Source organism: Panthera pardus, unplaced genomic scaffold (assembly GCF_024362965.1).
Source record: "Panthera pardus isolate Hobbes unplaced genomic scaffold, ASM2436296v1 HiC_scaffold_6, whole genome shotgun sequence".
Taxonomy (NCBI): domain Eukaryota; kingdom Metazoa; phylum Chordata; class Mammalia; order Carnivora; family Felidae; genus Panthera; species Panthera pardus.
This window is the reverse complement of record NW_026526991.1, coordinates 103,719,709-103,947,403: the sequence shown is the minus strand read 5'-3', so window position 1 is coordinate 103,947,403 and position 227,695 is coordinate 103,719,709. Positions and strand designations below refer to the sequence as shown.

The 227,695-nt window shown below is 48.3% G+C and overlaps 3 protein-coding genes across 21 annotated transcripts; 2 read left to right on the top strand and 1 right to left on the bottom strand.

Moving 5' to 3' along the window:
* Nucleotides 1-20,415: 20,415 nt before the first annotated feature.
* Nucleotides 20,416-54,842, top strand: SLC6A13 (solute carrier family 6 member 13). Of its 6 annotated transcripts, none has more exons than XM_019464905.2 (15): nt 20,416-20,514; nt 23,609-23,815; nt 33,020-33,154; nt 35,761-35,901; nt 39,886-39,970; nt 40,651-40,783; nt 41,687-41,821; nt 48,342-48,445; nt 49,342-49,466; nt 50,950-51,062; nt 51,388-51,525; nt 52,297-52,399; nt 52,849-52,949; nt 53,937-54,107; nt 54,403-54,842. In XM_019464905.2, the coding sequence occupies exons 2-15, from the start codon at nt 23,614-23,616 to the stop codon at nt 54,523-54,525; spliced, it is 1,809 nt and encodes a 602-aa protein (XP_019320450.1). In that variant the 5' UTR covers nt 20,416-20,514; nt 23,609-23,613; the 3' UTR covers nt 54,526-54,842. The 6 variants fall into 6 exon arrangements, with proteins under 6 accessions (XP_019320450.1, XP_019320452.1, XP_053750751.1 ...); XM_053894776.1 differs by lacking the exons at nt 20,416-20,514; nt 23,609-23,815 and adding exons at nt 25,085-25,303; nt 25,818-25,973; XM_019464906.2 differs by lacking the exons at nt 20,416-20,514; nt 23,609-23,815 and adding exons at nt 25,085-25,303; nt 25,813-25,973.
* Nucleotides 54,843-64,388: 9,546 nt separating this feature from the next.
* On the top strand, nt 64,389-87,012 carry SLC6A12 (solute carrier family 6 member 12). Of its 6 annotated transcripts, none has more exons than XR_002084543.2 (14): nt 64,389-65,028; nt 70,986-71,120; nt 74,155-74,295; nt 75,118-75,205; nt 76,180-76,312; nt 77,766-77,900; nt 79,641-79,744; nt 80,060-80,184; nt 80,568-80,680; nt 81,144-81,281; nt 82,000-82,102; nt 82,183-82,273; nt 83,952-84,052; nt 84,763-84,875. XR_002084543.2 is itself a non-coding variant. In XM_019464900.2 (14 exons), the coding sequence occupies exons 1-14, from the start codon at nt 64,644-64,646 to the stop codon at nt 86,229-86,231; spliced, it is 1,986 nt and encodes a 661-aa protein (XP_019320445.2). In that variant the 5' UTR covers nt 64,417-64,643; the 3' UTR covers nt 86,232-87,012. The 6 variants fall into 6 exon arrangements, 3 of the variants coding, with proteins under 3 accessions (XP_019320445.2, XP_019320442.2, XP_053750750.1); XR_008419420.1 differs by lacking the exon at nt 84,763-84,875 and adding an exon at nt 82,605-83,136 and having other exon boundaries at nt 82,183-82,507; nt 83,952-84,040; XM_019464900.2 differs by lacking the exon at nt 82,183-82,273 and adding an exon at nt 86,088-87,012 and having other exon boundaries at nt 64,417-65,028; nt 80,090-80,184; nt 84,763-84,933.
* An 11,025-nt stretch (nt 87,013-98,037) lies between these two features.
* IQSEC3 (IQ motif and Sec7 domain ArfGEF 3) lies at nt 98,038-209,096 on the bottom strand. 9 transcript variants are annotated; one of them, XM_019464886.2, is made up of 16 exons: nt 208,409-209,096; nt 203,749-203,853; nt 172,341-172,424; nt 150,228-150,507; nt 137,669-138,798; nt 135,496-135,657; nt 119,657-119,779; nt 119,036-119,202; nt 113,762-113,901; nt 112,515-112,640; nt 110,452-110,551; nt 110,114-110,275; nt 107,185-107,277; nt 104,844-104,893; nt 104,676-104,755; nt 101,460-101,572 (listed from the first exon to the last, which is right to left on the bottom strand). In XM_019464886.2, exons 1-15 carry the CDS (start codon nt 208,960-208,962, stop codon nt 104,681-104,683), a joined length of 3,351 nt encoding a protein of 1,116 aa, XP_019320431.2. In that variant the 5' UTR covers nt 208,963-209,096; the 3' UTR covers nt 101,460-101,572; nt 104,676-104,680. The 9 variants fall into 9 exon arrangements, with proteins under 9 accessions (XP_053750979.1, XP_053750980.1, XP_019320429.2 ...); XM_053895004.1 differs by lacking the exon at nt 104,676-104,755 and having other exon boundaries at nt 98,038-101,572; XM_019464884.2 differs by lacking the exon at nt 104,676-104,755 and having other exon boundaries at nt 101,357-101,555.
* Between the last annotated feature and the right edge of the window lie 18,599 nt (nt 209,097-227,695).

Here is a 227,695-nt window from a genome sequence, read left to right as displayed (position 1 = left end):
CCTTAGGACTATTTCAAGTTGAGGGTGCCCTTTTTCTCACTTTACTACTATAAGGTATAAACCAGTACATTATAGGGGCTGTTGCCTTTGTGTTACTGATTTCCACTGCCACACATTGAGGCCTTTGACACTCAGCTGTACCATCATCTATCCTCATTACTGTCATCTCTGGTTACTCTTTTACATTCATTCAGGACTTGGATGGTTCAAGAGCATCTCTACCTCCAACCCTACCATTATTCTGGGCAATATCACTGATAATGGTTGACTTTACTGTTTCTGTACCTTCACCTCCAATAATCATTTTCTTTCCTTTTTTTTCCAATACTCCTTTTCACTTCATTTAGCAAACCAATTCCAAGGCCATAGCTTGGATTGTGTCAAGAACTTATTTCTAAATGTTAAGGTCTAGGCCTATATTCATACTATTGTGATTTTTTTTTAATGTTTATTTATTTACTTACAGCATGAGAGGGGGAGAGGGAAGGAGAGAGAATCCCAAGCAGGCTCCACATGGAGCCCAATGCGGGGCTCAAGCCCATGATCTGAGCCAAAATTAAGAGCCAGATGCTTAACTGACTGAACCATCCAAGTGCCCCCATACAATTCTGATTTTTAATGTCGTATCTTTGATCTTTGCCTCCTAGTGTGTTTATGATCTCAAAAATCTCCAGTTAATCACTTTTTTCTTTGAATCTTCAGTTCACTCTGTCTCCAGGTCATTTCTTCTCCATTTAGCATAGACTGCATGGCCTGTCACTCATTCATGGTGTTTCCCCATCACTCTGGCCCTGCAGAACTTATTTCTGGATCATTTTAGCCATCTGACCTCTTTGCTCTCATGGGCTGCTGAATATTACTGAGTACAAACCACTGATTGGTAGTACCAAAAACTGACTCAGGTAGGTGGGTTCTCAAAGCCCCAATGGTCCAGCAACCTCTTCCATTTTTAAAGACTACTTACCGCTTTCACTGTTGTCAAATCCTCACCCACCACCTCTCTTCCCTCAGCAGAGGTACCCTCCTAACACTGACTTGAGCAAATTGAAGCTAACAGGAGAGCTCTAAGTTTCCCTAGTCACCACTATCAGCATTTTAAAGTGGTGTCATCAAAGACTCTTCTCTTATACACCCTCTTTGGGGGTATATAAGCTCTTGTTCACTTCCAGTTACCACTTACCACTTTTATTCTCTGATGTTTCCCAAATCATTATCACCAGTCCATGCTTGCTTGCTTGCTCTTTAATCAACTGTCTGGTAAGCATTTCTATTTGTATGATTTTAATCACTCCAAACTCATTGTGTCAAAACCAAACTTTTCTTCCTACCCCCAAACCAGTTCCTCTTTATTCCCTCCAAAAGAAGAGTGTGTTGCGTAAGCCAAAATTCTGTGAACCATCGTATATTCTTTCTGACCACTCCCTTCCTGTATGCAATTATCTCCTCTGTTCTCATTGTGATGTATTAGCTCAAGCCCTCCTCAGTTTTCCCCTGGATTTCTGCACTACTCTTTAGTCTGGTCAATCAAGTTTATCTTGCAAATTACTACCAGAATGAACTATCCAAACAGCCAGCCTGTTTAACACATTGTCCTATGGAATCTGCCCCATTTACCTTTCTAAGCTTGTCCTGTTTCCACATACACCCCCATTCACTGCTTCAGACACAGATGTTCATTTCCGAGGCTTTTTCTGGAATGCTCTCCTAGTTCTGTCATTCTCAAGATGTCAGTTTAAATGCCACCTCTTCAGAGGCCCCTTATTCTCTCCTAACAGCTTATTCTACCCCCTAATGGGACTTTGCAATATGTATTGTATTTGTTTATAAGTTCTATGAGAGCAGGAGCTTTTTTTATTTCATCTCTTTATACCCAGCAACTAGAAGAATACCCTGCATATGGTAAACATTCAATCAATGACTTGAATAAATATTGTTTCATGCCTTTGTCCCTTCCTGTATATTGTTGTCTGTCAATTTATTGTGCTCTGTTTGGGCTGCCATGCCCTCATCCACACTTTTCCTTACTATCTCCTGTTAAAGAACAAAAACTCAACTGAGTAAATTTGAAGATCTAATTGGTTTTATTAAGTGATTCATGAGGACAGCATCCTATCTAGCAAGTTAGAGGGGGGGGGGGGGGCTCTGAGGACCTGTACAAAATAGAAGATTTTTGTAGGAGGGAGGGTGGGGCAATGAAGTTATTAGCAAAGGAGAAGAAAGGATTGTTTCAAACAAGGTCACTTTACCTTTAGGGAATGATCAGGAGGTCTCAGGCAGATTACCATATTTTCTTTGAGGTGGGGAAGGTGGATAGAGAGGGTCCCTGTGACAGATTACCTCAATGGTACTGATCAGTTAAGACTACGTTTCTGGGGGAGGTTGAAACTGCAATTAGGTTAGATATTAAACCCCAGTTTGGTGACTTGGCCTGACATAAGTGACTTCATATTGAGCCTATGGTTGTCGTTTGAACACTGCCCAGTTTTCAAAATTCAGCCCATCCCCAAAACTCTTCTGAGAAGTCTTACAGGTTAATCCTTTCCTCCTAATGTGATGTGGATGTCCTTTCATGGAACTCTAGTAATATTTAGATTATACAGTGGTTCACAAAGTTGTGGTGTCTAGATCAGCAGTATCAGCAACACCTGGGAGTTTGTTAGAAACACAAATTCTTGGGCCCTACCCCAGACCTCTTGAATCAGAAACTCTGGGGGCAGGGCCAACAACCTGCATTTTAATAAGCCCTCCAGGTGGTTGTGATACTTGATGAAGTTAGAGAACCGCTAGACTGTATTATAGTCACAGCATTTATATCACTAGCTTCTAACACAATGCCTAGAACAAGTTTATTGTAAAGATCTTCCTTTCAAAGAACTAAAGTCCATCTTCCTGTAGCCTCATACATCAATCCAGATTCTTTTGAGGATATGAAAAACGAGTTCAACTGCCTCTATTTGACATCCTTTCAATATTTGACAATAACTTTTTTTTTTTAACCTCCCCATCCTTCAACTTCAATCTTCTGGCTTAATATTAATTTTTTCTTATGTGTTATGACTTTGAGCCTCTTAAAATTCAAACACATTGAATTTATCTGAAAAAATTCCAACTTCATTTCCATCTTAAATACATACTCAGAACATCCTTTAGCTTTCAAGCTAAAATTCTAAAGGTGGAACTCTATGTGTAGTGTCACCCCAACACAATGGAGTTCGCAACGAATTTGACCAACATTCCATTTGCATAGTTGGAGATGTACAGTGGAAATCAAAGGTGGTCTGAAGCTCCGTGTATTCTCTCAAAGAATCTGGCCTTGGTAACATGAAGTAATTCTGTATTCTCCTACAACTGAATTGGTGGTTCTCAGCCCTGGTAGCACATTGGAATCATCTGGAGAGCTTTACAAAACCATCCCTGACACTCCCATCCCAGACCAATTGAATTAGAGTATCTTGGAGTAGCATGCAAGCACCAGTATTTTTTTTTTTTTGAAGAGCTTTTTTGAGATACAATACCATAAAATTCACGTGTTTTTATTTTATGAGTCAAAGATTCTTAGTAGATTTACAGAATAGTGCAACTATCATCACAATCTAACTTTGGAATGTTTCCATTACCCCAAAAAGAAACTTCATGCCCCTTCACAGTCATCCCGTTTCCACTCCCAGCTCTAGGCAGCCATGAGTCTACTTACGTCTCTGTAGATTTGCCTTTTCTAAACTCAAGCATTAGGATTAAAAAAAAAAAAAAGTTTCCAGGTGATTTTAGTTATGCAGCCAAGGGTTGAGAACCACCATTCTAAATGCATTATAGGGAGTCTTAATGATTGTTAAGAGCTGTGTATAATAAGGGTGTTCACATATTTTTATGTAGTGCCTTCCACCTATGCCTGTGCATTCAGCCACCACTAGTGTGACAAGATCATTAATTTGATAATGGCACTTAGTAGGCTATTCTATTATTTCCCCTGTATACCTTTTAGAATCATATTAATTGCCTCCCATGCTTTTCCCAACCTTATTTCAAAACATCTCTAGTCTTTTTTCCGTTTTTCTTACAAATTACCAGCAATAGAAGTTATCTCCAGAGCATTCTCCCTGAGATAATACAGTCTGCAGAAATGACTGCAACATACTGGTGTTGTTCCCATCCAAGAAATTGTTTTCCTTTCAGTATCTTTCACATTGGTATTTCTTCTTTAAATGTTTTCTGTTTAACTTATCTGACAAATATAATGATTTTTGCACTAATATTTCTAAAAGTTTTGGGGGGAAATATATTTATTGTTTTTTGTTTGTTCGTTTGTTTGTTTAATAGCACATGAACATTTGTTTAAAAAAAGTACTAAGAAGGGGCGCCTGGCTGGCTCAGTTGGAAGACCATGTGACTTGACTTCGGGGTCATGAGTTTGAGCCCCAAGTTTGTAGAGATTACTTAAATAAAAATAAAAGCTAAACCCAAAAAAACTAATAATCCAGTAAAGAAATGGGCAAAAGACATGAATAGACACTTCTCCAAAGAAGACATCAGATGGCCAACAGACACTGAAAAAATGCTCAACATCACTCATCATCAGGGAAATACAAATCAAAACCACAATGAGATACACCTCACACCTGTCTGAATGGCTAACATTAACAACTCAGGCAACAACAGATGTTGGCAAGGATGTGGAGAAAGAGGATCTCTTTTGGATTGTTGGTGGGAATGCAAGGTGGTGCAGCTACTCTGGAAAACAGTATGGAGGTTCCTCAAAAATTAAAAATAGAACTACCCTACGACCCAGCAATTGCACTACGAGGTATTTATCCAAGGGATACAGGTATGCTATTTCAAGGGGACATATGCACCTCCATGTTTATAGCAGCACTATCAACAATAGCCAAAGTATGGAAAGAGCCCAAATGTCCATCGAGGGATGAATGGATAAAGAAGATGTAGTATATACATACAATGGAATATTACTCGACAATCAAAAAGAGTGAAATCTTGCCATTTGCAACTACGTGGGTGGAACTCAGGGTATTACGCTAAGGGAAATTAGAGCAAGACAAAAATCATATGACTTCACTCATACGAGGACTTTAAGAGACAAAACAGATGACCATAAGGGAAGGGAAACAAAAATAATATAAAAACAGGGAGGGGGACAAAACAGAAGAGACTCTTAAATATGGAGAACAAACAGAGGGTTACTGGAGGGGTTGTGGGAGAGGGGATGGGCTAAATGGGTAAAGGGCATTAAGGAATCTACTCCTGAAATCATTGTTGCACTATATGCTAACTAATTTGGATGTAAATTAAAAAATAAATAAAATAAATAAAAATAAATAAAACTTAAAAAAAATACTAAGAATAAATGAAAAATGACCCTCCACCAAAAAAAGACCACTGCTGGGGCACCTGGGTGACTCAGTCAGTTGAGTGTCTGACTTAGGCTCGGGTCATGATCTTGCAGTTTGTGGTTTCGAGCCCCATGTCAGGCTCTGTGCTTACAGCTCAGAGCCTGGAGCCTGCTTCGGATTCTGTGTCTCCCTTTCTCTCTGCCCCTTCCCTGCTCATGCTGTCTCTCTCTCAAAAATAAACATTTAAAAAAATTAAAAAAAAAAAAGACCACTGTTAAGATTTAACCAAATTTACTTTCACACAGCTATCTGTGCATATTTATGTATGCATATATGCAAATATGTACACTTTTACATAAATGATGTCACACACTACTGTTTGGTAACTTGATTCTTTTACTTAGTAATAAGAACATTTGTATAAGACAAAAGTACAGAGTTGTATTCTTTTTAATGCATGTATAGCTTGCATTAAATGGAATCTTAAAGATTTTTAAGAATTGTGTGTATTAAGGACATTATTTCTTTGTCTTGTGTTGCAAATTTTTGATCACCTTGTTATTAGTCTTTTATTCTTATTTATTATTTTTTTCTTTATAAAAGTTATTATTTTATTAAGATGTCAACTTCTTTAATTTTATAATTCCTGGTTTTCCTGACATGCTTACAATGACTTCCTCTACAAGATAATAAAAATACCTCCTTACCTGCTTAATACTTTTTTTTTGTAGTTTATTAATTTATTTTGAGAGAGACAGAGACAGCGCAAGTGGGGGAGGGCAGACAGAGGAGGAAAGAGAGAATCCCAAGCAGGATCCATGCTGCCAGCATAGAGCCCGGTGTGGGGCTTGAACCCATGAAGCTGTGAAATCATGACCTGAGCTGAAACCAAGAGTCTGATGCTTAACCAACTGAGCCACCCAGGCACCCCTTGCTTAATACTTTTCTAGTTTTATTCTCTATACTAAATTTTTGTTCTATCCTGAATCAATTGGTGTGAGGAGTGCCACGTTTCTTTAGATTATTCCTCTGTTGACTACATTTCTTAAATTTCTTATAGCATACTCATTCATTCTTCAAAGTATCTGAGCATCTATGCATATGTAAATATAGTCATTCCAAAACCTCTACTATGCAACCATAATTACTTATGAGGATATATCTCATGTACTGGCTGTAATAATTTTCTATTGCTGTGTATCCATAATATCACAGTTTTAGCCATTTGGCACGGCACGCATTTATCACCTCACCATTTCTGTTGGGCAGGAGACAGGGCACAACGTTGCTGGGTCCTCTGCTTCTGGGTCTCACTAAGACTATAATCAAAAGTGGTGGTTGAGGTTGTGGTCTCATTTGAAACTTAGCTGGGGAAGAATCCCTCTCAAGCTCATGTCGTTGTTGTAGCATTTAGTTCCTGTGGGTTGTTGGACTCAAGGCCTCCATTTTTGTTGGCTGCTGACAAGGGGCCATCCTAAGTTCCTTGGTGCATGGATTTTTCTAGCATGGCCAATTGTTTCCTCAAAGCCAGCCAGGGGAAGAGTTTACTAGCAAGACACATGTTACAATCTTATATAATCATGTGCACATAATCACATATATCCTGTCACCTTTGCTGTATTCTGTTGGTTAGAAGTAACAGGTCCTGCTTACACTCATGGGGAGAAGGTCACAGAGGGTGTGAATGCCAAGAGGCAGTGATTGTGGAGTGCGACCTTCCTTCCTGCACACAGTCAGCATGAGTAATATGCTGTATCAGCCTAAGACTGAAGTGCCTGAGAAAATGAGCTAACTTCCTTAGGCTTAACAACATTCACAATTTCCGTACTTTCCCATTCAAATCAGATTGAAAAAAAAAAGTGTAATGGCTTTTTTTCTAGTGTTCATGAGAAGAAAAGCAGTAACTTTTTTTTTTCACTTGAGCTAAACTTCTATAAAACTACTCCAATTTGGGGTAATTATAATTGTCCTTTGGCCAATCCCCCTCTTACATTCAATGGAAATGATCTTTTCTTCTTCTTAGAGAAAGAGAAACCTCCAAATCTCCTCACATCTACTACAGTGTGTTCTGAGTTACTTGGCCCTACTGGTAGTTCTCCTCTGAAAACATTCCAAATTGTTCCCATCTTTTTTATTGTGTATGCAAAGCATTCTTTTAGTCTTTAAGCTATAATTCTGGAGGAAGGAATCAAATCTTGAATTTTTTAATTCATGAGATTCACAGTATGCATAGCGAAGAGTCTTTGCAAATTTGCTTCCTCTTCATTCATTTTCTTATCTTTGTAGCCTCATGCTTTTGGAAGCTGTCAGCAAAAATTGCTGTATTTTCCATTCCTAATTTTCATTCACAAATATGGAAATGTGAGGATTTCCTCATCATTGAAATTATGCTCTTATCTTTCCCATGTATCCTGAGAGTTTCTATTTTGTTTCTAGGGATGGATTAGTTGGGGATTTAGTAAGCTGATTTCTTGATATGTGGTAATAAAAGATAGGAGGCAAGAGACCAGAAGCAGAATTTAGAGTTTTAAAGTTTCATCCCAACTTTGTAAACTAATAATTTTTATTTATTTATTTATTTATTTATTTATTTATTTATTTATTTATTTATTTTCAATATATGAAGTTTATTGTCAAATTGGTTTCCAAGCTAATAATAATTTCTATCCAGAGCACCTGAGGGACTCAGTCAGTTGAGCATCTGACTCTTGATTTCCGTTCAGATCATGGTCCCAGGGTTGTGGGATTGAGCCCCACACTCAGAGCAGAGTCTGCTTGGAATTCTCTCTCCCTCTCTCTCTCTCTCTCTCCCCCCTCCCTTCCTCTGCCCCTCTCCTGCTTGTGCACACTCTCTTTAAAAAAAACAAAAGAAGAATGGGGTGCCTGGGTGGCTCAGTCGATTGAGCGTCCGACTTCAGCTCAGGTCACAATCTCATAGTTTGTGAGTTCGAGCCCCGCGTCAGGCTCTGTGCTGACAGCTCAGAGCCTGGAGCCTGCTTCAGGTCCTGTATCTCCCTCTCTCTCTGCCCCTCCCCTGCTCATTCTCTCTCTCTCTCTCTCTCTCTCTCTCAAAAATAAAATAAAAACATAAAAAAAGATTTAAAAAAATAAATAAATAAAAGAAGAAGAATAAGGATTACTGATAGACGAGTCCTATATATCCATTTGCCTATAGACATGTTTACATCTCAGCAAGGGGTGCTGGCTTTGTGTGTTGTTTTACAGTTCTTTTCAGGGATATATTTAATATTCTGCTTTAAGTTCTGCTTTAAGTTCTATGTATACATGCACATATATATACATATATCCTATCATGTCTTAGAATGACATAGCCCTAAGATTTCCAGCTTTTCAAATGTCAACTTTTCCATGCTTCTTCTGCTGATAGACTAAATTGTTTCTAAAACATGGCTAACGCTTGCATGAAAAATGTGTCTGGGAAATATTATATATAAATAGTCTAGTTCTACCTTGTTTTTTCTAGTAGTACTAATTAGGCTACCATTGCATAATAAATATTTGTTTACCAAGCAAAGGTTTGTCTGATTTGTGGGATGTGTTGAGGCTATGGGAGACGATGAGTGGACAGGTGGAGGGAGAAGGAGATACTGTGCTGACTTCACATGAAATTCCCAGTTTTGAAGGTGTTTCTCTGTTAAGCTGTATTTTTCTTTTCTTTAATGTTTTTAATGTATTTGTTTTTGAGACAGAGAGACCGAGCACGAGTGAGGGAGGGGCAGAGAGAGAGGGAGACACAGAATCCGAAGCAGGCTCCAGGCTTTGAACTGTCAGCACAGAGCATGATGTGGGGCTCAAACTCATGATCATGACCTGAGCTGAAATCAGCCTCTCAACCCACTGAGCCACCCAGGTGCCCCAAGCTGTGTATGTCAATAGTTGTTATCTGCACTCTCTCTGGTTTGCATAAAGGGAGGAAAGAGAAAAACATTTGCATTAATCTCAAGGAGAACAGGTTTTTGATAACTAAGATCATGATGAAGGGAAGAGCAGTAGATGAAAAATACAGTGTTAGAGTATTTTGATGTGGTTATAGAAGAAGCTAGAATGAAATGTGAAAAACCCTGGCATTAGGGCCTTTCTAATAGAAATTGAGGTATAAGGTGCTCCCTCTTCTGCCCCACCCCCTCCTTTTCAAGGTACTGCTTTCCAAGTGATCAAGAAGCATTACTTTTCTGGCTAAAAAAGTAGAGCTGAAGCCCAATGCCAAAGCAACTGCAGGCTCAGTTCTGGAAAGCAGACTGAGAAAAAGGTGGCAGGAGGGGAAGGGCAGAGTCATTACCACAGATCAGGTGCAGAATGGAGATCTGTGAAAATCAGAATGGAGTGGCATGTCACAGGATGAGACTCATGCCATCAGGCCTGCCATAAGGGACAGAGGAAATCCACAGCCTGTCACGGGAGCAGGATACCACTGGTACAAAATAAAGTGGAGGAAGAATGAAGAGTGAGTGACCCATGCTCACATGGCACAAGGTGAAACCACAGTCCCTCATTTCTTTAAAGTAGCAGGATAGGTTCCTAGAGCAGAAAGCCAGCAAGCATTCCTCTTGAATTCATGTCTAAAACATATTCTCAGGGGCACCGGGGTGGCTCAGTCGGTTAAGCGTCCGACTTTGGCTCAGGTCATGATCTCACAGTCTGTGAGTTCGAGCCCCGCGTCGGCCTCTGTGCTGACAGCTTGGAGCCTGGAGCCTGCTTTGGATTCTGTGTCTCCCTCTCTCTCTGCCCCCCTACTCATGCTATGCCTCTCTCTGTCTCAAAAATAAATAAAAACATTAAAAAAATTAAAAAAAAAAAAAGAAAGGCATTCGTGCAAGTGAGGGACCCCAAGACATCATTAGCTTCAAGGTGTACCTATCTCTGCTGGGTGAAACAGAGGGATCTGGGGGAGCCCTGGATTCAAATCCCAATTCTGTTACTTAGTAGCTTTGGAATCTTGGGCATTTACTTCTCTCTGAAGCTCTCTGAGGCTTACCTATAAAATAGGGATCATGCCAATCTTTCTGGTTTGTCAATGCAAACCAGGAGAATGTATGTTAAAGCGCCTGGCACAGTGCCACAACTGCTAATATTGATGACTCTATAGGGTGCTACATTTTGGTAGGTATAGTTGTTGATGAAGAAGTGAACACTGACTATTCTGGTCATTCTTGTTTAGAGCTCTAATTCTTAAACATGGAGGAATGTGTCTTTAACTCATTTCAATGTTTCAAGGATCAGCTGAGTGGACTGAATACTTTGAGACTGTTTTCTTTATTTAGAAGACGGCACTGTATCATCTTAGAGAAGCTTCCATTCTAGGGATGCTAGGTCTGCACTGTAATCCTTGATGTCAGGATTGGGAAAATAATAACTCTTGGAATGACTGGAGCTGCTGAGAGAAAGAACTGTGGGCAGATCAAGTAGAAGGGGAACCATGAGAGCCACTTTTTTCCGTTATGGCCTGAGGTCAGCTGTGAAAGATGCAGAGCTGAAGTGAAGCCTAGACATGATCTGGGCTTACTCTCTGATTTTACACATGAGCAACTGGGGCCTAGAAAGGTGAAGTTCACTGCCCAAGGTTATGGGGCTGATTAGAGTCATTTCCAGGACTGGGATCGTGGAGTTCTGCCTCCCACGTTATCCGTTTTTGTTTTTGTTTTTGTTTTTGTTTTTTCCACCACACTGAAATTTGCTCTTGCCTCATTCTGCACTTATGCCCTTTCTTTCTGCCTCCTCCATGCGCCACCCCCATTGGTCACCTTGGAGGACTTGCCATACAATTCCCATACTAACTTATTTAGGCTTCTGCTTCTAAGTCTGCGAGTGTGTATGTGGAGTTCGCCAATTGGTGGATTTCTTGATTGGTGGAAACCAAGAACTGAATCAGCAGTGTGGAGCCACCGTTGAAGCAATCACAACATGGAACAGTCAACAACAATACGGCACGGCAGGGTCCGGAAGTTTTGACCACTCCAGCTTGACAGAGATGTTAAGAACCTGGAGAGCATCCAGGGACAAGCACTGAAAACAGTGGGTGGAGTAAGAAAGGAGGATTCTTAGAAGAGATAAAAGGGATTTGTGATTATTTACCTTGGAGAAGAAAAGGCTGAGGGTGGCTTTCCAAAAGAATTTCAAATATAAGGCATCTTTCCCGAGGATGGAATGAGAGCTAAGATAACTGCCACAAGAGCTTTTAGGCTACAGAGGTTTTCAACTTTAGCTGCTCATTAGAGTCATCCAAGGAGCTTTTGAAAACAGTCAATGTCCAAGCTGCACTTCACAACAATAAAATCAGAAGCTTTAGTGTCGGGAGCTAAGTGTCAGTGATTTTTAAAATGCTTTCCAGGTGATTTCAATGGGCAAACAAGAACCTGGGCTAAGAGTGAAGACAAAAGCCCCTTACCTGCTAAGGGTTATGTGATTTTGGAGAGGCCCTGAGTGGAGTGTGTGATCTTCCTATTTGGAAATGGTTTAAGTATATAATAGACCCTTAGCTTCTTGGAGTGTAGATAGATATAGATAAACACATCTGTAAATATAGCTGTCTGTATCTACATCTATCTGTCTATTATCTCTGTGCCCCTTAGAGATAGGTTTTGATGTGGTAGCCTTTTTCAGATGCAGTAGTTCTCAATCCTGGTTGTGCATCAAGTTTAATCTTTGTTAGAATCAAGATCATATTTGTGAGAATCAGGGTCAGTATGCATTAAGATCAAATTGCGGAGCTTTAAAAACACAGAGATATCAGGGCACCTGGATGGCTCAGTCAGTTGAGTGTCTGACTCTTGATTTTGGCTCAGGTCATTATCCAAGAGTCATGGGATCGAGCCCCACATCAGGCTCTGAGCTGAGCGTGAAACCTGCTTAAGATTCTCTCGCTTTCTCCCTCCCTCTATCCCTCTCCCCTGTTCACACTCTTTCTGTCTTAAAAACAACTGCCCCCCAAAACCAGAGATATCTAGGTTCCACCCCAGAATAGTGAATCAAAATCTCTTAGGCAGGACCCAGACTATAAACATATATATGTTATATATATAGTTAGCTAGATTTATATATAGTTAGCTAGACTAACTACATATACATGTAGTTATATATAGATATATAAATCTAGCTAACTATATATATGTGGTTATTACATATAACTACATTATATATATGGAGTTATATATATGTATATATGTGTATATATATATATAGTTAATACATATAACTACATATACATAATGTAGTTATATACAGCTATCTATAAATTTATGTAGCATAGCTCTATGGGTAATTCTGATGTACAGTGTTGGGAATCACTTTCTTTTTTTAAAAAAATGTTTATTTATTTATTTTTGAGACAGGGTGAGCGGGGAGGGGCAGAGAGAGAGAGAGAATCCCAAGCAGGCTCTGCACTGTCAGCACAGAGCCCAAAGCGGGGCTCAAACCCACGAACTGTGAGAACATGACCTGAAGCTGAAAGTCAGACATTCAACCGACTGAGCCACCCAGGTGCTCTTTGAGGAAAAGTGTTTAACTGGAGAGGAGGAGCATGTTGGAAGGGAGAAGGGAGCAGAGTTGGCAGGGGTTCATGGGCCAGATTATCACGTGCACAGCCATCCACCTTAGTTTTAAACACTCTAACAGAGCAGGCAGCCTCCTGAGCTGCTGAGATCTTAGTGTAAAAAACAAGGGTTAGCGACACCTCAAGGAGGTCATGCTTTCATAATCCTTGCTTTCCTAGTTGCTCCAAGGCCCACGGAAGCAAGGTTTTCTCCAGACTCCATGTTCACGCATTGTGATTTCATATTCTGAAAAATTTACATATTAATCTGATAGAAGAGTTGAGAGGAGAACGGCCAGATGATGTCTATGTATTCTAGGAAATTTTTCTTTCCTTTTTTAATGGAAGAAAGAGGAGAAAGATGAAACAAGAGTGAAGAATGTTGGGGTAGGGCTTCCTTCGAAGGCCAGAGAATTCCAGGAAATGGCAAGGGAGAAGCTGTGGCCAAGGCCTTTGAGAGGAAGGTGGGTTTCCTCCTCTCCGCAGAGTTACCAGCTCCCGCTGTGTCATTTCAGCTCTGCGAGGCTCTGCGTGTGGCTACCAGTGAGAAAAGAACCCCTGTGACAGCTAAGACCTGCATTAGCACTGCCAGAAACTTGGCGTGGCTAGGCCTTGACACCCACAGTTGGGCCCCGTGTTCTCCTGTTGAACATAAGTCATTTCCCACATCATCAGACAAGGCCACTTTGTGATCATGATGGAAAAGACAAAAATAAGACCACTCTGTGATCATCTCTGAAAAGAGACAAAAACACGAACGTTATCCAAATCACAAAAAATGGCCAAACGTCTCCCTATGCTGGCTAACACAAATGGCCACTGCTTCCCTACAAATTCCCATTTTTAGCTTTGCTTCATTCTTCCTGCTTTCTAGATAAAATTTAGCAAGAAATCCGGTCAGAAAATTATCTCTGCTTCCTAATAGCAACCAATCCACAGCAAAGCTCTGCTTCCCGAACCATCCTCAAAATCACCTAACACAAATTCATTTTATAATCAATCCTCTCTAACACCCTCTTACTGAGATCTCCCACAGTCCTGATGGAGCACATTCTCCCTTGTTGCAATGAGTAATCAACCTGTTTCACTACTGGTGTGTGCCTGGTGTCTTTGGCTGGTTGGCATTGCTACAACACAGTTTGGGTGTGGGCCCTATTCTTTTCTAGTTTGGGAGAATAAGGATGGAGGAGACCCATATAGTCACACTCCTTTTTGGGGCCCCTTCTCCCTCTCTGGACTAAGAGTCATCAGCAGTGACACATGAGATTATAGGCAGTACCTTGAGTTCCATATCCTCCAGCTAAGTGATCAGTGCATCAATATATGTTCTTGCCTATCGTAAATAAACTCCTGTGGTGGTATTTAAAAATGGTTAGCCTAAAAGACTGTCCAAAGGTTGAAACTGTCGTTTTAACACGTTGCCACTCTGCCCTCTCTCACCGTAGCTCTGGGCTGTAGTGTCAGGGTGTGGAATCTATGTTGAGAATTTCTCCATTCACTCAGAGCCCCTTATCGCTCTAGGTTAATCAGCCAAGAGTTTCCTGCTGAGACTAGTTAGTTACATAAATGTTGCAAACTCTCCTCTCTATTCTGAGAATGAGACAAGAAAATCAGGGGAACAGAGATCAGAAGAAACTGCATACAAGTAGAAAAGGACTACAATTAATTTTCTGGAGTTAAAGAGAAAAGTTATGATTTTCCTTCCTTGGTAGGGAAGGTAGAGTAGTGGGGCAGGATTGTCAACATGTTGGGATAGGAGACAGCCTCTAATTAGATTGTTAAAATATTCTTCAGGTCTGATGAAATTTTCAGTGAAAGCAACAACTTTTCTTGTCATTTCATTATTCACCTCTTTCAAAAAAAGCTATGTTTAATCCCATGGGCTAGCAACAGCCCAAATAAACACAGTGCTACAGCTGTGCTTGGTAGCCTTTTTCTTGTCTTTTTTCCCCCACCCCTCCTGGAGTTAAAGTGTAGCATGGTATTTATAAGCAGTGGACTTTGAAATCTTGCAAGCCTGAGTTCAAATTCTGCCCTACCATTTCTAGGTACGTGACCTTGAGTAAGTTATTTACTTCTCCCTAAGCCTATGTGTTCTCATTTTTAAGAAGTCGAAATAGCAGTTTCTCCCCCAAATGTGGGGCAACCCGATGGGTGGAAGCTTGCAGCACGGGAGGTGAAAGAATTCACCCAAGGCAGAACAAGGGAGATAGAAGTTTGTTGAATGCACTGGAAGGGAGCTGCATGCAGGACAGCAGAGCAGAGACTGTTATGAGGCAGGGGTGTGGGCTGTATTTTAAGGGGAGGAGGAGGAGGTGTGGGAATATATGTAATTTTCCTTTTTTGTTACCTGTGTCCAGGTTTATGTAACCCATTGGTCAGCTAGGGATTATGGATACTTTGAGGTGGGTCACCTGATGGCCCTGTCTGTATTCAGCGAAGAGGCTGGGGTCACCTCACTCAGGCTTCCATCGGTCAAGCCTGTTGCCCAAAAGGGGCCTCTACATCTGTTTCATAGGCTTTCTCTGGGGGTAAAATGAGATGGTGCACGAATAGCACTTACACGGTGCCTGGCACACTGGAAGTGCCTGATACAACTAGTAATGGTGATGATTGACATTAATATTCTTTGTCATTAGTTTTATTTCTTTAAGACCTTGGGCTGACAGAAGTTAGGCTATCCCATGCGGAATCGAACACAGCATAGTGAAGAGTCATCAACATTTTCAGTATCACCTGTGTTACCAGGGCTTTTCACAACAGGGTCAATCAAGTACTTGAAAAGCAGTAGTCAGGGAGCAAACGATAGTCTTTGGGAAAAAAAAACAAAACAAGCTTTTTATAAATTAGTTTTAGACTTAAAGAAACATTGCAAAAATAGTCAGGTTTCCCTTCATCCAGCTTTCTCTAATGTTAACATCTTACCAAACCGTAGCACGATTGCCAGAATCGGGGACGTAACATCGGCAGAGCACATTCAAAATTAAGTCCTTCTTCATATGCCACCAGTGTTTACACTAATGTCCCTTTTCTGTTCTAGCATCCTACCTAGGATCCTATGTGGAATCCCAGGTTACATTTAGTTATTATTTCCTTCAGTCTCCTGCGGCCTAAGACAGTTCCTCAGTTTCCTTGTCTTTCGCGACTTCGATGCTTTTAAAGAGTAGTAGTCAGTTATTTCGTCCAGTGTCCCCCACTCTGGGGTTGTCTTATGTTTTTTCGTGACCAGACTCAATCTTTGGTGAGGATACCACAGAAATGTTGTGTTTTTCTTAGTACATCATCTCCTGTGGTTCGTGATGTGGGTATTGATAGGTCTTATTATGGGAGATGTTGACCTTGGTCACTTGGTTATGATGGTTTCTGTCTGATTTCTCCACCATGAAGTTACTGCCTCTTAGTAGTTAATAAATACCTTGGAGGAGATACTTTGAGACTATGTAAACTCTGTTCCTCCTCAAATTCTCACCCACTAATTTTAGCATTCATTGGTGGATCTTTTCTCCAATTATTACAGTGGTATTTGCCTAATGGTGAGTTTCTATTTCTTGCTTTCCTTCTACTTTTATTAATTGGAATTCTACTGTATAGGAGAGCTCTCCTTTCTCCCCCATTCATTTACTTCATTGATTATATACTTATATTAGCATGGACTTGTGAATATATTTTTTCCTTTGGGTTAAAACCCATTATTATCCTTATTCATATTGTTGCTTGAATTGTTCCAGTTTTAAAAAAAACATAATTTGTTGTCTAGTTTATTCACTACTTCCTTTCTTCCCTTTCAGGGTGATATTTGAAGAGATCAAAGAGGTCAAACAGTTCCTCACCCCTGTGGTTAAACAGAACTAACTATGCCTATTAATTTAAAGATTTCCAGAGGAACCCACCACTTCCCTCACCAACCAATTCCAGTGTTGACACTGGAGTTGCTCAGAAATATTCTTTCTGAAATGAATCATGCTCCTTCTAAAATTTATTTGCCCTTGTGTCACTCCTAGTAGAGACAAAAAATTGCTGGGGGAGTATATCATAGCATATTGGCATTTAAATATGCCCAGGGTCAATTGGATAGAAGCCAAGACCTCCCAGGCCCACTTTCTCCATCGTTCACTTTATTTCATGCATCCTGTTTGGGGAGCACATCCTCCCATTATCCTCACTAACAGGCCTGAGTGAGTCTTAGAACTTACGCAGACTCTTGAGTGAGAATTCTGGAGTACTGGTTCTAGTGTTACCTTTTCCCAGATTCCCTGACCCAGGAGACAAAAGGATAATGGCAATGTGAAGGAGATGCAAAGCTAGTCCTGCCTGATTTGTGCTTAACCCCAAACAGGGAGTTATGAAGAATTGTCATGAACCCTCATTTACCAGTGGTTTTCAAACTTTTTAAAACTTTGATCAACCTAAACAAGGCAAATGACCTACAGCATTGGGGCGCCTGGTGACTCAGTTGGTTGAGTGTCTGACTCTTGATTTCAGCTCAGGTTGTGATCCCAGGGTTATGGGATTGAGCCCTGCGTGGGGCTCTGCACGGAGTGTGGGGTTTGCTTAAGATTCTCTCTCTCCCTCTCCATCTGTCCCTCTCCCTTGAGTGTATTCTCTCTTTCTCTCTCTTAAAAAAAAAAAGACCTACCACATCAATTCCTACTTTATGGAAAAAAAAAAGAAATTGAGGGTAACAAAGATTTGGAGAGGAATAAAATAGCAAAAGAGCAATCAAAATGGTAATATGTGGGGCACCTGGCTGGCTTAGTCAGTGGAGCATGTGACTTTTGATCTCAGGGTTGTAAGTTCAAGCCCCACATTGAGTGTAGAGATTATTTAAAAATAAAATTTAAAAAAGTGGTAATATGCAAGTGGTTATGTAAAAACAATAGGATCAACCAGCAAAACAAAACATTCCTTAACATGAGAGCAGCAACTCAAAACTAGCTCAGCCTGATCTTAATGATGCCCTGATCCCTGACAGTCTTTCCTGGAAACTGGGAACCCCGATTTTTACACATAGAGGACATAGGAGGGGCTGTGCAACATTGCTAAAGGCTGTATGGTATCTTTATATATGTGATGTGTATATATATATACATATATATATATCTGAGGCCTCAGTAAACTCAAGTTATCTGGTCTTTTTTTTTTTCTTTTAATTTAGAGAGAGTGTGAGTGAGGGAGAGGGGCAGAGGGAGAGAGAGAATCTTCAGCAGGCTCCACGCTCAGCACGGAGCCCATGTGGGGTTGGACCCTCTGGGACCATGACCTGAGCTGAAATCAAGAGTCAGACGCTCAACCCACTGAGCCACCCAGGCGCCCCTATCTGGTCATTTTTGAATACAGATACCAGAGTTTCCAACCTAACAGTTCAGTTACAAGGTTATTAGTAAGTACCACTCAATGGTAAATAAAAATAGAAGTTAACAGTGTTGGCTTTGAAGACAGACTTTTTTGCAACCTCTCTCAGAGAAGATATTTGGTCTCTTGTTTTACAGTTAAGTAAGATGGAGGGATGGTTAGAAGGGGAGAGGAGATGGAGCTGCTGAAATACAGGAATAATAATCTCTGTGAGGTTCCTTGGGTATTGTCATAACGCACTGCCGTGCCCCTTGCTGCCATCCCTGGAGGGGATGTCGCAGATGAGACAGAAGAGAAATAGAAACTGTGTTAGAATCTCGGATTTACCTTCTTTTCTACTCCTCTGTGTCCTTTCAGGCACATTTTTTTTGTTTTTAATCCCATTCAGTCATCCACCCCCACCGCATGACTATTTCTTACTGTCTGGCCTGACATTCAAGGCTTGCTCTGTATTAGGCCCTTTACATATGCCCATTTTCTCCCGAAACCTCAACTCAACGCTGCAAGGTAAGCACCTTTTCATAGATTTCTTGAAAACAAGGTTCGAGCAACAAGGCCACAAACTGGAAAGTGATGGAGGCAGGACTCAGCCCTGGACCTCGGCGCCTAGGCGGTGTCCTAGCACTGCACTGCGCCCCAGCCGGTGGCTCTGGGGGGCTCTGCTGGCCAAAGACGCAGCCTGCCTTCACCACAGCCGGGCCCTGGGCTGCTCCTGCCCCGACACTGAGTGCCCGGGACAGCGCCCGCCCCCTCTTCACAGCCGGCTCTTTCACTTAGGAGGACTTTAGGGCTTTGCTTTGTTGGAAAGTTTGGCACTTTCTTTTCTTATTGGTTTAAAGAGTTATTTCAAAAAATCAATTCTAGCACATTATTTAAACATTCAAACCGACCCCAAAGCTTAAAAATTTAAGCAGAAGTGGAAAATGTCCCTTACTTCATTTTTCATTTCCTGACCCCAACCCCTTCTCTCCAGATAGAGCTACTATTAATTGTTTAGTGAATGCTTTTTCTGACTTTTCTTTTTTCTTTTTTTTAAGATTACTTATTTTGAGAGAGAGAGAGAGAGAGAGAGAGAACAAGTGGGGGAGGAGCAGAGAGAAGGAGAGACAGAATCCCAAGCAGGCCACCACACCACTGGCGCAGAGCTTGATGCGGGGCTCGAACTCACGAACCAGGAGATCATGACCTCACCTGAAATCAAGAGTCAGACGCTGAACCAACTGAGCCACCCAGACACTCCCAGCTTTTCTATATGTATATAAATGTGTGTGTGTGCATGTATGTGTGTTGAGGAAGTTTTCCTGGCTTCTCAGTTGTCTGTAATCTATATATCTTTACTTTTTTGTTTTCTAATGAAAGTTTTCTTTTATTGAACTTTATGCATATAATTTTGCCAGTAAAACAAAAAGTACAAAATAAAAAATAGATAATATGGTACAACTTTCAATGATCGATGGTTTTTTCATTCCATCAATGTATTTTTTTTAATTGAGGTGTAGTTGATTCACAGTATTACATTAGTTTCAGGTGTACATATGTATCTTTATTCTAATCACGGTCTACACCAAATCAGAACCTATAGAGGCATAAGAGAAATGTACACTAAAATTTTTTCAATTTTTTTTTTTTTTTTTTTTTGAGAGAGAGAGAGAGAGAGACAGAGTGCCAACGGGGAAGGGACAGAGAGAGAGGGAGACAGAATTCCAAGCAGGCTCCAGGCTCTGTGCTGTCAGCACAGAGCCCGATGTGGGGCTTGAACTCACGAACCATGAGATCATGACCTGGCCAACTGAGCCACCCAGGTGCCCTGAGAAATGTACGTTTAATCTGCACAGCACCCAACCCAAGGGACACCTATTCCTGATGTGTGTATAGGAGTACAGGAGCTCTGGGGCTGGAGAAAGGGTGGAAGGTGGGATCCCTCTAGGGTGACCCTGAGGTTGCCGGTGGCGGGGGGGCAGGCAAGAGCACATGAGCTCTGGGGGGAAGACTAGCTGCCCAGCCTCACAAGCAACTGGCCTGACCTGCCAGGGTGTACTCGCACTCCCCAGGCTGTGAAATGACTCCGGTGTGTAAGTCTGCTGCTCAGGGGGAGGGAAAGTGGGGTGGGGAGGCAGGAGGAGGAATGTGGGCAGGGCCAAGTTTAGAATTACAAGTGCAAGTGCCGCAGAGGAGTTGGAACCACACTTTAAATAGCCAGCACCTTCCCCTTCCCCCTTAGATAATTCTTCTCCCCCTGACTGGACCTCTGGCAGCAGCTGCACTAAGGTTCGTAATATGTTCTCTCTCTCTCTCTCTCTCTCTCTCTCTCTCTCTCTCCCTCCCTCCTTCTCTCATTTTTCTGTTTCTGGGTCACAGACTATAAGATGGGATCATAGGACTTACAACCAAAGGATTTTTTGATCCTCCTAGAATATATGTTCCTGACATTCATGTGTGTACATGCAAAGCCTAGATGCTATATTCTTGGCTTTCTGAAACTGCAGTGGCTGTTGACTTAAGGGACAATGCGATTTAGAGAAAGAGAGCCCTAGATTGAGCAGAAAGGAAAGCTTTTTTCTCTGTGAAATGAGACAATGAGCAACTCTTTGACAAGATTGAAAGAAACTACAAATTTGAGTGCCTGTTATTCTGCTAAGTCCTTTACTTTATATGCATAACCTCATCTAATCCTCCCCACTTTTACAGATGAGTGAACGAAGCCTCAGAGTAATTAATTAACTTCTCTGAAGTTGGGCAGCGAGTGGTACAGCACAGACCTAAGATTTGTACCCGGCTTGTCTGACTCTACAACTCATGACCTTTTTGCTGCACCACACAACCTCTGAGAAACAGTACCCTAATGAGGCAAGGGACCCAGGATAGGGCTACTGTTTCTTCTAGGGTCTGAGAAGATGAAGGAGTGGAGGGAGATGGCATGCCATCATCGGAAGACACCCATCGGATGGTAAAGGGAGGCTGAGAAGCGGCACAAGACGTTAGACAACCTTCTCAAAAGGACTGAGGAAGCTTGCTTCTTGGGACCAGCTGCTTGGATTTCTCCTTCTCAGTGCACACTCTTTGGAGCCTATTCTCTGATTTATCAAATAAGCAAAGATCCCTACTGTTCCTTGACTTTCTCTCTAACTTTTTGAATCCTGAAGGTAGCCCCCGCTGGGGAAACTGAACCATAGGAGAGTCTGGCCAGATGGGGCTCCCAATGAGAAAGTTCTGTTAACATGAATTTTTCTTTTTTTTTTTCTTTTTTTTTTTTTTTAAATTTTTTTTTTAATGTTTATTTATTTTTGAGACAGAGAGAGACAGAGCATGAACGGGGGAGGGTCACAGAGAGAAGGAGACACAGAATCTGAAACAGGCTCCAGGCTCTGAGCTGTCAGCACAGAGCCCGACGCGGGGCTCGAACCCACGAACCGTGAGATCATGACCTGAGCCGAAGTCGGACGCTTAACCGACTGAGCCACCCAGGCGCCCCAACATGAATTTTTCTTGAGGGGCACAAAAATGTCCATCTGCTTACTTCTCTGGAAAAGGGGCCACTGTGAAAAATCAGGGAAAGTCATTAGAAGATGCTTATTTAGACATGCTGAGAGACGCCTGGGTGGCTCAGCTAGTTGAGCATCTGACTTGATTTCACCTCAGGTCATGATCCCAGGGTCATGGGATCGAGCCCCATGTAAGGCTCTGCACTGATCGTGGAGCCTGCTTGCGATTCTCATTCTCTCTCTCTCTCTCCCTCCCTCTGCCCCTCTTCCCTGCTCATGCTTTCTCTGTCTCTCTAAAATAATTAAAAAAAAAAAAAAGACATGCTGATAAACCTGGGCAGCCAATTAAATCGAGAGATTTAATTGAAAGAGCAGGGACAGAGTGGGTTCAAGTCCCACTTGTACAAAATTTACTCGCTATATGACCACAGATATGTCATTTAACCTCTCTGAGCTGCACCTTCCTTATTTACAAAGCAGAACTAATACTGCTTACGTTTCAGGGTGGTTGTGTGGATTAAGTGAAATAAGTATATGTAAAGTGCTTTATAGTAGTTACTCTTTACGTGTGAGCCATAGCAGATCTTATCTTCAATCTCAGTAAGAGTCTAGAATAGGGCAGGGGAGCGTTTGGAACTGTGGCCCTTTATTCATTTCATGTTGTCTTCTCTACTGAAATAGATTCCCACATGTTTCATCACCAACAAAGAAAAAGAGCCCGTAGTTCATCTTTCTCTTATGTTGACTTCAGAGAGAGGTAGAAAGATAGCTGGGAAGGTCAGTCCATCTTAATTCAGAATTCCAGGGCCCACTCAGCTTCTCCCATTCCTTTGGAAGGATTTCTTTTCTTTTTTTTTTTTTTGAAAGAGAGCGAGAGTGCACTTGAGGCAGGGGCAGAGACAGAGAGAGAGAGAATCCCAAGCAGGCTCCTTGCTGACAATAAAGAGCCTGACTCAGGGCTCAAACTCACAAACTGTGCGATCATGACCTGAGCTGAAATTAAGAGTTGGACACTTAACTGAGCCGCCAGGAGCCCCTGGAAAGAGTTTTTAAAAACTTGCTTTTATTTTAATGTTACAAAATAAATCATGTTCTTTGATGAAAACAGAAAATAGAAATAAGGAAAATATTCCTATAATCCAACCACTGAGCGAGAAACATTTTGGTGGATATCCTAGTCTTTTGATGCATACACTTTATAAAATGTTTTCCAAACATGATCATATCATATGTGCTATTTTATAATTTTTCACTCCACATATCGTGAACACTTTCATTTCATTACACTTTCTTCTGCAACACAATTTTTCATGATTATATATTAGTCTGTTGTATGTATGGGCCATAATTTCTTAACCTGTGTGTGTTTTCTAATTTTTTGCTGCTGTAAACAATGAACATCCTCAGTGCCAAATCTTTATCCACAGTCACAATTATTTCCCTGGAGTAAATTCCTGCATGGGAGATTGGTGGGTTTGAGGATCTTTTCCGCTGTCCCCATACAGAATACAGACACTGGAGCACGTGCTAACACAGACAAAGCTGGTTGTAGGATGGCGTGGAGAACTTAGCCCAGGGGCCATGTGAACTCTTCCATGTCCACAAGCCCCAACCCAAGAGGCCCTCCCTAGTGGAAAGAATATCTATACTTCAGCATCAATGCTTTCTTCCTGAACAGTAAAGGAATATACATTCTTAGCAGGTGTTACCCAGGCTTTACCAATACGAGATGCTAAGGAGGACGTGGGTCTATAGGCAAGGGGGTAGAAATTTACTTTCTCCTCGTGCACTTATTCCCTCAGGAGTTTGCTGGTGAAGGAAGGGGAAGGATTTCCTCCCAAGGTTCCCAGCAGTAATAGAACACTCTGCTTGTTTTTCAGGTGGGATGGATAGCAGGATCTCAAGCACAGCCAGCAATGGGGAGACAAAACCAGTGTACCCTGTCATGGAAAAGACGAAGGAAGATGGTACCCTGGAACGGGGGCACTGGAACAACAAGATGGAGTTTGTGCTGTCAGTAGCCGGGGAGATCATTGGCCTAGGCAACGTCTGGAGGTTTCCCTATCTCTGCTACAAAAATGGGGGAGGTGAGAGCTACTGTGCCACCCCACCCGTCCCTGGAAGGAGGATGTCTCCATCTCCTGTAATTATTGCCCCTCTGGGGACTCCCATGGGTGCATAGAATGCTGGAGTTGGACAGCCCCTTACAAGTCAGTAAGGACACTGCAGGAGACTGAGACCTAGAGAGATTATGTAACTCTCCCAGGGGTCTTTCTAGAATGCTATGGCATCATAGACATATGAACATAGGTTTGGAACCAGATGTATCAGAATTTGGATTCTGGCTCTGCTACTTACTCTCTGTGTAGTCTTGGGCAAGTTATTGAGGCCCTCAGAGCCTCAGCTGCTGTTCCTGTAAATTCAGATAGTAGTACCTGCCTTTAAGTTGCTGTAAGGATGAGAGGTAATGTGTGTAAAGTGCTTAATAAATGGCAGCTATGTTGAAGATGATGTTGATACTGAACTGTCCTGTGGTCTTGAGACTCCTTAGTCTTTGTGTTTTCCCTTTCTCTGCTGGCATTGTGACATTCTCTAAGCCAGTCATTACCCAACCCTTACCAGTGTCATAACCTTTGATACTAGTGGCTCTGCCTTCAGAATTTCCCACTGAAAATTTGTGTGTATGCAGTATTAACTCTAACTCTTTCCTAGGGCTTTTTTGGCTTCTCATTCCTCCTATCCCTTCCAGCCTCCTAGAATAACTTTGCTACCCCACAGCAGTGGTGGTAATTTTCCAACCAGTAACTCACTTTCAGGGAATCCCAGACCTCTGTGGGACGCCCTGGAGGGATTTCTCAGGTACTGAAGTGTTCTGGCTGAGCAGTGGGTTACGAACATCTCCTTGTTGATGGGTAAAGCTTATAGGTGTTGGGGCTCCCAGATCTGGTTTGGAAGTGAGGTTGCAGCCTGGGCTGCGGGAGGGGGAAGTGCAGAGGTAGGTAACGCGGGGGAAATGCTGAGGGCAGTGGTTATTCTGGGGCCATGAGGATTGGAGGGTACCCTAATGTGACACCCAGCCTCGTGCAGGGGAGTCGGAGCCTCCAAATGCATTGAGCTCAGTCTCCCGGTGGTTTCGGACAGTGGAGGTGGGAGGGCCGTGGTTTCGGACAGTGGAAGTGGGAGGGCCGGAGAGGAGGGTACAGAGGTCCTCTGAGCCCATGGAACCTATTCTCAGGATTGTGGCAATTGGAGGATTGGCCGTGGAGTTGGAAGTTAATTTGTATGTTTCCAGAGGGGTGGGTATGGCCTGATTCGTCCTTTCTCCCCAGGGATTTCTGGCCAGCAACCTGAAATCACAGGACTTTGTTCCGTGTGCCCTGTGAGGGAAGGAAGGAGGTCTTTCCACTTTGAACCTAGTCCTGGACACTCCACACGCTTCCCTTCAGAGAACTGGGTGGAGGGACGAGGCTGGTCCAGGGAGGAGGAGGAATCTGGGGGCTAAAGCTGGCCACTGGGACTCTATATCTGGAGCCTAGTAACCAGCTTAGCTCCTCACATGGCAGGAAGATTAGGAGGTGAGCGGCTTTCCCCAAGCCTCTCTGGAATTGGGTAAAGGTTGGCCTGGGAATTAGCAGGAGTGGCACGAAGAGGTGGGAGGGAGTGATATCCAGGTCTGGCGCAAAACCGCTGGGCTGAGAAAGGTGAAGCGAAGGGAACCGTAATAGGAGCAGTGGGGGGTGTGGGCTCACCCTGTTGAGGGAGCTTGTCTGGCAGTGTTTGGATCTGAGCTCTGCCTTTGGACTCTGTGGTGAGTCTGTGTAGGCCTGGGAGTGTGTGACATTGTCTCCAGGGGAAATGCAGGCCCAAGAGGAGAAAAGAATCGGGGGGCCCTTGGTTCTTGCTATGGGCTTGTGAGGGAAGAGGGTGGGTATGATGGCTGTGGCTGCTTCCTTCCTGTAGAGAGCCTGCCTTCCAGCATGCTGATTCCGATTGAGAGTGGAGACATTTTCAGGGGTCCCGGATCCAGTCAAACTCTCGGTTTAATCCCTAACACTGCCACCTACAATCTCTTCCCTTGATCAAGTGCAGGGTCTTAGGACTCCTCTTTTCCTTGATGGACGACAGCAGCTGGAGGGAAGTGTTCTGAGGGGCTTTGGAGCTAGAGACTGATGCCCAGGTTTGCTCTGAAGGGCATGAGTCACCCAGGGCCACCGGGGGAATTAATGGAAAGCCTCTTTTGCCAAGGTAAGGGGGACTAACCGAGGAGATGTGTGCTCATGAGAGGGACCTAGATATGCCTGGGTTTTGGGGTTCCCAGCAGCTTAACCTTTCTGTCACTACTCAGCCCCCTTCATCTCCCAGCAAAACAAAGCTCCCACAGAGAATGGGTCCCCACACTTCCTCTTCTCACCCCCTTGTCTGTCAAGGAACAAACTGATGCCTCTTTCTGACCCTTTGCTACCAGTATGGGGAAGGAAGGTGAGGAGAATGGAGACCACTTACATTGATTTGACCCTTTTCCTCCTGCTTTAGTGATTTTATTTAAACCCATGGTCCTCCAACTGGGACCTGGACTCCCAGGGGATGAGAGGAATGTTCTGAGCAAGTTCTGGAGAAGGATGCTGGGGTCCTCTGGGGTGTGTCATGCTCAGGTAATGGACCCTATCGGCCTGCTTCTGGGCTTCTGGGCCCTTTCTTCAACTTCCTAGCTTTAAACAGCCACTTTTGTGCTTGGGGCAGGAGGGGAAGATAAGCTTGGCCTTTTATTATTATCAATATTTGTCTAGTGGTGAGGTCAGAGATTAAAAAAGTCCCTAAAATATAATTTTAGTTTTCCAAACTTAAGAAATACAAATGATGTCTTCTTGGGTTCCTTCTAGCCTTAACATTTGGTAGATCCAATTTGAAGTGAGTTCCAGAGCAGAGAAAGGGCTGAAGCAAGAAGATGATAGAAAAGCAGGTAAACTAGTTAAACACTAGAGTTGAAAACCAGAGAAACTGAGACAGTGATTTAAAGAAGCCCATCTAAAATCAGAAGAAACTGGTAGGCTTGTCAGAGAGATGGATGAGCGAGATGCCTGCCTCAATCATCTCCTAGCTGAGCACAATCCCTGCTGTCCGGGACCTGTGGCCAATCCACCCCCAGATATCATTTTGGAGTCTCCAGTCTCAGCCAGTTGCCCCAGCACACAGCCCACCAAGCCCCGACCCTGCCTGAGTCATTCAACAGCAGTTACAGGGTACAAACCATCTGCCTAGAATTATTCTAAGCTGTTGGGCTACATCTACAAACAGAACAGAACAATTCCCTGTCTTTGTGGGGCTTACATTCTTGAAGAGGGAGCCAGACAATAAACAATAAATGTAGTAAATAAGAAAATTATATAGCATATCGGAAGTTAATGGGTGCTGTGGAAAATGACCAAGTAGAGCTGGGAAAAGAGGATCAGGAGTGTGTGTGTGTGGAGGGGGCACATCGAGAACATTTGAGCAAGGTTTGCCAGGAGTGAGAGGGCTGGTCATGTGGATATCGAGGGTAAAAGTGCTCCAAGCAGAGGACACAAAAGATTTAATAGTAGTAAAGCAAGAGGCTGACTGGCTAATTTGAGGAGTTGCAAGGAGGGGAGTAAATAGAAGCTGAGGTCAGAGAAGTAAATAGGACGAGGGTGGCAGATCATGTAGGTCCTTGTCAGCTATTGTAAGACTTTGGCTTTTGCTCTAGTGACATGGGGAGACAGGGCAGGGTTTTGAGCAGGAGCGGCATGATCTTACATTTTAAAATAATCTCTTTGGCTGCCGTTGAGAACTGATTGTACACGAGTCGGGGCAGAAGCAGACCAGTTACGAGGCTAAATATTTCGGAGTCATCCTTGAGTCCTTCCCTCCCGCTCCCAGACTGTTAGATCTACCTAATTACCCAGATTCTGGGGGCTTCAGAGCTTGAGTCTTCAGCTGGAACCTCTCCAGCTCCCTGGACTCTGGCTGTCAACAGACTTGAGGAACCCAGAGTGCCTGGGACTGGAGACCCCACATGATGTATGCAGAATCTGACACCTCTTGTCACTTCCACTGCTGCTGCCTGGGCTTAGCGGTCCAAGGATTGCAGACTGAGCACTGCGAAGGAAGGAGTTGCCATTTACTGTGATGTGGAAGGCCATAAGAGGAGCAGGTTTTAAGAAGAAAATAAGGAGTTGACTTTGGGGAACACTGAGTGGAGATATCTGTTAGATATCAAGTGGAGATGTCGACTAGGCAGTAAAACATATGAGTCTGGAGTCTGTGAGAGAGATGTGGATGGGAGATGTAAATTTGAGAGTGATTAGAATTTTGATGGTGATAAAAGAGAGCAAGGACTGGGGGGAAGGGGAAGGACCATTAGGAGACAGAGAAGGAGAAACCAGTGAAGAAAGATGATACCAGGATGATGAAGTGTTTTGGGAGGCAAGCATCAAATGCCACAGATAGGTTAAGAAAGATATGGAGTGAGAATGAAGTGTTGGCTTTGGTGGAATGGATGCCTTTGGTGACCTTGTAGGAGCAGTCCCAGTGGTATGGCAGGGCAAAGACCGCTTGCAGTGGGTTCAAGATAATGGGGAAAGAAAATGATTAGAAACAGGAAATATGGGTGATTTGGGCAAAACTTGGGAGTGGGCAAAGTACATTTCTGCTGTCTGTGTTCTCCCTCCTGGGGAGGGATAAGCCAATATGAGTGCCGCGTAGTAGTGACAGTGTGCCCGTATGTCTGGCGGTGGTGGGGATGGGTCTCCTGACTGGCGAAGTGTCCAAAGAACTATTTCTCAAGCTCTCCAGCCTCAGTTCCCCGGAGGGAAAAGCAAACATGACCTTCCACCAGGGCCTATCCCTTAAAGTTCTAGCCATGCAGATGAAAAGTCTCTGGATAACTCAAAAGGCATGATGTTGGGGAAAGGTGGTAGGAGAGGGTTTTGGCAAGAGAATTCAACTCTACCACAAGGGAATTTAAGTTACTTGCCTGCCAATCTCAGCCCAGACAAAAAGACCATCTGCCAAACATTTTATGCTTAATTCCTTTTCTTTTTAAAGATTTTATTTTTAAGTAATCTCTACATTCAACATGAGGCTCAAACTCACAACCCCAAGATCAAGGGTCTCATAAGCCAGGCGTCCTTATACTTAATTTCATTTTTTTAAAGTAGGCTCCACACCGGCTGTGGAACCCAACACGGGGCTGAACTCACAACCCTGAGATCAAGACCTGAGCTGAGAGCAAGAGTCAGACACTTAATCTACTGAGCCACCTAGGCACCCTCACCCCCCACACTTAATTTCTAAGTCCAGGTTGCTGAAAACCAGGGGCAGAGGTCACTTGTGCTAAGAATCGTGGGTTTTTGCTAGTCATAGAACAGCAGCTGGAGATCAGTTACCTTGTGCGAGGACAGGTGCTTCCTTCTTCCTTGTACCCTGCCTCCCCCCAAGCCCTCTCTGCTTCTGATCTTCAGTCCCCAGACACCCAGATCCTGGTGGCTTCAGAACATGGGCCTTCTGCTAGGATCTCTCTAGCTCCCTAGACCTGGCTGCCAGCAGACTGAGTTTCTCAACACCTGGGATGCCTGGAGACTGCATGTGAGGCTACAGCAGAATGTCCCGCAACTGGATCTCTAGGAATGGGGATCTTAGAGGAGCAGGCTGTGGGGGAAGGGCAGCTCTAGACCACAGGGAGATGAAGGCAAAGAGGATTAAATGGTACCTGGCCTCAGGGAGAACTGTTCACCTTGCTGTTTCTTGTCAGTACGTAAGAACAGAGAGAAGAGAAGAACACTTTTTTCCTCCATGTAACAGTAATAGCTATTTTAGTAGTGTGTGATGATTTGTTACCATTTTCAGTTAATTACTCACCCCCCCAGGAGTGGTCAGATTAGTGGTGACTGCAGCACATAACTGTTCATGTATGCTCACTGCTGTGTTGCTCATGTGGAATCTCATCTGTTTATGTTTTAAAATATTAGCTGGAATGTTACAGATGACACCACAGAGTGTGCTGCTTTTGTGAAGGGTGGCCTACAGAATGATTCCCCTCTAGGTTGGGCATGTGGCCTCTCCATCTCATGGGGGAACAGGCCAGGACCTTTTAGAATTTGGAGAAGGAGACTAACCCACAGGAATAGGGAGCAGGTAACTGAACTCCATCCTCCACCTCTAGGACTAGCTCCATCTTTTAATGGTGGTGACTGGGGCTGTGGGGAAAGAGGCAGAGTGCCCCCATAGGACTCCCCAGTCTGCACCTGGCTCCCTCTGGGTCCCATCCCTCTCCTACCCCTTCCCTTTGTAGGACTAGTGGCTCTGCTTATTGAGTGTGAACCTTGCCCCTTGTGGCCAGCTGCCCACATGCTCAAAGAGGCAGAGGAGGAGAGGCATAGAGCTGACCATGGAACCTACTGCAGTTAAACATTGGCTTGGTTTATTGGGAAAGAGCAGGTAGCATAAAGATAGGGAGGTGGGGCTTGAGCTGGGCAAAAATTCTCTTTCTCTCGGTCTTTCTGTCTCTCCCTCTTCTCTCTCTTTTTTCTGCCATGCTTCCAACTCTGAGCAGTAACTGTCCATATCAGCTACTAAGTTCTGTCTTCCCTTATTTTCCTTTCCTACTCAACAAGTCTTGGGTTGACTTATGGACTTATTAGGCTGAGGTGTTTATGATCTTTATTTCTTTGCCCTTCTGGTAATCAGGTGCCTTCCTCGGTGCCTGACTTATGGATGTGTAGACTACAGGCCAGAGATTTGAAAGGTGAAGGACTGGAGAGCTCTATTCCCCATTAACTTTCATTTTAAACCGTTTCATTTCCCCTATCCCCAGGTCTTTGGCAACCACCATTCTACCCTTTAATTCCACAGATTTGGCTTTTTAATTTTTATTTTAAGTTTGTTTGTTGTTTTAGTAATCTCTACACCCAACGTGGGGGTCGAACTCACAACTCCAAGATCAAGAGTCACATGCTCTTCTGACTGAGCCAGCCAGGCACTCCAAATTTGGCTTTTTTAGATTCCATATATGAGAACAATCAGTATTTGTTATTCTCTCTCTGAAAATGTAATGTCTTCGAGGTCTATTCACGTAATCTCAAAAGGCAGGATTTCCTTTTCATGTGTTGATATTTAAAGTGCATTTTTTTTAAGCAACATGTAGCTGAACCTTGTTTTTATTTTTTTTTTATTTTATTTTATTTTTTTTAATTTTTTTTTTCAACGTTTTTTTATTTATTTTTGGGACAGAGAGAGACAGAGCATGAACAGGGGAGGGGCAGAGAGAGAGGGAGACACAGAATCGGAAACAGGCTCCAGGCTCCGAGCCATCAGCCCAGAGCCTGACGCGGGGCTCGAACTCACAGACCGCGAGATCGTGACCTGGCTGAAGTCGGACGCTTAACCGACTGCGCCACCCAGGCGCCCCAACCTTGTTTTTATTTTGAAGCCAATCTGACAATCTTTGCCATTTATTTGGGACATTTAGACTATTTACATTTAAAGCAATTATTCATACAGTTAAGTTTAAATAAAATTATCTTGCTTTTTGTTTCCTACTTGTCTTATCAGTTCTTTGTTCCCCTTTTCCTATCCTTCTGCTTTCTTTTGAATTAATTGAATATTTTTTATTATTCCATTGTTGGCTTTCTTCCTTTGATGACTTGTTAGCCATAAGCCTTTGTTATGTTAGTTGAATGATTGTTTTAGGTTTTGTAGCATACACTGGGTTTTTTTTTTTAATGTTTATTTTTGAGGGAGAGAGAATGGGAGTTGGGGAGGGGCAGAGAGAGAGAGAGAGAGAGAGAGAGAGAGAGAGAGAATCTGAAGCAGGCTCTGCGGTGACAGCACAGAACCTGATGCAGGACTTGAATTCATGAACTGAGAGATCATGACCTGAGCTCAAGTCAACCAACTGGGCCACCCAGGTGCCCCTGTAGCATACATCTTCAATTTATCACAATTCACCCTCAAGTAATATTATACCACTTTACATATAAGAACCCTACAATAATACATTTCCATCTCTCTCCTCCTGACTTTTGTGCTCTTGTTGTTACACGTTTTACTTTTTCATCTGTTATAAACTCCACCTTACATTGTGTAACCAGTCAGTTAACTTTTCAAAGAGATTTGGGTGATAAGAAAAAAATTCTTATATGTTTACTTGTGTATGTAACATTTCTAACATTCTTCGTTCCTTTGTGTAGATTCATATATCTCTCTGGCATCATTTCCCTCTGGCTGAAGGTTTTTCTCTAACATCGCTTGTAGTACAGATCTTTTGGTGATGGATTCTTTCAAGTTTTGCTTGTCTTAAGAAGCATTACTTCACTTTCATTTCTGAACAGTATTTTTATTGGGATTTTTATATTTCTATAAAAATTCTTGAGCTTTGCTCAGGACCAGTGAAGTTATTTGATACTTTTGGGTTTTGCTTCTAAGATTTGTTAGGGAGAACCAGAGCTGTGCTCAATCTAGGGCTAATCATTCCCCACTTCTGAGGAAATACCTTCTCTTCCCAATGCCTTGAGAATTCTGGGACTATCCAGTCTGGCTAGTGGGAGCCAGCACTCTTCCCAGCCCTGTGTGAGCACCATTACTCTCAATCTTTCTGAATGGTTCTTTCCCTTAGTTCGGGTCATTTCCTCCTATGTAGATGCTAAGCGGCACTCAGTTGAAAGCTAGAAGGGGACTCTCCGCAGATATTTGGATCTCCTTCTGTGTGCAGTTCTCTCTTCCCTGGTACTCTGTGAACTGCCCTATCTACCTTGCCAACAGATAGAGGTCCACAGTGGAGAAAATGCCAGCATTTCCAGAATCAGTACACTTGTCTCAGCCAATAATTATGAAAAACAGAAGGAAAAAGGATTACTAAAGGGAAATCTGATTTCAGTCTGCTAAAAGTCTCTCTCTACCATTAAAAGCAGTCATTTCCTTGGAAAGAATTATAGTCTGTGGGCTGTGTTAATGCTCCTGGATGTCCATTATTCAATGAGCGCCTTGCTGTGGCCACAAGTTTTGTGTAATTAAAGTAACAATTGATGTTCGATGGGGAGCAAGCCTTGGTAGGTATAGATTGAAACTTTCAGTGATAAAAAGGGCTCATTAGGTAACTTGGTGACTCTTGATTTCTGCTATGGTTCCAGATATCTGGACAGATGTCCCCTGCATTTTGCATGTCCTGCACCCCTGGGGATTCTGACTGGCAACGTGGGGTGGTGATGGGAGGAGATGAATGTGAACTATGAGGAGGGTGGTGCCAGGTAATGGAAAGCCTGTTTCCCACCCCACAGGTGCCTTTTTCATCCCCTACCTCATCTTCCTCTTTACCTGTGGCATTCCTGTCTTCCTCTTGGAGACAGCACTGGGCCAGTACACTAGCCAGGGAGGCATCACAGCCTGGAGGAAGATTTGCCCCATCTTTGAGGGTGAGTAGCCCTGTGCCTGATTCCAGGATATCTGCATACATGGTTATAAACCTTATTTGGAATGACTGGATTTAGTAGCCGTGCTACTAACTTGGGATATATTAGAAATCTGCCAAGTAGGTCATGGAAATCTTGGGTCAAAGATCAGAGTGAAAATTCATCAGAATGGCAGGCAAAATGTCACAGACTTAAAGACTTTGTGTCTTTATGTTAAACCCCCCACTTGTGGATTTAGGGCTGAGCTAATCCCTTGGTCTCTGAGAGAATGGAGAAGAAGGGAAAAAAGGCTTTAGATTAAATAAGTAGAGTGCAAAGCTATCTTAGCTATATAGTTTACACATGCATAACAATGATTTTGTATTTTTCAAAGCATATTTAATTAATTACAAAACAAATAAAGAGAATTTTAAATGGCAAAAAATATCATTAATAATTCTTCTGTCTTGACACAATTGCTATTTAGACTTGAGGGTGTTTTATTTCAATATTTCTCTTTCTATAGGATTTTCTTTAAGTGTCTATTTTGAAATAATATATAGTCACAGAAAGTTGCAAAAATAGTATGGGGAGGTCATATGTACCCTTCACCCAACTTTCCCCAAGATGTTAAGATGTTACTTAACTATTAAAAAATATCAGGACCTGGAAGTTAACATTGGTACTATCCACAGACCTTATTCAGATTTCCCCAATTTTCCAAGCACTCATTTATGTGTGTGTGTGTGTGTGTGTGTGTGTGTGTGCGCGCGCGTGTATAATTCTGTGTTATCTTATCACATACGTAGATTTGTGTGACCATCACTACAATCAATATACATACTCTTCCATTATCACAAAGATCTCTGTCATGCTACTCCTATGTAGTTACACCTACCCCTTCCTGCCCCATCCTTAGCCCCTGGCAACCACTAATTTGTTCTCTATATCTATAATTTTGTCATTTTGGGAATGTTATATAAATAGAATTGTGCAGTCTATAGTCTTTTGAGATTAGCTTTTTTACTCAGCATGATGCCCTTGAGATCTATCCCAGTTCTTGTATAAAGAGTTCGTTTATTCTTTTTTAATGCTGAATAGTATTCCATGGTATGGATGTACCACAGTTCAGTTAACCATCACCCACTGAAGAACATTTGTGTTGTTTCCAGTTTGGGGGGTTTATTTCATTCTTTCTGTCTCTCTGAATAGAGCTAACATATCTGTTAATCTGGAACATACACGGTTTATGTTTCCACTTTTCAGTTTTTCCATCCTCTACCCAACAATTATTTTATTTTATTTTATTTTATTTTATTTTATTTTATTTTATTATTTTAGAGAGAGAAAGCACATGAGTGAGGGATACAGGGAGAGGTTGAGAGAGAGAGAGAGAGAGAGAGAGAGAGAGAGAGAGAGAGAGAATGACAAGCAGGCTCCACGCTCAGCATGAAGCCTGATGCAGGGCTTGATATCACAACCCTGGAATCATGACTTGTGCTGAAACCAAGAATCAGACACTCAATCAACTGAGCCACCCAGATGCCCCAACACAATAATAATTTAATGATTGCATAAACTTCAGTTGAGTGGGTATATCATAATTAACAGTTCTCTGTTTGGGGCTTTTTACTTATTTTCAATTACTTACAACATTTTTATATTCTGCTATCATGTGTATTTGTTTAGATAGCTTTCTGCCTCTTTTGGGGGAATTATTTCTTTGGGATAAATTTCCAGGATGAGGATTGCTGGATCAAATGGACAATCAAGTTGATGTCCCTTGGTCTAGCTTATTAAATTGTTCTATGGAAATGTTATATTGACTTGCCATGTCATTAGATATGAGTAAGCATCTTTCCCCCTTATCTTTAATGACTCCAAGGTATTTGTGGTTCCCAAACTTGTCTGCAAGTTGGAATCGCCTGGGATCTTCAAAACATCTTGAGACCTGTATCCCATCTCCAGAGATCATGATTTAATTGGTCTGGAGTCTGGTCTAGACTTTGAAATTTTAAAAATATTCTCAGGTATTTCTAATATGTGGACAAATTTGGAAATCACTGAGTTACATCATTTGTAACAAATTTCATTACATCTGGCTATACAGAAAGGTACCTCATCATTGTTTCCTTTTGCATACCTGCAATTATTAGGAAAGATCTATTTGTATTTCTTCTTATGTGAATTGTCTATTCCTGCTCTTTTTTTTTTCCCCAAGTAGGCTCTACACTCAATTTGGGGCTTGAACTCATGACCCTGAGATCAAGAGTCTCATGGTCTATGAGCTGAGCTCAGCCAGATGCCCCTGTTTCTGCTCTTAACATGTGTTTTTATATTTCAGAAATATATCAGCCTAATTCCAGGGAACATTAACTATTGAAAATCAGGGAATTTTCAGAACCGGCAAAGAAGAAAATTCACAGGAATCCAGGGCACAGCAATGGAAGGCAGAGAGAAAAGTCCCTCCTCACCTGCTGGGGAGATTGAGGAGAGAGTCAATGAGCCTGCACCCAGCAATGTTTTAGGGCCCTGACAGTGGAGTACAAACCCCCTCCTAAACTGGGAGGGGTGGCTTATGAGAAATCTGTCCACTGTCCTTAGCCCAATTCTGCAGTTTTCCCCTCCAGGCATCGGCTATGCCTCCCAGATGATTGTCATCCTCCTCAACATCTACTACATCATTGTCCTGGCCTGGGCCCTCTTCTACCTCTTTAGCAGCTTCACCATCGACCTTCCCTGGGGAAGTTGCCACCATGAGTGGAACACAGGTAAGGTCATCTCTAGAGAGTCCATTTCTAAACAGCATATTAACCAAGACTGAGATTATCCTTATGTCCTGAGTATCCCCAACCCTAACTTGGCACATACTAGAAGTCTGCCAAGTAGGTCATGGAAATCTTGGATCAAAAGTCAGAGTGAGAATTCACCAGCATCACAGGAAAAATGTCACAGACTTAAAAAAAAAAATTGTGTGTCAACTATACTCAAATTAAAAAAATAATAATGGGGGCACCTGGGTGGCTCAGTCGGTTAAGCGTCCGACTTCGGCTCAGGTCATGATCTCGCGGTTCACGAGTTCGAGCCCCGCGTCAGGCTCTGTGCTGATGCCTCGGAGCCTGGAGCCTGCTTCGGATTCTGTGTCTCCCTCTCTCTCTGCCCCTCCCCTGCTCATGCTCTGTCTCTGTCTCTAAAAAATAAATAAATGTTAAAAAAAATTTTTTAAAAATAATGCATTCAACTCATGTATTATGAAAGCATGTGTTATGCAAATAGAATTGATTCCTTTCTATGTAGTTTAGCCATTTACTTATTTCAATTTGAAGTATGATTACTTAGGTGTATATATGTATTGTTTGTCCATTAGTTTTCTTTTTCATGGCTTCTTTCTGATACTATCCTAGGTCTTTCTAACTCACAGTTCATCTGGACTTAACCAGAGAATAAACTGTTTTGTATGTCTTCATTACAATTTGTAGTAACAATTAATTTCTCCCGTGCTTATAAGATTGCATGTGACTCTCTCGTAAGACAACAAGAACCACCTATGGCCATAGAACTGCTGAGTCTATTTGACTGAAAGTAACAACAATTAAAAATCCCTAGTGCCGTCCAAGAGAACTTATCAGTGATAATGACAGTGTTCTCTGTACTATCCAGCGTGGTGGGTGCTAGCTACGTGCAGTTATTGAGGACTTGAAATGTGCCTAGTGTGTGTGAGGAACCAAATTTTAAAACTTGTATTTAATTTTAATGAACTTAAACACGAACATCCACATGTAGCTGGAAAATACCCTATTGGACAGCACAGATGGAGAGCTGTCCTACAACTACACTACAACTCTCAGTGCTGATACGTCACCAAGGCCCTATATGTGCCATGATTAATTTTTTGTTGTTATTCAGGTAAGGTAGTCAGTTCCGAACTGGAGTCTGAGTCTTTCTTGCCAGGGAGGCACATTTTGCAATGTTTAGCAAGGCCCCTCTTGTCCTCAAACTTTTGATCCCTTCCTAGGCATTCTTTTGCTGATCTCTGCCACCTTCATTCCACCATTTTGCAAGTGAAGAGTCAAATCTTGGAGCTTCCTCCCCTGATGCCCCAAGATTCAATAGGTTTCCTTTCTTCTTGGTCTTTAAAGTTAATTTATTTTTGAGAGAGAGAGACAGCAAGCGAGAAAGGGGCAGAGCAAGGAGGGGCTTGAATGAATCCAAGCAGGCTCTATGCTGTGAGTGCAGACCCAGACACCAGGCTCGAACTCATGAACCATGAGATCATGACCTGAGTGGAAATCAAGAGTTGGCTGCCCAACCGACTGAGCCACGCAGGCACCCCGTGTTCTTAAATACATGTAGTATTACCTGCACTGAGCCCTGACTCTACTGTGGCACTTGCCTTACTTTTGGGCTGTTGGTCTGGTTTTCCCACAGGTCAGCAAGATCTTGAGGACAGAAAAGGTATCTTTATCTCTGTATCCTTTGTGACTAGCACAGTGCTGCCTACCTCATAAGCACTTGATAAAATATTCGTCAGATCACTCCAATTTTATTTTATTTTTTAAAGTTTATTTACTTATTTTGAGAGAGAGAGAGAGAGAGAGAGAGAGAGAGAGGCAGAGAGAGAAGGAGAGAATCCCAAGCAGGCTCCAAATTGTCAGTGCAGAGCCTGATGTGGGGCTCAAACTCACAAATGGCAAGATCATGACCTGAGCTGAAATCAAGAGCTGGACCCTTAACCGAATGAACCACCCAGGTGGCCGGATGAGTCCAATTTTAAAAACCTGTTTTATTCTAATATTTTCTTTATCAAATTATATTTTTTCTTTCTTTCTTTCTTCCCTCCTCCCTTCTTTCCTTCAACCCTCATTCATTCATTCATATATTCTAATGACGCTGAAATCATCCTTGACAACCAGCTTGTCAGACAGTGATTTGATCCAGATTTCAGGGGAGTTCCTTTTGTAAAAATGTTGCAAATTTTTGGTGGCCTAGGGCTTTTGCTTCAGGGCACTTTTAGGCCTATATACCTTTGGGTTGACTGGAGGATCTCTGAGACAATTCTGAGGAAAATTCAATTCCTGAGCCTTTTGCTTGGCATTTTTGACATTTCTCCTAGTGAGTCTGGTTTTACTCAGAGCCTGGCATCTTTCATTTACAGGACATCTTGTCCTGTCAAGATGAAACAATACTTTTCTGGGTGTGCTGAAGCTTCAAGGAGAGAGAAAGGGTTTAGTGAAAAGAATGCTTGATTTACATTCATTCAACAGATATTTAATAGAGCTCCTACTATGTGCCAGGCTCTGTTCTAAGCAGTGGGGTTACGAAAATGCACAAAAACAAAGCTCCCTGCCCTCATGGAATTTTTGTTCTAGTGGCAAGACACATACTATAAACAAAATAAATGATTAATATGTATTATGTTCAAAGAAGTGCTAGGGAGAAAAGTAAAACAGGGAGGAGGGATTGGGAGTTTTAGGGTTGGGAGTTGTCATTTTAAATAGAGTCATCAGGGAAGGTCATACTGAGAGGACATAGGACTAATGATCTGAAGGAGGTGGGGGAATCAGCCACTCAGATTTCAGGGGCAAACACTAGGTAGAAGGACCAACCAGTGCAAAGGCCCTGAGGTGGCCCTGTGCCTATAGCATCCAGGGAACAGCAAGGGGGTCGGTGTAGCTGGAGCATTTGACTGGGGGAGCACTGGGAAAAGAGGACAGAAGTGATGGAGGTAGACTGAAAAAGGCCTTGGAGGTGATTATAGGGGTTATAGCTTTTTTCTCTGTATGGGATGAGAAGCTCATTGGAGAGCTTTAAAGTGAGACATGACATAAAGCCACTTAAATTTTAACAAAATCATTCTGGCTGCTGTGTGGAGATTTGGCTAAGGAGGCAGGAGTAGAAACTGAAGGCCAGTCTAGGAGCCAGGGAAGGATGAAAACCTGCACTAGGGTGCTGGTAGTGGTAATGAAAAAGGTCAGATTCTAGGTAAGATTTTGAAGGTAAAACATATAATTTGCTGAGCTGGATTCTAGTCCTTGCTTCGTCATTTATGAGCTGGAACCGGCCATTTCTAAGAAGATTCACTTTCTTCATGTGTATGATGGGGGAAACACTCTCTGTCTTAATATCTCTAGGATTATTATACTAACACAATGTATAAAAGAATGTGAGCCCCGTTGTGAAACTCCAATGTCAGATGCAGATAGTTAAGAACCACTACTTACTGGGCACTTTGCACTCATATTTTCATTTAGTCCCCTGTCAATCCCACAACTGGATATCACTACATGCATTCTAGAATTGAGGGAAGCGAAGTTAGAGAGCCACATGGCAAATAACCAGAGGGTCAGGATTCAAGCCAGAACTTTCTAACTTGTGTCTGTGCTCTTGGCCACTCTGCTCCATCTTTTCCCTAGAAAGCACTTTTATGATCCCTCAAAGGTTGTGACTTTACACAAGACAGTGACCTAGAAATATTTGTATACTTTGAAGAAGATGTCATGTGGAATATCTTTCCTGATGCCATCTGATCATGCTTTAGTAAGAATATGTACCCAAACATTTAGAAGCCCACACGTACAGTCCTGTGGGGGAAGGTGAAGTAAGCTTGTTGAGTTCGTCTTGTGTTTGAGGATGTTTTGTTTGGACAACTTCAGCCTGGTTCATTCCAAAGACCTTACCTTCCCCATGACTCTCTCTAGTCATGCCAAATATTCAATGATCTTTTTCTTGCTTCCTTCCCTGGGACCCACGGGTAGAATCCTGTGTAGAGTTCCAGAGGACCAATGGCTCCCTGAATGTGACCTCTGAGAATGCCACGTCTCCTGTCATCGAGTTCTGGGAGTAAGTGAGGCCCCTCTCCCCATCCCAGTGTGGGTTGTGTTCAAAAGAAGGGCACAGGGATGGGCTCATGCAGGGCTGACCCTCAGGGGACCACAAGAGAAGAATTTCCACGTCCTTCTTTGGTGGCCTAAGTGTTCACTTAAGTGGCCTTTTTTCTGGTGTGCTTGTATTTGTGGTTAATGCAGAATTGGTTTCAGAGATGAGAATTTTGCAACTCTCCTCAGGCTGTGCCTGCCTCTCCTCTCCCATGCGCCCATGTGCATGTTAGCACACATGCATGTGTGTGCACACTCCTAACCCCTCCTCCCTTCTGCTGCATGCATATTGCCTCTTAGCCCCCCTCTCTCCCCTCCCTAATGTTGATAATGACCTAGGACATGATTCCTAATATCAAAACATCCTGAAACCCTGGTTGAGAAGATATGTGTTTGCACCTCCCTCTCTAGGTTAAATTGGTACTCAGCCTCCCAGAGCAAACTTACCTGGGAACAGTTTATATTTGCCTCCCTTTATATCTACCCCCACCTCTGGGCAAAGGAGAGCCTCATGGATCTGAGTGAAAAGAGCTGACAAGCCTTTGGACAAGAGCCTGGAGGCATGGCTCCACTGCCTGAGACACACGGGCTACAAAACTGAGGCTGGCAGCAAAAGTGGAGCCCGGCTCAACCTTCTCTCCCCAGGAGGCGGGTCCTGAAGATCTCTGATGGCATCCAACACCTGGGGGCCCTGCGTTGGGAGCTGGCCTTATGCCTCCTGCTCGCCTGGGTCATCTGCTACTTCTGCATCTGGAAGGGGGTCAAGTCCACGGGCAAGGTCCGTTTTGGAGAGCTCCTGGCCCCTCTCATCCCAGGACTCCCTGTCTTCCCTGGGGGCCTGGTCACCCAGGAGTTCTCCTAAGCTGTAACCTGGTCAGGGATGGGAGGGAATGATCTCGCCAAGATTTTGTGTGGCTCCCTTCCTTGATTCTGTGTCTCTCCTTGATTCAATCCTGTGGACTCTGGTACATGGGGAAATGGAGTGGAAAGGAGGAGGAGAGGAAGGCAGGAAGGACACTTCCAGATCTGTGGAATGTGATCTTGCAATACACCACGTGCGAGGGGACATTGCAAACTGGACACAGTTCGTGGCTCTTGTTTCATCCAACAGTTCTTGGGAGAAAGAATCTGCCCGAGACTGTTAATCTCAAAATGATTCTCAACCACCCTGAGAACCTGGGGTGGGGGGCACTCTTTGCCTTGGGTGTACAAGGTATGAGAGGGCTTTCTGAGTTCTTCTGGACTCTTGCCCTTGGAGGCCTCCAACAAGGCTTCCTTCGTAATCTGGCTGCCCGGGTGTGCTAAGCTCGTAAGCTCTGTGAGGATAGGGATCATGTGTTACAGAGTTTTCATACCTGACAACCCTTGCCGTAATTCTAAGCACACTTGGTGGGAGAATGCCTGAGTTCATTCAGTCACTCGACAAGTATTTACTGGGTATGTGTCAGGAGGAGGGTGGGTGCTTTAAGTGGGAGGGAGAAAGGGATAAGGGAGGTTGCGGCTTAAGGCAGAGGGCAGATGGAGCTGAACAGCTGCAGGGGTTGGGTGGGGGAGGAGAGAAACTCTCTTGACCTCTTCTGTGGGTGTGGGGGAGCTCTGGCCTCCTGACTCTGCTGCTGGATCGCCAGGCCCTTCCTTCCAAACTCACAGGTTCCTTGTGTTTCATCTGCCCTCTGGCCAGGTGGTGTACTTCACAGCCACATTCCCTTACCTCATGCTGGTGGTCCTGTTAATTCGAGGGGTGACGCTGCCTGGGGCAGCCCAAGGAATTCAGTTTTACCTGTACCCAAACCTCACGCGTCTGTGGGATCCCCAGGTAAGAAGCCACAGACAAGGGCCATCACGTGGCCCTGGAGGGTGTTTCCGTGCACTGTGGTCCGGAATCCCTGCTCCTGGCCCAAACCCCAAGGCATCCATGGTGGCGTAGGGGGGCTCCAGACATGTGTCAACAGCTGTTTGTGGTCCCTGCTTGGCTCACACCTCTCAGGGCTGCCTGAGACGTGTCCCTCGGGGCCTTTTACTCACAGGTGGCGGCCCTTTCCCCACCGTCTACCCCGTCCCCTTTTTGCACTTTTTTTCTCTTGGTGATCTTTCACACTGAGCTTCCTCTCTATTTCTTCACCCTCCACCAGCTCCTCTGGTTCCCTCCCTGTGGCCACGTGGCCCATTCTGAGGTGTCCCGGGCCCCTCCCAGCCAGCTGGGCTGGTATTGAGTTTCCTGTCAGTTGTCAAGAGGCCCCTGCCTCTTCCCTCCCCTTTGGCCCTTCCTTTGTGCCCACACTCTGTCTGCTTCAGCCAGCTTCCTCATGGCTTGGCGCAGGGAGGGGGGTGGTGCTGCTTGCTGACTGGAGGGGTTTGTAAAGCAGGGCCTGAAATAAGAAGCCACTGCCTCTGACGGGTTTCTTATCTTCTCATGTTTGGCAGCCATTTTGAAAGCTGGCAAAGCCAGGAGGTGTCGAGGGCCGGAGGGGAGCGTGGGTAAGCTCCACCCCAGAGCCCCTAAAATGTGTTGCCCAGCTACGTGCCCCGCCTCTGCCTCCCTGGCACGGAGGTCGCCCTCCCTGGGGAGCATGTACAATTTAGAGATCCTCCCCTTGGGTCCTGGAGGAGTTCTCTGAGTTTGGAAAGGGGCCCTAAGGAGACATAGGGCGGGAGGCTCCCAGCACAGAAAAGACTAACCGTTGGATGGCTTTGCAAACATCATAAATAATGCAGTACCAGCACATTCCCTGAAACTGCCCAGGGGGAATAAGAGCAAAGGGAGCGGCACACAGTTCCACGCTTTCCTCTGGGGCTGGGCGCTCAGAAGCATGCAGAAGTGATGGGTCCCCATGATACAGAATTTTGGGTGATCCAGCAGCTGAATTTTTCTTAGGCCTTCCAGCCACCCCAGCAGAGTTAAGTTCTCCCATCCCAAGTTCTACCAGGCCTGCTGTGGCTCCCAGAAGTAGCCAGAGCACTTGCATTCAAAACCTCCCCCAGGGAATCCATAGCCTTGCGTCCTAGGTATTGCTCAGTGACCTGGGGGGATATGGGCTTATCCCATCCTCCCCCATTTCTTAAACATAGTGGAGGTGCAGATTGCTGTGGCGTCAGCTTCACGTGAGGCACAAAGGCTGTAGTCAGGCTTTGGAACAAACCATAAAACTGTAGGTGTTGGCGCTAAAACGACCCCAGAGATCATCTAGTGCAAACTCCTCATTGAACAGATGAGCAAACAAGGCCCAAGGTCACACAGCAAGTAAGTGGCTGGCCAAACAAAGTGTATTTTTATTTTGTGAATCATAAGTACTTTGACTTATCTGGGACCAAAGTGTTGTGGTGGAGAGTCCACAGCGAACAGGAGGTCGTGGGGGCAGAGTTGAAGGACAGCTTTGAAGGCCAAGGGTAGACTCTGGCTTGGGTCTGTTGTGCAGGAGAGCTCTGTTGTCGTTCTGGAGCAGCAGAGGTGTGAACCAGTCGTGAAACCGCACAGTCTGCCTTTGTTGGGAGGTCAGGGAGGGAAGGAAGGGCTGTGTTCAGGCGGGGAGACAGGCAGGTAGGCTGACACAGAACTAACTAGGAGAGAGGGGTCTGGGATTTCTGGAATGGATTTACGGCTTCTGTGATCAGTGCCTCATTTGTCCTGATCAGCTATTTATAGCCAACAACTATTGAGTGCTAACTATATCCCTGTCATTGTTAAGAGGCTTACATCCATTATTATAGCTTATCCTCACAACAGATCAATGAAGTATCCTCATTTCATAGATAGGAAATGAAGGCTTAGAGAGTTTAATGAATTTTCCATCCTCGTGTCTGCAACTGGAAGCTGGGCCCGAATGCTGACAAATCCCATATACTTTATGATCTCTCTTTAAAAAAAAAAGAAATTGTTAATGTTTACTTATTTTTGAGAGAGACAGAGTGCAAGCAAGGGAGGGGCAGAGAGAGAGGGGGACACAGAATCCAAAGTGGGCTCCAGGCTCCAAGCTGTCAGCACAGAGTGGGGCTAGAACCCACAAACCGCGAGATCATGACCTGAGCGGAAGTCATACGCTTAACCGACTGAGCCACCCAGGCGCCCCTACTTTAGGATCTCTTGAAAGCAAAGTCCCGTCTGCACATCTTGGTTTTTCACATAGCTCATTCATTCAGCAAAAATTTCTTGAACATTCATCATGCAGCAGGTCTGTTCTAGGTGTAGCGTTTGTTGTAGAGTAGCTTCTAGCAAACATGAAGAAGGTGGACCAGATAGCCTTCAACTCTGAGCATTAATAAAGCCACGACTCCGGGTCTGGGTTACCGCAGGGAATAAAACCTCTTTTAATCTGCCCTCTGGGATATTACCCTTCCAACCCCAGCCAGCTGTAGGCTGTGCAGATAGCATGTGTCTTCCTGGTCCTCTGAAGCCATGAGGAGGGAGATGTTTGAAGAGCCAGGCTTGGTCTGGGCTTCCCAGCAGCCTCACTGGCAGCCAGGTCCTGGTCTCATGCTGCAGGAAGCCTTTGTTGTCAGCGAACAGAGCAGCGGCCTGCAGGTGTGATGCTCCTGCCAGAGCCCTAATTGAATGTAGTTGGCACTCCCCAGGAAGTGCGATAATTCCAACTGGCATTTGCCTGGCACTTGAGAACGGTGCAAAATTCCTGCTAGCCAACACAAAGACCAAAGACATCTCTCTCTGCCAAGCAGTTGGTCTGGGAGTGGGGAGGCAGGCAGAGACAATGCTGGGTTGATCTGGCTTTCTCCTCTCTTTCTGCCAGGCTTGCTGTGTGTCAGGCAGGTCACGGACTCTCCTCGTGTTTCCTGGGGCTCGTCTCTTTCACGTTGTGGAGTAGATCCTGGAAACTCAGGACCCTACTGGGTGCTTGTTTCTTTCCCTCGTCTGGCCCTCTGTCCTGCTGCACTTCCATAGATGGATGGGGCAGCAGGCTGAGGGTACAGTGTCCAAAGAGCCCTTGTGGAGCCTTTTAAAGCCCTATGTTAAGCTATTCTAATGAAGGGTCTGTTAAGGGAAGAGGTTGGGTCCATTGATTAGAGTCTTTTTATTTTGACATCGTACATTGAAATCTATGGGACCTCATCATTACTGAAAGGCGAGTTGCCTTTTTAAAACAACAACAACAACAACAACAACAACAACAAACAGCAGCAACAGCTAACACATTTATTATGTGCTTACTGTTTGCCAGGCACGTAACTGGTTACATGACACAGGGTGGTCCCCACACAACCCTGCGAATTTGCCGTTAGCTTCATTTTGCCGAAGAAGAAATGGAAGCTTAGAAAACTTAACAAATTTGCCCTAACCCACAAAACTAGCACATGGGGGAGCCTGGGTTTCATTCCAGGTACTCTAGAAGTCTGCTGTGTTGATGACCATGATATAAATCATCCAAAGAATATGAATTTGAGAGTTTTAAGGGATGCTTTTATTATTCCAGAAGGTGGGATAGGGAATCAATATTTATGTGTTAGGTATTTCATATATATTATTTTATTTGTTATTATACCCATTGCTCTGATGAGAAAAGCAAGGTTCAGGGAGGTTAAGTGACTTGCCCAAGATCACATAGCTAGTAATGAATAGAGTTAAGAATTGAACCCAGTTCAATTTGACTCCAAAGCCCAGGCTTTTTCCATTGCACACTATTGCCTTCCTAAAAATACTGAATATAATAGTCCTTGGGATTAAACTCAAAGTTGGAAACGTCTCTCCTGGATCTTCTAGAGGTCTCTGTCTTTCTCTGCTCCCCCAAAGACCTCCTTTTTGCCCACATTCCACCAGGTGTTTCTCACACTTGTCTTATTCTCGATCGGACCTCTATTTCAACCAAAGACACACTGGGGCTTTGCTTTAGAAGCCAGGGCTGCTGGCGTGGTCAGGGAGTGGGTCGCCTGTGGCGGGGAACAGGACAGCTTGCTCTGCTTGTCCCTGTGGCCCTTCCTCTGACCCCACTGCTCTCCCCATCCCAGCAGGCCTGTCAGGCTGCAGCTGGGCCAAGAGCAGGGGGCTTGCCAAGCTCCCCAGGAGGGGGCTTTTGTCAGAGGCACCGGGTCTGCCCCTTGCCCTCCGAACTCTCAGCCCTCCTGCTGCATTTTTTTCTGTGTTCTCATTAACCTCTGTTCCCACCCCAGTCTTAGTCTGTCCCCCTCAGGGCAGGGTGAACTGCCAAGGCACAATTTTTCTTATTTTTTTCTTCCCGAACCCAAGTTCGCGAAACCTCATCACCATGGGATCTGCAGCCCGTGCCTGTGTGTGGGCAGCCGCAGAATGTCTCTGAGGGCACTGGAGGGTTTCCCTGTTAACTTGTGGGTCAGTCTGCACCCTGTGCACTGCCAGGCACAGGGAACAAACTTGGAAGATCTGACACTGGGCAGGCTCTTGGGCCATATCCTGGATGACCTGATGGGGAGAGATCGCGGGGGTCCGTGGCTGTGAGCCCCCGGGGAAGATCAGGGCATCTCCCAGCCCTCCATGTCTGTGCCTGGGTCAGGCCTCTCCCCACAGGCTCAGAGCCTCTTGCTGCAAGGCGCTGCGAATGACCTGCTGAGTGAACAGGAACGAAATAGAACAGAGCGACCTCCGGTCACTGAGTTTTCCTGCGGTGACCATTCTCACAGGCTCTGTGGGGCACTTTTAGAAGAAAAAGCTTTGAGACATCTCAAAGGAGCAAATGGAGGACCCAAGGCACCCCCTCAAATGTCCGTGGCATCACACCGAATTTTGTGAGCCCCTCCTTCTCATCCTCAGTTTCATTCCTAACTTTTCCTTCTCTAGCTTCTGAAATAAATCCCGAAACTGCCCCTCCTTTTCCCATTATAATTTGCCGTCAGGTTTAAAAAAGTTTTCCTGGTGTTTCCATCTTTGTGTGCTATTTCCTTGTTAGCCAGGGACCCTTCTGGATCTTCGACTGTGCTGCTTGCTGCTGACGCCTTTTCCCTGGTGGCAACTCCCACCTCGCGGAATACCTTGGGGACAGGGTTCACAGGGAGCAGAAGGGGCAGGAGACTGGAGATGGTCTCCCTTTTTCTTCACCAGCTTTCCCTGTGCTGTCCTGCTTCCCACAGAAATGGGACTATAACCAGAGGACTGAGTGCCCTGGATGGGTCCCTGATGCCAGTTCTCAGGGGCAGTGATTCCCACATCTGGCTGACATTAGGATCATTCAGGAAGCTCTGAAAATAATACAGATTTCTGAGTTCTCCTTCAGTCCTAGAGATCCAGTATCTCAACTGGGGCTTGCCAAGGGGTCCCTGAGACCCACCACAATGCTGAGGAAAATGGGCACTTGGGTGGGGGCGAGTGTGACCAGAAAGCAAGGGAGGTTGGGGGCCGCGGAGATGGTTAGTGAGGCAGGGAGAGGTAGGTGAGGGACTGAGGAGCTTTGGACAGACAGAAGCTGAGGTTCTGGTGGATGTGGGCATTGGGAGCTTGACATGGAGGTAAGGAGAGCAGGGGCCTACTTGGGAGCTGCTAGGGCAGGGCTGGGCAGAGACCGGAAATGGCAAACACAGAGATGGTAGGACACCTGCCTGGTGATTTCTGCGCCCGTAACTTAGTGCTCCTTTGTGGTGCTCACATCCTCTGAAGACGGGAGGTGCCTGGGGAGGGTCTGTGGCCCCAGGACCCCACCTCCTGCAGATCTGCAGAGTTGCCTAGTTCTGTTTGCCTTGATGTTCTTTCTCTTTGGGATGTTATTGTAGCTGTTGAATCTAAATCATAACATGCCGGGGCTGGGTCAGCCAGCTGAGACAACAGTAACAACCATGCCCTATGTTTAGCCACAGAGCTCCTTCCCCCCCCCCCCCCCCCCCCCCCCGAGGAGTACAAAGCCCTTACAGATGCATTTCTATTCATCCTCAACTTTGTCAGCTACGGACTACTTTCTGTTTTTCAGATAGCAGATTTTGAGGCACACAGGGGCAAAGCCATATCTCATGTTGGCATTGATATTAAGGGCCTATATCTGTCCCTGGATTCCTTCTGAACTGGTCACACTGCCAGGAGGGGCAAGGATAGGGGGGAAGTGCAGGCAGAACCCTGGGCTGTATTTCTGTTATACAAAAGTTGGTACTGGGTCTAGCCTAGTCCTAGGGCTCCCTCCCAGCCTCCTCCATCAAGTCCATTAGTCTTTTCCAATGCCCAATGCCCAAGCCATCCTGGTAGTGCCCAAGAAACTCCATCTAGGGGCCCAGGAAGTAGAGCCCATTGGGACAGCAGCGTCACAGGCTGAGAGCAGGGTTCTCACCATTGCTAGCCAGTGCCTGGCTCAGCCATGGGCCTGTGTGCCCCCATGGAGCCCAGATGGCCTGGCTCTCCTGGTGTGCAACTTTCTTGCCTTTTCCCCGTGTAGGTATGGATGGACGCAGGCACCCAGATTTTCTTCTCCTTCGCCATCTGTCTAGGGTGCCTGACAGCCCTGGGCAGCTACAACAAGTACCACAACAACTGCTACAGGTGACTGGGGGCAGTGGGGCCCAGGCCACCAATCTGCCTCTCTCAACTGCCCCCCTCCAGCATGCTAGATCAAGGGTGATTTGGAGGGTGCACCAGCTCATGGATTCACCTTCCCCCTACTCGTCTTCACCCCATTTTCCAATGCCCCAGGGCCGCAAGTTGCTGAAAGGAGCCAACCGCAGCACGGGCAGGGGGATTGCTTCCAAAGGCTGGGATAGTTGCAGTTGGCTGGGAAACCACAGTGAGGGCCCAACCCTCCGACTAACGGAGACGTTGGTGGGCTGAAGCCTGAGGAGTAATTCATCATATACAGTGGAACCTTGGCCTGGCCTGCTTTGTATATTTGCCCCAACAAACACTGAATCCTTACCTATTTTTACCTCACTGCTCCCCTTCCCATGTCCCCCTCCCTCTGGTTCCCAACTTGGTTCATATCAGAGCATTCATGCTAATTTCAATCTTAGCTAAAAAAAAAAAATCATGTCATGAATTGCGAAATCAAATTTGAGGGATGGGAGTTATTTGTTGCTTGGGATTGTCTATGTCCATACCCTCCATATTAGTATGCCAAACTGAATTGTGTCTGAGTGGTAGCGTCCCGAGTGGTGTGGTGGCAATATGGCAGGGAGGGAAGGCCGTGTGGCAGTTTGTAGTTTTTAGACTAGCATTTTACTTCCTTAGAGCCTTATTCTTTCATGACTACCTTGACTGACTCCAAGTCTCAGCTAATGGAGTGGGCAGGGGGAGGGCAGAACCTAATCCTGGCAGGCAGCCCCTCTCTGGCCTGCGTGAAGGGCTGGGGTGAGTGTCTGCCTGTCTGAGGGGCAGTGTTCCCAGTTCCTGTTGGCAACCCCTCTCTGACCCTGCCTGTCTCCGCCTTCCCACCTGCCCCACAGGGACTGCATCGCCCTCTGCTTCCTCAACAGCGGCACCAGCTTTGTGGCCGGATTTGCCATCTTCTCTGTCCTGGGCTTCATGTCTCAGGAGCAAGGGGTGCCCATCTCTGAAGTGGCCGAGTCTGGTGAGTGTTGTGGGGAAGGGCACCAGGGGTGGCTTCTGTGAGTTTTGCTTGAACCTTCGCCAAGCGGGATCTGTACACGTTTCTATTGTCGCCTACACTGGGGGTGAGCCATAGTCATCTTTCGGTGGACGTGTCCTAGAAAGACCTGGGGAGCACCCTCACCCCAGCTTCAAAGGGTAGAGGCATAGACAGTGAGCATTTCCCACAGCTGGCCTCCACGTCCTTGCCCTGGAGGCAACCAAGGTGATGAGGTTCATGTTTCTCCTTCCAGAAACAGTTTAGGCATATATGAGTAAAAAGTGCACGCACGCACACACACACACACACACACACACACACACACATAAACATTCATACATGCCTAGCACATATTACTACTGCTATTTCTTACTCCCTTCAAAAAGCTAATTGATAATATACTATATACAGCTGGTATACAGCTGGGCTTTTTGTTTTACTCACTTTACTTTTTTTTAAGTTTATTTATTTATTTGGAGAGAGACAGAGACAGTGCAACGGAAGAGGGGCAGAGAGAGAGAGGGAGAGAATCCCAAGCAGGCTCCTCACTGTCAGCAGGGAGCACAAGGCTCGAACTCATGAACCATGAGATCATGACCTGAGCTGAAATCAGGAATTGGATGCATAACTGACTGAGCCACCCAGCTGCCCCTTGTTTTGCTCATCTTAAACTGTATCTCGAAGATAAGTTTATGGTGGCACATAGTTTCCTCCTTTTCACCATGCAGTGCTATTGTTGCTTTTAAACAAAATCAAGGATTGGTCCCCTACCTGAGTAAGCTGTAAATGTCCCTTGCCCTTCCCCTATTCTTGAGGGCCACCGTCGTGCACTCACTAGCAAGGCAGTGTTTTATTATAACGTTCCCACAGCACATCCTGTTACGCAGAGTACCAAGCACTGGGATCCCACTGAGTCTTATTAAAAATCATAGCGTTTCACTTTTATTAAACATTTACTAAATGCCAGGCACTGTGTGAAGCATTTTGCCCGCACCATGCAGTGGAAAGCTTTGAGGCAGGTGCTAGAATTATCTCCCTCTCACCAGTGTGTGACACTGGGTCAGCTGCACGAATGTACCTAGCCTGCCCAACCACTTGGCTCTTAAGTTTGAAACCTCTGGTTTGGGGCAAGAGATCCTGAGAGTGAGCCTGAGGATTCAGGGTGGAGCTTGCAGAAACGCAGGTGATATGCCTCCTTTCGATTTTCCAAAGCCCTTCACACCCACAGTGTCTAGGTTCCATCCCTGCCAGTGAGAATACAGCGGGTGGTGCCTTGGAAATTTGGGACCCAGGTAGAGGTTTAGGTGGCTTCTCCTGGGTGAGTTTGGGGGTGATGATGGTAACTTTGGGGTCAAGTTTCCTCTGGCTCCTGTGATTCCATGGCCCCCGCTGGGAAGCCTTGGGATCAAACACGGCCTGGAGCCAGCCCAGGCACTGCGCTGTGTTCCTCTGCTTCTTGCTGTAGGCCCTGGCCTGGCTTTCATCGCCTACCCCCGGGCTGTGGCGATGCTGCCCTTCTCTCCTCTCTGGGCTTGCTGCTTCTTCTTCATGGTCGTCCTCCTGGGACTGGACAGCCAGGTACCAAGAACTGGCCGAGCAGAGCCTGAGAGATGGGTGGGTGTGTGGGGGCTGGAGAAGGGGGAGCAGGGGAAACGAGGCTGAGCCTGATGTCCCGAGGGGCCTTAAAAGAGCCGGGGGCTGGGTGAATGTCAGAAGTGGATGCCCTTCTAGGGACCAACACGAGCTCTGAAGGGGAGGTCCAGACTTAAGTGTACAGGACAGCTTTGGGGACCTGAGACAGGGATGCTGCAGGGCTGACGCTGGGAGCCAGAAGCCAGAGCTAGTTGGTGCAGCGTGTTTTGGGAGCTCTCTTTCCCTCCAATTCTTTTGCCCTCTCATCCAGTTTGTGTGCGTAGAAAGCCTGGTGACGGCGCTGGTGGACATGTACCCCCGTGTATTCCGCAAGAAGAACCGGAGGGAGCTTCTCATTCTCGGCGTGTCTGTCGTCTCCTTCTTTGTTGGGCTGGTCATGCTCACAGAGGTGAGGGTCTGGGAGGCTTGGAGGTGCGGACCGGGTGAGGAGGAGAAGCCAAGCTGGACACTGCCACCTGTCAGGCGGAGCCGGCTGTGTGGGTTCAGGTCGCGGGGCAGGCCTTCCGGGCTTCAGGGCCCTGGGACGCCCTCCTTTCCCAGCCACAGGAAGCACAAAGCAGGTGGCACCTTCCTCTGACCTTTGGACACTGGCCACCTACCTTTGGGGGTGGCCAAAGGGTCATTTGGATCCAGGTAAGCTAAGAGGTGTGAAAAGATGGTCAGAAAGTCCTGGATTAGGACTGCCTCTCCAGCAAGCTCCTGTGATTTCCCAGGCAACTGAACCAAGTTCCAGGGACAAACTTCAAAGGAAGAAAGGGAGCCCTGGGGAGGGGTGATATTTTCTGTTTTGTCTCAAGGGAGACGGAAGGAGATGGAGCTTGCCAGCTTGACAGTATCGAGGACAGCCCCTGTCGAGCGTTTGCCAAAAAAGTACACGCTTTTTCTTAGACTTCCGGGTCAATCCCTAAATGTTCTCAGGGATGAGCTAACAACAGCTGTCTGTTTTACCTTCCTTCCAAAAATCATAATAAAAAATAATTACTGTCTCATATCTGCCTAGTGCCTTAGAGCTTACAGACTATGTTGTTTTAATATCTGTCTCCCATGATCCTCACCAGGTCTGCTCTGTGTCTGAGGGTGTGAGGCCAGAGGCCATGGGCCAATCTGTTTCCTCTGGATACATTTCATTTTTTTCTTTTTTTAATCTCTTCCTGGGCAGGGCGGTATGTACGTGTTTCAGCTCTTTGACTACTACGCAGCCAGTGGCATGTGTCTCCTGTTTGTGGCCATCTTTGAGTCCCTCTGCGTGGCTTGGGTCTATGGTGAGTGACTCTTCCCCCAGGTTCCAACCCCAGTACTCATCGTCACCTCAGGGCCTGAGAGCAAAAGACAGTCATCTGCTCACACCCACCTTTTCCTGGGGCACCTCCCCTACTCAGCCTCAAAAATCTTCTGGTTGCTATTGCTACCATTGTCACTCTCCTGGTTATGACTGTACCCAGACCACCCCAAGTGGGTCCAAATCCTGTCCTATCCAAACCTTTTCAGCCCTTAACAGCCTTGGTAATCAGAAAGTTATTATCTTTGCCTAAGCTGAGTTCTGCCCACTGCCGTGCATGCCTATGAATTTCAGGGAAGAGAGTCTCCCAGCAGCGATTTGGAAAGACAACCATGGTAGCTTCTGTTCATTGGCCTTTGCCCATCCTGCCTCTGCCTTCGATGCTAAAGAATGTCCTTTCTCCCCCTTCCTTCCTTCTCTTCTGCACGGTAGGAGCCGGGCGCTTCTACGACAACATTGAAGATATGATTGGGTACAGGCCATGGCCTCTTATCAAATATTGTTGGCTTTTCCTCACACCAGCCGTATGCACAGTAAGATAACCCTCAGGGGGTAAAACTACAGGAAGGCAAAGAAGGACGGTGGCCGTAGGAGGGTAGATAGGCTGTTAGCCCTGGAAAGGATGTGTCCATGAGGATTGAGAATCACTTTAGATTTTCACTCGTCCTCCTCTTGGATTCTAGAAAACGATTAGCGAGATAGATTCTTCTTTTCCATTTCACAGAAGGACAGACTGAGGTTCAGAGCTGTCAGATGGCTTGAACCCACACCACAGAGTGAGTCGAATGTCACAGGGCAGGAGCAAAACCCAAGTGTCCTGGGTTGCTCATAATAATACTATTAACCACAGCAATTATAATAGCACCGTCACAGGGCACTTACTTCACATTAGGCATAGAGCGTGGTACACATTTTAGCCCACGTTATCTGCACAAGAACCCCATGAAGCAAGAATTACCGTTAGATTCATTTTATAGGTGAAGCTGAAGCCAGAGAGGTGAAGCCATTTGCCCAAGTGAGAAAGTGGCCGTGAGCTACTTTGGCAGCTTGGCTTCAGATCCTGAACCATAAACCACTAAGTGCTGCTTCCTTGGGCTCTATCTTGTGTGTCAGCAGTCCCCCCACATGCCCACTATAGGCAGGGCATAAATGAGGCCCAGGGGGAAGGAGGCATGACCCTTGCCCTTGAGGCCCTGGCAGCCCCTCCTGACGTGCAGGAGACTTAAGCAGCCGAAAACACCAGCAGCCATGTGACCATGTCCTAGCTGAGGGCCGGCCATGTGTATGGGTGCCCGGGGGTGCGGGGACCCTGCAGGAACAAGGTAGGTGCCCTGGAAATACTACTGGGGGTGTGGACTTTGAGTAGAATGTGGATGGGGATTGGGGGTTGATTGACCCAGTTGAGCCTGGAGGCAAATCCAGTCTTGCAAGGGGACTGGTCTCTGCCAGCTCTCCCAGGGGGGCCGAGGGCACAAGGCCCCTGCTCTCCCAGCCCCTTTCTCTTCTCCCCTCATCCTCAGGCCACCTTCCTCTTCTCCCTGATCAAGTACACGCCACTGACCTACAACAAGAAGTACACATACCCGTGGTGGGGTGACGCCCTGGGCTGGCTCCTGGCTCTGTCCTCCATGGTCTGCATTCCTGCCTGGGGCTTCTACAAGCTCAGCACCCTCAAGGGCTCCTTCAGAGAGGTAGAGAGTCAGTAGGGCGGGTAGGAGCCCTAGAGGGTGAGGTAGGGCCCCCATGATGATACACAGATGCCTGCCAGCAAAGGAGCCCGGTGAAGGTGCTGGGGAGGCACTGAGTGAGTGCTTCCGAGTCTCAGAAAAAGACTGGAAGCCTCCAAGTCACAGGCGGTGATGACAGGGCCGGCACCTGGAGGGCGCGTTTGCCTGTGGGGGCGGCAGGCAGACGCTGGTAGTGAGGGAAGCTGGGACATATGCCCCTAACTCCAGCTCACCACCGCCACCTCCACGTTCCTTGCAGAGAATTCGCCAGCTCCTGTGCCCAGCTGAGGACCTGCCTGGATGGAACCGAGCAGAACCCTCTGCCCCCGCCACACCCAGGACATCACTGCTCATACTCACAGAAGTGGAGTCCCACTGCTAGGTCCGCAAGGCCTCGGATCATGCCCGTGGGCCTGGCTGTGGGGACAGCTGCAGAAGGGGAGGGCAGAAGCAGCCCCGCTGTGCTTCTCTGCCTCCTCCCGGGGCAGATGAGAAGGAGGGTTTGGAATCCACCTTGGGTTGGGCGCCTGCCACTGGAACGTCTCTGCTCCAGGGGTGGCTGTACAGGTGTGAGATGCTGGTATCGAGGGCACCCCTTTCGCAACAGGCCTTGGGAAGCCGGGTGAGGGCCGGTGGGTGGAGTGACAGCCCCGTCCCTCTTACCCTTCATTCCATTAAATCCATGTTCTTCCCACCGACTGCCAGAGGCTCTGCCTGGTTCCTGCCCCTCTGCCTTGTGGCCTTGGCCACTTCCTCACTTTACAGCTGTGGCCTTAGCGGCCCCTCCCTCCTCTCTGTCTCTCCCTGCCTCATTGAGTACTTGTGGACCATGAGCAGAGGGGACTGCGGTGGTGAGAAGGGCAGTGGGGCCCAGCTGAGACCCTCCATCCTCAGACACTCACACCAGAGGGGTCTGTCACATTCTGTCCATGCGTCCCCCACAGCCCCTTCCCTCCCTCCTTCGCTCGGTGGAATAAGCAGGGCAATGGAGGGAGGAACGAGGGCGGCGTGAGCCTTAGCTAGAGGAAGGCAGAGGAAAGTGTGGTTGGGCTTCTTCCCGCCCACATTCCCCTTACCATGTCCCTCCCTGACCCCACCTGCCAAACTTGTGAGTGCGAGCGCGGGTGCCTGCGGGGGGACGCGAGGGAGACAGCCAGGGACTGCAGCAGACCTGAGGCCGCAGGCATGAGAAGCCCGGACAGAACGGGCACTACCCCAGTTCAGCCAGCAGAGGGCGCCCACCTCCTGAGGACCACCTCGCTTTTCTGCTCAGCGGACAGATGCCAGGCGCGGCACCGCCGGACGTGGCCACCAGGGGGTGGCACTGCCATGACCACAGCTCGCGGTCAGGGCTGGAGCTGCGCAGATGAGCTCTTGGGGTCAGGCTGCAAAGAGAATGCAAGTGGAAGAAGGCAAAGCCTGTCCTACCTCGGGGTCAGTGGCGTGGCCTGGTCCCCAAGTTCTACCACAGGTGTCTGCAGCCTATACGTGTGGAGCTGCGTGGAGCTGGGGTGCACTTATCTCTCGGTGTGTGTGTGTGTGTAAGTGCCTGAACACACACAGCTGCATTTCTCCCCGAACATGTGGAGGCTTTGGGGTCGGCCGGTGTCCCCACCTCTGTTCAGATGGTCCTTCTGGCGTTGTTCTGGGGGAGTGCCTGGGATTCTTGGAGCTGCAGACTGAGGGCACACAGCGTCCCCTGGGTGATTTTCTTAGTTTGTTTTACAGGTCAGTTAGTGGGAAAATGCACCGGAATCTTTGCCAATCTTCAGTTTTTTATTTGTTTGTGGCTGTTGGGAGAACTCGTAAAAGTTGGTGTCGTGGCCCTCCTGTTGGTCGGTGTTGGCTGCTTCTTCCCGGACAATGACTGGTTGGGCCTCCCTCAGGTGTGCCAGGTGGGAGAAGTCAGTCTGCTAGAGAAACATGCTGCAGCTGGAGACACCACACCCCTGGCATCTTGCCCATCTGACGATATTTCCAGAACACCTACTATGTGGCTCTGTGCTATACTCGTGACACATGACACAGTGTCTTCAATAAGAACTTGTGACAGATGCTGTTTTTTTGAAGGAAAAGCAAACTGGGGTCTGGGAAGGAACTCGCTGGTTTAGATGGGGTGGGTTGCGAACCCCGTGCTGACAGTGTGACAGCTGTCTCTCCATCCATCCATGTGATCACAGCTGCAAGCATCTGAGGGAAGGGTGCCAGTGTTTCAGTAATGGCAATTTGAATCCTAGTTAGGAGATTCATTAGTGGTGGAATATGGTGTGAAAATAATCCGTTGGCCTGAGCATCAGGAGATGTGGGGTCCAGTCCTGACCTGCTTCTAACTTGTCTTTGTGGAACTTATCCGAGATCCAATTTTAGTATATGTGCTGCCAAAGTGAGCACAGGAACTTACTTGGGATTCAGATCTTCATGTTTTTCAGACGGAAGTAATACTGTGCACCCGCATGCACGCAGTCTTATTGTAGGGCTCAAATGATGTCACGGGTGTGAGAGCCCTTTCAGTCCTCAGTGCCAAATGGTGTGAGGTCATTAAGCCAGTTGGGGGGACGGATGAGGGGGATATGCTCTAATAACCCAGGGCATTGACAGGCAAAGACATGAGAGAAAAGCCACTTGCTTGCGTCGGGGCCAGGAACAGGAGCAGGAACTCCTGAACGTCGCTTTAGCCGAGACGGTGGGGCAGGGCCTGCTGTCTGTCCCATCTGCTTTCTCTCCCTGCAAGGCCAGATACCTGATCCTGCAGTTCTCCAAGGAAAAAGACACAAAAAGAAGGGGACCCCTCTTGTCTAGCAGCCACACCTGTTAGGGAAGAAAGACAGGCGTGGGGAGCCCTGGGCAAGTGATGGCTGAATGGGGAGAGAGGAAGCCCAGCTCACTGGAGTTGTAAGCGGGGCCCTTACAGGCGGGGAAGCTGAGCCCACCAGGCTGCCTTGGAGCCTTGGATCCCACACCTCAGACCTGGCGCATGTCCCAGATCCATCCTTGTGCACACAGACACCTAGTCCTCTGTTACCCTCAGATAAGTGTGCCCGAGATACACCACAGTCAGCCCAATATAGTCCCTCCCAGAGGCTTGCAGTCCCTGCTGGGGTCTGAGCCTTCTTACTTACCAGCTCTGTGACCTTGGGCCGGTTCACCGTTCTGGACCCTCACTTTCTCCTCTGTAAAATGGAAATAAGAATACCTAGATCAATGTGTTGTTGGAGTCCAGTGAAGGGTGTAAGGGAGAGCTGCCCTGGGGACACATTCAAGCAAATTCATCCTCTTTCCCGTGGCTCCAGCCCCACGACACTAGGCCAGGAAGAGTTCAGAGGCGTCTTTGCTGTCCCCACCGCCTCTCCAGCCGCAGGCATCAAGTCGTACTGGGCCCAGAAAAAGGCTACACATTTATGGGGCTAGGCGTTTTGCAAGGGTGCGAGGGAGAGGTAGCCCTAGAAGAACTCTGCATCCCGTGGCCCCAGAGTCGGGTTTGGCACTAGCTGTATTGTTCAGGAAAAGCGGGACCTGAGTCCTTCAAGCCCTAATCTATCCCCTGGTTCCAGGAGAGCAATGGTTTTCCAGAAAATGGAAAACTGGGATGGATTTTTTCCCTCAGCTTGCATCCATCCATCCATCCATCCAATGAACACTGAGTGTCTGCTCTGAGCCAGCACTCCATTAAATGCTGGAGGCAAAAACAAGGAATTATGAAGCAGTCCCCACCCTTTAGATATTTATGCCCTAGGAAACAACACACTGCAGGAACAAAAGTTACATGCTCACACAGTAGGTGCCATGGCAGGCCTTCTAAAAGCATGCATGGGGTTAGATGAAGGTGGTGAGGAGAACATTTTATGGGGTTCACAGTTCTCACTGCAGCAAGATGACTGAGTCATTTAACTGTATTTCATCTTGTCTCTGGACCCTCCCCAGTGTGGACACAGTCTTAGGTAGGCTTTCCAAGTAATTTCAGGATTCCTACCTTTTGTAAAGATTGGGGTCTCTGGCCTCTGGGAGCTTACTAATTGGTCTGAATACCCAGTGGGGGTTGGAAGCTGCAGGGGCCAGGGTGGGCTTGAGTAAGGATGGGCTCAAAGTGAGAAGGAGGCCAGAGCAAACAAGGCAGCTGTTCTACAAGTTGAAGGTAAGGTAGTAAGACTGCCTGTCCGTGCATAGCCCCAGGTCCCTGCAGAAAGCCTGACACATTGTAGGTATGAAATAAAAAAAAATTTTTTTAATTTAAAAATTTTGTTAATGTTTATTTTTGAGAGAGAGAGACAGAGACAGAGAGAGACACAGAGAGAGACAGAGCATGAGCTGGGGAGGGGCAGCGAGAGAGGGAGACACAGAATCCGAAGGAGGCTCCAGGTTCTGAGCTGTCAGCACAGAGTCCGATGTGGGGCTCGAACCCATGAACCGTGAGATCATGACCTGAGCTGAAGTCAGATGCTTAACCAACTGATCCACCCAGGCGCCCCCCAATTTTTTAAGTTTATTTAGTTATTTTGAGAGAGAGAGAGAGAAAGAGAGAGAGAGAGAGCAGGAGCAGGGGAGGGGCAGAGAGAGGGAGAGAGAATCTCAAGCAGACTCCGCTGTCAGCACAGAGCCCGATGTGGGGCTCGAACTCACCAACTGTGAGATCGTGACCTGAGCTGAAATCAAGAGTCGGCTGCTTAACCAACTAAGCCACCCAGGTGCCCCTGAAATAAAATTTTTGAATGAATGAATGAGCTAGGGAATCTAACCCCTGCCTCGTCTGATTCTCTTTCCTCTCGCTTCCGTTCATGGAGAGGCTGGGTATTTTGTTCTGGGACGGCTGTCACCACTGTTCTGTAATCTCATGGACTTTGGTGTCTCTCTGCACTACGGTGGACCCAACACGCAGGGACAGGGCAGATGCAGCAATGCAGGTCACACCGTCCCAGCTGAGCCCAGGGGTAACAGGGGTGTGAATTCTGGTTGAGGCCGTGTGGCTCTGCCAGAGCCAACCTTCCGGTTTCACAGAGGCTAACAGTCTGAGGCCGGAGACTCGCTCTGGCTTTCTCTTGCTGGGGATCCCCACAGGACATGCTGAGAGGGGCCTGAGAGACACCGAGTGGGGCTGCTTGATGGAAAACTACAGACCGAGATTCTCACTTCACACCCCAGCCCTGCTGGGAAGTTCTAAAATATGAAGGGGAAGTTCATGCAAAGGGAAATTTCCCTTGCTCCCCACAACTTCCCCTCCCTCCTCAGCACCTGGGGCTGAAAAAGCACCTTCACTGTCTTGAAAGAGACACTGGCTGTTCTGAATGAATGACCGACCAGGGGACGGTCCTGTACCCAGCACCACGAGGGCATGCTCAGGAATAATGATAAGGACCCCGTTCTGGATGAACTCACTCATGGCGGAGGGCATACACATTTATTCAACAAATACCAATTCACCACTGACAGCTGCCAGGCTGTCTCAGCTGTGTGCCTTAGTGCTGAGAGGTCACCAGAACATAATTACTGCTGCCTGGGCCCAGACACCCATCATCCCAGCCCCTGCGTCCCGAGGACACACAACAAACACCAATGACCGCCCCCACCCCCACTCGCCTTTAAGCACCTACAATATCCTAAGCAATTTACCATATTGTCTTTAACCCTGAAAAGTAGGTAGACATTGTTTTGTACCCTTTACAGATTGAAAGACTGAGGCTCAGATCCTTGCCTAGCTGCCCTGACTGGTAGAACAGAGGAGGGGTTCAAACTCAGGTCTGTCTGACTGTAAACCTGTGTCCTTTCTAGATTAGGTTTCTTGAAGTATGCTGTGGGCACTTTCTCTAGGAAAATCCCAGGGAATAGGGTAGTGGTTGTGAAGGTCCAGAGCCTTGCCTTGAAACCACAGAGGGCAGGTACTTGGTGGAAAACTCCAGTGCGTGATTCACCCTCCTCCTGAGCCCTCGTCACTGAGGCCAACTCCCCTCCTAAGGTTGTCAGTTTCCACTGTGGGGTTGGTGGCTCCCATCCTACTCCTCTGGTGAGAGAAGGCTGCTCCCTGACCTGTACATCCTCATTTCTTCCCTCAGAAGTTGCTGGTGCTGGAGGGGCACGGTGAGAAAGGGGAAGGCGGGAGGGACGAAAGAAAGGAGGGAGATGAGATCGGGTATGAGTCTCTGAGCTGGTCTGGAGGGACCGTCTTGGGACAGCACCCACTAGGAGGGCTGGGGGGGGCAGCCCACAGCAGGAGAGAGATGGGGGTGGAGGGCTGGGGACAGAGGACTTGGCTTCCTGAAGTCAGATGTTGTAATCCTGGTGCACAAACTTTTGGCTTCAGTCCCTCCTGTTGCTTGTGGTATTTCTCTGTCCCTTCACTTCCCAATACACTGGTGTGTGTGAGTGTGCGCGCGTGCACACACACACACACACACACACACACACACACACACGCAGAGCTGCTTTCTGTCTGGGAGTCCCAGGACAACAACTTGGACGGGATTCTGAGCGGGGAGGAAAAGGGAAGGAGAAGAGGTGGACAGTTTCCCTCTCAGGTCCCGTCTTTCTGGGTATTCTTGCAAGCCGCTTCCCCGGGACTGTCCTGGGGACCCAAGGCATGGAGCTGAGCTGACCACGGGAGCGGAGATCAGGACTGAGGTGAGCAGGAAGTGGAGGACTGGATGTGCCTTCGCAGTGCCTGAGAGGTGCCTCAGAGGGGCTGGAGGGCTGAGTCCCAGGTGGCAAAGCTTTGCAGAAGTGTGTGCGTCTGTGGTACAAAAACCTGGGACTGGAGGAAAGTCTGATGCTTGGGACTCAGGACAAGGGGCATCACCCCAGCTTCCCCAAACCATGCTTAGGGACCATCCTGGGAAAGTACAGAGATCGGGGGCTGGCCCCAGACAAGCAGGGAAAGAGGGGTGGTCACCTGACTGACAGGGAGGGGAAGCAGACAGTGCCCAGTGATGTGGGAAGGGAGAGCAGACAGGAGAAAGCTTGGGCATTCCTGAGGGCCCATGACCTGCAATTAGCCACGCAGATGAGGGGTTTCTGCCCTCCCCCACAGGTGGGGCAGGGCAAGCAGGGAGCCAACTGTCTCCCAGAAGGAGGAAGCAGCCTCAGCTCAGGGTGCCGGGGAGGCATGAGCATGCTTGTGCCAGGGAAGGGCAACGAGGGAGCCGCTGGGAGGTGCAGGCGGCCACCAGCTGAAGTGAGCAGCCCACAGGGTGTGAAGGACTAGACGGAGTCAGGTTTTGGTGCCATGCACACAGGTATGTGTGTGCAAAGGGACGTGACGGGAACGGCACCAGTGTGTGTACGGAAAAAGGAACTGGTATGTGGGTGTGGGCTGCAGCAGGGGCTGGGGCATCCCATTCGCCCCCGTAGCCAGGGCTGGCCCGGGAGGGTGATGGGCTGCACTGGGATCCCGGCGGCACACGGGGGGCGGCATTTCCCCACCTGTCTGCTCCTCCGCTAGCCCCGGGCCAGGCCTCCGTCTTCATGCCCAGCTCCTGAACACGGTTAATTCCGGACTTGATAGGCCTCTTGAAGATTTCCTCGATGGGCAGACTGAGCCCAGTGTGGGTGTAGGTGTCTTTGCTTCTGGAGGGCATGGATGTGCGGTGAGCTCCAATCTGTGCCCTGTGCCCTGCTCTAGCTTAGCGGGGGTGGGAAGGTGGTGTGAGCGGCTGGAGAGCTGAGCGAGACAGGTGGACCCTTGGGAAGGGGGGGATCTCTGGAAGGCATCTCAACTGTGGATGACACCGTTGTTTATTCCTAGCACACGGGGTTGGGGAGGGTAGAAGGGTACCGTGGGGACGGGGTGAGGGAGGCGGAAAGGTGGGGCGTGCCATCCTCTTGGCTTCTTAAAAGTCACCCCAGAAGGAGAGCTCTGTACAGCTTGTTTTTGTGTCTGACATCCTCCTGGACACTTCTTCCCTGAGTCTAACTTGAATCGCACTTGCTGCACTGTCAGCCTGTTTCCCCTTGGCTTTGCCGTGGCTCTAGGCCAGCTTTCCTTCTCGCATGCTCTTGCTTTCATTCTGCCATTCCGGTTTTTCATTCTAACACACAAATTATGATCTTCCCAGTAACCTTTAAACATTAAAAAAAAATGTCATTATCAGCTCATCAATGTATGTTCTCTTGTCTCCCTTCCCCCATCCCGATACAACCCAAACCCTGTGCCCGAGCGGGGCTCTCAGATTTGCTTCCTCATCCTGCACTCGCCTCTGGTTTTCCCTCCGTTTACTCCTTTGCCCCAGCAGGTCTCCCCTCCTTCAACTGTCCAGGACAGCTGGGCCCTGGAACAGCCGCTTTTGGTCTGCGAAGTAAGGCTTGTCCCTTGACCACCCCCTTGGTGACCTGTGTGCTCGGGCTCACCCTGAGCTGAGCTACACTATAGCTCTTGGTACTTGGTACTTGGTCAGGCAAAGGCAAAAATCTCTCCTTGTCTTTCATGGATCTTATTTTTACCCCCCACCCTCCCAATGCCCTTGTTGAACAGGGATCATTCTCTCTTCCAGGGAGACTTAAAGCCCAGAGAGGAGGTGTGATTTGCCTAAGGTCACACAGCAAGTTAGAGACTCAGCTCCACCACTTAGTGTATTGGTAAGTTTATTCAAATCATTCAAAAATAGTTTTCCTGAACACCTGGTGGGTGTCAAGTCCTGTTCCTTAGCCTCTCTGAGCTTCAATTCCTCATTTATAAAATGGAGTTAACAGTAATACCTACGTCAAAGATTTTAATGAAGATGAAATTTAGTAACGTACACAAAGAAGTGTATGTTTTTGGCACAACGTTAATTTTGTTAATATTATTATTGGCTAGGTCTGGACTAGAACTTGGGTTTCATGTCTGGTGCTTTTCCATTAACATTTTTGAATTCATTCATTTATTCCTCCACTCATCCATTCATTTGTTTGATAATGAATTGGGGGCCATTGGTCAGGGTGCCCTAACCCCAGTTATGTAACAACATCTACAGCTCATTCGGGTACCTGCCAACTTTTCCCCCTGGGGCCAGACTGCACTGTTTTTCCAACCTGACACTCTGGCTCTCAAAGCACCCCCCCCCCCCCCCACCTGAGGTCTGACAGTCTCCTCTGAACCTGGGAGCTTTCTTCCCCTCCTCCCTCTCCTCCTCCTCCCTTCCTTCTTCCTCCCTTCCCTCCTCCCTGACACCAGAGGCCCAAGACCTCTGATTTCCACTGGGTGCTTCTCCTCATCTCCTGTCCTGGGCTGCGATTGCAGTGGAACCCTCTGAGTCCCCATACCAGAATTTCCCCCTGCCAGGCTTTCCCATTCCTGGGATAACCTGTACCCTCGAAGTCACCTTCAAAAATTTCCATAACCTCAAATGGCTCCTGCCACGCCTTTCTAACTGACTTGGGCTTGGGCTGTTGCCTGGGTTAAAAGGACCAACAAATAAACACAGACACTTCTTTTAGTAAAAAGAATCCCTTGTGTTTGTCTAGAGCCTTGGAGAAGCATGGAGCACTTGGTAGCTTCTGGTCACTTTGATTCCCCCAGCGCCCCTGGAGGTGAGGGGCAGTGGGTGGGCGCTTCCCTCTGGAGCCCAGGCACCTCCTCCTGGCAGCTCACTGGGAGCCAAGGCGGAGGTGGCCTCAGGGCAGCTGTGTGTAGGGGAGGGAGGGGAAGGCAAACACGGATTCCAGGACAACACCGCAGTGCTGCAATTTATCTCCCGGGGATTGACAAACGGATGATGACAGGCACAGAGTAAAGCTGAGAACGACCACGTCATTTTTCTGGCAGTTCAGGGAGCTTTGGGCTCTTTAGGGGAGCAGGGACTGAGGAAGAGCAGTGACCCGCTGTCATGGGCAGCCACTTCTGGGTCTCCCACGAGGGGACCACCTTGACCTGGAGATGACCACTACCCAAGTGAGTCTCGCCCTGGGATCTACCACCAGGACCCCTTGCGTGTTCTCAGGACAGAGGTATGCCGGAGAGAAAAGGAGCCAGGTTTCCCTCGAAGGCCGTAGGTACTTGGTTCTGGTGCCGATTCTGGGTCTCACCTGGCCTTGTTCAGAGGCCCCACCTTCTCCTTCCCTCCCAATCAGACACCCAGGGCTAGCTGGCTCCCATGTTTACCCTGAGCCGATCAATGACCTGGCACGGGAGTGAGCACACAACCGCTAGGGGAAGACCATGCAGTCACCTAAGCCACACCTGCCCTTTGACCTCCTATCACTCCTGGCAGGCTTCGATCCCTCCTGGGCTGGAGGCCGGAGGCTGGGCTGGCGCCACTCAATGGACCCTGTGGAGCTGGGCAGATGGGCCCAGCGCGCATGGTGGCTGGCTGTAAAGCTCAAAAGGGACTCGGAATAAAAGACCCCGAGCCCTTTCCTCCCAGTCCACTCTTGCGTGGTCTTCATCTCTCGAGGCCTGGGTTTTTCCATCTGCAAAATGGACAAACTAATATTTGGTCTCTGAGTTATGAGAGCAAAGTGTAACTTCAGGTGTAAAAGTCCTTGAGAGTTCGGGAAGAAAATCAACAGTCCGACAATATTAAACAATATTGCAACCATATGAGATATTACAGCAATGTTATACGGATGACAAAAGACGAGGATGGAGAAAGCAGGGGTGGCGGGGCACGCACTGGGGTTGCACGGCTCACCCCTTGTCCTCCCACCAGGCGCCTGTCTCCCCATCCTGCCCACTCCTGGCTCGGCGGCCCCCCCATCTACCCCGTGGCTATGGACAGAAAAATGGAAGTCCCCGAGGACGGGCCTCCTGTGGTCTCCTGGCTCCCTGAGGAGGGAGAGAAGCTGGACCAGGAAGGCGAGGACCAGGTGAAGGATCGGGGCCAATGGACCAACAAGATGGAGTTTGTGCTGTCAGTGGCCGGGGAGATCATTGGGCTGGGCAATGTCTGGAGGTTTCCCTATCTCTGCTACAAAAATGGAGGTGGTGAGTTCACTTTGAGGTAGGCGTGGTGGGGAGAGCCGTGCCTTGACTGCCAGGCAGGGCCCACCTGGGCGCCTCCTGCCTGGCGATGTGGTAAACCAGAAGGAGGCTGGAATGCAGTTTGGAGGGCTTGGGTCTGAGTTCTAGTTCCGCCTCAGGGTCTTCCTCTGTGAAATAGGGATGGTGCCTCCCAGGGCTCCAGTGAAGTTTAATCGAGGTAATGGGCAGGACCAAGGAATCTGAGTGTTTAGTAAGATACACTACTAATAATGCTTCATTATTCTGGACAGTGTCAGTGGCTGATAGGATTCGTTCATTCGACCTGTGTTACTGTGGACCTATCCTGGGCCAGGCAGTGTTCTAGACACAAAACAGAACATATTCCTAGTGCAAGGTGGCAGATGACAGACAAACAAGTAAAATGCGTGGTATGTTGAATGGCGAGTTGTGGAATGGTGAGAAGCAAAGCAGGGAATGGGTGGGGGAAGGCTGGGTCATCGGCAGGGGGGGGGGTTTGAAAATGTGGAGCAAGGTGAGCTGCAAAGCTTTAGCTGAGGAGGTCACATTTGAGGAAAGACTTGAAGGAGGTAAAGGAGTGAATCGTATGGACAGTTCTCAGGTGAAGAACATTCCAAACAGAGCAAACAGTGAGTGCAAAGGTCCTGAGGTGAAAGTGCATCTGGCATGTTTGAAGAGGAGGGCAGAGACAGATGGGGGCAAGAGTAGGGGAAGGGATCAGAGAGGTAACAGGGCCCACATCTTGTAGCCTCTGCTCTGAGTGAGATGGGAACTGTAGAAGAATTTGATCAGAGAGGTGATATTACCTTGTTTATGATTTTTTTAATTGAAGGAACATTAATTTTATTATTTTTCAGCACTGGTAGTAAAAATGAGTAGGGGCATGGTGGGAAGGGGCCAGCTTAATCTTTTTACGTGTACAGTTAAATGGTTTTAGCCTATTCACAGAATTGTGCAACCATCACCACAATTGATTTTAGAACATTTTCATCATTCCAGAAAGAAGCCCCGAAGCCATAGGCAGTCACTGTATTCCGTGTCCCTGCCAACCCTTGGTGACAACTAATCTACTTTCTGTGGCTATAGATTTACCTACTTGGAATTTTCATACAAATGGAAGAATTCATTTATATGAATTTATTTGTGACTGGAGAGATTCTTTTTTTTTTAAGTTTTTAATTTTTATTTATTTTGAAAGAGAGATCGAGAGTGAGTGGGGGAAGGGGCAGAGAGAGAGGGAGACAGAGAATCCCAAGCAGGAACTGTGCTACCAGCACAGAGCCTGATTCAGGGCTCAAACGCATGAACTGTGAGATCATGACCTGAGCCGAAATCAAGAGTTGGACACTTAGCCGACTGAGCCACCCAGGCGCCCCTGTGACTGGACAGATTCATCTTTCCCTTTTGAAAATATCTTTATTCTTCTTGTGCAAATCGCATATGTATATTGTGAAATTAGAAACATTCCAGAAAGGTAAAAAGAAGAAACATTCCTATTTAAAGATAATCGTTGTTTAGAAAATCCTTCTAAACACGATTCGTATTTAATTTGACAATTATTTACTGAGTATCTACTATGTAACTTGTTCTGTGTTTCAAAACTTACAGTTATTATTACAAGCTGCTTGAACTAATGGCTCCAAAGAAATAGCGTTGGGGTTTCCTGGCAGGTCAGGGCTATGGAGCCAGGCCTGGGAGTGGGGGATGAATCCTGGCCAGAGATCAGGGGAAGCAAGAAGAACTTGTTTCTTTTCTTTTCTTTTTTTTAATGTTTATTTTTGAGAGAGAAAAAGAGAGAGGGAGCGCGCCAGAGAAAGAGAGAGAGAGCATGAGCAGGGGCGGGGCAGGGAGAGAGTGGGCCAGAGGATCTAAAGCTAGCTCTGCCGTGACAGCAGAGAACCGGATGTGGGGCTTGAACTCACGAACTGAACCGTCCTAGGCCAGTTTCACGGACACACAGGGCGTTAATGCTCCAGCTAAAGAGGACTTAGGCTGAGCGCTCATCTCATAGAGCACGTGGAGGCTCAGAATGTTTAGCGATTTGCCCAAGACCATAGAACCGGCTGGTAGCTGGTAGCCTGCTTCGCAGGCTCCCTCATCCTCTCCCTGCCGTCTGAAAAGGAGACAGGTTTTCAGGTTCCAGGGCCCACGCTGCCTCGTCCCACCTGGTGGCTGCACTGTGGCTGTGGCCTCTGTACTGTGGGGCGGCCTGGAGAGACAAGCACCTGTGCCAGTGTGCAGTGACGCTGGGCTGAGCCTGGGTCATCTGCGAAGAGGCAGAACCAGACTGCATTTCCTGGCCAGGGTCTGTGTTCATTTCTGTCCCTTGTGTCCTCACTTGAGCTCTGCCCCAACCTAAGTACCTGGAGGAGGCACACTGCCCACCCCCCTGCCGGCCCCGGCGTGTTTCCCTCACCTTTAACAAGAGACGCTGAGCCAGATCAAGGGTCCCAATCTGAGGTCACTGGTGTGTGGGGGTTTAGGAAAGTAGTAACACATGTTTCCTCATTGCAGACAACTTGATAATGGATCTGTGTGGGGGATATGACTTCACGGACCAACTCAAATGTCAACTCGTTGCTTTAGGCTTTTACAATTGTACTAACTCATTGCGATAATAGGGTTTATCTCAAACTGACCATAATTCTCAGTCAGCAGTTAAGTATAGTTTTTACTGATAAATGAATCAATTATTATTGCTTAATAAATAATTATTATTAGTTAATAAATAGTTTTGTAGAGAAAAATCTTTCCAAAGGGATAAAAAACAATGTTATTGGTATAATAATGTCTTTGGTCACAAGAAAGCAGGAAGTCACTAAACTAGATCATCTTCAAAAAATGGTTCACTTGGAGAGAGAATTTTATGAATTCTGAGTTTCCAGATGACAATGGAAACTCAGTGGTTCAGGAGTGTGTGCTTGGCAGAGGTAATAAGGCCTACCTTAGAGCAGAGGGAGGGAGATTATAAACACGTCTCAAGTTACCCTGTCTTCACAGATCCCTGTGGGGCATCTTCAGGCCTCTGGTGCCCAGAGTCTGGGCAGATGCCAAGAGAAATGTGGGCCAGGGCAATCTCCCCAGGTGAGGATTCTCAGAAGTTCATTAGAGGGGAGTGTGTTTGCAGTGATAGTGCATTGGAAACCCAGGGAGAAAGCCAAGGATGGAGGAACCATCCAGGCGATCCAGGACCAACCTCCTCACACTGCTGCCCATGGCCCAGGCCCTCACTGCCCTTCTGGGGTGGACTCAGGCTGACAGTGGCCCATCTCCAGGCCTCCTGAGCTCTCCCCAGTTTCCGTGGGGCTGAAGTCTACATGCCTAGGGTAGAGCTGAGACTGTCTCCTTCAGTAGAGAGAAGGGCCTCCACACAAGCCAGCAGAAGGGGTCCATGGGTCACAGGCCGCCACAGACCAGACTTTGGGAAAGTGCCCTCTGGGAGAGCCCCCAGCCCAAACACTTCTGAACGCTGCCCCTCAGCCACCTAAGCCACATAAACTGGAGTCAGTGATGGTACTGGCACTGGGTTGAGGAATGTTCTAGCAGTACTCAGGATGTACCGGCAAACCTGGGGTTAAAAAGGACATCAGGACTCGCAGAGTTACTGGCTGTTATGGTTCTGTAGGGCCCAGAAGACTCACAAATCCTTCTGTCTCACTCTCACATATCGCTACTGGCAGTGCAGATTGGTATGAGAGTCTGGGAAGGCGATTTGGAAATGCACGTCAAAGACCTTAAAAAAATGTTCAAACCCCAAAGGTGGAAATCCACCCAAATGTCCCTCAATGGACAAATAGACAAACATGTGGTATATACACAAGAGGGAATACTGTTCAGCCTTAAAATGGCATGGATAAACCTTGAGGGCATAAGCACTGTATGATCCCTCTTTATGAGGTGTCTAGAATAGCAATTCACAGAGAAAAAGTAGAATCGTGGTTACCAGGGGCTGGGGAGAGGCAGAGAACAAGGAGTTCCTATTTAACGGCTACAGAATTTCAGATTGGGTTGGGTAAGAAGGTTCTGGAAATTGATGGTGGTGATGGTTGGATAATAATGTGAATGTACTTAATGCCATGAAACTGTACACTTAAAAATGGTTAAAAAGTAAAATTCATGTTATATATATTTTACCACAAAAAAAGCCAAAAAAAAAAAATATGCATACCCTCTGACCTACAAATTTGTCTACTGGAAACTTATACTGAGGAGCAAATTAGGCAAGTGCACAAGGCTGTGGATAACGGATCACAGCAGAGTTTCCAATAAAACAACCAAAAATGCCAGTGGGAGTACTGATGGAAAAAACTAGGGTAGATGCATAAGGCAGAATACTATATAGCCATTAAAATTATGACATATGTATTTATTGATATAATAGGTTCTTGATGTGTTTTTAAATGGTTATCAAGTAATTATAGTAGGTTCTCACTTTTGCAAAAAAGGAAGTATGTATGTGTTTGTGTGTGTGTGTGTGTACAAAAAACTGAAAAGGTGTACAATGTTTTTTCCCTTTGCACTTTCTATTTTGTCTACAAAGTAAAGTGAATTACTTGAGAGGTCTTATGATGCAGTGGTTAAAAGCTCAGGCTCGGGGTGCCTGGGTGGCTCAGTCGGTTGAGTGTCTGACTCTCGATTTCAGCTCAGGCCATGATCCCAGGGTTGTGGGATTGAGCTTCTCATTGGGCTCCATGCTGATTGTGGAGCCTGCTTGAAATTCTCTCTCTCTCTCTCTCTCTCTCTCTCTCTCTTTCTCTCTCTCTCTGCTCCTCTCCCCTGCTCATACTTGAGCTCCCCCACCCTCTTCCCCTCTCCACTGCTCACACTTGAGCTCTTTCTCTTAAAAAAAAAAAAAAGAGCACAGACTCAGGATCAGACCAGCTGGGTTTGTGTCTCAGTTTCCTCATCTGTGTCTTAGTTTTCCCATCTGTAAAATGGGGATAACAATAGTACCTACCCCACAGGAGGTGGCTTTGTCAAGGATTTTGATGCTGGTGAGGCATTTACAAGAATGCCTTACAAAGACACCTGGGTGCCTCAGTTGGTTGGGCATCCAACGTCGGCTCAGGTCATGATCTCATGGATTGTGAGTTCACGCTGACAGCTCAGAGCCTGGAGGCTGCTTTGGATTCTGTGTCTCCCTTCCTCTCCGCCGCTCCTCTGCTCACATTCTGTCTCTTTTTCTCTCTCTCTCAAAAATAAATAAACATTAAAAAATTTAAAAAAAAGAATGCCTTATATACAGTAAGCAGCAAATAGGTGCTAAGTGTTATTATTGTACAGTAAACAATATTCCATTTACCCATGGATACACTTCTGAGGTGAGGTCACTATCTTAGTGACTGAAGTGGGCACTGATGGCTTAGGGTTGTCTTCAAATTCCATAATTTATCAGATGCTTTTTAGGCCTGGCCTCCTGTGGGGGCCTGTAGGTCAGTGCTTTATCACATGGCTACTGAAACCCCAGTGCCCGGAACCTGCCTGAGCAGAGGAAGGGCCTTGTCTGCTAAGACCCCAGTTCAAACCAGAGCCTGGTGGAGGGGAAAAAAAACCCTCTGAAAATTATTAGAGGGAAAATAATTTTTCCAAGGTGTTTTTGTTTGTTTTTCTCTAACATGTAACAAACTTGATAATTTAATAAGCATATCAAATTATACAGAACACATGTTTTTGTTCCAAAAATAATAAACTGACTGAGTTTGTGAAGCACACTGAGAAAATAAATAGTGCGTCTGTTAGGATTTCCACCTAAATTTTTACTCATTTTTCTTCAAAGGTCTTTCCTATCCTGAGTGGGGCTCAGACTGGAAAATTTCTGCCTGTCCCTGCTGGCAGATGGGAGGAAGCCGACTTGGGCCCCTGGGAGGGTGAGGAGGGTGACGAGCACTGGGGCATAGGTCTCCGAGGACTGAGGGCTCAGCTCCTGCCTCCTTCTTCCACAGGAGCCTTCTTCATCCCCTACTTCATCTTCTTCTTTACCTGTGGCATCCCAGTGTTCTTCTTGGAGGTGGCATTGGGCCAGTACACCAGCCAAGGGAGCGTGACAGCCTGGAGGAAGATCTGCCCCCTTCTCCAGGGTGAGTGTTCTCTTTTTCCCTCCTACCAGGGCCCCCAAGGGCCTCTATCCCTCCGTCACCCCATTCCCCTTCCTTCGGGGCCATCGCTTCCTAGTCATCTCCTCTCATCCCGTGCTAAGTGCTGTGGATGACCCAGGAAGTGTCGCCAGACTTTGTGGGGCCCAAAGCTTATAGATGCTGGGGAAGAAGGCATTCCTCAAGAAAGACAGCACAAAATTGCAAGTGAAACTTCAGATGAGGAGCCTTGGAAGGGGTCCTTGCAAGTGAGGAATCCTGAGCTTCATCTTCCTTGGCTTCCTGGAAAGCTGTTCCTGGGTACATGGCGTGGTCCCAGAGTACATAACAATAGTCATGATGATGATGATGATGTCGTCTAACATCTGCTCAGCCCTGCTATGTGTTAGGGCTCATGTAAGCACTTTACATATATTTCCTCATTGAATCCTCCAGTAATAACTCTCTTAGTTATTTGTATATGAGAAAATGAGGTCATTCGCTAACGATTTGAACCCAGGCCTCCCTGAGCTGAAAATTCATGCTATTTCTTGTGTTCGGGATTATGTTAGGGACAGTTCCTGTTCCCTCTATGGAGTTGCTGGCACTAGTGTGAGCAGTTTGGAGTGTCCTTCCCTGACCCCATCTTTAATTGATTGGACCAGTCCCCTGGGGGCCAGTGGGAAACCCAATCCTGGTCTCCGAGAGGTTTCTTGCATATTTGAAATGAGGAGAGGACTCTTTCCCTCATGTCAGTCCCTAAGGGAGCCCAGGGACTAGGCTATCTGGGGTTGCTGCCCAGCTTGGTAGGCTGGACAGGGGTGGGCATGGTAGAGAAACACTGGTTCCTGAGCAGGCCGGATCCCTGACCACTGACTGGGGGTTTGGTTGGGGTACAAGGCTGGTCTGGTACTGATCCCTCTTGGGGCATCCATGGGGCCCCTGTAGCAGCAGCAGTGAGTGGCTGGGGCAGGGGGAAGCTTGGCCCACATGCACTTCTTCTCATGAGTTCTGGCTGCTCCAGGAGTGCTGTGGCCTCAGCCGGAGCACAGAGTTTCTCAGTGCTCTGCTCCAGACCCCAGAGCAGCCTACTGTCCCAGCCAGTTGGGCTCTATCCCAAGGTCCAAGCGAGCCCCTGGGTGTCCAAAACAGGGGCCGGCCTCTCTGGCACGCATGTACTAACTCTCCAAGGGAGTCACCACAGACAGGGGGAGCAGACTAAGCATTGGATGGGGGTTGTGGGGAGCGATTGCTGCTCCTTCTGTCTTTTCCAAGCTGAAGAGACTCCAAGGTCTGGAGTCTCAGGGAAAGGCTCACTCAAGGTGTGTGCACCTATGTTGGTGGGAGGGTCCAGTCTGCTTACTGCCTGCCCGCCACCTGCCTAACTGCGCCCAGCCCACAGTTCACCTCCCAGGGAGCCTGGGCACACCCTGTGCTCGCCCACCCTCCCTCTTCAATTTGCACACAGGCACAAGCTTCCTCCTCTCAGAGAAGGGGCACCTCCCCTCCCCAGCCTGGCACCCTGCCTCCTCCAGGGTCAGGTCGGTGTTTACGGGGCGGGCGGTGGGAGCACAGTGCGTTCCGGCGGGTGAGTGGCGGCACAGTGGCCGCTTGTTTGGGTGTGTGGGCGTCTGTATGCGCGCTCTGAATATCCCCGCCACCGGCTCCCCTGGGGGACCCTCCTCACCATCAGCAGCCCCAGCCACCGCCCCTCCCGAGGACCAAGTTGCCCTGGCCACGCCCACTTTAGGGCTCCCGTCCCCCAATGCCTGGATGCTCTGCAGGGACCCAGATGCAGGAAAACACGGATGGCTTCTGGTCGAGTTTGCCAGGCCAGCGGGAATAGACAATCGGGGTGGGCTCACCTGGCCAAGGGGTGGTTTTGTTGACAGTCAGCATTGATTCTCCGACCTGCCCTGGGGCTGAGCTGGCCTTCCTTAAGTCGTTCTTGAGCCCGGGCGAGGACTCAGGACTCAGGACAAACAGGCCTGTGATCCGTCCTCTGCCCAGCTTTCACACCTCGGGACTAAGAGCCTCCCTGGCAACGTGCTACTTTTAAAATTACTGTGGCAAAGATCCCACGTTTGCAGGAGCAGACGGGCTGGGTGGGGGTGACTGTGCCTGCCCTTTGGTACCTCCCCCCCTGATAGGGAGCCACAGCCAGCCTCCAGGCTGCTCCTGGGTGTGAGAACGCCTCTGCCAACACTCTGGCCCCGCGCTCTGCAGCGAGGTGGCGTGTGGAGACTGACTCACGCTCCAGAGTTCTTGACAGTCAGCGACCACTTCTCCTTTCTTTTTTCCTTGCTGGTTTCTTTTGGTTTTTGCACTTATCTTGAGGCTGATTCTTACCAACGCTTCCCAATTACTTTGTTCTTCCAGTCCCTTTTCATTTTACAAGTAATGCATGATTGTCACAGAAAAACTAGAAAATGCAGATGGACAAAAGGTAAAAAACAAACAAACTTTAAAACATGAGCTGAAATCCTATCACCTAGATAGACAACCACCGTTAACTTTTGGATGACAATCCTTCCAGACTTTATCTCATTAGAAAAAAAAAAAAGTATACATTTAAATATATACTGCAAAAGTGGAAGAATGCCTGAGATGGTATTCTGTAACCTGCTTTTCTTAGAAAAATATGCTGTGGGCATCTGGGTGTCCCAGGAGGTTGAGCATCTGACTTCGGCTCAGGTCATGATCTCATGGTTCGTGAGTTCGAGCCCCGCGTGGGGCTGTGCTGACAGCTCAGAGCCTGGAGCCTGCTTCAGATTCTGTGTCTCTCTCTGCCCCTTCCCTTCTCGTGCTCTGTCTTTCTCTCAAAAATAAATTAAAAAACATTAAAAAATAAAAATAAATTTAAAAAGAAAAATATGCTGTAAATGGCTTCTGAGGCCAACAAGCAAACCACGGGTGTTCTGTTCATTTAGTACCCAATGTCCTTCTAGCCACAGCTGGCAGCTTCTATGTGACTTTGTTGGGCTAACATTGATCTCTTGGATTCTGTTTGTTGCTCCCCATGCCTGCCCTACTCCCGAAGGCATTGGTCTGGCGTCAGTGGTCATTGAGTCCTACCTGAACATCTACTACATCATCATCCTCGCCTGGGCTCTCTTCTACCTGTTCAGCTCCTTTACCTCTGAGCTGCCCTGGACAACCTGTACCAATACCTGGAACACAGGTATCCATCATTTCAGCCCCCGGGAGGGGGCCTCTCCTTAGGGGCTGGGCCTGTGGTGGCTGGTGATGGCGAACAATGACAGAGCACATGGTATAACTTGCCTCAAAGCCAAGCTCTGTGGCCTCTGGTGCAGTTTTGTGGGAGCCTAGACTAGGTTCCCACTAGGAGAACCAAAAATCCAACAAGACTGTGAATGTTTTATATAACTGCAGGGGGTTATCCTCACTCCCTCTGTGCCAGGTGCTAGAGATCCAAGGGTGAGCACTGGCAACATGGCCCCAGCCCTCCTTGAATGTGTGGTCTAGTGATAGAGACAAGTTAATAAAACAATCACATATTGCAATGGGTGAAAGAAACATTGCAGAAACTATACAGCAGTGGGAGGGAAAGAGCTAGCTGAGGCCTGAAGGATGAGAAGGACCCAAAATGTGAACAGCATAAGCCATGTGGGGGGAAGAGCAAGCCCAAGGACTCAGTCCATTCATCTGCTGAGTGGAGAGAGGGTGAGCAAGTTATAGGGGCAGAGGGGATCCGAGGTCTGTGTCAGAGGTTGGTGGGTGGGGTGGCCAGAGAAACAGCCAGATTCACTGGAACAAGAGCAGTGTGAGGCACATGAGGAGGGAGGCACATGGTCTCATGAACCACCTGAGTGGCTAACTCCTGGGAAATGGGGGCTCCAGGGGAAGCTCTTGGGACTGGGAATTATGGGGACTGCTGGGCTGCAAGGTCAGAGGGTTGAAGGGACTAAGATGTGAGGGTATCTCTCCCCATCTGGTCCCCAGCTGATGCACAGCCCCCTGCCCCACCCCTTGTTCCCAACAGAGCATTGCGTGGACTTTATGAACCGTTCGGGAGCCCGCACAGTGACCTCGTCTGAGAACTTCACTTCACCTGTCATGGAATTCTGGGAGTAGGTGCTGGGCTTGGATGCCATGTGCTAAGGGGCCCCAAGCAGGAAATTTGGATGTCTGAGGTCTGGGACTTGGAGTACAAGTTCAAGCCTTTCTGTGCATGCTCTTCAGCACTTACCCACCTCCCACCCCCACCTGGCACATCACTGAGCCATGAGGGAACACTCACATCAACCCACACGTGTCCACAGGTGCACGGCAAATAGTCTGTCCCAGCTAAGGAGAGCTGGTTGTGCACATCGCTCCCCAGCTTTGTGTTCAGTGATGTCATGTTGGTGGCTTGAAACTGGGCAAGGAGGAAGCATTTGTACTGCAAAAACTGGCAAACACTATACTCACACCTCCACCCTTCCCCTGACTACACCCTTACATCTGCCCATGCCCACGTGTCCACCTTCGTTCTGACACAAGTGTACCTGTACCCTCACCCTTACCTAAAACCCACACTTATTTACCAACACTCACATGTGTCTACCTACACCCTCACACATTTACGACCCCATGTCACCCAAACCTCACACATGTCCACCAACGCTTACGCACACACATTTCCACTACTCCCTACACCCTTTAGGTACTAAAACACATTCAGCCCCTCTGTTTGATACCCATGTAGTTGTGCATAAACCTGAATATCTACTCTCCATCTACTTATCCATTTATCATTTACCACCCTCACTCTCTCTCTCTCTCTCTCTCTCTATCTCTATCTCTCTGTACAACAGAGAAAGCTGGATGGTTAGAAAGACAAAGATACCTATGGGATTACGTGATTTGGTCTTCTAACGGCCAGGGGCATACAGACTACAGGTGGGAACATGGCATGGCCATAGGGGAGGTGCAGGGGGATGGGGTGGGGAAGCCTGGAACCTGAGATGTGTGGGGTCAGCTCTAAGAATCAAGAGACTTGAAGACAAAGGCGATTTGTGCCCCTGTAGCCTTTCACCTGGTTATTCATTTTTTCCATCCTCAGGAGACGTGTTTTGGGCATCACCTCAGGCATCCATGACCTGGGGGCCCTGCGTTGGGAGCTGGCCCTGTGCCTCCTGCTTGCCTGGGTCATCTGCTACTTCTGCATCTGGAAAGGGGTCAAGTCCACTGGCAAGGTGAGGTGTTCTGGCTCCTGGTAAGCTCTCTGCAGCCCCCAGAATCCATGGAGACACTCACAGAGTCCCTCTGGAGAACTGAAAGAGTAGTTTAGGGGAGAGGCATGGTGAGAGCAGGGGAAAATGGTAGGAAGAGTTTAGCTCAGCACAAGGAAGGACTTTCTCTTTCAATATTACTTTAAAAGACCTGTTTACATAAGAAACATGCAGAGCAAAATGAGAAGCATAAAAGTCCCCCTAATCACTGTTGGAGCCAGCATGGTGGCAGTTTGGATCTACTAATCCCTGTTAATGTTTTGCTGTATTGCCTTCTAGTTTCCTTTTGAAGTATGCTTGTGTATATCTGTATCTATTATGTGTGTATATTACACAATTAGGATCATACACTTTTACGACTTGCTGTTTGCACCTAACAACACAACAAGACAATGTTTGGTAAGAACTAGCACACAGAACTATCTTTGAGGTGGTGAGTTTCCAATAATCACGGGGGTTTAAGCCAAGAATGGACAAGAGTGGCTTATTGTATGTGTTGAGAGAGTTCAGACTTGAACACTTATTTTCAACCCAGGGAATCTGAGGTGGATGCCTCATGCTTTTTAAAGCCAGGAGTAGACGGGATGCTGACTTCTCTGATTAGCCTGTTCTTGGGGGGCAGCCTTGCCTTTCCGCGGATTGTTGTAATTATAATAAAACTAGAAATAGTGATAATAACACAGATATTGCCATCCCCGTGGGTTAAGGAGCTAAACTTGGTCAGGGGCCGAGTAGACCCATCTGAGTGTCTCCATGTCCCAGAGCTCAGGCCACTGCTGCTTGCCCAACCCTAAGCCTGGAAAAGTGCAGTCTAAGTTTTGCCACAGGTCATTGTGGCGATCTGCTCCCCCTCCCTCACCACGTCCCACACTCACCAGGGGCATAGGGAGACCAGCTAGGGTGAGGGATTAAGGGAGAACAGATTCTGGATTCTATTTTTTTTCTACATTTATTTATTTTTGAGACAAACAGAGAGAGTGAGTGGGGGAGGGACAGGGGTGGGTGATGGACAGAGGTTCGCGCCCGATGTGGGGCGCGAATTCACGAACTGGGAGATCGTGACCTGAGCTGAAGTCAGATGCTCAACCGACTGAGCCACCCAGGCGCCCCTGAATTCTAAAATAGTCTTCGAAATGTTATGGCTGGAAGCTTGTACCCCTCCCTGTCTTTGTTCCCTCTTTGCCCTGCTGATGTATATCTCACAGTCTGCCTGCCAGGGCACCTAAGACCCACTGGAATGTGTAAAGGAAGACAGGTGCTCACACACTCTCAGCATCTCTAAGAAGGTGTCGGACCCTGAGCTAGGTGTGACTCATGCTGCCTGAGGAGGGGTGACAGGAGGACTACTGCAGACTCCCTGGTACCTCCTGGCAGCTGTGTCCCCAACAGCAGTGACCTGGCCCCGCTTCCCCTCCAGGTTGTTTATTTCACAGCCACATTTCCCTACCTGATGCTGATCATCCTACTGATCCGAGGCATCACCCTTCCGGGAGCCTATGAGGGTGTCATCTATTACCTGAAGCCAGATTTGCTTCGCCTCAAGGACCCCCAGGTAGGGGTTGTGCTGGGGACTCTTTCCCAGATGCCTCTCACCCCAAACCAGAGCTGTACTTTTGAAAATCTGTAGTTGCTTTTCTCTTGGTTTAAAGGCAATATATTCCCTCCTGCAAAAAAATTAAAAAGGGGCGCCTGGGTGGCTCAGTCGGTTGAGCGTCTGACTTCAGCTCAGGTCATGATCTCGCAGTGAGTTTGAGCCCCGCAGCAGGCTTTGTGCTGACAGCTCGGAGCCTGGAGCCTGCTTGGGATTCTGTGTCTCCCTCTCTCTCTGCCCCTCCCCCACTCATGCTCTGTCTCTCTCTCTGTCAAAAATAAATAAACATTTAAAAAAAAGATTAAAGTCAATATATCCCCACTGGAGAAAAATTAGATAAAGGTGTCTTGTAATCCTACCACTCAGGTATCATCTCTATGAGCATTTTAGTATATTTCCTTCCAACTCTTTTTCTAGTTGGTGTTGTGTATCTTTGTTTTAATGTATTTGAGATATTTATATACAGAGAGATGCATCTTTTTTCATTTAAATTCCATTGTAAGCATTTTTCATGCTATCACATTCATTTGTAGAAGTCATTTTAAATCCTTGCATAATATGTCCTCCATCCATCATCCATTCGGTCACTCATTCACCCAAAATGTACTGAGGACTCTTTCAGTGCCAGGTGGCGCTCTGACCATGGAGTGGGGCAGTGGGCAAAGCAGACAAGGCCCCGTGTCCTCTGAACGCTCACCCCTGGGGTGGGGGTCCTCACTTTCTCAATCTCTGATTCTTGGACATTTAAGGTCATGTAGTTTTTTATGATCGTATATACAGCTGCATTGGACACCCCATATTTAAATCTCTTGCCACCTCTCTGATTATTTCCTGATGGCAGTCAGCCCTGGAATCACTAAGTCAAAGAGCATGTGCCTTTAAGGTTCTTGAAATGTACTGGCTTTAGAGAAATGTGGACTTTTTCCCCCAGTATTGGAGGGTACCCTTTTTTCTGCAGGGCCCATGAGAGATTCGATAATAATTTAACCTTTGGTAATTTGATAGATCAAAATAGTATCATTTTGTTGTCTTAATTTTTTTTTTTATTTTTTACTGCTGTGAGGCTGGACATTTTCCCACAGATTTGCTGGCCATTTGTATTTCCTCCTCTAGGACTTGTCTGAGCGCATTCTTTGCACCCCCTCCCCGTGGAGTCCTGGTGGTGTTTTTCTTTATATTTTAATGAAGTGGCCTGTGGCACTTGTTGAATGAGCAGGTGCTCTCAGTTCTGCCCTGCAGGTAGGCTTTGCCTTCTCTGGGCACTGCCACTCCACCTGAGAAATTCAAGTACTTGGTGCCTACGAAGTGCCCCCAGAGGCAAATTTACTTAAAAAAATTTTTTTTTAATGTTTATTTATTTTTGAGAGAGAGACAGAGAGTTGGGGAGGGGCAGAGAGAGAAGGAGACACAGAATCTAAAGCAGGCTCTAAGCTATCAGCACAGAGCCAGATGTGGGCCTCGAACTCAGGAACCATGAGATTATGACCTGAGCTGAAGTTGGATGCTCAACCGACTGAGCCACCCAGGTGCCTCTCCCCCAAAAGAGGCAAATTTAAACCTGGCCTGCCAGTGAAGAGATTGTGAGCAGAGAGTGGGGAATAAGCGACTCTGAAGGCACACCCAGGAGGGCCCGCTGGGGCTGAGGGGTGACGGGCGGGCACCCTCCCACTCCCTCTGCCACTTTCTTGGGGTCTCACGTAGGTGTGGATGGACGCGGGCACCCAGATCTTCTTCTCCTTCGCCATCTGCCAGGGGTGCCTGACAGCCCTGGGCAGCTACAACAAGTACCACAACAACTGCTACAGGTAGGGCTGGGCGGCCGGGACACTGCGGGACCCCAGGGCGCCAGACCTGCCTGCAGTGAGGTCGGAGAATCAGCTTCATCTTGCAGACTCAGTGTCTTCCTTCCCTCCTCTTCTTTCTTCCTCACGTTCTTCTCTCACCTTCCACCACATGACCGTGGTCTTTCGCCCATTCTCTCTTCCATTTCTCTCCTCTCGCATATTTTGCCTTCCTGTTCCCTCCCCTCTCCCCGCTTGCTGTCTTTGGATCTCCCCTCCCTTGATGGATTTCTTCCTCATTTTCCTTCCTGGTTCCTCTGCATTGGCCCCACCCCGCAGGGACTGCATCGCCCTCTGCTTCCTCAACAGCGCCACCAGCTTCGCGGCCGGGTTCGTGGTCTTCTCCATCCTGGGCTTCATGGCCCAGGAGCAGGGGATGCCCATCTCCGAAGTGGCCGAGTCTGGTAGGTACCACTTTGCTGTCTGGGCCCTGAGGGGAAGGGGGGTCAGGGAACACAGATCCCTCCTACAGGGTCCCAGGCAGGAGTCCCAGCAGCTGGCTTATGAGAACCTTTCAGCATCTGGGGGCAGAGCTTGGGCCTTCTCATGGGAGGGAGGGAGGTGGAGGAGGGCACTGAGGGCGGGTAGCCCCACGGTTGTGTGCAGGGATGGATAAATGGATAAACCAATGCACAGCCAACTCCCCAGAACCAGAGAGCAGAGTAAGGGGTGAAACTACCCTAATCTATTGAACCACTCCCCTTGAACCACACAGTGCCTTGGGAGAAGGCTCTTTGCCAGGGCAGTGAGAGCCAGGAGCTCTCCTGACTGTGCTGTGTGCCTGCAGGTCCTGGTCTAGCCTTCATCGCGTTCCCCAAGGCGGTGACTATGATGCCCTTATCCCAGCTGTGGTCCTGCCTTTTCTTCATCATGCTCATCTTCCTAGGGCTGGACAGCCAGGTTCATCACCCCACCCCAACCCTCCCTGCCCTGGTGACCCTCTTGCCAGCTTCTGAGGTTCTGGGCTTTCCCTTCCCCCCGCCCCCCCCCAACTCCTTTTCCCCTGACCTACATTCCAAGCCCCACTCCACTTTCCAGGGTTTGTCCTTGCAGTTGGTTGGGTGACCCTTGGCCTCAAGACCTTCTTCTGTGAGGGGGGCCACCTGCTTTCTCCCCCCACAGCCCCGCCCCCATCTTGGGGACGGAACATATCTCCCCCTCCAACCCTCACTGCTGGGACCCTCGGTCGTAGAGATACGGCCGAGGGCAGGGCTGGCCACCCTGTTTCTGTCCCTGTGCCCCTTCCTGCGCTCCTATGCATCAGCACGGGTGAGTGGGGTGCAAGGCGGCCAGGGCAAGGCCACGCCAGGCAAGGCCCAAGGGCAGGCGGTGCCTCTCACCCTGGCTTCCCTCCTGCCTGCAGTTTGTCTGTGTGGAGTGCCTGGTGACAGCCTCTGTGGACATGTTCCCCGGTCAGCTCCGGAAGAGCGGGAGGCGAGAACTTCTCATTCTCACCATTGCCATCGTGTGCTACCTGCTAGGGCTCTTCCTGGTCACGGAGGTGAGCAGAGGGGGGTGGCCTGCAGGCGGGGCTCCAGGCTGAGGGAGCCGTGCGGTGCACTGGTGACCCTTCTCAGAGCCCACCTTCCTCACAGCAAGGTTGTGGGGACCACGAGGCAGAATCTACCTGTGTTAGTTAGCTGTCTTTCCGTGTCGGGTGATAGACACCAAATGCAAGCTAGCTTAAGCAGAAAAGGGAGCCTTGGGGGAGCCAAGAAACTGCAAAGTCTAGGGATATTTGGTTTCAGGCATGGTTGGATCCAGCTGAGCTGGTCTAATGACATTGTCAGGAATGCCCTTCTTAGCCAGATTCCCCTCCTCATATTAAAGAAGGTGGGTGCAGCTTCAGGCTTACCTTCTGCCACCCACCCAACCCCACAGGAAAGAGAGGGACCTTTTCCTAAGAACACGGTAAATGTCTGGCCCTGGCTGTCCTTCGGGCCTGGAGAGGGGAGCGGAGCACTCTCAGAGTGAGGTGGGGCCAACTTCTAGGAGATACGATCCCAGGCAGACAGTTCCCAGTGTCCCTGTAGCTGTCAGGTTGTTGTCCCGATGTTAAATGCAGGGCCTGCCTTGCCTGGCCAAACCGCCTTCAGATGCAAGGAACAATTTCCCATGGGCCGAGCAGGATGTGTGCCCAGATGGGTGTGCGCCCTGTCCCTGAGGAGCGGGTTCCCTCCCCCATTGGCCAAGGCCCAGCTCTCCCTGTCTCTCTGCAGGGTGGGATGTATATCTTCCAGCTGTTTGATTATTACGCTTCCAGTGGCATATGCCTGCTCTTCTTGGCAGTGTTTGAAGTGATCTGCATCAGCTGGGTGTATGGTAAGTGGAGGGGGGAGGCGGGGAGAGCCTACCCCTAAGGTTGTGAGAGGCCGGGTGTGCCAGCCCTCTGGTTTCTATAGGTCTTGGTGTTGCTGCCCTGGTTCTTTTCTCTGGGAACTTTGTCCGCCTCTGGGAACCCAGGCATTTCTCATTGTGGCAGACAGAGCTGCGGTAAGGACAAAACTGATTTCCTGCGCTAGTGAGAGGAATCAGAAACAACAGTGTGCCGTTTTCTTGATGCGGAAACTGCTGGAGGCACTTCATCAGTGGGAGTCCTAGTCAGAAGAGATCTTCAGGGCCACGTAGTCTGAGCCTCCACACATTTCCACACTCCCTTTCTAGGTTACCACCCAGACCTTGCTTGAATACTTCCAGGAACAGAAAACTCGTTCCCACGTTTTTGAGGTAGCTTTTTTTGTTGTGGCTGTTATGCATTTCTTTCTTAAACTAAAGTGAGTTCTGCCTTCCATTGACTGCCCTCAACCTCCCTGACCCCCCTCAGTGCTGGGGCAACTGGCCAGTGGTGCTGAGTGCTGTGACATCCATGCCATTGTTGTGCCTGATGACAATAGAGGAGAAATCTTTATGCATGGAGTCCGTGCACTGCTGAATGCCAAGCAACGTGATGATTGTATCATACATTCTCTCTCAACCCACACAACAGCCTGTGCAGGGGAGGTGAGGCTCAGAGAGGTAGGTTTCTTGCCTGAGCTCACACAGAGAGTAAGTGGGGGAGGCATCATCATACCCAAACCATCTGACTCCACTGCACCAGGTTGGGGGGGGAACACATTGCTAGTGTAACAAGGCTCAGGGCAGAGAGGGTAGGTGGGTGCCGTGTAGTGGGCATAGGTAGGAAAGCCACGAGAAGGTTTTTATTTTGCTACCCCGGGCCTTCTTTTTTGGTGTCCTTTCCTTTCCTGGGACAGGTCACCTGTCTTCTCACCTCAAGCATCTGATGTCTTTCTGATTTTCCCCTACTGCTCCTCAGAACTTGTTCTCAAAGAAGATCTGATAAACTCAATCACAGAAAGGTATAAGTAGCTGAGAAACCTTAGTATGTTACCCCTTCCTAGTAACATCTGGTTTTTAACTGCGGGAAAAATTTAGAAGCCAAAGGAATGACTCCCTAATGGTGGCATTTCATGCCCATCAGTGATCAGCGGAAAGTTCCTTTTTTTTTTTTTCTGAGGAAGGGCTAGGGGGCCCTCCAACTGTCTTTCCCGATCAGCGGCCCTTTTCTTCTTGGGAGACTGGCTGGATCTGGATCTGGATCTGGAGCAAACGTGGAAACAGAAGGACAGTAAACAAATCCAGTCAGTGTTTCCACAAACACAAAGCAAGCCTCTTAGCAAGATTTTCTAAGAACACAGAGTGGCTCCTCCAGAGTGTCGAATCTAGACTGTTGCTCCATTCCCAGAGGCTTTCTGGCCCTATGTGAGTTCAGCACGCTATGCTTGGAACAGTGGGAACTTTGCTGTTTTGACTTGAAACTGAAGTCATGTCTGAGGCATATATAAGTGAGCGTTTGCACAGTCATTGTGCCCATTTTAGGCTCTCACCCACCTCTGTGGTTAGCAGGGTCTTCATTCCTAGACAAGGGGCCAAAGGATTTAACTGGGAGGTTAGGTGACTCTCTCAAGGGCACCTGGCTTTTTGGTGGCAGCCCCTTCTTTCTCCTCGCTCCCTGCCTTGTGGTTGGGGTGCCAGGGACCCATTTCATTCATGTGCCTGGATCCGGTTTCCCCTCATAGGGTAGGGGGAAGAGTGCAAAGCCAGGTGAGTCCTTCCCAGATACTGTGAGTTCTTCCCTTCCTCCTGTTCTCACACTCCCCTCCCACCTGGGCAGGGGCAGATCGGTTCTATGACAACGTTGAAGACATGATTGGCTACCGGCCATGGCCCTTGGTGAAGATCTCCTGGCTCTTTCTGACCCCTGGACTTTGCCTGGTATGTGCCCACCCAGCTACCCCTATATCTCCTCCTACATCCAGAAGACTCGGGGACAAGGAACAGGATGCCCGGGTTCTGGGGCTCTTTTCCTGCCTGTCCAGTTACCTTGGGAGGCCGGTCCATTTCCACTTCTGGGTTGGTTCTCCTGCCCTTCCTTCCTGGGACCATGTCATCTCTCTGCTTTACCATCATTACCCTCCAGTTTCTGCTCCCTTCCTTTCTCATAGCGCCTCCATCCAGCCGCCAGACTTCCCACTTATGGTCTCTTTCTGTCTGCCTGCTCAGGGTTCCTCCTCCCTCCCCCCTCCCCCACCGCCGCACCTCCTGTCTCAGCCCTCCATGGAGTGATGCCTTGGCCCACAGCTTGTAATGGCTTTTACTATTCTACCTCATTGAAGCACCTCAGTGTATTTATTTATCTATCTGTGTATTCTTTTAAGTTGATTTATTTGAGAGAGAGAGAGAGAGAGTGAAAGAGAGAGGAACCAAGCAGGCTCCTCACTCCACGCTGAGCCCAATGCTCGATCTTATGACTGAGATCGTGACCTGAACTAAAATCAAGAGTTGGATGCTTAACCACCTGAGACACCCAGGCGCCCCCACTTCAGTGTAATTTACTTGTCCTCTGTCACTGGATATTTAAGCAGCTAAAGAGAGGATTTCAAGGGCTCTCTGTCTAATCTGCATCCACCTCTCCCTCTTTCCAGGCCACCTTCCTCTTCTCCTTGAGCAAGTACACACCTCTCAAATACAACAACATCTATGTGTACCCTCCTTGGGGCTACTCCATCGGCTGGTTCTTGGCTCTGTCCTCCATGGTCTGCGTCCCTCTGTTCATCATCATCACCCTTCTGAAGACCCAGGGTTCCTTCAAGAAGGTAGGGGTCAGGGGAAGTGATATATTAAAGGGGGTTGCTGAGTGAGGTTGCAGGCAGGGCACGATGGGCGGGGCCCAGCTCTGAGTGTGGGACAGCTTTTTGGTCTGATGAAATCTCAAAGAGAAGGGCCTTTGAAGACCAGTCCAATGGCTTCATTTCCAGAAACACTCAAAAGACCTAGAGTCCTAGACCTTCAGAATCTGACCTCCAGCCGATCATGTGGGCAGGTTGACCATGGGTACACTGTCAAATGCTTATGGAGGAAACTGAGTCACAATAAGAACTTCAAGGTGCCCAGACAGAGATTTATAGGGCACAAATTCCTTGCTCCCAGGAAATTAATAACCAGCTATCATGGTTCATTCCTGGTTTCTTTTCTTAATTCTGCCTGGGGAGGCATGGGCAAAAGCTCCCTGTTTAGAGTTTAAGACATGCCTTCCCAAAAGGGGATAGCGCATGCTCCACAAAGACATTACACTTGCAGAAATCTATCTGGCCTACAAGTAACGGAAAACCCGACCTGCAACAAGCAATAGGCTTATTTTCTTTTTACATCAAGAGACCAGAGATGGGTGCTGCTGGTGTTTGGTTCAGCTGCTGAAAAGAAGTTGTTAGGGCCAAACTCTTCCTCTATTTCTGCACCTCCATCCTGAGCACGTCTTTTTATCATCATGCTTACCACTTCATGGTCACAAGAAGGTTGTCATCATTCCAGTCATCACATCTGCATTCAAGGCAAGAAGGAGGGGAAGAAGATGGCACCAATAACAGTAATAATAGTAGTACTGCTCCTCATAAAAAATAATAGGCACTTATTGACCAACTGACCCTGTGCCAGGCACTATACTATGAGCTGTGTACTATTATTATCTTTGTTTTACAGATAAGGCACAGAGGGGTTAAATGGGTTGCCTAAAAAGTTGCATATGTAGTAACATAGCTGGGACTAGAACCCAGCCCATTCATGCTCTTAATCGCCACGGGATTGATCGTCTCTTCTCTCTTCTCAAAATATTTATTCATGTATTTACTCATATCGTGCTGGCTGCCCCCAGTGTGCCTGGCTCTGTACCAGGCCCTGGGGATACAACCAGGATGAAACAGCTTTGCCTTTCTCACCGGTAGCACCCACTCGTTCCTTCTTCTCTCCACAGCGCCTGCAACAGCTCACCACCCCCGACCCCAGCCTCCCGCAGCCCAAGCAACACCTGTGTCTGGACCGTGGTACCAGCCAGGACTGTGGGCCTTCCCCAACAAAGGAAGGACTAATCACTGGGGAGAAGGAGACCCACTTGTAGGACGTGGCCAGCAGCCAAGTGGCCACTGAGCCAGGAACCTCTGTCAGGGCCACTACAGCAAACAGCCTTTGCCTCTGTCCCTTACCACAGTCCTGCTGAGCACCTCTGTGATGTTCATGGGTGCCCCCGGCCAGAGGCCACGCTGCTCTCTCCTCAGCGAGGGCAGCTCCTTCTGGTGGGCTAGAGGCGGTCCCACTGCACCACGCCATACTGTTGGAACACACCTTCTTATTTATAAAGGAGGGTGGTCTTTTTTTGAGTCCACCATCTGATTCTAACATATTACACTGTGTGGAACTCCCACTGTAGGGATGTTCCTGTATCTGGGATGTTACAGCTTACTATATTTGTGCATTGGGAGGGTAGCACTGATGGGAATATGTATCATGCTTTGGCTTGGAGAGCCCAATGGAACACACCATGTTGGAAATGACAACGAACACACTATTGGATTCTGACATTCCATTAGAGGGGTGCTTCATTAGGCTTAGTGTTCTGGAGTCAGTCCATGGGGAAGGAACTTGAGAAACAGCCAAGAGGCAAGCCTTCACAAGCCATCATTGTCTTAAGGTGTCCCTAGCTGCAGCCCTAGTTCCACATGCCTCGGGCAATGTTGTCCTCAACTCATGGAGCATTGGAATGGAAAGAACTTAGAGATGATCCCTAGACTGTACAAATGCATGGTGAGGGTGGCTGTACTTTCCTATGCCTGCAACAGACATTGCTGACTGAGTCTTTCCCACCTCACAGTCCTTTCAAATACAGTGCTCCAGGTGCTCCAGTTGCCACTGTGCTTTTTTTGTCCAACCTCCTGACTTCATGGATGAGGAAACCGAGGACCAGAGAGAAAGTGACTCTTTCAAGTTCTGGCTCCTTAGGGTCAGAGATATGCCTGAAACCTGGTGTCCTTGTTCTCAGGCCGGTGTTCTTCCCCATTATACATATTTAACAAGCATGTATGGATTGCCTGCTGCTGTGTGCTAGTTTTCTCTGCCTCACCCCATTTCTGTTTAGTTATGTTGTCTTGGGGTGGGAAGGAGAGTGGTCCCCTCTATAGAGGGGTGAGCAGCTCTCCCCAGATTGGCATCCTTACCTTGGCATTTTCTCTGCCATCCCATACTCATCTGGCCAGATTTCCTCTCTGGATCTTTTTGTTCTTGCCATTTTCCATCTCTCCTTCCCCCCTCCCCCCGCTTCCTTGGAGTCTGAAAAACCGCTGGTCTCCCACAGAGAGAGAGGTGTTGTGTTTGGGACGCTCCTTTCCCCATGTCCCTGTAAAATTATGCCAGTTCCTGCCAAAGGCAAGGGAGGAGAAGGAGAAGAGGTGGGGTAGGCCACTCCAGGAGAGTTTCCTGGGGCAGGGCCTGGGAGCTGGAAGAAGGGCAGCCACCTGTATAGATAGCCGTCTGCAATGATGCACAGATAGATGTCACCCAGAGCCACTGCCCAGTGGCCAAAGTAAAAAGCCACGGTCCAGCCAGGGTGAGTTCCATCTTCAGAGTGCCTGGCGTCCTTCATCCAGAGCTGTTAGGGCTTCTCCGCTTGTAAGAACAAGTACGTTGGCACGCTGGGCACAGGCAGATGTCCAGACCCCTGGGTTCTGCCTCCCTTTGACTGCTCTGCACATCTGTGCTTACTTTTGTTGGACTAGTTAGTGGGTGAAGAAGGAGGTCCAGGAGAAAGGGATAGAGAGAAACTGCTTCAGCCAGATTGCGCTCCTGTATGACCCTAGGGACATGTGAGGCAGGTTCAGTGCTTTTTGCTGCCACCTGGTGGTGGATGAGAGCAGTGCAGCCTCCCCTGGCCCTGCCTCCTCTGCCCTCGCAGGCTGGCTGGCTGTTTCTTCCCTGTATAAGCTCTCGCCCTCTGGAAAATAAATACTTCCTATACCCTCCTCCCATGGTCCAAGCAGGGCTCCCCATTACAGTTGGCTTGCCTTGGAGCTGCCTAGCTGCAAGGGCATGGGGGGCGCTGAGGTCGGCCAGGCCTCTCAGCCCCCTGCCACCTCCCCATAGTGTGCTGTGCTTTTTAGCCTGGGCCCTTTCAACCTGGAATATGGCATTTTCTATTGTAGGCGGTTGCCCTACAATAGACTCTGGACTATGTAGTCTGGACTCTGGCAGGGCACTCGCTCTCCCCAGCTTGTGGGGCCCTGAGCCTCACCTTCTATCTCTGCAGACTGCAGACACCCATGGTCCTCACCCATTTTTCCTCTCTCCACGTAAACTCACCAGGAGTTTCTGGTGCTCCGGGTTCCCTGGCTTTAAGCTCCCAGCCTGTCTGGGAAGGTCTCCGCTCTGGCTCGGGGGCCCCACTGGAGACAGCATGTCTGCAACCATTCCCCTCTCTCACTGCGTCTTCCACCCTGGCACCCAAGACAGAGCCTCTGTGGTCTGCGGCGGGTGGGGCGTGTCAGAGGGCCTTCATGGGGCGGTTGGGGCTGAGGGAACACTAAGGAAAAGAGACCTCAGACCAACTTCATAGCTTATGGAGTACCACTTATCGGGCCCACAATGAGTAACAATATGACTCTTTTTTAAGTTTATTTATTTTGAGAGAGAGAGAGTGCACATGTGGAGTGGGGGGAGGGGCAGAGAGAGAGGGGGAGAGAGAAAGAATGCCAAACAGGCTCCATGCCTCGGGGCTTGATCTCACAAACTGTGAGATCATGACCTGAGCCGAAACCAAGTCGGACGTTCAACCAACTGAGCCACACAGGCACCCCAACAATTTGACTCTTCAAAGTGTCCAGAGCACTTTACTTCAGGAGTTTGTGTGTATGTATGTGTGTGTGTATGTGTGTGTATGTGTATGTGCGTGTGTATGTGTGTGTATGTGTATATGTGTGTGTATGTGTATATGTGTGTGTATCTGTATATGTGTGTGTATGTGTATATGTGTGTGTGTACATGCGCATATATGCATAAAGAGCAGATGCAGGGTTATAACTTGGGGTCTGATTTCATCTCATCTAGGCTGAGTTTTAAACTGGTGGCCTGATATGGCAACTATGATTTGGCCAGTATGATATTTAAAGAACAACTCTTGAAGGTGAACGCCTCCAAGCACTGTCCAGTTTGCCACAGGCTCCCCCAGTCCCTATTATTCATACCTGACCTTTTCACATAATCTGTGCCGTGGGGGAAGAACTGAGAACTCTGCAAGGGAGGGCACGGGAACACTTGCTTGAGCAGGACGGGGGACCAAAGGGAAGTGGTCTCAGGCATCCCTGTGCCTAGAGAAGGGGTGGTTCATGGCTTGTTCATGTATGGATTTCCCATTCTGTAAACCCTCTGATGTAATTTATTAATCCTGGTCAACTCCCCCTCCCACCTGAGCTCTTCCCTTTCTCAAGGAAGGGGGATGGCTAAGTTTGATTTCAGAGATAAATATAAAGTGTCATGGGGCACATGGGTGGCTTAGTCAGTTGAGCATCTGACTCTTGATTTTGGCTCAGGCCATGATCTCAGAGTTGTGTGATCAAGTCCCGCATCGGGCTCCGCACTGAGCATGGAGCCTGCTTAGGATTCTCTCTCCCCCTTTCTCTGCCCCTCTCTCCACTCTCTCTCTCTCAAATAAGAAGTAAAAAAAGTAAAAAAAAGAAAAAAATGCCAGGACACGGCAGCTCCCACGGTAGAGTGGTCTCCGAAGCCAAAAAGGACAAGGTTAAGCTGGCTTTTCTGAAGTTTGGGGCCTCAGCTGCCTCCCCAGCCCACCAGCGCATCCAAATGTGCTTAGAAATCATCCTCCCCTTTACTGTAGGCAAAAGCATTTTTACCTGACTGGCACTCCTCCACTTTGTGAGGCTAAGACTGTCCCTGCTTTCTAGGCACCCCGAGTTCTTCCTGGGAATCCCTTCCCCACCTGAGGCTGGGCTTCCGGGGAGCCCACCTCCCAAGGCGGGGGTTTGCCATTCCCAGCTGCTCACTTTGCTTTCCCTGTATGTCCCCCTTGCTTGGCTGGACCTTGGTGCTGGCCTGGGCTTGGCCCCTCCCCCTCCCATCCAGCGAGCTGAGGAGTGGACTCAGGTGCGCTCAGTCCCCTCCAGCCAATACCCCTGAGCTGGGAGAGCTCTGGGAGCTGAGGAAGCCTTGAACTCTGCTGACACTGGAGCCTCTGACCCCTGGGGTGTGGACTTCCCATTTGCAGGCTGTGGTCTGTGAGGAGAAACTGCTCCCCCATCTAGACTGGCACCCTACTTTTGTAGTTCTCCCACCCCGCTCCCTGCAGAGCCTCATAAGAGAGGGCTGGCTTTGGTTTGGGGCCTCCAGGAACTGCCTGGGCTCCTCCTCCAGCTCACCTCCCAAATCCATCCTTCATGTAGAGGCCACCTGGAGGGAGACTCTTAACTTCTGGTTGGGTCCCTTGTGTCTGCTGTCCCTATAGACAGGAAGCACAGCTGTGCCCTTCTGTTCCATCCCAGTGTGGCCCAGGGATGTGGGTTCTTGAGCCTCAGATCAGAACTCCCCCCACTCAGTCAGAGAGAGAGAGAGAGAGAGAGAGAATGCTTACAGAGAGAATGCTTGTCAGCCTTGTAAGCTTTTAGCTGTGGAGGTGAGAGGACAAAGTTATGGGAATGGGGGTTAGGGTAGGGGAAAGGAGCAGAATCAGATAGTGGGGGTGGGGGGAGGTTGAGGCAGAGGGGCACAGACTAATGAGATTTTGGAAGAAGGAGCCAGGACTGGGGTCTGTGGGGGAAATATCATAATCACAGGGCTTGAGCTCAGCTCACTGGAAAGGCTAGCACGTTGTCCTAAAATAGGCAGAGGCACAGAAGGCGCTCTCTGGATAAATCTTATAGTCCACCTCCTACCTCCTACTCCCCTAAGGGCCCTGGTAACCAGCCTCCAAGATGGTCCTCAGTGATCCCTACCTCCTGGCACCCACCACTCTTGATCCACAGTGTATATGATGGAGTGGTGGCAAACTGCTTCTTCTGCCTTGACCTCTTGGGTCATTTGGGGAAAGCCAATGGCCATGCCATGTGGACACTCAAGCATCCAATGGAGAGGCCCATGTGGAAGGAGCCAAGGCCTCCAGCCAAGGGCCATCACTGATGTGTCAGCCAGGTGAATGGGCCACAGTGGAAGTGGATCCTGCAGCACCACTCAAGCCTTCAGATGACCGCAGGCCTGGCTGACACTGACTGTAACCTCCCGAGGGGCCCTGAGCCAGAAACGTCCAGCCGGGCGGACTCTGATTTCCTGACCCACAGTGAGTGTTTTAAGCTGCTGAATTTTGGAGTAGTTTATTAAGCACCAGCAGGTAACTACTATAGGCCCTTGGCTTCCCTGCATACGAGAATCCCCATCTCCAAGGGTCAGTTGTGGCCTCTTGTCAGAGGCATCCCTCAGCACTCTGGGAAGAAGATGCTTCGCTGGTATTCCTCCTGTCTGAGTCCTTTGCCTTTCTCCCACATCCTTGCCACCTCTGGCCCTCCAAATCCATCCCCGGACCCTGGGGCCTTGCCCTCTTCTCCCGGTTCTGAGGCAGGTGAGGCCTGCCTGCCACCCAGGTCCTCACGTGCCCACTCCCTGTTGACCACGGGCTGATTGGATCTGACAGGGAGGAAAAGCTGGTTAGCCAGTCATCAATACAGAGAGGCTGGGAGGACCACAAGCAGAGGGCTGCTGAGGGCCCGGCAGTTACGTGGGGCTGAGGTGGGTTGGTGCTGTGGGCCCCAGTGTCCTGCATTCCAGCACTCTGTGCTTCCAGTGTGACCGCTGGCATGGTGGTCAGAGCTCACTCCCTGACAAGGCCAAGGCTGAGCCCCTCTGGAGGGTGAGCATCCAGCCCCGCTGATGTAACAAGAATCCAGCCCAAACTCCTGATGTGATCACGTCCTGAGGCTCTTTCTGCCCACACCACCTCACCGATCTGCTAAGGGCGTCCTCAGCGGCACCGGAGGGCCTGGCCCTGAGACCAGAGCTCGCACAGTCCACATCTGCAGTGGGTAGGCCCCCGCAGAGAGACTCCGTGCTCTCATCCCTACTTGGCTCCCAGCCTACCAGAGTGCGTGAAGGCAGCCTGCGCCCACCTGGCTGGTCCTCAGCAAGTGCAGTTGGGCTGGGGTCTATTGGTGAGAGGAGGGGCCCCGTGAGAGGGTGGGGATGAGGCCAGAGAGTGGCCAGGGCAGGCTTGTGGGGCAGAGGAGAAACAGCCCCTACCAGGCTGCAGGCTTTTCCTCTGAATTAATTCTAACGATTTTTTCCTCTTGATTCTTCAGGGCTTTTTACAAATAATTGGACTGTCTGGAAATAGTGACAATTTGATTTCTCCGACCATGATGCTTTCATTTTTCCTCCTTTTCCTTCACTTGGTGACTAGCGATGGTGGGAGCAGGTACCATCCTTCCTAGTTATGAAAGGCGTTCTGATATTCCACGCCTAGGTGTGATGGCTGGTGTAGGTTTGGGTAGGTATCACTTATAAGGCTATGACATTTTCCTCTGTTCTAAGGTTGCTGGTTTTGTATTTTTATTTATTTATTAAAAAATTTTTTTTTGTATTTATTTTTGAGAAAGAAAGAGAGCATGAACAGGGGAGGGGCAGAGAGAGAAGGAGATGCAGAATCTGAAGCAGGCTCCAGGCTCTGGGCTGTCAGCGCAGAGCCTGACTCGGGGCTCAAACTCACGAGCTGTGAGAGCATGACATGAGCCAAAGCCATGCTCTCGGATACTTAACAGACTGAGCCACCCAGGTGCCTCAATGTTGAATTTTATTGATTGCCTTTTCTGCATCAATTGAAATGATCATATTGTTTTTCCCCTTTAATCTGTTAATGCAGTGAATTATATTAATGGGTTTTTCTAATATTTAACCATCTTTAATTCCTGGGACTAATCGAGTTCGGTCATGGTTTATCACATTCTTTGTTCTTCACTGCCAGATTCAGTATGTTATTTTACCTCTACAAGTATTATATTTATGCTCAGGAGCAAGAGTGGCCTGTAGTTTCTCTTTTCTCATATAAGCCTTGTCTGGTGTCGTTTTTGTTTTTAAAATGACTCCAGAAAAGGAGTTTGGGAAATTTCCTTCTTTTGTTCTCCTCTCTGAAAGAGTTAATGTAAGATTAGAACTATCTGTTCCTTCAGTGCGTGGTAGAATTTTGCAAAATCATTTGGCCTGGTTTTGTATCATTTTCATGGAGGGAGGTGATTTTTAACTACCCATTCAAATTTCTTTAATGATTATACATCTCAAATTTTCTGTTTGTACTTGACTGAGTTTTGGTAAGGTGTTTTTTTTAGAATAGTATTCATTCTGTGAAGGTTTTCTTTCTTTCTTTCTTTCTTTCTTTCTTTCTTTCTTTCTTTCTTCCTTTTTTTATTTAAGAGAGAGACAGCACGAGCAGGGGAGAGGGGCAAAAGGAGAGAGAGAGAGAATCCCAAGATGGCTCCACGCTCAGCACAGAGCCTGACATGGGGCTCGTTCTCACAACCCTGGGATCATGACCTGAGCTGAAACCAAGAACTGAACGCTCAACTGACTGAGCCACCCAGTCTCTCCCTGTGAAGGTTTTCAAATGTGTTGTCATACGGTGTATAGTTTGTTTGGAGTTTTTTTGGAGTAGTCTCTACTTAAAACCACATTTCTGCAGTGCGAGTAGTTCTAACCCTTGTTGCCTTAACATACTTATCTGTGACGACTCTCATCTTCATGATCAGTAGTCAAATGGGAGCTTTGTCTATTTTATTAGTCATTTCTTAGAACTAACTTCTGGTTTTGTTAATTCTGTCTATTGTGTATGTCTTTCCTAATTCATTATTTCTGCTTTTGTCTTTGTTATTTCCTCCCCCCTACTGCCCGTAGGATTATTCTGTTGTTTATTTTTGAGGCTTTAATTTAACGTCTTAAATGAAAGTCTCCTTATCCATAAAAGGAAGCAGTTGGACTGACTAACCTGTCTGCTTCCAGATCGGATGTTCTGGGACCCTGTGCCTCCCTGTGATGGTGGCACAGGGGGTGGCACAACCCCCTTAAGCCTGGGGGTTGGTGGGGAGGCCACTTCCTAGCCCACACGTCTTAGAAGGAAAAAGGATTGGGGGTGCTGGGGGGAGGGAAGTTGGGAATGTGGGAATAAAAGCCAGCTCTCCTGGTGGCTTCCTGCCTTCCCGCAGCTAGTTCCCACAATTTTTCCAGAGTCTGCCTTGAGGTTCTTCAGGGTCATGGAAGCAGGAAGCACCGAGGTGCTCAGGGCTGGCTAATGGGGTTAGGGCGCCTGGTTCCCTCGGGAAAGGAGCCACCCAGACCTGCAGGAGGGATGGAGGGACAGAGGAAAAAGTTTCCAGCCCTCCTCCTCATCTCCCGACCCAGTTCTTTCACCCTCCAGCCTCTTCCAGAATGGAATTTTCCCAGTGGAACCAGTTCTGACTCCAGGCTGGGACATGGGGCCTATCGATGGGCCTGGCTCCTTCCTGGGAAGGGGAGGGGAGCACATAAGAGCTCAGCCTGTGACTCCAGGCCACTGGGCTCTGTCTGGGCCCCACGTGCTCCTGGAGGGAACACATTCCCCTGTCCCGTGAAGGGTCTCTCAAGGCCAGAAATGCCTGGTGGTGGCCTCTCCCAGCCATGCTTTTCCCAGGGATGGAGAGCTCTTCTGAGTTCCGTCCCCCCTGGCATTCCCCACCTGATCTGTGACCCTGGCTGCTGTCTTGTACCTCAGTGGTTCGCTCTGTGGGTCAGAGGAGAGAGGGAGCTGGTGGCCGGTGAGTAGAGGAGTGAGGGGACCTACTGGGCAGGATGTTGACAGGATGCTGGAGCGGTGTGGAGACCCAAGAAAAGCGGTCCTGAGCACCAGACGAGCAGAGCATCACTGAGCTAAGGAATAGTGAGGCGTCCTCCCGAGCCATTTTCCACAGGCAATCTGACAACAGTGGGCACGAGCCCCTGCTGCTGGTGTTTTAGGAGACTTCCTCCCTGGGACCCAGAGTCTGACTGGGCCTCTTGCTCTAAAACCCTCTCCATCCATGGCTTCCCTCAAGGTGGCTCCACAAGGACACCATGGGTGGCTGGTAACTGAGTTTCATCCCAGGTGTCATTTGTTGACTGGTGGTGATTCCTGAAAAGCAGTGGTCAATTAGCCACATCCGTCAGGGCTGGGGAAGGAAGGTAGGTTCGCCAAGGTGCACAGTGGTCTTCTGCCTATCCTACTGGATGAGAAATCAACCCTACTACAGTTTTGTGAAATTCACGCTGAGGTCGGAAAAGGTGCCAATCCCAGGGCCTTGTGGGTAATGGGCCATGGAGTCCATGCTGTTATATTTTATTTATTTATTTAATGTTTATCTATTTATTTTTGAGAGAAAGAGAGAGAATACAAGCAGGGGAGGGGCAGAGAGAGAGGGAGACATAGAATCTGAAACAGCCTCCAGGCTCTGAGCTGTCAGTGCAGAGGCCCACGCTGGACTCGAAACCAAGAACCATGAGATCATGACCTGAGCCCAAGTCGGACACTTAACTGACTGAACCTCCCAGGCACCCCCTATTATATTTTAAATTGCAAACCTGAGTCCCCTTGGTTTGGGGTGACAGGTTAGACAGGGAGGGGGAAGAGTGCTGCCTGTGGGCTCATGGCGCCCTGGGGTGGGCTCCTCCCCATCAGGAGTCAGAACCATACGGGAGCCCTGGGTCTGGACAGTAATGCCTGGTGGCAGGACAGCATTTCCTCACTGTGGGTGTTTCTCTTCTGGGGCCTGCACTGGTGGCCTGGGTCCTCCCGCTTCGGCCCAGCCCTTAACGCCACCCCCACCCGGCCTGCCTCTGGAACAGCCTGACAGCCTGCTTTCAACCCACCTCCTTTCCCACTGATTATCATGCCCATCTGTCCGGAGTTTTCCAGGAGAAGCCTAATTTTATTATTTCCTCAGTGTAAGTAGTTCTTCAAATGCATTTAAGTAAGAGATAGTAACGATTTTCATGTAAGTAAATTCATATATTAGGAAATATCTCCGTTTCTGCCTCAAAACACTGGCCATTCAACATTGTGGAGATGGTCTCTGAACTGCTCACCTGCCCTCAGACCTGACCTTGACCTTGTTGAATATGCCTCCCCTCAGAGGCCTTCCTTGACTGTTCACTCTGACACAGCCCTTCCCTGTCACCTCTAGCGTGCCAGCACTCACTATGTGAGAGTAATTGGTCTGTTTGTGTGTGTGACCACTCTGTGTGAGCTCCCGGAGGGCAGGAATTTTGTCCCATTCACTGTGTACCCCCCACCCCCAGGCCGGGGCCTGGTGCATGCTGGGGCTTCGTAGCCTTGTTGACTTTCCCTGGATTCTAGCACTGGCATCTCGTTCTGGTCCATTGCTCTCAGCTACAAGCCTATCCATCCCTGTCTCCCTTATTGGAAACATTCTAAGTCAATGGCTGATGAGTTTGAGTTTCCCCCCAAAGGGTCACTACCAGGGAGAGTCACTGGCCCTGGCTCTCCAGCCCTGTGGCAGATGGATCCAGGGGCCTCTGTTAGAGACAATGGTCTTCCTCTCTTGCTGAGCCAGGAATGGCCGTTCCTTCCAGATGACCTCAGGGGTCGGCAGGCTTGGAGAATGGTGGCTAGCCTGTGTTCTCACACAGCAGCAGCCCTTTTGGCCTTTGGCCCTCTCCCAGGCCTGGGCTGAGTTGGGTCCCCTCAGGGGTGCTCTCGAGGGGCCTGTCCTCAGATTCTTGGGTCAGAGAGTTCCCAGGATGGGACAGGTCCTAGCTGGCCCCAGGCTGCTCCTGGAATTTCCCGTTTCCTGGAAGGAGGGTGGAGGTCATGTTCCTTTCCACTTTTGCAGGGGATAATGGGACCCAACCTGGGGAGCTGTCTGGATTTCAGGGTGTTCAGGGTTCTTGTCACCAGGAGAGCTGGTTGCCCTCTTTGCAGGTGTCCCTGGCCCCACCATCTTGGCTGGTTGCTTTTTTCCCATGGTGCAGTGCCTCTGATGCTTCAGCTTTGCTGGAAGGCTCTCTCCTCTCTCCTCTGCCAGGAGAAATCACTCTCTGTGAAGCCTCTGTCCATGGAGCCTGATGTGAGCACTGCATGTAGCTGTGAATGCTGGCCCAAGCCCCTTGTGTCTCTCCCTAGCCCTGATTTTCTTGTTTTCTCCTGCATTACAGCCACCTTGTCTTTGTCTTATCCTGCCGCCACCAAATCTCAGCATCCCCTCCAGCAACCCACAGATGTTTGCACCCCCACACTCTGTGGTTCCGTGTACCTTCCCTAGTAGTGTTCCCTCAGTCCCTTCACTTGAGCCTGGTGCCCTCCACACAGGGCCTGTCAAAGCAGACCTGTGATTGGACAGTCAGGCTTTGGGGGGTTGACCATGGTCAGTGGGACCCTGGGTCCCCAACATGCCCCTGTTCTCCATTGCAGAAAGTCATGCAGGGCAGATGCGGTCCTGGTCCCTTGTCTCTCACTCTACTGAGATGCACACTGCCAGTCATGGGGCCTCCTCCCCCCAAAACTGTTCCAGTCTCCACGGTTAGGTGCTCTCTTACCTGGCTGACAGGTAAGTTGGTGGGGTCAGCTCCCTGGCCCTGCGTCCCCAGCTCTGACCCATCATATGACCCCCCACACCCAAGTCTCCTTTAGTTAAGTTGGGGCTTCCTAACCATGTCCCATGGTGGCACAGAGGTACCTCCTCCTGGGGTGAGGGGTGACATCACTGTGGCCAGAAGAGAGCAGACTGGCAGTCCAGCACTCAAAGACCTCAGGTCGGAGGGCCTCAGAACAGCCTCTGGCTTTGGCCTCTGGACAATCAGACACTCTGATTTAAAGTGGGACTTCCCTCTGAGAGAACAAAACAAATGCAACCAACACAAAATTTGCTCAAGTGACATATTTCAATATAATCTCTAAAACTCTATGAATTGAACAGATAAAATACCTCTGGGCTATTTTGTTACAAAATATTTGCCATTTGGATTAGTCGCTGGGTGCAGCCACCCTGCCTTTCCCTAGAGAGGTTTCTCTCCAGCGGGGTGAAGGGGCATATGCAGGGAGGTGGGGTGCAGCAAGAAGGTATATACAGCAGAACACAGGGACAGATGGACGGATGGTTACCAGGGAAGCCTATTGGACACAAAGACACATTCTGGCAGGCTGTGGGGGCACAGGTGCAGGGGTGGGGGGGGTGTCAAGGATCTCAGGGGTCAAGGGCTCAGGGCTGATCAATACGTGTGCCCTTGGAGGCAGGCAGGCTTCCAGCTCAAGCTGCCAGGGCGGGTCTTACTCCAGGTGTGGGGTGGGACTTGCCTGAAACCGTGTGGGAAAGGGAGTTGTATTTCCCATTCTTGATTCTGGAGTTGGGGCCAGATGGATAAAATTGAGCAAGGGGCCCAGATCCTCTAAAATAAGGCCTAAAGAGTTGATAAAGTGGGGCCACCCTGGGGTAATCGGACATGTACCCAGGACGCTGTCTGGGGGCCCAGTCAGCCCTCCATTGCCCCCACCATCTTGGGAGCCAGGGGGAGCCGAGTGCATCTGCAGCTGGGCTCACTGGGAGAGCTGGAGGCTCTGCCACGGCTGCTGCCATGGGAGGAGCAGGAGGCTTATCCCAGGTCTTTGGGGATGAGGCTCTGGGGACAGGTCCAGCGGTGGGTCTCAACTTTAGCCTGTTGGCTGATCAGGGGAGGGCGGTTATAGGCAATGGGAACTCTTGCTTCCCCAACAGTGAGGGGGCCCCATTGCACCCCGCTTCAGGCCATCAGGAATTAAAAGGTCCTCATAGCTTGGGCTTGGTGCCACGTGCTGCTGACCCCAGGCTGGTCTGCCTCCTAGGCCAGGCCTCCCAGTGCTGCCACTGCAGTGACAGGGGGGAAGCCCCCACCTGGGAAAGGGGCCCTGAGATGCCTGAGCATCTGGGTCCTCAGAGAGAGGCTCTAGGCACATGCCAGCCCTGAGGCTGGTCCTGACCTGGAAGGTTAGGGCTGTGGCAGAGGTGGGGGGAGGGGCCAGTGTTGGCACGCCCATCAACAGGGAGGTGGGCGCTGTCAGCGAGAAGCACTATGTGAGTAGGTGACAAGGGGATCCGATGGCTGAGACTGTGTCCCTTCTCAGCAGCTCTGGCACTCATGGTCCCCACCCTATGAGCACACTTAGCCGCCTCACAGCCCCTCTTCCTCCCTGCTGCCTACACTCCCTTCCAGCACGGCTTCTCATTTGAGCTTCATCCACTCCCTCCTGAGTCCCCGACTCCTGCGGCCTAGGCCTGCACTTTTTAAGGGTGATCCTTGCCTTGGCCAAGGGCACCAGAGGGGACTGAATCCTTGTGCCCCGTCTGTCAGCCAGTCTGTTCCAAAAGGCTGTGGACTGGAGCCACCTGTTATAGAGAAGACCCAGGACAGGGGCCAGGGCAACAAGGACGGGGGACGTTAGCTGGGCAGCCACTGAGGGAGGAGGCAGCAAATTGGTCACAAGTTATGGAAACCAGGCTGACAAAGACACAGCCAGAAATAAACTCACTGGGTGACATCATACTGACGTCTGGGTGACCACACACACACACACACACACACGCACACGAAACTAGGTCATCTGGAACCTCCTAGAGTGGGGGAGGACTCTGTGCCTCCTAGCTGGCTCAGGGCACTCCCTTTAGGGCACAGGGTAGGCATCAGGAAGAAGCAGATTCACTTTAGACCTGCCCGATATTCACTGCCATCTCTTGGCATGCTTTGATAATGGGCTCCAAGTGGGACAGGATCTTAATGAAGGACAGCAACGAGCTCTTGGCACAGGACTGGAGAGTCCAGCCTGGTTTGGGACAGAACTTCCTTGAAAGGCCTGGGATTGGGGCAGGCTATGCTGCTGCCCCAGGTCTTTGGGGCTGGGCTGCCTGGGTTCCGTGGGGTCTCATAAAAGCTGACCTGGGAGGTCAGCCAGCCCATCTTGGCTCTCCTTTGCAATTGTGAAGGTGAAGGGGTCTTTTAGGCACTCCTACTGGAGGCAGGTCTGGCACCTTCTGGGGTGGGGGAGGGGGGTCAGGGATTTGAAGGCTGAAGGGCTGGTTTGGGATGGCAGCAGGGGGCGTGCAAGCACCTCTGGACCACCTGCTCCTCTCACCCATGGATGTGTGCAAACCTCTCCTGGAGGCCACAGAAATCATTCAAGAGGGAGTCTGGACATGGGTCCAAATTCTACCTCTGCTGGCTGCATTTGTCCCTGGGCAAATCACTGCTCCTTCTCCCTGTTTGTACTTCCACATTGGAAGAACCTGTGTGTGTTTAAGTCCACGCCCTGGGCACTTTGCATTGGCCAGGTCATATCTGGGGCTAGAAAACGAAGAAACCCTTTTAAAAGTTGGATTTTATGGATGTAGGACCTCACGATTCCATGGCTCTGCCGACTTGATCTTTCCCTCTTAACCTTTCTCAAAACTTTCCTGAAGTCTGAGCAGCCCTGGGCAGGCAGGGCCCAGCTCCTGAGAAAGCAGGAAAAGGCCCCGGGAGGAGGCAGAGGGTGTGACCAAACTCCTGAGACTGCTGGGCTTTGGGGTGCAGCAGAGGAAGCCTCCTTACCTGGCCTGAGGCCTGGGACCTAACACACTCAAGACTCAGAAGCCGGTTAGGCCCTCAGCTCTTGCTTTCTTCAGTCCATGGCCCAAGTGGCCAGAGTGGTGGCAGGAGGAAGAGGAGGCCTGGACGTGCCTGGCTGTGTGGGGCCCCAGGAGAGTGAGGTGGTGTCTCCAGATTGGGGGGAAGGGGTGCTCAATGGAGTGAGGAGAGCAGGGTTGGGCGAGGCAAACCCAGGTGCCAAGGATTGGGATTCTCTTTCCAAAATGATGGTGATCAGTGACCAGTAGTGCATCGTGCCAGGGCTTGGGGAGCAGCGAGCAAACGGGCGGTGGGGGCTGCTGGGTGCAGCCAAGGGCCCCCCAGCGGCCAGCCCTCCTGGGACAGCAGCAGGGTGGGGGGGGGCAGAGTCTACACCAGGCTCCTGGAGCCGCTGGAGTAGCGGCGCCGGTGCAGCAGAGAGCCGGGCGGGCAGTACTGGTGGGGGTGGTTGTAGGGGGGTGGGGGCGGGGGCAGCGGAGGCTGGTGGATGACCTTGACTGGGGAGCCTGGGCCACCCAGGGGTGTGGAGCCACAGGAGTCGGAGGAGGACGAGGTGTAGCAGGAGAGAGCCTGGCTCAGCAGGGGCTCCATGCGGGCCAAGCAGGGCTTGTCCAGGACAATGACCTTGACAATTTGCTGGCATTGCACCAGGGTCCCAGGGGGTGTGGGTGGCAGCGGTGGCAGCGGTGGGGGCTGCTCCCTCAAGGGGCTAGGCTGCGGGTCTGGCAGTGGCACCGGCGCTCCCCTCTCGGCCCCCAGCCCGGGGTTGTGCTGAGACGTTTGAAGCCTGTTGTGAATTGACACCTAGTTTAGAAACAGCCAGAGAAGCATGAAATGTTACAAGACTAATTCCCAGCTGCTAGGACTGGCTACCCTGAGCCTCCCTCCCCACCATTCCTGTCTCCTATGCCCCTTGGAGGCTCCCAGCCCTCACCTGGACCCACCATCTCTCCACCCACCTGGAGGAAACCTGACTGCTGAACCCAAGTGCCGACCCTGGGTGGGGAAGGGAGAGCCCGTCTCCTCACCTGTGAGATGGGCACCTGGGCCAGCTGCCCCTAGGGTTCTGCAGTGCTCTGCGATCACATTTCACAGGCAAACCTCTCTCTGCCTCCCTCTCTACCACCTCTGAGCTTGGAAAACAGGGGAAATGGTCTTTGCCCCCTCCTTGCCTCTCAGAGCTGTGTTGAAGGACAGTCAGTCATCTTTGAGCCTTTCAAGCCCCCTCCTCCGCCCGCTTTGTTAAAGGAGAAGCTTCACTGTTCTGTCGAATTACAAAGGTGCCCAAACCCAAAATGCCAGGGCCCCCTGAATACGTGATCTGGACCTACCGGATCCTCCTGGATCCCCAAGGCCAAAACCATGCATGTGAAAGCAGCCCAGACAGCCAAGGCCAGAGTGTGGTCCCTAGCTGCCTTTCTGGGCCAGCCTGCGTCCCGGTTAAACGTGTCCCGCTGCAGGAGAGGGTACCCAGAAAGGACTCTAATCTTCACCCCCTCTCTCAGCCCCTGGAAGTCACTGTGAACCAGCCTGGCCTCCTCTTGCTGGCAGGGGGAGGTTGAGGAAATGGGAGGAAGGGAGCTAGCACCTTCTGGGAGGGGAGGGGTTAATTCCTCACCCTCCAGCTCCCCAGCCTGTAGGTGCGACATGCCTCAGTCCCCTTCTAACACCTGGCCTTCTGGAGTGGCTGAGATCTTCACCCTGAGGACCCATCCTACTGCCCTTGGGCACCGTCACCCAGGATGGGCTGCCCAGAAGAGCACAGAGGGGGAAATCGATGCTGTAGGGGAGGGGCCTTGATCGCCAGGCCTAGACCAAGATGGCTCAGCTCAAAACTATCTCAGAGACCTAAACCAGCAGATCCTATTGTCGGCAGAAGGTGCAGTCTCTGGGCCTGTGCCCTCCCCTTGGGCTGCTCCACAGTTCCCCAAGCGCCGGCTCCGTCCGCCCCTTCAATATCCACATTGCAGGCTTTGCTCTTCCCTCTCAACCTCCAACCTTGGCAGCATTTTCTAGGCCTGAGATTCCCCCCAATGAAACGAAGGAGCCCCCGAGTCCCTCAGTGCCCTGCCAGGACACAGGGCAGGCACAGGGCATTGCTGGGGCCCACCTTCCTCCTGGGGAGCCCTCTGTGGACCTCATTCTGACAGAAGGCCTCTGCCCCCTGCTGCCAGAGGGCACTGGCTCCTTGCCCCACCTGCATGGATTCTGAGTTATTCCCCACGAGAAAAGTGGCCTGAATGGTGGGCGCAGGCTTTCTGCCCTCCTGCTCCCCCAGACTGTACAGCAGAAGTCTGACCACCCTAATCCAGATCCCCTGAGCCTGCCTTCTCTTCCCAGCTGCCGTGACCCTCCCGCCCACACAGCCCTGCAGCTTTTGGCTCCTCCTCTTCTTCACTTCTCGCTTCCTGATCCCCTCCACTGTCTGCATCTCCCTCATCTCCACCCCAGCCTGGATCCCGTATCTCTAATGGTAAGTGAGCAGCAGGAAGTGACAGCAAAACATTCATTTTGACCCCCTTCTCACCTTCCTGCTGATGAAGGGGAGAGAAAAGAGAGAGAAAGAGAGAGAAAGAAAGAGAGGAGATGGAACATGAGTAGCAGGTCAGAACAGCTCAGAGAAGATGGAGAAGCGCCTGCCAGAGGGGCTCGGCCAGGCAATGACGAGAGAGGGCAGAGGACAAGAGAGCTTGGGGTCCAGCTGAGAGGCCGGGAGCAGCGAGGCTGCCCTCCGTGCAGGGGAGCAGAGGCTGGCAGGGCCCTGGGGCTGGCTGGGGGTGGCAGCCTTGCAGATAGCCACATGGCCCTCTGGCAGGGTGGGAGGGGAGAACGGGCCATCAGGTCACTTGTCCTCCCTGGGCAGGTCAGGCTAAGGCACGGGCACGGCTGGTAGAACAAACCGGAAGGCTGGTAACTTTGTGTGTTTATCTGCAAGGCTAGAGAATGGGCAGCTGCAGGAAGATGGGGAGAAGAGGGGGCAGGGGATGGAATACCCACCCTGGGGGCTTGTCAGCTGCCGGGGCAGGAAGCTCCTCCGTGTAAAGGTGCCTCCTCCAGACACAGGTGTGTGGGGGGTGGGGGCCATGGGGAAAGAGGGAAAACAGGGGCTACCCCTGGGGTGGGCAGGCTCCTCCCTCAGACCTCTAAGTGGGGGCTCCTCCAGCTTGGGGTGGGGCTGGGAAAGGAGGTGTCTGTGTGAGAAGCTAGTAGTCCCTGGAAGCCTGGCAGAGGCGTGGGAGGGGAAGGCTCACTGGGGAGCAGTGGGGGAGGACTGGGCCCCAGCAAAGCTTGTAGGGGCCACTGAATGCCCCCCAGGTGACACTTGGGGGCCTGGCAAGGACCAGCTTCTGTGGCTATGTGGCTTGGGGATGGGCACCCCCCCCCCCCCCACACACACGGACAGTCTTCAAATTTACCTGCTCCCCACCCCCAGTGAAATCCCTAGGATGACTCAACCCTGTTCTGCCTCATCAGCTCCTGCACACACCCCTACACCATGGCCAGCTTTCCGAATGGACCAGCCGGTCCAGGGAGGAGCTCCACCCTCTCAGCTGCCCCCTCCAGTTCTCCACCTGCCCCAAGAGACGGCTGAGGGCAGGATCCGGGGTGGAAGTGGTCACTGGGGCTGGACTTGAGGGGTGAGTCTCTGGAGGGGCCCAGGCTCCCTCCTATGGAGGATAGGGCAACTGAGGAAAAGGGAACAGTGGCTTCCCTGATAGAGCGGGTACTAGGGGGATCAGTGAGCGATCTGCTGGGGGAGTGGGTTGGGGGATGGGTGGGGTCGCTATGGAGGTGGCATGGGCATCTCTGCAGGTGTTGGTCTGGGAGCTCGGCCTCAGAAGGCACTCAGCTGGGGAATGGGCAGAAAGTGCTGTGGCATTATTAGGTGCTGGAACAGTGGCATTACCCATGCTAGCAGTAACTTTTAATTGTATCTCTTGAAATTGGTAAAATGGTGAGTCGGGCTGGGGAGGCATTGATTAATACCTGAGAAGAGAAACAACAGAGACAGTGAGAAGAAGGACAAGCGGGGGTGCACGGAACCACTCACCTGGGCAACCAGGCCTCCACTTACCTCCACCGTGCTCTCCACCGGCTTCTCCCCCAGGGCAGCTTCCCTTTTGGCTTTGAATGCAAAGAGCACAGGGCTCACTCTCCAACCAGCCTGACACAAATCCCTGCCTCTCCCTCCCAGCCCCCACCCCACCCCTCCACCCCCAATACCAAGCATCCTTGCAGTTACACGTTGTGGCCAGAAGACTCTGGGTACCATGCCACTCCTGACGGAGGTGCAGCCCCAGGGCGGGGGCTAGAAGTCGGAGCCCGGTTCTGCCACTTAGCTGTGCGACCTTGGGAGTCCAGCCTAGAAGATCTCTGAGGTTTTTTAAGCAAGCATTACTGAGTCTCAGCAAGCATTGCTCAGTCTTGACAGCCTGAGCCACTGTCAAAGGTTCCCCGGTATGGACTGTGGAAGTTGGTTTTGCGGTGGCATTGGTTCTTGGCTCTCAGAGACACCAGGAGGCTCTGCTGTGTGTTTGTGGGCACTGCACTAATCTGCCTCTTTCAGCCACAGGCACCTTGAGGGAGGGGCCGTGTTCCTTTTGTGTTTCTACCCCTGCTACTTGGCTGAGTGGTGGGGATTCAATGAGCGGGGACCTGTAGAACACTCACCACAGGGCCTGGCATGCTTAGCTTAAGCTTAGCTGATGATGGCTGTGTAACTGCTGCTGGGGCATTCTGACTGGGCCAGCACAGCACCGGGGACCCTGCAGATCTCTAGGGACATCGTGGTAGCTTTTTTTGGCTCAGTCGCTCCTGGCTCCCACCCCTGCCCCCAGCAGGCCACCTAGAGCCCCTCTGTTGGAGCCCCTGTGACTTCTCAACACAGTGTGCATGTGTGTGTGTGTGTGTGTGTGTGCTCACGCATGAGCAAGTTCCCTTGCTGTGCTCATCGCCCTGCTTTCTGTAGCACAGAGGGAGCTCTGCCGTTATTTGGAACCTAGGAGAACCCCACTGGGGAGGTGACTGATGGACCAGGCCATGGAGACATGCATCCTGGTCTGATTGGGGGGGTGCAGCTTCCAGAAGAGGCATGCTGGGATGCAGAGTGGGGTGGGGTGTCAAGTGCTTAATCACAACTGAAGTTTGGCTCTGGAGTTTCAACAGCTGTGCAAACAAGCAGCGACTCGTATACTGTGACCTTACAGACATGAAGGGGCCGGCTGACAAATCAGGCAGGGTGGAGAATTATGACTGCATGATGGCAGGTCAAACCCATACACAGAAGATGATATCAGAGTGAGAATCTCCATGCAGCTAAAACAGCCCCAGGTCTTGTCTGGAAAATGAATCTCATCTCCTAGCTGAGTGACCAGTGCTGTGCTGCTGTCTGTCCTGGCATCACCGTGTCATGGCTGTAATTGAGGGTTGGGGACCAGCCTGAAACCCACCGGAGTGTCTCAGCTCAAGCTAATGTCTTGCTGGAACCCTGGTCTTCTAGTGCTTAGCAGGGGACACACAGCAGGCACCCAATAAATGTTGGTTAAATGAAAGAACAAATGGCTGAATTAATTAATTAGTGAACAGTTCTGATGGTTTGCTGGGGGTTTGTTGGGATGGGAGTTAATTCTCACGCCATCTCTCCTTCTAATTTTTATTTGGGACTGCAGAGTGGGGGTGGAGGTAACTCTTCCCATGCCCCCTGTGGGTGGGGGTAAAGGTGAGGGGCAAGAGGTAGAAAGTAGGAAGATGTCCATGGAAGAAATAAGGCAGGTCTAGAAAACGTGGCCAAAGGTGGTAAAAAAAAAAATCTGAGGCTGGCTTGATGTGTCTGGAGTGCATAAGTCAATTTGAAGAAACCATTTGGGAAGTTAGGTTTGGAGGTTTATCTGGGTTTGGGGGCAGGCTGACTGTGGCCTGGGAGAGGAAAGCACTCGTGGCTCCTTAGGGAAAGGACTGGACGGGCAGATCAAGATTTCCAGACCCTCCTGGCCACCCTCCTTACCAGGCTCATGCTGCTTCTCTTTACTACACCTGTCACCCCCTCCAGTGAACCGGAGTCCCCAGACAGCCTGGGTGTGGGTGGGAGGGGGTGGGTAGGAGGCTCCCTGACTGGGGTTAGGGCTGTCTTGGCCTGACTCCTCCAGGAAGAATGGTTGTTTTTCACAGGGACCCAGGGCCTCAGGGCAGCATGTAAATCGACACATTCCTCTCACGCCTTCCTTCTCACTCACACCACTAAGGCCCATGAGATTAAGCCTGGAGCTCCTAACAGAAAGAAATGGCCATGGGAACAAGTACTTTCCTCACCCCAATTCCCCAGGAACCCCAGGCCGGGGGCAGAGGGTGGCCCCCGTGCAGGCCCAGGGCCATTGTAGGCCTGGGGCCTGGGACAACGGAGCAGAACCAGGGCTCACCTGTAGGCGATCCGTGCTTGGACTGTGGGTCCACCTGTGCCCCGCTGGACTTGAAGGACAGCGTCTTTGCTCCCTGCTGCTTCTCCAGCTCCCCTGCAGGACAGAGAGGCCCGTGAACAGAGAGGAACCCAGCCTCAAGCACAGTGAGGTGGAAGAGGAATGAGGAGAGAACAAGAAGAGGGGGGCTCCCTGACATGCTACAAAGTGTGGCCTGAGTCTGGCACCCCACTTCACAGCTAGAGCCTCGGTTTCTCCATCTCTGTGTGGGGGGAAGCTATTAGCTGCTTGAATGTCAGAGGCAAAAGAGAGGGCGGTGGGCTGCTTGGGTCTGAATCCTGGTTCTGGGGCTTCCTACCTGTGTGGCTTTGGACAATTTACTTAACCTCTCCATGCCTTACCGGAGGGGACAGCGGTGCCCACTTCAAAGTGCTGTTAAGAGGATTACGTGAGGAAATACATCAAAGCCCTTTAGAACGAGGCCTGGCTGGAGGCAGGTGCTCAATAAATATTAGCTTTTATTATAGCAGAAACAAATTACTTGGACCAGTGGACCTCGGTGATGGCTGGTGACAGCCAGCCTGCCCACCTTGTGCCCAGCAGGACAGACCTTCCTCAGGGTTTCCAGAGCTCTCCCAGGGAGGAGATTCCCCACCGAGGGTATCGGTGGGGTGCAGTCCGTGTGGCCAGGGCATCTGTCTTGTCCACAACCTTGACTCCTCTCCCTAGACTGTCAACCTGTTCCTTCTCGTTCTCTCGGCGGTGTTAGAGAAGCGCCAGTTACCATCCTCAGAGGTTTGACGATTATTAAATCACTCCTTCAGTGTCTCTTTTCCAGGAGACATAACTCAAGTTCCTTTGATTAAGGCCGCTCTCCTGGGTCCCATTTTCTGTCTCTCTAGTTGTCAGGAAGCCAGGGACACTGGACTGCACACTCCAAACCAGAACAGTTTGTCCTGACTGCTTGAAGTACACCACCAGTCAATACTTGATACTTCTCCTGAATGGGGGGTCATCCCTCCCTGGAAAAGGGCTGTCTTGGCTTTGGAGAAATTAGCATCGTAATTATAAGCACAGAGTCTGAGGACCTTGGTGCGAATCTTGCTTTGTCATGACTGTGTGAACTTGGACAGCTTCCTTAAGCTCTGTTAGACTCTCCTTATTTGTAAAATGAGGACAATCCTACCTGCCTCACGGAAAATTGTGGCAGGGATTAAACAATATGATAGGTCTGGCATTAAGCCCAGTACCGGGCATGTAACGCATGGTAGCTGTTACTGTTTTCATTTTCTTTTCTACTTCCTTCCCTCCCTTCCTCCCTCACCAGTACTTCATCTTTCCTCAGCTGTTACTTCCAGCCAGACGTGAGGCTCTCTCTCTGCTCCCCTGCCCTCTAGACAGCAGGAGATGATATTCACTCTTGATATACTGCTTCTGGCAATGTCTACTCCTTTGTACTTTGGAAGGGACAGGGATGCCGCTCCCGGGTTGATGGGGGAAAAGGGATCTCTTCCAGCAAGCATGGGGCCCATTGGTGTGCTATGCCTCCCCAGGGCTGTGCAGAGCCATCTGTAACATTTTGACAGTGACAGAAGTGACATTTGAGGGTGTGTCCTTGAGCATGTTCAAGATCAACAGCCAAGGTGGCATCTCTGAGCATCCAGTCCAGCCATTGAAGAGTCTGTCTGTTATCCTGCTGAGCTCGCGGTTGCCCCCAGAGCGCAGACAAGGGAATGTACACCCCTACCACCCAAGCAGTTACCGAGTTGTACGGTCTGGTCTGGTGGGTTTTTGTTTCAACCGGATTTAGCGGTTTCCTGACGATCTTATACACGGCACGTCTTCTGTCGTTCTCAGAGGAGAAACTACATGAGCCTCAGAATCAGACTCAAACGCAAGTGCCACCTTCTCCACTTCTAATACGCACGCCCTTCTAATACGCACATCCCTCAGTGGCCCTGGGTCTCGTCTGTGAACTGCGGACAAGCACCTACCTTGCGACCTCACTGTGAATGCTGTAGGCAAACTGCCTGGCACGTAGTAGGTGTTCCAAAAACGCTGATTAAAAAGCACTGTCCTGTCATGTTGGTCCCCTGCTCCCAAAACTCCCACTGCCTTTCCTATTGCCTAATGCGTTTATATTAATTTAGAACCACTTTCCAACAGAGTGACCGTATAAGGCAGACCTGAAGTCTGTCTGTACTTTCTGGTTTAGTTTCTGAATCCATTCTTACTAAACTTCCCGATAAAGGCGATCTATGCTTAAGCAGCAAAAGCTTGCAAGTGGGCACAGCTTGCAGGCCACTGCCACTCTTTTCCTAAACCACAAAGTAACTGGCAAACCACCCGGACCTACAAAGACCCCTCATAGTTTCTACAATGCCTGAATTGGAACAATCAAGAATCAAGGCATTCCTTAGGGGGAAAAAAAGACAACTCCTAGGTGAGGGATAGTCAGAAAACCAGGCTGGACTCTTCAAAAAGACCATCTCATGAAAAAACAAAGTCGGGGGGACTATGATTCTAGATTAAAAGAGATTAAGGAAAATGACACAACCAGATGTAATGCGTGAATGTGACTGGATCCAGGGGGAGGGGCTGTACAAGGCAGTTCGGTGGGAAGAGAAGCGTCTGGGTCGCCAGGCCTTTTGGGTTTGCCTCCTTGCCTTGGTCGGCTGGCTTGGATGTGTTGCTCAAACACCACAGAGTCCCCTGTTCCAAGGGGCACCCCCACAGCCCCACCGGAGCATGTGCACCTCGCTTTAACTGTGATGGTGCAGTGGGGCCGGGGTGGCCTCGGGATGGCAGGAGCGTCCTCGGCTCACCCCACACTCGCTCCACAGTGGGGCGAGGAGTCAGACTTGTGCCGCAAGCAGCCTGTGTTCCCCGCTGACCCTGAGCCCGCCCGCCCACCCGGCCATCGCGTCCTTACACTCTATCCGGATCTGCTCCAGCTCTGTCACCTCAGCGATGGATTCCTTCAGGTCCTCCACAAACTTCTGCATCTCGTCTGAGCCCAGGGCACAGAAATGCAGCACCTGCTTCTTCTCAGAGCCCGAAAGCGGGGTCACCAGGGTGATGCCATGAGAGTAATCTGGAAAGCAGACCCCAGGCCCCCACGGCCATGAGCAGCAGTGAGTGAGGCAGGAGCCGGCCCAGTGTGGAGAGTTGGACAGGGCTTTTGGGGTGCTTACCCCCTTCCCCCTCCCTGCAGCCTCCAACTTCTCCCCAATACCCTTGGCCACATCTCCGGGGCCGAGGGAGACTCACATTCATTCTCAAAGAGGTGGAACCCCATGCCCAGCAGGCCCACTGACTTGCAGAACGTGTATGTGGAGGAGCTCTTCTTCTTCGGGCAAAGTTTGAGAATCTGTTCAAGAGAGGGAGAGAGACATGCACTGAGTGTGTACACACATGTGTGCACACTCAGGCCCATGAGCACACAGGGACACAGGTGAGCACACACCCAAAAAGAAACATGAACACACGTGCACGCTTATATACTTAGGGTACATTCACACGTTGACATCCACGCATACGTACACACACACACACACACACACACACACATATAACAGGTATATAAATACACATACCGTATCACAATATGGGGTTTCTTGTATTGCATAAAACCCCTCAGTGGCTGTTCCCACTGCACTTAGAAGTGCACATTGCCCGCCTCTCCCCATCTGGTCCCTGCCTCACTCTGGCTTCATGCTCAAGCCCTGCTGTCATCCTTTCCGTGGCCTGAATAGGGCCAGCTTGGTCCTGCTGCAGGCCCTTTGCACATGCTATCCCCATTCCGCACCTCTCCCTGCGGCTCTCTGCATGGCTGGATTGCTCTCATTACTTAGATCTGAACTCAGATGCCGCCTGCTTAGAGATCTCCTTGAGCAGCCCATGGAACAAACAAAAACAAACCAAACCACATTGGCCCTAATCCCAGCCCCTCCTTCCTCCCTATCCCGTCATTGGGTTTCATCGTCTTCACACCACCTTTTTCCCAATTTGATACTATCTGGTTTATTTGTTTCCTTCATTATTTCCTATCTCCCTCCCCAACTAAAATGGAAACTTAGCCGGTTGCTCAGTACTTAAACACTTCTTCAGCACCTTCTCCCAGCTGGGCCCTGGAGGCACAGGAGCACAGAAGCCAGAGAGAGCTGTGCCCCCAGAGTGCCTAACAGAGCTGCGGAGCAAGACCGGTCAGGGGGTAAACCAATGGATTGATCCATAAAGCATAATAAGCAGAAGAAAACCAAAGTGAAGGAATAAATAAGGTAATTCCAGAAACTGACAAGTGTTAAAGAGAATGAAATAGGGAAGGAATAGAAGGTAACTGGGCAGGCTACCTTTTGAGGTGCACAGGGAGGGCCTCTGGGAGGAGGTGATGTTTGAATTGAGACCTGAATGAAGACAGGGAGGTGGCTGGGCAAAGTCTGGCAGGGTGGTGGCAAGAACAAAGGTCTGAGATGGAAGGAGCCTGGCCCTTGGGACTCAGCTCTGGAGACCAAGGTGCCAGCGCAGGCAAGCTGTGGAGTGGAGGGCGGGGAGGGGAGGTCAGAGATCCAGGAGGCCTCCAAGTGGGGGGTGCGGGCTTCCTTTGCCTGGCATGGGAAACATGGCAGATATGAGGCCCGATTTGTACTCTGGAAGGATCACTCTGCTGCTCTGTGCAAGGTGGAGCTCAGGGGTGGATGGTTAGATGTGGGATAATTTTAGAGATAGTGCCACCATGACTCATGGATAGAGAGGATGTGGGAGACGAGGGAAAGACAGAGACCCGATGGTGTTCACTGCTGTTTCCCAGCACTTACAAAAATGCCCGGTACATAGTTGACCCTCATTAAATATTGTGGAATGGATACCTATTCCAAAGAACAAAGAATGAGTACGCCACAGACATGCACACACACATGTGCACACACACACACATGCACGCATCCCCTGGGCCCCAGGCAGCACAGGCCCCGCTCAGGCCCACCATCCCCCACTGGCTGTGGGACGAGAAGCACACCCCTGTCCTGTCCCGCCCCAGGTTTCCTGTACTGTGGGAGAGGCTCATGATCTGTGATCTGGTTCATTCCCACCATGACTGTGGAACCATAAACAAATCACTTGACCTCTCTGAGCCTCAGCTTCATAACTTACAAAGTAGCCCTATGTGGCTAAGCAACCTCACCCCCCATGATGGGACAGTGTCGTGCAAAAGGAATCAGCCCCTGACTGTGGCATTCTGAGTGAAGTCTCTGAGGCCTTCCCCGCCCCTCTCTAGGGTCAGGGCTAAGGCTGAGCTGGGCAGCAGGTGGCCCCGGCCTGGCCCGTGTACTCACCACCAGCAGGTCGTTGAAGAGGAACACCTCCCTCTGATGCGCGGCCTGCTTCTGCAGCTTGTTGACATCTGTCACCTCAAAGAGCCGGCTGCAGCAGACCAGGCGGCGGTGGGGCACCGACAGCACCTTCGGTGGAGGCAGGAACTTAGGGGAGGAGCCCTGGAGCTCACAGTCCTCCCCACCCCATAGCACCCACTTTCTGGGAAAGCAGATGGAGGCCAAGGTTTCTACTGCAAGGCCTGAACTTGACCCTAACCGTCCTCTCTCCTCACCGGGGCTCTTTCCCTCGTCATGCTTCTTGGGGTGCAAGGCTTGGGGAGAAGCGTTCATCACACTGGAGTAAGTGAGATGAAGGCACGGGGAATGGAAATTGAAAAGATCTTCCAGATTGGTCAAATCTGGTTGCTGTCAACCCCCATGACCCAGGCTGCAGCCTGCAAAGTGGCCCCTTTGTCCCTTTCTCTACCGCACACCCAAATGCAAGTGTGCAAGAGGGAGGGGACTGCAGGGATACCTCAAATCTGCTGTGTGTAAAACAATCTACTGCAGACCTCGGCAAGAAAGGCTCTGGGCAGAAAAGGGCCATCCCTGCAGAGAGGAGCTCAGTGTAGAGCTCAGACGACATCCTCAGACTGCTTCTTAGGCCAGCAATTTAGGGAGGAGAAACTGGAGACAAATACCAGAACCCACTCTGCATGCTTTCAGTTTATGGCATGAAGAGTCTCTGCTGACATATGAATAGTAAACTACAGAGAATCATTGCCAACATGGACCATATTGCCTGCGACACAGGTCACAACTAAGGGGCACACCAGTGGCTTACCACAGTCTAGAGCCTACTTCAGCCTCTTTCCTGTCTTCTATTCAGTAGGATCATCCAGGAAAGCCCAGTATCCATCTCATCCTAAGTCTCCCCATCTGGCCATCCAGATGCTTCAACCCTAGACCACTGGGCAGCTTTTCCCAACATCTCACCTCAGCCTCTCTGCTGCCGTAGCTGGTAGCACTGAGGAAGTGAGGTAAGGGAAAACGGAGGGTGCAGTGTATGGCACAGAGTAAGGACTCAATTACTATGAAGTGAGCAAATAATGGAAAAGTGTTCCTGAAAGGGAAGGAGGAGATTGGGAGATGTCAGCTGGTCTTGAGACAAAGGCAGGTGCGAGATGGGGGGGGGGGGGGGCGCCTGGCAGCCATGGGAGAGGAAGTGGCTCCCACGGGGTGAGTGCTGTTCTGTGGTGGGCACTTACCGTCTTCATACCCACAATGGACTTCTCCACCTTGGTGACATACGTGACATGGTCCTCATTGGACTTGAGCTCCTTCTGCTGTATCCTTTCATAGATGCCCACCACCAGCTCCCTGGGGATGTCAGCACCGTCATCCACACCTACCAACATGGCAAGGGAAGGGGAGGCGAGGGAGGCAGAGGATGGAGGTGTCAGAGGCCTGCAGCCAGAGAGGGGAAGCCCCCACCAGGCTGATGTTCTGCAGGGGTGGCCTTGATTTTGCCCTGTCACTGTTGCAAAACCTTCAGTGACTGGCTTCCCAGCCCCACTGAATTAAGGACAGACTCCTTAGCCAGGCACCAGAACTACTACAATATGGTCCCAACACACTTTTGCAGTCTCATCTCCCGCTGTTCCATAACCAGAACATCCACTCTCACCTCCCTGGTCTCTTTCCTCATCCTCAAATACAGCCTCCATGTTCCCACTCAGGGCCTCACTTCTGTAGTTCTTCTTGTGCTCTGTGTATTTGTCTACCCCCACCCCACTCCCTGTCCCCCCATGAGAACAACTTGAAGGCTGATATTGTCTTTTTTTTAAAGTTTTTTTAAAAAAATCTATTTTGAGAAAGGGAGAATCTCAAGCAGGCTCTACACTGACAGCGCAGACCCCAACATGGGGCTTGAACTCATGAACGATGAGACCATGACCTGAGCCAAAACCAAGAGTCGCATGCTTAACTGACAGAACAACCCAGGTGCCGAGCTGATGTTCTGTCTTATTCTCTCTTGGATCTCCTCCCTCTCACACCTAATCCCCGCCCCTGATTAGTTGTTAACTAAGAATGTGTGACAAGATTCTTCCCTCACTGGGAGTGTGGGGAGGTGGTGGTGGTTACATGTTAGGTGAAGAGGAGCCAGACAGCCCCCTGTAGCAATGCAGGTAAGGACACTCTACTCCCATCTCCTACTTCATAGTAATAAAACTCCAGGAACAAAAAATACTAGCAGGAAATATACTGACTTGGAAACAAATTCTTTGGGAGGTAGAAAGAGAAGCCATAAAAAATTTCTTCATTCTACCTTTCCTAAATCTTTTTTTAATGACTATATGCTTCTCTTATAAGACAGAAACATTCAAAATAAAGCAACTTTGGCAAGTGTCCTCAAAGGAGATTTCCTACCTAGTGAGATGACATTATACCTTCTATGAGCAACTCTTTGTATCAACCCCGTTTCTTCCACATCTGATCTTGGTTCTTCAAGTCAGGCAAATTAGCCCATGCAGCACCCCTGGGGGCCTAAAAGACATCAGGCTGGGGGCAAGAAAGAGCAGGGACCAGGACTGAACACACAGAGGCTCCCAGCCGGAATGGCAGGTTGCACACCTGTGCTCCTTCTGAATATTCTGGTCAAAGGGAATTTTTTAAAGAGGCATATACACACAAAGAGAAAGAGAATGGGGGAAGAAACAAGGGCACCATATGACCTGGAAAGTGGATGCATGAACAATCCTGAGAAAGTGGAAATTGAAGCCGGCCGAGAAGTTACAAGCTATTCAGCACACCACAGAACCACCAAAGGGCTCTGGAATGGGTGGCAACAGGAATCCCACTTTTAGTGGAGGTCAGGCTGGAAACAGGAAAATAGGTTGATAATAAGTCTAAAAAGGATTTAGATCTCCCTGTCCCTTCCTCTGCTTCAGCAGTGGACTGAAGGTCAGTCCTCTGGAAGAGGTGAACCAGGAACTCTGGGGTGGGGGCACCCAAGCCCAGTCCAAGGTGGGAGTCTGTGCTGAAAACTGGAGCATGGAGTTAATGTCTATGTATTAAGAGACCCTCTCAATCCTTCTTACCCAAAAGATCTTAGACTATTGGCAGCCAGACTCGTACCCTCTGGTCAACAGATCGGACATTTCTCTTCTGGGGAATCAACCAGCACAAGAGAAAAATCTGAAGATACTGCAGTAAGGGTGTCCCAATGAAACAGCTCAGTTTAATCACCGTATGAAAAGGCCCACCACTCAGAACCCCCCACCCATACTCACAGAGTTTTTAATCAGCCTTTTAGCTCACTCTTAAATATTTGATAACAATCAAGTTTCATCAAATATATATGGAAAGTCTACAACACAAGAGAGAAAGAAGTATGGGAAAAACAGAAAAAGGAAGCCAGAAGAAATAGAGGCAAGTAGGGAGTAACCAAAACAAACAGATACCATCAGAGATATATGAGAAGATAGTTGCATCTACAAAACAAGACTAAAATGCTATAAAAGGGGAATATTTACAGAAGAAAAGAGTTATTAAAAATGAAAAATATGACAGCAGAAATGAAAAAATTTGTAGGAAACTCGCAAGATAAAGCCAAGGGACATCTTCAAGAAAGTCCAACCAGAAGACGAATATGGAAAATAGAAAACTGTAAAAATTAGAACATCAAACCAGGAGATCTAACATCTGAATAACATGAGTTCCAGAAAGACAGTACAGAGAAGATGATATCTGCACCCTCATGTTCACTGTAGCATTACTTGTAACAGCCAAGAGATGGAAGAAACCTATGTGTGTATTGAGAGATGATGGATAAAGAAGGTGTGTGTGTGTGTGTGTGTGTGTGTGTGTGTATAATGGAATATTAGTCATAAAAGAGAATGAAATCTTGCCATTTACAACAACATGGATGGAGCTAGAGGGTACTATGCTAAGTGAAACAACTCAGAAAGAAAAACACAGTATGATTTCACTTATATGTGGAATCTAAATGCAAAACAAATGGACAAAACAAAATAGAAACAGACTCATAAATACAGAGAACAAACTGTTGGTTGCCGGAGGGGAGGCAGGTTGGGGGTGGGCAAAATAAATGAAGGGGATTAAGAGGTACAAGCTTCCAATTATAAAATAAATTGAGTCATGGGGATATAATAATGTACAGCACAGGAAATACAGTCAATAATACCGTAATAACTTTGTATGGTGACAGATGGTAACCAGACTTATCATGGGGACCATTTCCCAATGTATAAAAATATCAAATCTCTATGACATACACCTGAAACTAATAGGACATCAATTATACTTCAATTTAAAAAAGAACCATAATGAGGCGAAACATCAGGAAAATTTAGAAGACAAAGGAGAAAGAGAAGAGCCTGTACATTTTCAGAGAGAGAGAGAGAGAGAGAGAAATAATATGCAAAAGGTGAGGAATTGGAATGGCAGAGTAGCACTGTCCATTAAAAGACAATGGAGCAATGCCTTCAAAATTTTGAGTTCAGTGTTTCCAATCTGGAATTCTATGCCCAGCCAAACTCCCAATCAAGAGTGAAGGTAGAAAACAAATATCCAGACACACAAGTTCTCAAAAATTTGCGGCCAATGTACCTTTCGTATGGAAGAAAACTAAAAATGAGCCAGCTATGAAATCTAGGATACGGGAACCAAACACAGGAACAAGACAAAAGAGGTGCCCAGATGATGGTGGAGGGAATCCCAGGTGACTGCATGCAGCTGGCCCAGCCACCTGTCGAGATAGGAGCAGAGACTAGAGGCTCTTGGGAGAGAGACCTCAAGAAGAATACCTCTCCGTGTTCCACGTGCAGAGAGGAACTTGACACTTAGGTTGGGGAGTTTGGAGATAAATCAGTGGCAGGTATGTAGAGAGTTGAGCAAATGGGAAAAGAACACAAGTATTCACTCCATGGAAAGGAGAAATAGAAAGGGTTTGTAATCATGCTATACTTCAAGACTCAGCTTTGAACTGTGTTTACCTAGTCTTTAATACCATAAACACTGACGTCACAAAAAGAATGCTACAGCTGTAAGAAGATCATGGGGATTCAGGGTAGTTTTAGTGGGGGTGGGTTGGGGAAGGTGGATCAAAGAGGGCTAATGCTCATGTTCTATGAAATTGCTATGGTCTGAATGTCTGTGTTTCCCTTCCCCCTTTCATATGCTGAAATCCTAGCTCCCAAAACTGATAGTATTAGGAGGTGGGGCCTTTAGAAACCAAGTTATAAAGGTGGAGTCCCCGTGAATGGGGTCAGTGCCATGTAAAAAGGACCTCACAGAGCCCACTCCTTCCACCAGACGAGTGCACTGTGAGAAAGCCCCAGCCGGAACCAGGAAGCGGGCTCTCACCAGACACCAAATCTGCCAGAACCTTCATCTTGGGCTTCCTGGCCTCCAGAACTGTGAGAAACACATGTCTGTTTATAAGCTACCCAGCCAGTAGTATTTTGTTATAGCAACCCGAACGGATTAAGATATAAATTAATAGATAATGCTTAACATTTTTAAAAATGAACAAGTAGCAGTGTATAAAAGAAAGCAAAGTATAGATACTATTTCATCCCATCTATATGAAATTCAAGAGCTACACAACTAGTCAATGGGGACGGAAGGTCAGGAGCCTTGGCATTCTGACAGGGGCACTGACTGGGCCGGGACATGAGAGGATGTTCTGGGGCCAGGGGAATGATCTGGAACAAGAGCCGGCTGTGATCACACATGCATATGAACATAAACTTCATCATGCTTTCAGATTTGTACACCTTACAGTTTGCTTTCATAGCAATTTAAAAAAAGGAATAAGAACAAAAAAAAAAAAAGGAAGAAGAAGCACGTGGTTTCGCGATATAGAAGAAACACGATAAATGGCAAAAAGAACGTTGAGAGTGGCAGAAGAGTGGCGACGGGCAGGGACTAATTTTTTTTTTGTAGCAAGCCGTGTAGAATGATTTGACTTTATTAAATGATGTGCATGTATAGCTTTGATTCCTTAAGTGCTAAAGAAGAAAAAAAGCCAGTGAGTTGAGTACACATCACATCCTGCCAGTTTAGCTCTGATCCCTGCTAGGTGGTGCACTATGTCATTTAGAGAAGGACTTGGCTGCTGGGTGCCATGAAATTATCTGCAAGGCTGATGTCCATGGACCCAAGACCTAAAAGCCTCCGTCTGTCGTGCGGTGGGAAGGGCTGGCACACATAGGCGCCAGCTGTGTGGCCGGGGCCTAGAAGTCAACCAATGGAGGACGTTCCACGGAGGGCAAGGGGCATTGCCCAGGGGCCCTTGCTGGTTGATGTAGGGCAGTGGCCATGACTCCTGGAAACTCCCCCAATGCCTGGCATGCAAGCAACTTTTCCAGATGGCTGTGTGTGACTGGGACCACAGAGCAGTGTCCAGTGCCCCTGGCTGCTAGGGTGACAATCTACAGTCAGCTCAGACACAGAATTCACGCTGAACAGAACGGAGCCTGAGCAGCAGCCTCGGCCCTCCTCCCCATCCTCCTTACCTCTCAGGTTTCGGATAAAGTCCTCTAGCATCATCTTCCGGTCGGGCTTGATGTTGGGGCTGTACATGTCGGTGTTGAGGAGGATGATGGCAAAGGCGAGGATGAAGATGGTGTCGGGGTTGTGGAACTGCTGCACCACCTCGGGGTTGCACATGCAGTAGCGCTGGCTGCGGTGGGGACACAAGCGGGGTGCTGAGGCCCTTCTTCCCCTTCCCTGGGCTCCAGAAGTGGGGAGTCTTGGGGGGACAGATGCCACTTCTCTGAGGGCATCGGGTCCCTGTAGCCTGGCCCTCTTCCCCACTGAGGGGACAGGGCCAGTGTCACACAGCCATGGAGCCCGTCACCACACCTAGATGCTCACCAAAGACTTGCTGGTCCATGGGGATGGGTGGGATGCACCCTGTCTACCTGGAGGGCCCCGGCGCTGCTCTAAGCCTAGAGAGCTCAAGGGCTCCTGTCCCTTTTCTTTCCTTCCCTCCTCTGCAGCCAGCCCCCCACCCTTCCCGCCCCACCAGGAGGGCTTCTCCCAGCCCCAGATGGACCCCCCAGCATCTCTGGTGCCCCACATCCCAGGCGTGTGTTTTGAGGGCTGTGTGAGGGAAGCGGGGATGGGGGTCCTACCTGAAGGCCTCTATGAGTCGCTCTACCTTCTGGGCTTCCCCCTGCACGCGGATGTGGGCCTGGAACTTCCGCAGGGCCTCGTCCAGCTCCATGCTGGAGAAGTCCATCTCGTCCACCACACAGCTGAGGGCAGGTCGGGAGGGGGGGTTCTTGAGGAGAGGTCAGCCCCTAATCCTCTCTCAGCTGGAGACAGCTGAGGAGTAGGGTGCAAGGTGTACCCCCCTTTCCCACTGGACCGCCAGGATTCTCCCTCTGGTAACCTAAGAGGACCCTCCCTTACACCATCTTTCCTCCAGCACAAGAGCCCTGGGAGGCAGATGGCTGACTGCTGTCTCCATAGCTAAGAGCCGGAGACCCAGAGAGGCCAGGGGGGCTATCCAGAGCCACACAGCCAGAAGGAGGCTGATCTTCCACCTCTAGCTCCCAGCTCGTCTCCTCTCAGCCTCAGAGGGTCTTAGAGTCAGGCAAAGGTTTGAAATAGGAGTAAGTGCAATTTACTTATCTGCTCCTGTCCTGTTAGGAGCCTAGTTTCTCTGCCCATTTGGGCTTCCAGGTGACGGACCCCTCCTCCCGTACCACCCCTCGGGGTCTGCCTCAGGCCAGATGGGAAAGGAGTGAGCTCATCTTAAGCTCCCTTGCAGCCAAGGAGCCCTGAGCTCTCAGGGAAGCTGTGGCCTCTGAAGAGTAAATGACAAATCAGCCTAATGTGGGAGGGGAACAGTGTGACAAACACGGCCGGGTTCTGAGCCTGGGCCTACCACTGAATTTTTTGTGTCTTTTGGTGAAGACTCATCTTTTAGAGCCTTGGTTTCTTTTTCTGAGGAGGAAAGAGGTCAGAGTCCTGCTCCCCAAGGGCCCTTCTACCTCTGAAATGCCACCTCTATCTAGCCCTGGAGAGTTTGCATCTGAATGTCTCCCTGCAGTGCCTGGGGAAATGGAGGTGGGGACGTGAGGCAGTGTCATTCCTCCCAGGGCCCCTCCTGTCCTCCTGCTGCCTTGCCCTCCTTTGGGGTGGCCTGTCCCCAGGGCCATGAGCAGCGGGCAGGGATCCAGGTCTGGCCAAGCAGCAGCCCTGATGTGCCTGAGAACTACAGACACTCCCACGTGCCATCAGGCTCCCAGAGACGACTTCCCCCCTTTCTGCACCCGTGCTGTGGTCCAGCCTCCTCTTTCCTGGTCGTTTCATACCCAGCTCCACAATGCCTACTGGGGTCAGCAGCCCCTCTGCTTCCACAGCCCCGGCCGCCACCGCCACAGGGTCACGGCCTGGTCGCTGCCTGCCTTCCTGCCCAAAAAGGCGAGGCGAGCTCCGGGCTTGAGCCCAATGTGTGGCTTGGTGCCCAGCATACCGGGGGACTTGGAACATTTGCCCAGTGACCGTGTGAGCAGAGGGACGAGCCCTAAGCAGGACCCACTTCCTCCATGATGCCAGTGCCTGTGCAAGGCCCACCACCTAGGAGACTCAGAGATCCTGACTCAACCCTGGCTCTGGTGTCAGTTTTTAGAAGGAAGCAATGGGAGACAGCCACACAACAGTGGTCAGGGGTCTGGTGGTCCCTTTCAGGGGGGAACAGGGAGGAGAGAGCATCACTGAGACTTCTAGAAAGGGGAGGCTAGGAGCCCCCCTCTCGGCTCCCACAGGGGAGATGGCCATCTTCAGGCTGGGAGCCCATCCTCCTCATAGTCAAGCCCAGCCTCCTCTCAGACTTGTCTGCCTGGATAGTGAGAGGGAGGGTGGCACTGGGGGGCCGAGGCAAGAATGTGGCTCAAGTATGACAAGTGGCAATGTCAGTGTCTGGGTGTTTGAGACAGAAACTGGTGGTAGCAGCCCCCGGCTCCAGCCTGGGGAGAGGCTACTCTGATTTCTCAGCAGTTCTTGTCGTCCTCCCTGAGCACTCCCAGGCTGGCAAGTGAACCTCAGGAGCAGCATCATGGGGCCCACACCCATGTATCCCCTAGCCCAGCACAGCCAGGAGTTATGAATCGTGCATGACCGACCCAGACAGCGAGGCCGTCAGAGGAGGTGAACCAGTGTGGTCCTGCAGCAAGGGGACCGGAGCTAGAGCCGGGGAAGCAAGGATAGGGAGGGAGGAGACAGACATAGAGGCAGTGAGAGACACAGAGGATACAGAGTCAGGTCAGAAAGACCAAGAGAACAGGGACAGAGAGAGAAGGCAAGAGAGACAGAAAAGGAGAGGCAAGGAGGCAAAGAGGAGAGAGAAAGACCCACAAAATGGGGGAGACGGAGACAGAGAACAAGAGACAAACAGAGACGAGGGGAGAGACAGAGACAGAGAGAGGAGAGAGAGGTGGAAAAGGACAGGAGATGGGTGTGGAGGACAGTACAACAGACTGGACAGGGGTGGGTGTTGCTGGGCATGGAGCAGAGGGGCCCCACCCACTCATCCTGGCCCCCGCCTAACTCGTCAAGGCCCAGGGGGAGGGCAGTGGGCCCCAGGCTGGCCAAGCCCGGAGGACCCCAGGATGGCCCCCGGCCCCCCAGCCTGGCGTCCAGCTGCTGCCCAGGACTCGTCCCATCAGCCTGTCCACCGCACCCCTACCTGGCCTCCATATCCCTCAGAGTCTCTGTCCTGTGCCCCCTGCCCCAGTGCTCCAAGGGCGTGACCGCCTGAAGCCCGGGCACCGCGGTGGGGGACGCCAAAGGAGGCAGAGGGGCAGTTGGGAGAAAGTAGGATCTGCTCGGCCAAGCATGATGGCCTAGTTTCCAGGCCTTCGCTCAGGTGACACGCAGCCCGCACGCGCGTTCGCTCGCTGGCTCGCTTGGGGCTGCGGCTAAAAGCTCCAGGAATGAGCCCAGAGCCTGAGACTCAGCCAGGTGGAAACGCCAGCGCACAGACTGGGGAGCTCTGAGTGAATCAGTCACCGGCCGGGGTGGGGGGGGGGGGCGGCGGGAAGGACTTCATGGGAGGATGCCTGGGCCGTGGGGCTGAAAGTCTACATCTCAAAGACCCCGTGTGAGAGTTGCAAAGTGGCTTGTTAAAATGCAGCTCCCTGAACCCCACCCCAGATCTACCCACTCGAATATGTAGAGGCGGAGCCTAGGAATCCGCATTCTTCACAAGCTCTCCAGGTGTTTCTTAAGAACTGAAAGCCAGTAGCTGAGCTGAGTGCAAGGGAAGGAGGCGGGTCCAGCCCAGGTGGAGCCTTTGCAAAGTGAGTCCAGCAACTCACGGGCCACCAGGGCAGCAGCTCAGGGGCACTCGTGCGTCCCTGTCAGGCTCTCAGAGGCTGCTTCTGCAGAGCGGTGAGGGAGGAAAAACGTGGAGACGGATGCCGCGCCCCCTCCACATACACGTGGACACACACATGTATTCCCGCCTTACTCCGTGCAGTTGCCAGCTTGGGGCATCAGTGTTCAATGCGGGCAGTGTCCTGGGGCTCTCAGATCCTGGGGAACAAATCTGAATGTGTTCTGCAAAACCCACAGACAGGAGGGAAAGAGCTGTGTTGAGTGACGGCAGGGCACTACTGTCTCCAAGGAAACAAATGCCTTCCTCTCTGTAGAGTTGGGCTTTGGGCCAGGTGACCTCTCAGGACTGCCCCCGCTCTCTGAGAAGGGCCCAGAAGCAGAACAGACAGAGGGCTCCCGGACAGCAGGCGGCCACAGCGCCATTTCTGGCTGGCTTTGGAATAGAGCTGGCAATGACCGATGACCGACTGCTTCTCTCCCTCCTCCCAGCGAACCACTGTATACCTTCCTGGTGGGGCCTGTGGTCTGGGCTGAGGCTGTGCTCTCTCCTGACAGGCCTGTCCCGGCAGCCCCTCACCTCAGGGGCCTCTGCCATCCTGCAATCATCCACAACTCTTTTGCTCCTCCACTCAGCCTGATTCTCTTTTCTCTCCCGAGGTACAAGCCCAGGCTGCACCGTGACCCAGTCCCTGCTCCTCTTCTCTCACTCTTTCCCACGGCTTCTCTTATTATTATTTTTTTAATGTTTATTTTATTTTTGAGACAAAGAGAGACAGAGTGAGAGTGGGGGAGGGGCAGAGAGAGAGGGAGACACAGAATCTGAAGCAGGCTCCAGGCTCTGAGCTGCCAGCACAGAGCCTGACGCGGGGCTCCAACCCACAGACCGTGAGATCATGACCTGAGCCTAAGTCAGGCGCTCAATCGACTGAGCCATCCAGGCTCCGCCCCCCTCCCCTCGCCGCACCCCCCCCCCCCCCCAACCCACGGCTTCTCCTATTTTGTTGTGTCTACCAGTATGTAAAATCTCCTCTTCCCCATCCTTCTTTGCCACCCTGCAATTGTGGTGAGGAGCAGATTGTTTGACAGTTTTCCAAATCCACCCTGTGGCCTCTACCCAGGACAGCCAAGGACATCAGTCCCTCTTTGATCATTTTTAAGGTGAAAAACATCACATGTTTCTGGGTGGTCTTTTCTGGTGTATAATCTCCCCATTTTGCAGAAGGCGAAACTGAGACCACAAAGGGGCTTGCGCCAGGCTTCCTGCTCTTGTGAGGCCTCTTCCCCCAGGGGTCGTCTCCACTTCAACGGGGGTCCAACACTAGCGGGGGAAGCGCCCTCTGTGCTCATGTTACTGAGGATTGTCACTAAGTGCACCCTGACTTCATCTTCTCTCTCCATCCTGTGCGATATTAACCATTATCCTGTTATTTTGTATTACATGTGAAGAAACCAGCTCACAAAAGAGCTGCTCCTGCAGGGGGAGCTGCACACATCACATGCCTTGCTGGCATCTCCTGGGCCAGGCAAGCCTGCCTCCTTCTCCATCTAGTGTTGATGCCCTGGGGGCAGCTGTCTTACCCTGATGCCTGGCTGGAGCCAGTGAGGGGCCAAGGGGAGGGACAACTGGGCACCATCATGGTCACAGTCACGTGCTGGGAGTCACTTCACTATTGGCAGTCAGCACAGAAGCTGTGGGGCCATCCCTCAGTTTCAGAGCTGGCCTGGGCACCCAGAAGCCACAGCAGGGAGCAATCCCCAACCTCTTTCCTTCCCCCTTCCCCTCTCTGGTGCTTTCTCTGGCCCCTGCTGGTGACTTTTTTCTTTCTCCCCTCCCTCCCTCCCTCCCTTCTTTCCTTCCTTCCTTCTTTCCTTCCTTCCTTCCTTTCTTCCTTCCTTCCTTCCTTCCTTCCTTCCTTCCTTTCTTCCTTCTTTCCAACAAACATGCATTTCCTCCTGTATGCAAGACGCTGTGCTTGGGACCTGGTGTAAGTGACAAACAACACAAACACAGACCCTTTCCTGGTGAGAGAGAAACATTATACACAGAGTCAAAAATAATCATTTCATTGTAATTGTGGCGAATCCTATGTAGGCAAAGGACAGGCTTCCGTGAGAGGACAAAATATGTATTTCATATTTTGGAAAGGCCCCTTTACGGACATGACATTGAGCTGAGACCTGAATGATGAGGAGCTGACCAAGGGAAAGGGAGGGGTGGGGGAGCTTTCAGGCAGAGGGGGGAAAGCATATGCTAAGGCCCTGTGGTAGGAAAGAACTTCCAAGGACCTAGAAAGGTCAATGAGTCTGCAATGCAGAGAGTAAAGGGGATAATGGAGAGTGGCAGGCTGTGGGGCTAGAGAGGCAGGCAGGGGTTTGACCAGACAGAGCTCTGTGAGTCACAAGAGGATTTCGGAGTTTAGCCTGAATACAACAGGAGACAATAGGATATGATCAGAGGAGTGATACAAGCCAGTTTGTTTTATGAAGATTTCTCTGGCTACTGGGGGAGAATGAGTGGAAAAGGGATGGCAGGGAACAAGAATGAAGCAGGGGCCCTGTTAGGATGCTACTGCCAAGGCCCAAGTTAGGGCTGATGGAGCCTAGGGTAAGGTGGAGACCAAGTGGATGGGCGATCTGAGATACATCCTCGAGGAAGAACTGATGGGAGCGGGCAATGGAGGGAAGGTGGGAGGTGAGGAAAAGAGGAGTCAATGGTGAGTCTCCAAGCCCTGGCTTGAGCACCCGAGGGCCTGGTGGTGCTATTTTTTATGCCGAGTCCACGATGGGATGGACACATATGCTGAAGGAGAGACCGAGACTGCAGATTTGGACACGTTATGTCTGAGATGCTCTTTCCTGGAGTACCAATTTAGTATCTACTAAACCATCGTCCTTAGCACCCAAAGTCTTGTCTTTCCTATTTTACAAATTATAACCCTGCCTGGACCCTTCTTTGCCTCCAGTCACTACCCCTTGCCTCTACTCTTCTTTGGAGCCAAACTGCTAGGTGGTCCCTATGCCTGCTGTCTCCACATCCTCAATCCCATTCACCTTTCAATCCGCTCCAGCCAAGCATCTACCTCCAGCATTCCACGGAAACTTTGCTTGTCAAGGCCACGCTGACCGACATGTTGCAAGTCCAATGGCACCAACTTTTCATCCCAGCAGCCTCTGGGCAGCACCGACATGCTAATCATTCCCTTCTTGAAACACTCCTCTCTCTTGCTTCCCTCACACCACCCTCCCCTAGGTTGACTCTTTCCTCCCTGAAGGTGCACCTCCTTCATGAAGGGCCTCCTTCTGCTGCACCTCTATCTTAAGACTAGACACCAGGCTCCTTTTCCCCTCTTTTTCTTAAATGACTTTTTAAAAGTTTATTTATTTATTTTGAGAGGGAGAGACACACGGGAGGGGCAGAGAGAGAGAGACAGAGAGAGAGAGAGAGAGAGAGGGAGAGGGAGAGAGGTTAGAATCCCAAGCAGACTCCACACAGCAGAGAGCATGATGCAGGGCTCGAACTCATGAACTGTGACATCATGACCTGAGCCAAACCGGTAACCATCTGAGCCACCCAGGCACTCCTCCCTTCCTGCTCTTAACAACCTCTCTCTAGGTGGCCTTACCCAATTCGCTGGCTCTGAATGTCCCCTTCAACAGCTCTTAAGTGTTTCTCTCTTGTGATGCATTCACCCTTTTAATTTTTTTTAAAATTTTGTTTAACGTTTATTTTTTTTTTTTGAGACAGAGAGAGATAGAGCATGAACGGGGGAGGGTCAGAGAGAGGGAGACACAGAATCTGAGACAGGCTCCAGGCTCCGAGCTGGCAGCACAGAGCCCGACACGGGGCTTGAACTCACGGACCGCAAGATCATGACCTGAGCCAAAGTTGGCCGCTTAACCGACTGAGCCACCCAGGTGCCCCCACCCTTTTAATTTTATTATTAGTCACGACTAGTTAATCCTTTTTGGTTGATCTGTATTGTTTATAAAAGACAACGTTGCTGAGTCCAGAGGGCACATGTAAACCATAGACTCTGCATTTGATTGGAAGTTGACCAACACACTTCTGAGTGCCTTGGTTGCTGAATTCCCCTGGGCGCTCTGGTCTGAATGGCAGTCACGGGGGCAACACTCACAAGACCACAGGTTGTGCTGGCAACTCTTGCAGGGAAGTCAGGCTGCCCGCATTTCACCTTTCAGCTGCTATTTAATATTTTAACATGTTCTCAGTAAATACTTGACACTGTCTGATTTGAGGAATTCTTCAGATGAAATGTCCCCAAACCCAGCATCTCCCCTCCCAAACTGAATAATACATGCATGTTTATTTGGTATAATTTCACGAATTACCCTAGAGAGCCTGAGAGCACAAATATATTCACATGCAAAGACTGTTCCAAATCCTTAACAGCTCAGGAGGCTGTTTCCTGCGATCTGGCTGCCTCTGCTCTCCTCCAGCCTGTCACCTGCCTCACCATGTCTCCAGGCTCCGAGGACTCCTCACTCCTGGGCCACTGCCCAGGCTAAGGGTCTCCTCCTTCCTCAAATTTCTCCCCACGACTGTGACTGCAGTAGCCTCCCTAACTGGCCTCCCTGCCTCCAAGTCATGTTCCAGAACAATCCTTCCAGGACACCCATTTGGTCCTGCCACTCACTCCTTTGTTTATATTTTTCAAGGGCTTTCCACATCCCTAGCATGAAGCCCAAGTTTCTCAGCCGAGCAAGCAAGGCCCTGTTAGCCACTCAGCTTCTGCCCCTTTCACGTACCGCCTCCCCTCCTGCAGTCTGGCTCTCAAGCCTACATGCTTTTGCACACAGTGTTCTTTCTTCTTGCTGCCCAACCCCTACCTGGAGGTCCCTGTTGAGCGATCCGTCTCTCTAGGAGTCCCCCTCGACCTCCATGCTATCCCAGACAGGCGTCTGTCCACCAGTGCAGGTGTCTCCTGTGTCATAACATTTACCTGCCTGTCTTCCCACTCGGCTCTGTGCTCTTTCCGGCACAGGCAGTTCTTTTCCCCTCTGCATGTCTGGCGCACATACGAATTCAATAACTGTTCCCGGGATGAATGAATGCGTGAGTGAGAGACCAGCTGGGTGAATGAATGGGACCTTGAGCATGTGCTCGGCTGGGGAGGGAGCCCAGGGGCCTGAGCTTCTGGGAGCTCTGCCCGGCGGTCCAGGATTGCCAGGCCTGCTTTGCCAAGGTCATCTGGAGCTCACCCCGAGACTGGACGGAGCTGCCCAGGAAATGGCCCTGCAGATTCCAGACCGTGGGCGGTGAAGCAGGGTGGAGTACATGTGCTTCCCACTTCCTTCAGCCTCACGTGCAGGTGAGTGAGTGATGAGAGCCAGGGCTAACTGGTGCCCATTAAACCGCTTCCAACCGAGCACGGCTGCACCTGCCCAGGGAGGTGCCGCTGCGGATCCGCAAATGAGTGAATCAGGGGAGCAAAGCTTCTGTCCAGGCCTCCCCCTCTCTCTGTCCTGTGGCAAGTACCTCACAGGGGCTGGGCAAGCAGAAGCACAGATGTTCCCTGCGTCTGCATACACAGGTACGATCTGGCATAAAATTGTTTGTTAATACTGATCAATGCGTGGAGTCAGTGTGTTGCAGGGAAATGAAGCGTCATACACGACTGTGATCAAAATGAATTTCGTCATCTCAATTTTTTTAAATGATAGCAAGACAGCGTCTGGCAGACAAAGGAACTGACTGGGAGCTGAAAATAGGTAATGATAGCAGCAGGGATTTTTAATTGGCCAGAAGAGACAGCAAAGATCTGGAAGGTGAGGCGCACGCAGGCTGAGGCTCGGCAGAGGTGCATGTGCTGCAGACGGCGGTGGGGCGGGAGGGTCCCGGTGGGGGCACTGGCCCTCGGGGAGGAGACTAAGCCCGGGTTTCAGGATTAGGATGGAAAATGAAACCGCCTACTGCCATGGGATATAGGAACCTTGGTTTTATTTCTGCAGTTCTTGGCTCATACAATTCAATTAAAAATATCCCCATCCACCAGAGAGTTATTTTTGTTAGGCACAACTCATAACATGCCCAACAAAGGTCAAGGCTTTTTGGAAAAGTGCAACGTGGCTCAGAAAATAGAGCAGAAGGGAGCTGACGCAAGAGGACCTGCCAGCGTCCCTGACGGTGACATGGGAACAAAGAAAAATCTCGTCGGGGAGGGCCCCAGAAGGGATGGCTGCCAGTCACACCTTGAGGACTCAGGAACCAAAAGAACCAAGTTTAAACTACCCAAGTGAATTAGAAGTCAATGTGGATGTCTGAGGTGATTCTCCCTTTGCTCGGCCTGGGGCAGCATCCCTGTCTGCTGGGGATTCTCGAACTTGAGTGGGCATCAGAGCCCCCTGGCAGGCTTGTTAACCCACAGTTGCTGCCCCCAGAGTTCTGACTGAGCGGGTCTGGGCCAGAGTCTGAGAACTGACATTGCTAACAGCTTTTCAGGTGGTGATGCTGCTGCTGGCGTTCCGGGGACCACACTTGGAGAACCACTGCTCTGTGCCATTAACAGTGGGTGGAATGAGAAGTCAGCTGTTGGTGTCAGACACCCTTGGGGTTGAATCTGGCTCCCATCATTTAGCCTTTTTCAGTTCAGGTCCCTTAGCCTCTCCATGCCTCCCTTTTTCCATCTACAGAATGGAGCAGACAACTATAACATCTAGTGGGCAGGTGGTTATGAGTTTTGAAAGAGACATTTTATTATATAAAGTGCCTGGTCTGTAACAGAGCTTAGGAAATGACAGTTTTCATTAGGCACCTGGAGACCAAGTCTGAGTTGACATATCAAGTAAGTGAGGTTGAAGTCCATTCTAGCATAGGTATTAAGACCTTTCCCTCATGAACAGTTCCATCTGCCTGAAATTCCATCTCTAGACATTCATCTGACTCCTTAAAATGTCCATCTATCAGGGAGAGGGGAAACTGGTTCTAGCTCAGACCTCTTGAGATTTTATGAATCAGTTTCTCAGTCCCGCTTTCTTTTCAGATGAGCAGAGTGAGCAAAGGTGAGTCAAGGGACGGGATAGTACCTGATTTCATTCAATCTGCCACTGGCCAGGGGATTAGTCATTTCTTCTCTCCCGGCCTCAGTTTCTGCCCGGGTGAGATGAGACGGCTGGACCAGCAGGCCGTGCAAGGGGTCTTCCAGCACTACATTTCACTACTGGGGTCTGACAAAAACTACAAGGCATTTGGACCACACGTCCCTTGAGATAAGGCACAGGGGAGGGCGGCTTGGGTTATAGAACCATTGTGCCTGCCATCATTGATCTCAGCCATTGGTTAGCTCTGTGATTGTGGGCAAGCTACCTAACATCTCTGTTCCTCTGCTCCCACGTTTGGCACAGATCAACGGCACTCACCTCACAGAGCTGCTGTGAAGACGGAATGAGATTTTGCATGTATGGGTCTTGGCGCAGTGCCTGCTGGCACACAGCAAATGCTTGATAGATGTGAGCTGTCAGTGTTATGTCTCACAGCCTGCTCAGTCGCAGCTGGCCCTCCTAAAAACCCCAGGAGAATGTAATCTCAGGAAGCCCCTTTCCTAGAATCCTGCTCCCTGGAAATCCCACTTCAACGAGTGGTGGGTTGAAGCCACACCTGAGAATCACATAGGGATGTCAAGAGCCCTCCAGAGCTAGGACCCGAGCTATCAGGAAGGGGCTGGGTGGTAGGTCTTTGTATGAAAGCCCAACTTAGATGCTAACGTGACCAAGCCAAAGGGAGTCTCCACTCTGGACTTGTTCACCCCATGCTTGGGGTCCAAAAATCTCCACTATAGGAGTAAGTGGGTCTGAAATGTTCATGACTCTTTATTGTTAAGGAAAATCTCTCATCTGTCAGTGTGTGTGTGTGTGTGTGTGTGTGTGTGTGTGTGTATGATGGGGTGGGGGGGGGCAAGGGGGAAGGGCACTGGAGAGGTGAGGGGTCAAGATCATAAACTTAAAGACTTCACTTTCAGAAGAGACTCCCGCCTTCCATCCCCCTGGGCGGCCGCAGTGTCAAACTTTCAAAGCAGTGGAAATAACCCCAAAGTCTATCTCTGCCTACCCGGGGCCTCTTCCACCCTCCTCCAGACCCACAGGGGTCTGCATGGGCCCCAGCCTCCTCTCTCCTTCAGTGGAATTCTTCAGAAATAAAGTAACCATTCTGAGGTTACACGTGACACAATGGGCAGGATATTCTCAAGTAATTTCTTCCTAGCCATGAAAGGCTAGAGCCTTCCAGCCTGTTGAGTTTGACAGACAATCTGTCTTCATTTCTGAATGTCCCCTAAGAAGAACAAATCTGTTACACTCCGGCCAACACATTTCCAAGGAAATGAAATAATGCAGTCTGACTAAAATGTCAAACTCTAATATTGAACAAAAGATGGGAGTAGACACAGTGAGAGAAAGAACACCCAGGAAACTCTTCTGGCAACCCAACCCAAGAGCTGCCCTTCGCACACTGCTATGGAAAGGACAGACACTGCTGCCCTTCATGTGTATGTGATTCACATTGGAAAAGATCACCCAGCCCAGAAAAGAGACCACTCACAGCCAGCGTGGAACATTCCCCCGTCCACTGGCCTTCAAACCTGCTGAAGCGAACATTTCAGAAGGGAAATAGAGCAGAGTCAAATTTCCCAGCCATGTGAAAACAGAGAGAAAAGCTTCCAGCACCAACGGATCCTAACCCCAGCTGATGTCTGGCTCCCTCTGCTAAGCCAACACTGCCCCTCTCTCCTCGGCATCAGAGGGGGCTTCCCCAGAGTGCAGGATGGTCCCCAAAGGAGCTCTCCCTTCCCCAGCAAGCTTCAGCATGTTCTCGTTGTCCGGGGAATAGACCTGATCCCAAACCAGACATGGGGTGGTCTGAGGTTTCCCTGGCCAGGGTGGGGAGGTGTTCAATGCCTTGTGTTTTCAAGTGGGAGAAATAATAACAGAAATAGCTAATATTTATAAACAACTTCCTAAGCATCAGTCACTGACTTAAGCACCTTACATGCATTTAAAAATTTTAACTCATATGACATGGGTAATATTTTTCCCATTTGACAAGTGAGGAAACAGGCTGGTTTCTCCTTTAAAAACAAACCAAAGCTGGGGCGCCTGGATGGCTCAGTCGGTTAAGCATCCAACTCTTAATTTCCACTCAAGTCATGATCTCAACATTCATGAGATCGAGTCCCACATCAGGCTCTGTGCTGACAGTGCAGAGACTGCTTGGGATTCTCTGTCTCTCCTTTTTTCCCTCTGCCCCTCCCACTCACTCTCTCTCTCTCTCTCAGAATAAATAAATAAACTTAAAAAAATAAGATAAAAAAAACCCCAAAACTTTCCTAGGTAACCAGTGGAATGGATGTGGCCCTTTGAGCTCAGAATGCCTTCTATTATTATCTGATAAATCCTGGTTAAATACATTCCTTCTTGGAGTGTATCTTCCATGGAAACAGGGTACTAAGCAGTGAAGAGATCAGCTTCCAAGGGCACCAAGGGTCAGATTCTGGAGGCAATGTCACCACATCAGATGTGGGTGCTCAGACATAAGTCAGCACCTGAGGTGGATTCTGCTCAGCCCCTTCTCTCTTCCCTTCCTCCACAGGCCCACAAGCAGTTGGTCGTGGTGGGGGTCCCACCCCATCCCTTACTAGAAGCCTCCACCCTCTCCTCTTCTTGCCTGGCTGCATCTTGGAGAGTGCTGGGGCTGGGGCTGTCTCAGTCTCCAAGGGGTTGGGTGATTTATGTCCTTTTATTCAGCAAGCAGCTTTGTACAGAACGGACGCGACATGCTGAATGTCACCAGGCGGGGGCAGGGAAGCTGTGTGGAATCCCAATGAAGCCTTTTCAGCCTGAGCGAAATGGCACTGGTGACTTTGTTACTGTGTGTTTTCTCTGGTGGGAGGAAGGAAGAGGTAGCAGACCCTGAGAGGGTGCAGGATAGCTGGCTTGGGTGGCAGGGAAACCCTCTGAACCCCAACGTCTGGCTCCCCGGCGAGTGCCTGCCCTTTCCTGGCTCTCCATCTCCTGTGGGCGCCCCACAGGAGACAAGCCAGCCGGTCAGCAACGCGCACTTGGGTGAAGAGGCTCCTTTCTGTGGAGCTCTTACGTGTAGCGGTCTGAGCGTGCCAGGGTCTCAGCACCAGGGGCCTGCATGGCTGCAGAACAAAACACGAGGGGCTGAGGCACCCACTGGGGCAGACTAGGGCTCTGGTCTGCACTCCACTCTCCTGAAACCACAATGCCTGCTGGAGGTTCCTTGGCCCTTTGTCTCCTTTCCATACTCCTCTCCTCTCTCCCCTTGACACCTGGGTCTGTAAGTTCCCCCCAGCCCACAGCCAAGCCTATTCCTCATTGCCCCCATCCCACATTCCCACGGGTGCCCAGCTCAGCCTCATTCCCAACACGGAGTAGGCACTCAACGTCTGTGGAACAAATGGAGAACTCTGGTCCCCCAGCACTGCTCTGGAGCTTGCGGGCTGCTCTGGGATGAGCCAGTAGCATGACAAAGCATGACCTGGATGTTTAGGGCAAACAATTCTGCATGATCCCAGTGTGCTACAAAGGCCCTGAGGAGTGGGAAAGACCACAGATTCACAGGAGTCGAAGGGACCTCTGGGAGCACACAGCCCGACCCTCCCACTTTACAGGTGAGGAAACTGAGGCCCAGGGGAGGCCTCCCAGCATGCGAGGATCAGAGCCAGGGTTCAGAGCAAGCCCTCTCAGGCCCGGCTTTCTCCTGCCACCACACACTGCCCTCTCATCCAGAGCCAGATCCCCACCTCAGCTGCTAGCCGGGTCCCCAGCTTGGGCTGCAGTGCTAATCTGTCTCCAGCCAGCACACTCAGTCTCCCGGGGAGGATGGTAATCAGTTTGCACTGTGCTGTGGAGGCACCACTGGGGCTGGAGGAAAAGCATGTGTTCCTAGCACTCCAGGTCACTGTGGGCCTAGCAGGTCAGAATTTCAGGGCCAGACACACAGGGACTGGGGAAGGCAGAAGAGACAGCAGTCAGTCAGGGCCTGTGCCCCCAGAGCAGAGAGACAAAGCAGGGTCACCCAGGGGTGGGGGCAGCTGGGAAGAACTAAACAATGAGGCATAGCCCCCCCCCCATGCCCCCTCCTAGGGAACAGAGGAGTAGAACGGGGACAAATAGCCAATGAAAAGGCCAGAGAGATGAGCCAGATGGGAGAAAACACGGTGAGGAAGGAGACAAAGAAAACCTGATCTTTCTCCTCTTTCTATCATTTCCTCAGGGCATCCCCTCAGGGCCCCCTGCATAGCAGAGGTAGTGGTGGGGAGGAAGGGGAGCCCAAGGGAGAGGGAGAGGAAAGGAGGGGGAGAAGGAAACCCTGCACACCTATCAGTTTACTTTTCTTTGCAGGCACTCAGAGCATCTTAAGACCTAATGGAGGGGGGCGGGGTCTGAATGTCCAAAGCTGCAGAGAGTCAGAGGCAGGACTGGGGTTCAGTCAACTAAGGGGCATCCGGGGATTTCAAGGTCCCTCAGCTGGGTCCAAGCCCCTGCTCTTTGGACTGTACTCAGTGAAACAACTACCAGTGAATTTAGAAATGTGATAGGGATTCCAGAGGACAACTGGTCTACCCCTCATAATCCAAACCCTCTACTCTACAGGCGTGGAAATGCAGGCCCAGAGAGCAGGGACTTGTAGAAAGACACAGCACCAAAACCCCTTCATAAACAGAAGCCATGTCTCTGAGCTCCCACTCCAGGGACACGGACAACCCTGCCAGTCAGCCCATGCTCCCAAACCCTTGAGCAGGAGCCCCCTGCCCCCATGTAGCAGGCCCTTGCTGTTCTGAGAGCAAGTACAAAGGAAAGAGGTCTCTCAGGAATACTTCTGAGGAAACACTTCTGCTGACTACCCAAGAGAGAGGGGGGAAGTGGGGCGGGGCGGGGGGGCTTCTTACATCATGGTGACCTTCAAGAAGGAAGTGAGCTTAAGGAGACTGGATCAGGCTTCATGGGGCCTCACCCTCTCTTTGCCAGGGAGAGGTGGCTCCAAGGCCCCAGGGATGCCACCCCATGCCCTGTGGCTCCCGGGGGTGGCGAGTGTGAAGAGACTCTCATGTGCTCAAGCCTCCACATGAACAAAGCTGAACGCAGCAGTCCCCTCATCCTGCCCCCATCTATTGATCTTGGTGGTAAATATATCTTTACAGAATCACTCTATTTCTTGCTCTAAAAACCCTCAGTCTAACTTCTTTTTTCTGCCTCCTGTTTGCCTCCACCAATATGACACTGAGTCCATGTGGGGAGCAGACCAGCCTCTGGGGGCTTGGAGGCGGGGCAGATGCCCGCTAGAGGGTGGGCTGAGGCCTTTCACCAGGCAGAGATGGCCCCAGTGCAGACATAGTCCCCTTCTTTTCCAGACTCATTCTCTTGCCGCCTGAGGGTAGCAGGGAGGGAGGCCTTTTTGTCTCCTTTGACCATTCCTGTACCCCTGGTTCCTTCAATGGTACCCTGCCAGAGGGCGCTCAGTAAATGTCTACAGGACTTTGGAGGGGGAAACAGAGGCTGGTCAAGATTGGGCCAAGACTCCAGGGGTCCTGCTCACTCCCCTGCATCCTAGGGGACCCTAGGTGGATGGGCCAGGGAGAGGGGCACTCACTCCAGCACATCGCGGTTGAACTGCTTCTTGCTGTTGCCCAGGAACTCCCCGATCATCTGCCGGCTGAGGCCCTTGCGCTGGAGCAGGAAGTGGGCCACTCCAATGGGGGTGTCAGGGATGAAGCCTCGGGAGATCAGGAACTGGATGCCTTTGTCCGGGTTTCTAGGGGTGCGGGTAGAGGTGGGAAGAAGGAGTAGAGAGTGAGCCAAGGCCATCCATGACTACTTTCTTCCAGCCCATGGAGCCCATAAAGGTGCCTGGAGGTTTCTGGGAAGAATTCCTATGAAATGCTAGGATTCCTTCCACTGCAGAGGGGCTCTGGATCCAAAGCACCTCTCTCCAGAGCCTCACCTTCCTGCACACCGCCCCCCCCCCCACCACACACACACACCCAGGAGTGAAGGTAGCATGGGGAGGGAAGGGGTTGGAGGAGGTTTGGCCAAAATGAGTGAATTCCAGAACAGGTGGAGAGGTGTTCTTCTGTGTTCCCTGAGGGCCCTGAGTCCTGCCACCAAAGCCCTTCCTCCCTGTCTGTATTCTGTTGTCTATACTCAGTTCCCAGCCTGGAATCTGGAAGGAGGGTGAGACTGAGGGACTGAGGTGAGCTCTCCTACCACACTGTCCATAGTGTCCATAGACTCCTGCTCTCCACCATTTACTTTCTCAGGCTCCAGTCTCTACATGTGGGTGTGGGTGCCATGTCTTCAGGCAAATGTACTCACAGTGTGGTCTGCACATCCATGCTGTTCCCTGAACTGTGTCTTATTGGTTCAGGAGAAGACAAGTACAGAGAGAGAGGGTAAGCATTTAGAACCTTTTATAGCACTTTGACATTTTCAGGATAACCAAGCATGTGATTGTTTTTCTAGCAGTTCATTTTTATTGCATTTTACAGAAGTATCAGCCCACAATATGTCAGGTAAAAACCCAAACTGGTCCTTCACCACAGATAGTTTGAGAAGCACTATCTTGAGGGGTCGCAGTTATCTGTGTGCGTGTGAGCGTGCACGCAGAAGTCGTGCTGTGGAGGTGTGAGGGTGGGGGCTGGGTTCACCAGGGGGCAGCCTGACTTGGAGGAAAGAACGATGGACCAGCAGCCAGACCGGCCTGAAGCTCACCGGCTACGTCACTGTCACCGTGTGCAACTCGCCTGACCTGTGTGAGCCTGTTTCTTTTCTATAAGATGGCACAGTAATGCTACCTGTAGATATTGTTCAGAAGTTAGCAAGATGTCTTATGCAAGGTGAGCCATGAACGGGCGCTATTCCCTCTAGAATACAAGCTTCTTGAGACTGGGGGATGCGTCCTATCTGTCTTTGTGGTCGCCATATCATGGTACTCAATAGATAACAGCTGAGTGAATAGATGCACGTCCATGTGGCTGGAAGGGGTGTTCTATTTCCTGGCTCAGGGCTCTGAAGGAAGGGGTGAATGGAGGGTGGAGATGAGTGAACCTATACTTGAGGCTTCCATGGGAGCAACATGTGCTTGCCACCAGCTGTATACATTCTAGTTGCTAGGACAGTTTTGACTGGGTGTCTGGCTGGGGATGCCATTTTTCTGCTTCCGTTCTCCTGTTCTCTTTCTGTCCCCCCTCTGTTTGCTTCACCCCAGCTTCCTTGTCTCCCCCTTTTATCCATGTCCCTCTCCTGCCTTTAATCTGTATTCCTTATTCTAGGTCTCTCCTCTCCCACCCCACTGGCCTTTGGTCACTGCCTCCTCGCCCATCCTCTCCTGTCTCCTTGACATCATCCCCAGAAGATAATGCTGTTTCCCTAACTCCGGTCCTACCTGAATGATTTCTGCTCAATCCTCATACGACCGGTACTATTATTCACTGAATACTGTATTTTTTTTTAAATTCTCTCGCTTTTCAAGTCCTAGCTTCATCGTAAGCAGTAATAGTGGTGAAAGCACGGGGCTTGATGTGTCGTTTTGTCCCTAATCCTTAAAATACATTTGTGACAATGGAAAATAGAACGTGTATTCCTACACAGTGTCTCAAGGAGCAGGCACGGCACACAAACGCCACGTGAGGGGAGGGAACTGGGAGGATGAGGACAATTACCTGGCTCCCTGCTCACCTTTACAGGTCCTCCCCCTCCCGCCCCCGCCCCCGCCTCTCCTTTGCGGCCTGGGAGTCCCTTGAGCTCCAGGGCCGGTGCTCACTCACATGTTGAAGAGGTTGAGGCCGATGCGATAGAGCCGTTTGCGCAGCGTGTCTGTGGAGAGCGTGGGCGACTTGCAGCTGGCGGGGTTCTCGCAGTGGTAGCGCGGCAGGCTCAGGATCATGGCCTGCAGGGCCTCCTTGGAGGCTGAGGCCGATGCTTCCGAGCCCGACTTGGCCGACTTGGTGGACGTGCTGCTGCTACTCAGCTGCTCCGAGTTGTCGCCGGCCTCGGCCTCCGTCTCCTTCCCCGCCTCCCCGGCCTCCTCCTCCTCTGCCTCTGCCTCCGAGACGGCTACCGCGGCCCCCTCCACCACGGCCTGGGCAGCCCCAGGTGGGTGCGCGCCCAAGGCGGCGCTGGCTCCGGCCTCTGCGCCCGTGTTCTCGGCGGGAGCACCCCCCTGACCCGCGGTGGGGGCCTCGGGGGGCTCCTGCCCCGGGGCTTCGCCCTGCTCCGCTTTGCCCGCCGCCGCGGGCTCTGCCGGGGCCTGGGCGGTCTGCGCGCCCAAGCAGTTGGCCACCGACAGAGCCGTGGCGGAGGAGACAGAGATGTTCTGGTTGGCGATCTGCACGGTGACATCCCGGAAAGCCATCATGAGGGTGCTGCTGTGGCCCTGGGGCAGGCCGGCGACCTCGGCGGCCTCTTCCCCGGGCGCCGGGCGGGCGCTATTGAGCTCCCGCATCTCGGCCTCCAGGCCCGGTGGCCCCGCGCCCGCGTGCAGGGCCTGGTGGAGTTGGTAAGCGCCGCTCTCTTGCAGGGAGCACATGGTCTTGAGGCTCCAGGTGCTCAGGGCGTCGTCGATGGACTTGGCCAGGGACTGCACCTGCTCGGTGAAGGAGTCCTCCAGCTCGGTGAGCGTGCCCGCGAAGGTGGGCGGCAGGGAGGGCGAGCGCACCAGCGGCAGCCCCATGAGGCCGTAGCCCTCCATGAGCGCCTTCTCGGCCGCCAGGCTCTCGGCCGTGGGCGCCCGCACCTTGCGCAGGGAGATCCGCCGCGGCAGGCGGCTCTCCAGGAGGGAGTTGCGGATCTTCTCAAAGTTCTTGCTGAGCTGGTACTGGCGGAAGGCGGTTTGGATGGTGCAAGCGGCGCGCCGGGACACAAGGTGGCCCCCGTACTTGTGTTCTAGCATTTCAATCTGCGAAAAGAACCAAAGAGGAAGAGCGCAGTTAGGACTGGGAGTCACCGACTAAGCTTTGGCGGGGCCCGGCAGTGCACAGCTGGCGGGTACGGAGGGGCCAAGTCTGAGAACTCCCAGCGTGTCATGGATACTTGCCAAGATTCCTAGAGAGGTAGGATGTGGGACTGGCTTCCAGGGATTGGCCATGTCCTGGGGGCAGGGGACAGGTGTGTTACTTCTGCTTGTTGTGGTGGTTACTTATTTTTTTTTATTTACTTTTTTAAATGTTTATTTATTTTTGAGGGAGAGAGAAAGAGAGAGAGAGAGAGAACGCATGGGGAAAGCAGAGAGAGAGGGAGACAAGCCGAAGCTGCCTTCAGGCTCTGAGCTGTCAGTACAGAGCCTGAGGCGGGGCTCAAACTCGTGAGCTGTGAGATCATGACCTGAGCCAAAGTCAAAGGCTTAACTGACTGAGCCACCCAGGAGCCCCTGTGGTAGTCATTTTTAAATGCTCATATCAGAGATGCGTATGGAAACACTTATGGGTGACACACATGTTATCTTGAATTTGTATTAAAATACTTCATCAAAAAAAAAAAATGGAACTGTTAGATGACACAATGTTAATGGTAGTTATCTGGGAGTTTACTACAGTATTCTTTCTACTTGTGTGTACATTTAAAATAATAAAATAATACAAAATTAAAAATTAAAAAGAAATGCTAAAAAAAAAACCCAACTCGCTGCTACACCTTGTTCACCTGCTTTCTTCCTCAGCATTCACATCAGTGCATTGCGGAAATCCCCGACCCTGGGATCATCATAACGGTTGGGACTGGGGTTTGATTAACGCTGTGTTCCTAGCACCCAGCCTTAGGGCTGGCACATAGTAGATGCTAACTAGATGAGATATGAGCAACCAATAATATTTCACCATGTTTCCCAGGGTCATGGAATGGGACAGATAGAAAGGCTAATTTTGTCCCTCAGTACCATGCTTCAACCTGCCTCCTGTTGAAGGAGGCTCACCAGGGACGGCAGCTGGAGTGACTGCCTCTCACAATGCCAACAATTTCCTGGGCTCCTTCCCTGTGGGTGCCCCCCACCGCTGGACCAGCAGAGGCACCCTTCTAGACCAGAAAATCTCATAGATACAACCCCAAACCCCAGGGACAATCCCAGGTAAAAGGAGATGACCTCAATCTTGCCTTCAGCTCTTCCGTCTTGCCATTCAGGGCCCTTCCCAACCCCAAACCTAGTGGCATTATGCTGTCTCTCTTCCCAAATCCAGCTGTCCTCTTGGAAGATAGTTGGGAAACTTCAGCTTATTGAGGTTTGAGTGGCCAATAAGGCCTCCTGTATGGCTCCCCTCAGAAGGGTTTGCATGTCACAAGGTACAAGGCCTTAAGCAGAATGTCTTCATGATCCTCATATTAAAGGGCTTTCAAGGTACTCTTAAAACTCACACCAAGTGTATTAGTTAGCTATAGCTGCATAACAAATTATCACAAGCTCAGCAGCTTAAAACAATACCCACTTATTTTTTCATAGTTCTGTACATTAGTAGTCTGGGCATGGCTCAACTGGGTTCTGTGCTTGAGATCTCACCTGGAAAAAATCAAATGTCAGCTGGGACTGCAGTCTCACACAAGGTTCAGGGTCCTCTTTCAAGCTCATTGCTGTTGGCAGAGTTCAGTTTCCTGAGATTCTAAGACTGAGGTCCTCACTTACAGATGCCTGCTGTTCCTGGCCACACAGTAGTTTGGCCATTCAGGGCCAACCAGAGGAGTGGCTCTGAGGCTTCACCTCCTTTTAAAGGGTTCACCTGATTAGGTCAGGCCACCCAGAATGATTTCCTTTGGATTTGGTCAAGGTCAACTGCATGGTAACCTAATGACAGAGTGATATCCTATTATACCCCCTAGTCCCATCCCCACTCAAGGGAAGGGAACAATACAGGATGTGCACATCAGGGGGCAAGAATCTCGGAGAGGGGCATCAGGAATCTGGGGGACCATCAGGATTCTGCCTATGGGGTTTTATCACGTACCCAGGATCTCCAGAGAAACATAGAAATTTCTGACATCTCAGAGGCATTTCATCACTGCTTTTGCAGAAATCATGTCAGAGGGGAGAGAGCTCAGCTCAGTCTCCCTGCAGAACCCTGCCAGGCTCCCTGAGGTCTGGAATGGAGATTGGCCTTGACTAGGCAGGAGAGCACTCCAAGGGGGAAGTTATAGAGAGTGAGGGAAACTGACCACTTAACTTTCTCCTTCCGTCAATTTCTGTCACACTCTTATCCCTCCTCAAGTCCCATGAGAAACTGACACCAGGGAGGAGTTCATATTTCTTTCCCACCTGGCCTATTCACATTTCAAGGGAAACCTTAGACCCAAAAGCATTCTCTTCAGGTTATGAGATGCCATTGGCAACAGAGGGAAGGTATGAAATCCCATTGCCTGAAATGTTTCCAGAATGGTAAAGATGTCTATCCCCCTGGCACAGTATCATCCTATCTGGAGGCAGAAGGCTGGCTGAACTAACCCTAGGAGACTTCTACTAGCCAATGTCCCCAGTGTCACCCAAGCAGAGAAGAAAACAAGATTTTAAATATCTTGAATCTGGTTCATCAAATCTTCCACTATACTGTAAGTCCCATGAAGGCAGAGACTTTGCCATGTTTACTGCTTTATCCCCAGTGCTTGGAGAATGCTCAGCACATAGGAGGCCTTCAAGGAATATTTATTGAATGGATTAAAGACTTAATTGCAAAGTTATCTTTGTGACTCTCAAAAACCACCCTAACTAACCCATAACTTTCTTTTCCTGGAGCGGATGCATTTCACTTGTGTTTCCAAACTCCACTGTGTCACTGGCCCCTTTCCACCTGCCTACAGACCCTCTCAGATCTCCCCAGGCTAAATCATAACTCCTCTTGACTCCCCAGCTCTGGGGCACTAGCCCAATATCTTTCTTTCTGTTTTCCACCAAACCTCTTGGAACACTAGTCTACACCCTCTGCCTCACTCCATGAGCAAATGGCAAATGGCTGATCCAAGTTTATATGCCCTGAGCCCCCAGCATCAGTCTTCTGCTCCCACTGGTTTTCTAAAATGACTCTTATGAAGGTAACCAGAGACCTTTCTTCATGAAACCTGAGGGTCCATCCTCAACCTTCCTCCTCCCTCTTTTCTGCAGCTCTTCGTATTTTTATCACCTTGAAACTCGGACCTCGGCTCTCATGACCCAGTCTACCTTGGTTTGCCTGCTTCCATACAGCACTTCCATACTATATTCTGACCTCAAAATCCTTAAGCATGCCAGTTACAAGTCATATGAGTGCCATCTTCCATTCTGCAGAGACATTTGAATTATTTTCCCATGCACTTCTGGACATCTTCCATGACTTTTACATTGGAGGTCATTAGAACAGCCTCCAGTAGCTGATAATTAACAACTAATTAAGAGGGAAACTATCTCCGGCAGAGCCTTTGTGGCAACTCTACAGTTGTCCTGCAGGCTAGTATCTTCTCACCTCCTGTGTGAGAACCTTGTCCACTATCATAACTTCACTGTACTTTAATCGGCTGATGAACAAGCCTTAGGGGAGATAATCAGCCCCAGATCTGCTTCTTCTCTGCTGGTTGGCCTTGGACAAGTTTCCTAACATCTCCAACTCTCAGTTTTCTTATCTGTTATGAAGCTAATCCTGCAGACTCTGTAGCTTGTTATGAGAATTGAATCATTTCATATGAACTTGTCACATAATCAGTGTGCAGTAAGTGGTAGCTATTTGATGACAATGATGATTCGGTGAATGACTCTCAAATTTCAATTCCTAAGCTTGATCCTAGATCCCTCTGTTCACCTATACAAAGCCACTGCCTTGCCCCACCTCCCCGAATCAGCTCTCAATGATTTCTTTATTTACCTTACAGCACTTTGGCTGTTATGCTATCCAGTCTGGGAACCTTGTATTTGTCCATGCATCCTCCTTTGCCCACCTTCTGCATTTGTCAGCCTCCAAGCCTTTATTCCACAACCTGCCCCACCCCCAAAACCTTTTGCATCATCCTGACCTTTCCACCAAACTGTTGCCACATGGGGCTCTCTTCGACTCCCCACTTGGACCACCCTGGCAGCCTCCCCACTGCCTCCCTGCTCCCTTCTCACACCCACCATCCATCCTACACTACATTACCCTGATGAAGGCTCTTGAGGAGCAGATGTGAATACAGACATTCAGCTGCTTGAGAGCATTGCCCCAAATAAGTATATAAATGCTTCCTGCTGGCCTTCTGACCCTGAGCAATCTGGCCTCAGCCTACCTCCCGTTTTCTACTACTACACCAAGCCTCTGTACATGCTGGCTCGACCCCTGCTCCTCCCCCAGCCCACACTAGGCTTTCCTGCTCTGAGCATTTGCTCAGCCTTGTCCTTCAGCCCATGATGTTCTCTCCTTTCTTCAGGACCTGCCTCAAATGGGCATCCTCTGTGAAGCCTCCTCAGTTCCCCAACCAGACAGGGATCTTACCACTTTAGGTGCCTGTGGAGAACGTTGTTTCTCACTTGTCTTGGATGCCCAGTTTTCTCCACTAATCTTTGTGATATTTAACTAACCCACCCTTCCTTCTCTCCACACCCCCTATCCTGACTCCAACAGAGCATCAGTTATTCGAGGCCCCTGATCTGTGGACAGCACCTAGCCCAGAGCCTGGCAAGGACCAAGTGCTCACTATGATATTTGAATTCAGTTGTTGGATCTTCTCCATTTGTTCCAGTGCATTTAACACAACCATCTCCCATTTATTCCAGCCTCGTGCCTGCTGCAACCCCAGCCTGCACTGTCCCCCACTGTTTCTTTCCATCCTTCGCAGCCACCCTCCATGCTCTCTGTATTCCCATGGACTGTACCTTACAGGAAGGATGGTATTATCTGTCTCTACATTCTTGGTGCCCAGTGTTGAGCCAGAGCCATGGTTAGGGCTTAATAAATGTTTGCAGACATGAACTAAACTGAACTCTGTCCTATGTCCCAGGGCAAATAAAAATCTAGGCTCTCTTCCGGATCCGGGCTTGGAGTCAAATGCTCCATCCTCCCCCTCCCCCACAACTCTCTCAGACACATACATATACAATTTCCCTCCCACAGGGCTCGGGAACTTGGCAGCGTCCCAGGTCAGTTCTGTCCACCCAGCCTGGCCCTCCCAACAACCCTAACCCTTTTCTTTCTTTCTTTTTTTTTTTTCAACGTTTATTTTTCAGACAGAGAGAGACAGAGCATGAACGGGGGAGGGTCAGAGAGAGGGAGACACAGAATCCAAAACAGGCTCAAGGCTCTGAGCTGTCAGCACAGAGCCTGACGCGGGGCTTGAACTCACAGACCGCGAGATCATGACTTGAGCCGAAGTCGGCCGCCCAACCGACTGAGCCACCCAGGCGCCCCTAACCCTTTTCTTAACCAAGGCCAGGTCAGAGAGCTAAGAGAGTTGGATATGGGGGGAGGGTGGTCCCCAGGGTGGGGAGGGGTCTTTGGGCCCACAGGCCTAAGAACAGCTCATCTCACTTCTCCCTAAACCCCATGAATCATGGGTAATTGTAGCCTCGCTTCCTCCCAAGAGAGCAATCTCTCTGCTTCTGCCAGAAGAAGCAGTGGAGGGGGGCTCAGGGGGCTCTGTCTGCCTAACGAGCCTCTCAGTGTTAATTAGAACATGCTCCCTCTTTTCAGGTTGCTGCAGCAGCTGAGTCTGAGAAGGGCCGCTGAGAGATGGTCGCCAAGTCAGGGTGAGGGAGGAAGAGCAGCTAGCTGGGGGGCTGCAGTGCTGGGGAATGAGGGAGCCAGGCCGGGGTGGGGGTGGCTTTCACATGTGAGCAAGGATTTCCTCTGATCCAAGATTTCCCAGCTGAGAATGTTAAAGCATTACATGGAATGAGGCTGCAGAACTTGGCAAGGGAAGCCTTACATGAGGCTTAGGAGCAGACAGTCTAGGGTAGGGAGAGAGGAGCTTGGAGATGCTAAGGGCCACCCCAAGGGAAGCCGGCCTGCACTGGGCAGGCTGTGAGCCCCGCGTCTTCCCTGTGTGCCCACCTCCCTGTCCAACTGTCCAAAATACAGCAAGCATTCAACACAGCAGGGCACTGAGGCCTGCCTAAGAGCAGGGATGCTCTTGGGAACCTCTTCTGACTACAGCCAGCTAGGGGTAGGGGGGTACGACGGCTCAGCTACTCCTGGATCACAGAGACTGTCTCAGGTAGAGCTGCTGCGGGGAGCCTGATTTGAACCCCGGGTTGGGCTTCTTGCTGTCTCCAGTGCTCCCACAGAACCCTGTGCACTGCTTCCTTGGAACCTACCCCTTCACTGGGATGAGGAGGCTGTGGAAGACTCTGGATAAAATCAAGGACTGTGGAATCCCAGTCTTGGCTGCACCAGGAATGCACACCTAGGGATGTGTCTTTGGGCAGGTTACTTAATATTGCTAAGCCGTGATTTTCTCATTCTTAAAATGGAGATAGTAGTAGTACCTAGCTCACTGGGATATTATGCAGGTCTGGGGAGATATTGCATGGAAAATGTCTGGCACATAGTTAATGCTATTAGTGCTAGCTAGTACTGGTTACAAGTCAGTGCCCATCTCTGGAATGTGCTCCCTGACAACTGTGCCTGTGTCTTTTGTATTGTGGTGTCCCAAGCCTTGCACAGAACAGCAATGCAATTCTGTTCCCTGAACCGGATGCAAGTGAACAGGACTATCCTTGATGAGCATTGCCTTCACCATCATGCTCTGGGGGTTGGTCCTCAGGTGCCCTCCATGCCCTGGTGGGATTCTTGCCTTCAGAGGAGAAAGGAGCCTTAGATATTCTGGTACAATCCCTCATTTCACAGGTGAAGAAACTGAGACCCAGAGAATTGGAAACATGGCCACCCTAACCCTAACCCTAATCTCTCCCCTTGAAGGTATCCCCTGGTGAGGCTGGACCCTGAGGCTTAGGTATGGGAGATCTGTTGTGGAAGGGTCTGCTCTCCAAAAAGAGAACATAGTTTCCACCCAGGACCTGACTTGGGTGGGGGGCAGGGCCTGGATGCTACTGACCGTAGCTGCATGGTCCCCTGGCTTGGACAGCATACACAGTGATGCCATTTGGACATCCCACATGAGCTCCAGTGGGCTGCTCCTCAACGGTGGCACAGAACAGGATACAAACTCCCTAGAGAACCTGAATGAATTTGGAAACCACTCGGGTGCCCTATGTATCCTTGCCACACCACTTTTCTAAAGAAGCCTCCAAAGGAATCTACATGCTCCCTCCTTGTCCCCCTAGGTTGTAGCCCCGGGCTCACTGTGAGATGAAGTGAGGGAGCTGAGGGCAGAGGGAATGGAGGATGGAAAAGCTGTCCCAGAGAAGCTGGCACTTTTTCCCACTGTGATTGTGGGGCGAGGCCCTGGGGGCTGGGAGAACAGGGAAACCCAGAGGCAGGTTTCTTTCTTTCTTTCTTTCTTTCTTTCTTTCTTTCTTTCTTTCTTTCTCTCATGTTTTCCCCCAGTACAGAGCATGTCCTAGGCACCAGGGACTGTGCTGTGTGGGGAAACAAAGGTGAGCAAGAGTAGCATTATCACCTAACACAGAACCCTAGGGAGTGCTCACTCCTCACACAGACCATGAAGTAACTGGCTGCTCCGAAGGTATTCTGTGCACAATCCGCTCAACTGTGTGACAGCCCTGAGAATGACATAGTCCTTGCCTGTACGAGTGGGACAGCTACCAGATGGCATGGAGTCAGCAGTGGAGCACGCAGTAAAAGCACACACCCAGGCTTGGGGATGCTGACCTGAGACATGAAGTATGAGTAGAGATCACCCAGATGAAGTGTGATGGCGGACAGGTGGTGAGTATTCCCAGCAGAAGAAATAAAATATGGCAAGGCCCAGAGGCAAACCATAGCACAGAGATCTGGAGAAAGGTGAGTGGGGATGGCAGGAACCCTGCATGGCAGTGGGGCAGGATGTGGGGTTGTGTCAGATGGTAGAAGAACCAGGAGAAATCTGTCCTACACACAGTGAGGAGCAATGGAAGGCTTTCACACAGCAAAATACCATCATCTGATGTGCTGTCTATAAAGAGGGCTCAGCTACAGGGTGGAGATCAGGTTAGGAGAGGCACAGCTCCAAGTAGGGGAACCTGTGGGGGTTTCCCCAGGGGCTCAGGTGAGAAGTGATGGTGGCCTAGCTTGGGGTGGGGGCAGTGGGGTTGGCAGGAGAGGGTAGAATTTGGGAAATAGTTAAGAAGTAGCATCAGTGGGCTTGGGGATGGAGCAGATCTTGGGGGGGGGGGAGGGGTGTGGGGACAGAAAGGAGCCACAGGCAGTGCCTGAGATTCTGGACTGGCTGATGGAGCAGGCCTGGCAGGTTGGTGGACTGGGGAGATAATGATTGCCCAAGATCTTTCTAGTGTAAGTACTATAGGATTTGCACAACTGGTGGAGATGACAGAATCAGATACTAAATCCTAGATCTTAAAGAAACCTATAGCAAAGTCAGGTCCGGGACCCAGGCTTCATTCGCCTCTCCCCCTTCAGGTCACTAATTTAGTATTTTCCCCTTTCCATCCCTGAGCATATCTTCTTCATGCCAGGGACAGTGTCAGGCATGATATAATGATGGGGATATAATGATGAATAATGAGTTATGGGCCCTGCCTTTTAGGAGGTGTCAAGTCAACAGGGAATGATGATACAGGGCTGAAGGGCAATGACAGTACCCCCTAGGTACTAGGGGATTTCTGGGAAGGGGCATCCAATGCAGCTTTGGGAGGGCAGGGAAAGCTGCCAGGGAGGAGGAGGGAGAACAAATTGAGGCCGAGTGCCAAGTGAGGGGGGGAGCAGGAACGTTAGTGGTAGAGGCACAGAGAACAGCGTGTATGAAGCCCCAAAGAGTTAAGAGACAACTGAGGCCTGGAGAATCTAAGCAACTTGTTCAAGATCACACAGTTCATTTGCAGAAGAGACAGGAGTTGAGCTCAGTCTCTTATAAATGTGTGTCGTGTTTTTAATCACTTTTCTCTAGCCCCCTCACTTTTTGCCCTCTTCCTTCTGCCCCCAGCTTATGCTTGGCCTAGAGAGATACATGAGCCAGAGGAGATGTGCTATTCCCTGAAGCTGCACTCACTCAGCATAAAGGTGCCTGTCACACCCTCAACTTTCCCGCCCCACCCCTGCTGGCTTGACATGCAAACCCATCTCTCAGAATGGTGTCTACTATAAAAAGGCCCATGATGCCAATCAGAAGCCTGTATCGCTCTCCATATGCCACCTAGTCAGTCAGAATTAAACTAACTCTCCTGCCTAAGCTGAAGTACAGGTTTCTTTTGGTATTAGTCACCAGATATTCGTTAAATTGCACTGCAATTTTTGGGGGGGGGCAAGTAGGGAGCACTTTTTTCTCTTTGTTACCCCACTCTCTTATTGCTTTGCACATCATAGTTGTTCAAAAATTATTCACTCAGAGGGCTGTTACTATGTTCAAGAAACTCTGCTAGATGCTGGGGGAAGGGTACAAAGATGGGTAAGACATGATCTCTGTCCTCAAGGAGCATAGTCATGTGGAATTGAGAATACTTCTTATCTGGGCCAACTGACCACCCACATCACACTTAGTGTTCCAGATGGACTGTCTTCCAGCCCCTGCCTGGGCATTCCCGGTAACACAGAACTCACTACCTCACAAGCAGGACTTTCTATATTTTTAACAGCTCTAATTGTTAATTGAGCTAAAAGCTTCCTTTTCTGTAGCTTTCATACGTTAGTACCACTATTTTTGACTGGAATGATAGAAAATATATCAAATCCGTTTTTCACATGCCAGCTCTTCCATATTTAAAACTTGTTTTCACGTCTACAATTTCTCCATATGACTCCAGCCAATCCTATTTTCCTTCTTAGGAGAACCTTGGAATCCTCACGATTCTTACTTCTGTCTTAAATGAAGCCCCAAGAACCAAGGACAGGCTCCAGACAGGCCCTGACCAGAAACCAGTGTGGGGCTCCAGCCAGCTGCTCCCCTATACTGAGGCTTATCCACCCTCCTGTGAAGGCTGCTATACTCACTTCTCTGGCAGCCATTTCACTGGTTATTGATTCATCTTGAGCTTACAGTCAGCCGAAGCCACAAGTTCTCTCTCCCAGGACCAAGCCTGCCTATCTTATACTAATGCTGTGGGCTTTTCAAAGCTAAGAGCAGAACTTTAGCTCTTTCCCTGCTTCATTTAGACTTTCGCATTTAAATCTTTATGTCTGGATGAGATTTCTACAAAATCTTGGATTCTATCACCAAGGTATTAGCTGTTCCCTTTAGCTTTGTGTCACTAGAAAGTAGTGCCTTGTCAAAAATGGTTGAACTGAACAGGACCAAGGACAGTGCACCGCTCAAGGCACCAGGAAACGGCATGGATGGAAAAACCAACGTTTTTTGAGAATTCTGTTTGAAAACAACCCACCTGACTATATTGTCATCCGATTCACTTCCTATCTTGTCCACATATATATCATGGGAGATTTTGTTAAATACTTTACTGAAAACCAGATGTTCCACCTCCAGCCGACCTTGATGCTGAAGGAAAGAAATGAAGTTGGTTTGGCCTGATTCAGTCTTAGTGACCTTTCTACTAGCTTTCCTTCCCCAAACCCACTTTGTCCATGGAGTTAAGAATGTTTCTTTAAAACCTACACATTTGGAGATGATTCAAGGTCTAATTCCCAATTTCAAACCAGTGCCCGGAGTGCTTAACTGGCATTCCCAGTCACAGACTTAACTAGAGCGAGACCAAGGGGTGGATCCTATGTCTATGGCTCCAAGTTCAATGCTCTTTCTTAACAAAATTCAGTCATGATATCTTTCTCTAAGCATATGCACATGAGTATACACACACACACACACACACACACACACACAAATGGAATTTGTTCTCCAATAGGGGACTTTGGTTTATCTTGGGAATCCTCAGTCTACCCAGAGGAGACCACCATCTTTGCATCTCATTTGAACCTAAGTGTGCCTACACATGGGGCTTGCTACTTGGACATGTGAGTGGGCTATCTCTTCTAAGCAGCAGTGGAAGTAGGGGCTTCCCCAGAGAACAGTGGGCCACCTGCTTAGACATTTGTGAGGGCAATTTAGGCATCCTGCACATGGCAAGAGGAGCAGACCTCTGGACACGCTGCCTAAGGGACAGGCATTGCAAGGGTGTGGCCCAGGCCCTGTTAAGGCTGCTTGCCTGACAAACTGGGCTACAGGGATGGGCAGAACACTTAGCTCAATTTGGAAGAACTAGTGGCAAAAGAGGCGTGCCTACAGCACAGCAGAGGTGGGCCCAAGTGGGGAGATACCCTGGATAGCCCCCGAAGGCAGGGCCCCTTCACCACCCTCCCCGCCCCCCTTGGAGGCCCTGGGTACCTGTTTATTCTTTAGGTCAAGGGAGAGCTCGTAATCGGAGGCGTTAGGGGCGTGGGAGCAGAGCGCCGTCGCCAAGGCAGGCTGCTGCCGGCCGGGGGAGGCCGCGCGGTGGGAGCCAGCCCTCGGGGAGGCACCCCCCGCCCCCGGCCGCTCCTCCTCCTCCTGCAGCTCCTGGGCTTGAGCCTTCGGGGCATGGGCACTGGGTCTGCCGGCTGCCACCGCCGCCGCTGCCACCACGGAGTCCTCCATGCCCCCACCGGCCTGGGCACAGGAGCCATCGCTGTGAACAAAAGGCAACGGTGCTCGGTTGGGGGGGAGCGGGACAGGGTGCATGTGGGTGTGGGGGTGAGGAGAGAGACTGGGCACTCTGGCCTGGCCTTTCAGGCAGCGATGGGCCTTCCTAGTGGTGGGGGCTTGGGGGTGCCTCCTGAAGTCACCTCTAGGGAGGGGCTACCTTGGCAGGGAAGAGCTTCAGGCAAGGAAGAGAGCCTGAATTTGGAGAGGGTATCCCAGGCAGAGGAAAGGAGCAGCTATGATCAGAGCTCATGAACCTCTGCTTGCTTAGAACCTCTGCTCTGCAGTACAGCAGAGTAGGTAGGAGTAGACTTCCTGGGTTGGAATCTGGACTCTGACTCTTATTAGTTATGGGAACCTGAACAGGCTGCTTAACCTCATTGTACCTCTGTTTTCCCATCTATAAAATGGGCACAGTAATAGTACCTACTTCATAAGGATGTTGGAAGGCTTACATTAGCTAAAGTTAAGACAGTGCCTGGCTCAGGGTCCTTGCTAAATGTAAGTGTTAACTATCATCATTATCAGTGGTCTGGTTCCCTGGCCAGTGGCTTAGGCAGCTGGAAAGAAGCTGATCCACACACTGAACCAGCTCCATCTTTATGCTGCCCAAATGACTGTGGGGAAGGAGTGATGCTTACAGGCCTGGTCTGAGCATAAAGCCCCTCCAGGCCAGGCGGACACCAGCTTTTTAGGACTGGGTCTGTGAAGAGAAGGGTGGTTGCCCTGCTGGGTCTAGGGGAAGATCTGTCTTTGGCTCCTGGCCTCTCCTCCCCTCCCATGGAGCCCCCAGGAGGCTGAGCCATAGCTGCTGCCCACCTCCTTACCCTAAGGAGATACCTGCTAACTGGAGCCGTCATACCCCAGCCTGCCCTGGGGAATTAATACACTCAGGTTGCTCCCCTCCCTGGCCAGTCTCCTAGTTCCATCCTTCCCTCAAGGCCAAGTGCTAAGCCACCTGTCCATAAAGCCTTCCCAAGCAACTCCAGCTTTGACCGCTCCGTCTGCTAGCACACTAGGAGCTGCACTTAGAGAGTCTATCTCTATTTCCCAGGAGCAGAAGCATCGTGGCTACAGCATGGGCTCAAATCCATACTCTACCACCATGTGGCTTCAGTTAAGTTGCTTTTCCTCTGAGCCCATCTCTGGCTTCCTCATTTGTATGGTGGAGGTACTAGTACCTATTTTATCAGGTTATGGTGAGGGCAGAGGAGTCAGTATATATACGGTGTTTAGCACACTGCCTGGCACAGAATAAGTGCTCAGTCAGTGTTAACTCATGTCCCCCATCTATCGCCTCTTAGAGTCCAGGACCCATATTCTATTTTATTCCTGCTCCCCAGTTAATGCTGGGCAGATGATCAGTGCTCAGTTAATACTTGTTGATGGATGAATTGAAGGGAGAGCAAGAGTCAAGCGACAGCAGACAGAGATAGAAGATCAGGACTAGAAGGGACCCTAATGTCACCTAGTCCAGCCCTCCAATCTCCCTTTCTTATAGAAGGTGGGGTGACCCTGGCCCAAGAGCCAGGCAATACTTAGGGTTTCTTTCCTTTATAGTTTTGCCTCCATGTAAGGTGCCCCCAAACCAACAGGCAAAAAAGAGACCTCTTCGTGTTGCTTTCACCCAACTTTGGAGCCTCCTGGTACTAGAATAACCAAGGATGAGTGGCGAACCCTTCCACTCAATCTCCATCTATCCTCCCCATACTCCTGGCCTCATTGCTCCCATAAAGGAGAGCGCATTGGCTGGCCCTAGCAACAAGGAGCCCCAAACTCCCTAAGGAAACCCTCTATATGCATGATTCTTTCCTCCATCACTTTCTGTATGGCCATTAATCGAGTTGTATAGTTGGATGAGCTCTAGTTATCTGATATGGTTTTTTTTTCACCAGTTTTCACTGGTTGAAGATCTGACTGCAACTCATCTTGTCATAAGACTTACCCATTCTTCCCATAGGGCACACAGATATAGCCCTTCCTTCTTCTATCACAACCTGCCTCCAGGGCCTGGGGGGCACCATTCAGTCTCATACATACATCTCTTCTCCAGACTGTTCTTGGTGCTAATGCCCAAGCCTCTTCACCCTAAAAGGTTTTCCAGAATCTTTAGAGAACTGGTGGCTACTCAGGACTACAAACACCTTTAAAAATAGCCCTATGCTTTCTTTTACTGTGGGAGTCTGCTTGGCAAGAGGTTCTGGAGGAGTTGATGCCCCCCAATAACAATACTCAACCAGTGATGATGAAGGCAGGTGAATAAATACTCTGGCCTCTCATCCCTTGAGCAGAATAACTCCAAGGCACATTCCATGCCATTTCCCAAAAATGCCCAGTGGCCAAAGCCATGACCTGATCATTAATGAACATGTATTGGCTTCCTTCTCTTCTGTGTCTCATCCCCCACCCCCACACTGGCATTTCTTGGAGTCACCTTATCCCAAATAAACTACTTGTGTTAAACCAAAACAGACTTTAAAAATAGCCTTCTTTGTGGTCCACCCCTCTGAATATAGACAGACTCCAAGGCCTTATCTCCTGAACTCATTCATAGGGCCTGGGAGTTAGGAGACCCCTCACTGTCATCTCTAGCACATGCACATACATGCATGCATGCATGCACGTACACACACACACACACACCCCAACACACACACAGACACACACACACACACACACACCGACGCATACACTGATGCATACATAATGCTTCTAACTAGCTCTGTGGCTTGGGTAATTTGTTCATCCTTCTGTGTCAGTTTTCCTTACTTGTCACATGATGAGAACTTACTTATCTCTAAGCTTGGAATTCTGGAAGCTTGGATTCCAGTGCCAAAGCCAGTCCACCAAGGCCCACCAGCCCCAAGGTTCCAGACTGTCTGGCTGATGGAACCAACTCTGCCTTTGCCCACCTCTATGCAAAGGGATCTGAGAGACTATGACACCCCCCCCCAACCCGAGTATATGATGAAAAGTATTAGAAAGAGGACTCTGTCCTTGCCTTCCCTCCTTAGACTTCTCCACTCACTTGTGTGGTATAAAGTAGCTATGGGAGACTCAGAACTAATGTCATCAATATGGCAAAGTTTAAGATTATACAGTACAGAGAAAAGAACATGGGCTTTGGTGTCAGGAAAACCTGGGTTAGAATCCTCTTTCTGCTACTTACTATGTGAACTTGGGCAAGTTGCCTAACCTCCTTGTGCCTCTATTTCCACAAAACAGGCATCCTAACTCCTTTGCAAGGTTGCTGTGAGGAATAAATATAGCTTGCAAAGAACTTAGTACAGTGCCTGGCACACAGTAGTCCTTGATAAATGATGACCACAGTGGTGGCAGTATTTGGAGCTGGAAACCTACAGCATGGAGTCTCAAAGGAATTCCCAGAAAAACAGCATGGAGAATTTCTATGTGGAAGGAGAAGGGGTTCTCAACATTTAGCCCTCCTCAACCTTCACAAAACAAACAGTAAGGTTTCTCCATCATAGCTCATGGTCTTTCCCAGACCTCCAGACTAACTCCCATGGTCTTTAGGGAGAGAAGCAAAGGCCAATTGGCTTACAGAGGCTTCCTCCCACCCTTGTTCTCCACCCACTGGAGCAACTACACAGTGAAGGACCTTGATGTTGGGGATCACAAATCATGGGATCCATCACCTCTGACGAATCCATACACATCTACCACCTACAGGAAGTCTCCTTGGCTGTACCAGTCACAATATGAGGTATGCCCTAGGCAGACATTTGTCCAATGCTCCTTGTGTGGATTTGTGTTGTAGTCACTTTTCAGGGAGCTGTAGAGGACTGAGTACTTAAAACTTCTCATCAAAAGAATGTTCCCAGCCTCTCTTTCCCTCTCTGTACCCCATCTATAAAAATGGGCCAGTGAAAGAGTTTAGAATATTCATCCTAGCTGTTGCAGCTAGAAGGCCATATACTTCAACTTAGAGATCACCTACTTCAATCCCAGTCTCTTATGGAACCGTAAGCCCATTGTTCCAATGCCCAGAACATCACACTTTGCAAGACACAGGCTATGTCCCCTTGAGTGTCTAGAGTTTACTGGGCTGACCTGACATCATGAAGCTGCTGTCCCCAGTGGGTCATATTTCAGGCAGCCTGGCACTTGGACAGGAATCGTGTGAATGGTATTCACTCCATGACCTGCATAGATTCTTGTAAGGAGAAGAGAGGGAGAGGAGGGGGGAGAGAGGCTGGTGATGTTAGCTATCTTGGGCTCATTATCCAGCTGTACAGAAACAGATTCCTTGAATGGCAGCCCACTAGCCTAGAGAAACTTAGTGTGACTGATGACATAAAGGAGATGCTAGTCATAAGAATCTTTCCTGGGTTGGGACACCCACTTGAGAAGGGAAAAAGAATGTAGGTGGCACCAAAACAAGAGGGTTCTGAGAAGGCTTTGGTGGCACCCATATGACATTAGACCAATAAACATACAAGGACTCAGGCCATGAATGGGGGTTATTCCACACATGAGAAAAAGACAGGATTTGAGCATGGCAAATGAAAGTCTTTGAGAAATTGGGGGAATAGCAGTTGCTCAGAGGAATACTACATGTGCCCAAGACCAGAATGACCTGTGTGTTGGGACTGAACATCACATCAAAGAGTGTCACCTACGTGGGAAGCTGAGGGATGTGCTTGGAGGGATGATAGGGGCCCAGAGAGCATGGCATATATATGACTCCCCTGGAGTTCTAGTGACCACTCCATCCTATCATTGCTGCTATCAAAGCTGATTTCATAAAATGTACATACTTTAATGCCAATACTTTGCTCAAAACCCATCAGTGACTTCCCAATACTCCTGAGATGAGGTCCACCAGCGTGGACTTTGAAGCACTTGTGATCTTACTACAACCTCCCCTTCCAGCCACATTTCCACCAAGTGATCCACCCACTCTGTGCACACTGAAGTTCTCCCCAAATCTGCCAAGCCCTCTCAGACCACTATGTCTCTCAATAACCTTCTTCTGCCTTGAGATGTTTTCTCTCCATGATCCTAATCTCCCACCCCCATTTTCTCTGCTTTGTCAACTCTTTCAGGACGCACTCATTGCCCCTGGGAAGAATCAGTCCCACCCTCCAATGTGCTCTCATAATTCTTGGCACTCGCCTCTATTTCAGCAATGACCACTTTGTGTTCTAATTATTCATTGATGTGTCTCTCTCTGTTAGACTATGCCATGTACATCTTTTTATCACCAGTGCAATCACAGCGGGCTGGCTCATAAGACATGTTTAATAAATGTTAAATGAAAAGATAGATGGCTGGACAGGTCGATGGATGGACATCATTTAATCTCTACTACTTTCCCAAGGGCAGAGGTACTGAGGTAGGGTCAGTGATGCACCACCCAGACTCTCCTTCAAGGAATGACTTGTTGCCCAGCTCTGGGAGACTGCCCTCTGCTGTCAGCCCCTTCAGCTCCTTCAGGGAGTGTCTCAAAGGCAGTGTCTCCTTGGCCCAAAGTCACGTCCTTCCCAGAGCTGTCGGAATCCAGTGACTGATTGCGGCGGGGATATAAAGGCTCAGCCATTGTTACTTAACATGGGGCAAGTTTGGTAGGTCATTCTCCCTTCAGAGCTCACCTGGGACTGGCTGAGCATTTTGTTGGACTTCTGTCACTTGGACTTTTTCTTTTGCCCCGTGCTATGTTCCTGCCCTCCTTTCCGTTTGTGTTGATCCCAAGCACATCCTCTAGGAAACATTCAGCACCCTCAACTCAGAGTCTGCTTCCCAGAGAACCAAATCAGTGACATAACCAGCTTTTCTTTCTTCTTCCTTCTTCTCCAGACAGCAAAGATTACCTGGGTCTGCCTGCCCACACACCTGTAGAACCTTTCCCGTTTCCCAACAACTTTGAAACACCTTGAAAGAACTCTGGGCTCTCTTTCCAGAAAAATGCACATGATTTCATACATGCCAAATTTTACCTTCACATTCTGAGGCCTTAGAGACTCCATAGACCCAGGCTAAAAACACTATTCTGGAGACATGATCACAGATTATCTGCCATACGCTGAAGACAGTGCCAAGGGCCATAGGCAGCTCTGGTCGTACAGACAAAGTGTTTGGCTACCACCCACCTGAGAGCTTTCAGACACTGTTTACTGTTATCCTAGCACTGACGGCATCCTTGTTCACAAGTAAGAGAGCTTGAGTGGAGTGAGGCCCCTGGTTCTGCAACTTGTTCGTTAGCTGACTTGGGCAAGATACCTAACTTTTCTGTACCTCAGTTTGCTCATTTGCAAAGTGGGGATGTGAATATCTCCTTTCAAAGAGAGTGAGAAAGGTAAAATTAATTCATAGATAGGCTGGTATGCTGACCACAATGGGAAATATGGCCTCTTTTTTTTTATTTATTTATTTGGGGGGGAGGGAAGTGCACCCATGAGTGGGGGAGGGGTAGAGAGAGAGAGGGAGAGAGAATCCCAAGCAGGCTCTGTGCTGTCAGCACACAGCCGGATTCAGGGCTCAGTCTCAGCAACCATGAGATCGTGACTTGAGCCAAAATCAAGAATTGGATGCTTAACTGACTGAGCCACCCAAGTGTCCTGGAAATACAGCCTTTCTATGCACCTGGCAGGACCCTGTGCTCACACAGCCTCTGCCAGGGAGCTGACTCAGGTCAGTGAGTGTCCTCCCTGGGCTCCCAGGCAAAGCCATGTCGCCCCCTGCCAGGAGCTGGAAGGATGGAGGTAACTGGAGAACTGTGCAAGAGCCAGGAGAGGGCACTTAGGTCCATGCTGCCCTACCGGAGGCTGGCTTGAGTGATGGCCTTTGGCATGAAGGTGGAGAAAGGAATGAGGAGGCACCTAGAGGCCCACCTCCTGAGGGGCTTGTTGGTGTTGGTGCTGGTGGGTGGCCGAGGGAGGCTGTTTTCCCATCTGTGCAAGGCTAAAGCAGTGATTACTAGAGACCTTGCTAGGAGGGTTTGGGGGGGCTAAAGGATTCCTCATGTGGGAAGAATCTCCAGAAGTCCTGACCAATTGCACTACATTAGCCCAAACTCTGCCAGCCTTTCTTTTTTTTTTTTCAAGCTTATTTTTGAGAGAGAGAGAGAGAGAAAGAGAGAGAGTGAGGGGGGGGGGGGGGAGGGGCAGAGAGAGGGAGACAGAGAATCCGAAGCAGGGTCCAGGCTCTGAGCTGTCAGTGCAGAGCCCAATGCGGAGCTTGAACCCACAACCTGGTGAGATCATGACCTGAGCCAAAGTCAGATGCTTAACCAACTGATCCACCCAGGTGCCCCTGCCTGCCTTTCTTAAAGTGCTTTTGGGACAAAGAAACTAGGCATTTTGCAGAAAAAAGCTAACAACATGGCTCACATCTGGAGACTTTTCAGCCTTTACTAAAACACTTCCTTATCTCCCATGTCTGAGTCAATAAGGTGATCGTAGATGGTCAGAATAAAGGCACCAAGCAAGGAAAGCCAAGCATCTTCTGGGTCCCAGATAGTACTGGGGAAATCTGAGGTGAACAGAGGGCCAGTGCTGGAAACAGAGTCGCTCTGTACTCATTCTAAGGACAGGCTAGAAAATGCTACTCCAGGTGGTGGAAGGAACACTGGGCTGTGAGTCAAGGTCCAATCTGGCTTCTGCCTGCAGCATTTGGTATAACCTTGGGCATGCCACTTCTCTCTGGACCTCTGTCTCCTCATCATGAAATGGACAGTCTCTGCAAAATGCTTTGACATCTGGAAGGAAGGAGAGGCTCAGCTTTCTCCATTTCTCCTTTCCTCTCCATGGGCCCCAGGCCCACACTGCACCATCCCTGCCCAGTGGCTGGGCTCTGGCTCCTCTGCCCTCAACACCCAAGGACACAGCATAAGCCTCCCTTTACTTCCTTTACGTCATTTAATCCATGGCAGCACCTGCCCCAGCCCATGGCTCCTTGACCTCCATTATCCAAGCTGGAAGCCAGGTCTCAGAATAGAAACCCCTGGAGGAGGGCAGCTGTGGCTTTCTGGGTTCATCCACTTGCAGAAACTGCCCTGGATTCATTGACTGTGACAGATGCTTCTCCTTCCCCTCTCCCAAGGGCCCTGAGAGAGTAAGTGATGCTCTCTCTTGTCAGCTCCTTGGAGACTCTGGGCTTTGGTCTCATAGCTGTTCCAAAAAAGTGCTGGCTGGTTTGCTTTGTCTTTAGGGGTTTCCTGTCAAAGGAACCACAGTCCTCTGGACTTGTGCCTTCCCCATATCCAGGCCCACAGTACCGTGGTGCGCACTCAAGGATGGTCACAGAAGCAGCCCAGGCAGACTGTCCCCAGATGTCCAGTGTGGGCATCAGCCTCCCCTACTCAGCCCACCCCACAAGGGAACAGCAGCACCTGGGCACATCAGAACCTGCTGTGCTCCAGGGAAATTTCATCTAGAAGTTTCCTCTGGACACCTCCCTCACAGGCTCCTAAACTGAGCACACTGATTAATGCCATCTTCTTGCCACTGGAATCCTAATATTTTGAGCATTTTATTTTCTCACAAATAGGCATAGATCTGGTAACAAAACCAGGCTCTAAGGACATCCTACCTGCTTTCTGCCCCTTCCCTGACACACAGCACACAATTTCACAAATGCATGTTTCTCTAAGCCCAGACACAGAACTCACTGTACCCCTAAATGCACCTCAGATTTCTTCACCGTTTATGTCTGCTTGTGTTATCGTCCCTAAGAGAAGACATTTCTCACGCCTGACATCCTCGTGGCACCCAACCCTGCAAGGAAGCTCCAGAAACACTGCCTTTAAAACCATCTCTGGACACACAGCCTAAAGTTGTCACACAGCCAGTGCAGGCAACACTTCGTATTTACAGCCTGGTGAAACTCTGGATTTTATTTAATTTTTTCTCTTATTATGAGCCATTTTACATATGGAAATATGAGTGACATATGTATAAAGTGTAAAGAAAAATCTTCACTTGTACCCAGCTCAAGAAATGGCACATTAGAAGCCTTTGACACCTTACATATTCCTTCTCCTCTTAAGGAATCTTTGTCCTGAATTTGTGTTTATTATTTCCTGCTTTTCCTTGGGGGCAAATTTCTTCCTTGTCCTTACATAAGTGGCGGTGGCTGCTTTTGCAGCAGCACCAAGCCTGCATAGTGTGCTCACGGGGCAGGTCCGGGAACACTCGAGATCTTGCAGACCCCACACAGGTCAGGAGGTCCTTCTCCAAGGGCAATGGCCTGCAACTCCATGCTGGCAGGACAGAAAAGATGGCAGGGATCTGGCCGCAGCTGAGCTGCACCCATTGTCTCAGCAAGGAAGACTTTTAGGAAAGAAAATGGACTCATTCTTTAAGGACCTATTCCCCCGCCCCACCACCACCACCATGGTCTAGGTATGTTACCATGGGCCACGGTGACTCTCAGGAGCCACATAAGTGATGCTGGGAGAGGTGTACTCAAGAAAGACATCAGCCCATGAGCCAGCTGGGAGCCAGGTCCAAGGTGTGAGTGCTTTGGGGTCCCTGAGAGGAGGGAACACAGGAGGCCACAGGCAATGTTGGCCAGTGCACAGATGGGGACAGCGCTGCAGCAGGTAGGACTCCATGCCAGACGGCCTGGCTTTGCACACTCGCTCTGCCATCGACTTGCTGTGTGACCTTGGGCAAGTTGCTTAACCTTGTGCCTCGCTTTCTTCTCTATGGGAGAATTAAGGTAGAGAATTAAGGTGTGTAAAATGCTCAGTAAGCCCTATATAATGAACAACTATCTTTTTCCTTTTTAGGATTTCCAACATGCTATTCTGTTCAAACAAGAAAACAAAAAAGCAAAAACCTCATTCTGTTTCCGAATATGAAAAGGTAGGAAGGAAGTGACTTCAGAATAAAGAACAGTCCTTAACTTGAACTATCTTTCTCTCACGTTCTTGTGAGAGAGTTCTTTAAATGGAAAAGTAGTGCTCTTTTCTGCACAGCATAATTTCTGAAGCTCTGAGTTACAGACGATGCCAAGAGAATCCTGCCAGGAGGTATAAGGGCTGGGAGGCAGCAGGATATAATGAGTGGGAGATGAAGAACCAGACTGACCATGGTTTAAAATCTAACAACTCACTTGTTGTGTGGCCTTGGCTAGTTCCCTAACTTTTCAGAGCCTGTTTCCTCTTCTGTTGGGAGAGTTGACAAAACAATGTCCATAAAGCTTCTGGGACCTACTGATGCCCTGTAAATGTAGGTTTCCTTCTTTCATCTGGGCATGTGGCACTTCCTCACCTTCTGGCTCAAGAGTGATGACTCCCTGGAGAGCAAAGACCTCATCTAATCCTTCTTGGGTCCCTCTGAGGGATGGTGATGATCGCAACACACACAGTACATCCCAGAGGCTGGGCCACGCCCAGCTATTTTGTTTCCTCATGGCTATAAAGTCCCTTTATTCCATCCTCCTCCTGTCCCACTCAGATCGGCCCTACCTCACCCCAGCAGAGCAGATTTTTTTTGGATCTTGAGCTATTTCCAGGGAAAGACATTCTCCCAGCTCCTCACAGACTCAATTTCACCACAAGCCAGGGAAAAGGTCTCCGATGGCCTACAGGTGTCTGTGGCAGTCAGGTGTGTGCTGACCCCAAACAGGAGTCTTGTGACACAAGAGATGGAAATGGCAAATGCCCAGTAGTGTAGGACGCTGCTCTGGCCATCCATCCAGTTTCTACGGAACAAGATTATTGACCTATTTCCTTTCAGTCACCTTCATTATCTTTTGCTTTCCGACTTGAAGTTCTTCCTAATGTCTAGCTTCAGTCGTTCTTGCTACCGAAGAAACCTTCACAAGCTCACAAGTATCAGAATGGCTGTGCTATTTTCTACATGTCTGCGGGTTTCACACGTCTCTCCAAACGTGTTTAGGATGAAGGGACAATGCATGGCACACTGGCTTTGGGAAGAAGCCTCAGAGATCCCAGCTTGGGGAACCACCCACCCCTCCAGGCAGGGCAGGGGTCAGTGCCAGGCCATAAACCTTTCCCTGAAAGGGTTCGACCGTTTCCTCCTTTTTAAATAAAAAAATTTTTAACCTTTATTTATTTTTGAAAGAGAGAGTGTGATCAGGGGAGGAGCAGAGAGACAGGGAGACACAGAACCCGAAGCAGGCCCCAGGCCCTGAGCTGTCAGCACAGAGCTCGACGTGGGGCTCAAACTCACCAACCATGAGATCATGACCTGAGCTGAAGTTGTACACTCAACCGACTGAGCCACCCAGATGCTCCCATTTCCTCTTCTTAAGAGAACAGACAAAGTGTCAGCTGGCAAGAGTTTTCTGATAAAATGCCTCTGCTCTTAATCTCATCCTAGCCTGCACTGTGACAGCCTGGTGCTGGGTGAAATCATTTCCTCTCCTGCCCTGATGTCTAGAAAATCTACTCTCTGGGCCGGTTGGCCCTACTGGATTGGCATTCATCTGGGTCTCTAGCTTCTTTGATCTTTTCCCCAAATTGGTCCCTTAATTCTGAGAGTCTCTCTTTCATTCAGATATTGGGCTCTTTCCAGCAGCCTATGTCCCAGGCTAGGCTTGAATAGAAACATCTGAAAGATGCCTCCTTCTCCATGCCCATCACCTGCCATCCAAAGGAGGGACTAGACCCTCTTTCTGAAGGGCATGTCTCAATGACTCTGAACAACATTCCAGGTAGTGTGTCCCCTCCTACTTGCCATACCAGGGGCTCTGCCATTAGACCCTCATCTCCTAAAGTAGTCAGCCCATTCTTTCTAAACATTTCCTAGTCATACCTGAGTTTCTAGTCCCCTTCTCTGGGACTCCTGGATCTTGATTGATTTCTCCCTCTCTGCTCCTGAAAAATCCAGTTTTCAAATAGCACTTACTGAGTGCTTCCTATATGCCAAGCACCTTTCCAGGAATCATCTCATTTAACCCCCTCAACCACTGTAAGAGGTAACTGCTCCTGCTATCCCCATTTTACAGGTAAGCAAATTGAAGATTAGAAGGTTTATGTAATTTAACCAAGGTCACAGAGTTTGTAAGTTGCCACGCCAGGATTTAGACCTGGATTTGAGTTGCTCTGTCTGTGTTCTCAACCGCTCCACATTCTAGTACTTCCTTGAAGTCTTCCTGAATTTATCTTCGAGCCCAGGGTACTATTTTACTACCTCCCCACTTCTCAGATCTTCCTGTCCAACCTAGAAGGGCATCCACAAAACTCATCTGGCACACCCCTCTGCACTTGGAGAAGAAAAGAGACTCTCATATTTTTAAGTTCGTTATTAATCAGTAATTGTGAGTATCCTGTTCACCGGTATCATTGCTCATTATGAATTAATAAATTCATAGTAATATACAAGTCTCTTATAATGCTGTTTCTGGTGAGCCAGGTCCCCTGAAATCTGAGGACCTCAGGGTCACCTAATCGCTTCTCCAAACCTGCCAACCTGCAGCCTAGACGTGGAACATGGGAACCACGCTGAGATCCTGCCAGTCTGTGTGGGTGGTGGAGCATGGTCGAGGCAGCGCAAACAGTGACAGGCAGGAAGCAGGCCTTAATGCCCCCCATTTGTTGCAGCCCCTCTCTTTATGCGGGCTTGTTTTGATCTCTGTCAGCTTCTTTGGAACCTGAACAAGTTGCTTCTTTCCCCTATTTCCCCAGCTGGAAAACGGACACAGTAATTCTTGCCCCTGTGGCCTTTAACAGGTTTGTGGTGAGGATCAGATGGGTGAATGGTTGGGAAGGAGTTTTACAACCCGGAGCATCCTGTACACATGTTAGTTAAGGTTATGACCAGCTTTCCACCGAAACTTCCTTCATTTTCCATCATTTCTGTCCTTGGAATGAAGGAAGCTGCATGCATGGCAGAAGGGAAGCGGGTATCGGGCTCTTTCCTGGAGCATCCCGGGGGACAAAGTCCAGCGCCCAGGCAGCACAGGCCCTTGGATGCGGGGAGTGGGGCGAGGACCAGGGAAAATGACAGAAGGTGGTTGTGAGAGCCTGGACGACTCAGAGCGAGGCGAGGCTTTCCTCCTTTTGAAAATTCCCTTTTGTGTTTTAACAATCAGTAGAATGGAGAAAGAACCCGTGCACCGGCCCACTTGACGCTTCTCCTTTCTTATGTGTGCTCGCACGAGTTTGGATGTTGCCGTTCCCATCTGCTTCTTGGGTCCACTGTCCCCCATGTTCCTGCCATGCCACTTGCCCTTTGTTTTGCTTTGTAAATGCTCCTGGGTGCTCCTGCTGCCACGGCCCAAGGCAGAGTGTCTTCTTACAGAATTACTGCCACAGGGACCCTGGACATTAGACGGTTCACCCCCTTATGTAGTAGCTAGGGAAACTGAGGCATGGAGCTGGTGGTAGAAAGCCCCAGCTCTTCAGGAAGCCTGAGTTCTAGACCCTGTTGGGCATGTCACCAGCTGGGAGAGCTCGGGCAAGGCACCTTCCTCCGGTCCTCAGTCTCCTATCTGTGTGATAAAGAGTGGTGTATCACTTGGGTCCCTTCCAGCCAGAAACCCTCCGGTTCAAAAGCAATAGCTCCTGCTAGCTCTTCTGCCTGTCAGGGACAGCATCATATGCCAGTCTTCCTTCACAGACAGCTGTCTTTCCTGGTTTTTGTTTTTGTTTTCTTTTTGTGGTTTTTTAATCATCATATACACACATACACACACACACACAAAATCTCTAAGAATCTCCTTTCTTAAGCTGTTCCAAGGCCTCTGTCAAAGGCAGTAGAATCGTTAAGAACGCCTTGTCTGATTAAACCACTTGCTGCAGACTATGATGATCTCCTCTCTTTTGGTTTGATGAAACAGATTTAAAGCCCTTTTTGTCATATATCAGAAACACTCACTGAAATCATAAATTATTGTCATGGTCATGTTATTGGTTGAAAGACAAATGAATGGGTGAAGATGACTTTTCAGAGGAGAAAACAAACCCAAACCAAAAAGGCTTAAGAGTGAGGTTAGAAAAATCTCTAGGCTTGGGGCGCCTTGGTGGCTCAGTCGGTTGGGTGGCTGACTACAGCTCAGGTTATGGTCTCACGGTCTGTGAGTTCAAGCCCTGTGTCGGGCTCTGTCCTGAGCACTCAGAGCCTGAAGCCTGATTCTGATTCTGTGTCTCCCTCTCTCTCTGCCCCTTCCCTGCTTTCTCTCAGTCTCTCTCTCTCTCTCTCTCTCAAAAATAATAAACAATAAAAAAAATTTAAAAAAAATTAAAATCTCCAGGCTTGCAAAGAGAGGTTACTCTTTCTGGGAATGAAAAAAAAAGGAATACCCAAAAGACTCAAACAAGAAGTTTCTGGGAAATGAAAAAAAGAATCTCTTTCCCTAAATTGGACAAAACTGTGCATTAATGAACACCAGCGGAACAGAGATGGTTAGATGTTCCTTGTGGTGGCTTTCATTTTGTTCTGGGAGTAGTATACTTAGTTATGTTTATTTCTTTAAATAATAAAGCCTGAAGCTTTTTCTCCCCCTGAAAATATTCTCCCAGTTATTCCTGTCTTCAGCTTGGTTGCTCTGATGTGTTTACCTCCAGGTGCCTAGAGTCCTCAAAGCCTCATTTGTAGGGTGGAGGGCCAGCCTTCACCGTCGCTGACCCACAAACCAGGCTTTCTTTGAGGAGCCCCCTCTAAGCAGCCCCCTTCCTGTGGCAGGAGAAGTAAGAGCCTGCTGTTCACTCCCCCACCATGCTTTCACTTCCTGTGCTTGAGAACACCCCCCCCCCCCCCCCCCCCGCCGCTTCTTTGGTCACCTGACTGGCGGCAGCACCTGCAAAAGATACTTCGTTCAAATCCTAGTTCCGCCCTTTGCCAGGGATATGGCCCTTAGACAAGCCATTCATCAGCTCTGATCCTCACTCTGTCCTCGAACCTGGGACTGAAAGCAGTTCATGAACCTTTGGTGGGAATTAAGTAAGCTAATATCTGTCTAGCATGTAGCAAGGGCTCACTAGCTGACAGCCAGTGTTCTCTTTCCCTCTCTCATGGGTAAGGGACACAGAATAGAAATAATAGACTGAAGAGGAATTCTCTAATCATCTCTCAACACACTGCTGACAGAAAGCTGTCTGTCCTAACTCACAGCTCTTTGAAGGTGGGCCCAAGCCTGGCCTCATTCACATGACACAGACCCAGCCCAGGCCTGTGGACAGGGAAGTTTGAAAATGCCCTTTGGTGACAACGGAGGTCTCATGAAGAGACTGGTCTTAGAGGATCACTGGGTGGGAAAAATACATGAGGAAATCGGCCTGGGCAAATACTTGACTCCAAACACAAGTTTCACATTGCAGCTGAGGAAAACTCACTGAACAGAAAGCCAAAAACCATGACAAGACAAAGCTTTCCTAATACTCTCTGGAACTGGGGGTATGGGTGTGGGGGCCATCCCCTAGCAGGGTATCAAAGTATTCTGACATCTATTTTGTCTTTTGTGCCTCCTGAGTCTGGCAGGGAAGACACAGATGGGACAAAAAGCATGGACATGAAGGGACAGACCACGTGGTTGGTCAGGGAACAGGTTTCTCTAGCTCCAGGACCAAATTCTTCTGCCATTGCCTGTGGTTATCCTCAGGTGTAAAGCCCAGCTGAGGCAGATTCTGCCGTAACTACACAGAAATCCTCAGGACACTGATGAGCAAACCTAACCTGCTCAGAAAGCCCAAATAAGAAGGAGCAGCCCCGCCCCTCCCCCTGCTGTTTGCCACTTGAGTCCAGGTTTGCTGTGTTCTGGGCCAGACTGATGTCCTCAATCCTCAGGAATCCCACCTGGGCCCCACAATCAGGAGATGATCCATTCCAGGGCAGGTCATCATGGGAACTGTCAGAGCACTGTGTTAGGTCACATGATCCCAACCCTTGCCAAGGCCTTTGGGAATTACCCGCTGGACGCTGAGGAGACCAGACAACTTCCCCTTGGCCTTGTCTGCTGCCCACTGCCTTCTTGTTGTGCCGAGGCAGAGACCCCAGAGCCTAGGGGCTGGGCAGCTTAGGTGGGCCAACCCTCCAGCCCCACTCAGGCCTAGAAGGGAAGCGTGTCTTCTCTGTGCTTCTCTAGGGAAGAGGGGACAGAGTTCCGCAGTCCCAGAATGAGCCCCTACCCTCTCCACTGCGGGTGGGGCAGGATTCCCGGCAGCCTCGGAGCCAGAGCTGGGGATGTGACTGATGGAGCTGGCGCGTGATGCCGAGTCTCCCTAGCCCAGCTGTTTGAAGACTAAACTGTATCGATTGAGAATTTAATTGCTCCGTAATCGCTGAGTAAACACTGGCTGGTCCATTGATCATGCCCCAGGCCAGCTGGGGAGAGCCAAGAGGCGGGACAGAGGCGCCAGCAATGCGAACGAAGGGCTCTCCCAGACAGCATCCTTGGAAGGAAATCCCTTCCTCAAGGATATAGTACAGAGTGCAGCCTCCAGCAGAGCTCACAGCCACCCACCGCCCAGTCTGCGGGCTGGTTAGCAGTGCAGACCAGCGCCAGGAAAGGATGGGGGCTTCGGAGAGGCTGCTTAGGGCGGGAGGTTCTCTCTGGACACCATATACTAAGTGGGAAGTGCAGGCTACAAAATCTTTTTTTTTTTTTTTATGGGGGAAAATGTAAAATACAGTGCTTAGAAAAATAAAACCCTGGAAGGTTGCACCCTAATATATTGACAGTGGTTAATTCTATATAACTGGATTCAATTATTTTCTTCTTTATATTTCTGTATTTTCCACATTTCCAACAACTAGCAAGTATAACTTATAATCAGAGAAAATAGATGTTATTTAAGATCAAAAGAAATGCCTAGAAGGGTTTCTCCTGTGCTCTGGAAGAAAGAAAGAAAGAAAGAAAGAAAGAAAGAAAGAAAGAAAGAGAAAAAACCCTAGCAGCAGCTCTGTGGAAAGTGGTTGCATTTTGGAGTTAGACCTGAGTTCACCTTCCAGTTCCAGAACTGATTAGCAAGGTCCCTCTGTCAAGACACGGGGCTTCTCTCCATCTCAGATTCCTTATCTAAAACTTTGAATAACAGCTATCTCACAGAATTGAGATAAAATACTCAGAGTGCTTAGTGCAACATACCTGGCATGTTCAAGAAATATTAGTGTCTCTTCCATCCTGGAGGAAGGCTGGGCAGGTAGGACCGAATACCAGGGGTGAGTCATTGAGTTCACTGGGGCCCAGAGTACCTTCTTCCCCAGGGCTCCCCAGGGGAGGGAGTTGTTCTGTTTCCTCCCTATGCTTCCCCTAGCTGAGCCGCCACCCCACCCTTACAAGCCTCCTCTCATTACACTAATAGAAGGCAATCTTCCTCCACTCGGCCCCATTGCCACCCACAGAGACAAATGGGCTGCCATTCTGTTGGATGCTGCGTGGTGGCTGGCCAGTTCCAGGGTCATTGTCAGGGAGAGCGTGAGAGGGAGGAGAGGGATGGAACTGGAAGTAGGGCTGCAATTACTAGCCTATTCAGCTCCCTAGAATAAAGCCCTTGTCATTAGCTAGCAGCAGGAGGAGGTAGGGAAGGGGGAAGAAAGAGCCTGGCACACACTTACTGCACCCGGCTCTGGGTTCCACGCCGCCCCCCACCCAGCTCTCACCTGAGGGCCTAAGTGCCCTGGTAAGCACAGAGGGTTTGCCTGGGCTGGGGGGGGGGGGGGGGGTTGGGAGGTGTGTGTGTGAACCCAGGCCCATTCCCGGGTGGTCTCACCATCCCCTCAGAGGCCTCTGCCAGCCCCATAACTACTCCATTGCCCCCCAGTCCCTGATGCCACCCCTTGGCTCCTTTCTTACAGAAACCCAGCTTCCAGACTTGCTCAACTTTGGGTGTTCCTACCTCCTGGGGTATCACTCCCTGGCAGGCTCCACATCCCAAGGTAGAGTTTCTCCTGACCCCATCCCTCAAGGCTTCTCTTCAGGTGGCTGGGGCAGGTTGTCCTAGCAACGCCCACCCTCCAACCCAGGGCTGGGGCTTATCGGTCTCTTGGGGAGGGGGGAGGGTTTCTCCTGGCCCCTTAGTCTCTCCTCTGGGCTGAGGGTTTGCCTCCGGCTGTGGCGGCTCCTCTCCACTGGTATGACCAATGGGGCTGTGGGTGATCAGCTGCCGTGAGGCCTCCATGGGATTCGTCCAGAGTTCTTAAGAAAGGGATTCTTGCTAAGTCCCACAGCTTGGAGTGGGGCAGGGAGAGGACAGACCCTTCAAGTTGGGCTGATCTTGATCACCACTGGCTTCAGCTGGGGTGCAGAAGAAGAATGTCAGGGAGCCAGCTCTGAGGTCACACACCAAAGGTCCCAGTGACCCTGAGACCTGATCAATTGGCTTAGGTTTCTTATTGGGGTCTCCTGTGCAGACCAATGGGCTTATCCCCAGAAGATTCAGAGGCTGATTGGGCTGGAGCCTGGCTGAGCTGGTGGGAAGCCAGACTGACAAGAGCCTACCTTGTCTCAGAGCCCTGCAGCCCAGCCCAGGATCTCCCAGGGTGGCCCAGAGGGCTTTGTGACCCACCAACCCCACGCTAGCCCTCAGCCCAATCTCTGACTTTGGCAGGTTCTCACAGAGAAATTCCTGGGGAGGTGTAGGCTATGCTCTGTGGAGGTGGGGCACCTGGTTAAAGGAAAGTGATAAGGGGGTGTAAAGGGGTCACAGATAGGGTTAGGAGCAAGGATGTGGGGGTCTAATGGGAGAAAACGTTCTTAGGATGCAATCCCCCCAGGAAGCCAGGAACAGACAGACTGACTGACACATACATTGTTGGACTGTCAGAAAACATCCAGAGGACCTCCTCCCAGAGAAGCCGAGAAACTGACATCAGAAATAGACAGACAGAGAGGCAGAAATACACTCTAGGAAACTACAAATGAAACAGAACAACTTGGAATAATTGGGAACAGAGGCAGACAACAGCTGAAGGTCTGGACCAACTGGGCGTAATTCTCCCTGTCCCACCCAGAGGGGAGGGCTGCAGGAGGGTAGTCCCTCCATAACCGAACATCCCCCTACCCTCCCTCCCAGAGCACCTCTGTCCCCCACCTTGGCACCTGCCTTTTCAAGGGAAAACTAAGATAATAGATTTCCTACCCTCCCACTCCAAATCTTGAGAAAGAGGCCCATTCCCTTGGCAGCCATGATGGGGGAGCACCCCTCCCCTGCCCCACATACACTTGTCACTCTCTCCCACATGGCACACCAGCCCCCCCATCCCTTCCCACCAGGGTCCAGGGCCACAGGGCAGGTGGGCAGGCAGAGGGGTGTGGGCATGAGAAGGAATAAGAGGGCTGAGAAGTGAGAGAAAGGATGACCATGGAAAATCCAAGGAAGGATTCCTGTTGCCACACCCCTAGGACTGAGCTTGAGGGCACCCTGTCATCCATCTTCGATGATGCCTTGTGCTTGGGTAGTAGCAATTAAATGCTTACTGAATGGAGCTGGATTGACGGGGTGGGAGGCAGACTAGACAGCCCTTCTCCCCGCCTGCCAAGGAGGAGATTTTTAGGAAGAAGACTCAGCTGTGTGTCTGAACAGTGACAGCCCATCGGAAGGAACCAGGACCCTCTGTCTCTTTCCTCGAAGATCATCCTGATGCCACTCTGCTCTCTGTCCTCTTTTCTCTTCTCTCCTGCCCTCACATTCTCCCATTTCTGTCTACTTCCAGTTTCCAGGTGAGCCATTTCCAATTTGGAAATTAGAAACTAGATGGGGAGATCCTCCAGAACGCAAGTGGCCTTACTTGTTCTTATGTCCCTGGGCACAGAACTTGACTCACAGACCACCCAGGGCATGGGCACAGCGCTCGGTCCCTCTCTTTGCCTTCCATGATCCTACCTGGTCACCCTCGGAACAAGCACACCTCCCTCAGCCCTGGACTGAAGGATCCCAAAGTGCCACTTGCTTTGGCCTGACTCTGACACCTCAGAGTCCTGCCTACACCCCGGCTCTGACTTGTCTTTAAGGGAACATGAGTAGTGATGCCTTTCAGGGGTGATTTTGTGTCTTTGTGTCAATAGCTACCATCTCTGATGCCTACCTAGTGCTCTCCAAGGAATAAAGGAGGAAAGATCATGGAATCACTCAGTCTCAAACAAGGAAATGGTGAGCGGTAGGAGTGACAAGCCTTCAGGGCAAGTCTGGGCGCTGGTACTTTCTGGCCACGTGATTATAGGCAGGGCCCTTGAGTGCTCTGAAACGTACTCTGCTCTCAAATAAGACAGGGACAAGAAAGCCTGGTCTAACCTCGCTGAGCAGCTGAAAGACCCAATGAGATTATGCGTCAGTGTTACTTTCCTGACAGACCACCCTCTTGGGAAATTGAGGCCCAGGGGAGCTGAGCAACTTGCCCAAGTTCATCCCAACAACAGGAGACTGTAGATGAGGCCAAGTTCAGGCCAGAATCCAAGTATCTTGACTCCCAGTGACATAAGAAACAAGTAAAAAAAGAGAGAGAAATGTGCAGAACTAAGAAGAATTGGTGGAAAGAGAACAAAGCGTGACCAAGGCCCCGGGATATAGACACAGGAGAGGAATTTGATGTGGGCCAGAAGGAGAGAGGTGAGGCAGAGAGACAGGTGAAGGTGGAAGACAGACAGAAGCACAGAAGTGCAAGGAGGAGGGGCCACAAAATGGGAGGTGGAGGGGAGAGGGACCGAGTTCAGCTACTCAGAGTGACTCTCATTTCTCCTACCCTAGCTGAGGAAATGATCTGCGTGGCACAGAATTATTTACCTACGCTTATGTTCCAGGGGAGTCTAGAGCTTAAGAAACCCAAAGAACTCACTGAGCACCTGTTCAGGCGGCTGTTAGGTGTTAGTCCCACAATGTAAGACGTCTGCAGCAAATAGCTGTGGAGAAGAGGGGCCACGTTGTGGGAAGCAGGCGGTGCCCACAGCCTTGCAGCGTTTCTGTATCCATTCAGCACTTTGTTACTCACCGCCCTTCCCGTGCAGGCTTTGCAAACGTGATGATAATTCCGCACAGAAACTTAGAGGTGGAGGTACTCCACATTAAAAGGAAAAGTTTATAGTACACGTAAAAGCTAAACAAATAGGTTTTGTGACGATGATGACTACTCCCTACGGAAGACCGCTATGTTGTTGGCATTATTGGAGAGACCCCACATATGTGCTGTAAAATTCACATTTTCTGTCTGATTAGATTGGCATGCTGGGCCCGTTCCATCAAATATATGTATATATATCTAAGTTTTATTACCCTAAGATGTCATCAGTGACTAGGAAGTGATCTGATATTTTGCTACTTAAAATAGTTAAATTAATTTAAAATTCTTTAATTAAAAAAATTAATAAATGAGAAAGGGACTATGACTAACCCACAACAAGATGAAGCGGGCCTGGGACAGTGAGACCAACCCCTGACTCAACATTCTCCCCCTTCCTTCCCAGGTCAACAGCTAACTCAGTGCAGGTTGAAAAGCCTGACAATTAAAACTCAGTCATCTTGGCTCTTTTATGGGAGGAGAAAGATTAGAAAGAAAAGAATAAATCTTTGCTACCATAGAAAAGGCAGGCACAACCCTGGACTGAGCACCTGCTTAGTGCCAGACACCCTACCACGTGATTATATATTCTGTGTATAATCCAACTAACTTCCCTTGATTTCTAAAAAGATGATATTTTATGTAGGCTCTTTAGGGGAAGGAGCCTAAGTTTGGCATTTGAACATTAGGGTATAATGGCCTCCAGAGTTGGGAATGGCTCATCTGGGGACCAGAGGAAGGCAAGAGCAATAGAAGGCATGAGGCAGGAGGTAAGAACAGACAGACAAAAACACAGGACTCAGAGGAAGAGGCCGAATGGCGCTGTGCAGTGTGCTTTGCTTCGAGGGGAAGGACAGTGGGGGTGGGGAAGGGAGGACGGCCACCAATGCATTCCCACCTTTGGGAGGCCAAGTCGGAGCAGGCGGGCTTCTGCTCGGCATCAGCGGCTGGGCAGCAGAACTGGTGCAGCACGGTCTCATTCCTGAGGGCAGAGCAAGAGGGAGAAGGTCAGGGGCGGCCTTGACACGTTGGGCCCAGCTGGCACTGACACATCCCCCACCATCTGACCTGAGAACCCTTCAACCTGTGTTAACATTACTCCAGGGAGGAGCTTCTGGCTCTTCTCCAACACGCAGTAGGCCCAGTTCAAACACCACCTCCTGCTTGCAGTCCCCGGACCTCCCATCAACCGCCTCCTCCTCCTCCTTCTGAGCAACCCCCATCCCCGGCCCTGTCCTCTGCATAGGATGTACCATTTATTCAGCCCTCCCGTTTATCATTAAGTTCTTTATGACTCCGTTCCCTACTATGATCTGGCAAGGCCAAACTAGGTCTATTCACCCATCGTGCACAGAACTGTATGCAGGGAATGTGTTTAAGCTGATCGTATGCGAAGGTAGAAAGCACTCATACAGAGATTTTAGGGTTGCTGGCTGAAAATCCAAGGCACGGTGCTTGATGAGGAATTTGTTTGATGCAAATGAAAACGCTAACCCGGAGGCGGAGATAGAAATTCCAGTGCCAACTCTACAGCTAGCCAGCTGTGTGATACCTCATCACCTTTTCCAGGCCACAATTTACTTACTAATGAAGTAAATGAGTTGAACCAGAGAAGTGGTTCTCAACCCTAGCTGCTTATTAGAATCACCAGGAGCTTTAAAAACCATCAATGCCTGGGCCCTAACCCCCAGGGACTGATTCACTTGGTCTGGACTTTTATAAGGTCCAGGACTTTTTATAAGGACTTTTTATAAGGTCCCAGGTGATTCAAAAGGTAATCAGAATTGAGAGCCATTAGACTAGATGATTTTCAAGGTGACTTCCATCTCTAAAACTCTGTGATTCTAATATCTACTTTGAGCCACCTTGGGATTTAACAGTAAAATTAATTTTGGATGAAGGTATGCTGACATGTGGTCTTCTCTCCCTTAGCAAGCATTCACCATCATGGAGTCAGAGAATGACAGACCTGGGAGGGCCCCCAAAGATTTCCCAAAAGACATTTTTAAAACTTCCTTTAGCCTCAGAACACTTTGTCCAAACCCAATCTTTCCTGGAAGCCCATTTTGTAAAACAACGAAGGTGGTCCCTCTATGGTCAGGGAATTGGAGGTCTATGCCTCCTTGATCTGCTGGTCCCAGTCTTGGTAGCCACCTCCCATGTGTCTCTTGGGGGCCCCAGGATTATAAGAGCATAGATTAGAAACTGCTGTGTTTGGGGTGCCTAATGGTTAAGCATCTGACTACAGCTCAGGTCATGATCTCATGGTTTGTGAGTTCGAGTCCCACCTTGGGTGAACACAAGCCCGGCTTTAGGTGAACAGAGCCCAGCTTCGAGTAAGCTGGAGCCCCGCTTCAGGTGAACATGAGTCCCACTTTGGGTAAAATATGAACCCCGCTTTGGGTAAGCCGGGCTTCTCTCTCCCTCTCTCTCTGCCCCTCATGGGATCCTCTCTCTCTCTCTACCCCTTGCTCACTTGCTGTCACTTGTGCCCTCTCTCTCTCTCTCTCTCTCAAGAAAGAAAGAAAGAAAGAAAGAAAGAAAGAAAGAAAGAAAGAAAGAAACTGCTGAGTTTATCTCTTTTCATGGAAGAAAATAATGTTGGAGCCTACCTTAATCTGACAAAAATAATTCCAGAAAGATTTCATGCTTAAGTGAGAAAACATAAAACAAGGGAAGATTTACAAGGAAATTTAGGAATACAGTTTATGTGTTGCAGAGACTTCAAAACAAAACAGGAAATTGAAACGCCATTAAGAAAGAGAAACATATCTGACTACATACAATGAAAACATCTTGTATGGAAAAAGATACTCTCATAAGCCAAACAACAAATGATAGAGTGGGAAAATATATCTGCAACACATATGACAGAAGGCCATATCCTTCTGACAGAAGGCCTTCATATCCTACATTGAGATCCCACAAATTCATAATGCAAAGACAGACCCAGTAGAAAAAATGGGCAAAGATTAGGAATCCCAGTTGACAGAAGAGGAAATCCAAAGCGCTGGTAAATAGATGGAAAGATGCTCTACCTTACTAGTCAATAAGGAAGTGCAAATTAAAGCAGCACTGAGATGCCATTTCCCAACCACCATACTGGCAAACATTCAAAAGACTAGTTACGATAAGTGCTGGTGTGAATGTGGGGAGAAACGTGCCCTTGTCTCCCACCTGTGTGGTTGTGAAGTTTTACAGCTGTTTTGGAAATGAAAAAGAACTCATGTAGGGCACCTGTGGGGCTCAGTCGGTTGAGCTTCTGACTCTTGATTCCGGCTCATGTCATGATCTCATGGTCATGAGATCAAGCCCCACGTCAGGCTCTGAGCTGAGTGTGGACCCAGCTTAAGATTCTCTCTCTCTCTCTCTCTCTCTCTCTCTCTCTCTCTCTCTCTCTAAAGGGTTAGTATTCAAAATCTATAAGGAACTTAGCAAACTCAACACCAAAAAAACAAAACAAATAATCCAGAGAAGAAATGGGCAGAAGACATAAATAGACACTTTTCCAAAGAAGACATCCAGATGGTCACAGACACGTGAAAAGATGCTCAACATCATTCATCATCAGAGAAATACAAATCAAAACCACAATGAGATACACCTCACACCAGTCAGAGTGGCTAAAATTATCAACTCAGGAAATAACAGATGTTGACTAGGATGTGGAGAAAGGGGAAACCTTTTGCACTGCTGGTGGGAATGCAAACTGGTGCAGCCACTCTGGAAGACAGTGTGGAGGTTCCTCAAAAAGTTGAAAATAGAACTAGCCTACAACCCAGCAGTTGCACTACTAGGAATTTATCCAAATGATACAACAATGCTGATTCAAAGGGTCACATGCACCCCAATGTTTACAGCAGCACTATCAACAATAGCCAAAGTATGGAAAGAGCCCAAATGTCCACTGACTGATGAATGGATAAAGAAGATGTGGAATATATATATACAGTGGAGTATTATTCAGCGATCAAAAAGAATAAAATCTTGCCATTTGCAGCAAAGTGAGTGGAACTAGAGGGTATTATGCTAAGCAAAATAAGTCAGTAAGAGAAAGACAAACATCATATGACTTCACCTGTGTGGAATTTGAGAAAGATAACAGATAAACATAGGAGAAGGCAAAGAAGATAAAAACAGAGAGGGAGGCAAACCATAAAAGACTCTTAAATACAGAGAATAAACTGAGGGTTGCTAGAAGGCAGATGGGTGGGGGGATGGGCTAAATGGGTGATGGGCATTAAGGAGGGCACTTGTTGGGATGAGCACTGGGTGTTGTATGTAAGTGATGAATCACTGGGTTCTACTCCTGAAACCAATACTACACTGTATGTTAACTAACTTGAATTTAAATAAATAAATTTTTTAAAAAAATTCTTTCTCTCCCCCTCTCCCCACCCCACAGCTTGCTCTCTGTCTCTGTCTCTGTCTCTCTCTAAAAAAAAAAAAAAAAAAAAAGCACATGTCTTCTGACCTGGCAATCCCACCTCTGTAATTTTATACCCTAGAAATGTAAGTAACCTGTTCACAAAAGTATTTGTACAAAATGTTGTGGCAGCATTGTTTTCAGTGGGGGAAACAAAACAACTGGAAATAACCCGAGTCCCCACCAATCAGGGCATGGTTGAATGAATTGGGATAGCTTCATTTATACCAGGGAGTTGTGCACTGTACCTCTATATGGAATTATGTGTGATATCTCTTGGCCTGGATGGATTTCCACACGTATGGCTAAATGAGAAAAGGAAGCTTCAGAGAAGCATATGTAGTTTTGTAAAATAAACAAGGACCCCTCTCCCTCAAATTCCTATTCTATACATTGTGCTCTATTTCTATACGAGTGCATATATAACTAAGCTGTTCACACTGGCTACCTCAGCAAGAAGGCACTGGGACAATGTAGGCAAAAAATGGAAAAGGAAAACATATGTTTGGTGTAATGTTAGCTGAAAATGTTAAATATAAATTCCTACTCATGATATTACTGTAAATACATTAAAATTGGATATGTACCTGAACAAGGACTAGAAAGTTTCAGGAACCTACACAAATATTAATGTCATTTCAGGACAGATCATGGACATTTTTATCTTGGGTTTGTGTTAATTTAATAAATTATTGCTTATGGATTACATATAATCTATAGATTATGGACTAATAATTAATGTAACTAATCTAGTTTTGTAAAAGGGCAATAAGGAAAATAATTGAATCTGACCCCTCATTTCCCAAATGAGAAAATTGAGGCATGGAGTGGGGAAGTAATTTGTCTAGAGTAGTTCCCTGACCAAAGTCCCAGCTCCGTCTTCCAGACACCCTCATCTCCCTCACGCCAGCCCTTGGTTCCTGGGGCAAATCAGAGTGTTTAGGGAATTGTCTGGATCTCAAATGTCTGATTATAGCCCCTAGGAATGAGGAGAAGGGGGAGGAGGAGGAAGGAGACAGGGAAGAAACCAGAAGGGCTCAGAGCCATCACCCAAGTATGCAGGTATGGCAGAGAACGTACCCCCCCACCCCAGTTCCTGCCACCAGGTGTACCTGTGCCCTGGGGGTCAGGTTCGGAATTTCAGCAAATGTCCCCGAGATCCTCGGCAAAGAGGCAGAGTGTGTTCACCACTCAGGGCACTGGCACTTAGCTAGGAGCTAATTAAAGCTTTAGCCAGGGCCAGGCCCTCGAAATTCTGGGACACTGTACACCTATCACTTCCCACATCTATATCCAGTTTGAGACTCAGGATTCCACTGCATGGCCATAAAAATGGTAGAGTAGTTTGGAGGAACTAATGGTGTGTACAACATCACAGTAAGTAGAGGCATGAAGAAGGGGGACTCCCAGTAGGAGAATCAAGGAGGCAAAACCAGGATCCCAGAGGGGCAACTTTGAACGAGGAACCCCCTCCTCTCCTTCACTGAGGTGAACACAGCAGATCTAACCACCAGGGAACCTCTCCAAAGGAGATTCCTTGAGTTCCAGGAAAAGGCAGAAATCATAAAATCATTTCCCGTCACTTCCCTGACACCTACCCCTCCTGGTACCATCATCACAAGGGCTGGCAGAGCCTGAAGACTGAGCTCCTTTAATTTTTTTCACTGTCTCTTAATTTTTTCACCTCCTCCAGGAAGTCTTCTCTATCTAAACATGAGGAATAGGAGGAAAAGGTCACTCCCTTGCTCAGAGGTCACTCCTATTCCTGAGGGGTGGGAGAGGCTGAATAGCCAAAACAACTTTGAAAAACAAGAACAGGGCGCCTGGGTGGCTCAGTCAGTTGGGCGTCTGACTTCAGCTCAGGTCATGATCTTGTGGTTCGTGAGCTTGAGCCCTGTGTCAGGTTCTGTGCTGGCAGCTCAGTCTGGAGCCTGCTTTGGATTCTGTGTCTCCCTCTCTCTCTGCCCCTCCCCTCTCATGCTCTGTCTCCTTCTTTCTCTCTCAAAAATAAACGTTAAAACATTTTAAAATAAAATAAAATTAACCTCATACCTTGTGTCATATTTATATATAAATTAATACAAAATGGAATATAGACCTAAAGTAGCAGATACCATTTAAAACTTCTCAAAGAAAACACAGGAGAAAATGTGTATCTTAGAGTATGCAGAGATTTCCTAGCTAGGACACAAATAGCACAGATCATAAGAAAAAAATTAATAAATTAGACTTCATCAAAATAAGAAATATTCTCTTTGAAAGACACTGTTTAAAAAATGAATAATCCTTACAACTTAATAATAAGATCAACAACCTTATGGAAAAAAATGTACGAAAGATTTAAAATAGATACTCTGCCAAAGAAAATATACTAATGAAGTGGTTAGTTATTAGGGAAATGCACATTAAAACCTCCATGAGAAACCATTCCACACTCACCAGAATTAGTAAAATTTAAAAGTCTAAAAATAGCAAGTGTTGAAAAGAGTGTGGAGCACCTGGAACTCTCACACACATCTTTCTGGTGGAAATGTAAAATGGTGCAACACTTCAGAAAGCACTCTGGCAGTTTCTTACAAAGTTAAACATGCACTTACCACATGACCCTGTAATCACATTCCTAGGTATTTACCCAAGATAAATATAAACATAGATTGATAAAAACTATTCATAGCACTAAACGTTCACAGCAGTAAAATAAAACTGGGAATTCTATACATGTACATTCAATTAATCTTTGACAAAGGTGCAAAGAATGCACAACGGGGGAAAGAGGGTCTCTTCAACAAATGGTGTTGAGAAAAGTGGATATCCACATGCAAAATAATGAATTTGGATCTGTATCTTACTGTACACAAAAGCAGCTCAAAGTGGATGAAAGATTTAAACATAAGACCTGAAACCATAAAACTCCTAGAAGGAAAAAAACACCGGGGGAAGATTCACGACATTGGCCTTGGCAATTGTTTCATGGATAGGACACCTAAACCACAGGCAACAAAAACAGAAATACACAAGTAGGACTACATTAAGCCAGAAAGGAAACAACAGAGTGAAATGGTAACATACGGAATGGGAGAAAATATTTGCAAACCATGTATCAGATAAGCAGTTTATTTCCCAAATATATAAGAAAGTCCTACAACTCAAGAGCAAAAAAAAAAATAATAATAATTCAATTAAAAATGAGCTGAGTTTTTACCTGAGTGAAACATTCCTCCAAAGAAGACAAACAAAAGGCCAACAGGTATATGAAAAGATGCTCAATGTGACTCATTACCAGGGAAATACAAATCAAAACCACAATGAGGAATCACCTCACCCGTTATGATGGCTATCATCAAAACATATGTATATGACAAGTGTTGAGGAGGATGTGTAGAAATTGGAATCTTTGTACACTGTTGGTGAGAATGCAAAATGTTGCTATGGAAAACAGTATGGAGGTTTCTCAAAAAATTAAAAATAGAACTATCATATGATCCAGAAATCCCACTTCTGGGTATTTATCCAAAAGAACTGAAATCAAGATCTTGAAGTGATATTAGCACCCCAATATTCAATGCAACACTATTCACAATAGCCAAGATTATAAGCAATCTAAGTGTCCATCAATGAATAAATGGATAAAGAAAATGTGGTATATACATACAATGGAATACTATTCAGACTTAAAAAGAAGGAAATCCTATAATACATGACCACATTGATGAACCTTGAAGACATTAAGTAAAATAAGTCAGTCAGAAAGACAAATACAGCATGATCCCACTTATGGAAGGTAACTAAAATAGTCAAACTCATAAAATCAGAGACTAGAATGGTGGTTACCAGGGGCTGGGGAAGAGGGGGAAATGAGAAATTGCTAACCAGTGGGCATAGTTTTGATTACACATGATGAGTAAGTTCTAGAGATCTGCTGTACAACATTGTGCCTGTAGTTAACAAGGCTATATTGTACATTTAAAAACTGAAGACAGTAGGTCTCATGTTAAGTGTTCTTACCAGAGTAAAATAAAATACAATGAATAAAGTTAAACACCATATTTTGGTTTGAATATCCATGTCTTAAACCATGTGACTAAAATGAGTGGTTCCCACTTTGGGAGCATCTGCACCTTGGCCAGAGGAGTAGGAGGGAGTAGAACTGGCCCAGAGTTAATACAAGGAGGGCACAGGTACATGTCCTCACCAAGCACTGTCTATAAATTCAGGAAATGATCTATCCTGCACACATATGGTCCAGGTGTTCTAAATGTACGTAGAGCCAGTTTTTATCAATAAAATAAAAATACATGTTTTATAAAAAACCAGCAACAGAAGGGGTACTTGAACAAATTATAGCTGAGAACTTCCCTGAACTGGGGAAGGAAAAAGGCATTGAAATCCAAGAGGCACAGAGAACTCCCTTCAGACGTAACTTGAATCGATCTTCTGCACGACATATCATAGTGAAACTGGCAAAATACAAGGATAAAGAGAAAATTCTGAAAGCAGCAAGGGATAAACGTGCCCTCACATATAAAGGGAGACCTATAAGACTCGTGACTGATCTCTCTTTTGAAACTTGGCAGGCCAGAAAGGCTTGGCACGATATCTACAGTGTGCTAAACAGAAAAAATATGCAGCCGAGAATCCTTTATCCAGCAAGTCTGTCATTTAGAATAGAAGGAGAGATAAAGGTCTTCCCAAACAAACAAAAACTGAAGGAATTTGTCACCACGAAACCAGCCCTACAAGAGATCCTAAGGGGGATCCTGTGAGACAAAGTACCAGAGACATCACTACAAGCATAAAACATACAGACATCACAATGACTCTAAACCCATATCTTTCTATAATAACACTGAATGTAAATGGATTAAATGCGCCAACTAAAAGACATAGGGTATCAGAATGGATAAAAAAACAAGACCCATCTATTTGCTGTCTACAAGAGACTCATTTTAGATCTGAGGACACCTTTAGATTGAGAGTGAGGGGATGGAGAACTATCTATCATGCTCCTGGAGGCCAAAAGAAAGCTGGAGTAGCCATACTTATATCAGACAAACTAGACTTTAAATTAAAGGCTGTAACAAGAGATGAAGAAGGGCATTATATAATAATCACAGGGTCTATCCACCAGGAAGAGCTAACTATTATAAATGTCTATGCGCCAAATACCCGAGCCCCCAGATATATAAAACAATTACTCATAAACATAAGCAACCTTATTGATAAGAATGTGGTCATTGCAGGGGACTTTAACACCCCACTTACAGAAATGGATAGATCATCTAGACACACAGTCAATAAAGAAACAAGGGCCCTGAATGATACATTGGATCAGATGGACTTGACAGATATATTTAGAACTCTGCATCCCAAAGCAACAGAATATACTTTCTTCTCGAGTGCACATGGAACATTCTCCAAGATAGATCATATACTGGGTCACAAAACAGCCCTTCATAAGTTTACAAGAATTGAAATTATACCATGCATACTTTCAGACCACAATGCTATGAAGCTTGAAATCAACCACAGGAAAAAGTCTGGAAAACCTCCAAAAGCATGGAGGTTAAAGAACACCCTACTAACGAATGAGTGGGTCAACCAGGCAATTAGAGAAGAAATTAAAATATATATGGAAACAAACGAAAATGAAAATACAACAATCCAAACGCTTTGGGATGCAGCGAAGGCAGTCCTGAGAGGAAAATACATTGCAATCCAGGCCTATCTCAAGAAACAAGAAAAATCCCAAATACAAAATCTAACAGCACACCTAAAGGAAATAGAAGCAGAACAGCAAAGGCAGCCTAAACCCAGCAGAAGAAGAGAAATAATAAAGATCAGAGCAGAAATAAACAATATAGAATCTAAAAAAACTGTAGAGCAGATCAACGAAACCAAGAGTTGGTTTTTTGAAAAAATAAACAAAATTGACAAACCTCTAGCCAGGCTTCTCAAAAAGAAAAGGGAGATGACCCAAATAGATAAAATCATGAATGAAAATGGAATGATTACAACCAATCCCTCAGAGATACAAACAATTATCAGGGAATACTATGAAAAATTATATGCCAGCAAATTGGACAACCTGGAAGAAATGGACAAATTTCTAAACACCCACACTCTTCCAAAACTCAATCAGGAGGAAATAGAAAGCTTGAACAGACCCATAACCAGCGAAGAAATTGAATCGGTTATCAAAAATCTCCCAACAAATAAGAGTCCAGGACCAGATGGCTTCCCAGGGGAGTTCTACCAGACATTTAAAGCAGAGATAATACCTATCCTTCTCAAGCTATTCCAAGAAATAGAAAGGGAAGGAAAACTTCCAGACTCATTCTATGAAGCCAGTATTACTTTGATTCCTAAACCAGACAGAGACCCAGTAAAAAAAGAGAACTACAGGCCAATATCCCTGATGAATATGGATGCACAAATTCTTAATAAGATACTAGCAAATCGAATTCAACAGCATATAAAAAGAATTATTCACCATGATCAAGTGGGATTCATTCCTGGGATGCAGGGCTGGTTCAACATTCGCAAATCGATCAACGTGATACATCACATTAACAAAAAAAAAGAGAAGAACCATATGATCCTGTCAATCGATGCAGAAAAGGCCTTTGACAAAATCCAGCACCCTTTCTTAATAAAAACCCTTGAGAAAGTCGGGATAGAAGGAACATACTTAAAGATCATAAAGGCCATTTATGAAAAGCCCACAGCTAACATCATCCTCAACGGGGAAAAACTGAGAGCTTTTTCCCTGAGATCAGGAACACGACAGGGATGCCCACTGTCACCGCTGTTGTTTAATATAGTGCTGGAAGTTCTAGCATCAGCAATCAGACAACAAAAGGAAATCAAAGGCATCAAAATTGGCAAAGATGAAGTCAAGCTTTCGCTTTTTGCAGATGACATGATATTATACATGGAAAATCCGATAGACTCCACCAAAAGTCTGCTAGAACTGATACATGAATTCAGCAAAGTTGCAGGATACAAAATCAATGTGCAGAAATCAGTTGCATTCTTATACACTAACAATGAAGCAACAGAAAGACAAATGAAGAAACTGATCCCATTCACAATTGCACCAAGAAGCATAAAATACCTAGGAATAAATCTAACCAAAGATGTAAAAGATCTGTATGCTGAAAACTATAGAAAGCTTATGCAGGTAATTGAAGAAGATATAAAGAAATGGAAAGACATTCCCTGCTCATGGATTGGAAGAATAAATATTGTCAAAATGTCAATACTACCCAAAGCTATCTACACATTCAATGCAATCCCAATCAAAATTGCACCAGCATTCTTCTCGAAACTAGAACAAGCAATCCTAAAATTCATATGGAACCACAAAAGGCCCCGAATAGCCAAAGTAATTTTGAAGAAGAAGACCAAAGCAGGAGGCATCACAATCCCAGACTTTAGCCTCTACTACAAAGCTGTCATCATCAAGACAGCATGGTATTGGCATAAAAACAGACACATAGACCAATGGAATAGAATAGAAACCCCAGAACTAGACCCATAAACGTATGGCCAACTCATCTTTGACAAAGCAGGAAAGAACATCCAATGGAAAAAAGACAGTCTCTTTAACAAATGGTGCTGGGAGAACTGGACAGCAACATGCAGAAGGTTGAAACTAGACCACTTTCTCACACCATTCACAAAAATAAACTCAAAATGGATAAAGGACCTGAATGTGAGACAGGAAACCATCAAAACCTTAGAGGAGAAAGCAGGAAAAGACCTCTCTGACCTCAGCCGTAGCAATCTCTTACTCGGCACATCCCCAAAGGCAAGGGAATTAAAAGCAAAAGTGAATTACTGGGACCTTATGAAGATAAAAAGCTTCTGCACAGCAAAGGAAACAACCAACAAAACTAAAAGGCAACCAACGGAATGGGAAAAGATATTTGCAAATGACACTTCGGACAAAGGGCTAGTATCCAAAATCTATAAAGAGCTCATCAAACTCCACACCCGAAAAACAAATAACCCAGTGAAGAAATGGGCAGAAAACATGAATAGACACTTCTCTAAAGAAGACATCCGGATGGCCAACAGGCACATGAAAAGATGTTCAACGTCGCTCCTTATCAGGGAAATACAAATCAAAACCACACTCAGATACCACCTCACGCCAGTCAGAGTGGCCAAAATGAAGAAATCAGGAGACTATAGATGCTGGAGAGGATGTGGAGAAACAGGAACCCTCTTGCACTGTTGGTGGGAATGCAAATTGGTGCAGCCGCTCTGGAAAGCAGTGTGGAGGTTCCTCAGAAAATTAAAAATAGACCTACCCTATGACCCAGCAATAGCACTGCTAGGAATTTATCCAAGGGATACAGGAGTACTGATGCATAGGGGCACCTGTACCCCAATGTTTATAGCGGCACTCTCAACAATAGCCAAATTATGGAAAGAGCCTAAATGTCCATCAACTGATGAGTGGATAAAGAAATTGTGGTTTATAACACAATGGAATACTACGTGGCAATGAGAAAAAATGAAATATGGCCTTTTGTAGCAACATGGATGGAACTGGAGAGTGTGATGCTAAGTGAAATAAGCCATACAGAGAAAGACAGATACCATATGGTTTCACTCTTATGTGGATCCTGAGAAACATAACAGAAACCCATGGGGGAGGGGAAGGGAAAAAAAAAAAAAAAAAAAAAGAGGTTAGAGTGGGAGAGAGCCAAAGCATAAGAGACTGTTAAAAACTGAGAACAAACTGAGGGTTGATGGGGGGTGGGAGGGAGGGCAGGGTGGGTGATGGGTATTGAGGAGGGAACCTTTTGGGATGAGCACTGGGTGTTGTATGGAAACCAATTTGACAGTAAATTTCATATATTAAAAAATAAAAAAAAATAAAAATAAAAAAATAATAATAAAAAATAAAAAACCAGCAACAACCTAAATGTTCATTAACCAGTAAATGCACATTGTGGTATATCTATACAATGGAATACTATTCAGCAATAAAATGAACAAGCTTACTCATATGTGCACCAACGTGGATGAGTTTCAAAAAAGCATCATACTAAATGGAGGAAGCTGGACACAAAAGTCTACACACTGTATGACTTCCATTTGTATGACTTCTTAGAAAGAGCAATATAACAACAGTGACATCAGATCAGTCTCAGTGATAAGGGAGGGAGACAGTGAACTGCAAAAGGGAACAAGGAGTCCTCGGGGTGAGGGAAATGTTCTATAGCTTCATTGAGGTCATGGTTGCAGAACTGTAGACGGTTTGTCTAAACCCATACACTTAAAGTCAGTGAATTTCATTGTATGTAATTGTGCCTTAATATAGCTGATGTTTTTAAGACTAAAATCTTTTTCTCCCCCTTCTCACTTCTTGATACTTCATCAAGAGGCTTTAGAATAATTTCTTTTCTAACTTTCTTCCTCCCATTGCCCCCAGATCACCTAATTATTAACCCCCCTCCAAGCAGCAATAAAAAACACCGGATTTTTCCTTTCCTTCAACCGCTAGATTGGATTTTCAGAGACCAGATGGCTCATGACTGAGCCAAAGGAGTCCAGGGGGCCAGAAACTAGGACAATGAGAAACTGGGGGTGGGGATGGTTGAATGGGGGAAATTTTGGAGCTGGGCCTGGGGCCGAGAGCCCCTGAGAAGTGCAGCGGTAACAGTGCTGAGCTGGAGACCCAGCTCCCCTTTCAAAACTGTGGGCCCTCTGGAAGGTCAAGTCATGGTAAATGAGGCTCTTATTCTTGCCCTGTTTATGTCACTGAATTATAGGGATTCAATAAGACTTTGAATGTGAAACTGCCTTGGGAGAAACATAATAAACCCTGCACAGATGCAAAATCTTATAATGACTATTATTGATATTATTAGTCCTCGTCACTGAGGAACTCAGCAACCACAGCGCTATTGCAAGCAGAGACCTACCAGGGTGCCATCTTGACTTCCTCTTCCTGGGCCCCCACCCCCTCTTCCAGTCATGGGGGCAACGAACGAAGGGGTAGATTTTCTTTGCTCATTGGTGCAATCTGCCACTGCACAGTCTTCCACGGAAGGCTTTGGAAAGATCTCAGTAAGGCAAGTGCTTACAGATGATCCAGCAGCCAGGGGCAGAGAAAGGAAGTGGCTTGTAGTTACTTACATGTGGATTTTGCAAGTTTTTCACTCAATTCAAATGAGAAACAGTGGACCCCATCTCCCTTCACATCTCCTTAAAAAGGCATCAGGGTATTCTCTTCCTAACAGAAAGGGTCACCTCTCCTCCTTACTCTCCCCCACAGAGCTCAGAGCCAATAACACTCCATAACTGCTTGCTTGTTCATTTACTCATTGAGCACTTCCTGCCTGCTAGAAACTTGATGTACGATAACCATGAAATGATGGACTGGAGAGGTAGATATTATTATTCCCATTTTACAGATGAATAGAGAAATTTAGTAACATGGTCAAAGTCACACCACTAGGAAGATGTTGAGGTAGAACTTGAACCCAGGCCTGGTTCCAGCCCCCAAGTTATTTTACTGCCACGGAAAGAGCTGGAGATGTGCAATCGGCCAAATAGGAGGCCTGGGTGCGAGTTCCAGAAAGACGTCTAGCTGTGTGGTTTGGGCAAGTCACTTGAGCTCTCTGAGCTTCTCCCCTTATCTGTGAAACCCATGACCTCACTGCGTTGCTTTGAGTGTCGTAAGAGGTAACCGGCACAACAAGCTCCTTGTGCATGAGGCAGACTGAAGGCCACACCGGGGTGGGGCCGCTCATTGTTATGGCCTCCTGACTGCAGCTCCACCTCCCAGCCCATCTCTCAGACCACCACAGTGCCCTTCTGAAAAAGTGTTTTCATTTCGTGGAGGTGGCAGGCACAGGGGAAAGACCTTGGCTTGGAATCAGGAGGACTTGGACGTACATAGCTCCTTTGCCATTTACTAAGCTTTGTAACTTTGGGAAAGTCTCTTAACCACTCTGAACATCTTCCTTTATCACTCAAATGGACATCATAATAGTAGTACCTCACTGGATAGTTGAAGGAACTCAATGAGAAAATATACTTTAGGAATTTCGTCCATAGCCCACAGTAGTGTATAATAAATGGCAGTCGCTCCATTCTTGAATTAGTTGTTCCATTTTCCAGCCAAATGGCCAACTCTGGGCCCTGTGTGTGTCTATATCCCCATGCACGTGCACAGGGCCTGCCACTGATTACCTGTTCATTGCTTGCTAAACTGACAGCAGAGTCAGCCTGGGTATAGTCACCATGTTTTACATGAGGTCCTCAGGCCTGATTCATCTTGCAGCTCAAAGGGTGTGCCCTTTTGCCAAACTCTCCCTATTTTCACCAGCCCCCTGCCCTTGGCAATCACCGTGCTACTCTTGAGTTTGACTTTTTTTTTTTTTTTTAAGATTCCATGCATAAGTGATACCATGCATTATTTGTCTTTCTCTGTCTGGCTTATGTCACTCAGTGTAATACCCTCAAGGTCCATCCATGTCGTCTTAAATGACAGGATTCCCTTCTTTCTCATGGCTGAATAATATTTCAGTGTATATCTACAGCACACTCTTTATTCATTCGTTGATGGACACTTAGGCTGTTTCCCTATCTTGGCTCCTATAAATAATGCTGCAATGAACAGGGGAATGCAGATATTTCTTTCAGATTCAGTTTTAGTTTCCTTCAAGTAAATACCCAACGTGGGATCGCTGGATCATATGGTAGTTCTATCTTTAAGATTTTGAGAAAATGCTGTTTTCCATGGTGGCTGCAGCTGATACCCCACCAACAGTGCACAGGGCCCCCTTTCCACCCTCAACCTCACCCACACCTGTTATTTCTTGCCTCTTTGATGATGGCCATCCTAACAGCTATGAGGTGATGGGATACATTGGGGATTTGATGTCCATATCTCCGATGACTAGTGATGCCAAGCATTTTTCTAATGTACCTGTTGGCTATTTGTATGTCTTCTTTGGAAAATGTCTATTCAGGTCCTTTGCCCATTTTTTAGCCAGATGTTTGGGGATCTTTTCTATTGAGTTCCTTATAGATTTTGGATATTAACCCCTCATCAGACGTATGTTTGGCAAGTATTTTCTCCCACTCTGTAGGTTGCCTTTTCACTCTGTTGAGGGTTTTCTTTGCTGTGCAGAAGCGTTTTAGTCTGATGTGATCCCACTTGGTTATTTTTGCTGGTGTTGCCTTGTGCAGTCCTCATCAGTCACCTTCACCACAGTGATGGGCACACAGTGCTGCTGTCTCTTCCCTTCTTTACAGCACTTCACAGTTTATATAGCATTTTCTTACCTATCTTTTACCCTTTGTACCACCTTGTGAGTTAGAGCCAGTTATTCTCCTTTGCGGATGAGGAACAGAGATGTGACCTGGTTTCCCTGAGGTCACACAGCCAGTAAGGGGGGGAATGAGTATTGAACTGAGGTCCTCGGGTCCTAGGAGTGCACCGGCATGGAGCAGTGAGGGAGCCACATACTCTAGGGAAGAATTCCATCAAGGCCCCTTAAACTACAGGAAGTAGCATGGTCCCATGGAAAGCAAGCAGGCTGGAGGTTTGGGAAGACATACATTCAGGCCCTACCTTTCCACTGGGATGGCTGTGAGATCTTGGGCAGATCATCTGACCTTCTTCTGCCTCAGATTTTCAGCTGTGAGGAGGGAGGATCATAAAGGAAGCTACCTCATAGGGTTATTGTGAAGATCAAACAAAATAACCCATGTCATGCTAGTGCAATGCTTAGCAGAGAGCAGAGTCAAAATCGATGTCCATACCATGCACCGATACGGGACCATGCACCAATACAGGCCACGGCAAGTCCAGAGTCCAGAGTCTGGTTTTGCTACTTTCTAGTTAATAGGTTGGCCTGCCGGAGCCTCAGTTTCCTTACCTGTAAAATAGGACGCTAATGGCATCTACCTCAAGGGTTAGCATGAGGATTCAATGAACCAATATATCTAAAGAGCTCAGAAGTGTGCCTGGCCACGTCAATATGCCCCTGCTCTCCCTAGATCCAGAATTCCTCTCTCCCAGCCCTGGAGTTGCATGCAAAGTCTTGCAATAACAGCCCCTATCCATCTCTGAATTATATCATTAGGAAACAGAGTGAAATGTATGGACACCTCCACCAGAGATCCCAGGCTGCCTCGATCTCCAGATCTCCAGGTTCCACCCACCCTCCAGGGCCCAGCACCCAGACCTCTGCAAAGCCTTCCCCTGTTGCTGCCGTGCCTGCACCCCAGCCCTGCTGGCCTCAGCTCCTGCCCCTGCCTGAGCTGGACCCTCTTATCTCTGGATTCCCACACCAGCCTCCTTCCAACCCCAGTGGGCCGCACCATCAATTTTTTCCACGCTGCGTCACCAGTGTTTATGTATACATCTTTCCCTATACTAGAGTTCTCCAGGGCAGAGCAGCGCCTGGGACCAATTAGCCTCTCCATCCAGGATGGCATGCAGTCTGGCTCGTGGCATGCAGTAGATATCATTTGTTGACTCAATGTGTGAATAAAGTCCTTATTACCAAGGGTGCTGGAGAAAAATGGGGAATTAAACATGCACATTCGTGAAATGTGTACATATGTCAACAAAAGCCCAAGTACATGCCACAAAGACCTGTCCACCATTATTATCAAATGTGCAGCTGTACAAAGCCCTTTCCAGACATTGCCTCAATTTAATCCTCATTTTACAGATGAGGAGGCTCAGAGAGACAGGATACTTGCTTAATATCACACAGCCTTGGCATCAACGTGGCAGTCTGGGGGAAGCCTAACTCAGACCAGGAAAGTCGGTCTCTCACTTGAGTGTGACAGGGGACCCCAACCTCCTCCTCCCTCCACGCAGCAGGAAGCTCAGGGCCTCAGGCATGAGGGCTTCCTCTGAGCCCCTGAGCTTCCTGCTGCCCTCTCTCCTTCCTGCCCAGCACAGTGGCCCTGCCAGCAACCCCTGAGCCATTCAGTCGCCTATCTTGAAGCCTACTTGTTTGAAGTCCAGCCGTCTTTGTAGGGAGCCAGCCAGCAGAACTCCCGGTGCCAGGCTGGGCGGCTCAGCAGGAATTACAGAGCCAGGCGCTCGGCTGCATCCCGCCAGCTCCTCTCATGAGAGATCTCTCTATTACCTGGCAGACAGGTGCCTGGCTACAGGGGACAGCCAGCTTGAGAGGACGGATCGGAGCCACCGAGCCCATGCCAGCCACAGAGGCTGCCTCACACCACATCCTGCCTCGTACCAGAGAAGCGCACCTACACAGTGTTACTCACCCACCCTTAGTCAATTGTGGGCATTCACTGCTTTTTCCAGGAACGGTGAAGGCAGATCCTGGTCAATAACAATGGCTGCATTTGTCAGTGTTTCTGATTTACCGTAACATTTTTGAGTGCCCTATGAATAATCCCAGTGAATAATGGTAGTAAAAATAATTATACTATGTAATTATAATAATAATTAATATTAATATTAATGCCATGTACCTGACGAGGAAATTAAGGCCAAGGGAGGTTTGATGACTCCTGAGACACAGCTAAGACTCCAGCCCCATGCCCCGCCACTGCTGTCTACTGCATCCTGGCACTCGCTTCTGCCTTGCCCTACAACCCCAAGGCAGGCATCGCAGGAGAGATGGCCTCTGGGCTGTGACAGCAAGAGCCTTGATCTTGCCCTCTATAGCATAGTCAGATTTGGAGTTAGACAGAAACATAAAACCCCATCCAGCCAATCCCCAATCTTGTACCTCAACTACCTCCTAGCCACCTGCCCTGCTCATGTGCTGCAACCCAATTCACAAACCCACAGAAACACCCACTGCTTCTGGGAACCAGCTACACACTAACACTCAGTGTGCTTACAGACACTTGCTTGGGAGTGCAGAGATTCATACACACATAAATATACATGCATGCTCCTCATTGCACACACACATATGTGCACACACTCCCTAACACTCACACCTCATTTTGTGAACACACCCACAACTCTCACAAAAATGCACATGTTTCCTAAATATACTCCAAGTCTCACACTCAATAGAAACTCCCCAAACCTATGCACACACAAACCTATGCACACACAAAACGCGAATGCACATGCATTCACTCTTGCGTATGTAGACACACATATACATATATACATATTTTCACATACAACTCTGCATGTGCAGTCATGTGCGTGCACACACACACACACACCACAGAGCCCAAGGATTTTCTAGCCCCTACATGAACCCTCCTGACCATGTGGGTCCTGGAAGGATATGATGTTCCATGGGGACCTACAAATCATCCATCTGTGGCTATGTGTGGGTGGCATTCTGCCAGTCCTCTAGCCTAGTCCTGTGTGGCATGGCAGAGATGAGTGGGCCAAAGGCCAAGTTCAGAGCTGCAGCAACACAAACAACTGTCACATGGGCATGGTGCCACCAACCTTTTTGTCCCTGAACATTGAGCCAGGTTCCCCATCAGGACTTGCCTAGGGGAAGGGCTTCTCATGCTGCAGAGGACTCCCCTAGAGTGGGGATGGCTATGTCAGGGTACGAGAGGCTAAAGCTTGCATGGGAATCTTGAAGACACCACCTTACTGTGTGACCTTGGGTGGGCCACCTTAACCTCTCTGAGCCTCAGTTATCACACCTGTGAAATAGGGATAATAATACCTTCCCGTCAGGGGTGTGTGGATAAAATGAGGTGGTAGATGGACATAAAGGCCGAGCACATAGCAGAAATTAGCACACGGATATTGAAAGAAAGACAGAATAAATGATTGAATAGCAGATGATTGGGAATGGCATTCTAGGGCTCTCTCTGCTGAACTGCTCTCCCTCTTCTGCCCTTTGAACTCCCAACTCAGTTTTCCACAGTAGTGCACCCTTCCCTGTTCAAAGTTCCACCCCCATGTCTTCCCATTTGTCTCTCACCCCCCAGACTCCTCTGGAAGCCCCATCTGACCCTCCAACCCCATCTCTCCCACCCCCTTCCCTTCTTTTATTTTTTGAATACATCCATGTCTTCCAGCCCCAGGGCCTTTGCACAGAATGTTTTCCCTTCAGGTCTTCACATGGCTCTGTCCCTAGCTTTATTTAATCTCTAGGTGAGGTCTTGCCTAGCAAAACTACCCCCCCCCCAGTCATCCCCTTATTATCCCTTAGAGTCCTTATGAGTTTATATGCACACACATATGGTCATTTTCTTGTTTAATACCTGTCTTCTCTTGAATATGAGCTCCGTGATGGCAGAGTCTTTGTCTGACTGTGAATTCCCAGCACCTGCAGCAGAGCCTGACACACAGTAGGAGCCCAATAAATATTTGCTAAATGAATATACAGATATGACTCCAGCCCTTGAGGCAACTAAATAAGATTTTTCCATCCCTAAGTAACAATAATGTGCTCAGCTCCCCTCTCTCCACCTTCCTCTTTCCTATACAGCATAGTTCATTATCTTTTAATATTTTCCCAGCCCCCAGCTAGTCTAATTATTCACAGCACTCATGTGAATATTTGTGTATATGTGTTGATAAATGAGTGTGCTTGGGCCGATCTATTCTAATGGTTCTTAAGCAGGGAGCAGCATCAGAATCCTGAGAGTTTCATTTAAAAAACCTTTGGCTGCCCTCCCTCCACTAACCGCCTTGTGAATGACAGTCTCCAGGGCGGAGTCAGGGGCGAGTGCATCTCTTAGCCATCTGGATACCTGTTACTGCATCATCTGCAGGAAGGCAGTGGAGAGCAGAGGTGAAGATACCAACTGCTGGAATCACACTGCCTGGGTCTGGGTGTGGACACCACCTCATGACGGTTGCTTGCCCTAGGACAACTTACCTTAACTCTTTGGCCTCACCCCCCACTGTAGCAGTCATCAGCACATATACAAGGATAAGTCTGTAAAGCACTTAACCTGGTGCCTAGCCCATAGCAAGCACATGACAAAATGTTCACTTTCATTAAATTATTGTGGCTTCCCTCTAGGTAGTGATGCAGTCTTCCTCAGTTTCCCTACAGGGCTCAGCTAAGGGCCATTCTGTGGCAGATGGTCAGCAAGTATAGTCGCCTGTTGTATGATGGAAACAAATGTGTGATTTCTCCCACCTTCCAGAGTGGTCTTCTGTCTTAAACCCATGTCCCCCTCCAGTTATCAACCCATTACTTTACTCTTCCTTATAAGAAAATTCATCAAAGACTTTTCTATACTCACTGTCTACTGTTCCTCTTGTTCTGTCAACCTTTAAAGTTCTTAGTAGGGAAATTTCAAACATACATTTTACCAATCTTTTACCCCAATAGTTTTTGCAGGAGTATTTTATTTTATTTTATTTTTGAGGGGAAGGGACAGAGAGACGGGGAGAGAGAGAATCCCAAGCAAGTTCCATGTCCAGAGCAGAGCGCAACACAGGGTTCAATCTCATGACTGTGAGATCATGATTTGAGCCGAAATCAAGTCAGACTCCTAACCGACTGAGCCACCCAGGAGCCCCAGCTGGCGGACTTTAAAGCATACCCCAGAAATAATATCACTTTAGACAGAATGTATTTCTAACAAATAAGAACTTTAAAAAAGATACAATAAGAGGATCATTATTATACCTAACTAAATGAATAATAATTCTCCATTATCTATGTTCAAATTTCCCTGTTTGCCTTAAAAATGTCTTTTTAGAGTTGTTTGGCCTAAATTAGGACCTACTCAAGTTCCACACCTCACATTTGGTTGATTTGTCTCTTTTCCCTTCTTCCTTACACCCACACTAATCAAGCTCCCCCGTGGTGCTACCAAAGCTATGCTTTTCAAGGTCACTGATTACCTCAATACTGTGAAGGCTGACGGCAGTTCTCGTCTCTCACCCTACTCCAGGGCTTGCCTCCACCTTCCTACCCTCCTGGTTGAAACACCTCTGTGCTAGGACACCGCACACTTCTCCAGCCTTTCTCTTGAAACTGGCATGCTCCAAGGCTCCATCCCTAGTCCTCTTTAGTATTTTCTTGCTTCTTGGGGATGTCATCCAGTCTTAGGGCTTTCAAAGCCATCCCAAATTTATACGTCCAGTCCGTTCCAAATGCCTACTAATTGTCTCCACTTGGGCGTCTACATCCCAAACTTAACATGTCTGAGACTTCACCTTTCGTCTCTCCCTGTCCAGACTTCCCCATCTCCTCCTTCCAATAACTTTGGCCCAAACTCTTGGACTCACCCTCAAATCCTCTTTCTCTCACACACCGCATTGATCCTTCGGGAAATACTGCTGGTTCGACTGCTTGTCACCACCGTCACTGCTCCTACCCCAGGTTCACACCACTTCCATCTCTCGATTGGACCTTACCACAATGTCCTGCCTGTGTCCTTGCTTCTGGCTTTCTTCCTCTTCAGGCTATTCTCAACTGAAACTCAACCCAGCAGCCAAGGTTCCTTTTAACCCAGTTTTTCTGAAAGTAAAAGCCAAACTCATCACAATGCACGTCAAGACCCTATCAGTGTTTCTCAACAAGAAACATTGGTATTTGGTGGCCCCTGGGTAGCTCAGCCGGTTAAGCATCCGACTCTTGGTTTGGGCTGGGGTCACGATCTCACAGTTCTTGGGTTTGAGCCCTGCATTAGGCCCTGCGCTGAGGGCGTGGAGCCTGCTTGGAAATGTCTCTCTTCCTCTCTCTCTGCCCCTCCCCCACTTGTGCTGTCCCTGCCTCTCTCAAGATAAACTTTAAAGAAAAAAAAAGAAACATTGGTGTTTTGGGCAGGAACATACTTCACCATGGCAACAGTCTTGTGCACTATAGGATGTTAAGTGTATTCCTTGCCCCTCAGCACTTCCCCATCAACCCTGTCAGCCATTGTAACAACTAGAAGATCCCCACACATTTCCAAATAGCCTGATGGATCCCAGGTGAGCATCTCTTCCAGGATTTGCTGCACCCCTGCACTCTCCCACCTTCCCCACACCCCACCAACATTTCCGATGTTGCCTCAGACTACTCTCCCTGCAGTCCTTCTGCTCCTGTCTTACTTGAACAACCAGGTGGTTTCTCTCACCAGGACTCTGCCTCTGCTGTGAGTGCTCACCCCACCCCCCAACCCGATGGCACAGAATCCCCTCCTCCGGCCTTTTGCTCAGGTCTTATCTTCTCAGGGAGGCCTTCCCAGGGTCCCCTGTTTGAAATTGTAAACCCCCTTACTCCCAGGTCCCCTTCCCCGTTTTATTTTTCTCCAGAACACCCCTCCCTGTATGGTTTCATTCTTAATCTTGCTTAGTTTTTAGTCTGTCAGCTTCACAAAGGGAGTTGAGGATATTTTGTTCACTACTGTACCCCAGTGCCTGGAACAGTAGTAACTGGCACACAGTAGACAATCAAATATTTGTTAAGTGAAAGAACACACATGCCATGAATATACACTTATGTAGAGAAGAAAACAAGCACTTTTAAACCAAGGAATAAAGAATTGATTTCATACTTTGCAAGGACTGGAGTATACCCAGTCAGGGGTGGGAGGTAGGGAGAGTGGTGATGAGAACCTCAGTTTCTTCCTCTTATCAGTCCAGGAAGACTTCCTGAAGGAGGTGGGGCTTTAGGACTCACCTTCAGCTCATATGAAGGAGATTATAACACCCTGGCAGCTCTCCTAATCCTGATGGCCGTAGGCAACAAAGGGAGCCAAGCTAAAAGAGTGGTGAAGACTTTTTAGGTAAGGAAGTACACTTCCTGAATCTTATTTCCACCGCGATTTACCAATGTCTGCAGGAGACTACAGCAGCTGATGGAGGTCCAAGTTGAAATAGCCCTCCTAGGTAATGTGTGCCTACCCACCCACCTCTCAGAAAAACACACCCCAAAGAATTACACAGAAGCAGGCTACCCAGAGCTTGCCTTCCAAACTTCAGCAGACAAGAAGAAAGAATTCAGATTCGCAGCCATGCAATGGCATATTTTACAGCTATTATAAAAGAATAAGGTGGCTCTTTTTATATTGAATATGGAAGGATCACCAAATGGATATTAGGCAGAGGAAGCAAGGTGCAGAACAGCATATAGCTTACTGTCATTTGTGTAAAAAGAAACACACACACATAAACACAAATATATACAAACATTTATGTATGTGTGTGTGTGTATTTGCTTGAATCTACATGGACTATCCGTGGAAGGACTCATGGGAAGCTGCTAACAGTAGTTTTTGGGGGTGGCGATGGGGATGAAGGGTTGGAAACAGGGTGGGGAGACACTTCACTATCAACTCCTGCATTTTTTAATTTTGTGCTATGTATTATTTATTTGAAAAGCGTAATTTAAATTTAAGTTTCTTAATGTTTATTTTGAGAGAGAGAGAGAGAGAGAGAGAGAGAATGAATGGGGGAGGGGCAGAGAGAGAGAGACAGAATCTGAAGCAGGCTCCAGGCTCTGAGCTGTCAGCACAGAGCCTGATGCAGGGCCCCAACTCAGCAACCCGACAGATCGATAGTGACCTCAGCCCAAATCTGACACTTAAGTGACTGAGTTACCCAGGAGCCCCAAGGGCAATTTAAATTTTAAAAAGAGCACAAATAAATTAACAAAATGAAAACCAACAGGGCCAGGTGAAACGTTCAGCATTTTTGGTGTTAAAACGAAAGCCACTTGCACAAGTACAGGCCACCAGAAGTCTGAGGACAGAGTCCTTCAGCCCTCGCTGACCTCACTTGATAGGTCCCACTTGTGGCCAGGGGCTGAGAAAGCCAGTGGGTTCCCAGGTGCCATCCAAAGCTGGGCAGGATCCAGAACCTGCCCTGCTGGTACAGGGTGAGGAGGGGCTCCCTGTGCCCAGGCTGGTCTGCCCATACCTCTTGGGCTAAGGACTCATTCCTGGCTCCTGTGTTCTAGAAAGCAGTGATGAGGTGGCCACACAGAGTGACCCACAAAGCCACGTGGAGCAGGAAGTGGTAGGCTTAGGTGTGTTCTTCTGAAAGAAAAAAAAAAAAAAAAAAAAAGACAGGCGTGGGGGGTGGGTGTGGATCATGGACAGGAAGGCAAGGAAAGGAAGAGATGACCCTTCTTCAAATGTTTGAGGGATTGTGAAGGAGAAGTCGTCCTGTTCTGCACCCTCTGGAAGCCACAGGGAGGTAAGGAAGAGCGCTCTACTTTCGAAAACCACTTTCTGACTCCAAAGGTCCTAAAATAACAGCAATTATTATGCTCTTTTGAGTCCTTACTGTGTGCCAGGCGCTTGCCTTGCTTGGTGCTTTATTGGCATTTCCTCTTAATTTCCACAGCAATCCTATGAAGTTAGGACTATCCCTATCCGCATTTACAGATACCAAGCCTGTCGCTACTGAGTATAAGCTCATGACGGAGTCAGGATTCAAACCTAGTGCTACAAATGAAGCCATATGCTTCATCATAGGTTGGGCCAGAATCCCAAGATTATGTGATCCTATAAAGCACAAATATAAACACGGGAAGCTAAGTTACAGCCGGGATTCTCTCGCCGACATGTCTTGGGTACACGGGAAGCTAGGGGAGGTGGATGCTGTGTAGATGTCGGACCTCGGTGACACCATCCGGATCCCTGAAGCCGCCCCCGCCTTCTCCCCTTCAAAGGGGATCCACTCACACCAGCCTGGGCTGGGGCCTACGGAGGGAGGCCTGGGAAAGGATCCGCACCCTTGTGCGGAGCAGTCATGGTGTGGGGCGGGGGGGAGCCGGCGGGGCCGCGGGCGGCGGCAGCAGGAGCAGCAGCGGCCGCACGGTGACGCAGCACGGAGGCCCCCCGACCTCCCCCTCGGCTCCCGGGAAGGCGCGGGCGGCGGTGGCGCCGGGGGCGCTCCCAGACGCCGTGGGCGGGCGGCGGCGCGCTCGCCGGGCTGAGTCGGAGGGGGCCGCGGGGCGGAGAGATACCGAGGGGAACGGTCACACTCGAGAGACTGGCGGGGGCGCGGGGAGAGGGGACCAGGGAGAGGGGCAGGGCGGCCTCAGGCGGAGGCCGGCAGCGCGAGCGCGGCCAGGCCCCCGGAAGGCGGGCGGGGGCGCCGCGGGCCGGGCCGAGCCCGAACGCACAGGTGCCAAGGCTGCGCCTCCGGAGCCGGTGACTCAGCGGCGCCGCGCCGGTCGGGGGAGGGCTGGGGGCGCGGGGCGCGTGCGCACGGGAGGCGGGGGGGCGCGCGGCTTCCCCCGGCCGGGGTGCCCGCCCCCGCGGGGGAGCGCAGAGCTCGGCGCGGGGCGGGGCGCGGCGCGGGGGCCGGAGGTTCCATCCTGCTGTCAGCAGCTCGCCAAGCCGCCCACGCAGCCGAAAGCCCGGCGGCACGCGCCCTCCCCATGGAGAAGCCCCCGGGGAAGCGGCCAGAGGAGGAAGGGCTTTCCCCAGGCTTTCCGAGCGAGTTCGGGGGGCAGAGGTTCCTGATTCCTGAGCTCTCCCCTCCAGCTGCTCCTGGTTTTCATGCAAAATCCAGAGGGAGCCCGGTGGAAATTCCTTGGGCACTTACAGCTGGTAGCCTCTGCAGCATTCACCTCGTACCTCCCCGACCTGCAGGGAACGCCCTACACTGCAGGGATCTCATTTTTCTTCTTGAAAGGGAGAGTGAATTCAGTCTCCCTCTATCCCCCTTCCTGAGCTCCCTTCCTAAGGCTCTTATCATTTGGAAGCCACTTTTCACGTGTGAGCGAGGTCCTTCGTGCTGCAGCAACCTCCTAACAGCTCTCGTTTTTGTGGACTTGGCGAATCGAGGGGAGACAGAGTTGAAGAGCTGAGCAAAGAGTGATTGTCCCCTTTGATCAAAGAAAAAACCAAGGCCCAGAGAAGGGGAAGGATTTGCACCAAGCTTATACTTGGGGTCTGTGAGGGTGGGCACAGCATTCAGAACTCAGGGGTCCTGACTTCGCGGTCAGAGTCCAGCCTGCTTCTGGAATACCCTTGGGCCCTCGGCCCTCCCTGATTGCCTCTTAGCATTTAAGTAGCCCCAAGAATGTCAAAGATGCCAAATAAGCCGGTTCGGAAGCATCCAGGGTATCTCTGTAAAGACCAGACTGTGCACAGGAAATACTGAAACTAGACACAAGCAAGAGATTCCCAACTGCTTTGCAGAGTTTGTGTTGCTGTTGCTGCTTTAAAATAATCACTGGGTTGAACTGATGTGTTGAATGAAAATCGTGGTGCATTGGAATCATTTATCAAGGAAGAAATCGTGGAATTCCCTTGCCTCTCTGCCTGGGATGGGGAGTGTATTCCTGGTTGGAGGCAGGGAGGCAGCTGGTTTGACCTGATGGCTCCAAAGCCCTGAGAGGTCATGTGGTGCCAGGTCCTGGCCGAAGCTACCCAAAGTCAGGTTCAGGGAAAACCACAGGGCAGCTTTCCATGTATCACACCGCTGCAGGCTACTTGAACTTCCAAACGCGGTACCTCAATAGAGAGTCTCAGATCCCCAACCCCTGCACTTGCCCACCCTCCAGACAGCCTTCCTCCCAGGAGCTCACAGCCTTTGGAGGCCAGGTCTCTTTCACACCTGCAACAGAGTGAGGGAGTGGAGGCATTATAGACTCGCCCCATTTTACAGAGGGGAAGACCCAGCAGAAACTGGCTAGCCAAGAGAGATGAAGTAAGTCATGCAGAGAAAGGAGATAGAACCCAGAGTTCTGACAGTATGACCAGAGCGGGGTGTCCTGGGGAAGTGGGAGGAAGACCCGCTGAGTTCTGCTGTGAGACCTGCATGTCTTTATATGGTGTCCGTTGTGATCCACTTCCCCCAGCCCAAGTAACCCACTCACCCATGCACAACTGCACCCACTCAGTCCCGCAAGCACGTCCACACCTTATACACATCCACTCACCCTCCCTGCAGTGTCCTGACATTTCCATCAACACAGCTGATACTGCCTGGTAGAGAAATAGGAGTAAAGAGGCCTGGAGCTTGAGACTGGTTCCCATTGCATTCTCCTGGCCAGAATCCAGCTCTCTCTTCTCTTTCCACCTGGACACATGGCCACAGTTTGGGTTTCCTTTCTCTCCCATCATCATAGACCTTTTGCCTATTTCTTATATAACCTTCTGATGAGGCCAAGGGCAGATCAGGGGGGTGGTGTGAGTGGCCCTGAGATGAAACACTCAAAGGGCTTTCTCATGCTTAACTCTTAACACAGCTTCCCAGGCTCAGGACCAGACTGGTCTGGGGTCAGAGGCTGGGGGCAGTGGGAGGGGAGGCTTCTCCATGCTCATGGATAGCTATGGGGGTGGGCTCTATTAGCTGGGAGGAGCCCTCATATGCCTCTCACTCCCCAACTGGCCTTAAGAGCTAAGCCACTGATCTAGGTTCTCACGCATACTAACTGCAGAAACTGGGCTATTGGGCTTAACTACAACCTACTTCCCCTGTGGGGCCTCCCCTCCAGTTGAGATCTTCTTCAGCTCTGACACCATACCCTTGCCTCCCTCAACTCTGCAACTGCTGAGCCGGCCTGGATCGTACATATTAAGAGCTTATTTATTCAGGCAGTATTCATCAAGAACCTACGAGATGTTGAGGTAGCCTCTCATCCCCCATTTGTTCCAGGCCCATGAAGTACCAACCTCTCCTTCCTGTTTAACCCTTCCTGTCCACAGGTTCCCACTGCATAGCAAACCCCAATAGAGTTGCCAACTAAAAAAGTATTTTAAGATCCTAAAAAGGATCAAAAGAGATTACCAAGTGTCAGGATGCTCCTTAAGTTCCTGCCTTATGACTTGCACATGAAGCTCACTGAGAAAGTATCCCTCTACGACCCAGATAATTACTTTTCCAAGACACGCCAGTGCAGGAGTGCCATGGGTTCCCCTACCCCTTCGCTTGCCAGATCCAGGCAAAGCAGTGCTGGTTCCCTGAAAAATACAGCAGAGCTGAAAATCATTTAGGCTTTCAACAGCCTCCCCCATGAGCCCTTCAACTTTTGTGAGCCTCATGCCTGGTCCCTTAGTCAATCGGTGCCACCATGGCATCCTCCTTCCTTATCAAATCAGCTCTTGGACACTGCTCAAATAAAACCTCTTTCATGCTGAAGTGTGAAGGCTGATATAGCTAAATGTGTTGTTTTTCTCCTATCCTAGGAGAATTTGCATTTTAACAAGGGGGATAACCTTGAAGTATCGTAAGGAATCTCTAATTGTGGAGTTGTTGGCACAGGCAAGCTAGTCTGAAGGCAGAGACCTCCCTGGGTCCCCTGAGTCGCCATAGGTTTGGCCTTGTACGCCCACAGCCCATTACCGTATAGTGTCAGGAGAACCAGATGATGAGTTCTAGGCCCAGTTCTGCCACTGACGCATCTGGAAGCATCAGTCACCTCTCGGGCCACAGTTTTCTCATTTGCCAAATGAGAAGTTTGGACCAAAGGACTTTTTAGTACCTTTCCAGCTCTGACTCTCCCTAAGGGCAGGAGGACCCTGATCCAGCTCCTAAAGCCCTCCAGCCCCTACAGCTGTGGCCAGAGGGAATGGCCTGATGCCAGCACAGAGTGTGGGCAGGGACTTGGACAAGACTGCATGGCCTCTGTCCACAGTAGCCTGCCTGCCTGCTGGTGACAAAAGGTACCACTCAGCACATACACTGGTCCTGCAGAGTTACATAACCCTCCCAGATGGGATATTCCAAACAAAAACCAACAGCATAACAGCCCATGCCCCCACGGTGCCCAGGGCCACACATAGCAGGCTTTGCCTGTGGTGGCCTCACAGTCACAACCACCCTGGGATGGAATTTCAGAAGCCCACTCTCTTTTCTGTTTATTTGTTTGCTTGTTTGTTTCTTTGTTTCTCCTAGATGTTATTTCATCTAAGAAAGTTCTCTTTTCTCTAGGCTTGATCAGAGAAAGTAGAGCCCTCCCCCAGCTCCCTGCCTTTCCCCTCAACCACCACCCCAAATCCCACAACACATCAGACTCTCCTTTTCTCAGCCAATCTCTGCTGTTGTTTGCAACTTTTTGACCTCAGAGGTAAGCAAAGAGCAGGTCTACCCTTCCATCCCCAGGATGGAAGAATTTGGAAGAATGGATATAGCTTTCATTCCAGGGAAGTTGCAAGCATTCTCCTGGTTCAGATTCCATTCCCCTCACCCTTTACTTTAATCCTTGACAAGTTCATATACTAGATGAGACTGTGGTTTCCCCACTTAGAAAATGGGCAAGGTCATTCTTATCACCATGGGGCACTGGGTGATAATTCAGATCCCTTTGATTTCCTTAGGAGAAGTGCAAATAATCTTACAATGATGCAACAGAAGACACTTAGTTGAGTTTAAGGAAGTATTTCCCAACTATAAAGTCATGGGACCTCATCACGGATCACCAAGGGTTAGAGGATTTGTCCTGCTTGGCTGCATTTCAGGGTAAGCTCCACATTCTCATATCTGCAATAGCTTGGGTATGCATTGTCCAAAGGTAGAGGGGTAGATGAGAAAAGGGCACAGGTGGAAAGCAGGCTTGGAAGGATGGAGGAATCCTGAACTTGGATTCTAGTCTTTCACTGTGGTCTGACTGTGGATGGGCCCTAGGCCCTGGTTTCTTTATCTGTAGAAATACTACAATGTATTGAGCACTTACTATGTGTCCTGAACAGTACTAACAAATGATACTATTTAACTTTTAAATTTTACAACAACTCTTCAATGTATATATTACTTCTCATTTTATAAATGAAAAAAGCAGAGGCTTAAAGAGGGCAAATAATGAATGTAAAGTCTCATAGATGTTAGAGCAGGATTCATACCCAGATTTGCTTAATTTCAAAGCCCATGTTCTTTTTGAAAATTTTTTTGTAAATGTTTATTTTGAGAGAGCGCAGAGGAGGGACAGAGAGAGAGGGAGACAGAATCCCAAGCAGGCTCTGCATCGTCAACATGGAGCCAGATGCGGAGCTCAAACCCACAAATTGTGAGATCATGACCTGAGCCAAAATCAAAAGTCGGACACTTAACCGACTGAGCCACCCAGGTGCCCCACAAAGGCCATGTTCTTAACCACCTAGGTCTTGAAAATTCTGTGATTCTGTGGTTTCCTTAAGTTCTTTTTAGCCTGAAAAACCTAATTTCTCCCTCATTCTATTCCTGATCTTTGTTTGTTTGTTTGTTTGTTTGTTTGTTTGTTAATGCCCATGTTCCTTGAAATGGAGGTGACCACCTTCCTCATGGAAACAAGAAACCCTTTCCAGCCTGTATGAGAACCTATACTTTGTGCTTTTCCAGAAGCAGAAAAAGAAGGTGCTGCAGTCGCCCAAGCCTTGGAAATCCTGCCAGATGGCCTTGCATTTGGGGATCTGCCAGGCGCAATGAGAGTGTCCCCAGGACTTCTTATAAGAACCCCCTTACTAAGCAGCTGCTTAGTGTTCAGGGCCATGGAGAGTCCGTTTGGGCCCCAGTGAAAATTTTTGAGGGTCCCCAACAAGGTCAGTTTGTCTAAAAATCTTTACACAGGATTTAAATTCAGGATCCAAGTCTCTTTCTGGACCACAGGTCCTACTGCTGATCCCACCTTTCCCCTCCTTTCCCATATCAGCCTCACTTTCATCAGCTCTCCACCCAGACCTGACCCCATCTGCCTTTTCTCGTAAGTGACCTTTGAAACTCAGGCTGCACAGATATTTGCTGAATCAGCAGAACCAACTGCTGCTCCTCTTGCTTGGTTTCAGGCCAATAGGAAAACGTTCCAGGATGTCTTTGTATGGGGCCCTTATGGTGCTAACTCTGTGGGCCTGGGAAGGGCTTGGGGATATGGAAGGACAGAGCAGGATGGAGCAAGGCACAGAGAGCTTGTGAGGAGGACAGAGCCCAGTGGGTTTTCCCTGAAGCAGGGGTAACTTGTTTCTCTTGAATTGTGTTCTTTTTGGATGAAAAACTAGAAAGAGCAGTGGTCTGGGCTCTTGTACAAGCAGGGGACAGAGGATCTTTATAAGTGCCTACTTTGTGCCGGCTTCTAGGTGAGCAAAAAGACACACACTCCTTCCTCTTGGTGAGCCTTCACTCTGGCCCCATTTTCCAGCTGACCGGCAAGAAGTCCTCTTCTTGCTGGGGGTAGAGGAAGAAAAGGAGGATATGCAGTTTGGTGAGCACTGACCTTCTCGTTGCTTCCCCAGCAAAGCAGGCCTTCCAGCTACAGGTAGACAAGGACTCTGAGTATCAAGGCCCTTCTTACTCTGTTGAAAGGGTTTAGCCTAGTAGGAGGTGATTAGGGTAGGGGGGGATTGTACTTTTAGGGGATGGGATGATGTTCATATGCAATACAGGTATCTCTGTGAATTGAATCTTCAAGGCTGTGTCCTCCTTCCAGCTACCCTTGGCTCTTACTCTTCCTGACATAAACCCTTGACTCCAACCAAGATAACCTTCTCTCTGGGCTCTCAATATGATTTATATGCTCCCCCTTTTCACCCTGTTCTCTTCTGATAGAGGGTGGCTCTAGGCAGCAGCAATCTGCTTATATTTGTTTAGATATTTCTCGATATATGTCTCATGTATGTTGAACAAGGTCTATTTGCTTCTTTCCTGTTTTTCCCCAGCACAGGGTGTACAGTTTTGAATGGACTGGACACTAGATAAAATACAGCTGACTGACTGACAGACCTTCACAGTCTCTTAATAGCTCTCAGAATGGGCCAGACTTGAGCTGCCATCTCCAGGAGGACAACCCTGACTCAGTAGGAGCAGAGACACCTGCTCCAATCAGCATTTTAGACAACAGGCTAAGAAGCACATCTAATGACTTTCTAACTATCCTTCAGCCTCCAGTCAGTATGATACCATGGAGCTCAAAAATTGACCTAAGATTTATTTCATGCTTAAAGGATGGGAGTAGAGGAGTCTTCCCTGGGCAGCTTACGTGGAACCAACAGATAGATAGAAGGAAGAAAATATGGGAGAGAGAAAGAGTTTGAGGGGAGAGAAGAAAGAGGAAAGAGAGAAGGAAGGACAAAGAGAAAGGAAAAAGTGGTGAGGAAGAGAAAGTATAAAAGGAAGACAAAGGACGAAGGAAGAGAAGAGAGGACAGGGGTTACTACTGAGCCACCCAGACTTCATGGCTACTTGGAGGTGGGGAGTAGGAGCTGAATTTGATTCACAATTCAGGAATCTTACCCAGCCTCCAGTAATCCTCTGCTTAAGGGTTGGGGAACACGGGAAAGCCCTGGGATCCACCGGCTCTAAATGCATGGCTGGGTGGGTGTGCAAGCATGTGCTCAGACAGAGGAGCTGTGGTCACACTGAAGCAGTAGCCTCAAGGGAGGGTCATGTGCTTCCATGGCAAGAAGTAGACTTTGCCAGATCAGGCTAAGGCTCTGACTCCAGCCAGGAAAAGGGATAATCAATTCTGTAGATGCTGTGAGCCTTGATTGAAAAAATAAAGAGGAGGAAGCTAGATCACTGCTTTCATTAAGAGGCAAAAACAGTGGGGGCTGGAGCTTAGCAAGAGCCAGGAAGCATGCAGAGAAAGAACATTAACCCCTCCAGCATCTTTCTTCCATGGTATGTCTGCACTCACTCACCCCCTCATCATTGCTTCCTTGGCCTAACCTCCAGGGCCACCACCTTCCCATCTCCCTCAGCGGAGAAGGGAGAGAGGCCAGGCTGCATATTAATGCAGATCTGATGACAATTAAACGATCCATTATTTCTTGGTTCCAGGTTCCCCAAGGCTCTTGCCTCTCCTGGATTTGGGCAGGAAGAGGAGTTCTGAGGATAAGAGACAAACCGTGTGGGAAGATAATGCATCTAACACAATGCCTGGGCCCTTGTAACCCGCACTCAAGCCTCAGCAACCTCACCAGGGCTGCATTCTTACTATAACGAGGCCAGAGAAGGACAAATAAAAAATGAGAAAAGATTTCAGTAAAATTATGATCCAAAGACCTCATCTGCCATACGGTCTTCCTACTTCAGCACGCCCAGTAGAGAACTGATTCAGCAGGGAGCTCCCCAGGAGAAACACCAGGGAGAGGGCTGCTGGCTCTGCTCTTCTCCTCATCTCACCCTGTCCATAAAGATCTCTCTCTCTCTCTCTCTCTCTCTCTCTCTCTGCCTGCTGGCTGCATCTAGCCCTGCACCATCGAGAGGTATGGGCAGAGGATGACAGCCATACAAAATGGGGGTCACGGGTAGAAAGCAAGGTGGGGCCAAACACGTAGTCAGCAACAATGATTTATTCCTGAGGTTCTGTGGGGGTGGAGGGGGACTTAGGTTGAAGTTAGGCAAAACCGTGGAAAGAAATGAGTGGCACAAAAGGCACAAAAGGCATTCAGCCAGCCAAGATGTCCATGATTCACACCCAAAGGGAGAGAGTTGCAGGGAGGAGGTAAGGCGTTCTCTCTAAGTATCTTGGTATCCAGCCTCAGAGAGAGCAGAGGGAAAAGCTGGAGGATCTGGAGGAAGGAAGGAGCCACTTGTGGTATTAACCTCTTATTGCCTGGCACAACTTTCTAAGGTAAAGATTTTTAACAACTTCCACTCTCCTCCACCATTCTAATTACTTCTTATTTTTGTTTTGCTCCTATGGGAAGCAAAAGCAGGACAAAGGAGAAGAAAAGATGAGGACACTATGGTTTGTCTCTGGTTTTGACTTGTGAGGCTGGATAGGAATCCAAGTGATTCCTAAATCCCTGGTTTCCTAGCAAGAGCACCTGGGAAGGAGAGTTTGGGCTCTCTAAGCTACTTTGGGGACCACAGTAAAGTCCTTCTCCAAGAAAAATTAACTAAATCATTCTTGCTCATGCTTCTCTGAAGGGATGAAAAGAAAGTGTGAAAGAGAAGGGAGATATCAAAGGGCATGAGGAGAAGAATCAGGTGAAGAATGATAATTACCAGGAAACTGTGGCTGCCCCCAGGGAAATGAATGGACTAGTTCTTCCCCCCCCCCCCCATTTGGGGGAAAAGCCAGGCAATACCTTGTAAGAATGTTGTCTTTTGTTGAACCATGGGCACTGAGGGAAAACTGACTTTCTGCTTTTTATGCCAGATAAGGAAAGAAAACCATGAAACTGAAGGAAGAGCAAATGGGCCATTGAGGGACCTGGGGAAGAAAGCCGCATTTTCTTGGGGCCTGAATCAAGTGCTATACGTCTGCCAAGCCAGATCATCCTGGATCTTCACCCCTAAGAGCCCATGGTTCCAGTCAAATCTACCCCGTGAGCTAACATATCCTGACCCAACTTCTCTAACTATGTAGATGTGAGGAGAAAATGAGTTTTTAAGGAATACATCAAATCTTCACAAGTATCTGCAGACCTAAAACATGCTGAGACTGGATGAAGGTGGGATTCTTGGCTCTCCTCCTTCCTCTCCCCACCCCGCTCTTCCTTTAGCATCACCATTGTCAGGGGCAGGTGCTGACTAGGTACTGATTTCCCCTGAGCTGTTCTTCCATGCAGTTCTCCCATCACCTGTATAATCAGAGGAAGGAAGCTGATATGTCACGGCCTTTCCAGTACAGAGGTGGGAATATTCCAGTCCTCTTTCATCTCTTCTTCCCATGTCCCTAGTTCACAGACACTGAAAGTAAAGAGCTTGAGGTTCTAGAGTCCCTCCCTGGGGTTATGAGTCTATCTCTCTCAGGAGCCAACATGAGGATTCCTATTATCACCAGATAACCAAGCAGAAACAAGATTTGCAGTCACCAGCCATAACAGAAAGATTTAAACATCCAAATACCAACAATTCCTTTTGTCAACTATCCCTTTCATCATTGTTCCCTTTCCACAATTGCCAACCACCCTACACAGAAATCCTCCTTGAGTCAGAGGAAAAAGCTATAGCCAGATTGAGACCTCAGGCTATAACACAGTCCTCCACTGGCTTGATGGGATGTGTCTTTGCACCCCTTTAGTTCTATGGGGATTCAGAAGAAAGATGCCCACTCAGGTCAGAGCAGAGTAAGCTTCCCCCAAAGAGCCACTCCTGGCTTTGACTCCCACTGCATCACTTAAAGAACCAGACTCGTTCCTCTGGGAAATGCTTTCTCTCACCCTTTATCTTCCTCTACCTCCAGCTCCCCTGCCTTCTCACATCATACCTGCTTTTCAACTGTATCCCCTGCATCCTAAATTTTCTCAGATTCCAATTCTACGCTGCCTAGACCCTAGCCGTTTTAAAGCTCTTAACATGTCTCTTTGGCAAGCCTCTGTCTTTTTCATATCTCACTCTCCATTCAAATAATTTTACTACCCAAACTCCCTTCCAAATTTTTCCTAACTTAAAAAAATTCAACTGTTCTTTTTTCTTTGGTTTAATTTTCGCCAAAACTTCCTTCCAATCTTGTCCTCTTTAAAACCTCTTTAAAACCGGTATCCCCAATAACTTAAAACCCATTTCTTTCCTCCTTTGCCCCCAGTAATGGTCTGGATGCTCTCTTTTGCTCCAGCATCCCCTCAGCCCTCTCAAACACTGATATCAATCCCTCCTTTCCCCCAAATCTCCTTGACACACTTCTGCCTCCAAGCATCTGCTCATCTCTTCACTTCAGGTTACTCTAGTCCTTCAGACTCTTAGGTGCACCTGGTTTCCCCCTTATCTCCTCCTTTTACCCATTTGCTTCCCTGTCTGTCACAACAGTCCCCATCCCTTCTTCCCCACTCACTCGGGTCTCCTGCTCAGGACGCCCTTGCCGAGGGCGGCGGGGGATTTGTGCTGAAGGAGGGTTCCAGCGGCAGTGCAACAACTCGGGGGACGCTCCTTCTCCTTGTCGGCGACGGCCCCGGGCGCCACTGGGTGCTGGTGGGGAGACTGGGGTGCGTGAGCCCTGCTGCTGGGGCCCGGCTGGGGCTGCACCAGGAGCTGTCCGTGGTGCTGAAGCGGTGGCTGCTCCGGCGCAGGCTGCGGCGCGGCGGGCGAGAGCTGTCCGTGATTCTGGAGCGGTTCCTGGGGCCCAGCGGCGGCGGCGGCGGCTGTGGCCGGGGTGACGGGCAGCGGGGCTGGCGACGGAGGGACGAGCCCGGGCGGAGGCTGGGCTTGCAGCAGCTGCTGGTGCTCCCACAGGCTGCGGTTCTCGGCGCTTAGCTCGTCCAGCCGCCGCTCCAGCTCGTCGATGCGCTGGCGCTGGGTGTGGATGAGGCTCTGCTGGTTCTGCACGATGGCCGTGAGCTCCTTGAGGTAGAGCACGGCACGCACCGGGTTCTCCAGCAGGCTCTCCATGCCGCCCGCCGCCGCCTGCGCCCTGCCTGCGCCTCGGCGGGCGGCGGGGAGCGTGAGGGCGCGCAGGAGCCGAGCAGCCCCAGCGATCCGCTCACCTCCCTCTCCAGCGGGCCCAGCCTCCCTCCCAGCCGCCGGCGCCGCGTCACGGCCACACAGACATTCACACACGCACCGAGGGGCGGGACCGCGGCGCCAGGGCCCACCCACCTACCCTCCCACCTCCGGGCTTCGTGAGGAGTCTCGGCCTCCTGCAGGGCTGACAGGAGAAAAGGGAGACGACTGAGGGAGTCGGGCGAGGGGTGGGGGTGGCGCGGGGGCAGCATAAACGAGAGACTGGAGATAGATAAATCAGGGGAGAAAAGGAAAGCGGCTGAGGTAGATGTACCTGTGCTGTGAGAGTGTGGTGGGACGGGTAGGAAAAGAGAAGCAGATAAGGAAAGAGGGAAAGAAGAGGGAGACTGAGAGAATGTTGGGGGGCGGGGGAGAGAGAAAGTGGCAAAAGGAAAGAGAAATGTATTTAAAACGAGGAAGTCATGGGACTCTGAGAGGTCATGATTTCTGTTTCCTATGTCCAGCCATCCCAGAGGTTAGGGGTCATCTTAAACACCTTCTGGAATGCATGGGTTGCTTAGTAGGTTAAGCCTTGACTTTTGCTTTCGCCCAGGTCATGATCTCACAGCTCGTGAGATGGAGCCCTGCGTTGGGCTCTGCGCTGAGAGCAGGGAGCCTGCTAGAGATTGTCTCCTCTCTCTACTCCTTCCCCGCTCTCTCTCTCTCTTAAAATAAATAAATAAACATAAAAAGTATTTTTTAAAAATTTGAAAAAGACCTTCTGAGGAGAAGCCACACTTGCGCCTTTTGTACTAAACAATCTATTCTCTTGGGGAATTCCCTGAGACACAAAAGTCATAGAACTATAGGGGACCCTAGAGAACATCCAGTCCTTCATTCAGCCAAGAGGAAACTTAGGGTGAGAAGTCTGTTTATGCTGGGTGTTCTCTGGGGAATGAGACCTCAGGACAATTTTGGCCACTCTAATATGAACATGAACTAAATATACCAAACCCTGTGTGTCATAGGTTCATGCTTCCAGAAACTTCTGAAGAGATTATTCTGTGTGAAAAACAATTATGGGGGCACCAGAGTGGCTCAGTCAGTTGAGCAGCTGACACTTGATTTTGGCTAAGGTCATGATCTCACGGTTCATGAGATCGAGCCCCACATTGGGCTCTGTGCTGACAGTGTGGAGCCTGCTTGGGATTCTCTCTCTCTCTCTCTCTCTCTCTCTCTCTCTCTCTCTCTCTCTTTCTCTCTCAAAATAAATGAATTAATTAAAAAAAGAAAAACATTTATGAAATGCATCCTCCTAACAAACACTGAGCTAGGTGGTGGTAAGATCAAGATGACTAGGACGGAATCTTTGGCTTCTTGAAGCTTACAATTAAGTAGGTGAAACAGGTAGTAAATACTTAATTTTGATATGGTGGTTGTATGTTATAAGATAGAGATATGCCCAGAGTGCTACAGGAGCCCAACAGCTTGGAGTATCTAGGAAAGTTTCTTGCAGAAAGTAACACTTAAAGTGGAAAGGATTTTCCAGAAAGGGGGAACAGAATGAGCAAAAGATCAGAGATATGAATCAGCATGAACTGAATAATTCATAAATTACTACAACAAATGTACATAAAACACCCATTAATTGCTAAGTAATGTACTAGGAACTATGCAGGCTATACCTAGCATAGATAATAAATTTATGGTTTCTATAATCAAGGAGATTATAATCAAATACAATAGATATGGTGTGCACATGAACAACTAAAATACAAATCAAAATTTCTGTGAGAGCTCTTCAAGCCAAGTGCCATAGGAGCTCAGGGGAGGAATAGATTGTGTTTGACTATGGTGATCTGATCAGGAAGAGGTGTTATTCAGCTAAGCTATGAAGGATGGAAAAGATTGCAACAGGTAGACAGAACGGGGGAGCGGGGCAGAAGATGGAGAAGATATGTGAGACAGCAGGAAGGACTCAGGAATGAAATAGAGCACTTTAATCTAATTTGGCAGAGAAATGACCTTTTCCTCTGGGCTATAAGTGCTCTTAGCATATCTGTTACTGTACTGCTCTACTCTCCACACAGGTTGTGTTCCCCCAAGGTAGGCCTATCTGTGAATACCATGTGTCCAGTGAGCTGGGCCAGCCAAGCCCATCTGGTGCCAGACTTGAATGACCTTATGGGAAAGGATATGTGCTCTGCAAATATATTGGTTTCTCTGCACCTGCAGTATGTTTTTATTTTGCTTTCCTCCCATTTATTTTCCTAGGAAATTTTCTTTTGTAAAGAATGAAGGAAGGAGGCTTATCTACAGCTGAGCCAACAGTTGGCAGAACAGAGTACCAGGGAGGATCCTTTGGTAATGATCCCCCAAGTAAAGAATGGGAGTTGAGGGATAGAACGAGGGTACCCAAAAACTGAAACACTTTTCTTCTGAATTTTCTTTGCTTGTCTAGTTGATTTGTTCTTCATGAGTTGGGTGCTCATAGAGACAATACTATTTCTATAAGTAAAACAGCCTGCATTATTATCCATAGGACTTGTTGGAAATGCAGATTTCTGGGCCCCATGTTAGTCCTGCTGTGTTGGAATCACTAGGGATGTGATTCATTTTTTAATTTTAATTTTTTTCTTTTTTTAAAAAATCCACTTTATTGAGTTACAGCTTGCATGTAATAATATGCACCCACTTTGCACAGTTCAATGAGTTTTGACAAACATATACACCCATGTAATCAAAATTAACATCATTTTAAAAAGTAACCTCATGCCCCTTTGCAGTCAATTGCTTTTATCCTCAGTCCTGGTCTACCATTCATCTGCTTTTTGCCAAGATAAATTAGTTTTGCCTGTTCTAGAATTTCTCGTAAATGGCAATCATAGAGTATATACTCTTTTGTGTTTGTTTTTTTGTGCTCAGCATAATGCTTTTGAGGTTCATTTATTCTGTTATGCTATCAATAGTGTGTTCCTTTTTATTTATGAGTGGTCTTATATGGTATGGATAAACCATAATTTATCTATTCACCTGAAAATGGACATTTTGGTTGTTTCTAGGTTTTGGTTATTTTGAATAAAGCTGTCTTTGTGTGAACATATGTTTTATTGGGAGGAAAAACCTAGAATTGGAATTACTGAGTCATATACTAAATATATATCTAACTTAATAAGAAACTCAAATTGTTTTCCAAAGTGGTTGTACTATTTTTTATTTTCACCAGAAATGTATGAGAGGTTCAGGTGTTTTTGCATCCTCACTAACACTTGGTAATTTTAGCCTTTTAAAACTTTATCACTTTGAGTGAGTAGTAGCTTTAAAATGGTTTTAATAGATATTTTTCTGACTAAAGCTGTTGGGCATCTTCTCATGTGCTTATTAGCCATTTAACTATTTTGTCTGCCTACTATTTCTATTGAATTGTTTCTCTTATGTATTGAGTTGTAAGAGTTCTTTATATATTCTGGAAAGCAGTCTTAGTCAGATGTATACATTACAAATATTTTCCCTAGTCAGTATCTTCCTTTTAATTTTCTTAACATTGTCTTTTGAAGAACAAAGGTTTTTATTTTGATGAAGAAAAACATTTGAAAAAGAAAAACATTTTCTTTTATACTTCATATTTTTTGTGTCCTATCTAAATTTTTTTTTGCCTGTCCCAAGGCCAAAAACATGTTCTTCTGTATTCTCTTCTAGAAGTTTTATCATTTTTGCTTTTAAGTTTAGGTCTGTGATCTATTTCAGGTTAATTTTTGTGTTTGCTATGAAGAGTCAAAGTTCATTTCTTCCTTAAATGTTTGATATAATTCATCATTGAAGCCAAACCTGGAGGGTTTTTTGTGCGTAGATTTTTAACTACAAATTCAAGTTCTTTAATAGATACAGAGCCATTCAACCAATAAGTTTCTTTGTGTATCCATTTTGGTAATTTGTGCCTCTAGTAGGGAGAATGGCCACCCAAAGATGTCTCTGTCTTAGTCCCCAAAACCTGTGAATGTGCTACCTTACATGGCAAAAGCAACTTTAAATATGTGATTAAATTAATGATCTTGAAATAGAAAGATTATCCAGGATTATCTGGATGGGTCCAATTTAATCACAAGAGTCTTTGTAATGGGGCCGTGAGAGTGTCAGAAAGGAGATGTGACAACAGAAGCAGATGTCAGAATGGGGCAGATGCTATCTTGGGAGAAGAATCCAGAAAATGCAGGTGGCATATAAAAGCTAGAAAAGGGAGGGAAACAGATTCTTCTCCAGAGCCTCCAGAAAGAATGCAATCCCACCAATATCTCAATTTTAGCTAGGTGAAATGCATTTTGGACTTCTGACTTCTGGAACTGTAAGATAATAAATTTGTGAGATAATAAATTTGCTTTAAGTCACTATGTTTGTCATAATCCAACAGCAGCAATAAGAAATGAATACAAGTGTCTTTCAAGAATATATCAATTTCATTTGAGTTGTCAAACTTGTTGGCACAAAGTTGTTTATAATATGTTCCTATTAGCCTTTTAATGTCTGTTGGCTGTGTAGTGATGGCTCCTGTTTCATTCCTGATATTGATAATTTGGGTATTTTTAAAAGTCAGTCTGGCTAGATATTTATCCATTTTTATATTTTCATATAACCAGTGTTTGGTGTCACTGATTTTTCTTTATTGTTTGTCCATTTGCTATTTCATTGATTTGCTCTCATGTTTCTTTTTTCTTTTTTCTACCTACTTTTGTTTCCATTTACTTTTTCAAAAAAATTTTTTGATGTTTATTTATATTTGACAGAGAGAGACAGAGACAGAGACAGAAATTGAGTGGGGGAGAGGCAGAGAGACAGAGACAGAATCTGAAGCAGGATCCAGGCTCTGATCTGTGAGCTGTGAGTACAGAGCCCAATGTGGGGCTTGAACTCACAAACCATGAGGTCATGACCTTAGCCAATGTCAGACACTTAACTGACTGAGCCACCCAGGCAACCCTCCATTTGCTTTTTTAAAATGAGCTTCTTAAGATGCAAGCTTAGATTATTGACTTTAAGTCTTTCTTCTTTTTCAGTGTAAGTATTTAAAGCTCTAAAGTTCTCACCAGGCACTGTTTTATCTGTATCCTAAATTTTTCTTATTTATTCAGTGCAAAATATTTTTTAAATTTCTTTTCATATCTTCAAATCTTTCTATTATTCATTTCTAATTTAATTCTTTTATGGTCGGAGAACATATCCATAGGAGTTCAATCGTTTAAAATTTATTGAAAATTTTGGAACTTTTATATGGTCTAATTTATGGTCTATTTTGATGAATGTCTGTATGCAATTGTCTGATAGCCACTCCAGCTTTCTCATTTAAAAAATTCTTTTAAACATTTATTCATTTTTGAGAGACAGAGCGCAAGCCGGGGTGGGGCAGAGAGAGAGAGAGAAAGAATCTGAAGCAGGCTTTAGGCTCTAAGCCGTCTGCATAAAGCCCGACATGGGGCTCAAATTCATGAGTCGTGAGATCATGATCTGAGCCAAAGTTAGACACTTAACTGACTGAGCCACCCAGGCGCCCCACAGCTTTCTCATTATTAATGTTTGCATGTGTGGTGGGCAGAAAAATGGCTTCCAAAAATGTCCATATACTGTCCCAGGAACCTGTAATTATATTACCCTACATGACAAAAGAGATTTTGCAGATGCCATTAAAATTAAGGACCCTGAGATTGAGGAGATTGTCCTGGATTTTGCTCTGGGCACACCTGTGCCCAACATAACCACATGATTCCTTAAAGGCAGAAAATCATTTGTGGTTGTGGTTACAGGGAGATATGACTACAAAAGAATGGTCAGGGTAGTGTGATGTGAGAAGGACTAGACCTGCTTTGCTTGCTTTGAAGATGGAGGAAGGGACCATAAGCTAAGGACTAGGAGTGGTCTCCAGAAGATGGAAAAGGCAAGCTAACTGATTCTCTCCTTGAGTTTTCAAAAAGGAATGCAGCCTTGCTGACACCTTCATTTTAGCCTAGTAAGACCCATGTTAAATTTCTAACTTACAGAACTGTAAGATAATAAATTTGGACGGCCACAGAAACACAATACAGCATGTTACATCCCCCCCCCCAATTCTTTTACTTTTAATCTATCTATATCTTCAAATTTAAAGTATTTTTTCTTATAAATAACATGTATTTGGACTGGCTTTTTAAAAATCCAGCCTGACAATCTGTTTTTTAATTGGCATGCTTAGATCATTTGCATTTAATTTAATTATCAATATGGTTAGATTTATATCTACTGTATTGCTATTTTATTATGTGTTTCTTTTGTTCTTAGTTCTTTTTCATCTTTTTCCTGCCTTCATTTAGCTTGCATATTTTCTGGTACTCCATTTCATCTCTACTCGTGGCTTGTTGACACTACTTGCTCATTTATTTATTTAGTCATTGCTCTAGAGTTTACAATATTTGTTGTTTAAATTCCCATGATGTACTGATCTCACAGTCCATGAGTTCGAGCCCCGCGTCGGGCTCTGTGCTGGCAGCTCAGAGCCTGGAGCCTGTTTCAGATTCTGTGTCTCCCTCTCTCTCTGCCCCTCCCCTGTTGATGCTCTGTCTCTCTCTGTCTCAAAAATAAATAAGCGTTAAAAAAAATTTTTTTTAAAAATAAATTCCCATTATGTCCAAATATTGTATTTCACATATAATGTAAAAACATTACAACAGTTTGTTTCTATTTCTCTCACCCTCTTTGCTACTATTGTCATAGATTTACTTCTATATTTATTATAAATTCCACAATATATTGCTATCATTTTTACCTTAAGTCAATTATCTTTAAAAAACTTTTTAAAATTTTAATATCTTTTTAATTTACTCATACATATGCCATTTTGGCCACTTGCATTTCTTTATAGATTCAAGTTTCCATTTGGTATCATTATCCTTCCATCTCAAGAACTTTAACATATTGTATAGTTGTATAGTCAGGTCTGTTGGTGACACATGCTGTTATGTTGCTGTTTTTTTGTTTTTGTTTTTGTTTTTGTTTTTTGCCAGGCAAATTATTTATGTCTCCTCAATTGTTGAAAATTTCTTTTTCATGGATATAGAGTTTTTGACTTTGATTTTTTTTTTTTCCAGCACTTTAAAGATATTGTTCCAGTGTCTTTTGGCTTACATTTTGTGGTAAGAAGTCAGTGATCATTCTTTTTGTTTTTTTTTTTAAGTTTACTTATTTTTGAGGGATAGAGACAGAGCATGGGGAAGGGAGAGGCAGAGAGAGGGAGACACAGAATCCAAAGCAGGCCCCAGGCTCCATGCTGTCAGCACAGAGCCTGACACAAGGCTCGAACTCACAAACTGTGAGATCATGACTGGAGCCTTCAAGTTGGAGGCTTAACCAACTGAGCCACCCAGGCACTCCAGGGGTCATTGGATATGATGATCATTGTTATCATCTAATCATTGTTATAATCTAATCATTGTTATAATCTAATATAAGGAGAAGAAAAATCAATAGAAACAACATGTGAAATGAAAGACAGGTGAAATTAGCAAAGATTTAAAAATATCTGTCATAAATATGTGTAAGTATTTAAAGAAATACAATGAATACAATGAGGAGGGAAGTGAAAAATATAAAAAAATAAGTGGAACTTCTAGAGGTAAAAATACAATATTTGAAATGAAGGTTTTACTCGGGGGGCATTAACAGGTTTCTTAAAATCAATAAACTTAAAGATATAGCCGCAAAAATTATCTAACCTGATCAATGTTGATCCACAGATCAGTGGGGCTCAATTTTTTGTGTGTGTTTTTTCTGTCTATGCTTCAGTTTAGATAGCTTCACTTCTAGAAGTTTCATTTGGCTCTTTTTTATATATTCCATTTCTCATCTCATTATGTTTATGTTTTCTTCTAGTTTGAAGTCTTATTTTCCTGCCTCTTCACATATCTAGTGATTTTTTCATTCTAAGCTGGACGGTTTGAATGTGAGTTTATTGAGTGCTGAATTTTGTTGTTTTCCTTTAAACAGTGTTGGACTTTGTTTTTGCAGGTAGTTGTTACTTGTGGACCCACTCAATCCTCTCAAAACTTGTTTTAAGCTTTGTATAAGGCAAGTCTAAGAGTAATCATTACTCTTGTCTAATTTATCCTTACTACTATGATGTGATCATTCTACCAACTGATTGAACAGCATCAAGGTATTTGCAGTCTGGCTGTTCAGAACTCTAATCTTTTCCAGTCTGTCTGAGCCCTGAAATTATTCACCTTAAACCCCCACAGTCATTAATTACTCAGTCACATAGAGTTTCACTCTGTGTATGTATGGCTTAGCAGACTCAAGAAGGCTGTCTGCAGATTCCTGGAGCTCTTTCTTTATGTAACTCTCTCTTCTCTAGTACTCTGCCCTATAGATTCCAGCCACCCCAGCCTCCTCCACTCTCTGTGTCCTCAACTCAGAGAGACCATCATGTCCTGCTTTGGCTCTCTCTCCCTGTCCTACAATCTTGAAAGTTTCTCTAGGCAGTGAGCCAAGGTGATTGTAGGGCTCACCTAGTTTGTTTTCCTTGTCTCAAGAATCATAATCCTGTGCTGATAGTTTTCCAATGTCTGGAAATTGGATTTCAAATATATGTTTATACTGGAATATAACAATTTTCTAATTGTTGAGAGTAGGAGGGCAAGTGCAGTCCTAATTTTTGGCTTCTGTCCTTAAATAACTGGCCAGAAAAAAAATTTTTTAACTGGCCAGAAGCCAAAAAACTACATTTTTAACAAGTACTCAGGTGATTCTGTTGTACTCTAAATGTGGAGGACTCCTGGACTAGAGGGAAATAAAAGTAATGCCTTACTTTTGTGTGGCACTTTCCAGGTTGCAAGAACTCTTCATATGCATTATCATCATTTGATCCTCACATCCACCCTCTGAGGAATGCAGGGTCAGGATTATGATTCCCCTCTTAGGACACAAAATTTGAGGCCCAAGGATGCTGTGACTTTTCTGAAGCAGGATGGTTGTTAGATGGGACAGCTGCAGCTGGAACTTTGTCTTCAGACCCTAATGGACAGACTCATCTCTCATACATTGTGAGAAGTGAGGAACCTTGGATGAGACAGGCCTAAGAGTGAGCTTGGGATTACCCTTCCCTGAGTCATGCCATGTGTTTTCTCTCCAGTGCTCAGACTGTTCTTTCTCTGCCACTGCATTCTAGACTATCTTCCAGCATTATGTTCTGTCACTTCCAGGTAGGTTCCAGTCAAACTGGACCATTTACTCCTCCCCAAATCCAATAACACTCTTCTTTCTTGTACTTTCTACTCTGGCTAACGTGGCTTCCTCACCCTGAATCCCTGCATATCTAAATCCTGTCCCACCAAGTCTCAGTAAAAATGCCATTTACACCATGAGTATCTTCCATTTCCTCTTCTTTCTTTAGATTCTCAAAACACCTTATTATGTGTCTCTTTCTGGCATTCACTACTCTGTTATATAGCTATCTGTATAGGTGTCTTCTCCTCCTGGACTGCAATCTTGTGGAGGGCAAAAATTAGTGGCTTATAAATCTGAACACCCACCCCACATCTGCACTAATCCCAGGGCCTGGAGCACAATGGATGTTCAAATAATATGTTTAATGAATGAAGAAGTGCAGTTGGGGAGAAGATAATGACCAATTATGCTTACTTGTAGGGAAGAATTCCTAAAAGAGATGTCTCTCCTTTGAAATGACATGGTGGGACCTTGGTTAAATTGTGTGTTGTGCGTGTACTTGTCTACATGTATACGTAAACAACAATAAAAACGTATAAAAACAGACTGTAGAACAAAGTCATTTCTAGATTTCCTCTTAACTTTGACATATACATTTGTAAAGTCCTAATTCTAGGGCAGTTTTATGGGAGCAGAAGGGATATTTATGAGGTCTTTGATGATCAATGTCTCATTGCAGGAATAGCAAGGCATTTGGTTTTTCTGGTCCAGGGTACCTCTCTCCTTCCCCACCTACCTGACAAAAACAGAGGGTGTTGTCATGGCTGGTGACAAATCCTCTCCTATCAGCACAGAAGGCCCACAGATTTCACACCTCACTCTGACTGGACAATTCTCCAGATGGGCAGGTGGGGCTGGGGGGGAGGGGGTCGAAAGTGGCAGTATTGCTCTTGTCCAGAAGACTTGATGGATTCTTAACAACTGGACAGGGCACTCAGGATCATTTCATCCAACCCTCTGCCTCCGGCAGAAGAGCAACTAAGCCCCACAGACAAGAAGTTCTCCTGGCTCACATATATTTCTTATGTATTCTGTTGCCAGGGATAGAAATACATTAGGCTATCAGCCTACAGGGAAGTAAAGTAAATATGGTCTCTCCTTATGACCTTTTGGATCTGTTTTCACAGGTGTTGCCTTGTTGTATGATAATAGTGATGATAATTCTAGCCAACATTTGTACTTCACTTTATGCTTTTAAGTATCTCTGGGCCTTGGTTTCCTCAACTATAAAGTGGAAATAATAACCAAATGTGTATCATAGGTTATTTTAAGGATAAGTAAACAGTGCATGTGCTGTGCAATAACACATATTCATTTTATTTGATTGACAGTGAGTGGTGAGCAAGATATGCATGTTTTTCAGATGTGGCAAACGAGGCTTAGAGAGGGTGGGTAGTTTTCTTGAAGTTACACAGCCAGTCAAGGCAGAAGCACGACTAGAACCCAAGTCTCCCATTCTAAGCTCCTACCCCTTTTCCTTTGCACCACATATTAGGACATCCAACGTGGAGACAATACTTTGGGGGAGTGTTGATCAGCAATGACCTTATGCTGTATGTGTGATTAAATGAAATAAAGGATATGAAGCACTTAGAACAATGTCTGGCACAGAGCATGTGTCCAATAAAAATCAGCTTTATTACTAAGTAATTAACGCTATATTATGTATAAAGTACTTTTACAGATACATGATCTCATTTAGTCTGCACAATATGCCTATGGAATATTTTTATTAACCTGATTTTACAGGAAAGGGAACAGGGGCACAAAGAAATAGTGACAAGGCTAGTAAATAACAGAGCCAGAAATCCCCCTTCAGACAAATCTGTTCTGGTTTTTTTTTCAGCCAGGGCTTCCTTTAAATGCAGCCTGAGAGGTGACTTTTTCCACATCTCACATAGCAAAGATCAGTTGAGGAGATGCCGTTCATGGTACGGGCCTCAGAAGAAGTCTCTGAGGCCTTCTTGCTATCAGCTTTTGGTCTAGGGAAGCCCTATTCATCCCTAGTTGCCCACCTGATGGATTATGCTAGTCCTGCCAGGTTCTGAGACATTGTGGAGGCCTCCCAAGATTTCTGGCTTGAACAGACCCCTCATACCCTGCTCTCCCAAGATACCATTTTCTAGGGGCTTCTCTGGATTTAAGAATGAAATAGAGTCATGGAAAAAAACATAGGTTCTGGAAAAGGCAGATGTGGGTTTGAACCCTCATTCTTCTTTTTCCAATCAATGTGACCTTGGGGAAGTTATCTAACTGGTCTGAATCTCTATGCAATGGGTATCATGGGGTTGTTGTAGTAGGACAATATCAGGTACAGAGTAAATGCTTAATAGTTTTTAGCATTTAGGAGTGGCCCCTGGAGTCAGAAAACTGATTTTACCCCTCTGGTCGTGGCACGTGTGTGAGTCACTCTCTCTGAGCTTCCCATCGTCATTTGTGAAATGGGTCAATGTTGGTATTCCCTGAGCTCATGACTATGAATGCTCTTATGAACTGTAAAGTAGTGAACAAATTGTTAGGGCAGTAAACCAAATGGAATCCGTGGGCTCAGCAGAAGGTAGGAACACCCTTCCCTTATTGTTGCCTATCTCTAGCCCCAGTAAATGGACTATCTTAAATTTGGAGAAGGTCACAGCCTCTATGACAAGCACATTGAGACAATCCAGAAAGACCTACAGTGAGAAGGGCATAGAAATAATTTTCCTCCTTCTTTGAGGGGGACTTTTGTGGGGTCTCACTGAAAATACTTGAGGGGCACCTAGGTGGTTCAGTTGGTTAAGCGTCTGACTTCAGCTCACATCATGATCTCATGGTTCATGGATTCAAGCCCTGCAATGGGCTTTATGCTGACAGCTCAGAGCCTGGAGGCTGCTTCAGATCCCCTGTCCCCCTTTCTCTCTGCTCCTCTCCCACTTGTGTGCTCGCTCTCACTCTCACTCTCTCAAAAATAAATAAATGAACTTAAAAAAAGAGAGAGAATACTTGAGAAAGCTTCGAGTTGGAGCTGCAGGTCTAGAATCCTGGTTACTGGTTTTAATCTGTTCTCTCTGCTCCTGATAAGCTTCCAGAGCTGGGGCCAAGGTGTGCCATTCTCTGGACCTCAGGAGTCCCACAGTAGAGTGAGGAGGTAGAGGTTGAGTCACTGGATCTAGGAGAAAGGACCTGGGAGCTCACCGACCCTAGCACACCCTTACACCCAAATGCAAGCATCCCCACCACATCATTCCTGGTCACCAGTCTCTGCCCAAATTTTCCCACAACAGAGTCTCTGCATCACAAGATGGTTATCTAATTTTAGGATGGCAAAATGGCTAGGAAGATATTTCTTCTATTGAGCTGTGATATGCTTTCCTTTCCCTTTCTCCCACTGGTCTGAGTTCAGCCCTCTGAAGTTTCACTATACAAGTCAATCCCTAAACCCCTTCCAGCTCTATTTTCCCTGGAGAACAGGGGAGATAAGAAAGAAGGAAGGAGGGGGGAAGCCAGATCCAAACTGCCTGAGCTTTCTTACATAGCCTCTGTCTACACACAAGCTGTGGGTGTCATGTTTGACAAATTGTTTTAAAATATTCTCTGTTTCTGATTGCTGCCAACTCTTTCTCACCCCCAACCCACAGAAATTGCTCTAAGAATGACCCAGGAAGTGGGAAGCACCCCACCCTTTAGGGCTTCTCCAGTTTGAATGGTGATGTTCAGTAGTTTTCAAATTTTTATTATTTTTTTAAATAATTTTTTCAGCAGAATCCTTTTTATCATATAAACTCTTACACAGAAATCAGATGAATGGGTGGATGGATTGATAGATGGATGGATGGATGCATTGGCGGATTGGTGGGTGGATGGATGGGCAGGTAGTTAGATAAAACGGGAAGAGTGTGGTTAAGTAAGTATACTCTAGGGCCAGGGTTCAAATCCCTGCTCTGTCATTTACTAGCTATGTGACCCTGAGCAAGTCATTTAATTTAGATCCGCAGTTTCCTTATCTGAAAATGGGTAAAATACATCTTATAGGAATATTGTGATGACTAAACGAGTTAATGCACATAAGGCACTTAACACCTGGCGCCATAAGTACTCAGTAAGTGTCTGCCATTATTATTGTTGTTGTCATTGTTGTTGTTGTTGTTGTTGTTACCACTGACTGAAGTTGGGGAGACTCTCCCTTCTCCTAACCAGTGAAATTTTTGAGACATTGCAGGTTCTGGGAACTGCTTGTAGGTAACTTATCTAGTTAATTTTCTCATCTGACAGAGGAGAAAACAAGGCCCAGGAAGGAAATATCAGTTGCTTAAGGTCACACAACCGAGTGTGTAGAGTAAAGCCAGATCTGGAGCTGAGGTCTTTTACCTCTTGGCCTTTACAGTTCTCAGAGATCTTCCTTCATAGGCCAAACTTTGGACCAGAAGTCAAGGCCAGAGACAATTTGAGCATCCCCCAGCAGCCTGTGAGTCTAACCTTGGCTGAGCTTCTGTGCTTCCCATCCCCTCCAGGATGGGTCTGAGAGGTCCCCTGCTAATGAAGGAGCATCTTCAGCTCTCTCTTGGAGCCAGGGTGGAGGCTGAAAGGGAGGGGAGGAAGTGGATGAAGGCAGTGAGCTGTGAAGCTTAATTCACACTTAGGCCATGTCATAAGAGCACAGGCTACAAGATGTTACGTGCTGTATGTGCAAAGTGCAGTGATTAATTGACAGGCGAGACTTGTCAAGCTTTCTCTGCCCCCTCACTCCCTTTTCTCTTATTCCACTTGAAATATTAGAGGAAGTGTCTCTCCCCAAGACAGGGAATTCCAGGCAGTGGTGCCCATCTGAAGTTTGCCTTGACTCTCCAAGGTAGTAGAAGAGGGAGGTCCTTAATTTTTATCAAAACCAAAGGAACTGTCTCTTGTATCAGGTGACAACCCTTCATTCATTCATGTAATGCATATTTATTGAGCACTATATAAGTATGTTAAGAAGGACTACCTTCATTAGAGTGTGATCTGTGCAGCCACGGGGTCCTGTGCCTGAGACTTGCACTAAGTATGATGCTCTGCTGTCCCCATCCTGAAGTCATTAATGATGACAACTTGAAATTTGTGTTTTCTAACTGAAGTCCAGTGGGACAATGGAGCATGCACATAGACAGAGGACATGTATGAATGTCTGCCATTCCTTGCCACCCCATTCCCATTCAGCCTTTTCAGTGCCCCGGGAGCCCAGATTTCTGGTGAACCCACGCTATGGGCAGAGCACAAGGAAGGGATGTCCATGACTGATGAGCAGGGACACCCAAAAACCTGAGAGGCCATGCTTTCCATTCAAACCAGAACTTACACTGTACACAGAAAGAAAGCAATGACATTTGAGGATACACAAATGACCAAGGGAGCCTATGATATCCTTTCCAACTGTTGTTACATCCCTATATTAGCCCACACTTAGGCTAAAAATGGTTACATACAAGGAGGGGGTGACCTATAGCTCTTTTTCCTTTCAGACCTGACTTACTCATCAGCAACTCAAAGGTAGAGCATGCGGGTAGAATGTGAGTGTGTCAAAAAGTGAAATAAAAACATTGGAGTTTGTTTTGTGCAGCATTTCCATTGTTCTGTAAGAATGAAATTCATACACATGCACAAGCTACGAAATGTGAATCATGTAATTCTGGTGATTTTAAATATGAGTTAAATGCTCATATTTCCATTTAAAATTTACATCATATAATATAAAGATAAATGGTAATATTATAATAATAGCATAAATTATTTTCTTTTATTTTTTTTAAATTTTAATGTTTATTTTGAGAGATAAAGAGAGCAATCAGAGAGGGGCAGAGAGAGAGAGAGAGAGAGAGAGAGAGAGAATCCCAAACAGGCTCCATGCTGTCAGCACAGAGCCCCATGCAGGGCTCAAACTCACAAACTGTGAGATCATGACCTGAGCCAAAATCAAGAGTCAAGCGCTTAACTGACTGAGCCACCCAAGTGCCCCAATAACTTAAATTATTATTAAACTTAAAATGACATTAACTAGAAAGTTAAAATGCCATATATATTTATAAGCTGAGAAATGCTAAGTAAGAAAATTATAGTGTTCTCTAAGGGCATATAGTAGTAGGACTTCATCTAGCCTCAGAATTAGGGGACACTTCTCTGAGGAAGTGATGTCTGAACTGAAGAATAAGCAGGTGTTAGTGAGGTGAAGAAAAGGAAAGAGTGTTCCAGACAGAGGGGACAGCATGTGCAAAGGCCCTGAGATAGGAGAAAGCCTGGCATAGTAGCTAAAAGAAAACTTATAAATCACATTAAAGAATTTATCTTTATCCTAGAAATTATGGGAAGGCATTAGGAATCTAAACATGAGAGTAATGTGATCAAATCTGTGTTTTAAAAAGGTCTGACACTAAGTGTCATATGTTAGAACAGCCTGAATGGAGGAAGATTCCTTAGAAAGGAGGCTCTTGGGGCGCCTGGGTGGCTCAGTCGGTTAAGCGGCCGACTTCGGCTCAGGTCATGATCTCGCGGTCTGTGAGTTCAAGCCCCGCATCGGGCTCTGTGCTGACAGATCAGAGCCTGGAGCCTGTTTCAGATTCTGTGTCTCCCTCTCCCTGACCCTCCCCCGTTCATGCTTTGTCTCTCTCTGTCTCAAAAATAAATAAACGTTAAAAAAATTAAAAAAAAAAAAAAGAAAGGAGGCTCTTGCTGTAACTGGGTAAGAGATGGTGGCATAGACTGTAGTGGGGATAGAGAGATTGAATGTGCTAAGAGATAGGCAGAAAGAAAAGAGACGGAGCTGTTGGGGTCCGGAGAATAGAGGAGGAGAGATATCAGGAATGACCCCTAAGTGTCTGGTCTGTGCCACTGTGTGGAAAGTGAGGCTATTTCTAAAAGACGTTTCAGTTGGGGGACCAAGGTTGGAGAGTGAAGGAAGAGTAGGGGAGAAGGTCGTGAGTTTACCTTTTTGTTCAGCAGAGGTCTCTTTGAAACATCTAAGCAGAAGCATCAAGAATACCCTGGGCATATCTATCCAGAGCCCAGAAGTGCGTTTGGACAGAAGCAAACTGGCTAATAAAAAATTTCAGCCACGCGAAAGGCTAGAATAGGCACTTTACAAAACAGATTATCCAGACAGCCGGAAAGTACATAGAAAGTACTCGGTATCAGGGCACCTTTTGGGCTCAGTCGGCAAAGCATCCGACTCTTAATCTCAGGGTTGTGAGTTCAAGCCCTGTGTTGGGCTCTGTGCTGGGTGTGAAGCCTATTTAAAGAAAAAAAAAGTGCTCGGTATCATTAGTCATTAAAGAAATGCAAAATGAAGACCACAGTGAGAGGCCATTTCACTACAAGGGCCAAAACTTTAAGAAATTGACAAAACAAAATTTTAGTCAGGATGTGGAATGACCAGAGCTCTGGTACGTTATTGGCAGACATGTAAAATTGTACGACCATCTTGGAAAACAGTAAGGCAGTTTCTTCAAAAGTTAAACAGACAACCCAGCAATTGCACTCCTTGATATTTACCCAAGAGAAATAAAACATTTGTCCTCTCAAAGACTTGAAAAATAATGTTCATTGCAACTTTATTCATAACAGCCCAAAATGGAAACAACTCAAATGTGCAGCGATTGATGGATGAACAAATCGTGCTATATCCATAAATACTGATTTTAACAAAAAGAAACAAACTACAGGTACCTGTAACAATGTGGATGAATGTCAAAAATATTAAGCTTAGTGAAAGATGTAACAGAGTGCATACGTATAATTCAATCTACGTGACATTCTAGAACAGGCAAAAATTATTGTTAGTGATGGATATCAGGTCAGTGGTATGGGAGGGGGAGCGGGGTGGATTGACTGACATGTGGTAGGAGGGCACAGATTTGGGAGTGGATGAGACTGCTCTATATCTTGATTGTGGTGGTGGTTACTTGACTACACGCATGTGTCAGAACTCAGAACTGGACACTGAAAACGGGAGAGCTTTACTTATGTGAATTATGCTTTAGTAAAAAAAAAAAAAAATTTTAATTGAAGTCACAAGTATTGATAAGATTCACTAAGTGAAGAGGATAGAGAGAGAAAAAGAGAACCCGCGGCCGCTAATCTTATCAACGGGTAAGAGGTATGGTCGACCCCATCTTAACTATGAGGAAAACGGGGCTCAGAGAAGTGAAGTGACTTCCCCAAGATCACACAGCTACTAAGTAGTAAAACTGAGGCCTGGAGCCAAGCTATCTGGTATTAAGGAACATGTTCTTTCCAGTCTGCCCCATCCAGAGTCCTGGGTCATGGGCTGAGCATAATGACAGCCCAGAGAATAGGACCCCAAGTCCTATTCTTTGAGGAAGACAGGCAGCAGCCGGAGGGCTGGGCCTGGATCTGAAAAACCATGTGGAAGAATGGAGAAGATTGCACACTCAGGTGGAGGGGATGGGGATCACCGTGAGGATGGCCTTCTGCCATATCCTCTCTGTCAGTCATCACTGTGTCCAAGGGAAGCCCTAGCAAGATGACAGACCGGGGTTGGGGGTTCTTCCTGGGCCCGCCGCACACCCAGAAGCCACCATGAGATCTGCTCCAGGGGAACCATCGTCTCCTGCCCTCATCCTCCAGGGATTTCAACATGGCCACAGACAACACTTCACACTTTCCAACTCCAGAAGCATGTGTTAAGGACAACTACATTCAAAGCTCTTTCCTGGGGCTCATTGATCAGTCCCAGCCCTGGTGATGTGCTCTCTCCTGGACAGTGACCATGGCCACATGATGGCTCACTCTGCCTCCTATCCTGCCCTTGCTCACCACTCCCCATACCACCACCAGAGGGGGTTCCCAAAGGAAGTTGTGTCACTACCTTCTTACAACATTTTCAATGGTTTCCCATTGCCTCGGCAGTACTTTGTAAAACTCGGGCAGTAGTGGGTCATGAAATCAATGTAATGGGTCATTTAAAAATATGAAATCAAAGGGGTGCCTGGGTGGCTCAGTCAGTTAAGCGTCTGACTCTTGGTTTCAGGTCAGGTCATGATCTCACAGTTTGGGAGATCGAGCCCTGTGTCAGGCTTTACACTGAAAGCATGGAATCTGCTTGGGATTCTCTCTCTCCCTCTTTCTCTGCCTCTTCCCCACTTACACTCTCTCTCTCAAAATAAATAAATAAACGTAAAAAAAGAAAGTAAATAGAACAGAAAAGAAAGTAGAGTATATAACATGTGCTAAGGTTAGATACTATCTCTTGAAATTTCTGATTCAGTTAGGTCTATCTATACATAGATGTATATATTTATGTACTGACCAGAGATATAACATGGATTTCTTGCTGTGGATTACAATCAAAAGGTCTAAAAGCCTAAAAAATATTGGTACGATGGGACAGCAATTACCTTTCCTGTCTCTCACTATGTGTATAGGTTCCCATATCCTATATTCTACCCAAACCAGGACATTCCTCCAAACA

What these genes read in the sequence shown, in the direction of transcription:
- SLC6A13 (XM_019464905.2), top strand. Translation starts at nt 23,614, where the DNA reads ATGGATAGCAGGATCTCAAGCACAGCCAGCAATGGGGAGACAAAACCA. An exon ending in CTGCTACAAAAATGGGGGAG is followed by an intron (nt 23,816 to 33,019) that starts GTGAGAGCTACT and finishes CCCACCCCACAG; the next exon opens with GTGCCTTTTTCATCCCCTAC. An exon ending in CCTGTCATCGAGTTCTGGGA is followed by an intron (nt 39,971 to 40,650) that starts GTAAGTGAGGCC and finishes TTCTCTCCCCAG; the next exon opens with GAGGCGGGTCCTGAAGATCT.
- SLC6A12 (XM_019464897.2), top strand. Translation starts at nt 64,644, where the DNA reads ATGAGATATTACAGCAATGTTATACGGATGACAAAAGACGAGGATGGA. An exon ending in CCTGTCATGGAATTCTGGGA is followed by an intron (nt 75,206 to 76,179) that starts GTAGGTGCTGGG and finishes TTCCATCCTCAG; the next exon opens with GAGACGTGTTTTGGGCATCA. An exon ending in TACCACAACAACTGCTACAG is followed by an intron (nt 79,745 to 80,059) that starts GTAGGGCTGGGC and finishes CCCACCCCGCAG; the next exon opens with GGACTGCATCGCCCTCTGCT.
- IQSEC3 (XM_053895004.1), bottom strand. Translation starts at nt 208,962, where the DNA reads ATGGAGAGCCTGCTGGAGAACCCGGTGCGTGCCGTGCTCTACCTCAAG. An exon ending in CGACTCATAGAGGCCTTCAG is followed by an intron (nt 119,203 to 119,656) that starts GTAGGACCCCCA and finishes TCCCCACCGCAG; the next exon opens with CCAGCGCTACTGCATGTGCA. An exon ending in CCACCTCTTTGAGAATGAAT is followed by an intron (nt 110,276 to 110,451) that starts GTGAGTCTCCCT and finishes TCTGCTTTCCAG; the next exon opens with ATTACTCTCATGGCATCACC.